Source organism: Tachyglossus aculeatus, chromosome X2 (assembly GCF_015852505.1).
Source record: "Tachyglossus aculeatus isolate mTacAcu1 chromosome X2, mTacAcu1.pri, whole genome shotgun sequence".
Lineage (NCBI taxonomy): Eukaryota > Metazoa > Chordata > Mammalia > Monotremata > Tachyglossidae > Tachyglossus > Tachyglossus aculeatus.
The window spans coordinates 12,758,888-13,044,605 of NC_052100.1; the positions used below are offsets into that span (position 1 = coordinate 12,758,888).

A 285,718-nucleotide genomic window follows, 5' to 3' on the forward strand; every position below is an offset into this window, starting at 1 on the left:
CCGATAATGATACACACGTATAAACACGAACACCCAGATAAACCCAGTCAGGATAATGATGGTGTTTATAATCGAGTCTCCTGTCGACGACAGCCAAGACTCCTGAGACTTCCAGCCCAACTCCCTTTCCATTATCTCCAGATGGAATGTTTTAGTGAAATGATGATTTCACTAAATGTTCCTGGATTAAAGGGGTATTCTGTGGGCAGAGAACAGAAGGGAGACAATCAAGGAGAGTCATGATGCAGGTATCACAAGCTCATGTCTCCCCTCTCCCCAAAAAACCCTCCCTTGACCCCATGGCTCTCTCCAGTTATTGCCCCATCTCCTTCCTACCATTCCTGTCCAAACTCCTTGAGTGAGTTGTCTACACCCACTGTCTCCAGCTCCTCTCCTCCAATTCTCTCCTTGAGCCCCTCCAATCTGGCTTTTCTCCCCTTCACTGCATGGAAACTGCCCTCTCTAATGTCACCAATGATCTCCTTCTTTCCAAATCCAACAGCCTCTAATCCTCCTCAGCCGCCTTTGACACTGTCAACCACCCTGTTCCTAGAAACAATATCTTACCTTGGTTTCACTGACACTGTCCTCTTTGGTTCTCCTCCGCTAATTCTAAGTCTCTTTCTCAGGCTCCTCCTCTGCCTCTCACCCTCTAACTGTGGAAGTCCCTCAGGGCTCAGTTCTGGGTCCCCCTTCTATTCTCCATCTATGCCCGCTTCCTTGGAGAACTCATTCGTTCCCATGGTTTCAACTACCTGGATGATTCCCAAAGCTAAATCTCCAGCCCTAATCTCTCTCTCTATTTCGAAGTCTCCTATTTTTCCCCGGTCTTCAGGACACTGCTGTTTGGATGTCCCACTAACACCTCAAACTAAACGTGTTCAAAACAGAACTCATCATCTTCCCACCCAAACCCTGGTCTCCCCAGCACTTTCCCATCTCTGTAGACAGTACCACCATCCTCCTTGTCTCACCGCCCCCCCCGGCCCCACCTCCAACTTTCTTAAAAATGATTTTGACCCCTTTCTCACTCATTCAATCATATTTATTGAGTGCTTACGGTGTGCAGAGCACTGTACTAAGCGCTTGGGAAGTACAAGTTGGCAACATATAGAGACAGTCCCTACCCAACAATGGGCTCACAGTCTTGAAGGGGGAGACAGACAATTTACCTTGGCCAAGTTACTTAACTTCTCTCTGCACTACCATCCTTCCCATCTCACAAGCCTGCAACCTTGGTGTCATCCTCGACTCCACTCTTTCACCCCACACATCCAATCCATCACCAAAACCTGCCAGTCTCACCTCCACAACATCGCCACGATCCGCCCTTTCCTCTCCATCCAAACCACTACCTTGCTGGTTCAATCTCTCATCCTATCCCGACTGGATTACTGCATCAGCCTCCTCTCTGATCTCCCATCCTCCTGTCTCTCCTCACTTCAGTCTATACTTCACTCTGCTGCCCGGATTATCTTTGTACAGAAACGCTCTGAGCATGTTACTCCCCTCCTCAAAAATTTCCAGTGGCTGCCTGTCAACCTACGAATCAAGCAAAACCCCCTCACTCTCGGCTTCAAGGCTCTCCATCACCTCGCCCCCTCCTACCTCACCTAACCTTCTTTCCTTCTCCAGCCCAGCCCGCACCCTCCGCTCCTCTGCCCCCGCTAACCTCCTCACTGTGCCTCGTTCTCGCCTGTCCCGCCATCGACCCCCGGTCCACGTCCTCTCCCTGGCCTGGAATGCCCTCCCTCCACACATCCGCCAAGCTAGCTCTCTTCCTCCCTTCAAAGTCCTACTGAGAGCTCACCTCCTCCAGGAGGCCTTCCCCGACTGAGCCCCCCTTTTCCTCTTCCTCCTTCCCCTCCCCACAGCACTTGTATATATTTGTACAGATTTATTACTCTATTTATTTTACTTGTACATATTTACTATTCTATTAATTTTGTTAATGATGTACATATAGCTATAATTCTATTTGTTCTGACGGTTTCAACACCTGTTTACATGTTTTGTTTTGTTGTCCATCTCCCCCTTCTAGACTGTGAGCCCGTTGTTGGGTAGGGACCGTCACTATATGTTGCCGACTTGTACTTCCCAAGTGCTTAATACAGTGCTCTGCACACAGTAAATGCTCAATAAATACGATTGAATGAATGAATGACCATCTCTCGCATTCAATCCACATGGTCAATTAGTCACCAAATATTGTCAGTTCTAACCTTCCCAACATCACTAAAATCCACCCTTTCCTCTCCATCCAAACTGCTACAATGTTATCGGCTGTGTGACTTGGGGCAAGTCACTTCACTTCTCTGTGCCTCGGTTACCTCATCTGTAAAATGGGGATTAAGACAGTGAGCCCCCCGTGGGACAACCTGATCACCCTGTAACCTCCCCAGCACTTAGAACAGTGCTTTGCACATAGTATGTGCTTAATAAATGCCATTATTATTATTATTATAAGCACTTGGAAAGTACAATTAGGCAACCAATAGAGACAATCCCTACCCAACAATGGGCTCACAGTCTAGAAGTGGGGAGAAATTTCTAGTACAGTCTGGGGGGCCGAGCACTGTACTAAGTACTGGCTATGTGTCAAGCACTATACCAAGCGCTAGGGTAGGTACAGGGTAATCAGGTCGCACGTGGAGCTCACAGTCCAAGTAGGAGAGAGAACAGGTATTGAATCTGCATTTTACAGTTGAGGAAGCCTAGGCCCTGAGACATTAAGTAATAATAATAATGATGATGATGATGGCATTTATTAAGCGCTTACTATGTGCAAAGCACTGTTCTAAGTGCTGGGGTAGATACAAGGTAATCAAGTTGTCCCACGTGGGGCTCACACAATCCCCATTTTACAGATGAGGTAACTGAGGCCCAGAGAAGTGACTTGTCCAGAGTCACACAGCAGGCAAGTGATGAAATTGGGATTAGAACCCGGATCCTATCAATCATATTTATTGAGCACTTACTGTGTGCAGAGCACTGTACTAAGCACTTGGGAAGTACAAGTTGGCAACATATAGAGACAGTCCCTACCCAACAGTGGGCTCACAGTCTAGCAGTCCTATGACTCCCTATGACTCTCCATTAGGAAAGAGTGGCAAATGGCACCTGGAAAGGCCCATTTTCTTTCTACTAATGTAATACTAAAATCCCTAATTAATCAACATCATCATCAATCGTATTTATTGAGCGCTTACAATGTGCAGAGCACTGTACTAAGAGCTTGGGAAGTACAAATTGGCAACATCTAGAGACAGTCCCTACCCAACAGTGGGCTCACAGGGGAAGACAGAGAACAAAACCAAACATACTAACAAAATAAAATAAATAGAATAGATACGTACAAGTAAAATAGAGTAATAAATATGTACAAACATATATCCATATATACAGGTGCTGTGGGGAAGGGAAGGAGGTAAGAAAGAGGGGATGGAGGGGGGACGAGGGGGAGAGGAAGGAAGGGGCTCAGTCTGGGAAGGCCTCCTGGAGGAGGTGAGCTCTCAATAGGGCCTAATGAACCCCTCGGCCCACATTTGTTGCTCTAGATCCTTGCCTTGAGGGCCTTCTGGGCATTGTGCCACTTGCTGTTACCACCCTGGGAGACAAGAATCCAATTTTCTAGTGGGGCAGAGAGTGGAACTGACTTGTCCAAGGCCTCCCAGTCAGTGACAGAGCCAGGAACAGAACCCCATTAATCATTAATCATTAGATTAATTAATTAATCATTAGATATAAGTACTATAATTAATAGCTGTAATAGTATACAGTGATATAGCATTATGTACAATAATATAGTATTGTTCTTCTATATAGTACTATAGGTATTAATTCCATTGCGAACTTACTCCGAAATTCATATAGCACAATGCTTCCTCTTCCTTGCAGCGAAGAAACTGACAACGCTGTCGGAGATGGATGGTGATGATTCTGACAACTGCTCTTTTTCCAACACTTTGGACTTTAGCTCATTTTTTTGCTGAGCTCCAGTCAACCATTTCCTCTGACCACTCATTACTTAAACATAGACTCTCATTTCCATCCAGTTGCTGAGACAGTGTTACAAATTGCCCTATCAGTAAGAAGCAGAATGGCCTAGTTGTAAAGAGCACAGGCATGGGAATCAGTAGACCTGGGTTCTAATCCTGGCTCCACCACTTGCCTGCTCTGTGACCTTGGGCAATTCACTTCACTGGGCCACAGTTTCCTCATCTGTAAAATGGGGATTAAAGATACCTGCTCTCCTTCTTACTTGAACTGTGAGCCCCATGTGGGGCAGGGGCTGTGTCCAACCTGACGTTCTTGTATCTTCCCCCGCACCTAGATCAGTGCTTGGCACACAGTAAGTGCTTAATACAGACCATAATTCCTATTATAACGTGTTCATACAGAGCAAAGTGCAATTAGAGAAAATGAATATGGATAATCCATTGTATTTTTAGTAGAAATGGTTTTCATTTTCAAATTTCCCCCCCTCCCCCGACCCCTCGGCCCACATTTGTTGCTCTAGATCCTTGCCTTGAGGGCCTTCTGGGCATTGTGCCACTTGCTGTTACCACCCTGGGAGACAAGAATCCAATTTTCTAGTGGGGCAGAGAGTGGAACTGACTTGTCCAAGGTCTCCCAGTCAGTGACAGAGCCAGGAACAGAACCCCAACCTTGTGTGTTGTTCTCTTAAGCCTCACTGCAGTAGGTAGAAAGTGTTGCTTTGGAGGGCAGTGTGTGTGCAGAGGACAGGAATGCTTTCAACCTTCAGTTTCCTGTTTTTCCAGACCTCACAGCCTTTGAAATGAAAATTACAGCCCATCGAAGCTCATACACGCCATGTTCTGTTCTCTGCTGAAATTGCATCTTGGCCGGCCTTATGTTGGGGGGCGGCTAGGGGGGAAAGGGGAGAGGGGAGAGAAAGCTCTCGGTTTGATGTCTTGTTTTATACCCCCACAGGGAACACTTAATGAAATTATAACAAACAGCCTGGCAGGGTTGAGAATTGAACTGCCATTGATTTGGAGTGGTTCTCTCTCTCTCTCTCCCCGGAAAATGCAGAGCACATCTGAGCTGGTTCCATCAGGCCTGACAGAGAGCCACTTCCACAATACTGAGAGGAAACATCAAAAACTACATCTCCTTTTCAAAAGGGAAAAGAGGTGAGGGGGGTGGTAGGAAGGATCTTTTGAAGAAAGAAATAGGACAGTTGAGTCAGGCTTAAGTCACCAAAGAGATGATGATTCAAGCCCATGTGAGAGGACGGCAAGAAAGAAGGTGGCTATAGCACTTTGGCTGTCTGGATTGAACAGACTGAGGTATGGTGAGAGAGACTGGAGGTGGGAGAGCAGTAGTTTTGGTGGCTGATACTTTCAGGAACTAAACTCCTAGTAGTAGTTGTAGTAGCAGTAGTTGTTAGGGACCAATGGTGGGCAAAGCACTGTACCAAGAGCTGGGAAAGTTGGGTAAGTCACTTCACTTCTCTGTGCCTCAGTTATCTGTAATATGGGGATTAAGTCTGTGAGCCCCATGTGGGGCAGGGACTGTGGCCAACCTGATATGCTTGTACCCACCCCAGCGCTTAGTAAAGCACCTGGTACATATGGCTTAGTGGAAAGAGCAAAGGCTCAGGAGTCAGAGGTCGTGGGTTCTAATCCAGGCTCCACCTCTTATCAGCTGTGTGACTTTGAGCAAGTCACTTCATTTCTCTGTGCCTCAGTTACCTCCTCTGTAAAATAGGGATTAAGATTGTGAGACCCATGTGGGACAACCTGATGACCTTGTTACCTACCTCAGCGCTTAGAACAGTGCTTGGCACACAGTAAGCATTTAACAAATACCATCATCTTTATTAATAACACAATTATTAATAGTAATGATAATATTATAATAAAGGTAAAAATTAGACTTGAGCCCCAGTCTGCAAGGGGCTCACAATCAAAGAATAAGTATGGGAGAGTTGGTGACAGACATGTTAGGAAACAGTAAAAAACAGAAAAACAGGTAAAGACAAAAACAAAAATAAATGTCATAGAAGCTAGAGAACATTGTGGCCAAAGGAGTTGTTTCATGCTCCTCACAGTCCAGTCATTCACAACCACCTCAATCCCATCATTCTTAAAGTTTGGAATAAGAATAATGATGGTATCTGTTAAGCACTTCCTATGTGCCAAGGACTGTTCTGGAGTGAATGGGATGGGGTGGGATGGGGCTCAATGTTTAGGGATAATGGTGCCTGCAGGTGTCTCCCAGAGGGCCTGGCCTCATGATGCTGCTGGTCCTCACTCTCCCATGGTGGAGAGGACCGATCTATAGTCGCCTTGTAAATGAGGACAGAAGTTTACCAGCCCACCTCCATTTTCTACCAGCCTGCCCTCCTCCATAAAGGTGATGGTCTACATTAAGGAAAAATCTGGAACTTTCGGCAAATATCTGGATCACCTGGATCCTGACCACACTATAGATTCAAAAATGTCATTAACAGAGTGATTCTGGCTGATGATAAATAGATCCACTGGATCAGGTGTTTACAAGGGGGAATAAGAAGAAGAAGAAGAAGAAAGAGAAGCAGCGTGGCCTGGTGGAATCCGAGGCCCGGAGCTCTAAGCCCGACTCTGCCAACTGCCTGCTGTGTGACCTTAGGGAAGTCATTTCACTTCTCTGTGCCTCAGTTTCTGCATCTGCAAAATGGGGGTTCAATACCTGTTCGCCCTCTGACTTAGGCTGTGAGCCCCATGTGAGACAGGAGCTATATGTCTGACCTGATGATCTTGTGCTCAGTACAGTGCTTGACACATAGTAAGAACCACAGTTTCCATTATTATTATTCTTACTGATGATAATTTGATCCAAGTGGATCTGGTGGATCTCCCCCTTCTAGATCTCCCCCTTCTAAACTGTAGATCCTTCTAGACTGTGAGCCCACTGTTGGGTAGGGACAGTCTCTATATGTTGCCAACTTGTACTTCCCAAGCACTCAGTACAGTGCTCTGCACACAGTAAGCGCTCAATAAATGCAATTGAATGAATGAATGAATGAATGGTGTTTACAAGTAGAGACGGTCAGGGCTCTGAAAAAGCTAGATTTTTGTAGACTGGGGCCTCACTTAATGTCTTCGCTTTTCTTAGATAACCTGGGTTGGGTCTCCATGCCAACAAATGAGTGTGAATGTCAATAGAATTCTTTCCACTTTCCAGAAAAGGGAGCTGGCCCAGAGCAGAGTAAAATGGAAAGGGAAAAGAGGAATGAAGTGCAACATGAGGAAGATGCAATAGGCATATCCTTGTTTTTTTTCCAGATGGTTTTCGTTAAGCGCCTATTATGTGCCAGGCACTGTTTTAAGAGCTAGGGTAGATACAAGCTTATCAGATTGGACAAAGTTCCTGTCCCACATGGGGCTCACAGAAGTGAAGTGACTTGCCCAAGGTTACATAGCAGACTAGAGGCAGAGCCAGGATTAGAACCTAGGTCCTTCTGTCTCCTAGGCCATGCTGCTTCTCACTGCTTATCAGTGTAGGGAGGTCAACACTCCAAACTTAAAATTTAAATTTGCCCAGCCTCTCCCCCAGCTAATTTTCAATGACTTGAATAAATGATCCTCTTGGGGTCCTGCTTCTTTTTCCACCCCTCGCCTGGGGTGAACACAGTGAAAATAAAAATTCACAATACTTTTGACTTTCTCCCACCTGATCTTCCAGGAGTGCAGGATCAATACAGCTCGTAATTAGTTATAGATCGTTCGAATGACATGTGGTGAATGGCAATGCAGCTTTAAAATGTGAATAATAATATTTATTTAGTCCTTGCTAGGTGCCAGAGCTGTTGGTCCAGTGGAAAGAATACTTTTTCTGGAAAGTAGGAGACCTGGGTTCTAGTCCCGGTTCTGGCTAGAGCTGGCTACCATGGGGCTCGCAGTCTTAACTCCCATTTTACAGATGAGGTAACCGAGGCACAGAGAAGTAAAGTGACTTGTCCAAGGTCACACAGCAGACTAGAGGCAGAGCCAGACTGCACACGCACTTCACAATGTGCTGCTGCTCTGCCTGCCTACTTGCAGATTCTCAGCCCACCTGTCATTCATGATGGGACTCTCCATCCTTCACTATGTGCTAAGCACTGTGCTAGATTCAAGATCATCAGCTCAGGCACCACCCCTTTCCCAAACGGGGCTCACAGTCTAAGAAGGAGGGGGTGCAGGTGTTGTTATCCCCAAGTGACTTGCTCACAAAACAGGCCAGTGGCAGAATTAGGATTAGAACTCCATCCCTGTTACCCTTTCCTGCAGCCCTGACTAGCCCCCCTTCTCTCTCAATGCCCTCCCTGCAACTCACCCCTCCCTTTTGATTCTGACCTTCTCTCCTCCAGTACCCCCCAACACATCCCTCTCTCAACTCGATACTCCTGTGGTCTTTAGGCAAATCCTTTTTCTCTCAACTGGTCCCTGGCCTGCTCACTCCTGCTCACCATCCCTGAGACTTGGGTCTTATGTGATAACACTCACTATTTCTCCTGCTGCTCTCTCTCTCTCCAGGGGTCCTCATCCTCTCCCACTCTCCATCTCACAGGTAAATGGGGAAGAGTTGTCCTGCTCTCCTTGGCCCTCTTCAACCTCTTAGTACCCCCCACCCCCAACCCAGTTCCTTCCAGCAATTGCCCCACTCCTCTGCTCCTATCTAAAACACACCATATACATCTACTGCCTTAATTTCCTCTCCACCAACTCTCTCTTCTCAACCTACTGCAGTCTGGCTTTTGACTCCAAGGAAACCAGTGTCTAAGGTCACCAATGACCTGTTGTAGCCTTGACCAAAGGGTTCTACTCTGTCCTAATTCTCCTCAACCTCTCAGCTGCATTTGACTCTGTGGATCACCCCTTTCTTCTTGAAATACTCTCAAGCCTCAGTTTTAGGAGTACTCCTGTTACCTCATTGACCACTCCTTCTCAGGTTTATTTGCTGGATTCTCCTCTGCCTCTCATTCTTCAACTGGGAGCATCCCCCAAGATTCTATCCTGGGTCCCCTACTCTTCTCATTCTCTAGGAGAGACCATGGTCTCACGTGGGTTCAGCAACCACCTCTACGTGGATGACTCCCAAGTCTTCCTCTCCAGCCCTGATTTTGCATCTAATCCTAAATCTCCTCTTGCCCCCAAGACATTGCCACTTGGATGTTCCACTGGCACCTCAAATTCAATATGCCTAAATCCACTCTTCCTCCTCTTCCTCCTTTTCCTAATAATAATAATAATAATAATAATAATGCTATTATGGGGAAGCTATGACATTGGCACCTGGGCTCCGGAAATCAGCTGGGGTGGGGGAGAGGAACTCCGGAGAATCAGCACACATACCAATATTATTATTAAGAGGCCTTCCCTGACTAAGCCTTCCTTTCCTCTTCTTCCACTCCCTTCTGCATTGCCCTGACTTGTTCCCTTTATTTATCCCAATCCCAGCCCCACAGCATTTACGTACATGTTGGAAACAGCGTGGCTGAGTGGAAAGAGCATGGGCTTGAGAGTCAGAGGTCATGGGTTCTAATTTTGCCTCCACCACTTGTCAGCTGTGTGACTTAGGGCAAGTCACTTAGCTTCTCTGTGACTCAGTTACCTCATCTGTAAAATGGGGATTAAGACTGTGAGCCCCACGTGGGACAACCTGAGAACCTTGTATCTACCCCAGTGCTTAGAACAGTGCTTGGCACAAAGTAAGTGCTTAACAAATACCATTATTATTATTGCTATTATTATTATTATGTCTGTAATTTATTTATTTACATTAATGTCTGTCTCCCCCTCTAGACTGTAAGCTCATTGTGGGCAGGGGATGTGTCCGTTTATTGTTGTACTGTCCTCTCCCAATCGCTTAATACAGTACTGTGCCCACAGAAAGCACTCAATAAATGCGACTGACTGACTGACCATCTCTCGGGATAGAGACCTGCCCTTGGACACCGATATCTCTCTGCTGAGCGGCCTCAGCCGAACCAGGTCATTGGCCATCAGAGCTACTGCTTACCTTCTGCCCTCCCACTAGGACTGTGGTATTCCCGATCTGCTGGAGCTGAGAAGTGTCCATTTCTTCATCTTCCCACTTTCCCTCCAGTAGGGCCTGATTCCTCAGTGGAGAACCCAGATCAAGGTTTGGCTGCCTAACCCCCAGGTGACAAAGACCCAGATTTTTACATTTTTACATATCAACCACGGCCTGCCTTCAAACCAACCCAGCTGCTGTTTAATCCTGCCTTCAGGCCAACCCAGCCCCTGTTTTCTCCTAAACCCTGGCCTCTTAGCTCTCAAGGGCCCAAGGCTCTGCACACAATTCAACCATCTCCTCAGGGTATCATCAGATTATGTACTTATTGCTGTCGTTACTTCACCTCCAATGCTTAAATTTCACGGACCCCACCATGACTCCTCAACGCCCCTCCCACCATCTAGTCAGTGGATCCCAGTCCTCCCCTCCCACCACACCTCCCTCTCCCCCTCCTTTTTTTAAAAAATGGTATTTGTTAAGCACTTACTAAGTGCCAGGCATTGTACTAAGCACTGGGGTAGATATAAGCTAATTGGGTTGGACACAGTTCCTGTCCCACATGGGGCTCACAGTCTTAGTTCCCATTTTACAGATGAGGGAACTGAGGCACAGAGAAGTGAAGTGACTTGCCCAAGGTCACACAGCAGACAAGTGGCAGAAAATTAGAACCCAGGTCCTTCTGACTGCCAGGACCTTGCTCTATCCACTAGGCCATGCTGCCTTCCACCCCCCCAACCCATCCCCACCCCATCCCTGTCATCCTGTCCCCGCATCACCCCTCGTCCCTCTCCCCCTCCTCTGGACCCCATCAACTCACTCCCATCCAACTCCTCTCCACCCCTCATGCCATCCCCTTTCCCAGAATCTCCCCCCTCATCCACAGCCTCCACTAAGTGCAGTCTATGGAACCCCCACTCCATCAGAGGAAAGCTTCCCTTCATCCTTGACCTGTTCCTGACCCAGCCACTCCTCCTCCTCACCATCACAAACCTATCATCCACCTCTACCACCCACTCCAGATTCTAGTAACAGTCATCTTCCGTCTCTGAGGGCCCACCTCCAACTTTTTTTAAACCATTTTGATACTTTTCTCACATTCCTTCTCTCTTTCTCCATCCCTACATTGATCCTTGGGAACACGAGTACCCACGTAGATGTTCCTGATGACCCTTCCGCTGCCCACTTTCTAGCACTCCTCAACTTCACTGACCTCCTGCTCCACCCCACCTCACCCATTCACCAACTTGGACACACTCGATTTCATAATCTCTAGCCACTGCACAATCTCTACCCTCAACAACAGAGAAATCTCCTTCTGACCACAACCTCCTCACCTATGTTCTACACACCTCCTCCCCACAAATCTGTGCTTTTTGCCAACAAAGACTTCTGAGCTTTTGATGCCGTCCAATTTTCTCAAGTCATCATGCCCTATTTAACCTCCACACTCAAACTACTTTCCCTTGATGACCAAACTGATGCTCTCAACACCACGCTCTCTACTGAACTCAACTCACTCAGTCTCCTATCCCTTCAACGGTCTTGTACCACTAATTCACAGCCCTGGATACCCCCACAGTCCACCTACTTTGTTCTTGTGCATGATTGCCAGAGTAGTGCTGGTGGAAATCAGGAGTTCAGGACAATTTCATCCACTTCAAATTTATCCTTGCGTGCTTTAATGCTGCTCTCTTCTCCACCTGGCAAAATTATTTCTCCATCCTTATTGACACCCATGCCCCTTGTTCCAGACACGTAACTCCCTCCTCAAACACCCTGTATCCCTCATCCCTTGCCCCTAATGATCTGCCCATCTACTTTGAGAAAATTGGTGCTACCAGGTGTGATCTCCCTAAAATCTCCGCTGCCCCACCCCAGTCCCTCACCCCTCCTGCCCCTTCTTCGACTCTCCCATCTTTCCAGGCAGGATCTCTAGAGGAGATACTTCTCTCAAAATCCACCCTTTCCACATATGCATCTGACCCCATTCCTTCACACTTTATCAAAACACTTGCCCCCTCCCTTCTTTCCTTCCTAACAGCCATCTTCAACTGTTTACTCTGCAATGGCTTCTTCCCCACTGCTTTCAAACCTGTCCACGTCTCCCCTATCTTAAAAAAACCCTCCCTTGATCCCATGGCTCTCTCCAGTTGTCGCTCCATCTCCCTCCTACCATTCCTCTTCAAACTCCTTAAGCGAGTTGTCTACACACTCTGTCTCAAGTTCTTCCCCTCCAATTCTCTCCTTGACCCCCTCCAATCTGGCTTCCATCCCTTTCACTGCACAGAAACCTTCCTCTCAAAGGTCACCAATGATCTCCTTCTTGCCAAATCTAATGGCCTCTACTCCATCCTAATCCCCCTCGACCTATCCTGCTCTAGACACTATCGATGACCTGGAAACATGATTTAATCCTGGTTTCACCGATATTGTCCTCTCCTGATTTGCCTCCTATCGCTCTGGCCACTTATTTTCAGTCTCTTTTTTGGGCTCCTCCTCTGCCTCCCATCCCCTAACTGTGGGTGACCCTCAAGGGTCAGTTCTGGGACCCCTACTACTCTCCATCTTCACCCACTCCCACAGAGAACTCATTTGCTCACATGGCTTCAACTACCACTTCTATGCAGATGATACCCAAATCTACTCTCTGTAGTCTTACATTTCCTCCTGCTTTCAAATCATCTCTACCTGGATGCCCTCCCATCACCTCAAATCTAACATGTCTAAAACAGAACTTATCTTCCCACCCAAAACCTGTCCTCTCTGTGACTTTCCCATGACTGCAGATGGCACCACCATCCTTCTTGTCTTGTAAGCCTGTAAACTCGGCTTTATCCTTGACTCCTCTCTCTCATTCAACCCACCACTAAATCCTGTCGGTTCAACCTTCACTGCATCACTAAAATCCTCCCTTTCCTCTCCATCCAAACTGCTACCTCATTAATCCAATCCCTTATCCTATCCCACCTTGATTACTGTATCAGCCTCCTTACTGACCTCCCTGCCTCCAGTCCCTCCCCACTCTAGTCCATACTTCATTCTGCTGCCTGGATCATTTTTCTACAAAAATGACCAGGCCACATTTCCCCACTCCTCAAGAACCTCAAGTGGTTACCCATCCACCGCCGAACAGAAATTCCTCACCATTGGCTTTAAAGCACTCAATCACCTTGTCCCCTCCTACCTCACCTCGCTGTGACAGCAGGAACTGCGTCCAACCTGATTAGCCTGTATCTACTCCAACACTTAGAACAGTGCTTGGCACAAAGTACGCATGTAATGATAATAATGATATTAATAATAGTATTGGTTAAGTGCTTACTATGTGCCAGGTCTGTACTAAGCGCTGGGGTGGATACAAGCAAATTGGGTTGGGCACAGTCCCTGTCCCATGTGGGGCTCACAGTATCAATCCCCATTTTACAGATAACTGAGGCACAGAGAAGCAAAGTGACTTGCCCAAGTTCACACAGCAGACAAGTGGAGGTGCTGGGATTAGAACCTATGACCTTCTGACTCCCAGGCTGTACTCTATCCACTATGTCATGCTGCTTTGCTTAACAAGTACCATAATTATTATCCTCCCCTCCCAACCCCACAGCACTTACGTACATATCTGTAATTTATTTATATTAATGTCTGTCACCCCACCCCTGTAGACATTAAGATTGTTGTGGGCAGGGAATGTGTCTGTTTATTGTTATATTGTACTCTCCTAAGCACTTAGTACAGTGCTCTGTACAAAGTAAGCATGCAATAAATATGATTGACTGACCGACTGACTCTTCTCAAAATCCTCCACTGATTTTCAGCGTCTCTCTACTTCAAACAAAAACTCCTCACATTTGGGTTCCAGGGTCTCCACCAACTCACCCCACCTTACCTATCTGCTCTCTTCACCAACTCACTCTCTTCTTTGCTCCCAAGCCAACCTTCTAAATCTACCTTGCCCTAGACTCTCCCACTTCCATTTCTTTGCGCATGTTGTCTCCTCAGCTTGGTACTCTCTTCTCAAATTCTACAGACCACTGCTCTCCCCACATTCAAAGTCCTCCTAAAAAATCCCACTTATTCTGACAAGCCTTCCCCGATTACATCTCCCAGCACTTTAAGCCATCAGCCAATTCTAGCACTTCTGAATTATTATTATAGTGTTTGTTAAGCACTTACTATGTGTCAAGCACTGTTCTAAGTGCTGGGGTAGATATATTGTCTGTCAGATATTGAGGAAGGAGGGTGTTCCACGCCACAGGGAGGATGTGGGTGAGAGGTCAAGGTACAGGTCTAAGGTTAGCATTAGAGGGGGCTGGGCTGTAGTAGGAGAGAAAGGAGGTGAGTTAGGAGGGGGCAAGGTGACAGAGCTTTAAAGCCAATAGTGAGGAGTTTCTGGAGCTAAGGTGCCCTGATGAAATCAAAATAAACCAAAAAAGCACTTCAAATTTGAATTGATACGGCACCCTTTCTTTTCCAAAACACTTTCAAATCCTTTACCACATTTTGTCCTCACAGCATCCCTCCAAGGTAGGGAAAAGGCAGGTATTAGCCTTCCCACTTTACAGGTGCAAAGAAGGTTAAGTGGCTGCCCAGTGACAGGGTTGGGGCTAGAACCCAGGTCTTCCCATTTCCAGATCACGGTCTTTCCACTGCTGCCTCTCTACCTTTGTCCTTCCAGCCTGAAGAACTCTATAATCCTTTCAGTCTCTCCTCACTCAGAAGCTTCTCCATCTGCTGATCATTTTCATTGCCTGTTTCTCTGTTCTTTCTCCAGCTCTATTCTTCCTAGATGCATGTAATATTTTCCAGGTGTGGTTGTACCATGCTTTTTAAAAACCTATTTCAGATCCTTTCCCCTTCTGGCATTGTCTTATTTTTTCCTTATGGTATTTGTTAAGCACCTATTATGTGCCAAGCCCCTCCTCTCAGGGTCACACCTGGAGAGTTACCAGTACTCTACCAGTCTAGACCACTGGAGGGAAAGTCAAGCAGAGGCATATCCATTCCATTCCTAGTTTGGGCTAGAGAGTGGAAGGCAATCTTCTACAAGTCAGAACTCACCCGTGCTGGGCAGCAGCGACATCGGAGAGAGTCAAGGGCAGAGAGTCAAGTTTACTGTGTGGAAAGAGGTAGTGGTAAACCAATTCTGTAGAAAACGCATGGCTCAGTGGAAAGAGCATGGGCTTTGGAGTCAGAGGTCATGGGTTCAAATTCCAGCTCCGCCAACTGTCAGCTGTGTGACTTTGGGCAGGTCACAACTTCTCTGTGCCTCAGTTACCTTATCTGTAAAATGGGGATTAAAACTGTGAGCCCCCCATGGGACAACCTGTTCACTTTGTAACCTCCCTAGCGCTTAGATCAGTGCTTTGCACATAGTAAGCGCTTAACAACTACCATAATTATTATTATTGTTACCAGAATGATTGAAGATGCAGGTGGGCATTCTAGGAGGGATGTGTCCACGGCATCGCTGTGGGTCGGAGACGGCTTGACAATATAAGACAATATACCAGACACTGTACTAAGTACTGGGGTACATTCAAGCTAATTAGGTTGGACATAGTCCATGTCCCTCATGGGGCTCACATTCTTAATCCCCATTTTACAGATGAGGTAACAGAGAAGTTAAGTGACTTGCCCAAGATAACAAAGCATACAAGGGGCAGAGCTGAAATTAGAATGCAGATCCACCAATACATTCCCCCCACCCCCCACCCCTGCCAACCCTGTCAGCCTTAATTTACATCACTCAGAGAGGACAGTGAATTATTTGGAGGAAAGAGGCCATAAATATCAAATGAATGAGAAATCTGACTTGTCTACTCCACCCTGAATTTCTCCTGGATTCACACTCACCTAGAGAAAAAGAGGATCAGGGACTGGTCTAATTCTACCCTTGATTTTTTTTCCCCAGCAATTATTTGTGGAAAGCAGCTCAGCCTAGTGGAAGGAGGACCTGGGTTTTAATCCTGGCTCTGCCACTTGCCTGCTCAAGCAAATCACTTACCTTCTCTGTGTCTCAATGCCTCATCTGCAGAATGGGGGTTCAATACTATGCTCCCTCCTACTTTGACTGTGAGTCCCATGTGGGACCTGATTGCCTTGTATCTATCCCAGCACTTAGTTCAGTGCTTAGCACATAGTAAGTGCTTAACAAATACCACAATAATAATAATAATTACTGCTGCCACTATTACTAAGAGTACCTACTGTTGCCCTGACTAGCCCTTCTGTTCTGGGTTCTCAGAACCAAGTAGCTCCAGAAGAGGGTGAGGGAGGGTGCAATATTGTTAGAGTAAGTTTATCATGAGGCTTCTCATGGCAGTTTCTCCCCAACACCAACCCCCAACTTAGATTTAAATATAAACAGGTGGTGAGCATTCAGGTGATAGCCATTAATCATAGTCATTGAGAAGCAGCGTGGCTTAGTGGAAAGAGCATGGGCTTGGGAGTCAGAGGTCACAGGTTTTAATCCCAGCTCCCCCACTTGTCAGCTGCGTGACTTTGGGCAAGTCACTTAACTTCTCTGTGCCTCAGTTTCCTCATCTGTAAAATGGAGATTAAGACTGTTAGCCCCACGTCGGACAACCTCATTACCTTGTATCTACCCCAGTGTTTGGCACATAATAAGCACTTGACAAATACCATCGTTATTATTATTAATCAATCAATTGTGTATATTGAGCTCTTACTGTTTGCAGAGCACTGTATTAAGTGCTTGGAAGAGTATAATATAACAGATGCATGTTCCCTGTCTACAGGGAGCTTACAGTATAGAAGGGGAGACAGACATGAAAATAAATTATGGATATTTACATAAGTACTGTGGGAGTGAGGGTGGGGTGACTATCAAGGGACAGTTTCAGGTGCAAGGGCAACACAGAAGGGAGAGGGAATAGGGGAAATGAGGGCTTAGTCGGAGAAGGCCTCTTGGAGGAGATGTGATTTTAATAAGTGGGGAGAGTGATCATCTGTTGTACATTAAGGCGGAGGGAATTCCAGGCCAGAGGTGGGATTTAGAAGCAGCGTTGGTAGTGAGACAGACGAATCTGAGAAACAGTGAATAAGTTCATTCATTCAATTGTGTTTATTGAGCGATTACTGTGTGCAGAGCACTGCACTAAGCACTTGGGAGAGTACAATACAACAATAAACAGACACATTCTCTGCCCACAGTGAGTTTACATTCCAGAGGGGGGAGACAGACATTAATATAAATAAATTACAGATATGTACATAAGTGCTGTGAGACTGGGAGGGGGGAAGAACAAAGAGCGATGCAGAGGGAGTGGGAGAAGACAAAGTGGGGAGCTTAGTCATGGAAGGCCTCCTGGAGGAAATGTGCCTTCAGTAAGGCTTTGAGAGGGGGAGAGTAATTGTCTGTCTAATTTGAGGAGGGAGGGCGTTCCAGGCCAGTGTTAGGTTGTGGGTGAGGGGTCAACGGTGAGATAGAAAAGATCGAGGCACAGTGAGAAGGTTAGCATTAGAGGAGCGAAGTGTGAGGGCTGGGTTGCAGTAGGAGAGTAGGTGAGGTATAATAATGATGGCATTTGTTAAGCACTTACTATGTGCAAAGCACTGTTCTAAGCAGTGGGGAGGATACAAGGTGATCAGGTTGTCCCACGTGGGGCTCACAGTCTTAATCCCCGTTTTACAGATGAGGGAACTGAGGCCCAGGGAAGTGAAGTGACTTTCCCAAAGTCACACAGCTGACCGAGCCGGGATTTGAACCCATGACCTCTGACTCCAAAGCCCGGGCTCTTTCCACTGAGCCACGCTGCTTAGGCAAGGTGATTGAAGGCTTTAAAGCCAGTAGTGAGGAGTTTTTGTCTGATGCGGAGGTGTATGGGCAACCACTGGAGTTGTTTGAGAAGTGATCATTGTGGCCTAGTGGAAAGAGCACAGACCTGGGAGTCGACCTGGGTTCTAATCCCAGATCCCCCACTTGCCTGCTGTTCGATCTTTGGCAAGTCACTTAACGTCTCTGTGCCTCCATTTTTTCAAATATAAAAAGGGGATTGCCGTCCTACTTAGACTGTGAATCCCATATGGGACAGGCACTGTGTCTGACTTGATTAACTTGTATCTATCCCAGCATTTAGAACAGTATTTAACACACACAAAGCACTTAACAAATATTACTATTATTAGCAGTAGTATTATTAGAGGAAAGTAAACATGCTGAGTTGTAGAAGAAAATCAGCGAGGTAAGATAGGAGGCTGCAAGGAGATTGAGCTTCTAGACTGTGAGCCTGCCTTCTAGACTGTGAGCCCGCTGTTGGGTAGGGACCGTCTCTATATGTTGCCAACTTGTACTTCCCAAGAGCTTAGTACAGTGCTCTGCACACAGTAAGCGCTTAATAAATACGATTGAATGAATGAATGAATGAAGTGAGTGTTTTAAAACCGATGGTAAGGAGTTTCTGTTGGATGCAAGGTGGATGGCAACCACTGGAAGTTTGTAAGGAGTGGGGAGATGTGGACTGATTTTTTTTTAGAAAAACGATCAGGGCAGCAGAGTAAAGTATGAACTGGAGAGGGGAGAGACAGGAGGCAGAAAGGTCAGCGGGGACACTGATGCAGTAGTGAAGGTAGGATAGGATTAAAAGCTTGGATCAATATGGTAGTAGTTTGGTTGGAGAGGAAAGGGTGAATTCTAGCAGGTAGAACCTACAGGATTTGGTGACAGACTGCATATGTGGGTTGAATTCATTCATTCATTCATTCAATCGTATTTACTGAGTGCTTATTGTGTGCAGAGCACTGTACTAAGTGCTTGGGAAGTACAAGTCAACAACATATAGAGACGGTCCCTACCCAACAACGGGCTCACAGTCTAGAAGGGGAATGAGAGAGATGAGTCGAGAATAATGCCAAAGTTACAGACTTGTGAGACAGGGGTGATGGTGGTGCTTGCTGCAGTGATGGAAAAGTCATTGGGAGGACAGAGTTTGGGTGGGGAAGATAAAGAGTTCTGTTTTGGACATGTTAAGTTTGATGTATTGGTGGGACATCTAATCAGAGATGTCCTGAAGGAAGGAAATTCAAGATTGGGGGGAGATCGAGATATATGTATATATATATATATATATGTATATATATATATATATATATATATATATATATATATATATATATATATATAAAGTGAGAGAGAGAGAGAAAGAGATCAGGGCTAGAGTTGTAGATTTGTTGGGTAGGGACTGTCTCTATATGTTGCCAACTTGTACTTCCCAAGCGCTTAGTACAGTGCTCTGCACACAGTAAGTGCTCAATAAATACGATTGAATGAATGAAAGAATGAATGGGAATCATCCACATAGAATTAGTAGTTGAAGCCATAGGAGCAAATGAGTTCTCCACGGGAGTGGGTATAGATGGAGAATATAAGAGGGACCCAGAACTGAACCTTGAGGAACTTCCACAATTAGGGAGTGGGAGACAGAGGAAGAGCCCATGAGAGAGACTGAAAAGGAGCAGCCAGAGAGATAGGGAGGAGAACCGGGAGAGCCAAGGTAAGATAGTGTTTCCAGGAGCAGGATCCACGGTGTCAAAGGCAGCTGAGAGGTCAAGGAAGATTAGGATGGAGTAGAGGCCGTTGGATTTGGATTGGTGACCTTTGAGAGAGCAGTTTCCTTGGAGCGAAGGAGATGGAAGCCAAAATTAAGGGGTTCGAGGGGAGGATTGGAGGAGAGGAAGTAGAGACTACTCACTCGAGGAGCTTGGAGAGGAATGGTAGGAGGATGATGGGGTGATAACTGGAGGAAACCATGGGGTCAAGGGAGGGTGTGCTCAGTGGAAAGAGTACGGGCTTGGAAGTCAGAGGTCATGGGTTCTAATCTCGGCTCCTCCACTTGTCTGCTGTGTGACTTTGGGCAAGTCACTTAACTTCTCTGTGCCTCAGTTACCTCATCTGTAAAATGGGGATTAAGACTGTGAGCCCAATGCAGGACAACCTAATCACCTTGCATCCCCCCAGCGCTTAGAACAGTGCTTGGCACGTAGCGAGCGCTTAACAAATACCATAATAATAATGATAATGAACATGTTTGAAAGTGGTGGGGTGGCTTAGTGGATAGAGCATTGGCCCAGGAGTCAGGAGGACCTGGGTTCTAATTCTGGGTCTACCACTTGTCTGCTGTGTGACCTTGGGCAAGTCACTTCACTTCTCTTTGACTCAGTTACCTCATCTGTAAAATGGGGATTAAGACTGTGAGCCCCACGTGGGACAGGGACTGGGTCCAACCTGATTTGCTTGTATCTACCCCAGGGCTTAGTACAGTGTATGGAACATAGTAAGTGCTTAACCAATGCCATAAAAAAGAATTGAAGATGGTGGTCAAGGAGGGAAGAAGGGGGTAGAGGGTTAGTGGCAAGTGTTGTGATAAGTGCGAAGGGATGGGATCGGAGGTGCAGGTGAGGGGATAGATTTTGAGGGGACATGGGAGATCTCTTGAGATACTGCTGGGAAAGATGGGAGAGTAGAAGAAGGGGCAGGAAGAGGGAGGGACTGGAGAAGTGGAGTGGAGATTTTAGGGAGATCACGCCTGATGATTTCAATTTTATTAATAAAGTGTGTGGCCTCGGGGGCTGGGGGAAGCAGAGGGCTTGAGGACGCGGTTGAATGTCTGAAGCAACTGGCGAGGGCAATGGGCATTAGACATTAGGTCAATTCCCTTCTGCTTTCTTTTAGTTAGGCTCAGGCCTAGCTGGAGAGGAGAATCTTGTGTGAGAGCAGCAGGCTATACTAGTGTCTCCCCAAGAGAAGAGCATGGTCATGCGCTAATGATCAGATAACACCTTCTCAATTAAGAAGCTTGAAGTACTTCCGAGAATGAAATTTCGTATCTCTACCCAGTTTTGGTGACTCAGAGATGAGTGAGCATTCTTTCCCCTACTCTCCCCCTCCCCATCCTGTTCCTCACAAATCCTTGATGTTCCTTTAGGAGCCAGACCCCGTCCATGGCAGAAAATGTCTACAAAAAGTTTTAAAATGCGGGGCAGAGGAAGATGAAGTGACCCCTCTCCACTCCCCGCCCAGTGTGTCGAGCTGTTCCCGGCCCTGGGGAAGAGGGAAGGCTTAAGCCTCCAGAGGTGCCTCAGATAGGGAGAAATGGAAGGTGGAGTTCCAAGACCTCCGGACGTTCGGATTCCCCACTTTGGTCTCTACCTGGTCAAGGACTGAGTCTCTATTCTAATAAGGGGATGGCAATTTCCCTTCGAAGTAACTAGCCGGCCAGGGAGAGGATGGATTCATTAAGCCCCGAAGTTCAATAACTGATTTTCGAATTGACAGACGAACCTGTGGCGGGTTGGAGGGAGGGCGAGGGAGAGAAAGAGAGAGAGAGAGAGAGCTTTTATGATACTTATTCCCCCAGGGGACTTTTTAGGCATTTTCAAAGAAGTCACCACCTGACCAAGGGAAAGGGCTGGAGCCTTTAAGACCGAACGCCCCCTCCTTTCGGTCCCGATCAGGCGTTCCCAGTGCCCACCCCTCGCTTTTCATGGGCATGACGTCAGGAACTGTCCACCGATCCTGGTCCTGGAACAAAATGGCTGGCAGCAGGAATCCGGAGTGAGCCGAGAGCGGGCAGAGCGAGCAGGATGACATTTCCCCTCGAGCTCCCCGCTGCCCAGAAGCAGGACCCTCGCTGAGTCCCACCTCCCGAAGGAGCGGAGACCGCCGGGACAGCCGCCCGCAGCGCCAAGTAACATGTCTTTGCTCTGCGTTGGAGGTAAGGCGCTCTGAACGGTGCCAGGCGGGCAAGGCTGGGCACGGGCTGGTCCCGAATTCTCTGGTCCTGCCTGACTGGTCAGTAGGGTGCATCGGAGGTGGGCTTGGGACGGGGAAGACGGGAGAGAGCATCCTTTAGCGTGCTCCCCGTTCCTGGGTTCAGGGCAAGCTGCCACCGAAAGCTCCTACTAGAGGGTTGGTTGGGAGGGGAGTGAGGTGGCCGGGGGCGGGCCACCGGGTCCCCTCCGACTCTTTCTGCCCTCCTCACCCCTGGTCGGTCCGAGCCGGAGAGGCGGCGAGCGGGTCCCTCCCGTGGGGGTTCCGCATTCTCCTTGCAGGTTCAGTTGCATTGATTTTCGCTTTCAGGAGGAAGAGGAGGGAGAGGAGGCAGAGGAGGAAGAGCAGGAAGGGAGTGGGGGAAGAAAGGGTGTGGGGAGGAGAAAGGGGAAAGAAAGAGGGAGAGGAAGGTGAGGAAGAGAAGGAGGGGGGAAGAGGGGCAAGAAGGGGAGGAGAGGAAGAGGGGAAGGATGAAGGGGAAGAGGAGGAGGAGAAGGACGAGGGAGTGAGAACGAAGAGCAGGAGGAGGAGGGGGTGGAAAAGAAGAAGAGGAGGAGGACGGGGGGAGGAGAGGGGGGAGCTATTTTGGTGGCAGGGTGTCACCTGCTCCTTTTCCTTCTCCCCGACCCCCATTCCTCGGCCGAGCCTCCCGGAGCGAAGAAAGTTGAGGAACAGCCAGCCTAATGATTCATTCTGAGAAGGAGCCCGGCGAGCTGAACCGGAGGGGGAGGGCAGGGACGGGGGCTCATAGAGCTTGGGACCGCTCGTGTCGGACAAGCCTGTGTTCGGGGACGCGGGGACTCGGGGACCCGGGGAGATGGCCGCCGCCGCCGCCGCCACCCGCTCAAGTCTCAGCCACGGCTATGGGGGTGTCAAGACTGGGGGCTTCAGAAATCCAGACCCAGGTCACCCGGCTTTCCTCGTCTCCCCCCCGCCCACTCCACCTCGGCCGAGTCTCTCTGTTTTCATTCATAAACCCGCTCCCCGCTTGGCGCACCGAGGGCCCTTTCAAACGGAAATGGCCCCGGTTGGAGTATTCGGCGGGTGCTCTTAAAGAGACGGCAGCACTTGAGAGATCCGTCCCGCTACTTGGGGTCCCGGGGCTTGGGGTGTGTTGGGGAAGCCAAGACCCCCGAGAAGAGCCTGCCAAAGGTCAGCTTGTCCATCCCCTGCCTCCCGACAGGCCCATCCCTGCCCCTGCATTAGAGCTGAACTTAAGGCGCTATGTTGAGAAGAGACCTCCGCCACCGCCTGCGAGACCCCCCCCCCCCCCACCAACCGCATAGGGCAGAAGCCTTTTCCTCCCACCCCCAATTCTCCTGCTGAGCGGATAAAGCAGAAGCCCTCTCCCACTCCAAACCCTCCTGCTGACCGCATGGGGCAGGGGCCCCTGCCTCCCACCCCCAATTCTCCTGCTGAGCGGATAAAGCAGAAGCCCTCTCCCACTCCAAACCCTCCTGCTGACCGCATGGGGCAGGGGCCCCTGCCTCCCACCCCCAAATCTCCTGTTGAGCGGATAAAGCAGAAGCCCTCTCCCACTCCAAACCCTCCTGCTGACCGCATGGGGCAGGGGCCCCTGCCTCCCACCCCCAAATCTCCTGTTGAGCGGATAAAGCAGAAGCCCTCTCCCACTCCAAACCCTCCTGCTGACCGCATGGGGCAGGGGCCCCTGCCTCCCACCCCACAAATCTCCTGTTGAGCGGATAAAGCAGAAGCCCTCTCCCACTCCAAACCCTCCTGCTGACCGCATGGGGCAGGGGCCCCTGCCTCCCACACCCAAATCTCCTGCTGAGCGGATAAAGCAGAAGCCCCCTCCCACTCCAAACCCTCCTGCTGACCGCATGGGGCAGGGGCCCCTGCCTCCCCCCCCACCCACCCAATCTCCTGTTGAGCGGATAAAGCAGAAGCCCTCTCCCACTCCAAACCCTCCTGCTGACCGCATGGGGCAGGAGCCCCTGCCTCCCACCCCCAAATCTCCTGCTGAGCGGATAAAGCAGAAGCCCTCTCCCACTCCAAACCCTCCTGCTGACCGCATGGGGCAGGAGCCCCTGCCTCCCACCCCAACTCTCCTGCTGACCGGATAAGGCAGAAGCACTCCCCCCACCCCCAACTCTCCTGCTGATGGATAAGGCAGAAGCACACCCCCCCAGCCCTCCTGCTGACCACATGGAGCAGGAGCCTCCCCCCCCCACCAACTCTCCTGCTGACCGGATAAGGCAGAAGCACTTTCCCCATCCCCCAGCCCTCCTGCTGACCGCATGGGGCAGGGGCCCCTTCATCCCACCTCCAGCTCTGCTGCTGACCGGATACGGCAGGACCCCCTCTCCCCCCACCCCCCACCCCGAGTCCTGCCTGGGACTGGAAACCCTTCTGCTCTGGTGAACGAAATGGGCGAGCGGCCGGACTGACCCCTGAGGAGAGAGGATCTGGCACCACCCACCTCGACTGTACTTGATTCCCCCAGAAGGTAGCCCATAGCACACTCCCGGGGGTGGGGGGCAGGTCAGGGTGGTCCCGAAAAGTCTAGGGCCCTTGGCTCGCGCAACCTGGGCTGGGGAGAAGCCGCGGGGAGCAAAGAAAGCGTGACTAGCGGCGGGCTGGGGGTGAGGGTAGCTGCTCCTCCTTTGGCTTGGGAAGAGGGACGGAGGAGGGGAGGAGGAGGGGGATGAAAGGAAGGGAGGAAGGAGGCGAGGGGGAGGGAGGAGGGGCTAGCTTGGCCCTCTCCCTTCTTTGCTCTGCCTCCTGCCTTTCTGCATCAGGAGAAAATATGTCTGGAAGATTCGCCTGGGGATATGTATGTGTGTGTGTTGTGGGGGGGGGGTGCTCTGACGCAAACCGACCCCATTTGGAGAACTGACAGGAAATGGGGGGGGGGGGGGGAATCGCCTCTTCGCCTCTACATCTCGCCGAGTCTCTCCTGCCCGGGCCTGTGGGCAAGACGGGGAAGGAGGGAGGGGAGGGAAGGAGGCCAATCTCATTGAAGTGAGGGACGGAGGGCTGGGGGTGCCAACTCCCCGCCCCCACCCCCGCCCAAGCCTCTTGCCATCCCCCCCCACCCTCCTCCCACGGCGGAGACGTGCGGGAGAGAGGGCTCGGTGGCCCGAGGGGGGAGCGGGGGCCCCCAGCATCGAGTCCCCGAGTGAACCCGGCCCCCGCTCCCTGTCTGGACCTGCTGTGGCCCCGTCCGCACGGTCGAGCCCACTGACCGCAGCTCCTAGCCCAGCTCCCGCTCCAAAGCCACTTCCCTCTAACGCAGAGCCGCCCAGATAGCTGTAAGGAGATGGAGCTTGGCCTACTTTCGCGATTGACCCGCCCTCCGCCCCCCGCTCGCGGTCTTGAGACCTTTCCGGGACCCAGGGATGCCATAAATAGGCGAGAAATGACAGCGAAAACCCGAGAGCGGCATAAACCCCGGGAGGGGGAGCCGGAAAGGACTGGGAAGACGATTATTCTTCCTAAGAGAGCTCGGCTCTCAATCACGGAGACGGGCAGGGGGGGAATGGGGGGGCAGGACTGCCCTCCCTTCCCTCTCCTTCCCTCTCCCTCCCTCCCTCCGAGGCAATGAGGATAACGGCAGGTCGGGCCCCCAGCTGTGGCCTTCCGACCCTCCATCCCTCCATCCCTCCCTCTCCCTCCCGGCCGCTGCTCGGGTCCTTGGGCCTCCTGCCAGCTGCCTTTCCAAGCTGGCCGGGGCGGGTTCAGGACCGACGGAGAGCGGAAGAACATTAGGCGCGGAAGGATCCCCAGACTGATGGATCGCGGGGGTTCTGGGTTCGAGGGAGAATTGGCCGAATCCGGCATCCGAGAGGGATGCTCCGAAGCGTTGCTCCGGCTTTCCGGGCAGCCGTTGCTGGGAGGAGGGGGACGCCGAGAGGGGTGGAGGAGAGGCCCTGGTGGGCTTCTCCGGAAGAAAATTCAGGTCACTGCGGCTTCCACAACTCCCAGGGGTGGGGCGAGTGGGAGAGCGGGAGGGCTTTTCCCATGCTCCCAGCCCCCGAGGTAGGGGCGGCTCCCGAACCAGAAGGCTCCAGCTTTGGGGAGGAAAGGAGAGAGGTGATTTCTTGGCAAAGGCCACCTCGCCTAGAGTCGTTTCCTACACACCAATCAATCAATCAGTGGCATTTACTGAGCGCGCACTGGGCAGAGAACTGCACTAAGAGTTTGGGAGACGAGAGTACAACGATAGAACAGACACGTTCCCGGCCCACAGCGAGTCGACCGTCTAGAGGGGGAGGCGGACCTTAACATAAGTAAATAAATTACTGATGTGTGCGTAAGTGCTGTGGGGCTGAGAGAGGGGAGAATAAAGGGAGCAAATCCAAGTGCAGGGGCGACGCAGAAGGGAGTGGGAGAAGAGGAAAGGAGGGCTTAGTCAGGGAAGGCCTCTTGGAGATGTGCCTTCAATAAGGCACCAGGCTGGGCAACTCCCTTCCATAATCTAGAAGCCAGCCAGGTTTATGCACGACTGGACCAGAGACAAATACCCCCATGGGGTGTCACCGATGCCCACCTATTTCCGCCCGCCAGCCACTCGTGCAGGAATCAATTCCTCTGGGCTGGTTCTCAGTCCCGAAGACTCAATCCGAGGCTCTGCGGCGCTCCAAACAGGACCTGACATCATTGTCGTTGCTGTTGTCGTCATCGTCATCATCATCATCGTCGTCGTTGTCATCATCACCCCATTGAGGAGGGAATTTTGGATTCATTCTGGGAGAAGAGGGTCAATCCTGAAGGACCTTCTGGGGGAAATGATTTTAAAGGAGCATTTTAAGAAGGATGGGTGGGGGGGGTGAAGTGGCTTTGGGGAGTGTGGACAAGTAAACTGGGCTGTCCTGGGGAGCTGGAGCCTAGTGTGGGTTGAGGCTGAGATGAGAGAAAGAGGAAGGAGAGGCCACAGGATTGGTTTAGCTGGGATTAGCTAGGGTTAAGGAGCCCCTGTCCCCCAAGTGGAAGCACTACTCTGACCACCTCTGTTTAGGCTGCAATTGGCCAATCTTCACTGTGGCGGGGGGCGGGGGGGGAGGCGGGCATAGCCAGGCAACTTAAGAATAACAGTGATAATAGTAATTGTGATATTTGTTAAGCACTTACGGTGTGCCAGGCACTGTACTAAGTGCTGGGGTGGGTACAAGCAAATCAGGTTGGACACAGTCCAATTTAGACTCTGAGCTCCTTGTGGGATGGGGACAGTGTCCAACCTGATTGACTTGTATCTACCGCTGCACCTGATACAGTGCTTGGCACATAGTAACTGCTTAACAAATGTAATAATAATAGTAATAACAATAATAGCACTGTGGGACAGGGGAGAGAAGGAAGGTCTGTGTCTGACACCTTCCTGGCATCAAAATTGACACTCAATCTCAGAATATCTGGTGTCCTCTCCAGTGACCCATCCTTTAAAGCTGAGCCAAGTAAGATGTAGAATGCACTATAAGTCTGCCTCTTTCAGGAAGTCCTCCAGAAATGGCAGCCAGCAAAGTCCATGGCTCTGGTCAATGTCATCATACCCAAGTTGGTCACTAAGCTCAGGATTGGATTGATCTCATCAGCACTCTTTATTCATTTGTGCATGTGAGCATACGTGTGTGGGGGCATGTGCATACCCACACACACACCCACACACGTGCACACATGTATGGGGGTGGCATTCTCTTACTCTATTTCTCAGTGTTTATCTACTGTCCTCCCCATTTGATTGTGAGCTTCTCAAGGTCAGGGATGGTATTTTACACTTTTTCTGCCTGACCTCCAAGTGCCCTGTATACAGCAGAATCAGTCAGTGCTGGGGGCTCAGATTCTGATCTTTGAGAAAGCAATAAATGAAGAGTCAGAATTTCGGGGTAGAGGGATGGGATAGGGTGGAACAGGGTGAGACCACCCTACCAGAACTTTTTCCTAGTCAGGCTAATAGGTCTGGGCCCCTGCACGCCCAGCTGGCCCCAGGATTGAGCTGCACCTCGGTCAGAGCCTGTGGTTTGCTGGGGGGCCCGAGGAGCAGCTCCTGCTTCTTGTCTTCCTCTTCCCCCAGCATTGATTTTTCCCTTTTTTAAGCTTTGCCCTCTTTTCACGGGGTCACTAGGGGCCTGTCTTCCCTCCCTCCCTCCTCCCTCCCTTTCTCCCTTCCTCCTTCCCTCCCTCCCAGCTTGGATGCTGTCTTCTCTAGGGATCTGGCCACATACAGAGCATGTGCAGAGCAAAGCTTAGGACGTGCAGTGTGCAGACAGGATCAGCAGAAGCGGAAAGAGACACCATCTGCTGAAGGTTGGCAACGTGCCTCTCCCATCCCAGATCTCCTTCTTCAGCTGGAGAAGCTGATTTGGACTAGGCACTCCTGAGACCTGCAGATGTAGAATGCCAATTTGCCCTGGCTGGCATTGCCCAGGCTCAGCTTCTCCACTGGTCAGCTGGAGGAGTGTGGCACTGAGGCCCATGGCAGAACTCCTCTTCCCGGGAGCCTGGCATGGGCTGGGGATGATTCTTCCAGGCTACAGATAAGGAAACTGAGGCCCTGAGCACATAGGGAGTCAGAACAAATATCCCAACCCCCTAATCCAGTCATAAACCCCCCAGCCCTTGTCTATATTCTGAGGGCCTGAAAGAAGTCAGGTGGTGAGTCTCCAAGAAATCAAATGGTGAATCTAAAAAACGGACTCCTTGTTGTTTGATAGCTGGAGGTGGGGTGCGGGGGGGGCCGTGGGCGGGGGCGGGGGGAGGAGATATGGGCTGGTAGTTGATTAGGAGAGCAGGAATTGAAAGGTGTTGGAGGCTGAAGAAAATTGAGTCCTGGGACTCAGGAGGAATTTTGGCAACTCAGGCTAGGCAGACACTCCCTGAGAGGCCCCACCCCCGTAGCAGCTGCAAGGGAGCACCCCTCCCGCCCCACTCCCCCCCCCCACCCCACTGAATGGTGCTTGTGGATAGAAAGGGAGCCAGAAACTCAGGGAATTTAGTCCAGATGAGAATATATCCGGTTGGGTTTGATTGTGCCGATGGGATGTTCCTTAATAAAGGGGTGTCAGGCATACTATATGGCAGAAAACGCAAGATAATAAATTAATGAGGTATCTTCAGACTGCTCATTACCTTCTGACAAGTCCTGTCTTGCCACTTAGCCCAAAGGATAAATCCCTGGTCTCAAAAAGAAGAATCCTGAGCTGTTTGGTGACATTCCACTCCTCTCCATCCTCCTCTTACCCCCCCACCACCGCTTCCCCAACCTTTTCTCTCAACCCTCCCCCACCCCATCTCCCATTTTCCCTCCCACCCCATTCCCCACACTCTCCTCCCACCTCACCCCCTTCTCCCATCCTCTCCTCTCAGCTCGCCCCCTCCATTGCCTGCAAACAGTAGAAGATCGAGAAATCTGTAGTCTTTAAGACCCAGCAGAGGCTGACCCAGGTCTGGGCACTCCTACGGTGACTCCGGGGGGCTCTTTCGGCTGGCATTAAGGACTCAACCCCAGTAACGTAACGTAGGTAACCTCACCCTAGTTCCCAGTGCCCAGATTGGGATCAAGCAAAGGCGGTCACGTTTAGAGTGCAATGAGACGGATCCAGTCCCGGCAGCAAAGAAAGGGTGGGAATAAACTGAGTCTCATCTGGTGAAATCCTGAAATAGAAGAGCCGTGGGTCCCTCTCCACCCATTCGTCCTCTTTGCTTCATTCCTTTCCATCCAAACAGGCCCTCGCTTTTATGTTCTCCAATTTCCTTGCCCTTGTGGGGTGGGGGGCGGGATGGGGAGGGGGCGGATAACAGAACAGCTTTGATCTCCCTCTGCTTTTACCTGTTTTGATATTCCCCAATTATTGAAAAGGCTAGCAGCGCTGGTTACCCACACAACGGCCAGGCAGGGGGGAGAGAGCCAGCGGTCCAGACAATATAGCCGCTCTGAAGCTCTCAAAACTGCAGAGCAACCTTTATTCCTTAGATCAGTCAGAGAGACAGAAACAGCAGTCAAGAGAAAAGTGTGTGTGTATATGTGTGTGCGCATACATGAATGTATGGATGTATGCTTTTATATTCAATCGTATTTATTGAGCGCTTACTGTGTGCAGAGCACTGTACTAAGCGCTTATATGTGCATGAGTACATGTTTGTGTGTGTGTGTGCACATGAATGCATGGATGTATGTGTTTATATAAATGTGAGTGCATGTTTCTCTGTGTGTGTGTGTGTGTGTGTGTGTGTATGCACGCGTGTGTGTGTATTTATGAAACACCAGAGGCTAATCCAGCTCCTGGGAAGGGAATTTGAAATGAGAACCAAGAGGGGAACTGAGTTGAGAGAGACCAGTCAATGTCTGTATTCCAGGGAGCCCCTGAGATCCCCTCTTTTCCCTATGCCCTCAGGAGCACCTGAGATCAGATCCATAGGTCCACACTCAGCTTTCTGATGAAGGCGGCAGAGACACAGTGTTATCAGCCTCTCTGTGGAAGGGGAGGGGAAAGGACAAGGAAAAGAAGGAGGAGGAAGGTGGAGGAGGAGGAGGAGGAGGAAGGAGAGGGGAGGGGGAAGAAAGAAGGAAGAGAGAAAGAGAGAAAGAACAAATGGTATTTATTGAGGGCTATCGGTAGGCAGAGCACTATACTTGGCCCTTGGGAGAGGACAATGCAACAGAGCTGGTAGAGACGTTCCTTGCCCACGATGAGCTTTCAATCTACTGGACAAGTTTACAATCTGGAGGAATACTAGAAAAAAGAGGAGGTAAAGAGGGCAGAGGATCCAGAGCCAGGCATACTAAGATCCCAGTTCAGTCCCTCCTTCATCCTGCCCCTTACTCCCAGACCTGAAGCCATGACTGATCTCTTTCAAACCCTACTTGGAGATATTGGGTCCATGTTTCAGAAGGGGAAAAACTGAGGCCTGGGGCCGGGGGGCATCTGGCCCATTACTCGGAGGAGGGGAGCAGGAAGGCAGACGGGAAATCTCCACCTCACAGCCAACATTCAGTTCTGGCACTGGGGCGGTGTCGGGGGGGGGGGGAGAAAAACGGGAAGAATAGTCATAGTCTTGGCTCAAGGCTCTGACTGGGCTGGAATTGCCACGGGCTGATCTGTACTCTAAAGCCAACCCACAGGGCCAACGTCATTTCAGCCAGGGGCAGGGAGGGAGAGAGGAACTGTGCAGGCAGGGCTGTCTCTGGGCATTGCTTGAATGTGGGGAGCCAGTGGACATACCCAGGCCTCTGCACATGCGGGAATCATCATGCACACACAGCTGCACGATGCACCGTAGCCCCTGTGTACCCAGCATGATGTTACTCCAGCCTGAGTCCCACCCACTTTTCATTAGCCTCGGCCCAGGAGGGGAGCTACAGGGCTCCAAGGGCTCGCTGCCTTTGGGCCCCCTCAAGGAGTCTTTGGAGGCCGGGGGTGGGGGGGGGGGGGCGGGGAGAGTCCAGTCTCATTTCCCCCAGTTTTCGCCTTCCCCCGGCCTCGCCCCCAGCCCCCATCCCACAAGCCCTTGCTCAGCTCCAGTATGTAATAATAATAATAATAATAATAGCATTTATTAAGCACTTATTGTGTGCAAAGCACTGTTCTAAGCGCTGGGGAGGTTACAAGGTGATCAGGTTGTCCCACGGGGGGCTCACAATCTTCATCCCCATTTTACAGATGAGGGAACTGAGGCCCAGAGAAGTGAGGTGACTTGCCCAAAGTCACACAGCTGGCAATTGGCAGAGCCGGGATTTGAACCCATGACCTCGGACTCCAAAGCCCGGGCTCTTTCCACTGAGCCACGCTGCTTCTCTATTCTTCTGTAGAATTGCCCTTCGGTTGCTGACGGTGACCTCTCATCTCCATGGGGGATAAGTGTATATTTTTGGTTGCTGCTGCTCTTTGGTTTTCATTTTTGCTCTTTCAAGAAAGAACAAAGGATCCCCGGACTCTTACTAAACCCAGCTTCAGTAATCTCGAGGAAGAGGGCTGAGAGCTATCCTCATTAGAGTGCTGAAATATGTCGCTCTCCCAGTTCTCTCTCTGTCACGCTCTTCCTCTTTCTCTCTCTATTACTCTGTAGTTTTCATTCCTCTCCTCTCCCTCTGTCTGTCTCCTTCTCTCCCCCATCCTACTCTAGATTTCTTCTCCTCCCCTCCTCCCCCCAAACCCCTCTCCCCCCCTCTTTTCTTGTGCTCTCCATCTCTTGTATCTTTCTGTCTCTCTACCCTTTTCTGTCGCTATCTACCCAGAGGAGGTAGCTATTTTCAGTGCTGAATAATCCTTGGAGGCTCTTTCAGACCGTATGAGCTGTTAATTGTGGGTTCTGATCACATGCAAACCCATGAAAAGGATCCAGGTTCTTTTAGGAAGCCGAGCTGGTGGAGTTCTTTATAAATCTTGAATCTTTCAATCCATCTTTATCCACCAGAAAAACGATATGTAGGTGTGTATGTATAAGTATCTCATATGAAAAGTGTGATTAAGTCTGTGTAAAGATGAGAGGCATCCACGAGTGAGTGTGAGGCAGATGTGAGTATGAGAAGGTATGGGTGTGTCTGTGTAATATACTGATTGCGCATGAATGTGGGATCGTTTGTGGGAGTATGATTGTGGGTGGGGGTGATTTTGTGTATGTGATTGTGAGTGTGGATGAATTTGTGGGGCTGTGATTGAAAGGCTGGGATGGAATACATGAAAAGCAGGTGGGGAGAAATGGAATAAACCAGCTCTTGTTAGTAGAACGTGTCCATAAAGAAATGATTAGTCACTTACTTTCTGCAGATGGGGAGGCAGGGTCAGGGGAACATCCCCAACCAATCTTACAGCTGGCCCGTCCCTAGGGTATGGGGCTCTTCTCTCTGTTTCCCCATCCTTTAGTTGATTTGCTAATTTCATAATTTCATGTCCCCTCCCCCCCACCCCCACTGGCAGCTCCTCTTGGCTCTGTGCCTGGCTCAGCCTCGCTGGCCTCACTCAATGGCGAGCTTGAGAAATTGATTCCCTCCCTGGATTTTCAGAGGTAAAGTGTCTACGGCTCCAGTTGTGGGGAGAGGGCCAAAGACCCTTTCCTTTCAAGAGATCAAATCATGAGAAGCAGCGTGGCCTATGAGAAGCAGCGTGGCCTACTGGAAAGAGCACTTACTTGGGAGTCAGAGGAATTGGGTTCTAATGCCAGCTCTGTCACATGTCTGCTGTGTGACTTTGGTCAAGTCATTTCACTTCCACAACTGTGAAATGGAGATTCAAAACCTATTCTCCCTCCTACTCAGACTGTGAACCTCATGCAAGACAGGGACTATGTCCGACCTGATTAACTTGTACCTACCCCACTGCTTAGAACAGTGCTTGACACATAGTAAGCTCTTAACAAATCTAATGATAATAACAATGATATTATTTGGTTTCCCCTCACTACATGACTATAGGTGGATGCAATTAGCCCCATCAATCAGTCAATTGTATTTACTGAGAGCTTACTGTGTGCAGAGCACTGTACTCAGCATTTGAGAGAGTACAACATAATATAACAGATACATTCCCAGCCCACAGTGAGCTGACTGTTTAGAAGAGCTCCATGTGGAGGGAGGATCTATGGAATTGCTCCTCAGTGGTCTCACCTCCAGACCAGTCCACTCTGTCATACCCATTCTCTTCCCTGGGGAATACCAGCTCAATCGGGCCTCCGTGCAACTAGAAGGGAAATGGCATGGGGCAGCAGGGCTGCCGGTACCCACTCAACAGTCAGGGTTGGGGGGAGGAAGACACAAACCCACTTGTCCAGCCTCGTGCCCCTTTCGGACTGCCCAGCTAACACTAACCCTACCTCTCACCCTTCCCACACTCTACCTTCCCCTACACTCCTCTATAGCTTCTTACACTCCCATACTTCACTCTTGGACATGCTAGAACCATGCCCCCCCACCCCCCCCCACCTCACCCCAGTGGGAGGGAACTCTAGGTTCTGTGTGCAGCTGTCTAGCATCCTCCACACCATTGGGGGGTGAGAAAAGGGGGTCTGGCACACGCTTACTGTTTGTTCATTTCAGTGCCATCCACTTGATATTGGAAGCTCCAAGATACACCTTCCTCCTCCCGCCGCCTCTCCTCCCCGCCTTGTATCCCTCTTTCCCTTCTAGCCCTACCTACCAGGGGGTGGGTGGGGGTGAGGAAACAATTCCTGGATTGGATTGGATGCTGATGAAGATGCTCCTTGCCCTCCACTGAACCTGAGCCTAATCACAGACTGTAAACTCATTGTGGGCAGGGAATGTGTCTGCTAATTCTGTTGTACTCTTCCAAGTGCTTAGTGCAGTGCTCTGCACATAGTAAATGCTCAATAAATACCACTGATTGATTGATTGATTCACTTCCTGATCATAGTCATTTTGCCAACATTGACCCCAGCAGAGCACTGTTCTGAGGGCTTGGCAATGCCAGAAGAAGTGCTCTGCACACAGTAAGTGCTCAGTAAATACTAATGAATGCCCTCGAGTCTTAGAGGAGGCAGTAGACAAATCAGCAAAAACATACTTAGAAAATGTGAGACTAGAGGTAGGGGCTATTGGTGCGGTGCGCTGTACTAGGCATTTGGGAAGTCCAGAAAACAAAGAGAAACATTCCCTGCCCACAAGGAGGTTACACTCTTAATGGGGAGACAGATATAAAAATATTGACAACTAGAGTGATCAGAATAAATGAATCGAGCAGACATATATGCATAAGTGCTAAAGAGGGTGTCAATAAATTCATAAGTGCTAGAGTTGGCTGAAGGGATGATATGGAGCAGCATGGCCTACCCGAAAGAGCACAGGACTGGGGGTCAGAGGACCTGGCTTCTAATCCCAACTCTGCAGTTGCCTGCTGTGTGACCTTGGGCAAGTCACTTCACTTCTCTGCATCTCAGTTTCCTCATCTGTAGAACGAGGATTCAATTAGCTTGTTCTCCCTCCTACTTGGATTGTGAACCCCATGTGGGACAGGGACAGCGTCCAACCTGATTTTCTTGTGTCTACCCCAGGGCTTAGAAAAGTGCTCAACACATCGTAAGATCTTAACAGGTGTAATAATAATAATAATGCTCAAGGTCCTGGGAAATAATAATAATAATGATGGCATTTATTAAGCGCTTACTATGTGCAAAGCACTGTTCTAAGCGCTGGGAAATCACCTGGGGAAGGCTCGTTGGAGAACATGGGATTTTAGGAGGGATTTGAATGTGGTCTGTCTGATGTGGGGAAGGAGGGAACAGCCTGAGTAAGGGGTCAGAGGTGGGAGAATCAAGAGTGAAGTACAGCTAGAAGGTTGTCTTGGGAGGAACAAAGACAGCGAGTTTGGGGATTAGCAGGTGTAGAGAGCAGATATGTAAGGTTGGGGGAGGAGATATAAATAATAGGCCATGGCTGAGGGGGTTGGCCTAACCAGGAAAGTGGTGATAGAGAAAAGATACATTTTTTAGGAGGACTCTGAAGGAGGGGACAATGTGTCTTGTGCTTTGAAATGGAGGTTTTCAAAAAAGGGAGTGATGTGTTCTGACCAGCATTTTAGAAAGATGATACATGCAGCTGCATAAAAGCTAGCTATGTAATGTCTCTAATATTCTCTCATTCTACTGTGCTGTTTAACTGTCTACACACACAGTTTCTTCAGACAGCTGCTGTTGATTCTCAGAATAACTCATATCAAGTGAAACAATGACAGTTTGGCTTTCCCTACTGATCCCTGCCCACTGACACACCCCTTGACCCAGACACGCTGCCAACACATGCACACCCTGACATGCGTGCATGTTGACACAGCCCCATCCCTGAATCCCTGATACTGACTGCCTGGAATATACCTGACACATTCATTCCTCTCTCCCCCAGTACCCCCACCCAGGTATAAACCTGAAACACACACAACACTATCACTCATGGCAAAAAACCCATTCCTTGACACCTCCATGCACAACTCCAGCCCAATATGACACGTTCACCTCCAAACTCGCATTCTCAGACAACCCACCCACTGACCCATGATTCACTCACAACCCTTACCAACACACAAACAGCCAGCATCCTGACCCACACACTCACACTGGAACACCCAAAATCACATACCTAGCTTCATTCCTCCTGACACACATCCAGACTCTCCTTCCCATGTGACATACCCAAATGCAGATACCCAAATAGACACTGAAGCACATACACACACACACACACCCCAACCCATTTTCCTTTCCCTTACTGTGTCACAAACACACATCTGTATACATAGACACACACTGTCTCAAGATCTCCATTCTCTGGTCCATCTTTCTCATACCAGCCCACCTGGCTTCAGTCATCTCTAATCTAGTCCCTCTTCAGAAGGGAGTCAGGGCTGGGGGAGTGGGCAGAGAGTTGGAGGGATAGCAGTGCTAGGAGTACTGAGGGAAATGTTGACTGGCCAACATTTCTGGGGCTGGGGTTGTCAAGAGGTCTGGCAAGACATGGGTTTTAGGCCTATCGATGGTGACAGCAGAAATAAAGATGGATCTTATTTGCAGAAACACCTCATTCCTTGGAAAAGTGGGAGTGAAGAGACGCCGGTCCATCTGGGACCGGTTAGATGCAGTGCTGCCCATAAGCAGGGGGATGGATCAGATAACCCCTGGGAAACGCTAAGAGGAGCCTATCCTCATGTTCCTTGACAGCTACTAGTCACTGAAGACACTCCTTCTCAGCCCTATTGGCTTTTCCTCAGTCGTTGGCTTTGGAGGTTGCCTGCTCCCTTGTCCGTCTGTGTTTTTAATGCCAGTTTCTACATGGAGTCAGAGGAGAGCCACTGCTTTCCAGGAACAGTGGGGTTGCCCAGTCAGCCCTTCTCCCAAGCATGCCAGTGGCTCTGACTTGGAAGCTGCTCTCACCCTTGTTCACTTAACCTTCCAGAGTGCTCTCCAGGGCCGTTGGATTAAACATCCAGAGTTGGGAAATTTGAGCCATCTGAAGCTGGTGCCAAAGGTCTAGACCATCCAAGGGCCACTTTCAGCCTCTTTCTGGGGAGTGTAAGTTAGTTGTGGGCAGGGAACGTGTCTATTAACTCTGTTACATTGTACTCTCCCGAGTGTTTAGTACAGTGCTCTGCACACAGTAAGTGCTTAATAAATATGATTGATTGACTGATGAAGAAAAGAGTCCAAGCCCCCAAATTCCTGGTAGAGCCTCGAGACAGAAGATCTCACAGCTAAACTTGACAGAAGGAGGTTGGGGAAGAGGACTGTAGACTGCTAAGGTGGCAAGGTGCCCTTTCCAGATGAAGGTGGAGGTGGAGGTGCAGTTATTGGAGGCTGCTGGATTTGCATCGATGTTGCTCAGAGCAGATCTTGTTAGTCTGGGTCACTGACCCCTGGGGCAGAGGGTAGGGGACATTGGTCCCTCTTACTAAGACAACCAGGAAAACAGGGGAGGGGCCCGGGCTATCCCAGCCCGGAAAGGTGCGGAGGAGTGGGGAGTAGGGGGAGAGGCCCTTCATTTCACTGAGCCTAAGTTTCCCCAACTGTAAAATATGGATGAAATACCTGTTCTCCCTCGCCCTTATGCTGTGTGCCCCCTATGGGACATGGCATGCGTCTGATCTGATGGTATCTACCCCAGCGCTTAGCCCAGCACTTAACCAATAATATAATTATTATCAAGACACTTGCCCGGGTTGGCCGAGGGGAAGGGGAACAAACGGCCTAACATTCTGGGAGAGTCAAGGAGATGTGACTATAACACTGTCTCTGGCCAATACGGTTCTTGTTTAGGGTGCCACCCCTGGCCATGGGGGTGGGGTCTGGATGCCTGCCACTCTCTGCCTCTCTTCCAGTCCTCTCCCTGGTCTGTGCCTCTGATCTCCTTTCTACCCACTAATGTGGTTCTTCTCTCTGTGTCTCTCTCCACCTCTTCTTTCTCTCCCTGCAGTTAAAAAAGCTAAGTTTGACGGAGCGCAAGGTAAGCGACTTCCTTTTTTCTTTCCTTGTCTCCCCTCTTGGTCCCAAGAAGAAGGGGCTCTGGGGGAGGGGGCGAATGCCTCTTTCCAGGGTTGACTGACCTTCCCTCTTTCTCCTCACCCACTGGGCCTGGAGATGGGTCTGTGGGGGTTGGGGGTGGAAGCAAGGAAGCAGGAGAAAAGAGCTTCTTTTCTTGGCATCTGAGGGGACATTTTTCAGGTATTTCCTTCCCCTCCCATATCCTCTCTGGATTGACTGATTGACTGATTGATGGAATCCAGGGTGTGCAGGGTGCTTCCCATTCTCCCAACTAGTTCCACCTCCCAACCAGCTCTCTCCCTGATGCCCTGCTTGCCCCCTAGGGACCTGTCCAGTGGGGCTTGGGGAGGGGAGAAGGAGCACCAGCCCAGTGTCCCACTTTCATTTCAGCCAGAGGAGGGAATCTTATCCTGCAAGAAGGAAGGAGTTGAAAAATAGCCCAGCAGGGTGACAGCTGGGGAGGAGGTGGGAAAGAGGAGAAAGAAGAAAGAGAACTGGCACTGATGGGCTGCTTGTCCTTGTGTTCTGCCACATCACCATGGGGTCCACCCCGGACAACCCCAGGGAGATGTCGCTAGTCCCTGTTGCAAGCCACGGGCCCACCTGCTCTCCAGTCTGAAGATTGGGGGCATGGCTGATGTGCCCCATGGGGTCTCTACCCTGAGCAGGCAACGTAAGCCCAGGCACACAGTGCTTTGCACAAAGTAAGTGCTTAACAAATGCCATTATTATTAGTACCTGTTCACAGATAGAACATACATCCATGGGTCAAACCAGAGCCTGGGCTCTGCATGGGGCTGGACCTTTCTGCCTCTAGAGGCCTGGAGAGGGGAGGGTTTTGACCCCGTCCTGGGCCCCTAAGGGAAAGGCTACGCTGGAGGAAGAGTGGCATTTGGGAGGGAGGGAGACTGCTGCTCTGTGCTGCTCCACTGAGATGGTGCCTCCAGCCCTCCAGGCCAGAATCAACGGAAGCCAAGTTCTCAAAAGTTCCCAGATCCAACTCTTCCCCAAGCCTGGAACCCCGTCTCTTTCTCAGAAAGGGAGTTGGGGAATCCCCTTTCCCAGTCGCACCGTCTGGCTCCTCCCAGTTTGGTGGTGACCTCAGAGGCTGAAGGTGGGCCATAAGATGGGGGTGGTGAAGAGTCAGACTCCGTGCTGCCCCTGGCACAGGATGAACATCTGCAGTCATGGGGGCTCCTTCTCTCTTTCTCTGCCACAAAGGCAAAGCCTGAACAGCAGTGCTAAGGAAGGGACCGGTGAGGTGCCAGTAGCTGGCAGGGAGGACGGAGAGAGATCAGGGAGCCCATCTGGGCAAAGAAGGACCCTCATCTCCCAGGCAGGTCAGGCCTAATCCATCTGGCTGTGGGGTAGTGGGGGTGGGCCCCTTTGTAGGGATGGCAGTCTGGTGTAGCTCTGAGCTACCAGAGCAGCAGGAGATAGGGAAAGGGGTTGGTTGAGTCTTTTTGGAGCTGCAGGACCAGTTGAGTTGATGCTGCTGAATTTGGGATGGGGGGAGAAAGTGGGATCTCAGGCTGGAGGGGTTCAGACTGGGGAGATCTGAGGTATAGACTTGACGTGGTCTTGGGCCCAGGCTACCTTTTCCAGAGTCTTTCAATGCCAGGTTTCCTAGGGACCCCTACTCACTGTGCAAACCCCCCTCCAACCCCTGCCCCCCCCCCAACCAGCTTGGGGCAGGAGCAGCGGCGGCTCTGACAGTCGGAAGGGTTGGCTTCTAGTGACTCTCAGCCCCTCCCAGTGACGGTCCCTCCAACTGTGCTTGTCATCTCATCCCACAGAGAAATTCAACACATACGTGACCCTGAAGGTGCAAAATGTCAAGAGCACAACTATCGCAGTGCGGGGGAACCTGCCATGCTGGGAGCAGGATTTCATGTTGTGAGTTCCAGCCCAACACCCCTCCCCAAGATGGCCCACCCCCTACCGCCCCTAAACTGGTCACCTCCCCAGGACCTGGGGAGGCATAGTGCCCTGTTTCCCGTGCCACTCCAGCCCTGGGTCTATCATGGCCAGTAAGCAGATGGTTGACTGACCCCCCGTCTCCCCCTCAAGATCTCTCTCTTCCATGGACCAGACTTGCCCCATCTTTCCCCTCCAAACCCACCAGCCATGTAACACCACATCCAGCAACTCGGCCAGCCCTTAGCCAGGCTGGGCTCCTCAGCCACAGGCCTGGATTTACCCAACCTTGGCCTGCCAAGGGCAGGCATAAAGCAGGCTGGGTTTGGGAGTGGGGGCATCCACACATGGCTGCTCTGCCTCTTCCCCTCCCGCCACCTCCCTTCCCCAGTGAAATTAATCGCTTGGACCTGGGCCTGACGGTGGAAGTTTGGAACAAGGGACTCATCTGGGACACTATGGTGGGCACGGTGTGGATTCCACTCAGGACCATCCGCCAGTCGAATGAGGTGAGGGGTCCCCAGGGGCAGGGGGAGGGACCCCAGTGTGGAGGAGTAGGGCTCCAAAACCTCAGAGGCCAGATGAGCTGGGGACAATCTCAGCCTGTTGCTTCTCCCACCCTCTGCTCCTCTGGGGACCCCGGTTTGTGGTCTCAGCCCATTGAAAGTGGAGGTTTAAGGGCCCCTCACTTAAGAGAGGGAAAGCTGGAATGGGTGGGGGGGGGCAAATGGGGAGATGGCCTGAGACGTGGGCAGGGGGAGGGACTGGGTGGAAAAGTATTTTGCAGAAGTCGCTGGTGCCAGAGTGGTGCAGGGGATCCGTCTGAAGTGCTCTCAGTCCTTGGCTATTACTGAAACTCTTTCCTGCTTTTCTCCTTGGCTCCCTGCATTTGGATCCTCACCCTAGGAAGGTCCTGGGGAGTGGCTCACCCTCGATTCCCAGGTCATCATGACTGACAATGAGATCTGTGGCACCAAAGATCCGACCTTCCACCGCATTCTCCTGGACACCCGTTTTGAGCTGCCCCTGGGTAAGTGCCCTAGCCTCCAAGCTCCCTGTGCTCCTTGGGTTGGGCCCTCCGGCTTGCCCAGTGCCCGGATGACCATATCGTTTTCTGAAGACCCCAATCCTCTGGAGCAGGCTGAGGGTCCCCAGGATCCCTAGGGCAGGATTGTGGGGGTGGGGGGGTGGAATGACCTAGAAGGAGAGGCCCCGTCCTCATCCTTGACTAACATCCAAGCCCTGCTGTGCCCAGTGGGCCTTTCTCACTTCACGCCATAGGTTGTGAAAATTAAGCATGGGCAAGAAACACCTGATCTTCCCACCCTTGTCTGGGTGATTGCTCTGTCTCCTCCATCTTGTTCCTCCAGAGGGATTGGAGGGGACCCACTGATTGAGCTTTTGGCCGTAAACTTGGTTTTCAGACATCCCTGAGGAGGAGGCTCGATACTGGGCCAAAAAGCTGGAGCAGCTCAATGCCATGCGGGACCAAGATGAAGTAAGTTGGGGCTGTGATTTGGGCCTAGTCCCAAGTCTCTCTTGGGCCCTGTTCTTTGCCATGCTTGGGACCCTCCTGGGGCAACCTGGAGAATGGAAAGCCCTCAATCCCGTGTCACCCCCTTGCCACCCTGCCCTGTCACCACCTTTCCCTTGTTGTTGCTGAGTTTTGCTCTTCTCCACCCCCCTCTCCCCGCCCCTCTCTCTCCCTCCCTCTGCTGTCTGGTCACTCCTCAGTACTCATTCCAAGAGGAGCAGGACAAGCCACTACCCGTTCCTGGCTCTCAGTGCTGTAAGTACACCTCTCTTTCTCCTGTAGCATCGTCAACCGTGTTTCCTCTCAGCGAGAGAGGGCACCAAAAAGGTGGCAGCTTTTCAGACTCCTGCCCCTATCCTTCTTTAGTGTCCCGGCCCTCAGGCCAGGCCAAACTGAATTCCCTGAATGCCCTGGAGGCAGGGAGTGGGCAGTGGTGAGCAAGCAGGTCTGAGGGCATCAAGCCTCCAGAGGGATATTTTCTGCCTATTGCCCACATCATGACATCATGCCCAAGAGCATATGCATGGGGGTGGGAAGACAGTCAGCTTGATCTCTGACTGCCACCTGGTCTCCAGGAACCAGCCCCTTTCCCTGGCCCTGACTGCACCGGCCCCAGAGCCCAGATCTATAGGTGCCCCGTCCAAGCCCACAGCCCCTTGGCTGGTGCTGGCCGGATGGGAGTGTCTACACAGTCCCACCAGATCCACTCCCGCATCTGGGAGGCCGTGAGTCTGCAGAAGTGCTTGGGCAAATATGGATCCAGACCCACCACCCCTCCTCCCCTCCACCCACCACTCCAGGTGAGGGTGGGGCTTTGCCCTGTGGGTTTAGGAAATTCTGAACTTGAGGAGGAGGAGGAGGAGGAGCAGGAGGAGGACGGTGATGAAGGATGCGGAGACTTGCCGGGAGAGATCCAGGTGCTGGGTGGAGTGTAGAACCCCTTTCTCACATGGGCTGACTGAAGAAAAGCCCCCTCCCCTCAGTTTGTATCCCACTCCCCACCCCCCTCCATCTTCCTCTTTCCTGTGTCCCCCTTGTCTCCTGTTTTTGTGCTCCACCCACCTCCCACCTCCCCCGCTTCACAGGGTCTGGGAAGTTGCAGACTGAGACCGGGGTCTTCTTGCAGGGGATGGGACTCAGGAGAGGGAACTTGTGCCAACTGGGTGGGACCAGAGGAGACAAGTGAGGGAGGGAGCAGCAGGGGTGAATTGCTAAGAAGGAGACTTGGGCCAGAAGAGGGTAAGGCCAAATGGATTGACATAAAGCAGCAGCCCTCCTCCCTTCCCAACCCCATCTCCTGCCCTGCCCAGCTACCCTTAGGGAATACATCCTAGAGCTGGGTTTCCAGGTTCCAGCCCCAAGCCGCCTTGACCCTGACCTTCCCTGACCTCTTCAGGGCTGCTCAGGGCAGAGGAGAATTGGAGGTGGGGGATACCCCAGAGAGCAACTGTCCTGGATGAGGCTGCCTGGGGGAGAAGCCACTGCCCATCCTGGGGTCCAATTTGACTGCAATGACCCAAGAAGTCTCCCCCAGGACACTCCAACCTAGGCCCCCGCCGCACTGCATCTCTTTCCTTGCACTCACCTCTCAGAGAAGACACCTTCCTCAAGGGCAGCTCCAGTGGCAGAGTTAGAAGGGTCCCAGTGCCCTCAGAAGCCACCTCCATTTTCCACCTGCTGCCCACTGCCTTTGGGCTGACAGACCCACACAGGAGTCACACAGACTCCAATTTCATACACCTCTCCTCAACTCACCTCACCCTCCCGAGTCTTGGGCCCATGTCCAATCCCAAATTTTTCTCAACCAGAGGACTAGACTTGCAACCTTCCTGCCATTCCCTGACTCCTCCACTTCACCTCTCGTCCCTCCGTCTTCCCTCTCCCTCCCTCCATCACTTACTCTGTGATCTAGACTACAGGCCTCTCCAGAAGTGGCAAGGAAATCGGAGGGCTGTTATGGGGAAGGGGCTGAAGCGTGGGGGATGCTGCAGGGATGGGGCTTAGGGCTGGGCTGGGTCGGGATGGGGGAGAAGTTTAGGACTATTTGGGCGAACGAAGAGAGCTTGGGGCTGGGCTGAGGGGGTTGAGAGGGCAAGGGAATCACAGCTAGGCTCCGGTGCAGGGTGATAGCTTGTGCTCAGGACTGAGCTGGGCAGAAGAGAGGGCTCTTCGGAGGAATGGTGGGAAGGGGCTTCAGGCTGAGCCAGAGGAGTGATGGAGCGGGGACTTGGGGCTAAGTTGGGGTTGATGGGGTGTGTTCAGGATGAGGAGAGACAGTTCTGGGATGGCTTAAGAGTGTGACCCTTGAAGCTGCCTTGGCTGGAGGAAACCCCATTGGACTTTGAGCATCGATCAGTCTCCACACCCCGCCCCTCTGCTCCACCAGGTCCCTGCCTGCCCTGGCTCTGCCCTTCCTGCCGCGGTCTCGTCCGTCTTTATTGTCTCTGCCCCTTTTCTTTGTAGGCAACTGGAATTATTTTGGCTGGGGAGAGCAGCAGAGTAAGTACCCAGTCTCCTGTCTCTTTGCCTGCTCTAGTGGGGTGGCATCTGAGTCCCAGAGGATCTCTTCCCACTGCCCTCCACAACTAGAGGGATCTGGGGAGCCCAAGGGAACTGTCTTGCCAGCTGGGGCTAGTCAGCCTGGCCCTGCCTCTCCTTGGCCGGTGGTTCTTCCCAGCTGGGCTCGTCCTGCCTTCTACTTGTCACCGTGGCTGCATCAGGGTAGAGCAGTCTGTCAGCGGGGAGGCCAGACAGCTGGACCTGGTGTGGGCATTGGTGGGTGGGGGTGGGGGACAAGTTAGACCGGCAGAAGGAAGTGAGGGAACCATGGCAGAGGCTCCAATAGGGTCAGACCAGGCCTAGAGCTCCCCCTGACCCCATAACAGGGACCGCTAGAACTTCTGTCTCTTGGTCCCTTCCCCTTGTATATCCCCACTTCCCTTCCCCACCTCCCATCTCCTGTGCTAGTAACCCCTGTTATTCATTCATCACCCCCATCCCTGCATGCCCCCCAACTCCCTGCAGACCCAGCCTTGCTTCCCTGCCCCATAGGGGCAGCTCTCTTGGACCGGAAGTGGGGAAGGTGGGATGGGGGAAGAAGGTGGTAGGGATACTGTGCCCTCAGCAGCCTTTTGATTCTGGAGTCTTAGGCACCCGAGGGGGGCATGGTTTAGAAGCAGAGATGAGAGGCCCTCTTGTGACCTGTAAAGCCTTTCCACAAATCCATCTCCCTTGGTTGGATCCAGGGGTGTGAGGGAAAGGAAGATGGAGGATGGTCGTGATCTGCCCGGTCCAATGGACATTCTAAACTCCTCTCAACTCCAATGCCTCCTTTCCTCCCACCCCTGATTAACACCTTGGGGGCAGGGCCCAGCCCACCCTGGGCATCTGGAATGCATCTGGGCCAGTGCTCAAGAGGCCCTACATTCCCTCAGGAATCAGGCCAGATGGCCTGGGAGGGAACCAAGTACTTAAAATAAAGAACAGGGGACTTTGGCACTCCAATTGTTTCATGCTTGCATTCTCCCCCCTTCCCTGCCTCCCCCAATGGAGCTCAGATGGATCAATCAGTCAATCGTATTTATGGAGGGCCTACTGTATGCCGGGCACTGTACTAAGAGCTTGGGAGAGTACGAGCAATAATATAACCAACACATTCCCTGCCCACAATGAGCTTACAGTCTAGAAGATTCCTCGGCCTGGGCTCTCAAAGCACAGTAAAGGCACCAACCCAGGCTGCTCAGGGAGCACCCACGATAGACAGAGCTGCAAAAGCGGACAGCACCGTTCAGAGAACGGGGCATCTGCAGTATCAACTGTCCATCCACAAAAGTGCCTTTGGTCTGGGTCTTCCCTACCCTTTCCCGTGTGAATCCGGCAGACTGAACAGCTCTGAGGATTCTCCTTGTCGGGGGTGGGGGCAGGGGGATCCTGCCAACCCCAGTCCAACCCTTGCTCTCTACCCTGCCCTCCCATTCCCTCTCCTCCCCTATCGGCTTACAGATGAGGATCCCGACAGCGCCGTGGATGATCGAGACAGTGATTATCGCAGCGAGACTAGCAACAGTATCCCACCCCCCTACTACACCACTTCCCAGCCCAATGCCTCTGTCCACCAGTATCCCATGAGGCACCAGCAGAGCTCCCGGGATTCCTACACCGATTCCATGCAGAGTTATGAGATGGACTTCTCCGACCAGCGGCCCATCAGGTAGCGCTGGAGGAGCCTCGAGGGAGGGTGGGGGTGGGGGGACAGGAGTTTGGGCAGGGCTGACAGAGAAAATGGGATAGAGAAGGAGAGAGAGAGAAAGTCAAAGGATCTAGGGGAGAGATGTGGAGACTGGGAGAAACATGATGGAAAGGATTGAGGCTTGATAGACCAGGGGCTGCAAGAGGCCTAGGGCTTTTGGAGAATCTGGGCCTCAGAGGGAGGGGCAAGGGAGAATGTGAACGTTGGGACTGTCCTCCAAGGGTAGGAGGACAGACCCTGGTCCCAGAAGAAAGGTCCTGGGGCTGAGGGAACCATGGAGACTGAATTGGGTCTAGCTAGGGTGAGGAAGGGGGTGAGCCAAGCCGCACGGGGACTTGAGCACCCTGAGGATGTCAGCAGGTCTGGCCAGGGGTGCCAGGCTTCCCGCACAGGGTCAGAGGCGAATGAAACCAAAGGGGCTGGAAGGGGAAACCACCCCTAGGGGCGAAAGGGTCGCCCCACACCTCCAACCCCGCTTCAGCCCAATTCCCCCTCTACGGGCACGAGGCCTGGAGAGCCGGGGCTCAGCCCCCTCCAGTGAGGAAGGGCCAGCAGGCCTGACAATGCCAGATGTGCTGACCATATTCCTCTCCCCTCTGGCAGATGCTACAGTAGCGTAGACTCTGCCCCAAATGGGCGCAGCGACGCCGAGTCCGCGTCGGGCTCGAGCCGGCATACCGGCCGCCAGTACTCCTTAGACCTATCGGATAGGTGGGTCTCTACCTCATCTATAGCCTTGTGCCTTATGCAGAGTGCTGTGGTTTTGGTCTTCGCAACCCGGGTCAGGCCGATACCCATCGTCTCCCCGCCCCCCAGATCCCAGCCCACCTCCCCTCCCCTCCTCCCTTCCCTGAGCCCACAGTGGGGAGCCACATGGGGCATCAGGGGACCGACCGACAGATCCCCAGCTGGCAGCCAAAAGTGGAGCTTGAGGACGCTTCCCTTCCCAAGAGCCATGGCTGGGCCCTGTCCCCGACTCCCCTCCCTCCGCCTCCGCTCGGGAACCCGGGGATCCGGGGCTGGGAGGAAAACAAAAAAATCCAACAGTGGAGTAAAGACAAGGGCGGTGGCTCCGGCCACCCCCTCCCCTTCCCCCCCCCCCACCAGGGGTAAGAAGGGGAGGGGGCAGGGCGGGGGGCACCCCGAGTTGAGCTCTGGCCCTTTCCGACTGGCTTCCAGCCCCGATCCCGGGGACACTCCAAACTTCTGGGCAGCAGAAGTGGTATCGGCCTCCCCCGCGCTGCCCTGTCCGTGTCTGCATGCCGCGCTTCTCCGTTCTCCCACGGCCCCCATCCACACCTCCGTCACTCGCCCCTCATCCACCTGCCTCGTTGTTCTGGAGCCTTCGGCCAGTGGGGAGAGGGCCCGCCGCCGACGCCAAGAGCCACGCTTGGAAACTGGGAAAGTGGTAGGATGAAGGGGGGCCCGAGAGCAGGGGGAGAGCAAGGACAGTGAGGAAACGTGAGCACCGTCCAGCAATGCGGTAAAAAAAATATCCCGAGAGGCTGGGCTGTTACCGGCTGCCGGCTGGCCCTGGATTTGGAGGCTCAGCACTGGGCACTTTTTTGCTGATCCCCTCCCCCCTACCCCCATAGGGTGACGTGGCTATGGGGCCCCTTTGCTCACCCCTTAACTTTACGTACGGGCATCACGAGGAAGCACCTGAAATGGTCCGTGGCGAAAATTTGCCAACCGTACCATTGGCCCCTTCCACCCCTCCACAGCTGTTGCATTTGTGCTCCCGGGTCCCTGTAGTATCAACGCTGCTTCTGGGGCATTGGCCCCAGAGTCAGGAATTGAGGCAGAGGGAGGACGGAGGGAGGATAAAAATAAGAATACCAGACACAAAGGCAACCAGTGCCGGATCGCTACCGGGCAGGGGACAGACCAGCTGCAAACTGGACCGTAGGGTTGAAAGTCCGACAGATAGCCACCCTACCCAGAGAAGGAGGTGCCTGCGGGGGCAGGCCTGGAAGAGAAATGCCCCTTCCCTCTCCCCCCTCGGCAACAACCTGGCCTGAGTCCTTGGCCTGTGACTGGGCCCTGTGGGATATTCGCTTGGGGAAGAGAAGGAGAAGGACCGCGTGAAGATGACAGCAGGAGCGACGGGGAGGTGGGTTGGGGAAGAAGGGGGAGCACAAAAACCATTCTTGCCCGACCCTCAGCGCGGTGATTCCAGCACTCTCTGTGACCTCCTGATTGGGCCTAGCCCCCGGTCCAGGGCTGAGGGCAAGGATTGGTGGGGGTGGGGGAGAAGGGGGCGGGCAGCTGTGTAGAGCCAAATCTCTCACCTCTGAGACACCTTTATGCATCTAGCAGTTCTCTGTCCCCTTTCTCACCCCCTGCCTCTCTACAACCGACCCCAACACAGCCCAACTGGCAGCAGCCGCTATGCCTCTTCTGGGGAGCTGAGTCAGGGCAGCTCCCAGCTGAGCGACGACTTTGACCAGGACAATGAGAGTCTGCAGGGCTCAGAGATTGAAGAAGAGCGTGATGGAGACTCCTACCACTCCTGCCACAGCTCTGTCAGCTACCGCAAGGACTCACCCCGCTGGGATCGGGAGGAAGATGACGAAGAGGAGGACCTTACCCGTGAGGGCTACAGTGAGAATGAGGAAGATTACCCCAAGGAGGAGGAGGAAGAGGAGGATGAGGAGGAAACCCCTGGGAAAGAGCCCTACCCTCCTCCAACCCCTGCTCCGGCTGAGCTAGGAGAGAAGCCTCCAGCCATCCCCACTGGAGCTCCTGAGGGACCCAAGGTGTTGCCAGAGCCAGTGGTGACAGAGGAGACCCCAAAATCTGAGCGGACCCCTGAACCAGCGGCCCCTAAGCCAGAGGAGAGGTAACAGGCGGGTGGAGAGGCAGACCCTGCTTCAGGGGGCGGGCAGTGGGGGACTGCTGTGGGGAGGAGGACTCCTAGATTCTCTTCCTAGATCAGCCTATGGAGGAGGCCCTTCTGCCTCAGTCTCCCCAATAGGTGCCCAAGGGTTAGCAGCCCTGGTCTTGGGAGGAATGCACCTGGAAAATGCCTAACTGTGGGGAGGTGGGGGGGGGGGGGGGGGCGGGACATGGGGAGGGGAGGCAGCTAGAAAGAAGGTTGGATGTTAACCCCCAATCCTGACAGGAGTCCAGGTTGGTGATGGTTGTGTCGGGGGGGCGGGGTGGGGGGGGATATCTCAGTTACAGGGCTGGGGAGGATGAGGAGGGCCAGGATTCCATGTCACGAGCCAAAGCCAACTGGTTGAGGGTGTTCAACAAAGTGCGGCTGCAGCTCCAGGAGGTGAGTGCCCACACCCCATCCCACCCCTCCCCCTGGTCGGTCCACGGGTCCGCCCCCCTCCCTTCCCCTCTCTCTGTCCCCAGCCAGTGGGCAGTCGAGTTGGGGTTGGGTTTGAATTAAAGCTAGAAACTGGGGTTTGGGTCAGGGCTTAGAATCAGCGTTTGGGATAGAGGTTTAGTGAGGTGTTGGTTTGAGGGTTGGGTTCAGGATTGGGCTTTGTGTCGGGACTCAGTATTAAGGGTAGAACGGGGAGGTTGGTTTATGAGTCAGGATTAAAGGTAGGGTTGGGGCTTTGGGGTGGCGTTTGGGCTGGCTTTTGAGGGCTCTCGCTGGCTGGTGACCTCTCCCCTCTCCCCAGCCTTCCTCATTTGGGGATTTTCAGTTGAGTTGTGGATGTTCTTTTGGGCCGGTCTGTGTTCGGCTCCGGCCCCCTCCCCAGGGTCCATCCTCCATCATTTGTTTTTCTTTTGCCTTGGGCTTTTGGTTCGCCTCCCTTGTGACTTCCCTTTTCAGTTACTCACCATCATCACTGCCCTCGTGTACGTGCCTCCCCCCATGGGCTCCGTGGGTGGCATGCATGCAGGTAGGTGTGGGCTCTGGGGGCCCTCTGGATATGGCTGGGGGGCAGGAGGGAGCAGGAGGTGGGGAGAGGGCCGATGGTGGGCTAAGGAATGTGGGGCAAGGGCCTACTCTCCTCCTCTCTCCTGCTCTCTTCTCCCTCCCTCAGCCTAGCAGGTGTGGGGTGGGATGGGGCAGGCCTACTCTGGATCTCCTGGCACATGCCTGAGTGGAATAAAGGAGATGGGGAGAGAAGGTCCTTGGGAACCCATATCCCTCCCTTCCCCCTGCCCTCGAAAGAGGGATGATGGTGAAGAAGTGTTGAGATGGGTCAAAACATTGCTCTGGGCAGCTCTGATCCACAACCCTGATCGTAGGCTGGAAGGGTCTTCTTCCAGAGGTCATTTTGTCCACCTCCCTGCCTGCTAGGCTGCAGTGCATAGAGACAGAAGGGGCGTCTGTCCCTCTGGACACTTTGGGGTGGAGTCTTGCCAAGGTGTCCATTACTTTACCCCATCTGGGAATCCTGCTCCTTAAGTTGGAGCCAGTTAAGGAACCTTGGACTGTCAAATGCTGTACCTGGTAGGGGCCTTGGGAGTAGGGGCAGGGGGGCAGCAGTGGCGGTGCTCCTGGTCCAGCCAGAGTTATCCTCCTCTCTGCAAGCCTTGATGACCAAGACTAATGTGAAGTAAAAGCCCGGAGCAGACATTCCACCCCAACCCTGCTACCCTGAGGCACTAGTCCACACCAGCGATCAGACTCCACACAAGCCCTCCTGTCCTCTGCTCAGGTGGGCCGTCTCCAGGCCAGCTGCTCCACAGAATCTACCACATCTGCCCCATCCCCATTGCTTCCTGGCAGTGGTCCTTCCAGGGCCCTACCGGAGTATGTAACCTTGGGGGTTCAAAGTTCCGAGTCCCACCGGACAGCAAATCCCTTCCTGGGCCTGGCACATTCCAGTTGCCATTTGGACTGGCTTTGGCCTCTGCCCGGCTCCGTTCCGCATTTTCTCTCAGCAGCTAACTGAGGTGTGTCTGTCTGTTCTTCAGGCCCGAGGAGAAGGTGAAATGACCAAATCCCTCTGGTTTAAAGGCGGGTGAGTAGCCCGTAAACGAGGTGGGTGTCAGTGTCTCCAGAGCCCTCCTGCTGCTTGCTCCAGGGTCCCTTGGGGCTTAGGGAGCCCTGGACATGAGCATCAGGGGTGGTTTGGGCTGGTAAGACAGGGGATGGGGATACCCTTGCCAGCTGCTGGAAGAACATAGACCCAACCCTGAAGGTGGGTGCCCCTCCTTGTCCTCCCCACCACAACTTCTCACCCAGAAAACCTCACCCCCAGCCCTGAGGGGGCAGAAGAAAGAGGACTATAGGTTAGGTAAGGACCAAATCTCTGGACCCCCTTGACCCCAGTGCTCAACGTCCCTAGCGTATCTCCTCCAGTAGATTGTAAGCTTTTTGAGAGCAGGGAATGTGAGTTTTGGTTCTACCGTGCTCTCCCAAGCACTTGGTACCCCACTTTGCCCACAGTAAGCACTCAGTAAATACCACTGATCTCAACAAATGCTACCGATTAATTGACTGAGCACCCTGAGAGGCCATGGTAGACCCCACTGTTCCATGGGCTCAAGATTATTCCCTGGGGGTGGGGGGAGCAACCAGATTCCCAAGGTGGGGGTCCAGAACTGGCCCAACTCCCTCATTTCCCTTGGTCCTGCAATGTCCCAAGACCTGCCCATGGGAACAGAACCTTCCCCCATCCCCAAGCCCTCCCAGGGGAGCCCCAAGCTGGAACTGGCCCATCCAAAACTATAGGGATTCCCCAGTGAGGGAAAAGGCCAGTCTCCAGGTTGTCTCCCCAAACTCCACCAGCCACACTCCAGTTCCCCGATCCCTGTGACTTTCTGTTGTCTCTCTTTCAGGCCAGGAGGCGGTCTCATCATCATAGACAGCATGCCCGACATTCGCAAGAGAAAACCCATCCCCCTAGTTAGCGATCTGGTAAGGTTTCTCCCTCCTCCCCCTTCTCCCTTCTCACCTCCTGCTCCTTGTTCAGTGTTGGCTGCTCACACTTCTGCTCCTGAGGGGGTGGCTTAGAGAGTGGAGGCCTGGTGCTGGAGCCAGAGGAGGCAAGAGGGTTCCCCAGATCGTATAGGAGCCTGGTCCCTCTGACTCCAGAACCCGCTAAAGACTGCTTCCATTTAGGTTGGCTGTATCTCTGTTTCTCCCCCCACCCACCCCCACCACCCCGCTGCTTTCTCTCTGTCTCTCACCTCAGCTGCTGTCATTTCACTTTCCCTTCCTTTTCTTGTGGCTCAGCCTCTGGCACTGCAGGGCACTGGCTGTCACATTGCTGCGTAGCACTGACAACATGCCCAACACTAAACCACATCAGAAATTCCCCCCGCAACTTGAGTAACCTGGCGAGACCCCCTTGGGGCAGTAGCCCCCGAATCCTGTGCCCCATCCCTTCCCCCTGCCTAAATCCACCCCCAAGACACGGCCTCGGCTTTGGCCCTTCCTCTGGGTCAGCTTCCTTGTTCTCTTGCCAGCTGCTGCAAGATGGCCCAGTGCAGGCAGGATTGGCTCTGTGCCAGCTGGGCACAGTGCCTCCAGGGAGCAGTTGGGTTAGAAGTCCTGTCTTCTCCGAGCCAGAGTACTATGCTGAGAGGATCTGTGATTGCTGAAGAGGAAGCCGATTCCTGGCCTCAGCCTGGCTAGGGTCCCCAGAAGCCCTGCTGGGCCTTCAGGGTGCCCCAACTAGGGCACCTGGGGGTAGGATCAACCCCTTCATGTTCATGGTGGGAACTCAAGGGAAAAGGCCTAAAGGAAGAAAGAGGACTGAAGACAGGCTGAGGCCAGAGTGAGGGGGGAGGCCTCCCTCTTTGGTGGGTTGCTGTCCCTCCCTCCCCTTTTCCCTGGCCCCCCTGCTAAGACTTTCCTTAACCCTTTCCTATCTCCCACTTCCCAGAACCCCAGGCTGCTTTTATTACTAGCAGCTTCATCAGCTCCACCAGCGGGGAAGAGGTGTGTGGTCACAGAATGGGCCACTGTCTTTTTAACAGAGCTTACCTCCTCTTCCTCTTTTTTTCCTCCTGCCTGCCAGCCTCCAGCGTGTAGTGTGAATGCCCTCCCCCCTTCCTATGTCCACTGCCTTTAAATTCCCGTTTTGCTCATGGTTTCCTCTTCACTCCCCAGGGTCTCGGGGAAGCCAAGTCTCAGCTAACACAACCAATTCCCACATACTTTACAGCGTAGACCCACACCTCCTCCCTCTTTGCGAGCACTCAAAACAGAGCAGCACTGCCAGCTGATACAGCACATTCCCTATTCTGGATGTTCCCAGAAGCCTTGGCAGGAATGCTAGTGGGTGTACTGCCAACTACCATAACTCACAGTCTATACACCACAGGCCGGGCCAAGCCCTGTTTTCACTTAAAGCAAGTTCATGACAGGGTCCTGTTGTTTAGCAATGTGTCCAGCAAGCCCAGTCATCCTAGCGCCCGACCAGAGCATCAGAAAGGCAGGCCTTTGCCTCCTCAGTGGGCTGAGAGGCTCCCATAACTCTTAGTGTAGCTAGATGCTCTATTTGGAGTCTGGTGGTTTCCCAGTAACACTAGGTCTTGTTTTAGAGCCAACCTTCCCCATCCCCAGCCAACTCCAGGCCTAAGAGGATACAATTGGAAGCTAGATTTTTCTCTACTCTCCTGATTCCCCATATTCCCCTCCAGGAGCCTCCTTACTACCTCCTTTACTATTTCTGGCAGATGGGAAAGAGTTTGGGGTTATCTTTTTGTCAGGTCACCCCCCACACACACAACACACACACACACACTGTGACTTAGTGACAAGAGCACTGGCTTGGGAGCCAGAGGACACAGGTTCCAATCGTGGCTCTGTCACTTATCTGCTGTGTGACCTTGGGCAAGCCACTTAACTTCTCTGGGCCTCGTTTACCTCATCTATAATATGGGAATTAAGACTGTGAGCTCCACATGGGATAACCTGATTAGAACAGTGCTTAGAACAGTACTTGGCACATAGTAAGCATTTAACAAATATCATAATCAGCAGCAGCAGCAGCAGCACGCACGCACGCACACACATCATCTGCCTCATTTATGTAGATGGAATCCACAGGGGTGGAAGGGATAGGGCCTCCAAACTGAACCAGCCTCCCACTGTTGGCATCACTCCCACTGGATTCAGTTCTCCCGTGCCCTCTTCCTAATGCCAGATTTCTGCTGCCCTGCCCACCAACCACTATGCCAAGGGGGTTGGGCTGGGACTGGGGGCCCTAGGGGAGGCAAGGGAGCATGGTGGGACCTGAATGTTGGACTTCCCTGAGACTAATGCAGTTTCCTTTCCTCCCTTGTGCTCCCCTCCACCTGAAGGCCATGGTAAGTGTGCCCTTTGCCAGAATCCAGCCTGACTCCTGACCCCATTACATCCACCTGGCCTTCCTGCTATCCTCCTATCTCCCCTCCCCAAGGGTCTATAACCCCTTCCCACAGAGGGCCTGTATCTCCCCCAGCCCCAACTTTAACATGTCCTTCCCACCCAAAGACCCATACTCCCCACATCCTAATGATCTGTTCCCCCTGTACTGTTTCCCTGATGAGGCTCCTAGGATTTCTCCCACAGAAAGTGTCCCATGAGACCCAACACATCTGTGGAGGGGGGCCTGTGGAGTGAATTCTCCCCACTGGCACAGGGCTCATCACCCACTGCTCCCACTCCAGGAGGGGAAGGCCTATTTGTCTTCCCCCCGCCCCTCCCAGCCTCCCCAGAAGTAGTGTGGATGATGGTTCTGTTCTCTGACTTTCCTCCTGCAGTCTCTGGTTCAGTCCCGGAAAGCTGGCATCACGTCGGCCCTCACCTCCAGCACCTTAAACAACGAAGAGCTAGTAAGTGGGATTGGGCAGGGCGCTAAGTGGGAGCTGGGACTCCCTGTAGTTTGGGGGAGCCAGAGACCTTACAGTCTGGCTTTAGAGATCTGGGGTCTCACCAGGCCAGGAAGATTTCCTTGGTGGGCAGGTGGTGTAGGGGTGGGGATCTGGGGGAGCCCAGATCTCACCACAGCCTCCAACCCATCTCTAAGCCACCCTACCCCACAGACTCGTTCCCAGAGTCAGGGAGTGGAAACCACTCAGTAGAGAAGGCAGGCTTCTAGTGGGGACTGCCCACTGAACTGAGAGCCAGAATCCTTGGGACCACTTGCTGGCTCATTTGCCTTGTGACTTCAGGAAAAGGGGCTGCCCATCTCTGGGCTTCCATTTCCCCACCTGGACAAAAGAAGGCTGAAGGGCCCCTTCCTACTGCTGGGAGGACCAAGGGGTGTATCGTGGGCTGATATGGTGTGAGGGGGCCAATCTGCTTTGGCTCCTACCCACTGGGCTCTCCTGCTCACCCTCCTGCCACCTCTTCCCTCCCTCCTTACCCCTTCCCCGCAGAAAAACCATGTTTACAAGAAGACGCTTCAAGCCTTAATCTACCCTATCTCCTGCACCACGCCTCACAACTTCGAGGTGTGGACGGCCACCACGCCCACCTACTGCTACGAGTGCGAGGGGCTGCTGTGGGGCATCGCCCGTCAGGGCATGCGCTGCACCGAGTGTGGGGTCAAGTGCCACGAGAAGTGCCAGGACCTGCTCAACGCCGACTGTCTGCAGAGTAAGGGGGAGAAGCCGGGCCTATGCCCACGGGAGCAGAGTGGGGGGACGTGGAGGGGATATGTTCCCCTGGAACTCACCATTGCTGGGTCAGACCCTTGAACCATTCAGTCCAGAATTCTGGCTCTGACATCGGCACTAGGACCCTCGGAGGAACCGTTCGTGGGATGGTCACCCTCCTGCCTGGGCGTGGTGGTTCTGGATGGACCATCTACTGCCCCCCACCCCAGCCCCCACAACTTTTCCACTGATAACCCACTATGGACCACTCGTTCACAGATATATCCGAATCCCACTTGAACCTACTGGCATTGGCAACTGCACAATTTCTTGTGATAACGAGTTGCATATGCTTCCCCCTCGCTTGGTGAAGAAGTGTTTCCTTTTGTTGTTTTGAACCTCCCACCTTCAAGCTTCAGTGGGTGCTCCCTCATCCGGTTGTTATGGGATTTGGGGAACGACAATTCTGTCTGTTCACCCCTGTCTGTCTCCTTCATGATTGTGTAGACTTCAATCATGTCCCCTCTTGGCCAGCGTCTTTCCAGACTGAAGATTCCTAACCCTCTCCGGCCCCTGGCTCATCCGGGCTGTCCTCTCAGTCCCTTCACTGACTCTCTCCCATCCTTCCCATGACACAGCCACCGGACCCGCACCCCGGGGTTTCAGGGGCAGGCGAACCGTGGTCAGACAAAGGGGCGGAACTCTTCCTCTGGCTGGGTTTTCTAGCCCCTTCCTGGCGAGGCCCGGGGTCTTGCTGGCCTTTTGGGCCACACATTGGACCGGTGATCTAACCGAACAGTCAGCAGTGACTATGAGATCTCTTTTCTGAGTCGTGACTGGCAGCTCAGACAGAGCCCATGACCACGAAGCTGTAGTTTGGATGATTTTTCCCTGGCACTTGTTTGTCCTGAAGCTCATCTGCCCTCATGTGCCCACTTGCTTGGCTTTGTGGGGTGGGAGAGTGGTGGGGAGTTGCGGGGAGGAGAGTGTTTTCCTGCATTTATCTCCATCTGCCTGGCATCTCACCAACCGCTAAAGCTTAGCATCATCTGCAGTCTGGAGATTTCACTACACGCTCCCTCGTCCAGATCATTTGTGAAGATGTTACACATAACCGGTCCAAGCACTGGTCCCTGAGGGACCCTGCTATTTATACTTCTCCATCCTGAAAAGCAGCTAGTTTTCAATCCATGATAGAGCATCCCCTCCAATCCCACAGTTGCAGAAAGTATTTGGTGTGGATGCCTGTCTGAAAGTCTAAATATATTATATCTACTGGTTCCCCTCTATCCACCTGCTTACTGACCATTTCAAAGAATTCCAGCAATTTAGTGAGGCATGATTTCCCTTTACTGAAACCATGTGGTCTTGCCCTCAACAGGTGGTGTTCTCCTGTGTTCACTGATCCTAAACTTAATTTTCAATTTACAAACGTGATGGAAATCGAAGTGGGTCCCACTTGTCTAGAGTCCCCATATTACCTTTTGAACTCTTTCCACAGATGGGAGTTACACTGGCGATTTGTCAGACTTCTGGGCCAACGGCCATTGGTAATGATAGGCTGCACACTCGTGCTAGCAGCTCTTGCAATTACCCCTCTGAATTCCTTCAGAACCTTCTGGTGGATGTCAGCCAGTCCCAGTGATTTGTTTCCTTCTAGTCTATCAATTTAGTCTAAAACATCCTGTGTGGTCACCACAATTTGATCCAGTTCCTCTGACTAGCCTGCTACAAAGAGAAAAAAGTTTCCGCTCCTGTGCAGTAAGGGGGATCATGAGACCTGTAGTCCTAAAGAAAATCTTCTCTCTAAGTAGTCTTCCCCAGCCCCTTCTGCCCCAAATCAAGAAGACTCCTGGTGGGGGTGGGGGTGGAAAGAAATGAAATCAACCTTCCCTTTCCTCTCTTTTCCCTCCTTCCCCAACACCCATTATTCCTCATTCTGGGCAAGAGGCTGTGAGTGAGACTGGTATATTACCCAAGGTCTGGGCTTGGCAGATGCCCCAGGTTGCCTGGGTTTGACTCCCATCCTTGGCTAGCTGGGAGACTTCCAGTCAAGTGGCCACTACAGCCAGGGCTTCAGTTGCTTGACTTATACCAGGCCAAGAGGTATACATACCCTGACCCGGTTCCAGCACCCAAAGTGGCTTTCCTGTCTGGTGGGAACCCCAGTCCCATTGGTGGGGGGTGGCTATAGGCTTAGCCAAAATAACTTTGCATCAGTAACTTTGACAAAACACACCGCCCCCCCCCCCCCCCCCCCCCCCCCCCGCCCCCAGGCTCTGCTTTCCAGGGCCAATTCCTTTGTTTATTTGTTTATTCATTCATTCAGTAGTATTTATGAAGCCCCTTCTGTGTGCAGAGCACTGAACTAATTGTCAGGGAAGAGTACAAGTTCACACTAGAGGCAGTGACCCCAAGCACCCTTTCCCCCTCAGGTAATCTTCAGTCTGTCACAGTATGTCCACCTTCTGCCATGAGAGCCGGACAGCCTATTGCTGAATTAAATACCTACCAGGACAGGACAAATGTCCCTGGAACCCACTGGAGGCTTAGGGGGCTTCTTGCTAGCTTTGGGAAGGGGTGGAGGGATAGACTTGGCCCATAGCCCGGCTCCAGATGAAGCCCCACTGGGTGTTCAGACCAAGCTGCTTCCCCTTCTCTTCACCACTCCCACCCTCTCCAGGAGCGGCAGAGAAGAGTTCCAAACATGGGGCGGAGGACCGGACCCAGAATATCATCATGGTGCTGAAGGACCGAATGAAGATCCGAGAACGCAACAAGCCTGAGATCTTTGAGCTGATTCAGGAGATCTTTGCTGTCTCCAAGACGACCCACACGCAACAGATGAAGGCCGTAAAGCAAAGCGTCCTGGATGGCACTTCCAAATGGTCAGCCAAGATCAGCATCACGGGTGAGGCCCCCTCCAGCCTGGACCACCCTAAGCACCTGGGCCCCATCCAGCCTCTGATCCAGATCCACAACTCAGCAGTTCCCTCCTCCTCACCCCTGCCCCACCCCCTCACCACGGGCACCACCTTAGACAGGGGGTGGGGGTGGGGGCTCAAAGCAGGCCAGGGTCACTGAAGTTGGAAGTGTGTCATTTCCTGCTCCCTCCCCTATTCTCCGCCATTCCAGCCTGGGTCTGCAGTCCTCTGCCCATGGGCCCTTGCCAGCAATTGTCTGTTAATCCCAGTCCCAGTCCCAGAGCTCCAGGTATCCTGGAGAAAGCACCCAACTAACTCACCCAGAGAAGAGAGATCTGTTTCTTAGACCCCTCTCCCAGCCTGCAGAGAGTCACCGGGAACCATGGGCTGGAGTGTGGCGGGCAGAGTGAGGGGAAGGGCAACTTGGAGACAGAAGGGGCAAAGTCAATAAGCTTGGGGCATGTGCGTACTTGGGTGGGTGTGGATTGCTGCATCTATGTGCAGGTGCATGGCTGTGTGTGGCTATACAATGGTGCGAGTGCATGTGTGCGCTTATACATGCAGGCCTGCGTGGGTGTGCCTCTGTGCGTGCATGTAATATAATAATAATAATGATGATGATGGTATTTGTTAAGCACTTTCTATGTGCCAAGCTCTGTTCTTGGATCTGTGATATGGATGGTATTTCTATGTGTATGTACAGGCAGCGGTAGATCTGCATACTCATTTGCATGTAGTGTATGGCTACAACATGTACGGGTGTGTGCATATATGTGTACTCCTGTTTATGAGGCTGACTGTGTGCTAATGTGTGAAAAAGCAGTCACAACAAGTTAATAGGTGCCAAGGCCAAAGAGATGCGAGGCCCTATGCAGACAGAAGCTAAGCTAAACCAAGTGCATCCCTGCAGAAGGTAGAAAGGCCCCCCACACCTCCACAGCACCACTGAAGAGTAAAGATGGTTCCACCCTCCACCCATAAGAGAGGATTTCCTTAATACTCCTTCCCCCACTGAGGATGGTGCTGTAGAAAGACTAAACTGCCTCCTGACACGTGGAGACATGGTTCTTATTCCAACACTTGATCCATCAATCCACCAATCAATCAATTGGATTTATTGAATGCTTACTGTGTGATGAGCACTGTAGTAAGCACTTGAAAGAGTATGATAAGGTTAGTAAACACAAGCTCTGCTCTCGAGGAGCTTACAATCTAGTGGAGGAAACAGACCTAGAAGTAATTTACAAGTTGGAGGAAGGAGAAATGGATAGAGAAGCAACGTGGCTTAGTGGAAAGAGCCCGGGCTTGGGAGTCAGAGGTCATGGGTTCTAAGCCCGGCTTTGCCACTCGTCAGCTGTGTGACTTTGGGCAAGTCACTTAACTTCTCTGGGCCTCAGTTCCCTCATCTGTAAAATGGGGATTAAGTCTGTGAGCCCCACGTGGGACAACCTGATTACCTTGTATCTACCCCAGCACTTAGAACAGTGCTTGGCAATAGTAAGTGCTTAACAGATATCACTATTATTATTATATGTAGATGACTGAAGGCTTATATAGTAAGATGTGGAGATTGATCCTCTAGACAACAAGCTCCTTGAGGGCAGGGATCATGTTTACCAGCTCTTTGGTACTATACTCTTCCAAGTGCTTAATACAGTGCTCTGCACGTGGTAAATGCTCAATAAATACCACTGATTGATTGATATGTACAGAAGTGTTGTGGGTGGCTGTGAGTATGTGAGTAGCATAGCTGGTGCAGGGAAGAGAGAGAGAGGTTGATAAGGGAAGTCTTCCTGGAGAAGATATAATTTCCCAAGGGCTTTGAGCATGGGAAGAGCTGTGGCCTGTCAAATTTGAAGCGGGAGAGAGATCTAGGCAGAAGGGAGGGCGTGAGCAAAACTTAACGAGAGAGACAACGAGGCACAGTGAGTAGGTTGGCTTGAGAAGAATGAAGAGAGTGCTCTAGGGAATAATGGGAGGAGAGAGTAGTCAATGGAGAGTGCCTAAAAGTTCTGGCTCGATATGGAAGTAAATAAGCAACCATTGGAGGTTTTTGAGAAGTGGGGAGACATACTCAGAATGTTTCTCTTAGATCTGGGCAGCAGAGGGAGAGATTGGAGGCAGGGAGGTCAACGAGGAGGCTGATGCAGTAGTCAAGACAGGTTATGACAAGTGCTTAGACCAGCATGGTGGAAGTTTTGATCAGAGAGGTCAGATCCTGGGAATATTATGGAGGAAAAGCCACCAGGATTTAGTGACAGACTGACTATGAAGGTTGAAAGAGAAGGAGGAATCAAGGAGAAAGCCAAAGTTGTGGGCTTCACAGAGAGGGAAGCTAGTGGTTTCATCAACTGTGATGGGAAAGTTGGTGGGGGAGGAGAGGATTTGGGAGGGAAGATGAGGAGTTCAGCATGGAGGTTGTGTAAATTGATGAAGTCTCCACTGTAGGCAGAGCTATGAGCTCCAGGATGTGATGTGACACTCCCCAAGGCCTACAAGGAAGGAGGAGATGTGCTTCCCAGTCCTCCTTCTCAGTCTCTTCTCCAACATATGTTCACTCCCCCTCAGCCCCGCAGCACTTATGGACCTATCCTTACATTCTTCCATTTCCCATTTCAGTGGTGTCTGGCTCCCCGTGGGTTATTCTTCGGCAGTCAGCCCAGTCCTCCTTCTCAGTCTCTTTTCCACCATTATCGCCATCTTCAAGAAGAAGTGGGATCCCACTATTTCTGGCAAAATTCTACCCTGAGTCCTCCTGGGCTGACTGCTGATTGCAGTCAATCAGTAGTATTGGGAGTCTATGATGAGTGCCTGTTACTGAGTGCCTGTTATGTGCAGAGCAATGTACTAAGTGGCTGGAAGAGTACAATAGAATTCATAGACATGTTCCTTGCCCTCCAGGAGCTTACAATTTCATTTCCCACTAGGATACAATACTAGATCCCATTGAGAAAAGAAGAGCAATTTGTTAAATATGATCAATCAATCAGACTGTGAGCCCACTGTTGGGTAGGGACTGTCTCTATATGTTGCCGTCTTGTACTTCCCAAGCACTTAGTACCGTGCTCTGCACAAAGTAAGCGCTCAATAAATACGATTGATTGATTGATTGACTGAGTGCTTTTTATGTGCCAAGCACTGAACTAAGTCCAGTAAAATACAGTTGGTTGACACGATCGCTGCCCACAAGGAGCCAGCCATTAAAATAAATTACCGGAATGATAAATGGAAGAATGTAAGGATGTGTTCATTGCACTCTATGGGACTGAGGGGCAGTGAATAACAAGTGCTTCAGGGGTACAGATCCAAGTGCATAGACAGAGGGGAGGGCGGGAAATAAGGGCTTAATCAGGGCAGGGCCCTTGGGGAAGGTGTGATTTTAAGAGGACCTTGAAAGTGGAGAGAGTGGTGGTCTGTCAGATATGAAGGGGGAAGAATTCCAGGCCCGAGGCAGGATGTGGGTGAGGGTTCTGCAGAGAGATAGACAAGATCAAGTGCGTGAAGCATGCAGGCTAGTTTGGAGTAGGAGAATGGCAAGGTAGGGTAGGAGGGGGAAAGCTGATGGAGTGCCTTAAAGCCAGTGGTGAGGGGTTTTGGCCTAATGCAGAGATGAGTGGGCAACCATCAGCATTTTTGAGGAGTGGAGAGATGTGGAATGAATGTTTTCTTAAAAAAAATGATCCTGGCAGCAGAGTGAACTATGGACTGAAGTGGGGAGAGACAGGAGACAGGGTCAGCGAGGAGCCTGATGCAGTAGTCTAGGCAGGATAGGATAAGTGCTTGGATCATTGTTGGTAGTAATAATAATAATAATAATAATGGTATTTGTTAAGCACTTACTATGTGCCAAGCACTGTTCTAAGCGCTGGGGTAGATACACGTTCGTCACGTTGTCCCATGTGGGGCTTTCAGCCTTAATCCCCATTTTACAGATGAGGTAACTGAGGCCCAGAGAAGTGAAGTCACTTGCTCAAAGTCACAAAGCAGACAAGTGGCGGAGCCAGGATTAGAACCCACGACCTCTGATTCCCAAGCCCGGGCTCTTTCCACTGAGCCACACTGCTGGTAGCATTTTCGAGGGAGAGGAAGGGATTCTAGAACGGTTCTAGAGGATTCTAGCGCTGTCATGAGGGTAGAACTGACAGGATTTGGTGACAGTCTGATTACTTTGCACAAAACAACTCCGGACCTTTGGCTTTAAGACTTTCTGCAAGTTATCACTTATCTTTCTACTCTTTTCTGTGGTTCAGGCCACAGTGGTGTACAGTTTACATGATCTTTGCTAAGCACCAGATCCAGGGGAAATGTAAGAAACCATATCAAGGTGCCTATTGGATGCTTCTAACTTTTTCAAAGGCATTTGACCCAATCAGTAAATCCAGACTCTGGAAGCTATTGAAAAAGTGCGTTGGGACATTGATGCACTGATGCTATGGGCCGGCCAAGTCAGAAGTGGAGGGACTCCGTCAGATCAATGGAGTAAAATAGCACTGTTTGCCTGGCCCAGGCCTGTTCCACTTATTCTATGCAGCCATGCTCAAGGATGATACGAGAGATCTGAAGTCTAGTATCAGAATATGATTCCAATCCTCTGGGGAACTCTTTTTAACTGAACAGGCCGAGATTATGATTATGATGATGATGATGATAATGTGATTATTATTATTATACTTGTTAAGCAGCTTACTGTGTGCCAAGCACTGTTCAAAGCACAAGATCATCAGGTTGGCCAGTCTAAGAAGGAGGGAGAACAGGTATATTTAATCCTCATTTTACAGATGAGGAAAATGAGACATACGATTAGAACCCTGGTCCTCTGATTGCCAGAACTGTGCTCTGTCCCCTGGGCCATGCGGCTTCTCATTAAGATTAACATTAAAAGTCCTTGTTTCGGAGGTTGGGTTTTTTTTGGTATTTCTTAAGTGCTTACTATGTGCTAAGCACTGGGCTAGATACATGATAATCAGGTTGGACACGGTCCCTGTCCCACAAAGGGCTTATAGTCTTAATCCATATTTTACAGATGAGGTAACTGAGGCACAGAGAAGCTAAGCGATTTGCACAATGTCACACAGCAAATGCGTGGCGGAGCAGAATTAGAACCCAGGTCCTTTGAATCCCAGGCCCCATGCTCTTTCCACTATGCAATGCTGCTTCTCAAGTCTTGAATCAGCAGTTAGTTCTTCAATGTTGATGACGGTACTCGGGAAGCACCCGTACAAGAAAACATGCAGATGATTAGGGAGCGTTTCTAAGAATCAGCAAAACTGCAGCAGAGTGACAATTATCTGAAGCCCAAAGGCATGTGCCAGCCTGCCCCTGGAAAACCCTCCATATTAGAGAAGCAGAATAGCCTAGTGGATAAAGCATGGCCTGGGAGGACCTGTGTTCTTATCCCAGCTCCACCGTTCGTCTGTTGTGTGACCTTGGACAAGTCATTTCATGTCTCTGTGCCTCAGTTACCCCATCTGTAAAATGGGGATTTAAGATTGTGAGCCCCATGTGGAACATGGACTGTGTCCAGTCTGATTAGCTTGTATCTACCACAGTACTTAGTACAGTGCTTAGCACATTATTATTATTATTCTCAAATGTCACCAAGTCATTTCCGGTTCACGGCGACTCTATGGATATATTTTCTCCACAACGTCATATCTTCTGCCGCAATCCGTAATCTTGCTAACGGTTCTTTCGTTATCGTTGTTATGGTTTCTATCCATCTAGCTGCTGGTCTGCCTCGTTTTCCCCTGGACTTTTCCTAGCATTAGTGTCTTCTTCAGAGAATTAGTCCTCCTGATGATATGTCCAAAATCCAAGTCGAGTCATTTGGCCCTCCAAAGACCACCTTGGCTTAATTTGCTCCAAAGCTCATTTGTTTGTTTTTTGGGCAGTCCACGGTATTCAAAAAAGCCTTCTCCAACACCACATTTCAAAAGAGTCGATGCTCTTTCTATCCTGTTTATTCACTGTCCAGCTTTCAGATCCATACATTGTCACTGGAAACACCAGAGAATTGACAATTTGTATTTTTGTGGCAATTGTTACGTCAGCACGTTTCATGATTTTTTTTCCAGGCTCTTCATAGAAAATCCTCCTAACATAAATCACTGGCCTATTTCTTGACCACTAGGTCCTTTATTATTGATTATCAATCCCAGAAGAGAAAAATAGTAAACTATTTCAATCTTCTCTCCATCTGCTATAAATATGTTAAAACTTCCAGTTGTCATGATCTTTGTTTTCTGGACATTCTGCTCTGCTCCTTAACTTATAACAGTAAGCCCGTCAAATCTTCTTCACTTTCTGCTAGTAGGGTAGTATCATCAGCATAACGTAGGTTGTTTATATTCCTTCCTCCAATCTTTCCTCCCCACTCATCTTCATCCAATCCTGTGTCTCTCACTATTTTTCTGCATAATGGATGAACAGATAAGGCAATAAGATAATCCTTGTCTTACTTACACCCTTACTAATGGGAAACCAATCAGTTTCTTCATACTCTGTTCTGATAGTAGCTTCCTGCCTGGCATACGGGTTCCATATTAATGCAATTAAATGGTCCGGCATGTCCATTTTCCTTAATGTGCTCTAGAGCTTCTCATCAGCCTTACTATAATCATGCTGACTTCCTTTTGATATTCTCTTGCCTTTCAATTATCCAACGAATATCAGCAATAATACCTCGCATCCCTCATCCTTTCTGGAATCCTGATTGAACATCGAGCAGTTCACGTTCCATGTAGGTCTCCATTCGAAGCCTAGCACAAAGTAACGCTTAGCTAATACCATTAAAAAAAACAACTAAGAATTGATGTCAGAGTCACCAAATTCTGTTACCTAGGGAAACAAAGGTAGTCAGGATGGCAGAAAACAATCAAGAAGGCTAGTGTGTTCCTTGGGAGGCTCAAAGACAGAGTGGCACCAGCATGGCATCAAGATTTTGACCCAACCAAGGGGGCTTGGGGCAATTCTTTGTGGCTGGAAAACCTGGATTTACCACAGAAGCCACATTCAACTTCTAGCGCTTTCCATCAATGCTCCCTATGAACAATACCTCCCATCTGTGACAAGACCAGATCAAAAAGAATGTGGTCCTTTAATTCACAGTGAAAATACCAACATCAAAGCAATCTTCATCATATCACCCTTTTGTTGGGAGAATGACGTTCCCAAATATAGCTGCTTTATAGTGAGCTGAAACAGAATAATCATAGAAAAGATGGCCAACAATTGGGAGAGAGTGGCATGCAGCAATCAGAAATGGAGTGACTGACTGCCTTAAAGCAGAGACTTCAAGATGATCCTAATGCCGAGAGGAAGAAAAGCAGGTCTAGGGGGTGACAAATGCCAACACTGTCACAAGGGGTGATCTTTTAGTGCACATGGTGCAGAAGGGATCACTAATAATAATAATGATAATAATAATGATAACTGTGATATTTGTTAAGCATTTTCTATGTGCCAAGCTCTGTACTTAGCGCTGGAGTAGATACAGGATCATCAGATCCGACATGGGGCTCACAGTTTAAGTAGGAGGGAGAACAGGTATTGAATCCCAACTTTGCAGATGAAGAAACTGAGGCATAGAGAAGTGAAGTGACTTACCCAAGGTCACACAGCAGGTAAGTGGCAGGACTGGGATTAGAACCCAGGACTGAGGCCAATGCTCTTTCCACTAGACCACGCTGCTTCCGAAGTCACACATTCCCATCATCAATCGTATTTATTGAGCACTTACTGTGTGCAGAGCACTGTATTCCCAAGCCACACCTGCCACGTCTGCACATACTGATAAAAGCTCATTGGTGTCATCATAGTTTCTGTAGTCAGTTGTGCCAAAGGCAAACACATCAGTTTTAAATTTGAATGTATAGGTGTATAATAGATGTGTACGCCTATAGATGTGAGTGTGTGTGTGTGTGCAATCTGGAGGAAATGTGTGTCTGCATATGCATATATGCATGCAATGTGAGTGTGATGTGTATGTGTGTGTGTTTGTGAACACCTCTATGTAATGTATGGGATGTTATGTGTGCTTTAGACATAGTATTTATTAAGTGCTTTATTACATACCAAACTGTGCAATACTCTGGGGTGAATCAGATAAATCAGTTCAGACACAGTATGGGTATATTTGTGTGCAGATGTTTGTACATCTGTGTATGTGTGTGCAGGTAATGTATTTGTGTCTCTATAGGCATACATGGAATGCGGGGGTCAGGTATATAGGTAGATTTTTGGATGAGAACCTCTACACATACATACATGCATATGTATGTATATGGGGAGACCAAGGTAAGGGATGGGAATGAAGTGTCTGTGTGTGTGTGTCTTCCAGTGGTCTGTGCCCAAGGTTTGCAGGCAAAGGATAAAACAGGCTCCAGCGATCCCTATGTCACTGTCCAGGTTGGCAAGACGAAGAAACGGACTAAAACCATCTATGGGAACCTCAACCCAGTGTGGGAGGAGAACTTCCACTTGTAAGTGGCCAGGGCTTGTGGGGAGGGGTACGAGTGAAGACTATGCAAGCCAGGAGCCAGGGCAGGTTGGCACCACCCTGGCTCCCCACATTGGAGAGAGGAAGTCATCCCCTTTTCCCTCCCCTCCTTCCAAGCCTCCTCTGCTATGGAGTGAGACATTTTGCAGAAAGGACCTCGGCCCCATCCCTTTGAGCCCACCAGTAGTGGGCTCCGTGCCTGGCACCCGGGCAGATTCCAGCCCCAGATCCTGCTGCGGCCTCCCTGTCCCGTGCCCGCTCTGTTCACTCAGGGAATGACTGCTTTCCTTCTTGCCACCCTGTGCCCAGCGAGTGCCACAACTCATCAGATCGCATCAAGGTGCGCGTGTGGGACGAGGATGATGACATCAAGTCCCGGGTGAAGCAACGTTTCAAGCGTGAGTCGGATGACTTCCTGGGCCAAACCATCATCGAGGTGCGCACCCTGAGCGGCGAGATGGACGTCTGGTACAATCTGGGTGAGCACCCGCCGGGGTTGCCGGAGGTAGGAGGCTGGCAGGGAGGCCACTTGGGGAGGTGCTGGACTCAGGGTGACTCCTACCATCTGGGACTAGAAGGCCTCAGGTCAGATGGGTAGAGTTTTCTCAGATGGGCTTCTGGGAGGGCACAGAAGCTTCTGAAGAGGGGAAGTCCCATGGGATTGGGCATCAGCAGGGAGCAGGATGAGTATTCCAAGAACAGCCATCATTGCTTCTTTCCACTCTGGCTAGGCACAGTACAGATGATCAGAGAGAGGGGAGGAGGTGAGGAGCAGCAGCAGCAGCAGCAGCAGCAGCACAGAAAAGAGTCCGGGCAGTCCTTAGGGGAGGGTGGATTATACCACCAATATTATTATTACTGTCCAACAGCACTTATGTCATATCCTTATACTCCATTAGTTCTCCAATCCGTAATTTATTTTCACTTTTGTCTCCCCATATAGACTGTAAACTCCTTGTGGGCAAGCAGCGGGGCCTAGCTGATAGAGCACGGACCTGAGACTCAGAAGGATCTGGGTTCTAATCCCAACTCCGTCCCTTGTCTGCTCTGTGACCTTGAGCAAATCACTTCACTTCTCTGGGCTTCAGTTACCTCAGCTGTAAAATGGGGATTAAGACTGTGAGTCCCATGTTGGACATGGACTCTGTCCAACCTTAATAGCTTGTATCTACCCCAAGAGCTTAGTGCAGTCCCTGGGACACAGTAAATGCTTAACAAATATCTCTACCAATTCTACCTTATTGAACTCTCCTAAGCACTCAGTACAATGCTCTGCCCAGGCTGAGTGCTTAATAAATACCACTGATTGATTGATTGATTGACCTCATCTAGCTCCCTGCCTCCTAGGGCAGTTTCCCAGCCCTAGAGAGACACACAGTTCCCCTAGGTTTAAGAATCTTCCCAGATGAAATCTCTACACCCTCCCTGAATTGTGGGTCCCGAGGTCTTATATGCTTGGTGGTCAGGAAGTTCTTCCTCGGGTCTGACCTTGGTATCTTCCTCCTGCATTTAAGCCCATTCCAAAGTGCCCCGTCTTTAATGGGAAAGAGCTGGTCATGTTGGGCCTGGCACGTCTGGGGCATGAGGCTCCCAGACCCCCTGGGTGAGGACAAGGAAGAGCCCAGAGGTCAATGAATCAATCTATCATTTGTATTTATTGAGCACTTACTGTGTGCGGAGAACTGTACCCAAGCGCTTGGGAGAGTACAGTATACCTGAGTTGGCAGACAAGTTCCTTGCCCACAGTGAGCTTACAGTCTAGACAGACAGACATTAATATAAGTAAATGAATTATGACTATGGACATAAGTGCTGTGGGGCTGAGAAAGGGGTGAATAAAGGGTGTTGCAAATCCAAGCACAAGAGTGACGCAGAAGGGAATGGGAGAAAAGGAGATGAGGGTTTAGTCAGGGGAGGCCTCTTGCTTTTAACAAGCCTTTGAAGGTGGGGAAAGTGGTGGTCTGTAGGATATGAAGGGGGAGGGCATGCCAGAGCAGAGGCAGGATGTGGGCGAGGGGGTTGGCACTGAGATAGATGAGATCAAAATATAGTGAGTAGGGTGGCATTAGAGAAGTGAAGTATACAGGCTGAGGTAGTAGGCTATAAGGTGATTGAGTGCTCTAAAGCCTATGGTAAGGAGTTTCTGTTTGATGCAGAGGTGGATAAACAACCACGGTAGGTTCTTGAGGAGTGGGGAAACATGGACTGAATGATTTTGTAGAAAAATGATCTGGGCAGCAAAGTGAAGTATGGACTGGAATGGGGAGAGACAGGAGGCAGGGAGGTCAGCAAGAAGGCTGATACAGTAATCGAGACAGGTTAGGATAAATGCATGGATCAGAATGGTAGCAGTTTGGAGGGAGAGGAAAGGACGATTTTAGCGATGTTGTGAAGGTTGAACTAATGGGATTTGGTGACAGATTGACTATGTGGATTGAACGAGAGAGATGAGTCGAGGATAATGCCAAGGTTATAAGCTTGTAAGACAGAGGGGATAGTAATAATAACAATAATAATATAATTGTGGTATTTAAGTGCTTACTATGAGTCAGGCGCTGTTCTAAGTGCTGGGGGTGATACAAGATAATCAGGTTGGGCACAGTCCTTGCTCCTGTTAGGGCTCACAGTCTTAATCCCCATTTTACAGATGAGGTAACAGGCATGGGGAAGTGAAGTCTCTTGCCCAGGATCACACAGCAGATGAGTGGCAGAGCCGGGACTAGAACCCGGGTCCTTCTGATTCCCAGGACCATGCTCTATCCTCTAGGATGGTGTTGTTGTCTACAGTGTCATGGGGAGGACAAGGTTTGAATAGGCATATGAGGAGTTCTGTTTTGGACATACTAAGTTTGAAGTTTCAGTGGGACATCCAAGTAGAGGAGTCTTGAAGGCAGGAGGAAATGTGAGACTGCAGAGAGGGGAAGAGATCAGGGCTGGAGGTATAGATTTTGGAATCATCCCCAGAGAGGTGGTATTTGCAGCCATGGGAGCGAGAGAGTTCTCCAAAGGATTGGGTGTGGATGGAGAGTAAAAGGGGACCCAGATCTAACCTTGAGGAACTCCCACAGTTAGAGGGTGGGAGGCAGAGGAGAATGCAGGGAGATGGATGCAGAAATGCTGTCAGCTCTGATACCCTGCCTTTCTTCTGCCCTCTCTGACTCTCAGATAAGCGGACTGACAAGTCAGCCGTGTCTGGGGCCATCCGGTTGCATATCAGTGTGGAGATCAAGGGTGAGGAGAAGGTGGCACCATATCACGTCCAGTACACGTGTCTACATGAGGTGAGGGGCCAGAACCCATTGGGCTTGGGCACTGACTCTTTGAAGCCTCCAGATGCCCTCTCCATGCCAGCCATGCCTGGGTTTTGGACTTTGGGGCCTGGAGAAGCCCAGTTGGCCTTGCCTCCTATCCCAGCCTGCCCCTTATCATGCCCCTATGGGCTTGAGCTCCTCCATCTCTCCCCTCACCTTGCAGAACCTGTTCCACTTTGTGACGGATATGCAAAACAATGGAGTGGTGAAAATCCCAGATGCCAAGGGTGATGATGCCTGGAAGGTCTACTACGATGAAACAGCGCAGGAGATCGTGGACGAGTTCGCTATGCGCTATGGCGTCGAGTCCATCTACCAGGCCATGACGTGAGTGCCCATGGGAGCCTGGGAGAGAGGGGAAGCAGGGGAGAAAACCAATGGGATGGTGAGGAGCAAAGGAGAAGGAGCAGGAGGGAGTCATGGTAACCGATCCAAACTTCTGGAGAGGAAAAAAACACCACCAAAGCAGTAACTGTCCTACCCCACGCCAGTCTCAGCCTCTCCCGAGGCTCCGTTAATTGAGCTGCTCAAATCTGGGGGCACCTTGGGCTGTGCCTGGACCCACTGTGGGGGCCAGGCAGTAACCCTGGGCAACTGCAAGCTTCCTGCAGCCACTTTTGGGGAATTATAGGACCAGATGGACACAGCAGAAGGGAACCGGGCTGTGGTTTTGCTGGGGCTTTGTGACTTCTCCTGCTGGAAAGAAGTGGTGGTGGGGAGGATGATAGGGGATTTTTTGGTTTTCCATCTGGAGATTTCCGTTTTTAGATTCTTCTCTTGGAGGAATAAAGTGTGGGGGAGGGTTAGGAGATTGAGAGAAGAGGGAGAGAGGAGGGGAGGTGGGGGAGATAGGGAAAGGACAGAGTGGAGGGTTGGGGAGGAGTGGGGAGTTAATTTGGTTTCTTGTTTTCTGAGGGTTTAGCCTCTCTCTAGGGCCTGGCTTGGCCTGGCCCAGTCTGGCCTGCTTCAATCCTTCCCCAGCCCTCCTCTCCCACCTCTCCTGTAGCCACTTCGCCTGCCTCTCCTCCAAATACATGTGTCCCGGGGTGCCGGCTGTCATGAGCACCCTGCTGGCTAATATCAACGCCTATTATGCCCATACCACAGCCTCCACCAATGTCTCTGCCTCCGACCGTTTTGCTGCCTCCAACTTTGGGGTGAGTCCTTGTCCAGGAAAAAGACTGAGGGGGTGGGTAACAGAGTGGTCGGGGAGATCGCTGGGTGGTGGAAAAGGGGAGAGGAGAAACTGGGAAGTAGGGGGAGCCCCCACTCACAGACTGCAGTCGATCAGGATGGGAGCTGGGTTGCCTGTGTCTCTCCTTCCCCCCTCTCTGTGCAGAGAGCACATTATCATCATCATCATCATCATCGGCGTCATCAACATCAATAGTACTCACTGAGCACCTGCCATGTTTCAAGTGGTGGCAGCAGCCGGCCCTGCCACCTTCTCCAAGCTCTGAGAAGGGATGGGTGTGTCCTGGGGGTTGTGGGGAAGGGGGAAGAGGAAGAGGCTTCCTACCAAGATTATTTGGTCTCACGTCCCCCTCCCCTTCCTGCTGTCTCCACAGAAAGAGCGGTTTGTGAAACTTCTGGATCAGCTGCACAATTCCCTGCGGATTGACCTATCCATGTACCGAGTGAGAGGCACATACGTGTGCATACACACACATGGGCTCGAACGCACATGGGGATGCACCTATGGACACACTCTGACCACACACCCACAAACACATGCACGAACCCCTAGACACACATAAAGCCACACATATATGAGCTTCCACTCAAATGCTCAGGCATTCATCAGCACACATATTGGTAGAATATGTGCCTGCACACATCCAGGTATATGAACTCCAATGTACACCCACATGCATACATGGGCACAAACAACCCTCCCCCCACACACACTTTCCCACACCCACATTTCTTCTCCTGGCCCTGGTTCAGCTTCTTCTTGACCCCACTCCAAGCATCCCCCAGAAGCCTCCAGCCTACTGCCCTAGGCCTCCTGGTCCTCCCCAAGTCCTTCCTGCCCTTTCCTGGATATCAGAGGGTGAGAGACATCCTCCAAGCCCCTTGATGGGGGAGTCTGAAGGTGTTTCCTTCTCCTTTCCCTATAGAATAACTTCCCTGCCAGCAGTCCTGAGCGGCTCCAGGACCTGAAGTCAACAGTGGATCTTCTCACCAGCATCACTTTCTTCCGGATGAAGGTGCCAGGGGGGAACCCAGGGGATGGGGAACCCAGGGGACATCCCTCTTAGGAAAGGTCACAGCTGGGCAGAGCTGCTTGCCCAGAGTTCAACTCTCTCTGAGCTCCCAGAACAGCTGTACAAAGGGAGCCCAGCCCCACCAGCCTCCCTTAGTATTCCCCACACCCCAGCCTTCCCAACTCCCTGATTTCCACCTCACGGGCTCCTTAACCTTCTTGGCTCACCCGCCCAGTCCAAGCACCTGCCTTCCAGTTCCCCAATCCTCCAAACCCCTGCAGTCTCAACCCTCCTGGATCCCTTAGCTCCCCCTCCCCAAATCTCTCCAGCTTCTCCTCACCCTCAGCTTGCTCAGTCCCCATCCCATCTTTCTTCTGTCCTCCAGCTTCTCAGCCCGAGAACCTTCCATCATTTCCCTCATGCCTTGCCTCTGCCCTTGTCTCTGCTCCTGTCACTCTTGTCTCCAATCCTGCCTCTGCTCCTGGAGCGGGGGCCCTTCCTCCACTGAGACTACCAGCCCATGCCCTCTCTGTGCCCATCTGCCCTCCAGGTGCAGGAGCTGCAGAGCCCACCCCGTGCCAGCCAGGTGGTGAAGGACTGCGTCAAGGCCTGTCTCAACTCGACCTACGAGTACATCTTCAATAACTGCCATGAGCTGTACAGCCGCGAGTACCAGACCGACCCCGTGAGTGACCTCAGCAGCAACAGGACGAGCTGTGGGGGTTGGGGCAGGGCCCGGATCCTATTCCGACTCCCTACAATTTCCCTTTCCTCAGGACAGTGGGAGGGGGAATTAGCAAGGTGGCCTTTCCCTGGTTTTGGGCCGGTCTGTCTCCTGTCCCCAGAGGCAGTATGGGCACCAAGAACCTATGTGTTGGGCACTTTTTAAAAAAAAATGCCCAGCCTCCCTCCACCTCAGTCCCTGCCGTTGAGCCCTGCAGCTTGGAAGTGGCCCCCGTGACAATGGGGTCCTGAGAGGGGAATGTCACAGCTCTGGAGAAAAGAGAGGGGTCAGGGATCTCCCTGGGAAAACACTCCAGAAGGTTCCGTGGGACAACATTTGGTTGCGTTCGGTAACTGGCAGAGCAGGCCGCATGTCTGTCACTCCCAGGCCAGTTGAGGTGCATCCGGGATCTGAAAGTGCCATCAGTGACCACCTTAAGGGCCCAGACATCTGAACCTGAGCACCTCCACTGATCCCACCCCCACCCTCCCTCTTCCAGGCCAAGAAGGGAGAAGTCCCCCCTGAGGAACAGGGGCCCAGCATCAAGAACCTCGATTTTTGGTCCAAACTCATCACTCTCATCGTCTCCATTATTGAAGAAGACAAGAATTCTTACACCCCCTGCCTCAACCAGTGAGTGGCATGGGGGGAGTCCCAATGGGAAACTGGGGGCACCTCCTTCCTCTTCCCCCTGAGAGTGTGAAGGACCAGGTTTCCCAGCCGTCCCCACCACCCTAAACTCAACAAACAAACCAAAACTATTGTCACATGCTTCTGCCTGAAGCTCCACCCCATTAACATGGTTATTGCAGAAGAACTGGCCCTCTAATCACTGCTCTCCCCTCCCTGTCACCCACTAGATTTCCCCAGGAGCTGAATGTGGGCAAGATCAGTGCTGAGGTGATGTGGAACCTGTTTGCTCAAGATATGAAATATGCGATGGAAGGTGAGTATGAGGCCATAACAGTTTGAGCTGTACCCTTAGGACTCCCTATAGCGAGAATCCCCAGAAGGCTCACCAATCAGGACTTTCCCCAACCCAAACAATTTTTCACACCCCTTTGGGGAAGGATTCCCAGCTGGAGCCCCGCAAGATTGTTCCAGGAAATGGCCACCACAAACCAGCTCCCCTGAACCAGCAATCAGCTGGGGTTCCACTACCTGGCCTTGGGTATTGCAAGAATGGATAGCTATTCTTGAGATCTTTTTGAAATCTTAACCTCTACCTCAGTAGTGTAAGCCCACTTATGGACATTGGTACCCAGGACACAGGACACAAAGGATCTCCCCTTTTATATAAGAAAAGAGATCCCACTACGATCATTACTTCTACTATAACCTCCCCAGTGCTTAGAACAGTGCTTTGCACTTAATAAATGCCATTATTATTATTATTATTACTACTACTATTACTACTACAAATAATAATAGTAATGGTATTTGTTAAGCTCTTACTATTCATTCATTCAATTGTATTTATTGAGTGCTTACTGTGTGCAGAGCACTGTACTAAGCGCTTGGAAAGTACAATTCAGCAACAAATAGAGACAATCCCTACCCACAGTGGGCTCGCAGTCTAGAAGGGGGGAGACAGGCATCAAAACAAGTAAACAGGCACCAATAGCATCAATATAATTAAAAAGAATTATAGATATATGCAGATCATTCATATAAATAGAATTATAAACATGTACATATAATAATAATAATGATGGTATTTGTTAAGTGCTTAGTAGACACAAGTGCTGTGGCAGGGGGTGGGCTGTACAGCAAAGGGAGCGAGTCAGGGGGATGGGGAGGGGTGGGAGAGCAGAGGAAAAGGGGGCTTAGTCTGAGAAGGCCTCCTGGAGGAGGTGAGCCTTCAGTAGGGCTTTGAAGGGGGGAAGCGTGATTGGCGTATTTGAGGAGGGAGGGCATTCCAGGCCAGAGGTGGGACGTGGGCCAGGGGTCGACGGTGGGACAGGCGAGAAAGAGGCACAGTGAGAAGGTTAACACCAGAAGAGTGGAGTGTGCGGGCTGGGATGTAGAAGGAGAGAAGGGAGGTGAGGTAAGAAAGGGCAAGGTGGTAGAGAGCTTTGAAGCTAATAGTGAGGAGTTTTTGCTTGACACGATGCCAGGCACTGTTCTAAGTGCTGGGATACATACAAGATAATCAGGTTAGACACAGTTCCTGTCCAACGAAGGGCTCACATTCTAATTCCCATTTTACAGAGGAGGGAACTGAGGCACAGAGAAGTTAAGTGACTTGCCCAGGGTCACACAGCAGGCAAATGGCAGAGCAGGGATTAGAACAGACAAGTGGCAGAACAGGGATTAGAACTCAGGTCCTTCTGGCTCCCAGGCCCATGCTCTATCCACTAGGCTACACTACTACTCATTGTGATATTCATTAAGTGCTTACTATGGGCCAAGCACTGTGCTAAATGCTGGGGTAGTCAAAATACAGATGGGATTCAGTCCCTGTCCCACATGTGGCTCACGGTCTAAAGTGAAGGAGAGCAGGTATTGAATCCCCATTTTACAGAGGAGGAAACTGAGACCCAGAGAAGTTAAGCGACTTCCCCAAGGCCATACAGCAGGCAAATGGCGGAGCTGGGATTAGAACCCAAGTCTCCTGAGTCCTGGTCCTGTGCCCTTTCCAGTGAGAAATACTTGACAGAAAACATGCCAAGGTTTAGGTAAAAATCACAGTCATCTGTTGGTATTTGACAAGCTTACCACAGATAACAAGGTTTCACCAGCCCAAGGTTGAAAGGAGCAAAAAGTCAAATCTGGTCACCAAATGCAGAATCTGGATTCTTGAATCTTTCCAAGTTGCTCCTGTGCCATGTGCCTCTGTATAGCCTGCCCTTCAACTCTTCTCCAAATTGGACTTCTCATTGGTATTTCATCACCCTCCTGGCCTAACACCTTGACTTTCTGCTTCCTTCTTTTTCTTCTAAGCCTTTTCCCGCTTTCAGCTCCCTGATCCAATTCTTGAACTGGATCTGAGGCTCTGGACTTTGTTTTAGGGGTCCTGTTCACTCTCCTGTCTCCACAACCCCTTCATAAATCAGGCACACTTGGAACCTGCGGCTAAATAAATGATTTCCCTTCTGCTATTAATCCAGCTATTGTCCTTCACGATGTTCTTGGACTGTCTGAAAGTACAGTTCAGATCTATCAACCAACTAATTTAGTTTTTTTGAATGTCTTCTGTGTGCACAGCACTGTACAAAACACTTGGGAGAGCACAACAGAATTAGTAGACATGATCCCTGCCCTCAGGGAGCTTAAAATCTAATGGAGGAGGCAGATACTAAAATGAATTATAACTAGGGGAAAGAAGGAAAAGGCGCTATGTTCATGAGTGCTTTGGGAGGTTGAGAGTACTTGGGTTCTTTAGTGTCACAGAAGTGCTGAACAGGCAGTGGTGGAGATATAGCAGGGGAGAATAGAAATTAAACAGGGCAGACTTCCTGTGGGAGGTGGGACTTCAGAAGGGCTTTGAAGATGGGGAGAGCTGTGGTCGGTTGGATGTGAAGAGGGAGGGAGATCCAGACAGGGAGGAGGATGTGAGGCAGCAATGGAAGAGATGAAAATGAGGCATAGTGTGTAGGTTATCAGGAGAGGGATGAAGACTGTGAGCAGGGGTGTAGTGGGAGAAAAGAATGGATAAGTACTGGGGAGAGAGCCTTAAAGCCAATAGTCAGGGGTTTCTGCTTGATGCAGAGTCATGAGTAACCATTTGAAGTTTTTGAAGGGTGGGAACATGTGTGTGGTAAGATATTTTAGAATAATGATCTGGACAGTGAAGTGAGAGGGGATAGACTGGAGGCAGGGAGGTCAGCGAGGAGGCTGATGCAACAGTCAAGCCCAGATATGACAAGTGCCTGGATCAGCCTGATGGCAGTTGGGATGGTTTTTGCAAGAAATTGAATATGGGGGTTGAAAGAGAGGGAGGATTCAGGGATAATGCCAAGGTTGTGGGTCTCAGAGACAGGAGGATGATGATCCTGTCAACTGTGGGGGCAAAGTTAGGTGAAGGAGAGGACTTGGGAGGGAATCTGTGGAGTTCAGCTTTGGACATATTGAGTTTGAGGTGTCCTGGAGGCAGGGGGAGTTGTGAGATTGCGGAGGAGGAAGGGCAGTTGGGGCTAATGAGGATTTGTGTAGAGATGGCAGAACCAGTGGAGAACTGTATTAGAAAAACCAAGGTTAGACATTGTTTACAGGAGAAGGGAGGGGTCTACAGTGCCAAAGGCAGCTGAGAGTTCTCAGCCCCAAGACAGAGAGAATATTAATCCTAATCATCCCTCCCATCCCTCAGGATGACCCAGGTTTCCCCACCAGGGAAAGAGGGCTCACCAGCTGCCAGGTTTCCCCCTCTGGGTAGCCCTGGGCTTCTCTGCCCCCCACGAGGCCAGGGTAGAAAGGCAAGGCAGAGGGAGTGTGCTTAAAAGCATTTGGGGATACTCACAGCCCAGAGAGAGAATTCAAGTTCAGGGTCCTTCCAGTTCAGCGGCAGGGGGTAAAAGATGGAGAGTAGAAGCCACCTCCAGCCCCCCACCCACCGATCTGAGCCTTTTGACTCTCTCCCAGAGCACGACAAGCACCGACTGTGTAAGAGTGCCGACTATATGAACCTGCACTTCAAGGTCAAGTGGTTGTACAACGAGTATGTGGCAGACCTACCTGCTTTCAAGGACCGTGTGCCCGAATACCCTGCGTAAGTCACCAGCGACCGGTTCCCCAAGAGCCTCAGTTCCCATCCTGGCCCGATCCCTGCCTGAAAGGGCTCTGCTGAGGAAGGAATTTGCTGGAGTGTCAATCAATTAATCAATCAATGGTGTTTATTGAACGCTTATTGTGTGCAGAGCACCGTACTAAGCGCTTGGGAGAGTACTGTGCGACAGAGTCGGTGAACATGTTCCCCGCTCACAATGAGCTTACCGTCTGGAGGGTGAGACAAATGTTAATAGAATAAATAAATAAATTGCAGATGTGTACAAAAGTGCTGTGAGCACTCTCCGACGGGGGCCCAACTTCACCGCTGCTGCTGTTCTGCCCCCACCAATCCCTGCCGACCAGCCAGCACCAACTGCGGGAGAGGATCGTGGGCAGTGGTTAGAGCTGAGAGGAGTTCAATCTACCTGTGCTAGGCCAGAACTTCCCCTCAAATGGTCCCTGACCAGCCTCCTTCAGGCACCCAAGCAGAATTGTCCTCTGCAGGAGCCTTTCTTCCTGGGCCCAGCCTTTGCACACATGGGCCCAAGGAGGGAGACGGAGCAGGTTGAGGAAATGGCCAGGGTGGTGGGACCAATCAATCAATCAGTGGTATTTATTGAGTGCCTCCTGTGTGCAGAACACTGTACCGAGCACTTGGGAGTGTGCAGTATAGCAGAGTTGGTAAACGTGTTCCCTGCCCACAATGAGCTTACAGTCTAGAGGGGGGATGTTGGGAGCGTGGCCTACCTCTGGCTGGGCAAGGGATCAGGTGGGGTCACAGCGTGGCAGGATCATGGTTGGACCAAGAGTCAGGATGCGTCGGAGGGCCGTGGGCAAAAGGAGGCAGGACTGTTCCTGGGAGAGGGCAAATTGGCACAATTTCCCTGTGCCTTAGGGGATCCCAGCCCTCCCCTCCTTGCAAGCAGTACAGCCAACTTGCTACAGGTACAGATCAGCTCCGGAATCAATGTCTCCAAGGGGAAGGTAAGAGTGGTTTAGGTGGTGGGGAGGATTCCCGCAGTGGCAAAGAGTTCTACTCCTTAGACATCCAGCCTCTTTTTTCTACATGGATCATTGGCTCCTCCCAGGGTGATAGGCCCCACGTTTCATACCCACTGAGGGGTGGCTCTAGAGGGGAGGGCTGGATAGTTTGGGAATATGGTTAGGGATGGAACTGGGGATGGAGGCCTGAGACTGTAGAACCAATAATAATAATAATAATAATGGCATTTATTAAGCACTTACTATGTGCAAAGCACTGTTCTACGCGCTGGGGAACAAGGTGATCAGGCTGTCCCACAGTGGGGCTCACAGTCTTAATCTCCATTTTACAGATGAGGTAACCGAGGCACAGAGAAGTTAAGTGACTTTCCCAAAGTCACACAGCTGACAATTGGAGGAGCCGGGATTTGAACCCATGACCTCTGACTCCAAAGCCCGGGCTCTTTCCACTGAGCCACGCTGCTTCTCCAGTGGGGCTGGATGATGGTGACTGCGGGGAGGGCTGGCAGTGCTGGGCCTCTTGAAGGTGTGGTCAGGTGGTAGGACTGAGTGTACCCCGAGATAGTAGTAAGACTTATTGAGTCCCCACTTGGTGCAGTGCACTCTACTAGGCTTTTGAAAGTACAGAATAACTAGTGACATGTTCCTTGACCATGAGGTCTAATGGCAGGGGGCAGGATGAGGGCTGTGATGGGGAAGGGAGGAAAGAAGGGAAAAGGGAGCAGAGGAAAGGATAAGGAAGGGGCTGGGGAAAAGAGCAACCTGAAGAAGTTTGGAGGAATGGGAAAGAGGGGAGAGGAAGAGGGTTGAGGGATGGAGGGAAGTGGGTGAACTAGGGCCCCATACCAGGACCCTGTTTAAGGTCACTTTTTCCTTCCGTGAGCAGGCAATTCCCCACATTCATAAACTGAACATTCTTAATTAATTGACGGATTGATTGATTGATTAATGGAGTCAGCTTGCAGTCCACTACATCCCCCGGGGCTTTGTCTCCTGCATTTCCACGCCGTGAAGTCAGATCAGTTACCTCATCTGTAAAATGGGGATTGAGAGTGTGAGCCCCACATGGGCCAGGGACTGTGTCCAACGCAATTTGCTTGTATCTACCCCAGCTCTTAGTACAATGCCTGGCACATAGTAAGCACTTAACAAATACCATAATTATTACTATTATTATTGTTTTTCCTGCCATCAGAGGCCACCCGGTCCCTCTCTGCCTGCCCACATAGGGCCCGGCTGCTGGTCATCCCAAGGGGCCATGGCCCTTCTCTCCTGCTCCAGGTGGTTTGAGCCATTTGTGATCCAGTGGCTGGATGAGAATGAGGAGGTCTCCCGGGATTTCCTCCACGGAGCGCTGGAACGGGACAAGAAGGACGGGGTAGGGTGTGGCCCCCGGCGTGGCTCTCCACAGGGCTCCAGAGAGAGCCCAGGCCCTTGCCCAGCTGCAACTGCCAGCTCTCTCCTTCCCGCTGGCCCAGACTGCGGGGCCCCCAGGTGCCTGCCTCCCTGCAGAGCAGAGCCCCCGGCCTGACCTGGTGCATGATTCTCCATCGCTGGCCCTCCGCTCCTGCCCAGCCTGGGCAACAGGGAGGAAACGGGGCACTAAGGCTGCTCCAGAAGGGAGCCTTCTCCTGTCCTAGGACCTCAGTGCCCCAGCCGCTGGGCCCTCTTCAGGGTGGCTCTAGCTGCTCCAGGGTGACGGGCAGCACTTTAGCTGGCGGCGGGGGGCTCCCCCGCCCTCCAGGCTCCCAGGTGGCTGCCCGTGGCCCCGGTGGGTCGGGCCCCCTGTCACGGCTGTCCGCCCTGCCCTCCCAGTTCCAGCAGACCTCGGAGCACGCCCTCTTCTCCTGCTCCGTGGTGGACGTCTTCTCCCAGCTCAACCAGAGCTTCGAGATCATCAAGAAGCTGGAGTGCCCTGACCCCCAGATTGTCGGCCACTACATGCGCAGATTTGCCAAGGTAGGGAGCTTGGGTGGTCTTCTTCCTCAGGCCCTGGGGGCCCCGTGTGGAATGGAGGGGCTGGGACCCCTTTGCCCCGGGGCTCCTGGAGAAGCCTGGGTGAAAGTTCATTTTTAGGGAGAATCCTTTGATTGAGCTGAACGATGGGTCATTTAAAAATGACACTGGTCACCTTTCGTTGGGAACTGAGATGCTTCTGTGGATTCTAGTGAAATGCACATCATTGAACATTGTCTACCAACTCCGAGGAATTGTACTCTCCCAAGCGCTTAGTTCAGTGCTCTGCATGCAGTAAGTGCTCAATAAATACCCTTGATCGATTGAATCAGTCCAGCCCGGAGAATTGGCTAGTGGTTCTCACGCTATACTCATTAGCCCAGCCCTGCTTCCGTAGCCACCTCACTTTCTCCCCCAGGTTGGCCTCCAGCTTGGGGGTCTCCTCTCTCTTCCCCTCTTACCTTTTTATGTCTCCAGACCATCAGCAACGTGCTGCTTCAGTATGCTGACATCATCTCCAAAGATTTTGCCTCCTACTGTTCGAAAGAAAAGGAGAAAGTGGTGAGTTATCCTCTGTGTCTCTGCCCTCCCCAAGTTCCATTTCTTAATCCCCAGCCTCAGAATAAGGGGGTGAAAGTATAGAGAGAGAAGGAGAGAGCAAGAGAGAGAGAGAGAAAGAAAGAGAGAGAGGCGGGGGGTTGGGAGTATGTGCATCTGCTTGAAGGGGAAGACGTTAGGGAGGTATATTTCTAGATCAGCCCGGTTTCATTGTATACTAAAGGGTATGTGTCCCTAGTTTTTGTTTTTTCTTTGTTTTATGGTATTTGTTAAGTGCTTACTATGTGGCATGCATCTACTAAACAGTGGGATAGATACAAATTAATCAGATTGGACACAATCTTTGTCCCAAATGTGTGTGGATTTGAGGGGGGGTTGGGTGTGAGGATGTGTGCATGTGTACACATGTGCTCAGAGAGGTCTTTCTCAACCTGCTTCCTGCATTCATTCATTCATTCAGTCGTATTTATTGAGCGCTTATGGTGTGCAGAACACTGTACTAAGTGCTTGTAAAGTACAATTTGGCATCAGATAGAGACAATCCCTACCCAACAATGGGCTCACAGTCTAGAAGGGGGTACCTGAGGACACCAGAGTGGGGAACTGAAGCCCTTAATAATGATGGCATTTGTTAAGCACTTACTATGTGCCAAGCACTGTTCTAAGCGCCTTGTGCCCAGGGTGGCACTTGACTTTTCTCCCCAACCCTGCCCCCTGGATTGGGCTGTGGGCTGAGCTGCTTTCAGTTTCAGAACTTCTCCATTGTCCCAATCTCCCCCACCCCATTACCCAGGACCCACATCAGGACCTGAGTGGCCGAGAGCACTGGATTCAGGGGGTTAGGATGCCTAGGTTCTGTTCCCAGCTTCATTGCCCAATTGCTTGTGACCTTGGAGACAAACATTTTTCTCCCCATGAGGCTTGGATTTCCCCTTCTCTGCCAAGGAAATCTCAATGTCTGTCCCTTCCCTGGCATCCAAGGAGATGAGGGGGCTGAGGGGCTCTGGGGACCTGAATGGCTCAATTGTAAAACTGAAGGATGGGTGCAGGGAGAGGAGGAGGATGGTGGGTAGTTCCTGACCCCACTACCGTCCTGTTCCTGCAGCCCTGCATCCTCATGAATAACACTCAGCAGCTCCGGGTGCAGTTGGAAAAGATGTTTGAGGCCATGGGGGGAAAGGAGGTAAGGCAGGTGGGGTGGAGGGAAGCTAAGGGAATTGGCTGGGTTGGGGGTGAAGGGGAAGAAGCTGGAAGAGAAGGGAGCAGAGCAGAATCGGTGAGTACTGGGGGGAATGGAGACAAGGATTGATGTGGGGGAGGAAGACTGCCTAAGCATGAGGCGGGGGCGGGTGGGAAGAAGCTGAAGCTTTGTGGGGGAGCCAATGATCACTGTGAGGGGCCGAAGGTCAGTGTGGATCCTCCTAACCACTGTCTCCCTTCCCCCCAGCTGGATGCTGAGGCCAGCGACATCCTGAAGGAGCTGCAGGTGAAACTAAACAACGTCCTGGATGAGCTCAGCAGAGTCTTTGCCACCAGGTGCCTGAGGCCCAGAGGAGGGGCACTGGACATATGCTGTCTAGATTGGGGCGGAACAGTATTGGGGGTGGCTCCTGTTGGGTCATCAGGGTCATTCGGTCTTGTTCAGCCGGTCTTCGAACCCCAATCAGGCCGGGAAATGAGTGGCCTGCCCTGCCCAAGCCAAAGTCGAGCTCCCAGGCTGGCTGGTAGGGTTTGCATCTGGTCAGGATTGGAAGGGGAGCCCAGATCTTGCTTCCAGAGGGGTACTTCTCAGAGGCTTCTGGGAACTCTGTATGCTTGGTGTGGATGGGGCTGATGGCCACATATTGATTTTCTCGAACCCCACACATACACACACACACACGCGAGAGAGATGCTGAACATTCCTCTTTTTTCCCTGTTCTCCTTTGCTTTCCCCTCTCCCTGTCACTCTACTCTTCTCCTGGCGGATTCCTCAATTCTTCTGTTGGACTAACTAGATATTCTTCCTTCCCTCTCACTTGTCTCTCTCTACTTATTCATTCAATCGTACTTATTGAGCGCTTACTGTGTGCAGAGCACTGTACTAAGTGCTTGGGAACTACAAGTCGGCAAAATATAGAGATAATCACTACCCAACAATGGGCTCACAGTCTACTTATTTGTCCCCTTGTTGGTCCCCATTATCCTGGCTCTCACTGTTTGTATTTTTGTCCTCTCCTGGTTCCTCTCCTCATTCTTTCACTCCCTGGCAATCTCTCTCCTTCCCTCTCTCCCTCCGCCCTCTCTGTTCCTCTTGTCATTTTCCTTTGTTCGGCCACCCTACCATATATCCTCACTCTTTTCCTCTTTCACTCCCCCAGAGTCTCCCTCTTTCCACACTAGCTATGGCAGTTTGGTGGACAGGGTGGAGGTGTGGCAATCTCTGGGAGCCCTGATAGCTTTAGTCTGCCCTTCTGTTTCTGCAGGAACTAGGGCCTCGTCAGAGGAAAACAGCCCATAGATAGCTAGGATAACCCCAGATGCCAAGGTGACCCTTTTCCCCAGCTTAGATATGCTACATATAGATTTGTGTGTGTGTGTGTTTTATGGTATTTGTTATGTGCTTACTATGTGTCAAACACTGTTTTATGTGCTGGGGTAGGTACAAATTAACTAGGTCAGACAAAGTCCCTGTCCTGCACGGGGCTCACAGTCTAAGTAAAACACGTATTTAATCCCCATTTTACAGTTGAGGTAACTGAGGCCCAGAGAAGTTAAGTGACTTCCCCAAAGTCACACAGCTGACCATTGGCAGAGCGGGGATGAGAATCCAGGTCCTCCAACTCTGAGGCCCGTGCCCTTTCCACTAGAGCACGCTGCTTTGTGGCTCTGTGTGTGTGTGTGTGTGTGTGTGTGTGTGTGTGTGTGTGTGTGTAAAGAGGCTCCTACTGGGTGTTGCAGCCCATATGCCTGAGAGACAGAGTCCAAATAGCATCCTACCTTCCTTCCCGGAGGGTCTTTAGATCCATCAGCTCTCTGAGGCGCCCAGTTCTCTGTTCTCCCAATCTCCCCAAGTGCTCCATCTTGCACATAAGTGCATCCTCGCTCTCCCTGGTTCTTCCCTGTAGCATCTTCATCCTCCGTCCCTGCTGGTCAGGCTGAGAGGGTCCAGCCTCCCCACCTAGTGGGTGGAGAGCCTTGGAGACCTGTGCTTGACGCTCCCTTCCCGCTCCCCAGCTTCCAGCCACACATCGAGGAGTGCGTGAAGCAGATGGGAGATATCCTGAGCCAGGTAAAGGGCACAGGTAATGTGCCAGCCAGTGCCTGCAGCAGCGTCGCCCAGGATGCAGACAATGTCTTACAGCCCATCATGGACCTGTTGGACAGCAAGTGAGCAAAGGGGGTTGTGGAGAGGGAGGGGTTGATCAAAGGACCAGGATCTGGGGAAGGAGCTGAGAGCAAGCTGAGAGCTGGGAGCCAGACACCAGGGGGTTCAGATAGTGGGAAATGGGAGCTGGGGGCATAGGAGATGCGGGTGGAGAAAGGCAGGAGACCACGGGAAGAGATGCAAGTCTGGAGACAGTAAGGGGAATAGGGACACTCTGGGAAGGAGGAAAAGAGGCAGCGCCTGCTTTGGATGCTCCATCTGCTAGGGCTGGAAGGGATGAAAAAGGAAAGGGAAGCCTGAGGACGTACAGATAGGTGAAGCTGGTCCAGGGCTCCTTGCTCTGGCCTTCATATCTCTTTCTCTCTCTCTCTCTTGCCCTCTTCTTTGCCACTGCCCCATCCTGCATGGCCCAGCCTGACCCTGTTTGCCAAAATCTGCGAGAAGACAGTCCTGAAGCGGGTGCTGAAGGAGCTCTGGAAGCTGGTGATGAACACTATGGAGAAGACCATTGTCCTCCCACCACTTACTGACCAGACGGTGAGTCCCACCTGCTGGGGCCTTGGGGACGGATCCTCAGTGCTGGAAGCAGTGTCTGGATCCCAGCTTCTCCGCGATTGGAGCTAGGGCTTTCCGATCCTGGCAGGAGAGAGGGAAATCGGGGGTCTTGGGGAACAGAGGGCGGCTGAGCCTGTTCTCAGGGTCTGGGTCTGGCTGATAGGAAGAGGCAGGCACCACTGAGACTTTGGACAGAGAGACAGAGGCAGAGAGAGCCAGAGGGCGGATGGGGGCAGGGGGTTTACCTTGAAGGGGTCATGTTCTGTGGGAAACCTGGGTGGTGACACACATCAAACTGGGGATCAGAACTGCCCACACACACACAGCCTCTACATGGGCCAACCCTGGCAGTGGGGAGTTATTTGGGCGGAGAAGTCATGGAAGTGCCATTAAGGCCTCTGCTCAACCCTTCCAGGACACTCTGAGACTGCCCCCTTACCCGCTGCCACTCGGAGGTGAGAGGGTGGAGAGCGGGGGAGCTGGGTCAGTCAGAATCTCTGGCCATGACGGGGAGGGGAAGCAATACCATTCACTACATTTGCTGCCCCACCACTGGGCAAGGAGACCTCACCTGGGGGTCTGGTCCCATCTCTCTGCACGCAGAGGGCCCCTCAAGTAAGCGTTGCACACGGGGGGCTCTGGCCTGGAGTCAGGTGGTGAGTTGGCTCAAGTCTCAGCCTAGACCTCTGCTCAGTGAGTCTTCCATATCCCACTTCAGAGGTGGCCACATGATCCCCAGGGGCAGCTTTCTCTCCCTGCCCCAGCAGCCCATGCCCAAGCCAGGTGGCCCTGCCTGAATACCTAGGTGGCTTACGTCATTCCCTTGTCCCCAAGAACCAGGCCAGGGCCACTGATGAATGGGAGTGACTGGGTTGGGGGGAGGGGGTGGCAGGGCCAGGATGTCCAGACCTGCAAGTGGAAGGAGAGATCAATCATGGCACCAGAACCAGGTCCCGCCATGGCTTCCACCATTTTGCCTGCGGTACCACCTGACCCCCGACTGTCTGAGCAGCTGTGGTGGGAGGGGACCGCTTAACAGCTGATTGGGTGCATGCTGACCCCACCCATATTTTCCCTTCCCTCCATAATGTGACTACGGGAGTAAGCCGCAGAGCACAATTTCCTCTGCAAACTGGGCAGCCCTTCCCTTCCTCCCTTGTCCCCCTTCTCTCTTTCCCCCTCTCCACCCCTCCTTCCCTTCCCTTCCCTATCCTGGTTCTCTCTGCTTCTCTCTCCCACCCTGTGTTGTGTGATGGAGTTGGGCCAGGGACAGCACTGCCTAGCCCCACTGTCTAGTGCTGGCTGGAGGTGGGGGTGGGAAGGGGGTCCCAGCTCTCATCCCCACCCAGCCAGGAAAGGGCCTGGTGTAGACGGAGAAAGTGGAGTGGGTTTTGCCCTTGGCATACTTAGGAAGCATGGCATGGAGTGAGTAGGTGTCCCTTCCCCTTCCTCTCCTCCTCCCCTTCAGGACACTCACCTGTCACTTGTTCTCTCTGATTGTTCCTCTTCCCCCGCCCCCCAACCCCCAACCCTGACCTCGGCAGATGATTGTAAGTACAGCAGCCGATCTGTCTGTCTGTCTGTCTTTCTGTCTGCTCTGTGCTTGATCTTGGTCAGCCAGTCCTCTGTTTGTGTGGCTGCACTCTGCCCCCGTCCTCCCTCGTGGCACGCCCTCCTCCACACCCCGCCCCTAACCCCCAGTCTTGGGGCCCCTTCTTGCCCCATCCCTCCCACCCTGGTTGCTGAGCTGCTTGGTGTCAGCTGAAGTGTTCAGCCTCAGGCCCCTCTGTCTGTGCCTGAGTTGTGCCTTGTGTTTGTCTTGGGGGTTGGGCAGTTCTGGGGGAGAACGGCTGGGACTAGAAGAGCAACAGCATTGGGGAGCGGCCCACCTCGGATGCCCGCCCTGAAAATGCACCCCGGGTCCTCCTTTCCCACGGGGCCCAGCCACGTCCAGCCCCGGAGGCCTGCGGTCTCCGGAGCCGCCACCGAACTACCGTTCCCGACCCCTGCTCTCTGTGGTGAGGCCATCTCACTATGCCCAGCTCTCGGTGGGAGTGGAGCCCACTGGTTGGCCCCAGGTTCACCCTACCGAGGCTCCACCTAGACCACTCTGGTATCTTCCCCACAGGCTTCCCAAGTGGCCTGGTCCCGCCATGCCCCCAGAGGGCAAGTTGTCCCATCCTCAGCTCTCCGAGGTTGTGCCTTTGGAGATGCTTCCTTGTTTCATCTCTGTCTCCTCCTTCGGGTGAGAGTCTGTTCACCCTTTTGGTGGGACCCAAATCTGCCATCATTGTCGTCGTTGTCTCCCTCCCCCCTGCCCCACCCTGGTGAGCCTGTGCCGCCTCGCCGCCCGACCTCCTAGGTGAGGGGTGCGACCGTGAGAGAAGTAGGGCCTGCCTAGAGTTCTATTCTAAGGCTGGACGTGCCCCCCGACCAGCTCTTCTTGTCTTGGATCCCGGGCGTCGGGAGTCAAGGGGCAGCAGGGCGGGGGCAGGAGAGCCTGGAGGCCAGAACGGCAAAATGTCTGAGTCCTGGAGCTTACCCGCTTGGTCGGTTCTGTCCCAGTCCCTTCCCTTGTCCCTTCTTACCCCAGCCTCTGTCCTTCTTCCTCCTCGGGCTCCTCAGCTCTGCGCCGTGGCCTCTGGGCATGATCCCTTAACTCTCTGCGCCTCTCTCCCACGGGCTTTCTTCTCTGCCCCAGTCTGGACCTGGTTTCCAGGACCTACTGCCCCTGACTGGATTGATTCTCCCCCTCCTCACAACTTGCTGGGTTCCAGGGGAGCTGGTGACAAAGGTACAGCCAACAAGCTCCGCTCTGCTCTCCAGAGCAGCCGATGCCCTCTGGGTAGCAGAGGGCAGAACTGCCCATCAGGGTGGACTTAAGAGGCTTAAAGGAAATTCAGGAGAAGCAAGACTTCAGCTTCTATGGAGTTTGGAGGCTAGAGGGCTTTGTCCCATGTACCTGGGAGCTGGGTGCCTCCCTGCTGCCAACAGCTCCCTTGCTCCCCACCTGAGGAGCAGTCATCTAGTGGGGCCTTCTCTTACCCTAGCCCTTACCCCCCCCAGCCCAGCCCCCTATTGGATATGTGGCAGGGATGGGGAAAGGGCGGTGTCCCTGTCCCTTAATACAGTGTGCTTCCCTCCATCACACACACAAACACATACTCATCCAGCCACACACACACACAAACAGTTCCAGGTTGTGTCTGCATCCTGGAAAATAATGGACCACACTGAGCTGGGGGCTTGCAGTTGAAACACCTACTGGCTGCATGGTTCCAACGCCCACCTTCTGCCAGGCTCATGGAGAACACTCCCTTCCCTTTCTGGTTCAGTGGGAGCTGCTTCCTGGGTTCAGGGGTCCCAGAGTCCCTCGGCGCAGGGCAGGGCCACCCAGGGGAGATGCTGACAGCCAGGCAGTTCTGTTGCTGCCCCTGCTTCAGAGGGGACCATGATGGAGCCACACAGGCAGGCTTCTCCCAACATCGGGTCTGCTCTTGCCGAGTGAGTGGTCTCCACAGTATGTTGTAGAAATGAAAATCATTGTTCTAGGAGAAGAATTCAGTGTAAGGCAACACATGCAATTGCCACAGATCCAACCTGGCCGTTCATGTGTATCTGTCTGTGCGTACATGTGAGGGTGTTTCTGGGCACGCGTATCATCTACAGCAGTGATTGAGGACCTAGTGGGTTCAGATCAATCAATCAATCAGTTTGTATCTATTGAGCGCTTACTGTGTGCAGAGCACTGTACTAAACGCTTGGGAGAGTACAATAGAGAAGGTAGACACATTTCCTGCCCACAAGGAGCTTACAGTCTAGAGGGAGGGAAAGACATTAATATAAATAAATTACACGTAGGTACATAGTGCTGTGGGGCTGAGGGTAGGGTGAATAAAGGTTGCAAATCCAAGTGCAAGGGTGAAGCAGAAGAGAGTGGGAGAAGAGGAAGTGGGGGCTTAGTCGGGAAAGGCCTCTTGGAGGAGGTGGGATTTTAATAAGGCTCTGAAGGTGCCTGCTGTGTGATCTTGGGCAAGTCACTTAATTTCTCTGTGCCACAGTTTCCCCAACTACAAAATGGGGTTCAATACCTGTTCTCCCCTCTACTTAGAATGCGAGCCCCATTTTGGACAGGGACTGTATCTGGCCTGATTAACTTGTATCTACCCCATTGTTTAGAACAATGCTTGACACATAGTTAAATGCTTAACAAATACCATAAAGAAAAAAAAAAGGTGGGGAGAGTGATGGTCTGTTAGATATGAAGTTGCCGGTGGGGGAGGGATGTTCCAGGCCAGAGGCAGGACATGGGCGAGGGGTCAGCGGTAAGATAGGTGAGATGGAGGTGCAGTTAGTAGGTTGGCAGCGGAGAAGCAAAGTGTGGGGGCTGAATTGTGGTAAGAAATCAGGGAGATAAGATAGGAGGGGGAGAGCTGATCGAGTGCTTTAAAGCCAATGGTAATAATAATAACAGTAATAATAATGATGGCATTTATTAAGTGCTTACTATGTGCAAAGCACTGTTCTGAGCACTGGAGAGGTTACCGGGAGATCAGGTTGTCCCACGGCGGGCTCACAGTCTTAATCCCCATTTTCCAGATGAGGGAACTGAGGCACAGAGAAGTGAAGCGACTTGCCCAAAGTCACACAGCTGACAAGTGGCATAGCCGGGATTCGAAACTCTGACCCCTGACTCCAAAGCCCTGGCTCTTTCCACTGAGCCACGCTGCTTCACTGAGCCACGCTGCTTCAAGGAGTAAGGAGTGGAACACTAAACTAGGCACTTAGGAACTCCCAGAAGAGGTAAAGGACATGGTTTCGGTCCTGGAGAAGCCTTCAATCTAATGCGACCTGTTCTCATTCACATAAATATCCACGCATACATTAACATGCACAGGTTCCTAAACTGTAAGTTCACAAGCGCGCGTTCATCCCACATGGGCCAAGTCACGCACATTATAGCACACGTTTTCCTGATCATGAGTAAGGTCTATCAGGAGCGGCCCACCCGCCCTCAGCCTTCTAGAGGAATTGGATACTGTGCTCTCATATACACATCCCCTGCACATAAACACACGCACAAACTCACATAGGGACTCCTCCTTCCTCCCCTGCCCCACCCTCCTTACATACTTGATGCCTGTTTGGACATTGATCAACCTGTGATGTTGCTTCCACAGGGAACGCTCTTGAGAAAACATGGCAAGGGATTAGAGAAGGTAACGAGGCCAGTAATGGCCACTGCCGGGCCCCAGCTCGGCTTCACCTCAACTTAGAATCGAGCCTGGCATGTGGATGTGGCGGGATGTGGGCGTGCATGTGTGAGAGTGTAGGGAAGCGTATTTGTGTAGAGAGGCCATGGGGCCATGGAAGGTTGTGAGTGTGGAAACAGAAAACTAGGGGTGGGCGGTGAGGGGTTGGGGGTTGGGTGGAAGAAAACAGTGCCAGCTTGGGGGGCTCTCCAGCTCCTCCCTGGAAATCTAATATCTGGCCCTGCCTGGGTCTGCCCTTATCCCTGTCCATGGGGACAGGACCAGAGTCCTATTTCTCCTGATGGAGAAGCAAGCCTAGAGTGAAAGTCGCAGGCCCCAAAACTTGCCCTGGCACCAGGCTTTGAAGACTGCCATGTGCCCAGAGGGCACCCCAAAACTAGACTTTCCTAGGACTTCCCAGAACCCCAGGCATCTGAGAGTTCAGGCCCCCCTCGGCTATGAAAAAAGCCCTGAAACTCAGACTGAGGTACAGTCTGCCTGAGACTTTTGCTGACACAGGAATCCAGACCAGGGTTTTACTCCTGCCTCCAAACTTCCCCCAGCCAGAGTAACAGATGAGGTTAGAGCCCTTAGGGAATCATTTCCCCCTGCTTGCCTGGCTCAGAAAGGAGCTGGGAGAGAGGCCAAAATCAAGGGACAGGAGTCTTGTGAGACCTGGACTAAGTTGCTAGCCCTCTCTGGGGCTTGAGGTGGGACAGTGGAGGCCAAAGCACTTCTAGAGCAGTCAGGAAGGGGGATTGGCTGCCTGTGGAGTTGAGTGGACTGGAGGGAGAGTGAGAGTGAATGGGGTGGTTGTAGATGAGTGGAGAGAAAGGAGAGTGAGTGGAGAGAAAGGGGACTGGAAGGGCTGGAGGTGGGGTGGATTCCTCCTCAAAAGCAATGAAAACTGAATTCCCATTTTCTCCACAGGGCAGGGTGAAGCTTCCCAGCCACTCAGACGTAAGATCTTGCCCTCTCACTCTGTCTGGCTTCCCTCTTTATATAGCTCCCCCATCCTGTGCCTCTTTGCCTCTGTTGTTCTCTCAGTCCATTGTCCTGTGCTTTGGTCCTCTCTCTCTCTTCCTCCCTCTCTCCCTCCCTTTCTCTCTCTCTCTCTCTCTCTCTCTCTCTCACCCACCGCCCAATCCCTCTGGGGAGAGTCCGGGCCCTCCCTGTGCTGTACTGTCTGTTGGTCTTTGTTCTGATCTTTGATCTTGTTCCTCTTCTTCACTGTCTTCCATCTGGCTTCCCTGCTGCAGCCCCAGGTCTCTGGGAGAGGGTGAGGGAGGGGAGTGGAAGGGCTCATGGAAGCCACTGGGGCTGGCAGAGTAGGGGCAGACTCTCGGTGATGGAGCCAGCTTTCCGAGGGGGCTCCTGGATGCCCTCTTTGCCCTCGAGGTGCCATGGCCTCCATGCCCCGTGGGCTGGTTCCAAGAAGAAAGAGTGTTTTCTGGAACCACATTCCATGGCCTGTGGCTAATGTATGGGATTTGGGCATCTGGACTAGTCAGTGGGGGCAACTCAGAGCCCCAGAGACCATTCCCCTGCCTTCAGGCCCCAGCCCCAGAAGATGGTTTTCTCCAGGAAAGGAGACCCTATGCCCCCCCTTCCAGGGGTTTCCCATCTCGCTGTTGGGCAGTTCTTCCTGAGGCCTAAGTTCCTTCCTGCCTGGGGCTCCTGGACCAGGTGAGACAGTGGTGTGTCGCCGAGGCCCTGTCTTCCTGTCTTGAATCTTCCCCATCTGGACCCCCAGGCCTCCTGGCTTCTTTCTGCTGCTTCTTTCCCCCTGCCTAACCCCACCCCCTAACCCTCCGTGTGCTACTTCTCTTCTCTGTTTTCTCTTGTCTCTGGCTTGAGTCTCCTGGGGCTCAGTCTGGTGGGAGCCCGGGAGTTGGGTTGGGAGGGACCCCGGAATCTTGCGCTCTTAGGGAGGAGTGGAGGATAGCCTTGAAAGCCCCAAATGGAGGGAGGGAGAGAGGGAGGGAGGGAGAAGGGCATGGGTGAGTATTGTCAGCACCCAGGTGGTTGAAAGATCCAGTCCAATAAGACAGCCAAGTTAGAGCCGTGGGTGAAGCCATCTTCCGGGGACAGGAAGCAAACTCACTTTCTTTCATTCCAGTTGACTCCAAGACCCTGGCCTGGGGTTGGGGGTTTCTCTCCTGGGAACTTTGGGACCTGAGAGAAGTGGGAGTTGGTCTCAACCAGCCAGTACCTACTGGGAACCAAATCCTCCCCTTAGGCAGCCGGGGGGCGGGGGGTCAACTATGGCTGGGCCCCAATTCTAGGGATCCAGCTGGGCCTCCCCTCCCTCGGTGTGGCTTTGCCCAGCTCCATCAGAGAATGAGCCGCCACCGGGCAGTAATCTGGCAAACTCCCAACCCCCCTCCTGCCCCGACCCTGTCCGTACACGGTAGAGCCTGGGCCCAGGCTGGATGCAGTGCTCCCTGGGAGTGGACATTACGGCTGGGGAAAACGGCTCCTGGCTCACTTCAGGGGGTGTCTGTTTCTGTTCTGGGACCTGCAGGGCACACAGATGATCTTCAATGCAGCCAAGGAACTGGGGCAGCTCTCCAAGCTTAAGGTGAGGAGAAATGGCGGGTGGGCGGGGTGAGCAGGGTGGGAAGGGTGTTGCCCGGTGGCTGGAGATGTCTGGGGTGCTGAAAGGAGTCAAGTAGCGTTAGAATGGGGTGGGGGGGGGGGGGAGCTGAGCTTGGGCAGGTGCCTGAAGGTGCCAACTCCTTTAGCCCGCAGAGTCAGCTGGCTGCCCTGAGATGCCCAGAAAATTAACCTTCACTACCCAGGAAAAAGCCACCCACCCCCCTTCCCCATGACTGGCCGGGACCACCTTCCCATCACCTTCACATGCCATGCCAGGCCCTGAGTAACAAAGGGTAACACCTGGTTGTGCCTGCCTGTGCTATTCTTAGCAAGTTAGTCCTTTCCCCATCTCCAGGAAAAAGAGCACTCTGGAGTCTGGGTGGAAGCTAAGGGGGTAGGGTCTATCTCTCATCTCAGGACCACATGGTGAGGGAAGAAGCCAAGAGCCTGACCCCCAAGCAGTGTGCCGTGGTAGAGCTGGCTCTGGACACAATCAAGGTAATGCCCCTCTCCTCTCCTCCCCACCCACCCCACACCAGTCCCTGGGACCTCGGGTCTCAGAGAGACTCGCCTCAGCAGAGAGGTGCCATCGAACCCTGCCTGCCACACTGTGCCAAAACTTTAAACCCCCACCACCCATGCCCACCTCCACAAGAGCAAACTCAGCCTGCATGGGTCTCCAAAGGGTCAAGGCACATTGAGAGCCTTAAAGCCATTGTCATCGGCCACCATCAGCAGGTCTTGTGTGTTTCTCCATCCCTTCCCATCCCCTATCTCTTCCTAGCGTTTGCTGCTCTTGACCCCCACTCAGCCAGCCAGCCAGCCTGTAGAGTACGTGGTTTCCAACAGCTGCCCAGGCTGAGCTAACTCAGGCAGAGCTGGCCCCCACATCTCCCCACACTGAAACACCCTCTCTCCCCGGCAGCAATATTTCCATGCAGGAGGGGTTGGGCTGAAGAAAACCTTCCTAGAGAAGAGTCCAGACCTGCAGTCCCTGCGCTACGCTCTGTCCCTCTACACTCAGGCCACTGACCTGCTCATCAAAACCTTCGTTCAGACTCAGTCCTCTCAGGGTAAGAGCTGCGCCCGGGGACCAGGGCATGTCCCCCAGGTCGAGTGTTCTGGTGTCCCCTGATCCCCAACCCAGCGGTGGCGGGGTGAGCAGTGAGCCCTGGAGAGTGGGTGAGGAAGAAGGGGTGGGGGGCGGCGGAGGGGAAGGACTCACCTGATCGATGCCATGCTCTGGGAAGGTGGGGTGGGTGAGCCCCCCCACAGCCAGGTTTTGGGGAGGCAGGCTCCTGCCCAGTGAGAGTCAGGGGCTCCAGCTGGCAAGTCTAGGGTTTGTCATCCCCTTCTTGGGGCAGGACCAAGCTCGGGGCAGATTCCTGGGCTCTACTCCCTGAGGGAAAAGGGAAAGCAGAGAAGAGGGGAAGCAGGAAGGGAGACTTCTTGGCACAAAATGACACTGATGTAGCAAAAAAGAACTTCCTCAGTGCCAAGGGGATGCCAGGTCTGTTCCCTGTGCTTCTCAAGTGTGTGGTGGGAAGGGGAGGGTTAGCAGCCATTAGGGTCTTTTTGTCTGACTCCTCTTTTTCTGCCTATGTCTTGGTTTTCTGCCCATCTGTCTGAGTTTACTGCAGCTGGAAGGCTGGGAATGGGAGGGTCAGGGGCTGTATCTGCCACTAAGAATAATAATCGTGGTATATGCTAAGTGCTTATAATGTGCCAAGCACTGTACTAAGCACGGGGGGAGATACAAGGTAATCAAGTTCCACATGGGATTCACAATCTAAATAGGAGGGAGACTAGGTACTGAATCCCCATTTTGCAGATGAGGGAACTGAGGCCCAGGGATGTGAAGTGACTTGTCCAAGGTCACACAGCAGGTACATGGCAAAGCTGGGATCAGAACCCAGGCCCTCTGACTCCTAGGCCTGGGCTCTTTCCAGTGGGCCACGCTGTTTCCTTTCGCTAGTGAGGAGACTGAGGCTTGGCCATTAGGACCTGAGCTCAGGGCTTCGGGGATGTGGATGGAGAGCGTGACCACCCCTCCCTGCCACTGAGACTAAAGGGGAGGAAAGATGAAGCAATAATTAGAGCGGGTACTGGGGAGGTCGTCTTCCCGTGTTCTCGGATCAATCACTCATTGGTATTTATTGAGGGCTTACTGTGTGCACAGCACTATACTAAGCACTTGGGAGAGTACAATTCAACAGAGTAGATAGATGGGGGCCCTGCTCACAAGGAGCTTACAGCTCCACAGGAGGAGACGCGCATTAAAATCAATTATCGATAGGGGAAATGAGAGAACAACTGCAGCCTCTGGGGGAGACCTGGGGGTCTAGTGAGCTCACCCTGAGGGTCTCAGTTTCCTCACGTAGCAGTGACAGAAATTGGGATGACAAGCTAAGAGTAAAGAGGAGCTGAATTCTGGCCTCATTCATTCATTCATTCAACCGTATTTATTGAGCGCTTACTGCATGCAGAGCACTGGACGAGGCGCTTGGGACGTACAAGTTGGCAACATAAGTGGCCTCATGTCTACCAGCCTAAGAGGAAATAAAGCAGAAGGGATTGTGGTTAGGCAGAAGGACTTGTGGGACCCTAAGAGAGATGGAAAAAGCTTAGGCAGCCTCTTAGAGGCAGGGGACTGGATATGATGATCTCTGGAGAGCCTTCCAGCCTGCGAAGCCTATGGCAATCCACAGCAACAGAGTCCTGGGCTCTATCGTTACTCTAACTTCCATCTCTTCCCATCATAGCACCAGGAGCCGGAGTGTGTGTCTGTCTGTGGTATCTGATGTCTCTTTCTCTCTCTCTCTCTCTCCCTCCCACACCTTCTCTCTCATTTTTCTCCCCCTTCCATTCCCAACTTTTTCCCCACCTCCTCACACTGTTTCTCTGCCTCTCTCTGTCTCTGTCTTTGCCTGTTTCCATCTCTGGCTCTCTCTCTCTCTGGCACTTTCTCCCTTTCTTTCTCCTTTTACCTTTGACAAGTTCATGGTGGAAAAGGTATTAGGTTTACCCTTAGTGAAGAAATTTATCCTGAGAAGGGTACGTCTCTTCGCCCAACCGGATTCCCGCACTCTGTCTCCATCCTGCCACCCATGGCTAGTAAAAGTCATTCCCTGGCCCCAAAAGATGGGCGAGGGGGAGGGGGGGGGTGACAGATGGATACACTCCTTTCTCCCAGAATCCACCTGGTCCCAGCTGCTCACTAGGTTGGGCTAGTCCTGCCTTGGGGGCACAGGAACGGGGGTATAGAGGGGTGGGGGGAATCCAGGCCTCCACCTGGGTAGGTTGCTGGTTCCAAGGGGAGGGATGACTCCGGGACAGGGGCCACACAGTCGGTCAGGGAAGGGAGAAGGTTTTCCTTGGAGAAATTGAGCCCCAGGCCCTACTAGGGTCAGATCCTGTTTCTCCCAGCCTAGGGCTCAGTTTCTGATTCTTTTGGGCTATCACAAGGAGAACAGGAGAAGGGGTCAGGGAGTGGAAAGGAAGGAGGGACAGATGGAGGACCATAGCCACTAGATACTGCTTCTCCTGAACTTGGTACCAGGCTGCCACCTCCCCCTCCCCCTCCCCAATTGGATCAGCTGTTCCCCACCTTCTTCTGCCCGCTAAAGGGCTGGACCAGGCTCCTCAATCCTCTTCTCCTTATTATCATTATTATTATCATTAGGGTATTCAGTGAGAGCTTATTATGTGTCAAGTATTGTTCTGAGCTCTGGGGTAGGCACAATTAAACCATGTTGGACACAGTCTCTGTCCCACATGGGGCTCACAGTCTAAGTAGAAGGGAAAACAGGCTAATTGAATCCCCATTTTACAGTTGAGGAAACTGAGGCATAGAGAAATGAAGTGACTTGTCCAAGGTCACACAACAAGCAATTGGCAGAGCAGGGATCATCATCATCATCATCAATCGTATTTATTGAGCGCTTACTATGTGCAGAGCACTGTACTAAGCACTTGGGAAGTACAAATTGGCAACATATAGAGACAGTCCCTACCCAACAGTGGGCTCACAGTCTAAAAGGGGAAGACAGAGAACAAAACCAAACATACTAACAAAATAAAATAAATAGAATAGATATGTACAAGTAAAATAAATAAATAAATAGAGTAATAAATATGTACAAACATATATACATATATACAGGATGGATGGAGTGGCAGTTTGGATGGAGAGAAAAGGGTGGATTTTAGTGATGTTATGAAGAGGATTTAGTCAGATTTTGAATATATGGGTTGAATGAGAGAGATGAGTCAAGGATAACACCAAGGTTATGGCTTGTGAGACAGGAAGGATGGTGGTGCTGTCTACAGTGACAGGAAAGTCAAGGGGAGGACAGGTTTTTGGTGGGAAGATAAGGAGTTCAGTTTTGGACGTGATAAGTTTCAGGTATTGGTGGGACATCTAAGAAGAGATATCCTGAAGGCAGGAGGAAATGTGAGACTGCAAAGAAGGAGAGAGATCAGGGCTGGAGTTGAAGGTTAGGGAATCATCTGCCTAGAAATGGTATTGAAGTCATGAGTTTTCCAAGGGAGTGAGTGTAGATGGAAAATAGAAGGGGACCCAGAACTGAACCTTGAAGAACTCCCATAGTTAGGGGGTGGGAGGCAGAGGAGGAGCCCACAAAAGAGACTGAGAATGAGTGGCCAGAGAGATAGGAGGAGAACCAGGAGAGGACAGTGTCAGTGAAGCCAAGGTTGGATAATGTTTCCAGGAGAAAGGGGGTGGGCCAGTGTCTAAGAAGGCTGAGAAGTCAAATTAGATTAGGATGGAGCATGGGCCCTTGGATTTGACAAGAAGGATAGCATTTGTGACCTTTGAAAGGGCAGTTTCTGTGAAGCAATAGGGGTGGAAGCCAGATTGGAGGGGGTCAAGGAGAGAATTGGAGGGGAGGAACTGGAGACAGCAGGTGTAGACAAGTCACTCAAGGAGTTTGGAAAGGAATGGTAGGAGGGAGATGAGGTGATAACTGGAGGGATCAAGGGGGTCAAGGGATGGCGTTTTTTAAGGATAGGGGAGACACAAGCATGTTTTAAAGCAGTGAGGAAAAAGAGCATGGGCCTGGGAGTCAGGAGACATGGGTTCTGACCTTGGCTCTGCTGTGAGACCTTGGGAAAGTCACGTAACTTCTCTGGGCCTCAGTTTCCTCATCTGCAAAAACAGGCCTTAAACTTTTAGCCCCAGGTGGGACAGGGACTTTATCCAATTTATCTCGACTCTGCCCCAGGGCCGTAGTACCGTGCTTGTCACACAGTAAGGACTTAGCAAGTACCACAATTATTATAATTATTATTATTATTATTATCAGGAGCCCCTCTCAGTATTGCACCTGAAGAGTTTACAGTATGCTACCAGTCTCAGCTATGGGAGGGAGAGTCAAGCAGAGGCCCACCCATTCCATTATTAGCTTGGGCAGTGGCTAGAGAGTGGAAGGCAATCTGCTACAAGTCGAAACTCACCTGTGCTGGGCAGCAGCAGCATGGGAGAGAGTCGAGGGTGGAGACTCAAGTCTAGTGAGCCGAAAAGGGCGATGGTAAACCACTTCCATATTTTTACCAAGAAAACTCTATAGAGACACTACCAGAACAATTGCAGATGGAGGTGGGGCATGCTGGGAGAGATGTGTCCACGGAGTCGCTATGGGTCAGAGATGAGTCGACAGCATAAGACAAAGACAAGATTAATATCAGGAAGGTAGGCAGTAGAGCTGGAAGTAAAAAAATTCTAACAGGAACGTATGAGTAGCAATGGCAGTGAGTGGACATTGTGTCGATGGGGGAGGGTGAGAGATGGAGGAACAGATTGGGATGATCAGGCTCTTTCCACCAGGCCATGCTCCTTTAGTGGATTCCTCCATCGGAGTGGAGGTGGAGAGGGGAGTCTGCTGGACTGCATCCATCCAGCTGATCAGGCCGTTACCATGATGCCTGACCATCGAACATAGCACCCAGGGGATGGGACTTGGGTTGTTGGAGAGATAGGGACCGGCACTCCTCGGGATTGACAATGTGCTGTTCAGGGTTACCGGGAGGGCTCACCCTTGTTCACCCCCACTTCTGGGGTCCAAAAAGTCTCCAAAAAGTGGGGGCAAAGACCAAGACAAGACCGGTCCCCTTGGAGCCAGCAAATAAAGGGATTGAAAACCTCAACCTGGTAGGGGCCCTGCCCCTCCAAAGCCCAGCCAGCTCCATCCAAGCTCCGGCCAAAGTATCGAGACTCCCAGACTCTTACTAGCCTTGGTCCAGGTGTGCCCCGCAGCTCCGTCCCCCGCCTCCGCCCAGCCCACTGAATGACCACCCCTGGCTGGGTCCCCGCGCTGCCCTGGCATTGAGCTGGCCTGTCACAGGGTGCCGTTTGGTTTGATGCTTGCACTGAGCACAGCAGGGAGGGGAAGGGAGGCAAAGCTGAGCATGTGACTTGTTGGGGAGGGGGTGACTTGTTCCAAGACCCCTCATGAGCAGCCCCAGGACAGGTAGTGAGGGGGCAGGACAGGGGTGGAAGCTATGGATCCCTGGGGCAGCTGTGGCCATCACAGAGAGAGGAGGCCGGGGGAGGGAGCCTGATGGAAGAAGGAACAAAGATGGGATTAAAAGGCCAGTTGTCTTCCTTTCCCCACGACCACCACCCTGCCCCCAGGCTAGTGGGTGGAGAGGAAGGTAAGGGGGGCTGGGTGTCTGGCTTTGGGTCATCCCTCAATTCCCCCTGCACCCCTCCCCCGACTCCTCCTCCCATCCAGAGGGGCCCTCAGCTCCACCAGGCACCTATGGAGAAGAAAGGGAAGGGGGGCTGGAGGGCCAGCTCAGAGGCAGGGCCGGGGTTTGTCGGCCCAGCATGGGGATCCATAGCCTCTCCCATCAGCCAGGAATCCTCCTCCTCCTCCTTCTCCTTCTCCCCCCTTCCTCTCCAATCTTATGGTTTCCTTTTCAGGCTTCCCGTTCCACTCAGGGTGAAGATACTGCTCATTTGTATTTGGACCAAATTGTTCTGATCCCGGCCAATGAGGGCCCTTTTCCACACCGCCTCCTCCCCTACAATCTTTCTGCGGTTCACCCTCCATCGCCACCCTCTCTTTCCCCTGCCCTCCCGCTCCTCCTTCCCTTCCCAGTTGCATGTGGAGTAAAGCAAGCTTGCCCTCCCCACCCTAGAGGGGATGACAGGATAGTGGGGCATTGTGGGGTATCGGGGGGGGGGGTGCCTTTGGGATCAGGAGGGGTATTTGGGGACACGGGGGAGAAGACAATGGAGAAGGGTGTGCTGGAGGACTCAGGTCACAGTGGGCTCTATCTACTGGGATCCTGGCAAGGAAACCCTCCTATCTCTTTTGGGGGGAGGGAGGGCAAAGGAGAGAAGAAAAGAACAGACCAGGGTCTGAGGCTGGGGCCTCTGGCCATCCCATGGAAATTCCTAAAGGACTGTGATGCTAAAGGTGAGAGATTACCATTAGAACAAAGGAAAAACTTGGCACCAGTTGGCTTTGGAGCTGTCTTCTCTAGAAGCAAGCACAGCCCAGTTGATTTCTGGGAGCCAGGGGAAGGGAGGGGGAGGCATAGCTAGGAGGGCATCTGTCCTCATGGTAGTGACACACCCAGACCCCTCCCCACCCTCCAAACCCAGACCCTCCGTTGGGAAGATGCTGGCTCAGTGTAGAGCAGGATGCCGGGGAGTTTTTAGGGCATTCTTGCCCCTCCACTGACCTGAACAACCCTGAACCCAGTGCCAGCATGTGACACCATGCCAGGCTGCAAGTAAGGCTCTAATGGGGTGGGGGTGGGGTACTCTTCCCATATCCCATTCTGAGGCAAGGATGGACAGGACGGACAGACACCACGGGTTAGTGTGGGCAGCCTGCCCAGCGGAACCCTGAGGCAGACCTGATGCTCTTGAGGCATTTTCAACTCTGCAGGTCCGATGTCTGAAGGGCAGGGTCAGTGGTCAACCCAGGGGGCAGAGGGGAAGAGAATACAATAACTTATGTCTTGGCCAAGCTCCCAACCAGGAGCATCCTTGCAGGGGATGGGAGGCGATGAGACCTGAGGCTTGGTGGGGAAAAGAGCGCAGTTAGCTGATGATCCCAGTGCGGGACCACTCCCACCCTCCCACCGCTCACTGGGAGGGGAAGGGCCCAGGCCCCTGCCCCAGGGATGCAGGAACGATACTCACTCCTGATAAATATGACTTCTTGCCTCAGCCATCTTCCTCCTCCTCCTTGGGTCTCCAGTTCCCCTGGTAACCTACACCCGAGCTCCCTGCTGACCTGATACCCACAGCACAGTGGGAGGGAGGGAAGGAGAGAGGGAGGGAAGGAAGAAGGAAGGGAGAAGGAAAGAGGGGTGGAAGTTCCCAAGTTCCCTCCAGCAGTGAACAGAGCTGACTGTGTGTCTCCCCGCCCAGGATCAGGTGTGGACGACCCCGTCGGAGAGGTGTCTGTGCATGTGGAGCTCTTCACTCATCCAGGCACAGGAGAGCACAAGGTCTCCGGGAAAGGTGGGTACCTGGGGGTTGGGAGAGGCACCAGGGGTTGAAGAGGATGTGGGTCCAGGGGAAGGGCAGCATGCCAGGCCCTTAGTCTGGGTCCTTCCTCCTGGCCAGTGGCAGGGGGGTGATAGAGCACAGAAGAGAAGCATTGCCCAGGCGGGTTAGCAGTCTGAACTTAAATCATCTTGTGGAGATGAGGTGATATCTGTAGAACTGGCAGGGGCATGTTTGGAACACACAGAATCTCAGGATTTTCAAGTGCTCCTAGTTACACTAGCTGCCACAACGCTGAGAATGTAAGGTGCATTGATAGGCAAAGACCTGCCTTGGCTGGCAGTAGACACAGGCAGCCAGGAGGGGACAACTTGTACTTCCCAAGCGCTTTGTACAGTGCTGTGCACACAGTAAGCGCTCAATAAATACGATTGAATGAATGACAAAGTTGTGGGAACACACCCCATCCTCAGCAACCGGAACCATTCGGTTCCAGGTTCAAGTGGAGGAGGAATATTGGTGGGGCGGGGATGGACAGAAAAGGGCTTCTCTCCTCTCCTGTTTCTTGGGTCTGGGGCTCATGGGAACATATCCCATCCTCAGCAAACAGAAGCATTTTGTTCTATGTATCACCAGTTTCCTGGGACTGGCTCCTGATTTGATTACCAAGCTATTTCCCCCATGGACGCACAGGCCTGGCTTGAGAGGAAGACTGGGCATGAGCCCCGGTCATTCATTCATTCATTCATTCTTTCAATCAATCATATTTACTGAGCACTTACTGTGTGCAGAGCACTTTACTAAGCGCTTGGAAAGTACAATTCAGCAACAGAGACAATCCCTGCCCACAGTGGGCTCACAGTCTAGAAGGGGGGAGATCGGCATCAAAACAAGTAAACAGGTCTGGCTTTGGGGACCCGAATTTGCAGGGAGGGGTCCATAACCCCCACCCCTCTTCACCCTGGGCCCTTCCACTTTTCTCCCCGGGGCAGTGGTGGCTGCGAACGACCTGAAATGGCAGACATCTGGCATCTTCCGTCCCTTCATCGAGGTCAACATCATTGGGCCCCAGCTCAGCGACAAGAAGAGGAAATTTGCTACCAAGTCCAAAAACAACAGCTGGGCCCCCAAGTACAACGAGAACTTCCAATTGTGAGTGGGCTGGTGTGGTGGAGACTGGGCAGGGGGATGGGCTCTGCTAGCTGGGGTGGCTGGCTCCTCTCATTAACCCAAGGAGGGTGAGACAGGGCTTGGATTTGGATGGGAGGCCAATCTCGAGTCGGGAAATGGTTCTAGGGAGGGGGATCTACACTGAACAGCTCAACGCAGTTCGGTGGGCGCCCAGGGAAGAACAGTGCCTGGCACATAGTAAGCGCTTAACAGATACCATCATTATTATTAACGGGGTCTAGTCTGATTGACCTCTCTGGTTGCACTCCAAAGAGGAGGCGGTTCCACAGTTCCATGACAGGAGGGAAAGTGTAAGGGAGGCACCAGATGGCAGTTTCCTTGTAGGGTCAATCAGTCAATCAACTGTATTTATTGAGCACTTACTGTGTGCAGAGAACTGTACTAAGCGCTTGGGAGAGTACAATATAACAGAGTTGGTAGACACGTTCCCTGCCCACAACTAGTTTACAGTCTAGAGGGGGAAGACAGACATTAATATAAATCAATAAATGACAGATATGTACATAAGTGCTATGGGGCTGAGGGAGAGGTGAATAAGGGGAGTAAATCCAAGTGCAGAGGTGACGCAGAAGGGGGTGGGAGAAGAGGAGATGAGGGCTTAGTCAGGAAAGGCCTCTTGGAGGAGATGGGCCTTCAGTAAGGCTTTGGTCTTATAGAGAAGCAGCGTGGCTCAGTCGAAAGTGTCCGGGCTTTGGAGTCAGAGGTCATGGGTTCAAATCCCGGCTCCGCCACTTGTCAGCTGTGTGACTTTGGGCAAGTCATTTAGCTTCTCTGTGCCTCAGTTACCTCATCTGTAAAATGGAGATTAAGATTGTGAGCCCCCCATGGGACAACCTGGTCACCTTGTAGCCTCCCAGCGTTTAGAACAGTGCTTTGCACCTAGTAAGCGCTTAATAAATGCCATCATTAGTATTATTATTGTTTGGTCAGGGAGTCACTTAACCAGTTAGCGTGCCAGGGTCTCGTTCCTGATCGCAAGGGGCACAAGGCCAGAGCAGCCGCCTTAAGGATCTAAAGTGGGGACAGAGCAACAGATTCTGAAGGCAGGATGGGGTTCAGTGGACCTGTTCAACCCATGACTAAGAAACTCTAGGCCTTGCCCCATCAGCCTCCGTTCAGTCCCCCATCCTCACCCAGCTTGTCTCTCTTGGAAGATCTTGAAGCAGCACTCTTCAACCCCTTGAGTGCGTTGGATGGCTAGAGGAAAGGTTAGGGACACAGAGGGGCAAATTCAGACAGGTAGATGATCCATCCCCACCCCTGAGGTCGGGGGTTGTCTAGTGGTGATGAAAATTGTGGTATTTGTTCACTGGGGCAGATACAGGATCATCAGGCTGAACACAGTCCCTGTCCCACATGGGGTTTCATGGGCCAAGGGAGCGGGAGAACAAGCAGTAATGGTGTAACTTAGTAACAATAATAATAATGGCATTTATTAAGCGCTTACTATGTGCAAAGCACTGTTCTAAGCGCTGGGGAGGTTACAAGGTGATCAGGTTGATCCCACGGGGGGCTCACAGTCTTAATCCCCATTTTACAGATGAGGGAACTGAGGCCCAGAGAAGTTAAGTGACGTGCCCAGAGTCACCCAGCTGACAACTGGCGGAGCCGGGATTTGAACCCACGACCTCTGACTCCAAAGCCCGGGCTCTTTCCACTGAGCCACGCTGCTTCTCAAAAGTAGAAAGAGCACAGGCCCGGGAGGCAGAAGACCCGGGTTCTCATCCCAGCTCCATCACTGGGCAAGTCACTTTACTCTTCTGTGCCTCGGTTCCCTCATCAGCAAAATGAGGATTCAGTACCTGTGCTCCCTCCTACTTCGACCGTGAGGCCCCGTGTGGGACCTCATGATCTTGTCTCTGCCCCAGCGCTTAATGCGGTGGCACACAGTAAGCGCTTAGCAAATAGCACAATTGCTATTATTAGGAAAGCCAGGAAGGAACTGCCACCCCTCCCCGCAACTCCATCCTCCTCTCCCTCCCCCATCCCCTACCCCCAGCACCCTGAGCAGCGAGACAGGTCCCGAATGCTACGAGCTGCAGGTGTGCGTCAAGGACTACTGCTTCGCCCGGGAAGACCGCACTGTGGGCATCGCCGTGCTGCAGCTGAAGGACATGATGCAGCGGGGGAGCTGCGCCTGCTGGCTGCCCCTGGGTCGCCGCGTGCACATGGATGACACGGGTCTCACGGTGCTGCGCATCCTGTCCCAGCGCAACAACGACGAAGTGGCCAAGGAATTCGTCAAGCTCAAGTCCGACACCCGCTCAGCGGAAGAGGGCGGCGCCCCACCTGCCACCTAAGGAGCTCTGGAAGGGGAGGGGGGGACACGGGGGCCACCCTCCCTCTGACACCGCCCCACCCACTCTCTCGTACCCACCCAAAAGCCATACAGGTTGTCCCTAATGAGAGCTCACCACCCGCACCCCGGCTACCTCCCAGGAAGGAGCCCTGGGGCCTGCCTGGCTCCGGGCCCCTTCCCCCTCCGTGGCCGGTCCCAGGAGGAGATGGGCCATATGGGAGGAAGAGCCAGCCCCGAGGCCCTGGGGGAGAAAAGTGAGCAGCACCGGGTGTGAGTCCCAGGGAAGAGAAGGGGTAGGAGAGGCGAGGGCTCAGAGGCTGGGCCTTTGCTATGCAGGGGCCCTCGACCTCTACCTTCCCCATCGGTCAGCTCCTCCCCTCCTCCTTCCCACCCCCACCCCTCCGAGAGGGCTCCTTGGGCAGGCCACTCGAGGACCCCCAAAGTATCGCGATGAAAAGCACACACTTCCAGAGTCTGTTCCGCACAAGGAGCAAGGAGCAAGGAGCTCCTCTCTGGAGCATAAGAGCAGGGAACTGGGAGCCAGCACCACCATCCTGACTGAGGGCCAGCGCACCTGCTGCCTGCCTGTCTGCCTGCCTGCCTGCCTGCCTGTCTGTCTGTCTGTCTGTCTGCCTGCCTGTCAAAGCCCAGGGCCCTCCCTGGTCCTTCTGCCGCCTCCCACAATGTCCCGTGCTGGGGGCAGGACTGCTCTGGTCCCGGAGATCGAGCCCAGGGAAACGGGCGGAGATTTACCAAATGATGGACTCTCCCGCCCCCAACCCGGTCCCCTTCTCTCCTGGCCCCTGGGTGAAAGCACGGAGGATGGGGCCCCCGCCCCAGGCTGGCTGACAGGGGCGTGGTGGCAGCCCAGCAGACTGACCCTGGCTTAGGTGGCACCCCTCAAGCCCTCCCTGGGGTCTCTGCAGCCGGGGGACGAGGGCAGGGCCTATTAGCTCTAGATGCCGATCGGCCCCTCACCCCAACCCAGGACTCAGCGAGGGCAAAGGGCTGGACCTCAGACCTCAGAGCTCTGTTGTTGTTGCTGCTGCTGCTCTCCTTCCTCCTAACCCCCTGCAATCAAGTTCCCAGGCGGGCCCTTAGCCTCTCCGCCCTCCTGTCCCCAGGCCCAGCGGCTGGAGAGCCAGTGCAGAACAGGGAGTGGTTCGCTGGCAAGAAGGGCTTTTTCATTGACGTGCCAGGGGCCGGGGCCGGGCCTAAGGGCCCTCCTCAACTCCCTTCCTCGCCCGTTCATTCCCCTCGCCTTCTGGGCACCGCCCTTCCCACCCTACTTCAGCCCCTTCCCTGGAACTCGGACTCTGAAACTGATGGTGGCTGACATTTCCTCACTGCCACCCACTACGGTGCAGAGAGTGCACCTCCCCCACCTGACTCCCACTGGCCTCCTGCTCCCGGACCAAGGCCGGTTAAGCCATGGAAGATTTTTTTTTTAATCCCGCCCACTGAGCAGCATGACCCTAACTGGCATATTTTCATTTCCGTGACCTTGCGCCAAGGGAGGAAGCTTCCTCCCCTCCTGCCCTTGGCCCCAGCTCCGCCTTTTCCCCCTTCTGCCAGGGACTGCATTCTGGAGGCCTGTGAAAATACACAGGGAAGCGGAACTGCACTAATAAGCCTCTGCTGTCCTCCCTGTCCCAAGTGTTTGTGACCAATCAGTGCATGAAGCTGTCTGACCTCTTCTCCACTACTAGAGAGATTGAGGGGGTGTGCGTGCGTGTGTGCGTGCGTGCACGCATGTGTGTGTGTGTATTTGTTTTGTGTCTGTGTTGGAGGGGAGCACAGAGGGGCTGGGGGAGGAGGGAAGGGACGCGGTGGCAGACTTTCAGACCCCGAGAAGGTAATAATGCTGATGGCATTTATTAAGCGCTTTACTATGTGCAAAGCACTGTTCTAAAGGTAGCCTGGGAGAATGGGGCAGATGGAGAGACTGAAGGCGAGAGAGGAAGGAACCCCAAGGTGCTCACTGGGGATTCCAGCCCAACTCCAGGCCATTCTGGGAGTTGGAAAACAAGTTAAGTTCAGACCACCGTGAGACATGGTTATAATCCATAATGGGGAAAGGGGCCAGGGATGTCAGAATGAGGGGACACCACCATGGGATTGCCGATAGACTCTGCTTTCCCTTCCATGACTGGGGGGTTGGGGGGAGGGGGCAGAGAGAAAGACGTGAGATGGGAAGAGCAGAAAATGAGCACTGAAGGAAAAAACCTGTCTGATTGAGTTAAGGTACCTGAAGGGGGGGTAGGAAAAAGCCTCTAAGTCCTGTCCCATCCCCCTCACCAATACTTACAGGGTGGGCTTCCGCCTCTGCCAGACAGCTCGGGGTGGGAGGAAGGTAGAAGGAAAGAGGAGAAACATGAAGTTAGACTCCCTTTCCCCCATCTCCTCCTGGCCACTTTTCCTTCAACTCAGCCAGGTTCAGTCTTTCCCGCCTCTCCTGACCAGATCCATCTCTCCTGGCCACTGGCCCCCAAACAAACTCAGAGCCCCACTCCTGGAGTGGCGGGGGGGGGGGGGGGAAGAGGGGCTAGAGAAACTGCTCTGTGACAGGAACATGGGGAAGAAGAAAGTCAGCTTAGCCAGGGAGAGCCGAGGAGGCGGGTGGAGGCCAGGGGCCCAAAATCATGGAGATGGGAGGAGGAAAGGGCAAGATGAAGGCAATACCAAAGGAAAGAGAGATCAGAGGTCTGTACAAAGGGGCAGTCCAGATCTTATTCCCAAGTCTGAAAAGCAGGGCAGGGAGGATGGCTGGGATCAATTACAAGAGGAGAGGGAAGAGGCTCTAGAGCAACTGACTGCTTCAGAGAGGAAAGGCCATGTTGAAGCACAGGAATCTGGAGAAGAGAGGCCATTTCTGCTGGGGTTCTGGGTTGGCGGGGAGGGGAGCACACCAGTGGGCACACATCACTCTTTCTACAGAAACTCCCGCGGGGGCAGAGGGTTGGTATTTTCACTCATCTGTCCCCAGAAGGTACATGAGCCCTTATCTGCCTGTTATCGATTAAGGGGGTGGAGGAGGGGGAAACAGTTTGAAAACAGACTAGCTCGGGGAGAGACCCCCCTCCCCGGGGGCAGGACTGTGGAAAGACAGAAGAGAAGGGAGGGAAGGGAAAAGGGAAAGAAGGAAGGAAGGAAGGACAGGGGAAGGAGCAGGAGTTAAGCTTCAGCTGGTCAACAGCTGGAGAGGGTGGGGCCCATGAGAGGGGAGCGGCAGGGGGAGGGAGGAGAAGAGCAGCCACTGCCTGAAATGGATGGGTGGGTCAGACCCGAGGCTCCCCTCCTACCGTCTGCCCCTGCCCCCAGCCCAACAGGTGCAGATCTAAGCCCGATTCCACCCTGCCCCTCAACGGCCATTCCTTTTTTGATAAACTTGCCTAGGACCAAAGTGGTAGACACTTAACACCCGGGGTTGTAGTTCATCTTTTAAAAGAGAAGTTTACTACGTCAGATCTCCCGTGTCCCCATGCCCTGGCTTCCCCTCCTTCCACAGGCTAGAAGCAGGGCCTGGTTGGCACCACCTGGAATCTCTTTCCTGCCCATCTGTTTCCTCTTTCACCGCCGCAAATGGCCCAGGCTGGTTCCCCAGTTTGAGCAAAGAAGATGACGATTCGTTTCAGGGTAAAAACCCCACCCATTGTCCACAACTGGCTCCCTCCACCCCATTCCCTCCCCTTCACCATCTCCCTTCTACACAACTTCTCCGGCATGTGATTGCTAAAATAAACAGCATTAAAGCTAGTCTAGCACCTCCATCAATGCCGTGTTTCTCTGTAAATATCCAAACGAACAGATGTGTTACGATGACCATGAATGCATGATATGGAGATGTTTTGCACTATTTTGACTTTTTGGTCTCTGTAAAAATATTTTATTAACAGACATTAAAAAAGCACATCCTCTCTGAGGCTGCCTCCTGTCTCCTTCGGTCTCTCCTGCACCCTCAGCCCCAACTCCCTTCCCCACGCCTCCAAGCATCCAGCAGGATGTGAGGAAGCAAGATGCAGGCGGCCCCAGCCCAGGGCTTGCTTGAGTTCCTGTCCAGCCCTGCCCACTCCCCTCCTTCTGACTTTAGGTTGTGGTCAGTATATCCAGTCCATTCCCTTGTTCCCAGGCTCGGTGCACTTGAAACCAAACCGAGAGACATCCACTCTCTTCTCTGACAGCCCCGGTCCACCGTCCAACTTCCTGATTGCCTAAGGGGAGGGGAGGGGGGCTGACTGCCTAAGCCATACATCCCTTAACCTCAGAAGACAGGAAGAACAATGGGACACCAGCCTCCTGGTGAAAGTCCTCCATAAAGTGGAAAATTTGTGGCAATATATCTGCCGTCTCCAACCCCTCCCTTCCTCTCTCCCTCCCTCCCTCCAATCCAGAGTCTCTCCATATTTCACTAGGGAGGGATACGAGAGTGGCAAGTCAGCTGGCTCCTGCCCGAGTTCTGCAAAACACGCCCACCCCACACCCGACCCTGTCTCCATCACTCCGTCCCTGCCTTCATGCCCAGACTTATGGGCAGAGAAGGGAAATCATACACATGGCAGTCAGAGAGGCATCCTGCTAGCTAGGGAAAGGCCAAAGACTCCTCCTCGCCTCCCTCCAGGCCAGCAGGCCAGGCCCACCCCCTGATTACTTACCCCGTTCACCTCCCATCCCCTCCTGTATCTTCCAGGAAATCCAGGATTCAGGCAAACTTTGGCACACTAAATTCAAAACCTCGGCTCTCAGATCTGCAAAACTGTCATTTGCTCTGCCTGTTTCTCACTGGCCACACGCTACAGTTGCTGTGTGGGGATCAGTACTCCCGGAAGCCAGACTTGGCTTCTGGGGTTGGCAGAATATTGGCTTCCTCGAGGAGAGCTTTGGAGCAATGAGGAGCCGACAATCTGAAAGAGCTTGTGGGGAGAGGGAGAGAGAGAGAGAGAGAGAGAGAGAGAGAGAGAGAGAGAGAGAGAGAGAGAGAAAGATATGATGGTGAAGCTCATCTATAACAATAATAATGATGATGGCATTTATTAAGCGCTGTTCTATGCGCTGGGGAGTTTACAAGGTGATCAGGTTGTCCCATGTGGGGCTCAGTCTTAATCCCCATTTTACAGATGAGGTAACTGAGGCCCAGAGAAGTGAAGCGACTTGCCCAGAGTCACACAGCTGACAAGTGGCGGACCCGGGATTTGAATCGATGACCTCTGACTCGGTCAAGCTCTCATCCTATCCCGTCTGGATTACTGTATCAGCCTCCTCTCTGATCTCCCATCCTCGTGTCTCTCCCCACTTCAATCCATACTTCATGCTGCTGCCCGGATTGTCTTTGTCCAGAAACGCTCTGGGCGTGTTACTGCCCTCCTCAAAAATCTCCAGTGGCTACCAATCAACCTACGCATCAGGCAGAAACTCCTCACCCTCGGCTTCAAGGCTCTCCGTCACCTCGCCCGCTCCTACCTCACCTCCCTTCTCCCCTTCTACAGCCCAGCCCACACCCTCCGCTCCTCTGCCGCTAATCTCCTCACCGTGCCTCGTTCTCACCTGTCCCACCATCGACCCCCGGCCCACGTCATCTCCCTGGCCTGAATGCCCTCCCTCCACACATCCGCCAAGCTAGCTCTCTTCCTCCCTTCAAGGCCCTGCTGAGAGCTCACCTCCTCCAGGAGGCCTTCCCAGACTGAGCCCCCTCCTTCCTCTCCCCCTCCTCCCCCTCTCCTTCCCCCCCGCCTTACCTCCTTCCCTTCCCCACACCACCTGTATATATGTATATATGTTTGTACGTATTTATTACTCTATTTATTTTACTTGTACATATTTATTCTATTTATTTAATTTTGTTACTATGCTTTGTTTTGTTCTCTGTCTCCCCCTTCTAGACTGTGAGCCCACTGTTGGGTACGGACCGTCTCTATATGTTGCCAACCTGTACTTCTCAAGCGCTTAGTACAGTGCTCTGCACACAGTAAGCGCTCAATAAATATGAGTGAATGAATGAATGAATGACTCCAAAGCCCGGGCTCTTTCCACCGAGCCACGCTGCTTCTCCGGGACTGCAGGCATAGCTGAAAAGGCCAATGCAGGCCCCGCAGTGCTGGCCACACTAGCCACACACAAAACAGTTGTCCCTCGTTGTCTTGTACTTGGTGTCTGTGGTGCCTGGAGTTCTTTTCTCTCTTTCACAAAGAAACCTCTTTCCCAAAGCTTGAATGCAGTTAAAATGCACACTGGGGAAGCAGCGTGGCTCAGTGGAAAGAGCCCGGGCTTTGGAGTCAGAGGTCATGGATTCAAATCCCGGCTCTGCCAACTGTCAGCTGTGTGACTCTGGGCTAGTTACTTAACTTCTCTGGGCCTCAGTTACCTCATCTGTAAAATGGGGATTAAGACTGTGAGCCCCATGTGGGACAACCTGATCACCTTGTAACCTCCCCAGTGCTTAGAACAGTGCTTTGCACATAGTAAGCGCTTAATAAATGCTATTATTATTATTATTATTATTATTAAAAGTAGGGAGTTGTTTGAGTTGTAATAGCGCCACCTGGTGGTGTTTCTTCTACTTTTTCCTAGACGGCCACGCTTTGGCCCACCCTCTCGGAAAACCACTGCTTACCCCCTGAAATCAATCAGGGGTATTTATTGAGCGCTTACTTGTGCAGAGCACCACACTAAGAGCTTGGGAGAGTAAAATACAACAGAATTAGTGGACACCTTTCCTCCCCACCACGAACTTACAAGCCCTCTACAGGAACCAGCGTGGCTGGAAGGGAAGCGGCGTGGCTCAGTGGAAAGAGCCCGGGCTTTGGAGTCCGAGGTCAGGGGTTCAAATCCTGGCTCCGCCAACTGTCGGCTGTGTGACTTTGGGCAAGTCACTTCACTTCCCTGTGCCTCAGTGACCTCATCTGTAAAATGGGGATTAAGACTGTGAGCCCCCTGTGCGACAACCTGATCACCTCGTAACCTCCCCAGTGCTTAGAACAGTGCTTTGCACATAGTAAGCGCTTAATAAATGCCATCATTATTATTATTATTTAACCACAAAAGGGAGGACATACAGGACATCCTGCCACCGTGGCCCGTTGCTGGTCCTGGTGGGGGGCAGGAATTCGGCCTAGGGGACAAATAGGGGCAGACTACAAACCAGGATTCCCAGTCTCAAAAGGTGACCCAAAATTTTTCTTTCTCAAGGGAGTCGATCCCTTGAAAAACGCCAGGCTGTCTTGTGAGCCCGCTGTTGGGTAGGGACCGTCTCTATATGCTGCCAACTTATACTTCCCAAGCGCTTAGTACAGTGCTCTGCACACAGTAAGCGCTCAATAAATACGATTGAGTGAATGAATGAAAGCAGAGGTGGGGGGGGTGGAGAACAGGTCCTCAGGACGACTTTGTGGGCTGAGATTCCCACTCGGGTGGGAGCCGGGAGTGGAGCGCACCTCCCAGAAGGTTAGCAGACATCTCCGCACCTCCTCCCTTGTGGTTCACCAAGATGGTGAAAGGAGGCTGGGACCATGGGATTCATTCTAAGCAATGATTTGGTGGTCAGTGATTTTGAACCTCAGTGATGTGAGTCTTCATATCTGTTTTTGCAAATATACGGTGATAATCGGAAATGGACTATTTATGCGGTGAATGGAAATTTGAATCAACTGTATTAAACCACATATTTTTCCAGGTGACAGACTGTTGGTTAAAGCGAAATGGCCCGATTATAGCGTGGATTTCAAAGGCTCCAGCAGGGAGAGTTTGCAATGAGCATGTTAGGGTGATTTGGGGAGAGAATTTTCCCAGGACCCCTTAAGTCTGCCAGTCTATCAGGCCCATCACCACTGCCAGCTCTTGCACTTCAGGTTCCAGCTCTGAGTACAGAGCTTCTTCTGGGACCTCTCACCCCCATCCTCCTTCTGGTCTGGAATGCCTTTTCTCTTCATATCTGACAGACAATCACTCTCCCCACCTTCAAAGCATATCTCCTCCAAGAGGTCTTCCCAGACTAGAACCTCATTTCCTCTTCTCTCACCCGCTTCTGTGTTGCCCTCTCACTTGGATTTGTTATTAAGTATTTGAATGTACAATTGCATAGACACATTATAATGGCATAGGGTTCTGGGAAATTCATCGGGAAAGTTTGTTGGATGAGATGAGATTTTAGGAAGGCTTTGAATGTAGAGAGAGCTGTGGTCTGTCTGATGTGGGGAGGAATTTCCACATCAAACAGAAACTCCTCACTATTGGTTTTAAGCACTCAATCAGCTCACCCCCTCCTATCTTACCTCAGTGGCCTCCCACTACAACCCAGCCCCCGTATGTTGCTTTTTAATGCCAACCCACTCACTGTACCTCGATCTCTCCCATCTCACCGCCGACCCCTCGCATATGTCCTACCTCTGGTCTAGAATTCCCTCCCCCTTCATATCCGACAGACCATCACTCTCCCCACCTCCAAAGCCTTATTAAAATCACATCTCCTCCAAGAGGCCTTCCCCGATTAAGCCCTCATCTCCCCTATTCCCTCTCCCTTCTACATCACCCTTGTACTTGGCTCTGTACCCTGTAAGCACTTGACATTCACCACTTCCTCAGCCCTATACCACTTCTGTACATAGTCAAAATGTATTTTAATGTCCATCTGCCCCTCTAGACTGTAAGTGCCTTGTGGGCAGGGTTGAAGAGTCTAGCTTCTCCATGAACTGGCCATCTGGGTCTTCAATTGCCAGAAGGCTAGATTCCAGAAAGGAGGGAACGAATCCACCCCGTCTGCCAGTTTCCCCTTGCCCATGGGGTGCAGTCTGGAGAAGGTAGAACAGTCAGAAGCGGTCCAGGATCTCACAGCGGGGCAATGTTGTGTTGGGTGTCATACTGGCCAGGACAGTCGCAGAGCGGGACGGCTGGGCCAGGGACTGATGGAAACTCTGCCCAGAGGTTGAGAGGTGTGTCTCAAAGCGAGAACCCCTGTGGCCTAGGGGCCTTGCTTCCAAGCCTTCTGGAACAGAGCTGTGAGGTAATAGTCTCATGGGAGTGAAAGCCCAGATGGCAGAGTTCGGCATTTCCACCCAGGGGGAAGAAGAGGAAATACATATCTGAAATATCACCAAATGTCAGAGCCAAAGGGCACCATCTGCACACTGAGAGGGGGTGGGAGGTGATATCAAATGCCTGGTTGAGGGGCGAGAAGCTTGCCCTGGGCACCACCCTGGCTGGGTCCCTGCTGACTAAGTGTCTTCCTGGCTCCACGCTGGCAGAGAGCAGACAGCGGCCCTCAGCTAGAACACCTTGCGGTGTCAGATTAGTGGTGGGAGGCCTGGCCATGGAGGAGCAAGCTGAGGAGTGGAGGCCCCAGGGCCTTCTGCTGTCCAGAAGGGCTAGGTGGAGATATGGAACTTACCCCTGGTGCCTGGGAAAAAGAGAGAGGCGACTTTGGGGGAAAAGACATCTGGCATTGACTGGGGACAGAGAGCTAGGGGGACAGTTCCCTCACTAAGATTGTGGATCTGGAAAATGTCCAACCTAGGGTGATAACCTTAAGAAACGATAGCCAAGATCCCGAGAAAACTTGCAAAGGGAAAGCTCATTGACAGGCATGGACAGCTGCTGGCTCAAAAGGATTGCAGGAAGAAAAGCAAATTTCTTCCATTCCTCCCGGACCATCAGGAGAGGGCCACTCAGAGAAGGATTTGAGAAAAGGGGCATGAGCTAGCCAGCAGGGGAAAGAGAGGCAAATGGAGTATAAATTCAGAGCAAGAAAATGAGATCTTTAGGCTTCGGATATGGCAAAGCTGAACCTCCCCTGGAGATCCAGCGGGCCAGAGGAGTGGAATCAGAGGTGGCCACTCTGAGGAAGTGATGAGCCCAGGTGAACTGGTCAGAGAGACCTCATTTGGGGATTCCTTCCAGCCAGATGCTACTTCTTGAGGGCTACTGGTGGAGGTTCAGAGAGGTTTATCAGCATCCCCTTTTCGGGTATTTACTCAGCACTTACTCTATGCCAAAGCACTGGGGTAAATACAAGAGAATCAAGTGGAATACAACCCCTGACCCACGCAGAACTCACCATCTAAGAAGCGAGTGGGGTATTTCATTCCCATTTGACAGATGAGGAGACTGAGGCCCAGAGAGGTTAAGTGACTTACTCATGGTCCCACAGCAGGACGAGGGCAGAGGTGGGACTAGAATCAGAGTCAGGTGTCCTGACTCTCGGCCCTGTGGTTTTTTCTGCAGTGGTTCTGTAGTGGCTTTTGGAATATCGTCTGGGCAGGGGTGAAGGGAGGGTAGAATGAGAGCTCCATGTGGCCTCAGAGGCATGGACTGTAGGATTATAAGCGCTTAGAACAGTGCTCAATAAATACGATTGAATGAATTAATGAATGGAAGAGGGGAAAAGAAGATAGCTAATCCTTTAATAACTGCCAAGGTAAGATGAGGTGGTTTGAATTGGTTTTCTTTACATATTGTTAGCTGAGGTGAAAATGCTCTTCTCCCAGTAGTATCGATTTGGAGCTACCCCCCTGCCCCCACAATCAGAAGAGTGTCAACACTAAGCAAGGCTTTGGCTCAAGCACTACACATAAAAGGCAGGAACTAGGAAGGCCGGAGCCAAATCTCTTCTTTCCAGCTAGTATGGATTTAACGGTAGACAGCCTTTATGACTGGTATTTTTCTTTACAGTGCCCAGTCTTTCTCCATCATGGTTCCTGCCACCAAATTCCCCAGCTCAGATGCAGTGTTCACATCCACAAAGTTGTGGGAAGGGAATGCGATCGGTCTGGAACAAGCGGGGCGCTCAGGGGAAACTCCGGGGGAGCTCGGCATACTTCCACAAAACGGCATGCATGGTGTCATCGTATTACGCCCTGTGCCCAGCAAGACGCATGGGACGCCATGCACCTCTCTGTCAATCAATTAATCGATCAATCATATTTATTGAGCGCTTACTGTGTGCAAAGCAGCAACCTTACAGTCTAGAGGGGGGACAGGCATTAATGGAAATACATAAATCATGGATAGCTACATAAATGCTGCTGAGGCTGAGGGAGTGGTGAATAGAGGGTGCAAATCCAAGTGCAAGCGTGATGCAGAAGGGAGAGGGAGAAGAGGAAATGAGGGCTTAGTTGGGGAAGGCCTCTTGGAGGAGATGTGCTTTGAATAAGTCTTTGAAGTTGGGGAGAGTGGTGGTCTGTAGGATGTGAAGCGGGAGGGAGTTCCAGGCCAGAGGCAGGATGTGGATGAGGGGTCGGCGGCGGGATAGATGAGATTGAGATATAGAGAGTAGGTTGGTGTTAGAGGAGCCTAGTATGCGGGCTGGATTGTAGTAGGAGAGCGATGAAGTGAGGCAGGAGGGAGCAAGTTGACTGAGTACTTTAAAGCAGATGGTAAGGAGTTTCCATTTGATGAGGAGATAGATGGGCAACCACTGAAGGTTTTGACTGGGGAAATGTGGACTGAGCTTTGTAGAAAAATGATCTGGGCAGCAGAGTGAAGTGTGGACTGGAATGACAGGAGATTGGGAGGTAAGCAAGGAGGCTGAGGCAGTAATCAAGGCAGGATAGGATAAGTGCTTGAATTAACATGGTAGTAGTTTGCATGGAGAGGAAAGGGAGGATTATAGTGATGTTGGGAAGGTTGAACTGGCAGGATTTGATGACAGATGGAATACGCAGGTTGAATGAGAGAGATAAGTCGAGGATAATGCCAAGGTTATGGGCTCGTGAGACAGGGAGGGTGGTGGTGTTGCCGTCTACAGTGATGGGAAAGCCAGGGGAAGGACAGGGTTTCGATGGGAAGATAAGGGATTCGGTTTTGGACGTGTTAAGTTTGAGATGGCGGCGGGACATCCAAGTAGAGATGTCCTGAAGGCAGGAGGAAATGTGAGACTGCAGAGAAGGAAAGAGATCAGGGCTGGAGTTGTAGATTTGGAATCGTCTGCATAGAGATGGCAGTTGAAGCCATGTGAGAGAATGACTTCTCCAAGGGAGTGGGTGTAGATGGAGAATAGAAGAGCACCCAGAACTGAACCTCGAGGGTCACCACAGTTAGGGGGTGGGAGGCAGAGGAGGAGCCCACGAAGGAGACTGAGAATGAGTGGCCAGAGAGATAGGAGAGGAACCAGGTGAGGACAGTTTCAGGGAAGCTGAGGTTGGATAGTGTTTCCAGGAGAAGGGGCTGGTTGACAGTGTTGAAGGCAACTGTCAATGTCCGGTATTCCAGAGTGCTGGGAATGGCCACCCTAGCAGGAACAGTGGGATTAGAAAATTCTCTTGGAATCTGCTCTCTGGAATAAATCATTATAAACTTGTCAGAGGACCTGGGATCTAATCCTGGCTCCACCACCTGTCTGCTGTGTGACCTTGGGCAAGTCGGTTAGTTTCTCCGTGCCTCAGTTCCCTCGTCTGTAAAATGGGGATTAGGACTGCGAGCCCTATGTGGGATAGGGACTATGTCTAACTGGATTATCTTGTATCTACCCCAGCACTTAGTACAATGCCTGGAAGTGTAAGTGCTTAACAAATAAAAATTAAATTAAATTAAAAATTTAAAAATCCAAGCAGCTTTTTTCAAGCATTCAGCAAAAGAGTGGACTCTGGCACCTCCTTGTGGGAAGAAGAAGTTTGTGTGTGGAGAAGTTTTAATATATGAAAAGAAATTCTGTTACCTTCAGCAGTTCTTACAGGATTAAATCTCTTCCTATCCCTTCTTCCATCCCTCTGAGGCCACACAGAGCACTCATTCTACCCTCCTTTCACTCTTGCACATGCTCTAACTGCCTTTTCAAACCCAAACCCTCAGCCCCTGCAAACGAGCGGCCTGCAGCCCGAAACAGCCAGAACCAGCCCTAACAACCCAAACAGAGGAAAGTCTCAGGCCAAGAAGCCCAGTTCTTGGCCCATCAAGGAAACCCTGGTAATCACAAGGGGAGCAGCAATGTGCTTGGAAGTGCGAAAAAGAGAGGGCTGTATCAATCAACTGATCGGTTCATTCAATCGTATTTATTGAGCGCTCACTGTGTGCAGAGCACTGTACTAAGCGGTTGGGAAAGTTCACCCCAAGGGAGTTGGTAGATGCCATCCCAGTCCACATTTGATCAGTGCTATTTATTGAGCACTCGCTGCGGGCAGAGCACTGTCCGAAGCGCTTGGGAAAGTTCACCCCAAGGGAGGTGGTAGATGCCATCCCAGTCCACGTTTCCCAATTCACAGAGGGTAAAAGTTTCTAAAGTAGAAAGGAAGCAGGAGTTTTTCCCCCGAAACACTAGCTTGACTCTCTTTCCACATGCCTCAGGAAGCCTGTTTTAGTAGGGTCTGAAAGGACACACTTTTCTCTCGTGGCAGAAAGCCGCACAGCCTGAGACCACACTGCCCCTTTACTCTGCTGGCTTGGATCCCTCTGACCAGCTCTGGGGACACTGGAATCTTGTATCTGCCTCCAGAAAGCCCTTATACAAATACTCCCGCTGCAGGGCAGAGAGGACAGGAGCCAGTAACTCCGCTTGGAGACAGCCTCACTGCCTGCAGCTGAGTGTCCCAAGCAAACCGCCTAGATTCTGAGACTTCAAACTGGTCCTCGCTCTCACTGGTTAATTCCATTTGGAGCCCTTCCCGCCCCCGGCCCCCAGAAGCTAGAGAAGTGAATCGAAAGGAAACACCTGCTCACAAGCTGGTGTCTCTCCCTCCATCAGACTGGGTTCCCGTCCTTAATGGGCCATGAAATTAGGCCGCAGCAGAGAGGGAACGTCCAAGGCCAAAGAAGTGGCCCGGGGAAGGTTTGGAGGAAGGCAGTGCAAAGTTTCCAGACCTCATGGCCATTTGCCTCAAACCTTTTCCTAAAAGCCTCCGGTTCTTCTGCAGATATGCGGTCAAACCATTTTAAGCCAGTTTCATCTTAGGTCTCCCAACCTTCGGCGAAGGAGGTCGGGTGGGGAGAGGCACAGGAATAGCCCAGAGCAGCAAACAGGATCGATCACTGATAAGGCCTACTATCTTGAAGTCAGTAATAATAATAATGATAGTAATAAACTGTGGTACTTGTTAAGTGCTTCCTATGTGCCAAGCACTGTCCTAAGCACTCGAGTGGATACAAGCTAATCAGGTTGGATACAGTCTTTGTCCAACATGGGACTCACAGTTTAAATAGAAGGGAGGACAGGAATTGAATCCCTATTCTACAGCTGAGAAAACTGAGGCACAAAGAAGTGGAGTGACTTGCCCCAAATCACACAGCAGGCAAGCGGTGGAGCCGGGATTAAAACCCAGGTTCTCTGTCTCTCAGACCCGTGTTCTTTCCACTAGGCCAAACTGCTTCTCTAATGATAATAATAATAATAGTTGTGGCATTTGGTAAGTGCCTTCAATGTGCCAAGCACTGTGCTAAGTGCGAGGTAGACACAACATAAGCAAATTGCACACAGGCCCTGCCCCCTGTGGGGCTCACAGTCTAAGGGGGAGGGAGAACAGATACTGAATCCCCATTTGACAGATGAGAAAACTGAGGCCCAGAGAAGTGAGTTGCCCAAGGTCACGCAGCAGACGAGTGACGGATCTAGTCTCACCCCAGATCTCCCATCCACTGGCAAGGAGGTGGGGTGGGGACAGGCACAGAAATAGCCCAGAGTGGCAAACAGGATTGACCAACAAGACCAGAAGTTAAGGGACACTAGTTTCCCCTCCCTGAGCAGGGACTGGGCCCCTCCCCTGTATGGACTGACTCCCTGATTCCCTAACCTAAAATAATAACAATAATAATAATAATAATAAAATGGGTATTTAATCCCCATTTTGCCCGTGAGAAAACTGAGGCGCAGAGAAGTGAAGTGACTTGTCCAAGGTCACACAGAAGGCAAGTGGCAGAGCTGGGATTAGAATCCAGGTCCTCTATTCCCAGGCCCAGGCTTTTCCCACCAGGCCACACTGCTTCCTTCCCTGACATACTTACACCCGCTGCCTCCAACTTTCTCGCCTCCAACTCCTTCCTTGACCGCCACCACCCCCCCCCCCCCCCGCAATCTGGTTTTCCTTCCCATTCATTCCCTGAAAACTGCACTCTCCAAGGTCACCAATGACCTCCTTCTTGCCAGATCGCAGCCGCCTTGGACTCTGTACCACTCCCTCCTTCTAGCAACTTTCTTATCTTGGTTTCACTGACACAATTCTCTTCTGGTTTTCCTACTATCTCTCCGGTCACACTTTCTCATTTTCTTTCACTGGCTCCTCTTCCGTCTCTCGTTCCCTAATCGTGGGGCACCTTCGAGTCTCCGTTCTAGGTCCCCGTCGTGTCTCATTTTACACTCACTCATCTGCTTCCTTGATTTCAGCTACCACTTCTACGGGTAAGTCTCCCAAATTTATCTCCCTCTGCCTGCAATCTTGCATTTCCCCTTGCCTGCAATACCTCTCCTAAGAGCTCAGAACAGTATTCTGCACACAGTAAGTGCTCGAAAAATACCACTAATTGATTGATATAGAGATCCCACCAGGACCTCCAGATCAATAGTGTCCAAAACTGAACTCTTCTTCCTTCCTAAATCCTCTCCTCCCCTCCATCTAACTTTCCACCATGGTCCCTGTTTTCCAAACCCACAACCTTGGCATTACCCTAGACTCCTCACTCTCTTTCCTCTCTCACATTCATTCTCTTGCTAAATCCTGTCAGTTTTTCTTGCCCAACATTTCCAGGATCCATCCTTTTCTCTCCAGCCAAACAAGTCACCAGGCATTCGCCTTGATGACTGCATCAACCTCTTTGCTGACTTCCCTGATGCCTGTCTTTCCCCACTCCAGGCCCATACTTCACTCTGCTGCCTGGATGATTTTTCTACAAAAACATTCAGGCCGTGTTTCCCCACTCCTCGAGAACCTTCGGTGGTTGCCCATCCACCTCCGCATCAAACAGAAACTCCTCACCGTCGGCTTTAAAGCACTCAATCATCCAGTGCTTAGAACAGTGCTCTGCACATTGTAAGCGCTTAACAAATGCCATCATTATTATTATTATCTTGTCCCCTCCTACCTCACCTCACCCCTCTCTTAATACAATCCAGCCCGAACACTCCATTCATCATTTGCACACTTCTTTCCATCACTCAATCGATGGTGTTTATTGAGCACCTACTGTACACAGAGCACTGTATTAAGTGTTTGGAAGAGGACAATAGAGTAAGTAGACATGATCCCTGCCCTTGAGAAGCTTAGAGTCTAGCGGGGAAGACAGAAATTAGGTAGAGAATGAATCTGAGTAAAAAGAGATGAATGTATGGACTGTGGCTCCTTTAAAACCTCCAGTGGTTGCCCATTCACCTTTGCATCAAGCAGAAACTCCTATCAGTTTTAAGGTGCTCTATAATAATAATAAAGGTATTTGTGAAGCGCTTACTACGTGCCAAGTACTGTTCTAAACGCTGGGGTAGATACAAGGTAATCAGGTTGTCCCACGCGGGGCTCACAACCTTAATCCCCATTTTACGGATGAGGTAACTGAGGCACAGAGAAGTGAAGAGACTTGCCCAAAGTCACACAGCTAACAAGAGGCAGAGGTGGGATTAGAACCCATGACCTCTGACTCCCAAGCCCATGCTCTTTCCACTAAGCCACGCTGCTTCTCACGTATTTATTTATTCTCAGTATTTACTGAGAACCTACTGTGTACAGAGGACTGTACTAAGCACTTGGGAGAGTACAGTAGAGTCATGTCTACACATGAGGAGCAGCAAAATAATAATAATAACGGTGGTATTTGTTAAGTGCTTACTGTGTGCCAGGCACTGTACTAAGCACTGGGGCGGATACAAGCAAATCGGGTTAGACACAGTCCCTGTCCCACCTGGGGCTCACACTCTTAATCCCCATTTTACAGATGAGGTAACTGAGGCACAGAGAAGTGAAGTGACTTGCCCGAGGTCACACAGCAGACAAGTGGCGGAGCCAGGATTAGAACCCACAACCTTCTGATTCCCAGGCCCGTGCTTTATTCACTACGCCACGCTGCTTCTCAATCAGAGGACCTGGGTTCTAGATCCCCCTAGACTGTAAGCTCACTGTGTGAAGGGAACGTGTCTACCACTTCTGCTATACTGTACTCTCCCAAGGGCTTAGTACAGTGCTCTGCACATGCTAAGTGCTCAAGAAACACTATCGGTTGAATGATTCTAATCCCGGCTCTGCCATAGGCCTGCTGGGTGGCCTTGAGAAAGTCACTTAACTTCTTTGTGCTTCGATTTCCTCATCTGCAAAATGGAGATTCAATGTTTGTTCACCCTCCTACTCAAGACTGCGAGCTCCATGTGGGACAGGGACTGTGTCCAACTTATTAACTTGTAACTACCCCAGCACTTAGAACAGTGCTTAACACATGGTAAGCGCTTAACAAATACCGTAAAAATAATACAGTGGTTAGACAAGGATCCCTGATGTCGAGGAGTTACAGTCCCGCAGGAGAGACAGATACTAAAATAAATTACGGCTAGGAGGAAGAATGAAAATGGGATGGGTATATGAGTTAATACTTATTTAATAACTCCCTACTATCAATTCAGCACTTTTTTTATTGCCTTAGCATTTTTGCATTCACTACTTCATACTACACTATTTGAGCACTTCTTCCTATTGGGAAATTATTTCAGTGTCTGGCTTCCCCGCTTGAATGTAAGCTCTTTAAAGGCAAGGAACATGTCTTCTTCTACCGTACTCCCTCAGGCACTTAGTACAGTGGTCTGCACACAGTAGGCCCTCAATAAATATGATTGATTGATCGAGAGGAGGGATTCCTCCCCTGGAGACTCCTCTTATTCCCCAATTCTCAACTGATTTTTCTTCTATTGAAATATTTCCCCACTAACACTGTAGATGAATGAAACCAGTCAGTCTCATAGCAGTGGGGGGGGGGAGAGAGAGAGAGAGAGAAATTACGATTATGGGGAGAAGAAAGAAAATATTGCTTTCTCAGCTACTGAATAGATTTATCTTTTCCACGGGGCTGGCTTCATAAGGTAACTGAGGTAATCAGTCGCCTCAGGGAGGCATGCATCATGCTTCCTAACCCTCTCAAGATGGCCGCCGCCTGGAATATTAATACAAGATGGTGCCTAAACCACTCATTCATTCATTCAATCATATTTATTGAGTGCTTACTGTGTGCAGAGCACTGTACTAAGTACTTGGGAGAGTAAAATGCAAAAATAAACAGATACACTCACCTTCTTTTCCCACAACGAACTTACAGTCTAAAGAAGGCCACTTAACATACAGAATCCCCACTCCCCCCGACATTGTGCATGCCTGACAGCCATCCCATCTTTAGGTTTCATTTTTTCAACGATCCTGCACCTCCTCTCCTTCCCCTTAATGACCCCCCCCCCACCACCACCACTGCCCTCTGAAATAAAAACAACAAAGGATACTTCTGTAAAGGTTTGTCTGTTCACTTATCTAAAGCACCAGACATGGTTAGACAACTGGATTTCTACCACACACACACATATACACCTTTCCCAGCTAAAAGTTCCAGAGTTCTTGAGGAACCAAAGGGTCAGAATCTCCCATCCACCCACCTCCAAAGAGATACAAAACAGCTGCTTCAGGCATGGGGAGAGGGAGGAGGGGGAGAGGTGGGAAGGGGCCTGGAGAACAGGAAATACCTCATCCATCAGAAGCCGCAGAGAATTTTTCAAGTCAGCAGAACGGAGCCCAGAAGCTAGACAAATGAGAGAAGGGGCCGACACTGAACAAAAAAGCAGTTTCTCTCTGGCGGCCCAGCCAGCTGGGAACAGGGTTTCTCAGCCCTTCCCAAAGCCCCATGGGTTCCTCTGAGACCCATGAGAAATCCAAAGTCAGATCTTTTTTCCACCAGTTCTAGTTATTGTTTCTGGGTCCAGCGCGCGGGGCCGGCTGCACGCCACAAGCCAGGTAAGTGGTCACCCTGGGGTGGGGTGCACGGTGGCCATTTTAGGAAGGTTTCATTTCTCCTGTGATCCTCCATTCCTCCCACCTTCCCCTAACTCCTTGCCTCTGCCCCCTTGAAATTAAAACATTAACGGAGGCTTCTGAAAAAGTTTATTTATCTAAGCCCCGGGGAGTAAGGGAATCCTCGATTTCCCTCCCTTAGTGCCCCCCTCCAGCCTCTCTGGGCCCCAGAGGCCACCAGAAGCACAAACTGACTCTAACCAGGGGCTTCTGTATGTCCTGAACTGGCCTAGGGACCTCCACCCTCCCACTCCTAACCTCAGCCTCACCGCCACCGTTGCCATCATCCAACCCTGGGATGCAGACAGATCCGGTGAGGCACCTGTACCCCACCTTTCATCCATTCACTCGATCGTATTTATTGAGCACTTACTGTGTGCAGAGCACTGTACTAAGTGCTTGGAAAGGACAGTACAGCAATAGAGACAATCCCTCCCTACAACGGGCTTACAGTCTAGGGTGGGGGGGACAGACATCAAAACAGGTAAACAGGCATCGATATAAATAAGTAGAATTATAGATATATGCATAAGTGTTGTGGGGACGGGGGTGGGGGGAGAGCAAAGGGAGCGAGTCCATCCCGCCCCATCCCCAATCTCAGCACTGCTGCTGTTTCTGGGGCTTTCTGCTGCATGGACACCCCCTCCACCTCTTTGCCCATATCCTTCTCTGCCCTGGCTCCACCCAGAGCTCCACGGTCACCTGGGTTCTAAGTGCATACTTCGCTCCATCTCGCCTGTCTCGCCGCCGACTCCTGGCCCACGTCTTGCCTCTGGCCTGAAACGCCCTCTCTCCTCTAATCTGACAATGACTCTCCCCACCTTCAAAGCCTCATTGAAGGCCCATCTCCTCCAAGAGGCCTTCCCAGAACAAGCCCCACTTTTCCTCATCTCCCACTCCCTTCTGCATCACTCTGACTTGCTCCCTTTGCTCTCCCCCCCCCACTCCCACCCTCACAGCACTTGTACATATTTCTGTAATCTTATTTATTTGCACTGATGTCTGTCTCCACCGCCTCTAGACTGTGAGCTAGTTGTGAACGGGGAATGTCACTTTTTATTGCTGTATTGTACTTTCCCAAGCACTTAGTAGAGTGCTCTGCACACAGTAAGCACTTAATAAATACGATTGATTGAATGAATGAATGAATGAATGAATAATCCCCGCTCCGTCACTTGTCTGCTGTGTGATTTAGGAAAAGTCACTTCACTTCTCTGGGCCTCCTCAGTTACCTCGTCTGCAAAAAGGAGATTAAGACTGTAGGCCCCATGTGGGGCAGGGGCTGCATCCAACCCAATTATCTCGTATCTACTCTAGCGCTTAGTACAGTGCCTGGCGCGTAGTAAGCACTTAACAAATACCATAAACAAAAAATTGGTCTTTTAAGTCCAGCCTGTCCAGCACCAGAAATTCCAAAGAGGAAGACAAGGAAAGCAGAGGGACGTTAGGCTCCAGCAAGCTTGAGCGGACAGGCTATCGTGTTGGGGGTGTGATTGGTCACACGATTAGACATGGATGGGGAGGGGGATCCACGCATGTGCAACCAGCACCTTGGGAAGAATGCATCACGTGTCACAGGTTGGGTGGCACTCCGGACTCTCGCTTCTGGGCCCCGGTTAGATCATCGATGATCATCTCAGCACCCTGGCGCTTTTGTTCACTGGACTAAGCGTTTGGGAGAATCCAATCCAGTAGAGTCGGTAGATGTGATCCTTGCCCTCAAGGTGTTTCCAGTCTACAGGGGGAGACAGACATGAAAATAAATGACAGAGGGAAATGGCAAAGTGTATGGAGATGCCTGGTCAAGAGCACCATTGCAGCAGCAGCACAGGGATCCCACTGGGAAGTGCCTGGAATCTGCGCCACCCTCGATCGCATTTATTGGAATCTGCGCTACCCTGCGCCATTGGGCTCCACTGCCAACCTGCCCTTGCCTGAGCTGGGCAGAAAGACTGAAACAGGAGGAACAGCCCTCCCTCCCCCAAATAGAGACCACTGGGAAGACCTGGGCTGGGGTGACTATTGGGCCCTGGACAGACTTGCCTGAGCGGTGAGGAGCCTGAAAACAACTCAACTCCATCGCGGCGTTCTGCACCTCCTACGGTGTGTTTATCGTGATCCTTGGATCTTTATGCAGTCAGTCTTCTCTCGGGTGCCCGTCGCCAGCCTTCAAGCCCCCTCGGCAGGCAGGTCATCCATTCTTGGGGGTCAGAGGGAGATGGTTCGAAGGGAGATGGCCAAAGCTAAACATCTATTGGGACAGAGAAGGAAGTGTTTTTCTCTCCCTCCCTCCCCCACTGCCCGCCCCGATTCCATGCAGTGACAGGAGGACTCCCTGGGGATACAGAATGGAAGCAGGTACCGCTGAGCTCTCGTCACATCTTCTGGAGACACAAGTGAAGAGAGTAGGCTGTTCTTTGGTCAAAGAAGAAAGCAGTGTCAAGACCAGGGGCTTGGGAGTCAGAGGTCGTGGGTTCTAATCCCGGCTCCGCCCCTTGTCTGTTGTGTGACCTTGGGCAAACTGCTTAACTTCTCTGTGCCTCAGTTACTTCATCTGTAAAAATGAGGATTAAGACTGTGAGCCCCACGTAGGACAACCTGATTACCTTGTATCTTCTTCAGTGCTTAGTACAGTGCTTGGCACATAGTAAGTGCTTAACAAATACCACAATTATCATTATTATTTATTAAAAGTTCTCCTCTCGACTGTTGGCTCCTTGTGGGCGGGGAACCCGTCTACCAACTATTATATTGGATTCTCCCAAGTGCTTAATATAGTGCTCTGCATACAGTAAGTGCTCAATAAGTGTGATTGATTGATTGATTACTCCACTGAAGTGTGAGGCTGCTTCCTGGGTGCAGAAACCAATCTGAGGGTCCTCAGCGGAAGACAAAACAGTCTAATTCAGGTATCTCTTTTTTTTCTTAATGATACAGTGCTTTGCACACAGTAAGCATTCAATAAATATGACTGACTGACAATATTTAAGTGCTTACTATGTGCCAGGCACTGAACTAAGGGCTGGGGTAGATACAAGATAATCAGGTTGGACAGTCCCTATCCCACATTAGGCTCACAAGTCTTAATCCTCATTTTACAGATGAGGTAACTGAGGGATGGAGAAGTGAAGTGACTTACTCTAAGTCACACAGAAGAAAAGTGGCAGAGCAGGGATTCGAACCCAGGTATCCCAACTTCCAGGCCTGTGCTCTTTCCACTTAGGCCATGTCTTAGGCTCACAAGGCTTAATCCCCACTTTTACAGATGAGGTAACTGAGGCACAGAGAAGCAGCGTGGCTCAGTGGAAAGAGCCCGGGCTTGGGAGTCAGAAGTCATGGGTTCTAATCCTGGCTCCGCCACTTGTCAGCTGTGTGACTTTGGGCAAGTCACTTCACTTCTCCGGGCCTCAGTGGCCTCATCTGTAAAATGAGGATTAAGACTGTGAGCCCCTCGTGAGACAACTTGATCACCTCGTATCCCCCCCAGTGCTTAGAACCTGCTTGGCACATAGTAAGCACTTAACAAATTCCAACATTATTATTATTATTATTATTAAGTTGCTTCCCGCTCCTGGCTACTAAAAAGGAAGGGTCCTGATCCCAACTTCCAGCTACTCTAGATTTGAGCCAGTCCAGGCCCAATTGAGTGAAATTCTGTGAAATGGCAGCCACGCGATGTCACACTGGCGTCACATGCAACTCAGGGGATGTGGGGGGTTTTTTGGAAGGCCATCGCTGGCCACGCTGCCTAGGCTAGTCTTCCCAGATTGCTCCCTTCAGGCCATGCTGCAGCTGGGCGGAGAAACCACGGACAATTAGCCACCTCAGAAAGTCCGGTGGCCAGACGTCCTGAGAAGCAGTGTGGCCCAGTGGAAAGAGCCCGGGCTTTGGAGTCAGAGGTCATGGGTTCAAATCCCGGCTCTGCCACTTGTCAGCTGTGTGACTTTGGGCAAGTCACTTCACTTCTCTGGGCCTCAGTTTACCTCATCTGTAAAATGGGGATGAAGACTGTGAGCCCCCCGTGGGACAACCTGATCACCTTGTAACCTCCCCAGCACTTAGAACAGTGCTTTGCACATAGTAAGTGCTTAATAAATGCCATTATTATTATTATTATTATTATTATTATTATTATTATTATTATGAAAGACTGAAGCACCGGCCGCTGAGCGGGCCTTTGGTGGGGCGCCTGGTGCTTGCAACCAGGCTTCTGCCCACTAGAGGGCGAACCTTCTGCGGCCGCTTCAACACGGAGCCTGGAAGCAAACGCCTCACTTCCAGCAAGCTATGCCTTGTTTTAGAATAATTGATCACTGTTATATTTATTATTATTATTACTAATAATAATAATGGGATTTATTAAGCGCTTACTGTGTGCAAAGCACTGTGGTGGGGCGGGGAGGCCTGGTGCTTGCAACCAGGCTTCTGCCCACTAGAGGGCGAACCTTCTGCGGCCGCTTCAACACGGAGCCTGGAAGCAAACGCCTCGCTTCCAGCAAGCTATGCCTTGTTTTAGAATAATTGGTCATTGTTATATTTATTATTATTAACAATAATAATAACGGTATGTTCATGTTCGTTATTATTAATAATAATAATAATATGGTATGTATTAAGCGCTTACTGTGTGCAAAGCACTGTGGTGGGGCGGGGAGGCCTGGTGCTTGCAACTAGGCTTCTGCCCACTAGAGGGCGAACCTCCGGCGGCCGCTTCAACACGGAGCCTGGAAGCAAACGCCTCACTTCTTTTGCCTTGTTTTATAATAATTGTTCATTGTTATATTTAATAATAGCAATAATAATGATAATGGCATTTATTAAGCGCTTGCTGTATGCAAAGCACTGTTCTAAGCGCTGGGGAGGTTACAAGGTGATCAGGTTGTCCCACGGGGGGGGCTCACAGTCTTCATCCCCATCTGACGGATGAGGCCCAGAGAAGTGAAGTGACCTACCCAAAGTCACACAGCTGACGGTTGGCGGGGCCGGGATTTGAACCCATGACCTCTGACTCCAAAGCCCGGGCTCCTTCCACTGAGCCACGCCGCTTCTCTAAGACCCCAAGACCCAAGTGCGAGTGCATGACCCAAGAGGAGCAGGCGACCCCCTCACTTCAACCTTCAACCGCAGTCAATTATAGACTGGGAGCCCGTTGTTGGGTTGGGACCGTCTCTATATGTTGTCGACTGGGACTTCCCAAGCGCTTAGTACAGTGTTCTGCACACAGCAAGTGCCCAAGCCCGCTCTTCTAGACTGTGAGCCCGCTGTTGGGTAGGGACCGTCTCTATATGTTGCCAACTTGTACACCCAAGCGCTCAGTACAGTGCTCTGCACACACTAAGCGCTCAATAAATACGACTGACTGAATGAATGAATAAATAAGATTGAATGAGTGAATGAATCTTGCACCTATTGCCACAGGAAAAAAAAGAAGAGGATCTCCTAGTGAAAAGAAAGCAGTGTGGCTCAGTGGCAAGATCCCAGACTTGGTCAGAGGTCGTGGGTTCCAATTCCGGCTCCGCCACTTGTCAGCTGGGTGACCCTGGATATTTGTTAAGTTCTTACTATGTGGCAGGCACTGTGATAAGCGCTGGGGTGGATACAAGCAAACTGGGTTGGCCACAGCATACACAGCCCTGCATGGGGCTCCCATCTTACAGAGGAGGTAACTGAGGCCCAGAGAAGCGAAGTGACTGACCCAAGGCCACACAGCCGACACGTGGCGGAGCCGGGACTGGAACCCACAACTTTCCGACTCCCAGGCCGGTGCTCTATCCGCCGAGCTGCTTCCTAATCGCGCTTCAAGATGTGGGGCTTCTACCCGAAAGCCAGCGACACCGGGAGAGTCGGAATCGAGTTTTTGCAGCTCTCTTTTGGATGGGAGAGGCCAGTTGTGGGGGCTGCAGCTCTCTTTTGGATGGGAGAGGCCAGTTGTGGGGGCTGCAGAGAGAGTGTGTTTTCCTGAATAGGGAAGACTCCTGTTTCTCTTCGGCGCTGAAAAAGCTGAGTGAGGAATCGGAAGGGGTTTGAAGAGATGAGAAGGGATGGGACAGATGAGGCCCAGATGGAGTAGTGCTTAGAGAGTAAGCCAGTAAACTCCTTTTTTATGGTATCTGAAAAGCACTTACTACCTGCCAGGCACTGTACTAAACACTAAGCGCTGGGGTAGCTACAAGCAAATCAAGTTGGACACAGACCCCGTCCCAGGTGGGGCTCTCAGTCTCCCCATTTTGCAGATGAAGTGATGTGATTAGCCCAAGGTCACCCAGCAGACAAGTGATGGAATAGAATTAGAACGCAGGTCCTTCTGACTCAGGCCTGTGCTCTTTGATTCATTCATTCATTCATTCAATCGTATTTATTGAGCACTTACTGTGTGCAGAGCACTGTACTAAGCGCTTGGGAAGTCCAAGTTGGCAACACAACACAACTTTGATGATGATGATGATGGCATTTGTTAAGCGCTTACTATGTGCAAATCACTGTTCTAAGCGCTTATACTGAGAAGCAGCGTGGCTCAGTGGAAAGAGCCCGGGCTTTGGAGTCAGAGGTCATGGGTTCAAATCCCGGCTCTGCTAATTGCCAGTTGTGTGACTTTGGTCAAGTCACTTAACTTCTCTGGGCCTCAGTTACCTCATCTGTAAAATAAGGATTAAGACTGTGAGGCCCCCGTGGGACAACCTGATCACCTTGTATCCTCCCCAGCGCTTAGAACAGTGCTTTGCACATAGTAAGTGCTTAATAAATGCCATTATTATTATTATCATACTGCTCATGGGCGGGGAACGTGTTTACCAACTCTGTTATATTGTACTCTCTTCAAGCACTTAGTGCAATACTCTGCACACAGTAAGCGCTCAGTAAATACTAACGATTGAGTGATCCGTAAGAGGCCAAGTGACTGAGGTGGGCGCAGAGGCGGCTAGGGAAATCAGCTTCTTGAGGGCAGGGATCATGTCTACCGACTCGGGTTATCATCTCCCAGGCTCTTAGTCCAGTGTTCTGCACACAGTAAGCACTCAATAAATACGATTGATTGACTGACCGAGCAGAGTTGTTCCCCACATGCTGTAGAGAAGCCACAGGCTTCCCACACGGCACTACAGCCAGACTCACTCTTTCCCACTCGGCACTCTCCCTGTCATCCTAGAAGCTCATTTCCCACCTACCTCCCTCTCCACCATCTTCCACTCCCTACATCCAGGAAGCACGGAAGGGAAAAGTCCCAGGGGCGGGTTCTTGAACGGTGGTCGGGAAGAGACCGGAAGGATGATCTGGTCCAGAACCCTGCCTTCGGGTCAGTCGGGGAATGATTAAATCGTTCAAGGTGGAAGGCTATCTCTTTTCTTTTTTTAGCCATCCAGGATTGAAGATCTGTCACTCTCACATCACCAACCTCCAGCCCTGAATCATCCCCCTCGGTCTGGTCGCGCAGCTAAGCACTGCAGGCCAGAGTCCAATTCCCCCGGCCTGTTCAAATTTAGCTCTCTCTTCTGTTCAGCAGCACTCCTGTCCCCCACCCATTGATTCCCACACCCACAGCCACCCCACCACCACCACCTGTTACCCCTGTTGGCTTTCCCAACGACTTTGTTGACTTGCACTAAGTCCTTCCATCTAGTCTTCATGGCTCTTCGGCCACCTCCTCCTCCTCCTCCTCTTTCTCCTCCTTCCCAGTATCTCTGAAGAGGGAGTCTCCCACTTGCTCTCTAAGTCTATCACTCCATCTGCACCCCATCTGCACCTGGAGCTCCCTTTGCCGTCCTCCCGCCACCACGTCCACCAGACTGTCACATCTGCTGTGTGACCTTGGGCAAGTCACTTAACTTCTTTGTGCCTCAGTTCCCTCATCTACAAAATGGGGATTTAGACTGTGAGCCCCCTTTTAGACTGTGAGCCCACTGTTGGGTAGGGACTGTCTCTATATGTTGCCAATTTGTACTTCCCAAGCGCTTAGTACAGTGCTCTGCACACAGTAAGCGCTCAATAAACACGATTGATGATGATGATGATGATTAAGAATGTCCCCAGTCCCCTTCTAGACTGTGAGCCTGTTGTTGGGTAGGGACCGTCTCTATATGTTGCCAACTTGTACTTCCCAAGCGCTTAGTACAGTGCTCTGCTCACAGTAAGTGCTCAATAAATACGATTGAATGAATGAATGAATGAATGTGAGTCCCATGTGGGACAGATACTGTGTCCAACCGGATTAATTTGTATTTACCCCAGTGTTTAGAACAGTGCTTGGCACATAGTAAGCACTTAACAAGTACCATAATAATAATAATAGCCCTTCCCATCTTCAAAGCCCTGCTAAAATCCCTCCTTCTGCAGCAATTTTTTTTTTTTAAATATGGTATTTGTTAAGCACTTACGATGTGCCAGGCACCGTTCTAAGCGCTGGGTTAGATACAGATTAATCGGGTTGGACACAGTCCATGTCCCACGTGGGGCTCACAGTCTTAATTCTCATTTTACAGATGGGGTAACTAAGGTGCAGAGAAACAAAGTGACTTGCCCAAGATCACACAGCAGACAAGTGATGGAGCCGGGATTAGAACCCAGGTCCTTCTGACTGCTCTATCCACTAAGCCATGCTACTCCCGTTACCTCCCAAGTCACAGCAACCCAACAGCGACTTCCTTATCTGTATCCATCCTTCCTCAACACATTTTGTATAGGTATATTCAGTTGTACTCTAGACTGTAAGCTCGTTGTGGGCAGGGAACGTGTCCACTAATTCTGTTGTATTGTGCTCTCCCAAGCGCTTAGTAAGTACAGTGCTCTGCACATAGTAAGCACTCAATAAATACCATTGATTGGTTGATTCCACTATTTATTCTACTTATTCTGGACCCGGCATATTCGTTTTACTACCTGACTTGGAAATAATAGGTGTGTCTGCCGCTGCCCCCCCCCCAACACCACCACAACGTTGTTGGGTAGGGAACGTCTCTATATGTTGCCAAGCGCTTAGTACAGTGCTCTGCACACAGTAAGCGCTCAATAAATATGATTGAATGAATGAATGAATGGATGAATGTGCTGGCTTCCTCTGGGCAGGGAATTGTTTGGGGCTTCTGCTGTACTTTTCCAAGCCCTGCTGTCAGTCCAGTCAATCAATGGTATTTATTGAGCGCTTACCATATGCGGAGAACTGTACTAAGGGCTCTGGAGAGTACAGTACAACAGAGTTGGTAGGCGTTCCCCCTGCCCACAAGGAGCTTACGGTCTAGAGGGGGAAACAGACATTAAAATCAATTATGGATATGTACATAAATGCTGTGGGGCTGAAGGTGGGGCGAATATCGGGTGCTTAAAGGGTACAGTCAGTGAGGAGGCTGGTGCAGTTGTCAAGGTGGGCTAGGATAAGTGTGTTGCTCGCCATGGTGGCAGTTTGGCTGTAGAGAAATGGGGGACTTTAGCCTTGTTGTGAAGGTAGAACCAACAGGATGTGGAGCCAGATTGAACGTGTGGGTTACATGAGAGAAATGAGTCGAGGTCCAGTGGGAAGGGCCCTGCTCTGGGAATCGGGAGAGCTGGGTTCTAGTCCCGGTTCTGTCTGCTGGGGCTCTGCCATCGGCGATGAGGGTTTCTGGCCGAAGAGCCACCCAGAGCCTTCTGCAAGGTGGACAGGCCCAACGTGAACCCTGACAAATAGCTGGCCGACGTGGGCGGCAGAGACCGCAGCGGCTACCATGGCAACTGCCTGCTGGGTCGTGGCACTACAGCACAACACGGACACTCTTCAGCCATAAATGGGTCCCGCAGGTAAAAAAACATCCTTGGCGTTCATTTCATGATGTGCTGCCCCTCTACCTCTTTACTCGTTGTACTCCATGCCCCAGTGGGAAGACGGCTAATATTCCTCACTTTCCTCTCTGGTAACCCATGATGAACTTCTTGTCCAAGCACTTGAACCCATGGATATTTGAAGCCAGGACAACCTCCTGTGGCCATGAATTCCAGCCCCTCCATGATTTCATAAACTCCTGTCTCTACCCCTCTCTTTTCCACCAGAAGAGTCCTAATCTCAGCACTTTCCAGGTCATCAGTATCAATAACACTCTTGTGTCGGTGACTGGGTGTCACACGCCACCCTCCCCTATGCCTTCCAGGGTGTCCCGATCTGCCTTTCCAGATTAGAGTGGGGAGAGATTTGAGATGCCTCCACAAACATTGGAAAGACTGTGGCCGGGGCTGAGGTTGGGGCCGTGAATGTGGCTGTGGTGACTATTGGGCTCGGGATGTAATTCTGCCCGAGTGCTGAGGAACCTGAAATTGACCCCTTCTACCATCATGTTCTGGAGTTCGATTGTGTTAACTGTTGTCCTTGGGTTCTTATGTTGTTTTGTCAATTCTTTCTTGTGTGCTCATCACCAACTGCTCAGCCCCCTGCGGGCCACGGACGTGCCTTTATAGTATCTCTGACCTCATCCCTTTTCACCTCCGAAAAACTCTTGCTCCCACTCTTCTTCTCTTCACGATTGCTACATTCTACCTTCACCTTCTCTCCCCCAATTCCCTTCTTAACCATCTCAAATCCAATTTCTGCCCCATTTCCTTCATTCCTTCAATTGTATTTATTGAGTGCTTACTGTGTGCAGAGTACTGTACTAAGCGCTTGGGAGAGTACAATAAAACAATAAACACATTCTCTGCCCACAACGAGCTTACGGTCTTGGGGAAGAGGGGGAGATATTGATATAAATTAATAAATTACAGATGCGCCATCAGTAAGGTTTTGAATGGGGGTAGGGGAATTGTCCATCAGATTTCAGGAGAGAGGGCTTTCCAGGCCAGAGGCAGGATGTGGGCTAGGGGGTCAGTGGTGAGATGGACAAGATGGAGACGGAGTGAGAAGGTTAGCAGTAGAGGAATGAAGTGTGCGGGCTGGCTTGTATTAAGAGAGTAGTGAGGTGAGGTAGGAGGGGGAAAGGTGACTGAGTGCTTTAAAGCGAATGGTGAGGCGTTTTTGTTTGATGTAGGAGGTGGATGGGCAACCACTGGAGTTTCTTGAGGAGTGGGGAAACGTGGCCTGAATGTTTCTGTAGAAAAATGATCCAGGCAGCAGAGTGAAGTATGGACTGGAGTGGGGAGAGACAGGAGGCTGGAAAGTCGGGAAGGAGGCTGATGCAGTAATCCAGATGGGATAGGATGAGTGATTGTATTAATGTAGTAGCATTCATTCAGTCACATTTATTGAGTGCTTACTAATGTGCGAGCACTGTACTAAGCGCGGAAGTAGCAGTTTGAATGGAGAGGAAAGGGCAGACTTTAGCGATGTTTGTGAAGGTGGGATCAACAGGATTTAGTAATGGATTGAGTATGTGGGTTGAATGAGAGAGAGGAGTCGAGGACAGCGCCAAGGCTATGGGCTTGTGAGACAGGAAGGATGGTGGTGCCGTCTACAGTGATGGGAAAGTCGGGGGAGGATAGGGTTTGGGTGGGAAGATAATGAGTGAGACTGGTCTCTCCAAGGTCCAATGACCTCCTTCTTGCCAAATGGATTCTACCCTATCCTGATCCTCCTCAAAACTGCTGGAAATGTTAACTAACCTTGGCTTTTCTGACACAGTTGCCTCCTGGTTCTCCTCTTACCTCTCTGGCTGCTCTTTCTCTCTCTCTCTCCAGCTCTTCCTCTGCTTCCTACTCTCTAACCACGAGGATTCCTTAGGGCACTGTTCCAGGTCCCATTCTCAATTTACATTCACTCCCTTGGAGAGCTCGTCTGCTCCCACTGCTTCAACTGCCACCTCTATACGGATGACTCCCAAATCTCTCTCTCCCGCCCTGACCTCTCTCCTCCTCTGCAGTCTCCCATCTCCTCCTTCCACCAGGATCCCTCGAACTCAACACATCCAAAATTGAACTCTACATCTTCCCTCCCAAACCCTCTCCTCCACCTAACTTTGCAATCATATTTGACACCAACACCATCACCCTCATCTCTGAGGCCCTTTCACTAGGAAGGAGCCAAGGCCTGAGGGTCAGAGGAACTGGGTTCAAATTCTGGCTCTGCTGCTCCTCTAATGCCAATCTACTCAATGTACCTCGATCTCATCTATCTCGCTGCCGACCCCTCGCCCACGTCCTGCCTCTGGTCTGGAATACCCTCCTTCCTCGTATCCGACAGACTGCAACTCTCCCCACCTTCAAAGCCTTATTGAAAGCACATCTCCTCCAAGAGGCCTTCCTTGACTAACCCTTACTTTCCTCTTCCCCCACTCCCTTCTTTGTCGCCCTGACTTGCTCTCTTTGTTCTTCCCCCTCTCCCGGCCCCACAGCACTTATATACAGATCTGTAATTTATTTATATTAAATGCTGTCTCCCCTTCTAGGCTGTAAGCTCATTGTGGGCAGGGAATGTGTCTGTTACATTGTTACTGCTATATTGTACTCTCCCAAGCGCTTAGTACAGTGCTCTGCACACGGTAAGCCCTCAATAAATATGATTGACTGACTTCACTTTTCGGTGCCTCAGTAGTTTCTGCATAGGTAAAAATGGTGATAAGATACTTTTTCTCCCTCTTGCTTAGACTGTAAGCCCTCTGCAACAGTAGGAGTAGTAGTCGTAAAAAAAAAAATTGTGGTACTTAAGCGCTTACTATATGCCAAGCCCTGGGGTAGATACAGGATAAATAGGTTAGATACAGTCCCTGTCCCACATGGGGATCATAGTCCTAATTCCCATTTTACCGATGAAGTAACTGAGGCACAGAGAAGTTAAGTGACTGGCCCAAGGTCACACAGCAAACAAGTGGCAGAGCCGGGACTAAAACCCAGGTCCTTTTCACTCCCAGGCCCATGCTCTAATCCTTCTTCTCTAGTAGTAATAGTAGAAACTCCTTCTTCTTTAGACTGTAAGCCCTGTGCAATAGTAACAGTAGTAATAGTATTGTTTAAATGCTCACTGTGTACAGAACACTGTACTAAGTGCTGGGAAAGAATACACAGATGAGAATTAGACATGGTCCCTAGCCCTCACGGGACTCCCTTATCTGCTTATATTGAATCTGTCCCGGTGTTTCTATATAGCGGTTGACACATAGTGGAACGGCCTCCTTCCTCAAGTCTGACAATTACTATCTCCCGTTCAAAGTCTTATCGGAGGCATGAGGCCTTCCCAGACCAAGCCCTCCCTTTTTCCTCTTTTCCCACTCCCTTCTGTGTCTCCCTGACTTGCTCCCTTTGTTCTCCCCACTCCCAGCCCCACGGCACTTATTCATTCATTCATTCAATCATATTTATGCGGAGTATTTATGTACATATCTATAATTTATCTATTTCTATTAATGTTTATCTCCCCCCGCTAGACCGTAAGCTCACTGTGGGCAGGGAATGTGTCTGTTTATTGTTGTACTGCACTCTCCCAAGCGCTTAGGTCAGTGCTCCGCACACGGTAAGTGCTCGATAAATGACTGAATGAATGAGTGAATGAACACTTAACAAATAGTAAGTGATCGCTGTCACTAATGAAATAAGAAGAATAGAGGACAGAGAGGGGGAAAGCACAGGAGGCTGAGGAGTGAGCAGAGAGGTGGGATGCCAAAGGAAGAGCGAGTTTTCATGAGAAGGGGATGATTAACCAAGTTGAAAGAACAAGCAGTACTAGGACAGAACAGAGCCCATTAGATTTCACCCGAAGGACATCAATGGAGACCTGAGTAAGCACAGTCTCAGTTGAGTGAAGAGGGTGAAATCTAAACTGGGGGAGAGAGGTTAAGAAGAAAGGGAAGCAGCGTGGCCTAGTGGAATGAGCAGGGGCCCGGGAGTTAGAGGACCGGGGTTCTGCTATCTACCCGCTGTGTGACCTTGGGCAAGTCTCTTCACTTCTCTGTGCCTCAGTTCCCTCACCTGCAAAATGGGGATTCAATATCTGTTCTCCCTCCTCCTTAGACTGGGAGCCCCATGTGGGGGTCTGATGATCCTGTATTTACCCCGGCACTCAGTACAGTGCTTGGCACATAGTAAGAGCTTAATGAATACCACGATGGTGATGATGATGATTGTAGAGTAAGTGAATGAGATACGATAGCTGGAAGGCAGCGAGGAGAGAGAGGGGATGGCTATCTCCTTCCCACCATTCCAGTTGAGGAGAAACTTGGCCACATTTTGAGGGAGGGGGGAAGGAACCAGAGGAGACAGAGAGGTTGCAGATAGCAATAAGAAAGATCAAGTATTTGAACACGTTAAAAGGGAACTGGATCCAGATGCTGCCCTTCTCCAGCTCCATTCTGTCCTTCAGAATTCCAGATGTGCCAACCAGGACTGCAAACAGAATTCCAAATGTGGCTGTCCTTTGGCTTTAGCGAATGGCTCCGACCTCTCCCCACCTCACCCCTGATGACCTTGCCAACTACTTTGTTGGCAAAATCAAAACCAGTGAGATGCCTCAATTGTTGCCACAATCTGATCTTTCATTTTTCTTCTTGAAGATGGTGACAATGGCGGCGTCTTTGAGAGGATGTGGGTTCTAATCCCGCCTCTGCCACTTGTCTGCTGTGTGACCTTGGGCAAGCCACTTAACATCTCTCTGCCTCGGTTACCTCATGGGTAAAATTGGGATGAAGACTGTGAACCCCACGTGGGACAACCTGATTACATGTATCTACCCCAGCACTTAGAACAGTGCTTGGTAAATAGTAAGCGCTTAACAAATACCATAACTATTATTATCCTGTGGCATTTTCTCAGTGGTCCATATGCTGAGGGAGAGCTTGTATATGTGTTTAAGGAGGTCATCTCTTCTGTCTTTGTAGATCACAGCAGATAATGTACAACCCTCCTTGTCCTCTCCAGCCGCCTTTGACACTGTGGAACACCTCCTTTTCCTGGAAATGCTATCCAACCTTGGCTTTTACCAACACAGATCTTGCCTAATTCTCCTCTTACCCCTCTAGCCGATCCTTCTCAGTCTCCTTCACCAGAGACTCCTTCTCCTTCCTCTGCCTCTTATGCCCCAACTGCGGGTGTCCCCCAGGCTCTGTTCGGGGACCCTTTCTCTTAATCTACACCCACTCACTTGGGGAATTCATCCAATGCTATATGGATGATTTCCAAATCTATTTTGCTAGCTCCAACACCTCCCATCAACTACAAGCTCACATTTTCTCTTGCCTCCAGGATATATCACCATGGATGTCCTGTTGGAACTTGAAGCTTAATATGACTAAAACTGAACTCATCTTCCCTCCACAATTCTCTCCTCCACCTAACTTTCCCATCACTGTTAACAACACTGTCACCCTCCCCAACTCACGTTTGTAACCTTGGCATTATTCTTGATCCTCTCTTTCAACCCTATGTTCAGTCTGTCACCAAATCCTGTCAGTTCTTCCTCCACAGCATCTCCAGAATCCACCCCTTCCTGTCCAGCCAAACTGCCACAATGCTGATCCAAACCCCTGTCGGATCCCGACTCAACTACTGCTTCGGCCCCTCCCCTACCTAGTACATATTTCACGGATTTCACTCTGCTGCCGGAATCATTTTTCTAAAACATCCATCTGCGCACATCTCCCCACTCTTCAAAGCCTTCAATGGCCATCCGTTTCTCCCCACATGAAGCAGAAGTTCCTGACCATTTACTGTAAGCCATTCTATCAGCCCTCTCCCCCAACTTAGCCTGGCTCTTCTACTCTGATGCCAAAAGGAAGCAGCGTGGCCTAATGGAAAAAGTTTTAATCCTGGCTCTTCCACTGGCCTGCTGTGTGACCCTGGGCAAGTCATTTTACATCTCTGGGCCTCGGTTTCCTCATCTGTAAAATGGGGATAGGATAGCTGTTCTCCCTTAGACTGTGAGCTCCTGATGGGGCAGGGACGTGTTTACCAACTCTACCGTATCGTTCTCTCTCCAGCTCCTAGTACAGTGCTTAGCACACAGTAAGCGCTCAATAAAGTCCATCAATTGATTGGGACAGGGACTGTGTCCGATCTGCTTAATGTATCTACTTCAGTGCTTAGTACAGTGCTTGGCACATAATAAGCCCTTAACAAATTAACTATGCTATTTGTTAAGCTCTATGTGCTAAACACTGTACTAAGCACTGGGGATACAAGATGAGCGGGTTAAACATAGCACCTAGGAAGAAAAACAAAAGCCTATTCCCTTTGCCTCATTTTCATCTCTCCCGCTGCCAATCTCTTGATCACACCCTTCTTTCTGCCTGGAATGCCCTTCTCCTCCTCCACATCTACTGCTCTCCCCATCCTCAAAGCCCTTCTGAAATCCCATCTCCCCCAGGAGACTTTCCCTGATTACCCTCTCATCCCTTGACCCTACATTCTCTCCAAATGCTACTTCAAAAGCAACTTCATGTCACCTAAGCACTTTATTCATTCAATGGTATTTACTGAGCGCTAACTGTGTGCAGAGCACTATCGTAAGCGCTTGGGAGAGTATAGTACAACAGTAAACAGACACATGCCCTGGCCACAACGAGCTTACAGTCTGTGGGGGGAAGACAGGCATTGAGAAGCAGGGTGGCTTAGTGGAAAGAGCACGGGCTTGAGAGTCAGAGGTCGTGGGTTCTAATTCCGGCTCTGCCACTTGTCTGCTGGGTGACTTTGGGCAAGTCACTTCACTTCTCTGTGCCTCAGTGACCTCATCTGTAAAATGGGGTTGAGACTGTGAGCCCCACGTGGGACAATCTGATTACCTTGTATCCTCCCTAGCGCTTAGAACAGTGCTCGGCACATAGTAAGCGCTCAACAAATACCATTATTATTATTAATATAAAAAGTAATAATAAATAAATTACAGATATGTACATAAGTGCTGTGGGGCTGGGAGAGGGAAGAACAGAGGGAGCAAGTCAGGGCGATGCAGAAGGGAGTGAGAGAAGAGGAAAGGAGGGGGAAAGCACTGGTACATTCACAAACACACAAACACACGCACCCCGCATTAGTGCTTTTGTACATATCCTTACATTCTCTTGCTTCCCTTGCCTGCAATCTATTTTAATGCCTGTCTCCCCGACTACACTGTAAGCTCCTTGAGGGCAGGGATCACGTCTGCTTGGTCTCCTGTACTGCTCTCAATGCTTGTTCTGCATTCAGGAAGCTTTGATTACCATAGCAGCCTCCTTACCGACCTCCCAGCCTCCCGTCTTTCTCCAATCCAGTCCACGCTTTACTTTGCTGCCCAGATCGTTTTTCTACAAAAACATACAGACCACGTCTCCGCACTCCTCAAGCACCTCCAGTGGTTGCCCATCCACCTCGGCACCAAGCAGAAACTCCTCATCATTGGCTTTAAAGCACTCAATCACCCTGCCCCTTCTTCCCTCACCACTCCCCTACTACAACCCAGCCCGCACAATTCACTTCTTTTTGACGCTAACCTTCTCACTGTACCTTAGTCTCGTCTATCCCGCCACCAACCTCTCGCCCTTGTCCCGCCTCTGGCCTGGAACACCCTCTATCCTCATATCTGACAGACAATTACTCTCCCCGCATTCAAAGCCTTCCTGAAGGCACATCTCTCCCAAGACGGCGTTCCTAAGTTTCCTTTTCTTAAACTCCCTTCTGCATCACCCTGACTTGCTCCCTTTAGTCATCCCCCTCCCAGCCCCACAGCACTTATGTACATATCTATTTATTGCCTTCCCCTCTAGACTGTAAGCTTGTTGTGGGCAGGGAATGTGTCTGTCTACCGTTATATTGTGCTCTCCCAGGCACTTTGTGCTCTGCACACAATAAGTACTCAATAAATGTTTGACTGACAATCAATACCGCTGACTGATTGATGTGGCGACACAGGTTTCTATAAAACCTCATTTCTGTCTGAATCATGAGGTGTTGTGAGATGTCACTGGTGTGATACTTGTTTTCAAGGAAGTAAATGTTTTATCTCTGGGCATTTGCATATATGTTGCCAACTTGTACTTCCCAAGCGCTTAGTACAGTGCTCTGCACACAGTAAGTGCTCAATTAATACGATTGAATGAATGAATGAACGAATAGAACGAATCTTGATGATTTTTGCCCGGCCCTGCCCGATGTCTTGCCAAGCATAGTGGACAAGTGCCGTTTGGCTGTTTATGTCAGAAATTGTGGTTGGGATTCCTTTTTCCAACAGGGTTATGGTAATGCTGCTGCAGAGCTCCTTGTTGATGTCTTCGTTCTCAGGGAACCTGAGGTTTAGCTATCTTGGCCTTTTGGAGCCCATTTTCTGTGGAGTCAGTGTGAACTTCAAGAGCATCAGCATGTGGCCCCTGTGATCCGTACACCTGTAAGGTACCCTCTGCCACGCTACGTTACAGTCAGTCAGATGTCACTGCTTAGCTCACGAGGGTATCCAGGAGGTTTGCTTTTTGTGTGGTAGGATGGAGATGGTGGGGGGCGGCGGGGCACGAAATGGAGTTTGATACACCTGCCTAGCAAAAGTGGGCCCCTGCTGTGGAGCTTGTCAACCCCAGATGGTCCAGGGACTTTCTTCCCCGTGTGGGCATCGCTACCAGCTGGAGCCTTAGACTCTCCCTTTACTAACAGTTTATAGGGTGTCGGTCCTCCTGCCACAGGCCCATCTAAAACATTTGTAAAACTGTCCTTTTGTTTCATCAGAGTTGGTCACTGTGGGAACACAGGCACACACAATGGCGGCAGAGCGTTTCTGTTTCAGAGGCAGCAGAAGTAGGCAGATTTGGAAGGCCCGTTATTGGCAAAGCTTCTGGAGAGGGAAGGTCTCTCTAAAGGAGTCTGTGATCAGCACCTGCCCGGACCACTTCATCTGCTACATGTACATGCTACATGTACATGCTACGTGCCTGTTCAATTTACCGAATTGACAGTGTTGAAAACGTCTGCCTCGCCCATTAGCATGTAAACACCTTGTGGGCAGGGAATGTGTCATTTTGTTAATCTGGGTTTCCCAAGTGCCTATCACAGTACACCGCACCAAATGGGTGCTCAGTAAGTGCTACTATTAATGATAATTGTGGTACTTGTTAAGCGCTTACTCTGTTTCAAACACTGCATTTAGGTAGACAGAAGTTAATTAGGTCCCACATGGGGCTCATGGTCTAAGGGGGAAGGACAACGGGAACTGAATCCCCATTTTGCTGACGAGGGAACGGAGGCACTGAGAAGTGACTTTCCCAAGGTCACCCAGCAGACAAATGGCAGGGCCAAGATTAGAACTCAGGTCCTCTGACTCTTAGGCCTGGGTTCTAATACCATTTACAGGGTGAAAGTTGAACCAACACCATTCAGTGATAGATTGAATCTGTGTGTTGAACGAGAGAGAGGAGTTAAGGATAATGCCAGGTTTATAGGCTTGTGAGCCTGGAAGAATGGTGGTGTTTTCTACAGTGAAAGGAGAGTCAGGGGAAGGACAGGGTTTGGATTGGAAGAAAAGGAATTCTGTTTTATATGTGTTGAGTCTGAAGTGATGGTGCGACAGCCAAGTAGCAGCGTGGCTTAGTGGAAAGACCACGGGCTTGGGAGTCAGAAGACATAGGTTGTAATCCCAACTCCACCATTTGTCTGTTGTGTGACCTTGGGCAAGTCCCTTCACTGCTCTGTGCCTCAATTACCTCATCTGTAAAATGGGGATTTAAAGTGTGACCCCCCACCTGGGACAACCTGATTACCTTGTATCTACCCCAGCGCTTAGAACAGTGCTTGGAGACTGTGAGCCCACTGTTGGGTAGGGACCGTCTCTATATGTTGCCAACTTGTACTTCCCAAGTGCTTAGTACAGTGCTCTGCACACAGTAAACGCTCAATAAATACAATTGAATGAATGAATGAAGATTGTTTTCATGGTCACGTAGTATCTGGATATTCTGCAACGTGATGGCCGTTCCCTTAAATATTGTTTCTGTTGTAAACTTTGGCATCACAAGTGGCCAGTTTATCGGTCGCAGTATAGTGATGAGCCCAGTATGATTTGGGAGAGGCAGGCAATTTTCAGTGGTGCGGTGACCAGGTGACCAATACCGTGAACCACCTAAGAATTTGCCTTTTCCCTTGAATCAGCATAAAAATCCATGCTAAACCCTCCCAAGTGCTTAATCCAGTGTGCTGCGCTCAATAAATATTACCGATTGATTGGCGGACCTTCAAAAGGAATAAGGGATGTATGGTGTTTGCCCAAGGGCCAAAAGAAAACTCTCTATAAATCTTTTGGATGGCTGTGAGACTCTAATTAGACATCCTGGCTACAAATAGTATTTTAATCAGAGACACAAAGACTATAAGCTCCTCGAAGGCAAGGACTGGGTCTACCAGCTCTACTATACTCTCCCAAGTGCTTAGTTCAATGCTGTACAAAGAGTAAGCACTTAATAAATACTGGCAGAGTATTACTTAATAAATACTAATAAATACTAAATCAATAATAAATAAATAATGCCTAATTAACTTCTATCTACCTTAATGCAGTGTTTGAAGCAGAGTAAAGCGCTTAACAAATACCACAATTGTCATTAGTAGTAGTAATAGCACTTTATTGATTTAAAAGCCTTACTAAAAATCACACCTCTTCCCCGACTAAATTCTCATTTCCCCTACTTCCACTCCCTTCTGTGTTGCCTGTGTGCTTGGACCTGTACCCTTTAAGTACTTGATATTCATCCCACCCTCAGCCCTACGGCATTTACGTACATATCCGTAATTTATCTTAATGTCCGTCTCCTCCTTGAGACTGTGAGCTCCTTGTGGGCAGGGAATGTGTCTACCAACTCTGTTGTACTCTGCCAAGCATCTAGCCCAGTGCTCTGCACACAGTAAGAGCTTAATAAATACCACTGATTGACTGATGGGTTGATAAAAATACAAGAGAAGATACAAGAAAAATATACGATAAAGATAAAGAATACAAAAACAAAATGGTCTCCCAAGCTCTTATTACAGTGCACTGCACACAGTAAAGCACTCAATAAATAATAACAACAATAATAATAATAATGGCATTGATTAAGCACTTACTATGTGCCAAGCACTGTTCTAAGCGCTGGGGAGACTACAAGGTGATCAGGCTGTCCCATGGGGGGCTTACAGTCTTAATCCCCATTTTACAGATGAGGTAACTGAGGCACAGAGAAGTGAAGTGACTTGCCCAAAGTCACACAGCTGACAGGTGGCGGAGCCTGGATTTGAACCCATGATCTCTGACTCCAAAGCCCGTGCTCTTTCCACTGAGCCATGCTGCTTCTCTTAAATACCACTTAAATACCAATATTTACACCACATAAATACCACTGATTATTGACTGGAAGTTACACACAGGTTAAGGTTTAAGCTGAACCCACCTGAATTCAGGGATAAGGAGGCTCCTTCACTGTGTGCTTGGGGCCACCTTTACTCTCATCCCTTCATTGGGAAAAAGGATGGAAACATACATCCCCGAAGTAAGTCTTTGTGTCTCTGGCCTATCTGTGGTTAGGCAGAGAGAAAAACTCAGCACATCCCCTCAGGCTGGATTGGGAACGGAGCAGGGGCGACTTCTAGCAGAGTCAGGGGGCCCAAAGCGGGCAGGAACCGAGAGAGGTTTGGTGTTTGAATAATTCCTTCAAAAGTCTTAGCCCCAACCCAAAGGTAACGGTGTAGTCTCCAGCCCTGGCAGGGTGAAGCCTGCTAGGAAATGCGGGCAATCAGCCACTTGGCTTCCTGTTCTTTTTTTAACCAACGTTCAACCAGCCAGCCCTCTGACCGAAGGGTTTAAGATCGCACAGATCTTACCCCGAGACAGACTGGGACTCGGCCACTTAACGCCGCCTTCTGGGGCAGGACTCCGTGTGTAGGGTGAGGTAGGAGATAACCCTGTGAGCTCTTCCTGGAAATCCGAAGGGAAGAAAGGGAAAAGGGAGAACACTTACCTCTCCCGAGGCAGCCGGCCGGGATTCCTCAGTTCTCAGCGTAAAAGTTGGTTACATTTTCAAGTCAATTGGACTATAACAGATCCTTTTTCCCAGTGCAACTCCGGTGAGCTCTTCTGGGGCATCAGCTGAGAGGTGGGAAGAGCCCAAGAGCTAGGATCCCCACCCCCCGACCTCCACCCCTGGCCCTCCTTCCCCTCGTCTGCATCCTGTGCCAAAGATCCCGGCGACAGAAAGGCAGACACTCCCTTCTTACTTTCCGCAAGTTTTTTATCCTTATTTTCTTAGGGAAGGGAGGCTCTCAACCAAGAGCCCTCAGCCAAGCCTTCTCATGGCTCTACCAGAGATGCTCTTCTTACCCCGATGGATGAGTTCCATGGAGGCTGTGGGGGTGGAAGTTGCGAGAGACTCTTGAGGGGTGGCAAAGACCGGGAGATCCATTTGAAGGTGACAACAGTAAATGGGGCCGGATGAACAGGGTGTGCCTCAGAGGCCTCTGGCCCAATGTCTGGACCTTTGTCAGGGCCACTATGGACATCTGTGGTGTGTCCATGCATGGCCAGTTGTCCGCCTGGACTGTGGGACGGCTAGGGCCTCAGCCCAATAGAGCCCTACCCAAGACGGCTGGCCATCTGTACCTGAAACCTGAGGGACCAGCTCAAAGCCAATCCCAAATTGGGTCAGGTCGGATTAAAGGCACGTGAACAACCCAAAATAAAAGACTGCATTTACCTAGAATAACGACTGCGGTGTCTGTGCAGCGCTTACTATGTGCCAAGCACTATGCAAAGCGCTGGGGTGGACACGGGATAATTAGATAATAAGGATGACGACCGTGGCGTCTGTTAAGTGCTTACTATGCGCTAAGCACCGTATTCAGCGCTGGGATAAATTCCAGCTAGTCAGGTCGGGGACCTGTACAGTCCCCGTCCCACCGGAGCCTCACGGTCTCAGTGGGAGGGCGAACAGGTAGCCTCATTTACAGAGATGAGGAAACAGAGGCCACAGAGTAATGAAATGACGTGCTCAAGGTCACACGGCAGGCGAGCGGTGGGGCCGGGATTAAAACCCAGGACCGTGCTCTTTCCACGAGGCCACAACCTCCTTGTCCCACGCAGGGCTAAGACGGGAGGGAGAGAGGCCTCTGCCCACACTGTGCCGTGTTTGCAACTCAGCGCCGAGCAGTCATCTGAAGATATGAATGGCACCTTCCTGCCCCGCCGCCCTGCCCTTCCATCGAAGTTCTTGCTGAAGGTTTAGGCTTCAGGCTGGCCAGCCCTCCCATTTTTCAGCGCAGGGTCAGGCTCAAACCTGGGCAGAGCTCTACGGCTGGGCCCATCGTTCGGACCTCGCGGGGCTCCCCTGCCACCTACGCTCCTTCTCTGAGTCTTTGAGGTTGGCAGGGAGGCCAGAAGGGGAACCAGATTTTCTCTCTGGTGAAGGGGTGACGGGTTGGGGGGAGATCGCGGGAGCACTCGTCAAAGGAGGAGTGACAGCCCCTCCCCATCCCACCTCTGATGTGAGAAAGCTCAGCCAAATTTTCTCTCTCGCTGAACGGGGCTCAGGCGGGGGTGGAGCTTGCTAACGGAAGGAGACAAGCGCCGCAGTTTCTCACTAGCAATAAGCCCTTGTTTGGGGAAAAAGAGGTTTTTGAGGAATCTAGGGCTTTGGCTCAGCCACATCAGCAGTCAGGAAACTTTTCCCCTCCCGAGCTTCCTTGCTCACATGGTATCGACAGAGTAAAATTAAAATAAATAAATAAAAAAACAACCCGAAAAAGCCAATCAACGTTGATAGCCATATACCCAAGCACGGGAATTGATTTTCCTAAGAGAACCTAACTCTTCCCTTGTAACCACCAAATCCTTCAGCAGTCAATGTGTAAGCAGTGTTTTCTCCCTCCCCATCTACTGTCATTGGTATTTGCTTAGCAATCAAGAGGATTGCCCAGGAGCTAGTAGAATAAATAAAAGATATGTTTGTCATTCTCCTTCCCAACTCTTCTGCCCACACTAATAACAATAATAATCGTGGTGTTCGTTAAGCGCTCACTATGAGTCTAACACTATACTAAGCACTGGATAAGATACAAGACAATGGGGTCAGACACAGCGCCTGTCCCCTGCGGGGCTCCCAATCTAAGGGGGAGGGAGAACGGGTATTGAATCCCCATTGGGCAGGTGAGGAAACTGAGGCACAGAGCAGTGAACTGATTTGGCCAAGGTCACACAGCAGGCTAGTGGCAAAGTCGGGATCGGAACCCAGGTCCTCAGAGGATGGGAGGAATGAAATGTGTGCCCCGATTCTCTTTCCAGCCAGATTCCTCCCTCTGGACCTTCCAAGCTGGCAGAAAATACATTTCAGAGGAACACTCTATTTTCAAAGCAAGAGACACTTGGAGAGTTTTAACTTTATCTTCTGCCTCACGCCAAAGCTACACCCCAATTTAAGCTTCCTACAAGACGACGTGTGTGCTACTTTCAAGGATAGAACGTCCAGCCCAAATGGTATCCAATTCTGGAATTCGAACTAGTGGAAACATAGCCCTGCACATCTCTCTCCATGCTTCAAAAATCTCCAAAATGTTGCTCCTGTCCACCTAGCACCCAACATTAGGGAGGGCGTATTGCCATTTCCAGCCCCAACTGGAATTCTCGACGGGAACATTCCTCTCCAAGCTACGTTCAAAACAACGCTTCTGGGAGCAGCGGGGCCTAGCGGAAAAAGCCCAGGCAGGCCTGGAGTCAGAGGACCCGGGTTCTAGTCCCAGTTCCGCCTTCGCCTGCTGCGTGACCTTAGACAAGTCACTTGACTGGCCTCCGTTTCTTCATCTGTCAAATGGGGAGTCAATACCTGGACTCTCTGTGTGGGACAGGGACTGTGTCTGTTCCGATGATCTCGTATCTACCCCAGCGTGCTTGGCACATAATGAGCACTTAAATACCATTCAAAAAAGGCTACCTGTGTTTATGTCTAATTGTTATTTTAAGACCTCAGCCTCCACATCACACATTTCATTCATGCCTCGCCCCAGGTCCGGCCCCCAGGAGATGGATAAGGGATTCAGAGTGGTGTGAGTCCACGCTGAGTTAGCGGCAGTGTTTGGAGAGAAGTGAGCCTTCTGGGCTCTCACTCTTGTCACCCTCTGTAGCCTTACTCCCTTTGGGTGAGGGGAGCAGGCGCAGGGAGCAGCTGAGCGTGGAAATGGCTTGGGGTGGGAACGGAGCTGAGCCCAGAAGTGAACAAGGAGATTCCTGGGCTCTCCCTCCAGCAGCAGTAATGCGGATGACCCAGGGTGACTGGCAGAGGCCCAGAGCTCGCCACCCCAGCCCCCTTGCAGTCTGGGCATCTCCCCTCAGGCCAGACAAGAGGAGGATATCACCAACCTATCCCGCCCCTTCCCAGCTTGACTCTCAGCCCCAGTCTCCGGAAGAGGACAGCTTTCTGGCAAAGAGCCTCAGGGCACCGGGGAGGTGAAGGGGCCCGGGAAAGGTTTTGGGGTGAGCCGCCTAATTGGGCACAACTTCAAAACCGGTTGGTTTCCAGCCAGGGCTTAAGGCGACTCCATCAGACAGGGGAGTGAGGCTGGAGCCCAGGGTGCTCCATGGGGCCACACATAAATGCTTTGGGGGCTGCACATTTGCCCAAAGAGCTAATGTCTTAATCCTTCCCCCTCCACTGCCATGTCAGGTTGGCTTAATCCTTCCAAGCCCCCGGGGAGAACAGATTATAGGTGTGTGTTACAGCATTACCAAGAGCAACGGGGCTGGAGAGGTGCAAACCTCAGGGAAGAGACTGGGCTGCAGCCCCCCACCCAGCCATGGAGCTGCTTCTGGGAATCTGCCTCCTGCTCTTCTGTCACTCCCTCCGCTGCTCTAACTCTTGCCTCTCTCTCGCTCACTTCCCCTACATTACCTCACCTCCCTCATCGCCCCCGATGCCCACCACCCCTGCCAACTATTCCAGACCTTTACCTCCCTCCTGAAACCTCCAGGGCCCCCATTTCTCCTCCACTCACTCGTGATGAGCAAAACCATCAGGCCTGAGCCCCCGGAAAATCTCCCCCTCACCTCTCCTGCTCCTTCTCACCTCCACAGCCACTCTTTCACCTTCCTTGGCCATCTCTCAAGAGGAAATCTCCTGCCTGCTTGCAAAATGGATCCCCTTCACCTGGGCCTTCGACTCCATCCCATCACCCTCATAAAAACACTTGCACCTTCTCTTCCCTCTCTGACCGCCTTCTTCGGCCACTCTCTCTGACGGCTCTTCCCCTCCACCTTCAAACATCACATTTCCTCACCCTATCAAAAAAAAAAAAAACCCAAAAGCCTTCTCTAGATCCCGCTGCACCCTCCAGCTGTTGCTCCATCCCCACCCTCCCATTCCTGTCCAGACTCCTCGACTGGTTGATTTTATACCCGCTGCTTTCCCTTCCCCAGCTCCCTATTTGTCCCTGTATAATCTGGCTTTCGCCTCCTTCATTCCACCGAGACTGCTCTCTCCAAGGTCACCAATGACCTCCCTCTTGCCAAATCGAACAGACTTTACCCCGTCTTTATCCTCCTTGACCTCTCAGCTGCCTTGTCACTGTGAACCACCCCCTTCTCCTGGAAACACTATCTAACCTTGGCTTGCCTAGACACCATCCTCTCCCGTTTCGCCTCCTACGTCTCTGGACGCTTCTTCTCCGTCTCTTTCAACAGCTCTTCCTCTGCCTCTCAAGGCTCGGCTCTAGGTCCCTTCTTATTCTCCAATTACAGCCAATTCCTTGGGGGGAGCTCACCTGCCCCAACAGCTTGAACTGCCACGGGATAACTCCCAAATCTACCTCAATAGCCTCACCCCCTCTCCTCTGCACTCTCACCTCCTCCTGCCTACGGGATATCACGCAATCAATAGGACTTACCGAGCACGCCTTCGGCTCTCTCCTTTCAACTTTCCCATCCTCCTCAGCAGTATCTCAAGAGGAAATCTCCTGACTCCTCTCAAATTCTATCCCCTCTACCTGTGCATCTGACAGCCCCCTGTTGGGTAGGGACCGTCTCTCTATGTTGCCAACTTGTACTTCCCAAACGCTTAGTACGGTGCTCTGCTCACAGTAAGCGCTCAATAAATATGATTGAATGAATGAATCCTTCTGAGCACCACTTACCCTATACCACCCTGACAACTGCATCAGCCTCCTTGCTGACCTCCCTCTGCCTCCCGTCCCTCCCCACTTCAGTCCATACTTCATTCTGCTGCCCAGATCGTTTTCCTACAAAATCATTCAGTCTACATTTCCCCATTCAAGGGCCTCCATTGGTTGTCCACCCATCTCCATCCGCATCAAACAGAAACTCCTTACCGTAGTCTTTAAAACTCTCAATCATCTTGCCCCTTGGATTTCCTATTACAACCGAGCCCGTACACTTCGCTCCTCTAAAGCTAACCTTCTCACTGTACCTCGATCTCATCTATCTCACCGCCAACTCCTCCCCCATGGCCTGAAGCCCCCTTCCCCTTCGTATATGACAGACCGTCACTCTCCCGACCTTCAAAGTCTTATGAAAATCACATCTCCTCCTCCACCCCCTAACTGTGGGAATCCCTCAAGGCTCAGTTCTGGCTCCCCTTCTGTTCTCCATCTACACCTTACAGAACTCACTCACTCCCGTGACTTCAACTACCATCTTTATGTGGCAGATTCCCCAATCTACCTCTCCAGCCCTGACCGCTCCACTTCTTTGCATCCTTGCCTTGCCTCCTGCCTCCAAGACATCTCTACTTGGTTGTCCCACTGACACGTCATATTCAATACATCGAACTCCTCATCTTCCCGCCCAAATCCTGTCCTCCCCCTGCCTTTCCTGTCACTGTAGACAGCACCACCATCCTCCCTGCCTCACAAGCCTGTAACCGTGGCATTAATCTCAACTCATCTCTCGTTCAACCCACACATTCAAACTGTCAAGAAATCCCGGAGGTTCTCCTTCACAACATCTCTAGAATCCACCCTTTCCTCTCCATCCAAAACTGCTACTACGCCGACTTAACAGATCCCGCCTTGACTACTCCATCGGTCACCTCACTGACCTCCCTGCCTCCTGTCTCTCCCCACTCCAGTCCATACTCCACTCTGTTGCCCAGGTCATTTTTCAGAAAAACCGTTCAGTTCACATCTCCCCACTCCTCAAGAACCTCTAGTGTTCACCCATCCATGTCCACATCAAACAGAAAGTCCTTATCATTGGCTTTACAACACTTAATCAGTTCACCTGCTCCTACCTTACCACGCTGATCTACTACAACCCAAACTCCTCACTCCGCTCCTGTTACACCAACCTCCTCTGTACCTCGATCTCATCCCCCCACCAGCCTCCGGCCCACATCCTCCCTCAGGCTTGAAACTCCCTCCCCTCTTCTCATCTGACAGCCCACCACTCTCCCCACCTTCAAAACCCTCCCAAGAGGCCTTCCCTGACTAAACCCTCATTTCCCCTATCTGCCTTCCCCTGTGCATCTTCCATGAACTTGACTGTTGTACCCTCACCCCAACCCCAGAGCACTTATCTAAACATCCTTATACTTCACGTCTGTCTCCCCTTCTAGACTGCGGGCTTCTTGTGGGCAAGGGATCATATCTACGAACCCAGTGCTTAGCACAGTGCCCTGCATACAGTAAGTGCTCTGTAAATACCGTAAACTGATTGACTGAGATGTGACTTCAGAAGGGTTTTGAAGATGGGGAGAGCTGTGGACTGCCAGATGTGAAGTGGATGGGAGCTCCAGGCACGAGGAAGGACGTGGGCGAGGGGCCGGCAGCAGGCAAGATGACAAATGAGGCACACTGAACAGGTTGACTTGACAAGGATGAAGTGTGTGAGCTGGGGTGCAGTGGGAGAGGAACAAGGCTAAGTAGTGGGGAGAGAGCTGATTGAGGGCCCTAAAGCCGATGGTCAGGAGTTTCTGTTTGACGCGGAGGCAGATGGGCAACCACCCAAGGTTCTGGAGGAGTGGAGACACGTGTCCAGAACGAGAGCGGGGCCAACTGTGAACCGGGGAAAGGAGAGACCGGAGGCAGGAAGGTCTGCTAGGAGCCCGACGTGGTATTCGAGACAGGATATGACAAGTGCTTGGACCGGCATGGTGGCGGTTTGGATGGCGCAGAAGAGACAGATTCTGGAGACGCTGACTGGTAGAACTGACAAGATTTGATGACGGAATATGCCGCTTGGAGGGAGAGGACTCGGGGTTAATACCATCGTCGCGGGCCTCCGAGACGGGGAGGTTGATGGTGAGGTCGATGGGGATGGGAAAGTCGAAATGAGGAAAGAATTTGAGAAGGAAAATGAGGAGTTCGGTTTTAGACATGTTGAGCTTTGAGGGGCCGGTAGGACATTTATGCAGAAGCAGCAGCGTGGCCTTGTGGGAAGAGCCCTGGTCTGGGATTCAGGGGACCTGGGTTCTCATCTCGCTCCGCCACCGGCCTGCTATGTGACTTCACTAATCTGGGCCTTGGTTTCCTCATCTGTCAAATGGGAATTCAATACCTGTTCGCCCTCCTATTTAGACTGTGAGCCCCACGTGGGGCAGGGACTCTGTCTGACCTGATTATCTGGCATCTCTCCCAGTGCTTGGCACATAGTACGCGCTAAACAGATACTACAGTTATTAAGATTAGTAGTAGTAGTAGAAGTTTGTCCTGGAAGCAGGAAAAGATGCAAGGTTGCAAAGGCTAGTAAGGTCAATTTGGGAGGCATCTGCATAGGGGTGGCTGTTCCCACCCCAAATGCTGCTCTGGGAGCAGGTTGGTGGAAGGGTGAAGGGAAAAACAGAGCAGCCGGCAACTTTACGCAGCAGCTGCCCATCAGGCAGAAACCTGGACCGATCAGAAGGCATGTCCAAGGATGCGTTCTCGACCAGTCCAACCAGCTCAAGAGTTCCACTTTGCTGGGAAAACATTAAATCATCCTAATGTGACTGGCTAACACGTGAGCTGTTTTTAAGGTCATTAAACCTAATTGGATTCTCTGAGCACCTAAAAGTGCTTGCTGCAGGAGTGTGTGTGTGTTTGTGTGTGTACTTACAAGCGCGCACACACATGCATGCAGGTAAGCAAGGCACACATACACTAAGAGGGAAACGGATGATGATCATCGTACTTGTTAAGCGCTTACTATGTGTGCTGGGGTACATGCAAGGAAATCACGACACAGTCCCTGATCCACATGGGGCTCCCGGTTTCAGTAGGAGGGAGTGGGATTCGATCCCCATTTTACAGATGAAGTAACTGAGGCACAGAAAAGTGAAGTGACTTGCCCAGGGTCACACAGTGGACATGTGGCAGAGCCACGGTTAGAACCCAGGTCCTCTGATCCCCAGGCCCAAGCTCTTTCCCGTAGGTCACGCAGCTTCTCTCACCCAAAGTCACACAGCAGACAAGTGGCGGAGCCGGGATTAGAACCCAGGTCCTTCTGACGCCCAGGCCCGGGCTCTAGCCACTAGGCCACGCTGCTTCTCAGAGAGCTGCAGCCGCAACGTTTCGGAAAGTTGGCTCACTTCTCTAAGTCTAAGACTTATCGTATGCAGACGCCTAGCTAGCTATCCAAGAGAAGATAAGGGATGCAGCCGCTCTACTACTACCTTCCCCTGTAAGGTTGGAGGGAGTGGTGCCTCCCCAGCAGGCCTCGATCCGCCAGCCCCCCTCGAACCCACCGCCCCGCTGTCCCTCTCCGAGGCCTCACGACCACCCCCGTCCAACCTCCGCACCTACACTACGAACGTCACAACCTCTGACGCGTCCCCCTCTTCTCGGAGGCCTACTGGCGTCGGAGGAGCGGCTCGCCACGGCAAACGCCCACGACTTCTAGACAGACCGCCCGTGTCGGGAGCAGCGGTCCCTGGGGCGCTATCCCCCTACGCTGCCCGGTGAACCCCTCTCATTGTCCCGCTGGGCGGCAATACTAGAAATAAGCCCCGGCTACCTAGATTCCAGTCTCAGTTCTACCACCGATGTGCCGGGTGGCATCCGTACCTCTGCGGCCTCGTTAGTAAACGGGGGTTAACAATGGCTGCCATCTGCTCGTTGGCATCTCCTTCAGAGGACGGGCGGTCATTAGGAGGAGATGAAACCTCAACCTAGTCACTGGGCTCTGTATTAGCAGATCTTTGCTCTCCCCTCTCCTCCTTCATTCTTCTCTGGGGGGCTGGGACATTTTCCTCCTCCGCAGAGCTGGCTTACATTTCAGAGTGCAAGAATGTCAGATGGCCACGTGAGAGACCGTAGCGTCCTCCAGCCTAGTCCTGGCCCCCGGCCCCCGGCATCTCCACTCCCTCCGCCACCCCGACAGCTGTTTCCCCATTTCTACAAGGGGGGAGGGAGGGGAGGGTGAGGATGGGACAACTCTAAGTGGCTTGGAAAGCTTCATCCACCTAAGAACAAGCGGCTTTGGCCAGCAGAGGCAGAGGAGGGAGGATCCGGGCCCGCGGCCGGGACACCGGGGGAAGCGGCCGTGGTGCCCAGCTCTCTGCCTCTTCTCTCCAGACCTGGGGGCTCCGCCCTCCAAAACTCCTGCCCTTCCCCAGGCTCCAAAGAGTCCAAGGCCTGGAAGGTGCAGTGACGGCCAAGACTCAGTTCCCTGATCCCGCCTGGAGGGCGGTTCCAGCCACCGGCATTGCCAGAGCACCGTCCTCCACCTCATTCGACCGCGCTCGGCACCCGAGCTGCAGCTTGGGAGGAGGCAAGAAAAGGAACACCCGCTCCCCATCCTCAAGGCGCCTCCAAGCTGATGGGAGAGGTCGGCAGATGTAGATAAGCCGCAGAATGTGGGAGCAGGGAAGAAAAGAGAGATACGACAGACGAGCAAGAGATTGGAACGACCAACAAATCCACGGGAGCGTGAGCATCGTCGTACGGCTGAGGGCTAAGAGGGGATGTCGGAACTCGGATGGGGGACGCCTCCCGGGGAACGCAGGGAATGTGTCTACCGCCACCGTTGTACTGGACTCTACCAGGCGCTTAGTATAGCGCTCTGCACACAGTAAGCACTCAGTAACTACCACTGATGATGAGAAGAGGGGTCCCTGAATCAGTCGGCCAGTCGGCGGGTGACATTTATTGGGCACTTACTGCACACACACAGCACCGTACTGAGCACCCGGGAGAGGACGATGCCCGTCGGAGGACCCGATCCCTGAAGTGAGGGTCGTGCCCCATTCCCCGGCTACCTCCAGCCCCCCGGTGGGCCCTCTAGATTCCCGTGTCAGGCCCGGGGCACCTCAACCTGCCGCAGAGTTAAGAGCTGTGGGTGGTGACAGCCAGCCACTTCATTTTAAAATCAGGGCAATTGTCTACCCTTCAACGCTGATGCATTGCTGTTGCCATGCCAACCGATGGCAGGATGAAAAGCTATTGTGGACTTTCAGTTTCGTCACCTTCCACTCCCGAGGAGTTCTGAGCGCCAGGCTCTTTACCCCTCTCGCGCTCTCATTCACAGGTGGGGGAAAACTCAGTCCCACCCAGCAAGTCAGTCTAAGAGCTGGGACTTGAAATTCTCAAGTTTCTGAACTCTGGGCTTAACACGCTCACCTCTTCCGTGCCACGGGGAGAGTAACTGGACAGCGGTACGGAGACTTGACAGAAGAGGAATTAGAAAAGGGGTTGGCAGTGAGCTGAGGGCACGGCAAGCCACGACAGTGAAAGGGGCTCAGCCCTGCCTGAACAACCCCTTGTTGGCCTAGCTACATCGCCCCCCCAACCCCCCGGGCAGCCTGCTTTGGCCCGGAGGCATCACCACCCCTTCCCCACCTCTTGGGACGGGTCAGAATCAGGCCAGGACCACATTAAGCTGGGCTTAGCCCAAGAAGGACAGATACACAGCCATCCAGAGCCCCAGCTAGACCAGTCAGGCCCCCTGCCTTAATTCTGGGTGGGGGCGGGGGGGAAGAGAGAAGAGAGGCAGCAGGGTTGTCCCTGGGGGCTACTGGGAGCTAGGGTGGCCAGCGTTCCAGTTTGACAAAGGACAGTCCAGTTTTCAGCCGGTCTGACCCCTGCCCGAGAAAGACGCAGCTCGGGATCAGCTGCTCTCATGGCCTTAAAACGTTACCGCTCAGACTCCCTCCCCCATGACTTGGATGTGGCAGCAAGAAGCACACAGCTGCAGGAGGGGAACCCAAAGGCCCTGGAGCAAGTGGGACTTCAGGCGGTTCCCCCGGAGGAATGCTCTAGGACCGGGCAAAATCAGCGCGTTGCCGCAAAACGGCACACATCACGCGTGATGTCACGCGTCGCCTTGCCCGGGTATCTGCAGGGGCTGCCAATCCAGTTCCAGGTCCGGCTAACCCACCAGGTCCGTCCCTGACCCAGCGTAGCCTTGCTTGAAATCCAAACCGGGATGAAACAGGACTGTCTAAGCCTGGCCCCGCCTCAGCACGGTCCTCTTGGGGTCAATCGAAGCCATTTATTTATTAAGCACCTGCTGTGTGCGGAGCACTGTACTAAGCACTCGGGAGAGGCCAGGACAATAGAGTCGGTAGCCACGATCCCTGCCTTGGGAGGAGTTTACAGACCGGCCGGGGAGGTAGACGCTAAAATAATTTACAGCTAGGGAGGAGGAAGAAAGCGGACATTTAGGCGAGTGGTTCAGCAACGGGTCGGCGCAGAGTGCTGGGGGATCAAAAGGGGAAGAGGGGAAAACCCACGGGGGAAGGCCCGCCAGAGGAGATGCGATTTCCGACGGGCTTTGAAGATGGGGAGAGCAGCGTTCCGCTGGCCGGGAAGGGGAGGGTAGGAGCAAGGAGTCGGAGAGGGGAAGAGTTGAAAATGAGGCCCAGCGAGTAGGTCGGCTTGAGAGGAACCAAGAGTACAAGCTGTGGCGCAGTGGAAGAAGAGTGAGGATAAGTAGAGGGGAGAGAGCCGATCGCATGCCTTAAAGCCAACGGTCGGGAGTTTCGGCTTGACGCAGAGAGGAACGGGCAACCACCAAAGACTCTTGAGGCCCGGGGAGACGCCGTGCAGAATAACATTTTAGGAAAATGATCCAGCAGCAGAGTCAAGTAACGACCGGGGAGGAGAGAGACCAGAGGACGAGGCTGAAGGCAAGCCCGGACTTGTCAGGCGCCTGGACCAGCGTGGTAGCCATCTGAAAGGACAGAAAGGGGCGGAAACGGCAAACGTTCCGGAGGAAAACCCGACAGGATTTAGGGACAGACCGAATCCGGGGGTCGAGAGAGAGGACGGAGCCGAGGGCAGCGCCAAGGTTGCGGGGCCTCGGAGATGGGTAAGGATGCAGCAGAGCCGTTCGGAAGGCAGAAGGAAAGGTGCGATTGCAGTGGAGGTGAGAGGCTGCGCCTGGCAAGGTAGATTTGGAAGTCACCCAGTGGATGCTCATGGAGATGGTCTTTCTTTAAAGCCGGGGGAGGGGGGTGGATGAGTTCCCTGAGGGTGAGAGAGGAAAGTGCGGAGACCCAGAAAAAGGAGAGGCCAGGGGAAGAACCAGCAAAAGAGACCGCAGGCAGGCTTGGGACTAGAGGGACTCAAGTTTATCAGAGGCCTCAGCCCGACTCCCACCCTCTCTCCCCACCGCCACTCCCTGTACCAGCTAGCCCATAACCTCCCGCCCTCCGCCACACCAAATCTGAATTTTCGTATATATAGTAAAAAGACTTTATTAAGAAGGCTTTGAAGTCAAAAAAATAAAACTCTTGATACAATTTTCATAGCCATCAAGTCAGCTCAGCAAATATATAATCAGAACTTTAGCTGTGTAACGTTAAAGGCCCGTTTTCTTTAAAATAAAATATATTTTAGTTCTTAAAATTTTTCAATAAAGTACATTTTTCTATAAATTCCCTACATATACACAAGAGGTAAAAAAAAAAAAACCCTAAAAAAAATCAAACACAAACCACAAAAAAATCCTGTAGAAATGTTTGTGTGTGTGTGTGTGTGCGCGCACGCATTACCCCCTCTGACCCCCAAGCATCCCCCCCCCCGCCCCCCTCCCACCCTTCACGGTGGCAACATTCCCCTCCTGTTCCCTCCCGCCCCCGTGACAGGCTGTCTTCACATTGACCAAGTACAAAGAATAAACTGTTACCCGAAAAAAAGTCTCAATGAAGATGTATATAGACACACACACACACACACGGCTGAGAACTGCCTGCAAAAGACACCAAAAACAATGCTACGTACAAAAAAAAGACTGTTTTTAAAAAAATTAAGACAACCCTTGTGTCTCCTAAATAAAAGTGCAATTGGACCATTCTCTCTGTTTATTTTAACTTTTCAACTGAATACTGTTATTTGGAAAGAAGTGTAGAACAGCCAAAGTGTCTTGCCCCAGCCCCCACACCTGGGTTAAGAGTTAAAGCTATTCTGTAAACATTGGATTCCCTTCACCTCCCTCAGAACCCAATTGAACACCCCACGCCCGCCCTCCACGGTTCCTTGTCCCCCCCCACCCCCCCCCACCCACCACTTCCCCAATTACTCCCGCCGCCCTCGCCCCGCCCCCTCCATCTTCTCTTTCTCTCTTGCCATCGCCGCCCCCCTACCCCAATCTGAGGCTGGTGGTCCTTCCCCAGTCTGAGTTGTTCAGTGAAAAGGCAGAACAAGGAGGCAGCCTGGGAGTTCTCCAAGTTGGGGGGGGGGGGGGGGGGAGAAAGAGGGGGGAAGGGGCGAAGCCGGGGTGACCCAAGAGAGGAGAAGCGGGCCCCCGCTCCCTTCCCCTCCCCACCCACCCCGCCGGGCCTTCACCGCCCGCCCTTCCCTACAGTCCCTCCCGCCTGCTGGGCGACAACCCCCTCCTAAGCTACGAAAAGATATGAATGGCCTGGGTGACGGGGGTGTGGCAGACTGGACACTCGGGCTCAGCTTTGCCACAGATGCGGATGGCACACTCCATGCAGAAGAGGTTGTGGCCACAGGGGACCAAGGCAGCAATGACTTCGCTCTCATAGCACACCATACAGTCCCTGGAGATCTTCCGCGGCCCCTCCGAGCTGCTGGAATCGGTGGGGGAGCCCGAGGCGGCGGACACGCTTCCTGGCAGGGAGGAGGAGGACGAGGAAGAATAGCCGGTGCTGTTGGAGAAGGAGGAGAGCGAGCCCTGGGTGGGCAGCCAGGAGAGGGTGCTGACTGGGTCGCTCTGGATCCGCCGGGCCAGGGGGTGCTCCAGGGCCACGCCGGTCTCGGGCAGGGTGGGCGAGTGGCGCGGGGTGGCGGCGCCGCCGCTCAGGCCGCTGTTGCGCCGCTGGGAGCCGGCGGCGGGGCAGCCACCGAAAGCCTGCAGAGGGTTGCTCCGCTCAAAGGGGGACCAGATGGTCGCCGGGGCGGTCAGGTCGAGGCCCAGGAAGTCGAAGCCCAAATCACAGTCCTCGGGGCCCAGGGGCGGGGCCTGCTGGCTGTCCCCGCCGAAGGCGAAGTTGCCGCCGCCGGCACCGTAGGGGCTGACGGGGCTGGCTTCCGGGGCCGGCACATGGGCGCCGAAGAAGGCCTCCGTGGGAGCCCCGCCCCCGAGGGAGCCGAGGCCGTCGCCGCGCAGGCCGGACGAGGGGCGGCGGGTGGGGTTGGGCGCCTTGGCCCAGAGGCTGGCCGGGCCGCCCAGCAGGTCCAGGCAGACGTCGGTGCCGTTCGAGTGGAAGTCGTTGTCGGCGCTGGCGTCGATGAAGGCGCCCGTCCGCATGGTGATGTGGGCCTCGATCTCCTCGCGTGCCCGATCCACGTTCTCCGGCATGCCTGTCACTTCGAACACTGGCTCCTTGTCCCGGCTCGGGGTCACGATGTAGGTGTGGGTCTGCTGCTGGATGCGTTTGATGGTGGCTCCCTTGGGCCCCACCACCAGCCCCACCACCCGGTAAGGCACCCGAACCTGGATGGTGGTCTGACCTGGCAGGTTGGGGGGCCCCGGCACGGCCCCGGCCAGCCCCGTGCCCTTGTTCCGGGAGGCCCGGATCATGGAGAAGTGCTCGGCGGCCGACAGGATCTCCCGCTTGGCCATCTCCACGTCCTCCTTCCTCCCTGTCACGATGAAGATGGGCTCCTCCCCCCGCACCGGGGTCTTGATGTAGGTGTTGGTCTTGGCCCGCAGAGCTTTGATTTTGCATCCTGGAAGGAGAAAGAGGAGTGGGAGGGGGAGAGGGGGAGGAGGAGGAGGAGGAGGAGGAAGAGCCAGAGGAGGAGGAGGAGGAAGAGCCGGAGGAGGAGGAGGAAGAGCCGGAGGAGGAGGGGGCGAGGGAGACGAGAGGAGGTGGCGGTGAGGGAGGAGGGGGAGATGATGACCAAGAAAAAGAAGAAAAAAGGGGGAGAAATGTGAGTCCCTGAGGATGTCAGTCAGTCACTGCTATTTATTGAGCGCTTACTCTGTGCAGAGCACTGGACGAAGCGCTTGGGAGAGAACGATACAACAGAGTTGGCAAGAAGAGTTCCCCGCCCAACCGAGGGAAGGCCACAGTCCGATCTCCCCTTCAAATCCCAGGCCCAGCCCGACCCCACAAGCCCCTCCTCTGGGTGCTCAAAACCCTCGCCTTTCAAAACCTAGATGGGCTCCAGAGTCTGGGGCGCTCAAGGGTCCGACAGGTGCAGACCGAGCCCGGAATCGCCCTGAAACTTCAGGGGGCTCCTGCTCTCAGGTACCGGGTTGAGAGCAGAGATCAAAACCCGGCCACTGGCTCCCTCTTCTCAATCCCGAGGGGGCAATCTCCACGCCTCAGCATCCCCCAGCATGGCCTCGTTCGTGGATAGAACGTGGACCTGGGTTCGAAACCCGGCTCTGCCACTTGTCTGCCGCCTGACCTTCGGTCAGTTACAACTTCCTTGGGCCTCAGTGACCTCATCTGTAAAATGGTGATTAAGACTGTGAGGATGGGACAGGGAGTGTGTCCAACCCAATTTGCTTCTATCTACCCCAGTGCCTGGCACAAAGTAAGCGCTTAACAAATAATAATAATAATAATAATGGCATTTATTAAGCGCTTACTATGTGCAAAGCACTAGGGAGGTTACATGGTGATCAGGTTGTCCCACGGGGGGCTCACAGTCTTAATACCACATTTATTATTATTATCTGTTATAATTATTTGTTATTATTATTATTATTAACCACACATTATTATTATATGTTATAATTCTCTGTTATTATCTATTATTATTATTATTATTAAAACTGTGAGTCCCCCCCCCCCGGGACAACCTGATCACCTTGTAACCTCCCCAGCGCTTAGAACAGTGCTTTGAACATAGTAAGCGCTTAATAAATGCCACCATCATTATTATTAAATGCCATCACTGTTATCCCCCTGCACTGCATCCCCGCCACAGCCTCCAACTGGGGGTTGCCTCTGGTCTTAGATTCAGTGCCTCCTGACCGCAGCCAACAGCATCATCATCAACAGCACTGACTGATGCCTCCTGTACGCCGAGCCCAGTGGGTGCCCAGTGGGTGCCACTAACCTGGGCCCCGGGAAACACGCCACCTCAGTCCCCGTCCGCAAGGAGCTCACCATCTAATGGGGGAAGACTAGTGGACACCAAGTTCAAGTAGCCAAGGAAAAAGAGTCTGAGAGCAAATCCCCAACAAACCACAAGTTAGCTCGCTCCCTTTAGCAGTTCCCTCACTGCCTGGAGGGCAGAGGGCGTCTCGGTTGGCTCAAATCGTACAGATCGAAGCTCGCCCGGACCATCCGCTGTCGTCGCCACCGCCCCCCCCCCAGGTCCCAAATGCGTACTGGGGTGGACCTGTAATCCCCAATCCCCAGCACCTGACCACAGAAGATCCTGAGGCGAATTTCACCCCAGGGAGGGAGAGGCTGCAAATCTCAACTGGAAGGTGTGGGACGGCTTACTGGGGCCTGTGCCCTCAGACCCTCCTCTCCCGTTTCTAAACTTTATCTCGCTGTTCATGCCGAGCCCACGCCCGTCTGCCAAGTGGTCTCCGAAGTCCGACGGGGGGACGGCGGGGGGGTGGGGGGGGGATGATTTCCCAATTGTCAAGGACCAAGTCAAATGTCTGGTGGTCTGACCAGGGGTGGGACCGGCCGGCACCCCCAACTGATGACAGTTGGTGGAAGAGAAATGCATCTCAGACCCAGGGCGGGAGCCAGGGTCGAGTCTGGCCAATCCCCTCCCTGCTCCACTTCTCCAGGGCTCAGATTTCTGAGCTGGAAATCAGGGCCTCCCTGCCCCCTAACGGGCCTTAAGGGGCCCTAGGTGGGAGGGAGCAACTATGGAATATTGTGGCACACTGTGGAAAGGCAACCACAAACACACCCTGCCCCGCATTTCCCGTTCAGGGGTCACACCTCGGGATACTGCTTCTAAAGCCTGCTTCCAGGAGTCCAGGAAGCTGCTCGCCATTTCTGGGCTGTTTTTCAGCCTCGCCTCAAGCCCCAGCTTCTTGGACTTCATCATCCAAGGCAAAAGTCTAACTCTCAGATCTAATATCCTCTTGGTCCCCAAGTCGGGGAACTCACCACCAAGGGGTATGACCATCAGCACCCAGGTGATGGTCAATATTGTTTTTACAATGATAAACGGGAAGCCAGTGGTTTTTAAAAAAGGGCTCTGTGTCGTGGGTGGGAGGAGAAAGGGCACCCCCGCAGACAAACACCGCACCATTTCAGATGCCTGCCCTTTGGTGGGGCTGACTGCTCCTTCCTCTGTCCCCTTTATTGGAAAAGCTTCTCTTTAGGATGGAAAGAGCTCCTTCAATGGGGGAAGTAAGGCTATGTTACTTGTTTTCCGATCTTCTTACGGTCTCCACGGGACCAAACTCAAAATGGCAGCCAGTCCCCTCGCCACCATTTTGGACTCAACCCTTGGAGGGCCCAGTTTTTTCCTAGCTATTGTCTCAGCTTTCAAAATCCTCAGGGATCCCACTCACGATACCGGGGCCCAGGGAACTTAAAGCATCAAGCAAGAAATGAACCTCCACAGAGCGGGGAACAGCCTCGGATAATGGATTCCAAACAGCAGTCTCCAGAAATGATGGATTCCAGACATCACAAAAGCGTTTGCAGGTGCCAAAAGATTAGGAAAATAGTACACAAATGGGAAGAAGAGGCTGCTTTCAATAAAAAGAGAACCCCCAAAATGGATGAATTTTAAGAGCCCGGACTTTAAGGAGTTGGCATGTTGGGCGTTACTTTGAAAGAGAAATCAGAAGCTCGCCGGGCCAGGCTTCAGGTGATCAAGTTTCAAGCTGATCCCAGCACTGGGTGGTCAGGGAAAACCAGAAGTGCCCCGGTTAACGCGGGTGACGGCCCACCAGGCAAGAACGAGCCGGCGGACTAAGATGGCCGGACATCCGCGTTAAATGGGAAGGAATCGGGGTGCAATCCCGGCAGCTTGGAGTGTCACTCTGGCTCTCTCTCTCTCTCCAGCCCCACCCTGAGCTCCAAAGCACCTGGTCACCTTGGATCAGATGCCAGAGGCCTTGGACCCGATCATGGGAAGTCTATGCTCCCATTCCAGTTTGATAAATTAACCGCCTTCCATCCTTGGTCCCCCTCAAACATCCCCGCTCCGGGAAGCCTTGTAGTTTCTGTGGAGAGTGAGGGACAAATTGTCACCTAGCTCGTTCCCACAATCCCACTGCCCCTCTGGAGGCTAGTCGCTGCAATCATCGTCATCGCCTACATCCACTGTACTGACTGAACCCTACTGGGTGCAGAGCACTCAATGAGGTGTTTGGAGACAAACAGAAAAAGGGTAAAATACAATCCTTGTCCTCAAGAGGCTTTCAGTCTAATGGGGGAGACAAGCGGAATCCCGTTCCTGCTTCAAACTCTCCGGGGGGGAGGGGGACGGCACGTGGGGGAAGTAGGGCTGGATTGGTGGACTGGGGGAGGACGTGGCGGTCCGAGAGCCCCGGCGGGCCAAGTGGCTCCTGAGCCAAGCCTTAGGGAAGAGTCCCCAAGTGGGCCGAGATAACGGCTTTGCCCGGGCCCAGCTCCTGATCGGCCGTGGGACGGCCACGGGCTGGTCCTGCCTTTGCCAAGCGATCTGGGCCTGGGGTGGATTTTCCCACCCCACCTCCAACACTGACTGGGAAGCAGGCTGGGCTTGGAGAACATGGGCCGAGGGGAAGGCTGCATGGAGCAGGAGAGACGCAACAAGCTTTCCCCAGTTAACCACCTTGCCGACACCCCGAGACCCAGCAGCAGCCCCTAAGGGGGCCATCATGTGCTTACAAACTTGTGCGAGTGCCCTGGATGGGCCTCAAATGCTGTGGCTCCTGGGCAGGCTGGTCTAGGAACGACCCGAGGGGGACCAGGAGGAAGCGTAAGCCTCGTCTTCCTTCTGTGCCTGAATCACGAATGAGGGGTTCGATACCAGGGTGTCGGGCTTCTAGGCTCCTCCCGGTATTCCATGGACCCTCTCTCGGACTTTCAAGGGCCTCGAAAAGAAACGCCAAGAGGCCCTGGGGATCCGCTAAACAGCTCCAGCCACCCCCTCAGCCCAGCTGATCCCTGCCTACTAGTGGGGGGTCTCCCATCCCTGTCATTCGGGCTGGAAATTGGACGATTCCCAGATTCAGTGCCCAGAGACGCAAGCAGCCAAGAGGCACAGCTCCCGCCTCTGGGACCTCACGCAGCAAGGATTGTCTTTCCAAACCCGGCCAAGGCCGTGGGACTGCTGACCCTCCAGGGCAGGCCTCCCTGATTGGTAACTCTGAGTTCTTCCACCAATGCCCCAGTTCTAATAATAAGAGGGAGAGGGAAAGGGAGAAGGATAATTGTGCTACTTCTCAAGCGCCCGCCATCTGCCCAACACTGTGCTAAGCGGTGGGTCCGGTAAAAGATCATCTCTCCTCCGAGGCCCCAGGGCTCGGCCTGAGCACTGGCTCCAAGGCCTCTAGTTCCAGCCAACAATTTTCCCGAAGCTAAAGCACCTGGGGCAGGGAACTGGTAAGAGGTCGCCTGTAGCCCAGGGCCCTAGTCGACTCAGAGGAATAAGGGTGGGCTTCTTTTCCCAAGTCTGGGTTCGGCCCACTGTCGACTGAGGGGAGTTAAGGGAAAACCCTGGCCGGGGTTTGGGACCACACTGCAGAGGGTGGCAGAAATGGGTCACGGGAGGAGATGGAATTGTAGCATTTGTGGAGCACACCCTGCTAACCCCCTCACCGAATGCCAAAGGGAAAGAGGTTCAGTTTGTCCCGGGACACTGCAGCCCTGATCTCAGGGCTGGAGATAAGCTTCTCCTCCCTCCAGATTCACACGCTGGTTCCCCAACCCCCGTCCTCTGCACCACATCCTTGCCTGTGTCTTTCCTGCCTCTTCCCCAGATTCTGCTCTCCCAACAGTGGTGTGCAACTGCCTTTTAAATGTCTTTTTCCTGCTCAGGTGGAACAAACACACTGCTCCCCCTCCCAACCCCCAAGTCCCGCAGCTCACTGAGGGCTTGATGCTCCTTCTTTCAACTGCCCCAAGGGCAATTCCCAGAGGTAAGAATACACTTGTTCGGGTGCCCACATTTCCATCTGACTCCCAGTCCAAAACCCTTCAAACTACAGGAGGCAGAGAGGCAGCATGTGTGCAAGTGAGAGCCCCAGGATGTGTGTTCGAATCCAGCCTGATAGGCTAAACAGGACTTGTACTTCCCAAACGCTCTTGTACTTCCCAAGCGCTTAGTGCAGTGCTCTGCACACAGTAAGCGCTCAATAAATACGATTGAATTCACAAATCCACACAGAGGAAGGGCAGGACCAGGCAACGGCACCCGTGGAGGAGCCCAGGCGTCCGATTCTAGCCCTGGCCGTCCCCCACTTGCCCTTTACGATGTAGGACAAGTCCCGTCCCTTGTCCGGGCCTCAATTTGCTCATCTGCAAATTGAAGAGATTTCAACCATCCAATCGATCGGGGCTGTGGTGAGTGGAACTGAGAGAGGTCCACCCAGGATTCAGAAACTGGTGGTGGAGGGATACAAAGGTGCCTGGAGTTGTTATTAAAGAAACCGAGTGCAATCGACCTTTGATAGAGGTGTGTCAGACCCCAGGGGCTTCCTCTAGAGGTAATGGGGACATTTATACGGACATCACCCGGTCCCGGGTAGGCCCCAGGAATCCCAACCGAACCAGCCTTCTCCCTCCTCCTCGGCAGACGGGCCAACAGAAATATCTGGAAATACGTGGAAGCTTGGGGCCGGCCGAGGGCCGAGGCGCTTGTCTGCCGGGGTGAACCAAAGGTAGGGAGAGGACATGATCTAGTGAGGTGTCGGTGGCTCTCGGTTCTAGCCCCTCCTTTGCCAGTGGCCTGCTGTAATCTTCTGAAAAGTCACAGAATAATGAGGATAATAATAATAATAATGATGATAACAACGACAACCGTGGTGTGACACGCTTACTGGATGCCAAGCTAAGCGTTGCAGTAGATTCGAGTTAATCGGGTCAGATGCGGTCGGTCCCTGTCCCACGACGGGGGAAGGGGAACAGGTACTGAATCCCCATTTGACAGATGAGGAAACTGAGGGAGGCACAGCGGTTAAGCGACTTGCCGGAGGACACGCAGCAGGTAAGTGAAAGAGCTGGGATTTAGAACCCGAGTCTCTCGACTCCTAGGCCCCGGCTCTTTCCGCTAGGCCACGCCGCTTAACCTCCCTGGGCCTCAGTATTCTCATCTGTAGCATGGGGATGATAACCTCTGCCTCTTCCCACCTCAGAGACGCTTTTGAGGGGAAAGCGAGGTACCCGAGACGTCATTACGATAAAGAACAATCACACGGGTGGGGAGCTGAGCCACCTGAAGGCCTCTCCCTCAAACTCCAACGCTGCCAGTCTACCACGAGTCACACCCCTCCACTCCAAGCGGAAAGGCCGTCGGCTCCCCCGAATCGAGCCTCTGCCTGGAGCTTTGCTCACTGGGAGTGTGAGGGAATCCCTCCAGGATGCCTTCCCCCAGATCCTGATCCACCAGCACAAGATGAGCACGGGCCTGAACCTGCTCTGAATCCCTGACGGACCCACTGGGTCCTGTCCTCACTTTGGGGGGCACCCAGCACAGGGTGTGAGTGTGCCTGCCCACCGAGCAGCTGGGGAACTAAGTAAGACTGGGAGGCCCGAAACACCAGTATGCCCGTTCCCCCAGCCTAGGGTCAAGCCCTCTGTGAAGGCCCGAGAGGACACGGCCGGAGAGGCCCGACCAAAAGAACGGGCGGACGGCCCACTCTCACGCTCGCCTTCACTTCTGCAGGGGAGGGAAGGCCAGGCTGAGGATCCCAGCAGGAACTTTGCCCCGGGGCAACTTTTTTTTTTAACGGCATTTCTTAAGCGCTTACTGTGCGCAAAGCACTGTTCTAAGAGCTGAATTCTACCCTACCGTACGACCACCATAAAGCCCCTTAGACCCCTATTCTAGTTTACTTATTTGCTGGCCTCCCGTGCCTCACGAGACAAGCGGCACGGATTATTCTCCCCGTTTACAGGCCCAGAGAACCTAAGTGACTTGCCCTGGTCACTAAGCCAAGCCCCTAGGCTTCTTCTCACGTAGCCCCCTCTCCTGACCCACGCTGACCCTCATGGAGCCAGAAAAGGGCAGCCAGTCTAGGCCCTTATGGTCAGCAGGGGACCAACCTCCGGCCCCTCCCCTCCCAAACGGCCCCCCCCACCCCTCTGTAACAACGGGAACAAAAGGCCAACCGAGCTCTAAAAGAGAAGGAAGATGGTGGGAGGGAGCTGGGATAAGATGGGGCCTGCAGGGCTCCAACTCACCCATGAGCCAGGTGGGCATCAGAACGCACCTCTCTACGGTGGCGGGCCCCTTCTCCACCCAGACAACTTGGTGCCCTACACACATCGGTGACCCCAAGCTGGGCCTCCTGTCCCCATCCGGCCTGGCCTCCTGACACGAGGCCAACTGATGGGCAGAACCAGGTTCCCAGAGGGCAAGAGAGGTTTTACCCTCTCCCCCACCCCAAAGAAGAATACGCAAAAGAGAAAAGAACAAATGCTGACGCCCAGGCCGAGGGGGAAGTGGACAGAGCGTGCGGAGCCTCCTCAGAAGCCGAGAGGCACAAGATGCCCCTTCCTTTCTTAAGAGCAGAGCCCAGGGAGGGCCCAACGGCGGGAGTGGGGCGGCCGTTCCCCCCGACTCCTCGAAGAAGGTGAGACTGGACACTTTCCCCGGTGGTTCCGCTCAGGGTGTGGGACCTCCGGGGCCCCGGGTCAAAACCCTCTCCTGTTCCGAGCCCGTCTCGCCTTCTGTGCTGTTCCTTCTCCCTTAGCACCTGGCGGGGAGCTGCCCGGACTGTCCAGAATCAATGGCCCCAGAGAGGCCCCCGCCATCTTCACGGGGCTCCAGAGGGAGTTGGGAGGGTAGGGGAGAGAAAGGGGTGAGGTTGTGGGGTGCATCTCTACCCCACTCAGGACCGCAATTCTCCCCTCCCGCACTCTTGAGCCCCACCTTCAAATTCCGCACCGTTTCCGTGCTCGGGTCAAGGGCAGGCCGGGCCGAGGGCCCTCAACGCGGGCGGGCGGGGACCGTCAATGAATCGTACTTATTGAGCGCTTGCTGTGTGCCAAGCACTGCACTGAGCGCCTAAGGGATCCAGGTGACCCCTCGAATACCCCAGAGTCCGGGGCGGAGGACAAGAGGTGGCCCAAGTCGAGGGAGCGGTGAGTCTCACCGGGGCCAGGGCCAGGTCCGCCCCCGATGTCGGCCCTTCATTCCAACTGCTCGTCCTCGCCCTGGGACCATCACAGCTCTCTAAGCCGTGGGCCATTTTTCCGACACATCCCACGGCCCGCTCCCACACTCGGGAATTGGCGACGGGCAGAGGGAAAGGCGGCTGCAGGGGGTGGGTGGGGGGGGGGTGTCAGGCTCTGAGGGGTCACCACCACGGCCTGGGCCATCCATTAATGCATAGAGAAGCAGCGTGGCTCTGTGGAAAGAGCACGGACTTTGGAGTCAGAGGTCATGGGTTCGAATCCCAGCTCCTCCAATTGTCAGCTGTGTGACTCTGGGCAAGTCACTTCACTTCTCTGTGCCTCAGTTCCCTCATCTGTAAAATGGGGGTGAAGACTGTGAGCCTCCCGTGGGACAACCTGATCACCTTGTAACCTCCCCAGCACTTAGAATGGTGCTTTGCACATAGTAAGCGCTTAATAAATGCCATTATTATTATTATTTTTATTATTAACCCAGGGCCTCGCCTGCGAAAGGTTTCCTCCTTCTTGCCTCTCGACCCCACCCCTCTTCTCAACTCCGCCTGGAGCTCGGGGGGGCCGACAGACCGACCCCCCACCCACCCCGGGACCTCGGCGAATCCTTGCCAACGACAACTCTCCAGGCCGGCCCGGGGCGGGGTGGAGGGCGAATAAAGAGGTGACAAGAGAAAAGTTGAGGCAGGGCGGCGGGGTGGAGATGGGCGAGTGTGCGGCTGGAGTGGGCTGGGCCCCGGCCTCCGCTTTCCAATGGGGAGCCGAGCTCCTGATGTCATCATGCTAATCACAGCATGGCTCTCTAACAAAGAGAACAATGGGACAGCCACACTGCCCCGGCCAACAATGGAAAGGCCCACTCCAGCCCCAGCCTTAAGGAGCGGGGAAAGAGGGGGGAAAAGAAAAAAAAAAAGGAAGAGCCACCCTTCTTTCTACCATCCGCACCCCCCGGGGGCCTCACCCAGCCGGGGACCCGCGGCCAAGAGGAAGATTCAGGGGAGAGTGGGAGGAGGGCGGGAGGCACATAGGAAGCACCAACGCCTAGATTCGGCCCCCCCAAACCAGCCTCAAGCCCCAACGCAAGCCACCAGGGAGTTTCCCCCTTTGGGTGGCTTGGAAAAAAAAAAAATGCATTCGCCACCCCGCCCCCTCCTTCACAACACCCCTGTGCTGAGCTATCCGTACGAGTCGAGGCGTGCCCCGGGGGCCTTTCGTGAACCGATTCCGGAGACGGAAATTCTCCTTTTTCCTCTCCCGGCTGAATCCTGCCCGTATTCCCGACTAAAAATGGATGGAACCGATTGCTGATCGGTTGCAAACTGGGTGGCACCAACATCACCCTTCCGAGTGCGTTTAACAAAAACTGGACCACCACCCCCCCCGCGCCCCCAAAGCAAAGAAACTCGGTTTTTTTCCCCCAAGATGCGGCGTGTACCCAAGTCAGATAAAAAGAAAACTTTGCATATAAAACTGTGCGGTTCCAAAGACACTGTCATCGCGCACTGGGCTCGCTGCATTCTGAACCCCAGCGCCCGCGGTCTCGAATACTTGCTCGTTTTATGATTTAAAAAGCATACTTGGAAAAGAAGCAGGAGATAAAGATATGGGGGCGGGGAGGGGGGGGGCGGGATGCGGGAGTGGGGTGAGTTCTTCGGGTTACAAGTTTCTATCTCCACACACAGCACAAAGGAACAAAGACCAGAAACTGACCCAAATACAAATCTGGGTTGGGCCCAGGCACTCTTTCTGATTTTTCCAAGGACCAGAAAAACCATCCAGTCGGTCGGCAGGAGTGTCAAACAATATATGCCACGCATTTTTCCGGTGTTGTCATGCCTGTCCAACACAAGCAAACACCTTCGGCCACATGCTCCTGGCAGAGGACGGTGGCAGGCATTTAAGCTCTTGTCTTCGGTGGCCTAGGTGAAGCCCTAGAGCCCTCTGTCCAGATCTCCATATATGATACAGATCATATACCTTTTTACACAGCCGTATGTAATATGCAATACATATTTTGCACATATATATATATATATATATATATGCGATGAACTTATGCCATTCAGGCACACTGATTAGAGATCACACACCCAGCAACACACATGAACAATTTATACCCCGCGTCTAAGGGGGAGCACGGTGAAAACGCATCTGGGCGCCTCATGGAGAATTTCTCTCTCTGCTGCAACTCTACAGACTTTGCTATTTCTTTGGCGAATCCCTCCCCGCAGAGTCCAGGGAGGGAGGCACGGTGCCTGCGAAAAGGAGGGACAGGCGGGGGGCGGAAACAAAGCGCCCGAGGTTTACCTTGTCTTCCCACAATCTCTGCTACGTGCTCTGAGCTGGGCACGGGGACACACTCGGTCATGTTCACACTCTTTTTCCTGCTCCCGATAACGTTCATCTGTTCGGGCAGAACGGAGTGATGGCTCAGGTGCGAGCGGTGGTGAAAGTTGCTGAACACCTCTGAAGGAGCAGTAGTGCTGGAGGAGGGGCTCGCGTCTGAGTCTAACAACGGCAGGCCCCCCATCACCCCACCCCCTCCGACGGCAACTCCGCTAGGGTGCTCCATCCCCGGCCCATCGCCTATTTGTGCCAGTCCTCCATCCTCCACCTCTTCCTCGTCGCTGGCCACCCTAGCTACCCCTGCCTCCTTCCCCTCCTCCTCTTCTTCCTTCTCCTCTACCACCACCACCACCTCCTCCACCACCTCCGTGACCACCTCTTCCTGCTCTTCTACCACCACCACCACCTCCTCCTCTTCCTCCAGCCCCAAGATGGAGAGCTGGTCCAGGGTAAATCTCAGGGCGGCTGCCGCCGCCGCCTCTTCTTGCTCTTGGGGTGGTTGCCTCTCTCGGATTTGGTCTAAAGGCGGCGGCGGCGGCGGCGGCGGCGGCTGCTGCTGTTGCTGCTGCTGGCCGGGATTTGGGTTGAGCATCCCCAGGCCGTGAGGGGGACCGGCGGCGGGCTCTCCCCCATCCGGTTGGTAAATGGAGCTCGGCATGGCTGGCGGAGGACGGGGCTAATGGAGGGAGCCTGCGGCTTCGCCCCCGGCCCCGGCTCGGGCGGGATTTCAATTCTCCCTCCTACTGCTCTTCGTGAGGCCGCCGCCGCCGCCGCCTCTTGCCCCGGCCTCCCCCCTCCACCTTCTTTGTCTGCTCTCCTGCATTCAGCAGCAGCAGCAGCAGCAGCGGCGGCGGCGGCAGGCGGGGAAAGCAGGGGATCGGCTGAGCGGGAGCCGCCGCCGAGCGGGGAGAGCCGCGGAAGCAGGCGGGCGGCCGAGCTAAGGGCAGCCGCGCAAACCGCTCCCCCCCCCCCTCCTCCCCCCGCCCTCCCTGTCCCCCTCCCTCCCTCCCGCTCCCCCTCCCGCCCGTGACGTCACCCCCGGCACAACAATGGGTCAGGGGCCGCGGCGCACGCGCGAAGCCACGTGGGGTGGGGAGAGTCACGTGAGCCGGGCGGGAGGCGGGCCCGCCGGGAGGCCGGGAGGCCCCGGCTGAGGCGCCTCGTTTTCCCGACTAATAAGACTAATAATGGCGTTTGGGGGGCGCTTAGTCGGTGCCAAGCACCGGTCTAAGCGCCGGGGAGGTGGCAGGGTGGTCAGGCGCGCGGCCCTCATCCCCGTTTTCCGGGTGAGGGGACTGAGGCCCAGAGACGTCAAGCGACCGGCCCCAAGTCACCCAGCTGACGGTTGGCGGAGCCGGGATTGGAACCCACGACCCCTGACTCCCAAGCCCGGGCCGCTCGGGTGAAAGGACACCCGGGACCCAACATTCCCACACAGACTCGGCCACTGAGGCACAAATCTTCAAGAGCCACCGGACAAATCCCCGGACACGTGACTATACACACACACACACACACACACACACCCGTGCCACGTGGATGCCGCCCTCCATAATAATAATAATGATGAGGATGAGGATGATGGCATTTATTAAGCGCTTACTATGTGCGAAGCACTGGTCGAAGCGCTGGGGAGGTTACGTGATGATGATGATGGTATTTGTTCGACTTTTAGACTGTGAGCCCACTGTTGGGTAGGGACTGTCTCTATATGTTGCCAATTTGGACTTCCCAAGCGCTTAGTGCAGTGCTCTGCACATAGTAAGCGCTCAATAAATATGATTGATGATGATGATGATGATTTGTTAAGCGCTTACTATGTGCGAAGCACTGGGGAGGTTACAAGATTATAATAATGATGGTATTTGTGAGGCACTTACTATGTGCGAAGCACTGGGGAGGTTACAAGATTATAATAATGATGGTATTTGTTAGGCACTTACTATGTGCGAAGCACTGGGGAGGTTACAAGATAATAGTAATGATGGTATTTGTTAGGTGCTTACTATGCGAAGCACTGGGGAGGTTACAAGATAATAGTAATGATGGTATTTGTTAGGCGCTTACTATGTGCGAAGCACTGGGGAGGTTACGTGATGATAATACTGATGATGGTATTTGTTAGGCGCTTACTATGTGCGAAGCACTGGGGAGGTTACAAGATTATAGTAATGATGGTATATGTTAGGCGCTTACTATGTGCGAAGCACTGGGGAGGTTACAAGATAATAGTAATGATGGTATTTGTTAAGCGCTTACTATGTGCGAAGCACTGGGGAGATTACAAGATAATGATGGTATTTGTTAAGCGCTTACTATGTGCAAAGCACTGGGGAGGTTACAAGATAATCAATCAGTCGTATTTATTGAGTGCTTACTGTGTGCAGAGCACTGTACTAAGCGCTTGGGAAGTACAAATTGGCAACATAATAATAATAATGATGGCATTTGTTAAGTGCTTACTATGTGCAAAGCACTGTTCTAAGTGCTGGGGGGATACAAGGTGATCAAGTTGTCCCACGGGGGGCTCACAGACTTTATCCCCATTTTACAGATGAGGTAACTGAGGCTCAGAGAAGTTAAGTGACTTGCCCAAGGTCACACAGCAGACATGTGGCAGAGCCGGTATTCGAGCCCATAACCTCTGACTCTAAAGCCCGTGCTTTTTCCACTGAGCCATGCTGCTTCTCTGATAATAATAATAATAATAATAATAATAATAATAATGGTATTTGTTAAGCGCTTACTATGTGCGAAGCACTGGGGAGGTTACAAGATAATAATAATGATAGTATTTGCCAAGCGCTTACTATGTGCTAAGCACTGGGGAGGTTACAAGATAATAATGATAGTATTTGCTAAGCGCTTACTATGTGCGAAGCACTGTTGGAAGCGCTGGGGAGGTTACAAGATAATAATGATGATGGTATTTGTTAAGCGCTTACTATGTGCAAAGCACTGTTCGAAGCGCTGGGGAGGTTACAAGATAATGATGGTATTTGTTAAGTGCTGACTATGTGCGAAGCACCGTTGGAAGCGCTGGGGAGGTTACAAGATAATAATGATGATGGTATTTGTTAAGCGAAGCACTGTTGGAAGCGCTGGGGAGGTTACAAGATAATAATGATGGTATTTGTTAAGCGCTTACTATGCACAAAGCACTGGTCGAAGCGCTGGGGAGGTTACAAGATGATGGTATTTGTTAAGCACTTACTATGTGCAAAGTACTGGTGGAAGCGCTGGGGAGGTTACAAGATAATAGTGATGATGGTATTTGTTAAGCGCTTACTATGTGCAAAGCACTGTTCGAAGCGCTGGGGAGGTTACAAGATAATGATGGTATTTGTTAAGTGCTGACTATGTGCGAAGCACCGTTGGAAGCGCTGGGGAGGTTACAAGATAATAATGATGATGGTATTTGTTAAGCGAAGCACTGTTGGAAGCGCTGGGGAGGTTACAAGATAATAATGATGGTATTTGTTAAGCGCTTACTATGCACAAAGCACTGGTCGAAGCGCTGGGGAGGTTACAAGATGATGGTATTTGTTAAGCACTTACTATGTGCAAAGTACTGGTGGAAGCGCTGGGGAGGTTACAAGATAATAGTGATGATGGTATTTGTTAAGCGCTTACTATGCGCAAAGCACTGGTCGAAGCGCTGGGGAGCTTACAAGATAATAATGATGAGGGTATTTGTTAAGTGCTTACTATGTGCAAAGCGCTGTTCAAAACGCTGGGGAGGTTACAAGATAATAATAATGATGGTATTTGTTAAGCGCTATGTGCAAAGCGCTGTTCGAAACGCTGGGGAGGTTACAAGATAATAATGATGGTATTTGTTAAGCGCTTACTATGTGCAAAGCGCTGTTCAAAACGCTGGGTAGGTTACAAGATAATAATGATGGTATTTGTTAAGCGCGATGTGCAAAGCGCTGTTCGAAACGCTGGGGAGGTTACAAGATAATAATAATGATGGTATTTGTTAAGCGCGATGTGCAAAGCGCTGTTCGAAACGCTGGGGAGGTTACAAGATAATAATAATGATGGTATTTGTTAAGCGCTTACTATGTCCGAAGCGCTGTTCGAAGCGCTGGGGAGGTTACAAGATAATAATAATGTTGGTATTTGCTAAGCACTTACTATGTGCAAAGCACTGTTGGAAGTGCTGGGGAGGTTACAAGATAATAATAATAATAATGATGGTATTTAAGCGCTTACTATGTGTGAAGCGCTGGGGAAGTTACAAGATGATCAGGTTGTCCCACGGGGGGCTCACGGTCTTCATCCCCACTTTCCAGATGAGGGAACTGAGGCCCAGAGAAGTGAAGTAACTTGCCCAAAGTCACCCAGCTGACAAGTGGCGGGGCCGGGATTTGAACCCATGACCTCCGACTCCAAAGCCCGGGCTCTTCCCACGGAGCCACGCTGCTTCTCCATGCAGGCAACCATACCCGCACACGGCCGGGCAAGTCAGTAGCATTTCGGTGCCCATTAGGGGCAAATCGGTGGAATTGGCACAGCTACACACGCACACACACAATGGGCAAAGTCACACCAATTACACGTATGACCCTAGAACTTCCACACTCCTTCCTATTTATGTAACGTGTCCCTGGACTGCCCGAGTCACCCACCTAAACCATCCCTACACTGACTCCAGCGTTTTACAGCCGTGTCAAACACAGGCACTGGGTGTGCGTAACGTCCAGAAATCAATTCAGGGGCACCTGCTGGCTTTTTGTGTTCACGTGTGTGGGAAATCTCAGATGCTCACACAACGTCACGGGCAGTAAGCTGTCCCCTGTCCGGTACGGACTCAGCACTGGACGCCGAATGTTCCGAACGTATCCCGAAGCACCCAATCTCCCTCTGCCCCCTTGGCTACGGTGTCCGTATGCGCCCGGAGGCGGGAAAGGGAGCTCAAAGGTTCTGGAGCGAGTAGGGAAGTCGGGGGCCCCCCTGGAGAAAGGCTCAACATTTGGGCAGACTGCGAACTCGCATGATGTGGTGCCATCGTAAGCAGCGTGGCTCGGTGGAAAGAGCCCGGGCTTTGGAGTCAGAGGTCATGGGTTCAAATCCCCGCTCCGCCAGTTGTCAGCTGGGTGACTTTGGGCGAGTCACTAAACTTCTCTGGGCCTCAGTTCCCTCATCTGTAAAATGGGGATTAAGACTGTGAGCCCCACATGGGACAACCTGATCACCTTGTAACCGCCCCAGCACTTAGAACAGTGCACTCAGTGGAAAGAGCCCGGGCTTTAGAGTCAGAGGTCATGGGTTCAAATCCCGGCTCCGCCAATTGTCAGCTGTGTGACTTTGGGCAAGTCACTTAACTTCTCTGTGCCTCAGTTACGTCAACTGTAAAATGGGGATTAAGACTGTGAGCCCCACATGGGACAACCTGATCACCTTGTAACCGCCCCAGCGCTTAGAACAGTGCACTCAGTGGAAAGAGCCCGGGCTTTAGAGTCAGAGGTCATGGGTTCAAATCCTGGCTCCGCCAATTGTCAGCTGTGTGACTTTGGGCGAGTCACTTAACTTCTCTGTGCCTCAGTTACGTCAACTGTAAAATGGGGATTAAAACCATGAGCCCCCTGTGGGACAACCTGATCACCTTGTAACCTCCCTAGCGCTAAGAACAGTGCTTTGCACATAGGAAGCACTTAATAAATGCCATCATTATTATTATTATTGCACATAGTGAGCGCTTAATAAATGCCACCATTATTGTTATTATCATTACTCCCTTCGGATCGCTTGCGATGTATGCATCTTAGCATCTGGTATTCGCGAGCGTCTGCGGTGGCTACTCTGCCTACAAATGTACCCAGGTATTCACCCAAGGGTCCATATATTCCAAATGGAGCTTGACGCTCCTTAAGCCAGAGCTACCCAAACTGAAGGTCTGTGCTAACCAAGAGTTAAGGTTAAAGTTAAGGAACAACCTGAACGGGACTGTCTACACCAGCAAGGGTGAGGTGTTTCAGCGAAAGGAACGCAAAACCCCAGGAGGCCTGCAAGGAGTATTTGGTTTGTTTTTCAAGCCAAAAGCGAGAAGTGCTTTTTAAAGTGAGGCGCAGCGTGGCTTAGTGGAAAGAGCCCGGGCTTGGGAGTCAGAGGTCTTGGGTTCTAATCCTGGCTCCACCGCTTGGCAGCCGTGTAACTTTGGACAAGTCACTTTACTTCTCTGGGCCTCAGTTCCCTCATCTGTAAAATGGGGATTAAGTCTGTGAGCCCCACGTGGGACAACCTGATGACCTTGTATCTACCCCAGCGCTCAGGACAGTCATATGTCCAAGACTGAACTCCTTATCTTCCCTCCCAAACCCTGCCCCTCCCTGACTTTCCCGTCACTGTAGCCGGCACTACCATCCTTCCCGTCTCACAGGCCCGCAACCTTGGTGTCATCCTCGACTCCACTCTCTCGTTCACCCCTCACATCCAATCCGTCGCCAAAACCTGCCGGTCTCCCCTCCGCGACATCGCCAAGATCCGCCCTTTCCTCTCCATCCAAACCGCTACCTTGCTGGTTCAGTCTCTCATCCTATCCCGACTGGATTACTGCATCAGCCTCCTCTCTGATCTCCCATCCTCTTGTCTCTCCCCACTTCAGTCTTTACTTCACGCCGCTGCCCGGATCATCTCTGTGCAGAAACGCTCTGGGCATGTTACTCCCCTCCTCAAAAATCTCCAGTGGCCGCCAGTCAACTTACACATCAAGCAAAAACTCCTCACCCTCGGCTTCAAGGCTGTCCATCACCTCGCCCCCTCCTACCTCACCTCCCTTCTCTCCTTCCCCAGCCCAGCCCGCACCCTCCGCTCCTCTGCCACTAACCTCCTCACTGTGCCTCGTTCTCGCCCGTCCCGCAGTCGACCCCCGGCCCACGCCCTCCCACTGGCCTGGAATGCCCTCCCTCCGCACATCCGCCAAGCTAGCTCTCTTCCTCCCTTTAAAGCCCTGCTGAGAGCTCACCTCCTCCAGGAGGCCTTCCCAGACTGGGCCCCCTTTTTTCTCTCCTCCTCCTCATCCCCCCCCCCGCCCTACCTCCTTCCCCTCCCCACAGCACCTGTATATATGTTTGTACAGATTTATTACTGTGTTTTACTTGTACATATTTACTGTTCTATTTATTTTGGTAATGATGTGCATCTAGCTTTATTTTTATTTATTCTGATGACCTGACACCTGTCCACATGTTTTGTTTTGTTGTCTGTCTCCCCCTTCTAGACTGTGAGCCGTTGTTGGGTAGGGACCATCTCTATATGTTGCCAACTTGTACTTCCCAAGCGCTTAGTACAGTGCTCGACCCACAGTATGCACTCAATAAATATGATTGAATGAATGCTTGGCACATAGAAAGCACTTAACCAATACCAACATTATTATTATTATTAATAATAAAAGCAAGGAAGCTGCCAAAGTGAAGAGCCTCCCACCAGAAATCCAAGTATATTTTTCTGTCCTCTGCCCCATCTCACTTGCTGCCTCCCCAGCAGAACTAAAGTCATCACAGTTTATGCATGTGCGTGTGTGTGTGTGTAAAAATCTCCTTTGAGTGAAAACCAAGCTCATTCGCTCATATGGACATGCAGCTCAAACCCTGTGAAATACAGGAAATAGCCTTTACAAAGATTTTTAACCCAAACCTCAGAAGGTCTCAGAAAACAAGGACACAAATAAAAAAAGCTTAACAACTACATTCCCAGAGATCCAGCCAAACTCTTGGGGATTCAGGTTGGGACCGATTTCATCCAGGCACAGTCTCTGCACAGAGTCCTTTGGAAGAAGCCCTGGAAGATTCCTGATACCTAGAATGCCAGGTGGGCATTATGGACCATTATGGATTCTCAATATTGATGCCCTACAAATGGTCACGGGTGAAGGCATACACACCTGTGTTCATTCCCACATACAGACATGCATCTCCCAAGGTGTCTTGGCTTGCCACGGGTATCTGCCATTCTCAAATTAAATTTGGTCTTTCCACATGTTGTAGCTAAGATTTTTTTTTCATCTAATTTGTGTTCAAATACATGGAGAGCACATACCTCTCCTTCATTTAAGGCGGGCAATCAAAGAGGAGGAAACAAGATTTTGGCAACCCGGTCAACTCTGGCCAAGGATATGTAAGTACTGGGATGGGTGTTCCCACGGGCAGGAAAGGCAGTGGAGAGAAAGGCGGGACCTGAGTGGGTGGAGATCATGGAAAAGTGCACTCTGTAATTAAAAAAAAAACCTCCAGATTTTCTACCAACCTTAGTGTTTCTAAAGCCTTTGAGACAGCTTTGGTCAGTGGGCACAGAAAGAAATCCAAAGTAATTGGTCTCTCCTCTTTGATACTTCAAATTCATTTTGGGGGCGTTGGGAGAGAGGAAAGGGCAGGTGGGAGGTCGTAAGGGGTCGCAAAGCCCCAGGGGCAGGGGGTCAAAACTTCTTAACCTAGGATGCACAGGAACAGGATTCTCTCCCCCTAGGACTGTATCTGCCCTGATTAGGGAAGCAGCGTGGCTCAGTGGAAGGAGCCCGGGCTTTGGAGTCAGAGGTCATGGGTTTGAATCCCGGCTCCACCACTTGTCAGCTGTGTGACTTTGGGCAAGTCACTTAACTTCTCTGGGCCTCAGTTACCTCATCTGTAAAATGAGGATGAAGACTGTGAGGCCCCCATGGGACAACCTGATCACCTTGTATCCCCCCCAGCGCTTAGAACAGTGCTTTGCACATAGTAAGCACTTAATAAATGCCATTATTAATAATAATAATAATAATAATTCTCCTTGACCCTTAGGCTACCTTGGATACCATGTAACCTACTTCTCCACTAAACATGACCTAACCTTGCTTTGGAGAAGCAGCGTGGCTCAGTGGAAAGAGCCTGGGCTTTGGAGTTGGAGGTCATGGGTTCAAATCCCAGCTCCTCCAACTGTCAGCTGTGTGACTTTGGGCAAGTCACTTAACTTCTCTGTGCCTCAGTGACCTCATCTGTAAAATGGGGATTAAGACTGTGAGGCCCCCATGGGACAACCTGATCACCTTGTAACCTCCCCAGCGCTTTGCACATAGCGCTTAACAAATACCATCATCATCATGAACTTGTACCTACCCTAGCACTTAGAACAGTGCTTTGCGCACATAGTAAGCACTTAATAAATGCCATTATTATTATTATAACAGTGCTTGACACATACTAAATACCATACCAAAAAAAAAAAATTCCAAGGGCTACCTCACTGGCCATCATTAAATCATAAGAGAAATCTCAGTTCCAAAGGATCTCTTCATGCTTGTGCATGCACATATGTAAGCGGGGAGGGGGGCGTTTGCTTGCTTTTTTAATTCCGTAAGATTTAGAGGTGAAGCTGGCAATGGCTGTTTTCGGGAGGCAAGGGAGATGATTGGATAGGGATGTATGATTGCCACTGGGTTTTAAATTGGTTTGTTTCTTGCCATCTTTCAGGGACGAGCCTGGCCTTTGCCTAACCATTTCAGTATTTTTTACCAGGAGGTGTCTAATACTAATCACTATTAGAACTACTGATGATTGTATCAGACTTTGAAAGCAAAGTGCACAGAAATGCTTAGTGATATCAAATTGGCGTGTAGTTCTCATTCACTTTCGTAGCTTTAATTTTTTCATAACTGTACACAATTTAATCAGATCTTGTCACATGTAACGTTACTTTGCATTCTTGGAGAGATGGATGAAGACAAGCTAGACAAAGGTGAGTGACAAAGGTGAACCAAATCTTACATCACGCAGCCTTGGGTCTGAACACTTAAGATCCATAAGAACACTTGGGTCTTCTTACAGCATATCCTCGTTTGTCAACCCCAGTTTCAATTCATTACCCCCTGAAAATATTCTACTTTTGTATAAAGTTGATTACTCTTGGATAAGGGGCGTCCTTTTTCTCGTGGCAGAACGGGAAGTTTGCACACGTAAGCTCCTTACGGGCAAGGAACGTGTCTACCAACTCTGTTGTACCGTACTCCCCAGGTGCTTAGCACAGTGCTCTGCACACAGTAAGCGCTCAGTAAATATCACTGATTGATTGAGTGCAGGATGGAGTAGCAAGTTGCCCTTGTATTGTGAGCCTGTGAACCTTTTCAGTTGGCCATAGCTCTCTCTAAGCAGGAGAGCTAGGCTTCTGTAGGCAGAGGGAAGTGAGGAAGGAAGCACCTCTCTCACCGGAGGCCCAGGGCTGTCTTGAGCCTGCAAAAAGAGAAGACATCGAGCGCCTTGTTCGGGGCTCACCTCCTAAAGGGCAAGAGCCTGGGAATCAACCCTTTTCGTCTTAGCCTGGTCACGGTTTTATGAATCAACCTAGTGAGAGGTCAGTCTCCACCTCCCCAGCGACCATTCCAATTGGGGAGGGAAGGGGGTGAAGCCAAACGGGCCTTCTCCGGAGAAGTGAGACATTTTGCCATAGCGACCTGTCAGCTAGTAGGAGGCGGGCAGCATTGCCTCATGCAAAATCAGGAAGAAATGTAAACATCAGTGTGAAGGACCAGATGGAGAGATGGATGAAGACAAGCTAGTCAAAGGTGAGTGACAAAGGTGAATCAAATATTAAATCACACAGCCATCTGTAACACTTGGGTCCTCTTACAGCATATCCTTATTTGTCAGCCCCAGTTTCAATTCATTACCCCCTGAAAATATTCTACTTCTGTATAAAGTTGATTACTCTTGGATAAAGGGCGTCCTTTTTTTCTCGGCAGAACGGGAAGTTTGCACACGTAAGCTCCTTACGGGCAAGGAACATGTCTACCAACTCTGTTATACTGTACTCCCCCAAGTGTGAGGACCAGGAGGGAAAGACTTCAATAATACGGGTCCTACCAAATCAGTGCTGAACACAAACTTGATTTGTCCAACTTCCACAGCTGCCAAAACAGACTAATACGAAGAATCAATCAATCAATCGTATTTATTGAGCACTTACTGCGTGCAGAGCACTGTACCAAGCGCTCAGGAAGTACAAGTTGGCAACATACAGAGACGGTCCCTACCCAACAACGGGCTCACAGTCTAGAAGGGGCGTGACCATGGGGGATGTCCCTGAAGCTCTTTGTGCCTCAGTTTCCTCACCTGCACAATGGGGATATACACTTGTTCTCCTTCCTACTTAGACTGGGAGCCCCATGCAGGACAGAGACTGAGTCCAACCTGGTTATCTTGTTTCTACCCCAGTGCTTAGTACAGTGCTTGGCACACAATAAGCGCTTAACATATACCACAATTATGGTCTGATGGAACCGAATCAACCCCTGTGCTTAGCACATTTGAGTTTAAATACCACACTTACTATCCAAATAAAATAGTTCAGATAGGCTTACTTCTCAGACATAGTACGATGCGCAAATGTACATGAAGCTCTCCTAGCCAGAAGATCGGCTAAACCAGCATTATGTTGTCCCTCGCTGCTTTTTTCTTTTTTAATGGTATCTGTTAAGCGCTTAGCATGCGCCGGGCACTGTACTAAGCCCCAGGCTGGATACAAGATAATCAGGTTGGACAAAGCCCATGTCTCAGGTGGGGCTCACAGCTTTAATCTCTATTTTACGGATGAGGTAGGTGAGGCATAGAGAAGTTGAGTGACCTGCCCAAAGTCACACAGCAGGCAAGTAGCAGAGCCGAGATTAGAACGCAGCTCCCCTGGTCCCCTTGCTCTTTCCACTAGGCCACGCTGCTTCTCCTCACTTGTTGGAACAAGCCTGATTTTCAAAATTAGCAAACCCTGGACCGTATTTCTGACGAAAAGAATACTACCCAGGCTGAGAGACAAAACTTTTAACCCTCCCCGATCTCCCTCCTTAACGTACACCCGAATATTTTCCATTTTTAAACTCATTCGCAAACCCCGGATTTATAGTAACTGCAGGGAGCGTAGTCTCTCCAATTTCCTGGAAAATCAAAGTTGCCTCAGGATTGGAACACATTCCATATTCCTCCACCCACCTTGATAATCAATCAATCAATCAATCGTATTTATTGAGCGCTTACTATGTGCAGAGCACTGTACTAAGCGCTTGGGAAGTACAAATTGGCATCACATAGAGACAGTCCCTACCCGATAGTGGGCTCACAGTCTAAAAGGGGGAGACAGAGAACAGAACCAAACATACCAACAAAATAAAATAAGTAGGATAGAAATGTACAAGTAAAATAAATAAATAAATAAATAAACAGAGTAATAAATATGTACAACCATATATACATATATACAGGTGCTGTGGGGAAGGGAAGGAGGTAAGACGGGGATGGAGAGGGGGACGAGGGGGAGAGGAAAGAAGGGGCTCAGTCTGGGAAGGCCTCCTGGAGGAGGTGAGCTCTCAGCAGGGCCTTGAAGGGAGGAAGAGAGCTAGCTTGGCGGATGGGCAGAGGGAGGGCATTCCAGGCCCGGGGGATGACGTGGGCCGGGGGTCGATGGCGGGACAGGCGAGAGCGAAGTACAGTGAGGAGATTAGTGGTGGAGGAGCGGAGGGTGCGGGCTGGGCAGTAGAAGGAGAGAAGGGAGGTGAGGTAGGACGGGGCGAGGTGATGGAGAGCCTTGAAGCCCAGGGTGAGGAGTTTCTGCCTGATGCGCAGATTGATCGGTAGCCATTGGAGGTTTTTGAGGAGGGGAGTGATATGTCCAGAGCGTTTCTGGACAAAGATAATCCAGGCAGCAGCATGAAGTATGGATTGAAGTGGAGAGAGACACGAGGATGGGAGATCAGAGAGAAGGCTAGTGCAGTAGTCCAGACGGGATAGGATGAGAGCTTGAATTAGCAGGGTAGCGGTTTGGATGGAGAGGAAAGGGCGGATCTTGGCAATGTTGCGGAGCTGAGACCGGCAGGTTTTGGTGACGGCTTGGATGTGAGGGGTGAATGAGAGAGCGGAGTCGAGGATGACACCAAGGTTGCGGGCTTGTGAGACGGGAAGGATGGTAGTGCCGTCAACAGAGATGGGAAAGTCAGGGAGAGGACAAGGTTTGGGAGGGAAGACAAGGAGCTCAGTCTTCGACATGTTGAGCTTTAGGTGGCGGGCGGACATCCAGATGGAGATGTCCTGAAGGCAGGAGGAGATGCGAGCCTGGAGGGAGGGGGAGAGAGCAGGGGCAGAGATGTAGATCTGGGTGTCATCAGCGTAGAGGTGATAGTTGAAGCCGTGGGAGCGAATGAGGTCACCAAGGGAGTGAGTGTAGATTGAGAACAGAAGGGGACCAAGCACTGAACCTTGGGGAACTCCCACAGTAAGAGGATGGGAGGGGGAGGAGGAGCCTGCAAAAGAGACTGAGAAAGAACGACCGGAGAGATAAGAGGAGAACCAGGAGAGGACGGAGTCTGTGAAGCCAAGGTCAGATAACGTGTTGAGGAGAAGGGGGTGGTCCACAGTGTCAAAGGCAGCTGAGAGGTCGAGGAGGATTAGGACAGAGTATGAGCCATTGGATTTGGCAAGCAGGAGGTCATTGGTGACCTTTGAGAGCGCAGTTTCCGTGGAATGAAGGGGACGGAAGCCAGACTGGAGGGGGTCGAGGAGAGAGTTGTTGTTGAGGAATTCTAGGCAGCGCGTGTAGACAACTCGTTCAAGGAGTTTGGAAAGGAATGGTAGGAGGGATATGGGACGATAACTAGAAGGTGAGGTGGGGTCAAGAGAGGGTTTTTTAGGATGGGAGAGACATGGGCATGTTTGAAGGCAGAGGGGAAGGAACCAGTGGAGAGTGAGCGGTTGAAGATGGAAGTTAAGGAGGGGAGAAGGGATGGAGCGAGAGATTTCATAAGATGAGAGGGAATGGGGTCAGAAGCACAGGTGGCCGGAGTAGCACTTGAGAGGAGGGAGGAGAGTTCCTCTGAGGATACCGCTGGGAAGGATGGGAGAGTAGCAGAGAATGTTGAGAGCCGGGGGGTTGGAGAAAGGGGGGAAGAGACTTTGGGGAGGTCGGACCTGATGGATTTAATTTTGTTAATGAAGTAGGAGGCCAGATCGTTGGGGGTGAGGGAAGGAGGAGGGGGAGGAACCGGGGGCCTGAGAAGGGAGTTGAATGTACGGAAGAGCTGGCGGGGATGATGGGCATGGGTGTCAATAAGGGAGGAGAAATAGTTTTGTCTGGCAGAAGAGAGGGCTGAGTTAAGGCAGGAAAGGATAAACTTGAAGTGAACGAGGTTGGCATGGTGTTTAGACTTTCGCCAGCAGCGTTCGGCAGCTCGAGCATAAGAGCGAAGGAGGCGGACAGTGGCAGTGATCCAGGGCTGTGGGTTAGTGGTGCGAGAGCGGCGAAGGGAAAGGGGAGCGAGCGAGTCTAGCTGAGTAGAAAGGGTAGAGTTGAGAGCAGTGATCTGATCATCAAGACTGGGTAGAGAGGAGAGGGTGGCGAGGTGGGGTGTGAGGCGCTCCGAAAGATGGGTGGGGTCCAGAGAGCGGAGATCTCTGTGAGGGAGTAATACGGATTTACAGGGGAAAGGAGTGTGAGTGAGGAGGCAGGTGAGAAGATTATGATCAGAGAGAGGGATCACAGAGTTGGTGAGGGTGGACACAGTGCAGCGGTAGGAGATGATGAGGTCGAGGGTATGACCAAGTTGGTGAGTGGGTGAGGTGGGGTGGAGGAAGAGGTTGGCAGCGTCAAGGAGAGATAGAAGGCGGGCGGCAGAGGAGTCGTTAGGGATATCCATGTGGATATTGAAGTCTCCGAGGATCAGAGCGGGCATGGAGAAGGAGAGAAGGAATGTGAGGAAGGGGTCAAAGTCGTTAAAGAAGTTGGAAGTGGGGCCCGGAGGGCGGTAGATGACGGCTACAAGAATCTGGAGGGGGTGGTAGAGGCGAATAATGTGGGCTTCAAAGGAGGGGAAGGAAAGGGAAGGGGGAGGAGGGATAGTGCGAAAGCGACATTGGGGGGCGAGAAGGAAACCGACACCTCCTCCTTTTCCAGTGAGTCTGGGGGAGTGGGAGAAGAAGAGGCCTGCACTGCAGAGAGCAGCAGAAGAGACCGTGTCGTCCGACGACAGCCATGTTTCAGTTAGGGCGAGGAGGAGTAGAGAACTGGAAAGGAAAAGGTCCAGGATGAAAGGAATCTTACTTAAAATGGAGCGGGGGTTCCAGAGGCCACACTTGGCATCAGCTGTTGAGGGTGGGGAGGGAGGGGGAAGGGTGCGAGGGGTGGGGAGGGTTTGGATTGGGATGAGTTGGCGGGGGCCTGGGCGGGGAGAGTGGGAAGGGGGGTGGCGATGGGAAAGGAGAACTGGGATGGGGTGGGGGCGGGGAGAAGGGGAGGAGGGGGGTCGGGAGGGAGAAGCAGAGGACCTGCGCTGGTACAGAGGAATCCTTGGTAGGGGTTGAGGGGGAGCGGTCTTGGTGGGTGAGAGGGAGGGAAACAGCTGGGTGGGAGAGGGGAAGGGGAAGGTGAGGAATGGGAATGGCAGTTGGGAGCAAGGGAACTGAAAGTTCATAGTGAGGTCAGCAGGGCGAGTGACAGTACCGCGGGGGGTTAACAATTGAGATGCAGAAGCAATAAAACAGTAGCAATGATAAAAGTAGGCGATGGCATCACAGGGTGTAGTTGAGCAATCAATATGCTATGGCAATAATAGAATTGGCAGACAATGATGCCACAGAGAGCAGGCTTCCCCAGCAACTCAGAGTGAGCTCATCGGAGGATTAGGTCTTCAGCACAGGTCAAGTCAGGGCCCTCAAGCAAATTCTTTGCCACCAAATCACTGAGATCCAGGATGGTGTTATTTTGGACTTGCAAAGTTTATTTGGGGAACTTTCAGGATGTCTGCCAGCTCCCATTTTACTGTTGTGAGTTGAATCTGAGAAGATTCTCTGTCAGTCTTGGAAACAGTTTGTTTGACTGAAGCCAAGAAGTAGCCACAGTGAGTCCTCCCCTAGTTTACTCTGCTTCCTACAAAAGGAAAGCATCTCAAGTCATCATCCAGTGCCTATGCTGAGCAAGAACACTGGCTCCACTGACCATTCTAAATACAAAACCCCGGCCTTAGGACCAAAGTACCTTTCAGAGAGCGGACAGAAAACAGACAACGGGGTGGGGACAAGTAATTTACGACGCAAAAGAACCCTCCACCAAAATCTTGGCCGTTATGACTTCCTTGGCTCCCCTACGCAGCCTGTGGCAGGCCGGGGCCAGGTCTCTACTCAACACCGGACACGGAAGCCAAAGGAAACTCTGTTCTCTATTCCACGACTTTTGTTGCGCACACTACAAAAACTTCCACTTCATCTTCTAGGTAATGACAATTGAATCTCAGGCGCTGCACCAGTACTGGCTGTGAGCCCCAAGTGGGTCAGGGACTGAGTCTGATGTAATTACCTCGTCTCTACCCCAGCACTTGGGACAGTGCTTGATACAAAGTAAGCGCTTAGCATATGCCATAAACAAGAAGAAAAAGCAGCATGCCACTATAGATTCACAGGAATGATGTCATTGGCCACTGCGGCCCCCAAAATGCATATAGAGCCCGGGCTTTGGAGTCAGGGGTCATGGGTTCGAATTCCAGCTCCACCACTTAGCTGTGTGACTTTGGGCAAGTCGCTTAACTTCTCTGTGCCTCAGTTCCCTCATCTGTAAAATGGGGATGAAGACCGTGAGCGCCCCCCCAGGACAACCTGATCTCCTTGTAACCTCCCCAGAGCTTAGAACAGTGCTTTGCACATAGTAATTGCTTAATAAATGCCATCATTATTATTATTATTATTATTATTAAAATGGGGATGAAGACCATGAGCCCCCCGTGGGACAACCTGATCTCCTTATAACCTCCCCAGAGCTTAGAACAGTGCTTTGCACATAGTAAGCACTTAATAAATGCCATTATTATTATTATTATTATTATTAAAATGGGGATGAAGACCGTGAGCCCCCCATGGGACAACCTGATCTCCTTGTAACCTCCCCAGAGCTTAGAACAGTGCTTTGCACATAGTAATTGCTTAATAAATGCCATTATTATTATTATTATTATTAAAATGGGGATGAAGACCGTGAGCCCCCCATGGGACAACCTGATCTCCTTGTAACCTCCCCAGAGCTTAGAACAGTGCTTTGCACATAGTAATTGCTTAATAAATGCCATCATTATTATTATTATTAAAATGGGGATGAAGACCATGAGCCCCCCATGGGACAACCTGATCTCCTTGTAACCTCCCCAGAGCTTAGAACAGTCCTTTGCACATAGTAAGCGCTTAATAAATGCCATCATTATTATTGTTATTGTATAGTGCCATCCCATCCAAAGTGCGGGAAACTCCATCTAACTGCTTTATTGCATGTACTAGAGGAAAACAGCCTTTCAGCCTACCAACCTGCCTGACCACAGTGGTGGTCTCATTTTGAACTGTTTGGGAAACAAATCTATGACCTCTTACCAGTCACACAGGGCAGGTCTCATTCAACCGGCTTCCAGAAAAGGAACCAGAAAGGACAGAACAAAATGGCAAAGGAGGGGATGAATTCTCCGGATCGCAGAGCGGCTCCCCATTTGTCCGCGACGGCGAGAGGACGGAGAACGAATCCAGCCACTCGGTCAGTTGCCGTCAACCCCAAGGCCAACAGTTTCAAGTTTTTCCCTTTAGAAAGGACAGTTTCTAATCTGGAAAGGTCACAAGCTTCACCAGTTAGTCGGAGTCTAGCGTTCACTCCCTACCCCTTTCTACCCTCTGGTGGCCATATTCACGAGCAGCAAAAACGAGAAGCGGGTGAGCGGACGGGAGGTTTCCATCATCAACCCCTGAAGAACCGAGATGTGGCTCTACGACCAGAATATCGACGCTGTTCTATCCTTGGGCTGAGTCATTTTACTTTCTTGTTATTCTTCGTCAAAGCGAGCCACCAGATTTAGCAGGAGGTGGCAGTTTGACCAGACCATTCAGCGATGCTCCCTGTCACAGCTAAGTGGAAGTGGCACTGTAGAAAGCAAGAAAAAACCAAAAGCAAGCCGTCCGATAAAGGTCCAGGACTCACGGTCAGATTCCAAATATGTAACTGGCAAAAAAAAAAAAAAAAAGGAAAGAGCGAGCGAGCGAGCAAAATAACCTAAAAGCTAAAGGTGGAAGTCGGAGGGACCGTGGAAGGAGAGATAATCCAATCACCTACTTTGGAGAGGTTTAAAGATGCTGGACAGTTTGGCCTGCCAACATCCAGCGACCCACACCCATGGAACCGGTCCTCGTTTAGGAACTGGTAAACCAAGGATAATTTCCAGTGGGTTTGTAAAAGGAGTCTCTGGCCAAGAATCCAGTCGTCAGTGCAAAATTACAAGAAGCAACTTGCCAGGGGGAAGAGGGGAGGGGTTAAGGAAAGGCAGAATCGCGTGGATCGGTAGGTCTGCGCTTGAGGGTTAATTTCCATTTTTTCCTACACTAGCTGACACAGGAATTCTTGGCAGATCTGTGCAGGGATTTTGCTTTGCTTCCACTACTCTTATGGGAAGAGGGTGGCCGAGTTCGGAAAGGTTTGGGACAGATGTTGTGTGCTTAAATCTAGATTAACGTCGATCAGGTGTAGGCCTCCCCTCCTATTTGGACTGTGTGCTGTGTGTGGGACAAGGACTGTGTCTGACCTAATTCACTTTTACCTAATCCTAGCACTTAGAACAGTGTTTGACTCATAATGAGAGTTTAACAAGTACAATAAAAAAATTAATATGGTGTTCTTAGCTGTAACGGATCTGGGGCCTGGAGGAGGCTAGGGATGGTACAAAATTGAAAAGCGGGATTTTCTCTCTTCTCGGCTCCAAGCACTCCCTTATCTGATATCATCTAAACTCACCGGTTTGGTCTTGTTGCCCCAGATCTCCGTCAGGGTCACATATGGGAGCCAATTCAGAAAGTTTATCCTTATTAAGAATACCGAGCCAGTTACCACCTAGTGTTTCTCATCGATTCTCTAACCCCTAAACTGCGGGGACTATCACACAACTTTCCATCGCTAATTCTGACCTGTCCCCACAGAGAGCCCAGGAACAGGCCCTCGTAGCCACAATTTTACAACGATTTTGGAGTTGAAGCCCAGCAGCACTATGTTTTATATATGCAGATCAGTTGGGGGGGGTGGGGGTTGGTTGCTTATTTTATAGTGCACATAGCCATTTCAGAGAAGCAGCTTGTACTGCTGGGCTTTAGGTTCAAGCCAGACTGCAAGTTAAAGGATGGTGCAAATGCAAGTTGATGAAAATAACCTTTTATTCCCTCTCAAGTTTTCCCACACAAATCTTCAAATCCAGCGGCCTCAAGGATCTCCTTTCTTCTTGCCCCTTCCTCTCCTCTCCCAATCCTAAGGGAGGGCATGCAGAAAGGTGTTCAAGGATGGAGATAGATGTCCCTCCTCAACTGTTCCCTTTCCACAAGGGCCATCAGCAGTCCTGGACAGAAATGATGCCAGGCACCAAAACACTGAGATTGTCCTTTAAAAGCAGCTGACCAGACCCACGTGTTCCTGTCATTCATTCATTGTCGTATTTATTGAGCGCTTACTGTGTGCAGAGCACTGAACTAAGCGCTTGGGAAGTACAAGTTGGCAACATATAGAGACGGTCCCTACCCAACAGCGGGCTTACGTGTTCCTGTCATAATAGGAGGGTCTACTGTTTGGATTTAACCCCACGAGGCAACTTCTAGACACTTCAGAAAAGGCATGACTCCCCAAAGTCGTTGGCCACCAAGATGGGGGTCCTTCAAACCGGATCTGTCTCTTTCCCAGCAAGCATCACCCTTTTCCTGCCGAGACTCCACCTGGGTGGGAAAGACAGGGGTGCGTTCACGCGTGCCTCAGCCTCCCAATGCGCCGGATGGCCGAGCCTCTTGGCCGGTCACCCGCGCTCCCCCCGACAGCTACTATGGTACCCCAGGGCCTCCAACCCGACCTGCTTCTCCATCTCTGCGAGAAGCACAGAAGCAGCAGCAGTGCACACTTCAGCCTCCAGACCCCCCCAGATGGCTTGGCCATTTCAGCTAGTAACCCATGCCCCCCCGCGCGGTCCCTCCCGCTAGAAGTTGTGTGGCCTGGTGGAAGCAGCCCAGGCCTCGGAGTCAGGAGCCCCGGGTACTACTCCTGGCTCTGCCATTTGCCTCCTCTGTGACTTTGCTTCTCTGGGCCTCAGTGTCCCCATCTGTAAAATGGGGGTGCAATACCTGTTCTCCCTTCTACGTAGCCTGTGAGCCCCAGGTGGGCCGGGGACTGTGCCCAGCTTGACAATCTTGTATCTACCTCAGTGCTTAGTACGGTGCTTGCCGCATAACAAGCACTTCACGAATACCACGTCGTCTCTGGTGCCTCCTTCCCAACCCGACTTGCTCCATCTCGGGGGAAAATACAATCAATGGCTTCCCTCAATCCACCAGATGGCCGAGTTACTTAGCTAGTAACCCACACTGACCACCCCCTGGTCTGTGCGCCCCCCACCCCCACAACCATCCCGCTCCACCGTGTCGGCATTCCCAACCTGCCTTGTTCCATCTGAGCAGGGAAGACGAGCGGTGGCAGCGTGCGCCTTGGCCTCCCAAACCATCGGAGGGGCGAGCCATTCAGCCAGCCAACGGCGTTGTGCCCCACCCCCATCCCGGGGCCCGCTTCCCAACCTGTCTTGCTCCTAATCAGGGAGAAAGGCAAGCAGCGTCGCATGTCCCACAGCCTCCCAAACCACCTAGCCCGCCACTCCGCCCCGGCCTCCCGGGGCCTCCCTCCCAGTTCCGGCTCCGCGGGAGGAATGGAAGCGGCGGCGGCAGCACGGCGCCGCCTCCGCAGACCGGAGGACGCCGAGAGGGCCATGACCGGGACGGTCACTGGGGCTCAGACAGTCGGCCTCTGAGCTTTGAAAACCCTGAAACTCTGCTGTTGTAGCCACGGTACCCTGTGGTTTTTATTTTCTAGGGTATTCATCCCCGGACTTGTCTTTTATGTTCAGTTTGTGGTTTTCCTGTTTAAGTTTCTCCTCCTGGGTCTGTCACCAGTCCCCTTTCCCCCTTATTTTTAGACCCTGTCTAATTCTCATCTGCCTATACTCAGTAAAGCGCTTAATAAATACTCTGCTTTTCCTTTCAAATGATGGCTCCTGCAGTTTACAAGTTCAGCATGATTTAGTTTACTCGATCGCAGGCAGCAATGGCTAAGAAGATTCAGATGGATTCAGGTGGAACAAAGAAACTGGCCTTGGGGGTAAAACTTTAACGCTGCTCCCGCAGAAACCCCAGCTTACGCTAGCAAAACCGTAGGTCTTAGCACAGACTTTATGGGGGAAATCAATCCTAAACTAATAAAAAGAAAAGAAGATTTTAAAGGCTTGATTTAGGGGACAGAACTCGGTAGCCCAGATGGAGGTGATTTCCAAAGAAGTAATAAAAACCACGGCCAACTGGGAGAGCCGAGACGGTACGATGGGCGGAGCAGAATGAAGAGCGGAGAAAGCCGATGCCGTAGCCTCAACAGAGCCTGCAAACATCAGACTATCCACAGCTGCTTGGGTCCGCAGCCCCCTCCACCCCAGAACGGAGCAACTCCAACGGATCACCCAGACCACCCGCGCCAAGCAAGCCACCACCTACTGCCGCACAGAGCCCCCAACCGCTCCACCCTCCCCACTGAGACGGAGTAGAGGACACGTTGCTTTGACTTTTTAAAAACGGAGAACTCCTTGGTTTTTCTCGGCAGGTCCTCGCCACCCCACGCCCCCCAACTTCCGTCTCAACACCCTTCCACACTTCACTCCTGTCTCCCCATCCATGGTCCTCCTCCACCCCTGGGCCCCACTCCCACAGCTCAACATTGCTGATGCCTGTGGAGCCCCCGCTCCACCCTGGGCCAACTTCTTTTCATCCTGTTCCTGACTTCCTCTGTGCCATCACGGAGACTTTGTGCTCACCTGATGACACTGCTTCCCCCCTCCCTTTCCCTTCACCTCCCTGCCTGCCTCTCTCTTTCTTTCACCTTCTCCTGCTGCCCTCCCTCCCCGCCATGGAAAAGGGGTGGTCAGCCTGCTCTCTGCCTGCCCCCCTCTAACGTCTCTTCTTCCTCTGAACCCCACACCACCTTTCTCCCTCACCTTCGACAGCTACCAGTCGCCCTCCTGGTCCCACCTCCGCATTTCTTCCCGATTTTGACGCTTTCCTTGCCTTCCTGTTCCCACTCTAAATCTTCGGGGCTTCAGCCTCCATGTTGATGATCCCACTGACACCCCCCGTCCCCACCAGCTGCCCTCTTCCCCTGACCGCTCACCACCATGGACTCACACCTGCCCTAGTCATCTCCAAACAATGTCTCATCTCTTAACTTCCCTAAATTTAACTTACCGATTTCCAATCACCAGGACTGCCTGTGTAAAGATACCTGCCCTCATCTCTACCCTCCCCACCAACCTTAACTCCTTTCCCCCCACCCCATCACCTCCCACCCCCGGGCCTGGATCACTGCCGCAGTCCACCGCCTCCGCTCCTGCGTCCATGTGGCTGAATGCAGCTGGAGGAAATGCCGGCTCTGGACTTATTTCTCCTACCACAAATTCACACTCCCTTGCTACAGCTCAGCTCAACGGCTGTTCTCTCACCCTCCCTCGTTGATTCGCGGGCCTATAACCCCATCAACTCTTCCAGATGCTCGACTCCCTTCTGAGGCCCCCAATTCACACCACCCAACCTCCCTCCTTAAACCCTCATCACTTTTCGACAACTACTTTGTTGGCAAAGAAAAACTGAAGCCATCAGGTAGGAATGTCCCCAAATCTTCCCTTCACTCTACTCCTCGTTCCTACCAGTCTTCCTTGGAATGTGTCTGGTTGTTATATTGTTCTCTCCCAAGCGCTTAGCACAGCACTCTGCATACAGTAAGCACTCGACTGACTTTCAAGAGGAGACTCACCAACCTACTCCTTCCCTCCCTGTGCCCCTCTCCCCTCTCGGCTCTTCCTCTCCTCCCTTGCCTCCCTGCCCTCTTCAACTTCTCCCTCCCAAACAGCTCCTTCCCCTCTGCCTTCAAACACATGCATGACTACCCCATTCTAAAAAGGCTCTCCCTCAACCCCAGGGCTCCCTCCAGCATCGGCCCCACCACCCGGCTCCACACAACCCTGCTGTCTTCATTTCCAGGCCACCAACTGTCTTCTCAACCCACCGCAGTCTGGCTTTTGACCGCTTCACTCCACCATCACCAGCAACCTCCTTTAGCCACATCTAAAGGGCTCTGTCCACACTGACACGGGAGGCATCTCCTTCCTCCTCGATACCCTCGTCAGGCCTTGATTTTCCTGACAGCATTAACCTGCTTCTCCTCCCTCTGTTTGTTTGCTGGCTCCTCTTCCCTTGGGCATTCCCCAAAGCTCCATTCTACCTCCTCTCCTCACTTTCCACCCACTCTCTCGGGGCGCTCGTCTGTTTGCACGGCTTCAGCTTCCACCTCAGTTGTCAAGTGATCTCTCTAGCGTTGTCCTCTCCTCTGACCCGCAATCTCATAGGACATCTCCACTTCATTCATTCATTCACTCGTATTTATTAAGCGCTTACTGTGTGCAGAGCACCGTACTAAGCGCTTGGGAAGTACAAGATGGCAACATATAGAGACGGTCCCTACCCAACGACGGGCTCGCAGTCTAGAAGACTGTGCATGTCAAAAGCAAGAACTCCTCATCTTCCCCTCTAAACCCACTCCCCGCCTGGCTTTCCCATCTCTGTCGACAACGCCGCTATCCTCCCCATCCGGGACATCGACAACTTTGATGTCACCCCGGACGCTTCACAGTTGTTCAACTCTCCGTTGCCCAATCCTGCCAGACTTTCCCTGGATCTGCTGCTACCCTGGTCTAAGCTCTGATATTGCCTTGGCTAGATTGCCGCATTAGGACTCCTGGCTGATCTCCCTGCCTCGAATCTCTTCTACCCGCGGCTTGACCAATCGTCTCCTCTCAAATGCCTCCTTACTCTCCGCTTTCAAACATGCCCACGGATCTAACCTAGAAGCATAGCCTTCTGGATACAGCACGGGCCTGGGGGGTCGCAAGGAACTGGGTTCTAATCTCAGATCTGCCACTTCTCTGCAGTGTGACTTGGGGCACGTCACAACTTCTCTGTGCCTCAGTGACCTCATCTGTAAAATGGGGATTTTAGACAGTGAGCCCCACGTGGGACATGGATTGTGTCCAACCTGATTCGCTTGCATCAACCCCGGCGCTTAGTACATAGTAAGCACTTAACAAATACCACAAAACTATCCAAAAAGCTCACCATTTCACCCTCCAGGTATCCCCCACCTCCCTTCTGCTACTCCTCTTCAAACTCTTGGGCAGAGTTGTTTACTCCCACTGCCTCCACTTCCTCTCAACCCCCTGCTATCTAGCTTCCGCCCCCTCCACTCCACTGAAACTGCTCTCTCCAAAGTCACCACTGACCTCCTCCTTGCCAAATCCCGTGGACTGTACTCCATCCCAAGTCTCCTTGGCCTCACAGTGTCTTGGACACTGTTCTGGAAACTTCCTCTCATCTTGGTTTCTGACACTGTCCTCTCCCGGTCACTCCTAGGTCTCTTTTGCTGCCTCCTGTGTCTCCCACCTTCATCTGCTGAGGTCCCACAGAGCTCAGTTTTGGATTCCCTTCTATTTTCCATCCACAGATTCAGGTACCACATCCCCATGGGTGGTTTCCAAATCTACCTGTCCAAGCCCACCTCTGCAGGCTCGCATTTCCTTCTGCCTTCAGAGATCTCTACCTGGTTGTCCCGCCGACACCTCAAACTCACGTCCAAAACCGAACTCCTTGTCTTCCCACCCAAACGCTGCCCCTCCCCACCTGGACTGTCCCATGGCCACTGATGACACTGCCATCCTCCCTGCGTACAAACCCACAATCTTAGCATTAACCAACTCACCTCCCTCATTCAGCCCCCATATTCAGTCATTCGCCAAGTCCTGTTTGTTCAATCTAGACTGTAGGTTTGTTACGGGCAGGGAATGTGTCTGTTTTTGTTATGTTGTGCTCTCCCAAATGCTTAGGACAGTGCTCTGCACATGGTAAGTGCTCAATAAATACAGTGCTCTGCACACGGTAAGCGCTCAAATACAGTGCTCTGCACACGGTAAGCACGCAATAAATACAGTGCTCTGCACATGGTAAGCACTCAATAAATACAGTGCTCTGCACATGGTAAGCGCTCAATAAATACAATTGAATGAATGAATGAATACGATTGCATGAACGACTGAATGAATTCCATTGTCACAGCATCCCTGGAATCTGCCCCTTCCCTTTCATCGAACTGCTACCCTGCTGGTCCAAGCACTCATCATATCCCGCCTCAACTCAGACTCCTTGACCTCCCTGCGTCCAGCCTCCATACCTAACCCAATATTCTAAAACACCGTTCTGCACACATGTGCCCCTTCCTCACAAACCTCCCATTCTTCTCCACATCAAGCAGAAACTCCCCACCATCAGCTCTAAGGCACTCAATCAGCTCTCTCCCTATTTATTCCTGCCCTTCTCCCACTATGATCCAGCCCGTACACTTGACTCCTCTAACGCCAACCTACGCCCGGTACCATCTCTCATCTCCAACCACCCTCCACCCTCCCTTCCCATCCAGCAGACCATTATTCTCTCCATCTTCAAAGCCCTAATAAAATCACATCTCCTCCAGGAAGCTTTCCCTAACTAATCTCTCACCTCCCCAGTGCATGCAATGTGCACTTGACTCTTTACCCACTAAGCACTTATTTATCTCATCCCCTGCCCCTACGGCACTTACCGTACACATTTCTATACTCAGTGGCTTCCCCTACAAGCAACTGATTTTAATGCCAGTTTTCCGCACTAAATTATAAGCTCCCTGAGGGCAGGGATCAAGTCTACTAATCTCCACTTGAATGTCCTCCTGCCACCCAAAACTCAACATGTCCAAGACAGAGCTCCTTATCTTCCCTCCCAAACGCTGTCCTTAACCGAACTTCCCCGTCACTGTGGACGGCACAACCATCCTTCCCGCCTCATGACTTGCTGTCATCCTTGACTCCGCTCTCTCATTCACCCTACGTATCCAATCCGCCACCAAATCCTGCCGGTCTCACCTTCACGCCATCGCCAAGATCCGCCCTTTCCTCTCCATCCAAACGATCCCTCATCCTATCCTGACTAGATTATTGCATCAGCCTCCTTTCTGACCTCCCAACCTCCCCACTTTAGTCCATACTTCACTCGGTTGCCCGGATCATCTTTCTACAGGAACGTTCAGGACATTTCACCCCCCCCCCCCCAAAAAAAAAATCTCCAGTGGTTGCCTATCGACCTCCGCATCAAACGAAAAGTCCTCACTAATGGCTTCAACACTCTCCATCACCTTGCCCCCTCTTACCTCACCTCCCTTCTCTCCTTCTACACCCACACTCTGCTCCTCTGGTGTTAACCTTCTCGCTGTGCTTCGATCTCGCCTGTCCCACATCCTACCTCTGGCCTGGAACGCCCTCCCCGCCTCAAATCCTCCAAACAATCACTCTTCCCTCCCTCTAAGCCCTACTGAAGGTTCGCCTCCTCCAAGAGGCCTTCCTAGACTAAGCTCCCCTTTTCCTCAGCTCCCCCTCCTTTCCGCGTCACAGACTCGCTCTCTTTGCCCTTTCCCCGCTCCCCGCCCCGCAGCACTTAAGTATATACGTGTAATTTTATTTATATTGATGCCTCTTTACTTGTTTTGGTGTGTACATATCTACAATTCTGTTTCAGCGTGGCTCAGTGGAAAGAGCCCGGGCTTTGGAGTCAGAGGTCACGGGTTCAAATCCCGGCTCCGCCAATTGTCAGCTGTGTGACTTTAGGCAAGTCACTTCACCTCTCTGTGCCTCAGTTACCTCATCTGGAAAATGGGGATTAAGACTGTGAGCCCCCCTCGGGACAACCTGATCACCTTGTAACCTCCCCAGTGCTTAGAACAGTGCTTTGCACATAGTAAGCACTTAATAAAGGCCATCATTATTATTATTATTTATATCGATGCCTGTTTACTTGTTTTGATGTCTGTTTCCCCCCTTCTAGATTGTAAACCCGGTGTGGGCAGGGATTATCTCTCTCTATTGCTGAATTGTACTTTCCAAGCGCTTAGTACAGTGCGCTCTGCACACAGTAAGCGCTCAATAAGTATGACTGAATGAATGAATGAATGAATACTAAACTCTCCCAAGCATCTCACAGCACACCGCATAGCAAGCTGTTGCCTCCTACTACGTGATTCTGTAGCCCCTTTCACCTTCTTTCTCTCCTTCTCCATCCCTGCTCTGACCCTTGGAAACTTGGACATCCACGTGGACATGGCTAACCATCTCCCAGACGCCTGCTCCCTCCCACCCCTCGGCTCTACCGACATCTTGCTCCACCCCAGCCCCTCACCCACTTGGACACAGCACGTTGGACCTCAATCTCCTCTAATCTCCGAGCCATCTCTAACTTCACCAACTCTGAAATCCCCCTCTCTGACCAGCACATGTTCCTTACCTGCCTTCTCTCCCCTGAATTGCCTCTCCACAGAATGATCCTCTCCTTCACAGGAACCCTTATCCTCTCACTTATCCCAGGCCATCAAGCCCCTTTTGGATTCCCTATCCAACCTCCCCCCTCTCGATTAATACATTCAATCGTATTTCATTCGGTCGAATTTATTGAGCACTTACTGTGTGCAGAGAGCCGTACTAAGCTCTTGGCAAAGTACAATACGACAATAAACAGACATATTCCCTGCCCACAGTGAGCTTGCAGTCTAGAGGCACAAATCCATGCTCTCCACAGAAAAGTCCCTTGCATTCCCACCCCTCTGACCATGCCACTAACCCGCATCCCTGGATCTCCTCTACAGTATGCTCCCTCCAGAGCAGAGTGCTGTTGGGGACTTTGGCCATCCCAAATTCCTCCTCACCTTCCAGACGTCCCCCTCTCCTCTGTGCGGCAGCGCTAATTCTCTTCCCTTATTGACTCTCGAGCGCACACCAACTATTTAGACCCTTAACTACTACCCGCCTGAAATCCCCAATGTTCCCACCTCCGTTCTCTCTTGACTCTGATGACCTTGCCAAACCGCTGCCAAACGCATCGGCTGTGAACGCCCCCAAACCTCCCCGTCACCTTCCCAGCTTCCCTCCCTCCCCGCTCTCCATCCTCACATACTTCTTGGCTGTCTAAAGAGACTTCCCGTTCTTTAAAAAATTTACCACTTCCTCCTGTCATCCCTTAAAAACCCTTGCACCCCCTCTTCTTCCCTCCTGATCATCTTCAACCACTGACTCCTTCAGCTCTGCTTTCACATATGCCCACGTCTTCCTTAAGCGCTTAGTACAGTGCTCTGCACACAGTAAGCGCTCAATAAATACGATTGAATGAGTGAACTTAAACAAAAAAACCTTCCCATGACCCCACTACACCTTCCAGTTGTCATCCCATCTTCCTCCTCTCATTACTGTCTAATCTCAACACCACTGCCTCTCCTCCAACTCCTTCCTTGGACCCTCTACAATCCGGCTTTTGACCCCTTCCCTACATTCCTTCACTGAATCGTATTTATTGAGCGCTTACTGTACTAAGCACTTGGGAAGTACAAGTCAGCAACATATAGAGAATGTCCCTACCCAATAATGGGTTCTCTACACTGAGACTGCTCTCTCCATGGTCACCAGTGACCACCCTCTCCCCAGATCTAGCAGGCTCGATCCCATCCTCATCTTCCTTAAACCACTCAGCCGCATTGGACACAATAGACCGCCAACTCATTCTCCTGGAAACACTGCTAACCTTGGGGAGTTTTTGAAGGTTCCTCTCCCAGTTCCCTTCCAACCTCTCTAGCTGATTCTTCTCATTCTCTTTCGCTGCCTCTTTCCTCTGACTCCCACCCCCTAACTCTGGGTGTCCTCAAAAATGCAGTCCTGGGTCCCCTTCTACTCTTGACCAATATCCACTCCCTTGGGACATTCATGCACCCCTCCCCACAGCTGACTCCCAAATCTGACCTCTCTTCCTTCGCTGCAACCCCACGTCTCCTCCTACCTCCAGGGTATCTCCGCATGAATATCCTGCTGACACGTCAAACTCAATTATGCCCCAACCTGAACTCTGCATCCTCTCCTGGCAAATCCTTTCCTCCATTTAACTTTCCCATTGCAACTGACGTATTACCTTCCCGCATTACCCTTGGCTCCCTCCCATTCCATCCCTACGTTCGGTCGGTCACCAAATCCTGTCGGTTCTTCCTCAGCAACTCCAGAATCTGCCCCTTCCTCTCCATCCAAACCGCCACCACCCCAGTCGTGTCCTGACTAGACTCCTGCATCAATCACCTCACAAACTCCCCCTCCTCCAGTCTCTATTCTCTCCAGTCCATTCTTCTGTCACCCAGATCCTCTTCGGAAAATATCGCCCGAAGACATCTCCCTGTTCCTCAGAAACCTCCTCAGAAACCTCCTCAGAAACCTCCAGTGGTTACTTATCATTCATTCATTCAATCAATCATATTTATTGAGCGCTTTCTGTGTGCAGAGCACTGTACTAAGCCCTTGGAAAGTACAATTCGGCAACAGACAGGAGCTATCCTATCACATAGGAGCTCCTGATTATCAGCTTCAAGGCACTCAATCAGCTCTCTCACCCTTACTTATCCTCGCTCCTCTCCTGCTACAATCCAGCACACGTGCTTTGTTCTTCGCAAGGCAACTTACTCACTTGTGCTTCCCTTTCACCATCAGCTTTGAACCAGCCTTCTCCCTGGAACTCCCTCCCTCTCCCCATCTGGCAGGCCGCTATCTTCAAGGCCCTTCTGAAAGCGTTTACTATGCGCCAAGCACTGTTCTAAGCCTGACAACATCCAATCGATCAATCCACGGTATTTATCGAGCCCTTACTGTGAGCAGACCACTGCACGAAGCACTTGGGAGATCACAATATCCCCGCCTACATATGCTGGGGGCAAGCCTTCTAAACAAATAAAAATGCAGTGGTCGCGCCGACCATATGCCCAGGATGAGGAAAGTGATCAGGAAATGGTAGAAGCCTTACTTAGGGAAGTTGTAAAATGAGGGCAGGTGGCCATTGTGGGAGACTTCAATAGTCCTCCCATAGACTGGCTGATTGCTTCAAAAGGAAGAAATACGGAGGGAAGGTTTTTGGATAGGATAAATGTGCGTTCTCTGGAGTGTGGTCAGGAATCCGCAAGGAGAGAGAGCGAGGCATACACAGCACTTATGCCCACTCTTCTCCCTTCCCTCACAGTTATCTTCAACCCCTCGCTCTGCTGGCTCCTTCCCTCCTGCCTTCAAATATGCCCAGGTCTCCCCCACAGTTAAAAACATGCTCTCATGACCCCATTGCCCGCTCCAGCTGCCACCCCATCTCCCTGTTCCCATTCCTAACCAAGCTCCTGAAACAGCATATTTACCCCAACTGATCTTCATTCACTTCCTCTCCACCACCTGTCAACCCAACACAATGAGGCTCCTTCACTCCACTGAGCCTGCACCCTCTCAGGTCACCGATAAGCTAAATCCCGGGGGCTTTTCTCGGTCCTAATCTCCCTCGCCCCCTTGGCTGATTCTGACACCGTGGATCACTCAACTCCTTCGAAGTGCCTGTGGGCCTCGGTTTTGCTGACACCTGCTACTTCACCGATCGCTCCTTCTCGGTTTCATTTGCTGGCCCCTCTTCCTCCTCTTATCCTTTAACTGTCGGTGTCCCGCGAGGCCTCATTTTGGGTCCCCTACTATTTCATGCTCTTTCTAGGATCACCCTCCTTGGGGAGTTATATGCTCGCGTGGCTTCAGCCAACACCTCTTTGCAGAGGAATCCCAGGTCTGCCTCAGTAGCCCTGACCTGCCCGCTAACCTGCAAGCCCGCAACTCTTCTGGCCTCCGGGGCATCTCTACTTGGATGGCAAACTGAATATGTCTAAAATGGAACGATTCCTCTTCTCTCCTACGGCTACTCCTCTTGCTGGCTTTTCCTACCTCAGGCGATGATACCACCACCCTCCCTGTCCCTCAAGCCTGCAACCTTGGGGTCTTCGTCAAATCCTCGTTGGCTTTCGCTTCGCTCAGTCCATCTACTGCCAAGTCCTGCCAGTTCTTCTTCCTGGACCTGCCCCGATGGTTACCCTTCCAGCCCAAGGGCTGATCCCGTCACAACCAGACTATTTTCTGATCATCGCTGGTCTTCCTGCCTGCCCCTTCGCCAACTGACACCACCCACATGCTACTGGAAGCAGCGTGGTTTAGTGGAAAGAGCCCGGGCTTGGGAGTCCGAGGTCATGGGTTTGAATCCCGGATCCGCCGCTTGTCGGCTGTGTGACTCTGGGCAAGCCACTTAACTTCTCTATGCCTCGGTTACCTCATCTGTAAAAGGGGGATTAAGACCGTGAACCCCACGTGGGACAATCTGATTACCTTGTATCTACCCCAGTGCTTGGCACATAGTAAGCGCTTAACAAATACCATCATTATTAGTATTATTACTGCAAGGAAAATCCTCCTGGAGCGCCACTTGGCATACATCACTCTGCACTGCAAAACTCTCTGCTGGCTCTGTCCTTCGGCATCCAGCAAAAATGCCAAACAATTGGCTTCAAAGTCCCCACCAACTTGCTACGCAATGCATGCCTGCTCCCCAATCTGCTCTCTTCATTCCTTCCAAGCCAATCTTCTAACCTTATTTCACCCTCAACTCTCCTACCTCCACTCGTTTACACTGGTCCCCCAGCTTGGAGCAATCCCGCCCCCAAATCCAACAGCTCTCAGCCTTCCCCATACTCCCACCTCCTCCGATATGCCTTCCCCGATTAATTCGCAGCATGCTCAGTCATACAAATCCATCAGCCCTCTCTAGCGCTTATGAGCACTTACGTACATATGGTGGAGTCCAAGAATTTATTGGGATTACTCTGAAAATATTTTTATCTCCATCTCTAAATCAGCTCTTAAGCAGGGCCTCGGGAACCCCCCGCCCAAGGCTTTGCAACGCACATGGCCGTTAACTGTTCCTCAGCTGCAGCCTACCTACGGGGCCGTGGGGATGGAGTTGGCGGGATGAGGAGAAAGCAGCAACAGGAATTCCCTAGCAGCGCCTGTCGGCAACAGGCAGCCAGGCTGGGGTCCTCTGTCTGGTGGGAGCAGACCCACGAAAGGCCTTGGATCCAGGACCCTACCTCAGTGGGGGTCCCCCCCTTCACTCCTGGCCGTTCGGGCCACCCCTCCTCTTCTCCCTCTAGTCTTCCCTCCCTTCCTTCCTTTCTTCCCCCATCTCATCCCTGCTGGCAGCACTAGCAGCTGCGATGGAGCAGCCGCACGGTGTAATATTACATCACGCCATGTGTAGTGTGATTTATGGTTCTTTGTGCACCAAGTGCTCATAAGTTTCACTTTGGCTCGTCCGGAAAAAAAAAAAAAAAAAGGCTGCCCACCCCTGATATATTGGATTTTATTCTGAGTTCTGGACCAAATCTGGTGCAGGAGGTGAATGTGGGGCTGACAGCCACTCTGTGACAGTGACCGCAACTAGATGAAGCTTTAATATTTTGGGGGGAGAGGTGAGTGGGAGGGAAGGGGACCAGAGTGAAGGAGAGGGAAGGCCCAAAAATCTGAAAACTGGAAAGACATCGTGGGGAGGTAAAGTGTTGTGTTTTACTCTCCCAAGGGCTTAGTACGGGGCTTTGCACACCGTAGGCACTTAATAATAATAATAGCATTTATTAAGCACTTACTATGTGCAAAGCCCTGTTCTAAGCGCTGGATTAAATAGCATTGATTGATTTCACTTGAGAAAAGGAAATTAGGAAACAACAGACCTTTGCTATGGGGCAGGGGGACTCAATCAGAATGGAAAAAGCTGGAAGGAGTCAGTAAGAAAAGCAAACCAAAAAAATCAAGCAATTCGTTAGAAGCTGGAGGCTGATCTAACAGGTAAGTTGTTCCACAGAACTAAAAAACAGGCAAACAGAAATCCTGCAGAGCTCCTGGCAGGGTAAATAAATGCAGACAGAAGAGGACTCACAATCCCCGACTCCCAGCCTCGCCACTGATTCCCTCTGATTTCCTGCCCTGTTCTCCCATTACACCCCAGCTCCCACTCTTTGCCCCTCCCAAAGCACCCACCTGATGACTTTCCCATGCCTCTTCCCTCTGCATTCAATTCGCTTCCTTAACACCACAAAAGCTGAGCCCTTCAAAAGCCACCCCTAATTAGTCCCATATTTTCCCAGTTAATGCCACCTCATTGGTCACTTTTAACCCTCACAAAGGCACATTTGTTATCCGTGTAGCAAACTGGTTTCTTTGGGTTTTTTTTTTAATATATCCTCCCTCACTTTTACCTGTTTTCCCTTGCCTCCCCCAGCTGATTGTCAGCATTGTGTTTTCTCTCTGTGCATGTTGCCAAATGTCTAGCTCAGTTCTTGCAGCTGCCGTGGAACAAGTTTTCCTTTAAAAAATGAAAAGCTCACCTGAGTGAGAATAGGGAAATCCACAAAGGGTAGCAGGTCAGAAACGAACAGAAAATTATGCAGGGCACAGAAGAGTTTGAAAATCATCTTGCAAAAGGTTCCCGATAGCAAAAGATACTTCTGATAGGTCCTCCACAGTGCATATTTTCATTTTGGAGAGAACACTGTTAGGGAATGGTCTTCCCACCTTGTGTTTCAAATATATATATATATAGCCAACCTTGTTCACTTCTTGTTTATCCTGCCCTCTCCTCTGCCAGGCAAAACTATTTCTCCTCCCTTATTGACACCCATGCCCATCATCCCCGTCAGCTCTTCCATACATTTAACTCCCTTCTCAGGCCCCCTGTTCCTCCCCCTCCTCCATCCCTCACCCCCAACGATCTGGCCTCCTACTTCATTAGTAAAATTAACTCCATCAGGTCCCCAAAGTCACCCCTCCCCCTTCTCCATCCCCCCAGCTCTCAACTCTCTCTGCTACTCTCCCATCCTTCCTAGCAGTATCTTCAGATGAAATCTCCTCCCTCCTCTCAAGTGCTACTCCATCCACCTGTGCTTCAGACCCCATTCCCTCTCATCTTATGAAATCTCTCACCCCTTCCCTCCTCCCCTCCTTAACTTCCATCTTCAACCGCTCACTCTCCACTGGTTCCTTCCCCTCTGCCTTCAAACATGCCCACGTTTCCCCCATCCTAAAAAAACCCTCTCTTGACCCCACCTCCCCTTCTAGTTATTGCCCTATCTCCCTCCTACCCTTCCTTTCCAAACTCCTAGAATGAGTCATCTACACTCGCTGCCTCAAATTCCTCAATGCCAACTCTCTTCTTGATCCCCTTCCTTCCCCTACACTCCACTGAAACTGCCCTCTCAAAGGTCACCAATGACCCCCTTCTTGCCAAATCCAACAGCTCGTACTCTATCCTAATCCTCCTCAACCTCTCAGCTGCCTTCGACACTGTGGACCACCCCCTTCTCAACACGCAATCCAACCTTGGCTTCACAGACTCCGTCCTCTCCTGGTTCTCCTCTTTTCTCTCCGGCCGTTCATTCTCCTTTGCAGGCTCCTCCTACCCTTCCCATCCCATGGAGAAGCAGCATGGCTCAGTGGAAAGAGCCCGGGCTTTGGAGTCAGAGGTCATGGGTTCATATTCCGGCTCCGCCACTTGTCAGCTGTGTGACTTTGGACAAGTCACTTAACTTATCTGTGCTTCAGTTACCTCATCTGTAAAATGGGGATTAGGACTGTGAGCCCCCCGTGGGACAACCTGATCACCTTGTAACCTCCCCAGTGCATAGCACAGTCCTTTGCACATAGTAAGCACTTAATAAATGCCATCATTATTATCATTACCCCCTTACTGTAGGGGTTCCTCAAGGGTCAGTTCTTGGTCCCCTTCTGTTCTCTATCTATACTCACTCCCTTGGTGAACTCATTTGCTCCCACGGCTTCAACTATCATCTCTACGCTGATGACACCCAAATCTACATCTCTGCCCCTGCTCTCTCTCCCTCCAGGCTTGTATCTCCTCCTGCCTTCAGGACCTCTCCATCTGGATGTCTGCCCACCATCTAAAACTCAATATGTCCAAGACTGAACTCCTTATCTTCCCTCCCAAACCCTGCCCTCTCCCTGACTTTCCCGTCACTGTAGACGGCACTACCATCCTTCCCCCCTCACAAGCCCGCAACCTTGGTGTCATCCTCGACTCCGCTCTCTCGTTCACCCCTCACATCCAATCCGTCGCCAAAACCTGCCGGTCTCCCCTCCACGACATCGCCAAGATCCGCCCTTTCCTCTCCATCCAAACCGCTACCTTGCTGGTTCAATCTCTCATCCTGTCCCGACTGGATTACTGCATCAGCCTCCTCTGATCTCCCATCCTCCTGCCTCTCCCCACTTCAGTCTATACTTCACGCTGCTGCCCGGATCATCTTTGTGCAGAAACGCTCTGGGCATGTTACTCCCCTCCTCAAAAATCTCCAGTGGCTGTCAGTCAACCTACGCATCAAGCAAAAACTCCTCACTCTCGGCTTCAAGGCTCTCCATCACCTCACCTCCCTTCTCTCCTTCTCCAGCCCAGCTGGCACCCTCCGCTCCTCTGCCGCTAACCTCCTCACTGTGCCTCGTTCTCACCTGTCCCGCCGTCGACCCCCGGGCCACATCCTCCCCCTGGCCTGGAATGCCCTCTCTCCTCACATCCGCCAAGCTAGCTCTCTTCCTCCCTTTAAAGCCCTACTGAGAGCTCACCTCCTCCAGGAGGCCTTCCCAGACTGAGCCCCCTTTTTTCTCTCCTCCTCCCCATCCCCCCCGCCCTACCTCCTTCCCCTCCCCACAGCACCTGTATATATGTTTGTACAGATTTATTACTCTATTTTACTTGTACATATTTACTGTTCTATTTATTTTGGTAATGATGTGCATCTAGCTTTATTTTTAATTCATTCTGACGACCTGACACCTGTCCACATGTTTTGTTTTATCATCTGTCTACCCACTTCTAGACTGTGAGCCCGTTGTTGGGTAGGGACCGTCTCTATATGTTGCCGACTTGTACTTCCCAAGTGCTTAGTACAGTGCTCTGCACTCAGTAAGCTCTCAATAAATATGATTGAATGAATGAATGGATTATATATTATGTCAGAAGAAACAGTTGTGTGCACATGTGCTGCGTCACTAATCCAGGAACAGGTACCATACATAACCCATGCTTGCCTTCAAGTGAAGTTGGTCAGGAATACAAGCACCACGTCACAGGAGAACTGGCTGTGCCAATAGCAGGAAGCGGGCTGGGGGCGGGGGGGGGGGGGGGGTGTCAATGGGACCACTTGACAATCGTGGCATAAAAGGGGGAATTCGGGAATGAAATCGAGACAGCCAAGAGGCTTGATGAATCCTTTTACTCTGGTCTAAAGTACTGAAGGTGGTTAAAGCGATTCCCACACCCAAAGCCCTTTTTGGAGATCAGGCAGAGGAACCCGATCAAATCGCGGTGGCCATCCAGGACGATGAGCTTATCGACACCGCGCTGGTAAAGGAGGCGTCAGCCGATCTCCAGGACCAGATGACACCCACCCCAGAGTCCCGAAGAAACTTGGAGAGGGGGTTGTGGAACTCCTGGTGAAAAAGGAGAACCCACAGACACAAACAGCCATTGTACCAGACCACTGGCAGCTTGCCAAGAGAACTACCCTCTGAGAGGACACCAGATGTGATCCTGTAAATTCCCAAATGCTGAGTCTCCTGTCTATGCCTGGTAAATTAATAGAATCCATAATTCAATTTAGGTTCAGTAAGTACTTTAATCTAATCTATTGGAGTTCTCTGAAAGGGTCAATAAGCATGTGGCTCGAGGGGTAACCAGCGGACAGAATACACATTCACATTTTCACAAGGCCTTTAACAACGCTCCACACCAAAGGCTTGAGTAATCATGCAGTCGGAAGGAATGTTTTGTCACGGACAGGGACCGGCTAAAACACAGGCGACAAAGGGTAGGAAGGACCGGCCACTTTTTGGAATGGAGAAGTGGTAAATGGTGGTCTTCCCCTGGGTACTGGCCATGAAGTCCAGTTTGGCTCAACATTTTCCTGATGGGGTGTGGATAAGGAAGGGCCCTCAGCGAAATCTCCGAATCCATGGGGACGCCAAGCTCGGCCGGGTAGTGCAATGCCAGGCACTTGGGGAGACACTGCGGCAAGACCTCATAAAGGCTGAGGAACTTGACCAAAAAATGGCAGATGTGCTTCAAATGTGAGCCACATGCAAGGCAGGCACTTGAGAGACTCAGGAGAGAGATCCCTTACAATCAGCATTGACTATTCTCTCTGTGTGATGGCAGCCAAAAGCTGGACACCAACAGAAAGGGGATAAAAAGCAAATCTAAGGGTGGAGTTCCACCACTATGTGAGGAGACCTGTGGCTCCTCAAAGATTGTGTGCACATCACTGAGAGGACACAGTAGACCCGGAGAAGGTACAGGTGAGGGCAAGCAAGATAATCAAGGGGATGGGGGGGATGGGGAGACGGGAGGGTGGGAAATCTTCCTCATGAGAAACTGAAAAACATCTGGATTCTTCGTTCTGGAAAGATGGTGGCTGACAAAGAACAGGGTTTCAAGTTCATCCAAACTTGATGGGGGTAGACAGGGTGAACCCAGAACGATCAACTGGTCCCCAAATTCCACTGCAGCAGGATGAGAGGCCACCTCCTAAAGGTTCAAAGGGGTAGGTTCCAAACAACAAAGAGAAACATTTCTTCCCCAAGCAGGTGGCAAGAAAATGGCATTCGGTAACACAAAGCTGTGCTGGCGGAAAATACTCACAGGTTGAAGAGAGGCTTGAACAGTACATTACTGGGCTACTAGGAAGAAAGTCAGGGATTTAGGACGGCATATCACTAAACATGGGGATTGATGTCCAGCTGGCGGGCATCACCTGGTTACTCCAAGCATCCTGTTGCCACTGTCAGACACAATCCTGGGCTGGGTGGGTCTTCAGTTTGGCTCAGGAGCGGCACTGCTTGTGGCCTCAATTCCACTGGCACAATGGAGTGCCCACAGAACATAGTCAGAGGTCACCGATCGCAAACGCCAAGGGGGTTCCAGTGTATACTCCTGATGAAGCTATGGGCAACTCTCAATTATTTAGGAAGTGATCATTTCCATCGCGGGTTCTTCAGACCACTTGTCACGGCTCCTCTTTGCCATCACCGAGACCTGGCTCACTCCAGATGACAGTGTCTCCCCTACCACTCCCTCCTGAGGGGGCCTCACCTTCACCCACTCCCTCCTGGACTCACTGGGAAGGGGAGGAATCGGTCCCCCCCCGCCCCCCACCCAAATGTCACTTGGGCAACGTCCCACCCCCTCCATCCCTCACCACCTCTTCCTTTAAAGCCCAGGTCATCTGCACCCACTGCGATTACTCCTTGTAATCTGCCACCACCCCAGGCCCCACCTCTAATTTCCTGAGCAATTCTGACACCTTCCTCCCCATTTTCCTCTCCTTAATCACCCTTTCTGTGATCCTTGGAGACTTCAACAGGCCGTAGAGCATGGGCACGGAATAGACCACAGGCCTCGGAGTCGGAAGGTCATGGGTTCTAATCACTGCTCCGCCACTTGTCTGCTGTGTGGCCTTAGGCAAGTCGCTTAGTTTCTCTGTACCGCATTTACCTCACCTTTAAAGTGGGGATTGAGACTGTGAGCTCCACGTGGGACAGGGACTGTGTCCAACCCGATTTGCTTGTATCCACTCCAGCACTTAGCTGGAACACAGTAAAGTGCTTAATACCATAATAATAATAACCATTATTATTATGTGGACGTACCTGATGACCTATCTCCCAGCCGCCCGCCTCCACATATCTCAACTCTGCTGACTTCTTGCTCCACCCCACTTTACCCACTCAGCTCCAAGTCATATCTCATAATCACCCATCACTGTACAATCTCTACCTCTGTCGACCTAAAAACCCCACACTCTGGCTACATCCCTCCCCAAACACCTCATTCCCTCAAAGAGATCTCCAACCTCTTTACATTCTCCACTTATTCATCCATTCATTCAATCGTATTTATTGAGCGCTTACTGTGTGCAGAGCACTGTACTAAGTGCTTGGGAAGTACAAGTTGGCAACATATAGAGACAGTCCCTACACAACAGTGGGGCTCACAGTCTAGAAGACCATTCCGAACCTTTAGCTACCTCCTTAAAACCCACAGTGGCCTCACCTCCCTTTTCTCCCATCACTTGTCAATTCTTGACAATTCTGACAAAATCCAAACCAATACCCCCAAAATCGTTTCCTCACCTACCTTCTCTCTCTCTCATCTTTCTTGGCCATCTCCCAGCCTGCTTTCAAAATCTCCCCACTCCCGTCTATGCTACACGCACCCTCTTCCTGAAGCCAAATAACTGCTCAGACCACATCTCTCCTCTCCTCAAGACCTTCCACTGGCTTCCTGTGTCTCTTCGCATCAGACTCAAGAACTCGTAACGGTCAGCTTCAAGGCAGTCCATCACCTGACCCATCCGCTCCCTTCTCCCACTGTTCCACAACTCGCCGTCTTCATTCTTCCCAAGCCAACCTTCTATTTGAACCTCACTCTCTACTCTCCCACCTCCATCCCCTTGCTCACATCATTCCCCACCTTGGAATTCCCTCCCCACATCAAACAGGCCGCAGCTCTCCCCACATTCCAAGCTCTCCTAAAAACAGCCTTCCTCAAGGTATTTCCCAACACCCTGACCAATAGCATCCCTTCTGCCAACTCTAAAGCTTAGCTCATTTCTGCTTCCCTACAGATGTTCACTCTTTATTCTGACCTCTCTAGTTGTAAACATTTGTTTGTCTCCCCTTGCCAGAATATAAACACCTTGTGGGCAGATAACGTCTAGCTTATTATTCTGCACTTCCCTAGGGCCTAGCGCAGTGCACTGCATCAACTGAGTGCTCAGTAAATGCTAGTACTATCATTCCCGTCAACCTTCTATAATCCTGCTTTCACTCCGAGCCAACCCTCTCGCCAAATCTAACAGCTTCTCCTCCATCTTTATCTTCCTTAACCTCTCAGCTGCCTTTGACACCATGTGTGGACTCCCCCCTCCACCCCCACACATTCCCGCTTTCTCCCGGAAACACTATTCTAATACCTTTGTTTTCCTGACACTGTCCCCGTTCCCCTCCTCCCTCTCTGGTCGACCTCTCTCGATTTCTTTTTCACTGCTCGTCCTCTGCCTCTCACCGCCTGTGGGTGTCCGTTCTGTCCCCTACACTCCCTTAGGAAGCTCATCAGCTCCCCAGTTTCAAGTACCACCTCTATGAGGATGACTCCCAAATTTACCTCACATCTCCCCCCGCCTCCAGGACATCTCCTCATGGATCTCCTGCCGGCATCTGCAGCTCAATATGTTCAGAACTGAACTCCTTATCTCCCCTCCCGCTAATTTTCCCATCACAGCTGACAATATCATGACCCCTCCATGACCCCTTGTGGACCCCTCCATGGGGGAGGCCTCTTATTAGTCCAGGGTCTGCTTCAAATGAAAAAAATCAATCTGGTATCAGTCCTGTCTTATACACACTCCCCCATCTGAACCACTGTCACTCTCTGCACCTGGAAAACTCTACTAACTCTACTCAAGCGCTTACTACAGTGCTCTGCACCCAATAAATACGACTAAATGAAATTCACCTCTTCCACGGAGCCTGCTCAGATTCATCGCAACTGGTTTTGGTCACTCCAGCTACTGTCTGGCTTGCTACTTGTACCCTTTCTTTCTTGCTCCATTCCCATGATGTGACTTTATGTCTAACTGTACGTTTGTGTATTTGTCCCGTCTCCCCCACGTTAGGATTGTAAACTCAAAGGCGTATCTTCCTTTTTCCCTTATAACTAGGCAGTGCCTCCTACCAACCTCTACATTTTGGATGGCTGACTTCAGGGAAAGAGGCCCTAACGCTTGCTAAAAGGAGGCTTTTGGATTACCTGCGTATTTCCATTGCTCCCTATCAAAGTGTGTCATCTCTTAAGCCCTCCAACTATGTATTTAGAAAACACCAAAAAAGGGAGGCGGGGTGGAGAAGAGAACAAGGCCAACTACAGCAGAAAGAATAACCTGCCATCTCAACTCATTCTCAACTCTTGTGCTACCACTAAAGAAAAGCACTTCAAAGAGGAAATACCAAAGTAGAGCAGATTTTTTTACTATTATTCAACAGAAAACATACAACCAACCACAGAGCAAGAAATTCAAGAGGTCTGTTTAAAAACACTGTGCCTCACCTGCTGGTCTTGGGTTTCCACTTTAAATCATAAACCTGGGCAAACCTCCTTGCTTTATTTAACCTTTCTCCCTGCGATTCTGAAGACAGAAGCAGTACAACCTTCTGAAATGGGGAAAAAAAAAAAATAGATCGCCTGTAACCTTAAGGAAATTTTGCCTGTGGACTGTGAAACACATCCGTGTCCGGGTCTGAAAAACATCAAGCAACAGGCCTACAGAAATTCAATAAGCTCCTTTTTGTTCACTTTTTCCCTTTTTTTTTTTTTTTTGGAGGGGAAGGGAGAGGGGGTGTTATATTTGGCCACAAACAGATGTTTTTAATCTCAGCCTACTGAGGCGGAGACCAAGAGGAAGATGGCCACAAAACTCAAAGAGCGGGATTGATCAGGGTGGATGGAGGCAGGGTACTTTTTTTTGAACCCACCTGCGATGCTGGAGTTCCACTGCAGACTGGCTGGTAGCCAAGACACCGGGCTTTTTTTTAAACCAGTGGTATTCATTTGGCGCTTCTTGCAAAGCACCGTATTAAGCTCTTGGAAGAGTGGGTAGACACGATCCCTGCCCCATCAACCCTCCACTGCACTGAGGAATGGGGGACTGACACTCTTATTACTTGGTAAGGGAAAAAACTACCAAGCTGCATGCTCAAACAAAACCCAAAACCCAACCTGGTCCGGGAGGGACGAAAGAGTTGCAGAAAAAGTGGACGGACAGTCAGAATAGTGTTTATACCAGAGGCCTGTAATTAGAGAGTCATAGTAATAACGATAGTGGCATTTATTAAGCGCTTACTATGTGCAAAGCACTGTTCTAAGCGCTGGGGAGGTTACAAGGTGATCAGGTTGTCTCATGGGGGGCTCACAGTCTTCACCCCCATTTTACAACTGAGGCCCAGAGAAGTTAAGTGACTTGCCCAAAGTCACACAGCTGACAATTGGCAGAGCTGGGATTTGAACCCATGACCTCTGACTCCTGTGCTCTTTCCACTGAGCCAGAGTTTTCCTCAGTTGCTGAGGTAAGACAGAAGTTTAACAGGACCTGGTAGTTTTAAGAGTGCGGCAGCTCCTGAATGGCTCTTGGAAGGAAGGCTAACGTCTGCCAAAACGCTCTTGCAGTTTCCTATACGAAATGCATCGATATGATCCCTTACAAGATACCGTGATTAAAAGGGAAACATATACTCAAGCTCATCACAGTGGAAAAAACAGGACACTGTCCTGAGAAGGCAACTTATGGCAAAGGACATTGACTTCCTTCACCTTTGTGGTGATAAACCAAACCTTCCTCTCCCATCCCAGCCCTTGGGCTTTATTTTTCAAACCCTTTCATTTACGACCCCCAGAATGCTTATAAAGCAATTCATGACACCATCATTTCCTCTCACCAAGATGGCAAGGTATTTGGAAAAAGGCAATTCGTAGTACTTTACAGCCCTGCGCCTTTGTGGCCAACAACTAGTATCCCACAGATGGTTGTACTTTTTCCTCATGCCTCCCGAGTCCGTCATATGACAAGGGGTCCAGTGCAGCCACTCGCTTGCTCCCACTGGTAACCGCCGCCTGCGCGATCACTGCATTCTGCCTCCGAACACGTCTTGCTTTCTTTCCAAAAGGAGACTTTACCGAAATCAGGATCTGGCCTCCTCCTTAACTGAGGTTATTCCTTTGAGATGCGTGGGGGGGCGGGGAGGGAGGGAGGGAGGGAGAAGAGCGGGGAGGATTTGCCATATTTGATGGGCTTTTGTTCCGACTTTAGCAAGTCCTTTTTGTTTTTAAACTCGTTTCAAACCCTTCACCATGGCAACCATTTTAAGAACTGCCTAGTCTGACAGGGAAATGAACAATGAAATGGTCAGTGAGGGGTTTCCTTTCCCAGAGACAATAAAGAATGGCTCTTGCTATCCCTCTGTCCCTCCCCACCACCCCAGGAGGCAGCCCAAGGAAACGTACCAGACTTGCAGAACCACTGGAACCGCTCCAATCTCCATTTCTATTAGAAACGAAGCTTAGCCGCTCTTTCCCTGGCCCCGGCTTCCAAATGGTAATGGTATAAAACCCTGATCTCCTTTCCCTAATCACTAGGCAATGAAAAATAAGCAGAGCAGCATCATCCCCGAGACAAATGGCCTCTCAGACACCTGCCCTCCTGCCCGTTTTCCTTCAGATACCATAGGATAGTAGGTCTGCTCTCTAGGATGGGTCTCCAGACCCAAAAATGTGATCTCACTCACTCCAGAGACCTGCGGGACATGAAGCCGTGAATACTGGAAAGGAGATTTATCTTGACGAGCGCACATAAGCTCAAAAGTAAACTATGCCTCACTGACCTACCTTCCTGGATTTGGGTTTAATTCAAGGCAGTTTGCTTGTGCATACACGCCCACACATTACAGGAGGAGGGAGAAACAAACGAAAAAAAACCCCAAAGAACCATGACCATCGTCACATTAGAGAAGCAGCGTGGCTCAGTGGAAAGGGTTGGGAGTCAGAGGATGTGGGTTCTAATCCCGGCTCCACCACTTGTCTGCTGCGTGACCTTGGGCAAGCCACTTCACTTCTCCGTGACTCAGTTACCTCAACTGTAAAATGGGGATTGAGACAGCGAGCCCCACGTGGGACAACCTGAATACCTTGTATCTACCCCAGCGCTTAGAACAGTGCTCAGCACATAGTAAGCGCTTAACAAATACCATCGTTATTATTATTTTTATTATTACTTGTCCGGGTGGCAGCACCACACTCACAATTCCAAATGGCAGGACGGAAGCTTCAACTTCACACACGCCCCTTGAAAAGCCCTGAATTACTTTGCGGCCCTGCAGAGGGTTACCTGGCTTTTCCACTGCCCCCCTTGCCGCCTCCCCCCGAATCAGGACACCGAGCAGCTGGATTTCCAGCCACAACACCGCTCCCAATTAGACTATTAAAGAAAACCCAAGCAGCAGAAAGGGGAGCAGACCGCCAAACATTTTACCAGCTCCCACCACGGACAATCAGCGTGGTGTCCGCTTGCTGCAGCCAGCGGCCTTCGTGCGGCTGAAAGGTCGGCAGTTGGGGGACAACTTGACTTTTAACCAAATCCCCCGGAAAAACACCAAGTTAAAAATGTTGGCCTACGGTCTCTGGTCATTTAAGCGCTTACTACGTGCCAAGCACTGTACTTAGCACTGGGATGGATACAAGCAAGTCATATTTGCATAAATCGCTGTGAGGTCTCCCATGCCAAGGCCTCTCCTGAAAGGAAAGTGGTTTCAGAGCTGGCCGCTTTACAGATGGAAGGACTCATGCCCACTCAGTCAGGTGTCCTAATACGGCACGGAAGTCAGGCAGCTATGAAAGGCCGAGGAGGAGCTCCAATGGCCTTGAAGTACTTTACGTAACAACGCAGGCAGCTCCTCAACCCTGAGTTGGCCATGACAAAACAAAAACCATCAACCCAAGCTCTCCACCCTTTTTCAGTTCCTCAATTTGGGGAGGGAAGGCCGGGGAAATGAGAGGTATACCGCCATGTCTTCAACGAACTTTTAGATTGAGCCACCTATGGGACTGGAGAGAGTTGGGGAGGTGGGCCCCGCACGCAGTCAATCCTTAGAGACAGCTTAAAAAATTTAAATAAACCTAAGATGTTTTCACCATCAAAAACCAGTAACCTGTCTATACCCGGGGGTTCCTATCTGTCATCACCGACGCCCTGGTCGGGGCGTTTTTTCCTCTTTACGGCCGAACCTAAGCCAGGCAAACGGTAGGGAATAAAAGGGAACAATCAGGTTCTTTACGCATAAGTGTCTTTGCCAACTAACCTTGATGGGCAGTGAGAAAACCCAAAGCCAGCGTCACAGGCATTTGGGAAAATACCCCTTTACACTGACAGGGCCTTTTGACATCCGGTTTTTGGAACTGGCGTAAACGAGGGAAGAAACTCAGAGATATAACGGAAGGAAGGGAGAGCCAGGAAACAGTCGAGTACAGTTAAAATCTTTCCAAAAGTCTCACTTCATTTAAACGCTTCAGGACGGCTCATTTCATGCACCAATTCTGTTTCGCTCGACTCTAAGGTCATAAGGCAGGAGAGCCAGTTCACCTGTAGAGAAATATTCCCATTACCAAGACAAGAGGGTAAGGAGGAAGGAGGAACTTGTATCAGTAGCGTCATCTGCCTAAAGAGGAAACAGATGCTCTCGAAGCCACTTTGCCATTCACTTCTTTCCTCCTAAGGGAAATCGTCGTGGCACAGAGCTCCCCTTTTCCCCACAGAAACACAGGCCCCAGCTCCAACCCGCAGCACTGCCTCAAACGGCTGCCAATCGAACTCAGCTCTCCCTCCTCAAGGAGAAAGAGCCTACAAAAAACATTATTTGATTCCTTCGGTGGCATGGAACAGAACCCCCCAATTGAATGTGTTTGTCCAACCAGACCCAGACAGAAGCCTTCGATGTAAAAGAAAGCTGCCAGCAAGCTGGGTGTTTCCCCCTGACCTCACCAAAGAGGGGGTTTCTGTTGTTCATTTCTCTTAGGGTTAATTTTCCTTAGGCTAGAGAGACCGGGGAGAGAGAATTGGAGGTTCCTCCATCCGGTTCGGAATATTTAGAGCAATATTAAGGCACGCTCCACAAGCTAAAGGCCAAAGGTCGGACCAATGCGCGCACACAGTAAAAAGTCCAAAATATCCCCGCCCCGCCCCCGAGCCCCCAAAAAAGGATTCAATTCAGCTTTCGTTCTCAATTTATTAAAGAAAAGTCAACTTCTAGGTTTCTTTAAAAAAAACGGGGTCAGAATATCACAGTTTTCACATACTGTGTAGGTGGGCACACCGCTGAAATACCCTCTTACCCCTCTCAGCAGGGGTTGGGATCCTGGCACCAGAATAAAGTTTCCCTTTCTTATTCAAATGGACCTCCTGTTTTATCTGACAAATTCCGTCTTCCATTTTACTTAAGACACATTGACACAAAATTCTGCACGCCGCTCCCCGCGACAACCCCATGGCTGGAGCCCCCCAAACTCCTGAGGGGGTCCCTATTCCAACTTCCCTGCTGGCAGCTTTTAACTCCAAAGATGCAGTTATTGAGTGCAACGTGACACCGAGATTTGTGAGCGCCAAGTCGGCATGACAGGTGAGATAGATTCCTACAAATCTTCCCTCTTCACCCCAGTCTTGGCCCTCTGAGCACTTTGGAAAGGATCTGGCATCAGAGGAGGAAGCCAGCTGGACAGAAGGAAGAGAGCACCAATTCCATTTTTGTTTCTTCCCAAGATCGGATTGGATCATGAAGTTCAGTGACTTGAATTCACACATGAAACCACACTCCAAAACACAAAATGGTCTCCTAAAGTGGGGTATTGACAAGCAGGCTACAGCAGAGACGCCAAGGAGACCCAGAACAAAGAGGGAAAGAAATGCTGAGTCTAGGTCAAGGAAGGTTTCAAGGTACTTGAAAGAAAGGCCTGGGAAAGTTTCACCATACCGTACCAATCAATGACCCATTAGTGAAATGGGGATTTGTGTTTCTAATATAATGCCTCTCAGTCCCTCCCCACCTTAAAGTAGGGCAGGAAAAAAAAAGGTGGGGGGGAGGGGGGGCGGGGAAGGGGGGTGGGGAGAGGGGGGCAGAAACTGTCTTTGAAAAGTCTAAGGCTCCCAACTTTTTCCTCTAGTGATCACTGAGCTCGTTCACAAGTATGGTTGGTGCAATTTAGTCCTCAGACCCTCTTGGCTTTGTAAATGGTTGTGCTGGCCCTGCTGTTCTGTTTCACGGGGAATTTTTGGATGGAATCCCCTGGAAAACAAGAATAGAAAAAAACACATTCAGTAAAATTGATTTTGCTCGGAGCCGGTGGCCTCCGGCCCACCGTTCTCCTCTCCTGTCCCCGTTTCATTCCAGACCATCATCAATATCGCATCAGTCCCCAAAGGAGAGCCAGCATTCAGAGCGCAGAGGCAAGCCTACTGCTAACAAAGGGAGTTCCGGAGTGAAGAGACCGCTTTATGTCCAGAAATCCTAGGGGCTCAAACGCCTCGAAACTTCTGGACAGCGGGAAAAACCCCATCACAAGCTTGCTGCCCGGGGTTTTCCTTTCCTTGTTCAGGTTCCATCCTCCAGAGGCTCACTAGCAGCCCGTTGGGCTGGTCGAGGACTATCTCTGAGGTTCGGCTCACCAACCAGCCAAAGGAAAAATGCGATCCGTTCCGGCAAGGTAACTCCATCGCCCAGACCGTGCGCCCGGAAAGCCGAGTGCTTCTCAGCCTCTCTCTTTGGAGCGAACCGCCACTCCGTGCGGTAGGAGGCGGGAACAGCTAATCGATCCAGAATGGAGGACTACAATGGCCCTTTGACCTCTCGTTTCAGAGAGCCTGCAAACTGTAACGGAAAGCCTCTCTTTCGCATTCAAGACCCAACTTATCGAAAGCAAACACGGAGGCGGCCCTTATCCTCCCCAGTAAACACCACGGTGAGATTGCACCAAAAGGGCCGGGGGCACTGGTTGAAAGGTACTGCCCTACCGCAGCACTGGAATAGGAGAAAAGGCCTGGTTTGCCACCTTCTTTCTCTTGGTTTGAAAAGGAGAGCCTTAGGATGGATGTAACTTGCATCCACACTCTGGGGGAGGCTGGGTCTCAGAGGGGGAGAAAGGAAGGGCCACCGCCACTTGGCACCCAAAAGCACCAGGGCTGTCATGGGCATCAGTGAACGATCCAAGGACGACCGGTGAGCTCGAGGCGGACGCCTACAAAAAAGGTCGCGTGTGGAATTCAACAAGAACCTTCCTGGGAAAACCAAATCCCTGCTCCGGAGCGCACACTGAAACCTGGCTCGGCCATCTCCTTAATTGCATCTGCTTCTCTGATCCAGGGGCACACGCTTCCCAGGCCCACAAAAGGTGAGGAAAAACACACTTGGGGTACACAAAGAGGATCGCTCTATTACCTGGACTATACATTCTCCATTTCTTGATCTTGGTCCTGCTCTTCCTCCTCCTCCTCTTCCTCGTCCTCCTCCTCCTCTTCTCCACCACCATCTTTCTCTGCTGGAGCGTCCCCATCCCTTGCTATCTCTTCCACATGAGCAAGCATGTCAGCCATCAGCGCTTCCTCCAGTCTCTTCCTCACTTGCTGCACCAGTTCTTCCTGTTTCCTGACCAATCAATGGGTAAGCAGACATTATTTGCCAGAGTTGAAAACTCAGGGCCAGATTGCAACCACTCCATTTAGCTCATGCACATTTGATTCTTTTATGACACACTCAAAAAACCGGGGCAGCTGTCACTTTGGTCAAGGTGATGAACTCTGCACTTCACTCAAGAAAGCCCCGGGATGTTCACGGAGTTTTTGCTTCTCGTCGTTTGGCCTAACTGAAAACGTCACAGGCCCTGACATTCGGGGGGTGCCCCCGAGTCTCACCTTTATGGAGTACCCCGAGTGCAGCCAAATGCAGGCTCAAAACTCATAATTTCCTCAAAAGCCCTCGTCTTGGCACATGGAGGAGGTGGCTACCCGAAGCATCATGGCAGACTTTCCTCCAAAAAAAATACGGAGGCCCCTCCCCACTCCCAGGAAAATACGGAAGTGTTTAGACAACAGACCTAGGTGGACATATTCTCATCCGTGAGGCATTAATTCGGCAAGCAGCCAAATCAGATAAGTAAGCCAGAACTATCCCCAGACTTAAAAGCTTAACCTGAGATATCCAAACAGCCCTGCAGTTGGTTTCAGAATAGGTTATGAGCTGTTTTCATCAGCCTAGTACAATTGTTACTAGTCAGGCCTACTTATCAAGCAATGGTATTTATTGAGCACTTACTGTATGCAGAGCACTGTAACTGAATTCAGGTAATCTGGCTCATTTGCCCTAAATCATCTTTTCCCCAATCCCCTTTCATTTTCTACAGATATAAAATGGAGCCATGGCGGGAGGTAGGGGGTTGCGGGGGGACCCACACATCTGAAAGAAGAGGAAATGCCAAAAACAAGGAGAACGAGGAGTCTTCCATCTTACACTGAGGTCTGCCCCTATTTCTACTGCCACAACGTCTTGGGGGAGCAAAGGACAGAGGGAGAGAGAAGGGAACCCCCATTGGCAGCCCCTGCTCCCATCCCCAAGAATTCAAATCTCACCTCTTCCCTACCCCTCCGGCAATGTATACTGTCCCAGAGTGGGATAAGAATTCCCAAGGTGGGGAAGGAGGGAGGAAGGTAGAGTGAGAAGCACTGGCAGGGTGCTCCACTTCTCCAGGGGTCTGTTTGCCACCACAGAAGCTGCAATAAGGTAGGAAACTCAAGTACACTCTGCCAGGGGGGGGAAAGAAAAAAAAAGACACTTGCACTGACCGGGAACTCTTCTGTCTAGACCAGGCAACAGCACCAACGGCTCAAACCACCGAAGCAGGCGAACAAAGGAGAGTGGGCCTGCCTTTTGGGTCTCAGGAGCAGCACCCGGAAGGTGGCAGGGGCAGACCAAAATGGCTGCAGAAACAGTGCAGCGGCTGACATGAGAATCGACATCCCATTTATGGCCAGAAGCTGGCAGGCCCTCATGCCGGAGGAGTTGATACCCAGTCGATTCTTTGATCGCCTTCTAACTTCCTCGCCTCTCTTGGCGAGGCGGAGCCGTGAATGCTTGAGGCCAAGGCAGCATAGGAGGGTGGCCCTCCTGCCACAGGATCCGGATTTAACAGGCGCTCCGGCGGAGCACGGTCCGGGGTCACGTCTGGAGCCCAGCCTGAGGTGCTGTGAAAGAGCGAGCAAGGCAGAAGAGGGAATCCGAAATGCCTGGGGCCAGCTGGTGGTGCCACAACAGCTGGAAGATCTGGGGACACAGGAAGTCAGCGTGGACAGAAACAAGCCACGCTCCTCCTGATGGCACACCTGACGGCAATAGCTCTAGGCATACATGTCCTTCCCCGGCTCATTTTTTCTACTAGCCTCCGGCAGAGCGGAAAGGAATAACAGAACGGGAGGCGGGCCAAGGCATTCAAAGGTGCCCGGCTGTCTGGATAAGACCGGGTGTTGTGTGCCGGCGGGGCGGGGGCCAAGCAAGGAATCTCCAACTGAGCCCCTGCTGCGTAAGGCCGTCGCCTTCAAGCCCCAGGAAGGCTAGTGACCGCGGGAGCTGTTGCTGTGGCTTCGGCTATGCCGTGGACGAGGAATCACGAGGAATGCAGAAATCGGCTCCTCCGGCCACCGCTCCCTATTGACTTGGGTTTTTATTTGGGGTACTGCGCATTTGAGCTGGTCTCACATGCCGGTTTCATGTTCTACTGTTTCACTGATCCCGATGCCTCTGCCTCCAGTCCTCCCCGAGACCTTTATTGCGAGCCCTTCAGGGGACAGGGTCTGGGTCCAATTCCCCCTTGAATAACCTTTCCCAACGCGTAGCACATTGCTCTTCTGTTCACAGTAAGCGCTTAATAAATAGTATTATTACTACTACTGCCGCGGGAGCACCAAGACTCCGGAACGGTGTGGACGAAGGGCACACCACACCACAGATACACGGACTGGGTTAAAGGAGCAGGAGCAGCAGCAGCAGCGTGGGCTGCCTTGCCCCCAGGCCACCCCGCGTGGCCCCGGCCCAAAGCCAGACCGGCCTGCCGACGGCGTTGACGGTGGCCACCTGGCACGCGTGGCCCGGAACCCGCAGCCCCTGACGCATCCTGCTCCATGGCAATCCCCACGCTAGCGAGGGGCAGCCCAGCCCAGCCCAGCAAAAGAAAACGTGCCTGCTCAGGCACGGCCGCACTTGGCCTTTCACCAGGGCCCGTTCCCGACCGTTCCGCCTTACTTCCACCTCGCTACTGGTAAAGTAAGCAAACTCTACGCGTTGGTGCGTTACGGGGTCGACCGCCTAGAAAGGAAAACCGAAGTATTCGGGTACCTGATGTCTTCGTCTGTCACCATAAAGGCTTTACAGAGTGGCTGTGACGTGTTGAGCCACACACCAGGGTTCTTTTCCACAGCTGCAGAAAGTTGTCCGGTGATGGGCATAGTGCTTGTGTGTAAAGCACTAGCAATGGCAGAAAGGAGGGTTTCATCTGTGCAACCCGGCCCAACCCCTACCGAGTCCCCAAAAAAACAGGGGGGGGGGAGGGGGGAGGAGGAAAAAACACACACACCGATTAGTCACCGACAGGCTCGTCATCCACCGATTTTGGTGCCGCTAGAATGACAAATGGCTTACGGCTATTTTAAAAAATCGACAACTTCTACACTGCAGCCCCAGATAACCTCCGATATGATTTTCAACCAAAATAAAAACAGCTCAGAAACCCGACGTAACCACAGTTACGCAAGGTACTCTGAAACTGGTGTGATCAAGAAGTTAAGGAGTCTCTCTCAATCAGCAGGCCATACGTAAATGAAATCTTAGCCTATTTAAGGTTCCGACATTACTCACTCAAGGGGATTATGCTGATTTCACAGCTCAGGAGCAATTGAAATTCAAAGCAGACAACCCTTGGCTTTAGGGGAGCCGGCTTTCCAGGAAAGAACCAGATGAAACTTGCTTCACCTTAGGGTCAGTTCGGCTTCATCATCTGCAGTAATCGCTGTTCCATTTTTAAATATCAGTCTGAACTCAATAGAGGCCCAAAACAAGCTCCTTCGATCAGGTGTGATCCATACCTGTCCTGGCCAAGTATGAACTTCCCCCAGCGTCAAACTTTAAACAGGGCTAAATGCAATCAGAAAACCCAGTGTCTTGACCTACTAATTACCTTGCAAGCCCTTTGGAAGATCCATTGTTTTCACAAGCTCTTCTGCAATGTCGAAGGCATTCAGTCCACTTAGTTTCTTCTCCCAAAAGAGCTACCGGACAAAACAGCTAAATGAATTTAGTCACGCGAACAATCCAGGTGAGACTTAACCACAACTCCCTACGCGGCCCAAATGCTATGGAGGAGAAGGAAACCGGAAGGTCCTGGGGAAGGAGTGGGCAGAACGTGACCATCAGCGGGTTGATCCAACGGAGAGGCTGCAACAATTCTTTTCCACCAGGAATCTTTATTGTCCAAGAAAAAAAGTTCTGGGTTTTTTTTTTTTCCATGAGTAATGAAGAAAAGTTCCCACACCCGACTGACAGCCCCCTAAAGTAAAGGGTGGAGCTGGAAAAGAATCGAAGTTTTGATGGATTTCTTTTGTTTTGCTTCTAGAACTACTCCCAGCCGGTTCCCAGTCCAGTTTTATTACAGGCAGCTCTGGAAGCCCAGCCCCAAATTTACCAAAGCACCTGTTATCAGGGAGGGGCCCGCACACAAGAAATAAGAAGGGGAAGGAAAGCAGTGGGAAGGGGACTTTCAAGCACCTGGGGCACCTAGCTAATTGTCAGTGCTATGAATGGGCCCAGGGTTTTGCTGTTCTGCCCTGTTCCCCACAAGCCACCACCCTTCCCCTGAAATGCTATTCCTAATATTCCTTCTTAAGAGAGGAAGGAATTCGGGGCTCTCAGACATTAACCTTGGCAGCAGCCCCCAAATTTAAAGGCACAATGGTACCTGATCACCCCTGGAGTCGGAGCCCGCTACTCTATAATTTCATCTACTACTCCAGCCACACAACCCACCCGCAGCACCACACCCGTTTTAGAGAATTTGCTATTTTTCATCTCACAGAGATCACCTCACACGCTTCTGTCCAAACGTTTTCCATCTCATTTGTCTAAATTCCAAATTGAGGCCCTTAAACTTCACCACTATGGATAGAGAAAGAACACCCCTATTTAATAATGAGGGCATTTATTAAGCGCTTACCCTGCGCAAAACACCGTTCTAAGCGCTGGGGAGGTAACAAGGTAATCAGGTTGTCCCACGGCGGGGGCTCACAGTCTTAATCCCCATTTTACAGATGAGGTAACTGAGGCACAGAGAAGTTAAGTGACTTGCCCAAAGTCACACGGCTGACAATTGGCGGAGCCGGGATTTGAACCCACAACCTCCACAGCCCGGGCTCTTCCCACTGAGCCACACTGCTTCTCTACTTCCCCTCCAAAGCGGCTCCCCATTTAGAACAACCTGAGGTACTGGAAAAGCAAGCCGGGTTTCAGATTACAAAGGGAAGAGCCAAGTTTAGCCTTTGGAGATGACAAAAAAACACCCCAAAACAAATACACACACAAACAACCCACAACACAATCCGCCCTCCCACAACGCCCCCGCCCCCACCAAAAAAACCCCCAGAGGAATGAAAACTCCCAAACCTGCCAATTCTTGGTTAATGCAATTCCCCAGACTGGGTGACAATTTCGCATAAAAAAATTAAAATGTGAACCCCAACAGATGCTAGCTCCGACGGCAACAGACACCTCATTCTGGTGGAAGTCGGCAGAGATGGTTCAAGCTAGGATTTAGGATGAAGCCATAACCTAGCAAGCATGTGCAGTTAACATCTATCCATTCATTCTCAATTGTCTGGCACATCATCATCATCAATCGTATTTATTGAGCGCTTACTATGTGCAGAGCACTGTACTAAGCGCTTGGGAAGTACAAATTGGCAACATATAGAGACAGTCCTGCAGGACAGAGGGAGACTCCACGCTCCATCTACACCAAAACCCCTAGGATTTTAGGTTTCCAGCCAACCATCTGAAATTTACAGATTGACATTCAAAACCGAGACAGATCTGCAGCTGCCAACGGGAAGCAGTACACCGGACGTTCAGTTCCCTACTGTGTGCGCGCATGGACCTTCCACTCCTCTAAATGGCTCTCAATACAAATATGCCTCTTTGGCCAAACAGCCAACCACATCACATGGGGAAGGGAAATGGCACTGAGGGCCCACGACTCTCACCTGGCGAGGCTGATCCACGGCTTTTTGGGGATCACTCTTCACTTTATTGCTAGGATGATTAGTAATCTTGGTGACCGGCTGTTTAAAGATGGAAGCTGTCTGTCTGACAGGGAGTGCGGTGTTCAAATCAGGCTTGCCCTAAAAAAAAAAGAAGAAGAAAATGGAAATGGAATCATACTTCACACCCCAGTATTGACCAGCAACGGAATCCCCCTGCCCCAGTTAGCCGGGATGGCCCCGGCTCTTTTGGAGCCATGACCCATACGTGGCTTGGTGGCAAGAGCACGGACAGTCAGAGGTCGTGGGTTCTAATCCCAGCTCTGCCACCCATCAGCTGTGTGACTCTGGGCAAATCACTTGACTTCTCTGGGCCTCAGTTACCTCATCTGTAAATGGGGATAAAGACTATAAGCCCCACGTGGGACAACCTGATGACCTTGTATCTACCCCAGTGCTTAGAACAGTGCTTGGCACATAGTAAGCGCTTAACAAATACCATCATCATCATATTCTACAGGAAATCCAGTAGTCAGCATGTCCATCTGAATGAAGGCTAGCATTTCAGACTTTTTAAATTTCTTTTTTTGGGGGGTGGGGGGTACTTGTTAAATGCTTACTATGGGCCAAGCACCAAGTGCTGGTGTAGATCCAAGACAATCAAATAGGACTCAGTCGCTTTCCCACATAGGGCTCACAGTCTAAGTGTAAGAATCCCCATTTCACTGATGAGGAAACTGAGGCTCAGAGCAGTGAAGTGACTGGTCCACGGTCACACAGCAGGCAAGTGGCAGAGCTGGAATAAGAACCCCAGTCTTCTGATTCCCAGACCGGAGCTCTTCCTGCCATACCACACGGCTTCCCATTTTCAGCCCCCGGCCCCCGACCCTGCTACCACCTTCGGGGGCTTCGGTGAAGTCTCCAGAATTCAGACAAGCTGGCAGCAAAATAAGCTGTCAGAAACCCCTGCTGTCACCTGGCCAACCAGAAAGCACTCATGAGGACCGAGTTTCACAGCAAAAAAACCTTCTCTGCATCAACTCAACCTAATTCTTGAACCTTGCCTCCCACCGGGCTGAAATCTGACAGAGCAACAGCGCCCAATCCTCCGAAAGTTAGCTGGCTCAATATGTTGGCCGATATCTTACTGGAGCAGGGAGGAAAACAATTCTATGAATTTTCTTTGAACTTGCTGTGCAGTTACGAAAAGTCGAGAGTAACAAGTGATTCCCATTTGGCTCAGGGGCGAAAATCCTAGCACAGCCCCACTCTTCGGAAAGAAGGGGCACCTGATTTTTGTTCACCCCAGGGCCAGCGAGGTCCAACGCTGGTTTAGGAGGGCACAGGAAGAGAAGAACCATGAGGCACCCCCGACCTAACCCAAAGCATAGTCTTCTTTTCCGTGGCTTGGCCCAGGCTCACGCAAGGACCCTGAACAGCAAAGAACTCGGGAAACAAGGGAGGAACTGGATGGCCAAACAACTGCTGAGGTGGAGAGGGACTAGGAAAGTAAAAGGAGCAGAATCTAGAGCAAGAGATAGGAAATGCACAGTTCACATTTCAGAGTAATTACAGCGGGATAACTGGTCCTCTTGCAACATTAATAGCCGTTAATGATAGCGTTATATACAATGCTATAATAATAACACCCACCCAGCCAGTAGAGCCCCGTATGGCTTAACGCTCATCCCCATTTCAGGCCTTCTCGGGGCCAGGGGGAAGAGGACCCGAGACCCCCTGCAAGTCCAACATCTGGGGAAACGCTACATTTGCAACCGCCCTCACGGCCCAGATCCTGCTGGAAGTTAGATCAGGGCCGGCTGGAGGTTGAAGCCGCTAATGGGATTCCAATGCCAAAGCGTACGAGAGCCTGTGGTATAGGAAACTAATACTTCCGGGCTGTCCCTTTTAACTTCGAAGAGCCTTCTAATATACAGATCAGGTGAGGAAATTTTGTTTTTCCTTCCTTTAGGTTTGGATCCAATTTTACGTGAAGTGGAAATTCAAATGAAATCCGTGTTAGCCTGAGTAATAATAATAATAATGGCATTTATTAAGCGCTTACTATGTGCAAAGCACCATTTTAAGCGCTGGGGAGGTTACAAGGAGATCAGGTTGTCCCACGGGGGGGGGGGGGGGGGGGGGGGGGGCTTACTGTCTTAATCCCCATTTTACAGATGAGGGAACTGAGGCACAGAGAAGTTAAGTGACTTGCCCAAAGTCACACAGCTGATAAGTGGCAGAGCCGGGATTAGAACCAGTGACCTCTGAATCCCAAGCCCGGGCTCTTTCCACTGAGCCACGCTGCTTCGCAAGGAGAACGAGACAGACCAGGTTTGAACTCCAGCATGAAAAAATTCAGATTAATTACTGTATTTGTTAAGCGCTTACTAGGCATCAAACACCATTCTGGAAGCAGTCCTTGTCCCACATGGGACCCCCAGTCTAAGTAGGAGGGATAACAGGCACTGAATCCCCATTTGACAGTTGAGGAAACTGAGGCACAAAGCAGTTAAGTGACTCACCCAGGGTCCCAGGGCAGGCATGTGGCAGAGCGGGGATTAGAACCTAAGTTCTCTGATTCCTAGGCCCGTGCTCTTTCCAGTAGGCCACGCTGCTCCTCGATAGGTAGGAGGAGGAGCTTTTGAACAATAAGGATGGCAAAACCTTGGAATATTTTTTTTCCAGGAAATCTAAAACTCAGAGAGACTCTCATCTACCGGAGAGAATTTAGGTGGAGTCCGGCCTAAGGGATGGTCCGACTCCCTTCCCCTCCAACTAGTCCCTAACATCTAGTTTTTAAATCTGTACGACATATCAGAACGCTGCGCTATACTGTTTCTACGCAATCCTTAAGAACGAGAGGAATGACAACCCAACCCGGTCCGGGTTTTGAATGGATTCCTTTATCCACTTTGAGAGTTGAGGGTGACTCTTGTCAACCCAAAACTATTTGAAAATGAATCACTGCAACCCAAACGGCAGTGAGAGCAATGCTCGAATGAATGTTCAATCACTGATGATAAAAGAAAGAGTAAAATTAAAAACACATCCACCTCCAACACTTCTCAAAGGAATGAGAGTCTTGCCAACTGTCCAGGCCCAATTCCAACTTTGGCAATCGCTTTCTGTTGACCCAACTAATTCCCTAAAGTTTCCATCACTTTGTATATGCCTTATTTGATCGGTACTACACTTCCATCCTAGGAGAGGACTACACAGTAGTGGTGAATGCAAACTGTAGACAGAGGAGAGGAAGTACAATGCTCGAGGCTGCTGTAAATATAAACTTCACTGTAGAATGGAAGAGCGTAACGAGCAATAATGTCATCAGAAACCGCCGGCAGCCCACATACGGCTGTCGTTCCCTCGTTGTTCATTCATTCATTCATTCATTCAATCGTATTTATTGAACACTTACTGTGTGCAGAGCACTGTACTGAGCGCTTGGGAAGTGCAAGTTGGCAACATATAGAGACGGTCCCTACCCAACAGCGGGCTCACAGTCTAGAAGGGGGAGACGGACAACAAAACATATTAATAAAATCAATAGAAGGAGCAGTGTGGCCCAGTGGAAAGAGCTCAGGCCTCGGAGCCAGAGGACCAGGGCTCTAATTCCAGTTCTGCCGATTGTCTGCTGTGCGTGTGAAACCTCGGGCCAGTCACTTTGCTTTCCTACGTCTCCGTTACCTCATCTGTAAAATGGGAATTAAATTCGACTCCTTCCCACTTAGACTGTGAGCACCATGTGGGGACAGGGACCGTGTCCGTCATTCATTCAGTCATATTTATTGTGTGCTTAACGCTTGGGAGAGTACAATACAATAAACAGAAACATTCCCTGCCCACAATGAGCTTACCAACTTAGTGATGGCATTTATTAAGCGCTTACTATGTGCAAAGCACTGTTCTAAGCGCTGGGGAGGCTACAATGTGATCAGGTGGTCCCACGGGGGGCTCACAGTCAATCCCCATTTTACAGACGAGGTAACTGAGGCACTTGCCCAAAGTCACACAACTTGATGATCTTGTATCTACCTCAGTGTTTAGTACAGCACTTGGCACACAGTAATAGTCTGACAAATCAGCGAGGCCTAACGGGTACAGCACGGGCCTGGGACTCAGGACCTGGGTTCTAACGACGGCTCCGCCACTTGTCCTGTGTGACCTTGGGCAGGTCACTTCACTCCTCCGTGCCTCAGTTACCTCATCTGTAAAGTGGGGATTAAGACCGTGAGCCCCCCCACCCCACCCCAAATGTCATCTTTAGAAACTTGCACGGACTCTTTCAGGCTACAAGGATACTACGTAAGAACTTGAAGCGGCAACTTAGCAAAAAAGACACTGGTAAACTTAAAAGATTTAGAGGAGCTTCATTTTCAACCCTGTGCCATCCAGTGGCTCCGCTGCCAGCCTGCCCTTGCCTGAGCCAGGCGGGGAGACTGAAGCAGCAGAAGCTGCCCGCCCTCTCCCCCAAATAGAGATCTCCGGGCAGGCTTTGGCCGGGGCGACCGCTCGGCTCTGGACAGACCTGCCTGAGCAACGAGGAGCCCGAAAACAACTCCAATGCAGCGTTCTGGACCTCCTACGGTGTGTTTAGCGTCATCCTCGGGGCTTTACGCAGTCGGTCACCTCCCGGGCGCCCATCGCCAGCTTCCCAACCCCGGCTTTGAGACCCGAGGGCCACGGTCCACGGTCCGGTTCATCCTTCGGCATACTCTTTCCCTGCTCTTTAGTACTGCACTTGGCACCGAGTGCAGCAAATACCAGAAAACCGAAACAAAACTAGGTAGCTTGGGCCCTGGGAAAATTCTGGTTCAGCATGTGCTACTTTGCTTTCCCTTTTTCCCTGCCCACAAAGAACTTACTTGTCTCCTGCTTCTTTGTAGCTGCTCAAGTGCTAGGCCGAGTGTAGTGTACCCAGTCCAGTGGGCACTCAAATACCATTATGACAAGCACTGCCGATTTGCTTTTTAGCAAAGGATGGATTTAATAAACCAAAAATATATTTAAAGGAGAACGTGCTGCATCAGGGGCATAAACAATGGGATGCCAGGCAGGCCTGGGTCCTTTACAATAGCTTTGGTCCTCCATTTCTAAAATGGGAAAAGTCTCCTCCTGTGCAGTCTCACATTTCCTCCTGCCTCCAGGACATGTCTACTTGGACAGCCCACTGACCCCTCAGACTTCACACGTCCAAAACAGACCTCTTCATCGTTCCACCCCAAACCCTGTCCTCCTCCAGATGTTTCCATCACTGTAGACGCCACCACCATCCTCCCTGTCTCTCAAGTCCGTAACCTGGGCATTGTCCTCGACTCATCTCACTCATTCAACCCGCATATTCAGTCCATCACCAAGTCCTGTTGGCTCTACCTTCACAGCCTCTCTAAAAACCACCCTTTCCTCTCCATCCAAACTGCTACCGCCCTGATTCATTCAATCGTATGTACCGAGCGCTCACTGTGTGCAGGGCACTGTACGAAGCTCTTGGAAGGTACAATTGAGCAATAGCTCCAAGCACTCATTCTATCCCACCTGGATTACTGCATCAGCCTCCCTGCCTCCTGTCCCTCCCACTTCCAGTCTTTACTTTGCTCTGCTGCCTGGATCATTTTTCTGCAAAATCCTTCAGTCCACATCTCCCCACTCCTCAAGCGCCTCCAGCTGTTGCCCATCCGCCGCCGTGTCCAACAGAAACTCCTTACCACTGGCTTTAAAGCACTCAATCAGCTTGCCCCCATCTCTACTGCCTCACTACAACCCACCTGCACTCTTCTAATGCCAAACTACTCACCGTACCTCCACCTCATTTGTCTCGCCATCGGCCCCTTGCCCACATCCTGCCCCTAGCCAGGAACTCCCTCCCCGCTTCATATCTGCCAGACCACCGCTCTCTCTGCCTTCGAAGCCTTATTAAAATCACATCTCCTCCAAGAGACTTTCCCTTACTAAGCCCTCATCTCCCCTATTCGCCCTCTCTCCTGCATTACTCACACGCTCAGATCCGTACCCTTGAAGCGCCTGATATTTGGCCCACCCCAGCCCCATAGCACAGAAGTACATATCCTTTGACTCCCTGTAATTTATTTTAATGTCTGTCTCCCCCTTTAGACTGTAAGCTCTTTGTGGGCAGGGACAGTATCTACCAACTCTACTGTACTAACCCACGTGCTTAGCACAGTACTCTGCACACAGGTAGCCCTCAATAAATACCACTGCGTTTGACTGATTGATTCTCCCCCACCTAATAATAATAATAATGTTGGCATTTGTTAAGCGCTTACTATGTGCAAAGCACTGTTCTAAGCACTGGGGGGGGTACAAGGTGATCAGGTTGTCCCACATGGGGCTCAGTCTTCATCCCCATTTTACAAATGAGGTAACTGAGGTTCAGAGAAGTTAAGTGACTTGCCCAAGGTCACACAGCACACATGTGGCAGAGCAGGGATTTGAACCCATGACCTCTGACTCCAAAGCCCATGCTTTTTCCACTGAGCCACGCTGCTTCTCTACCTCACAGGGATCACACAAAGACGGGTAAATAATAATAATAATGATGGCATTTATTAAGTGCTTACTATGTGCAGAGCACTGTTCTAAGCGCTGGGGAGGTTACAAGGCCATCAGGTTGTCCCACAGGGGGCTCACAGTCTTAATCCCCATTTTCCAGATGAGGTAACTGAGGCACAGAGAAGTGAAGTGACTTGCCCAAAGTCACACAGCTGACAGTTGGCAGAGCTGGGATTTGAACCCACGACCTCTGACTCCAAAGCCCGGGCTCTTTCCACTGAGCCACGCTGCTTCTCGTACAAAGCACTTTTGCGCTCTGATGAACGAGAATGCTCCAAAAAGACCAAAGTATCATTATTCCCTTTACTGGGTCTGAAGCAACCTGAGCTCAGTGCAGTGTGAAAAACAGGCAACATCCCTCTACGCCCAGAGACGTGCCTTAAAGCAACATCCTGGCATGCTGTGTTTTAAAATGAAAATGCCATCCATTCTAATAAAGCCCGCGCCCAACAAGTTTTATAGTCCTAGACAGATGTACAAAGTATCAAAACCCATACTGCTGCTGGCACGTGCCTAGCCACACCGAAGATGGGAATGATGGATTGGAAACTGAGGCCAGGAATAAAAGGTAGCAGCTTCGAAGCGTGCGGGGTGAGATTCTTCCGGGGCAACTCTGCTGATCCCCAACAGCCAACGAAGCCAAAAGCCCAGGCTACTTGGATTGTTAGGTAGGGGCTGTCTCCATCTGTTGCTGAATTGTACTTTCCAAACGCTCAGCACAGTGCTCTGCACACGGTAAGCGTTCAATAAAGACGACTGAATGAATGGATGAAGTACCATGCTGGGCAAACAGACAAACGCCCTTTCGTTTGAGGCGGAAAAGAGCAGAGCAGGAAAAAGAAAAGAAGTCCTTGCCTTTCCAAAGCCAACGACGGCCCTGTTGCCGTGCATCTGCTTGAACCTCTTCCACCCGGGTGACATAAGGGCGGACCGTTACCCCCATTTAGCACAGAAGGAAGGACAATCAGTCAATCGGCCAATCGTATCTATCGAGTGCTTACTGGATGGTCAAACTTTCAGCGGAAAACAGAGATGACTGCTACAGAGATTGAAGGAGTCGATCACACAGGGCCGGCAAAAATGGAAAATGAATTGAGCGTTCCAAGTGACCCAGGAGAGAGACGCGTGAGGAGTGAGAAACCAGGGTGGAGGCGGTAACACATCTCAAATCTCTTCACCGACAGGGCAAGATCCATCTCATAAATACTACAGAGAGACTGCACAAAAGCCGGGCTGCGAAGGGAAGTGGACAGATGAGTCGAGACAATCGGCCAAGTTGGGCAACCAGATGACCGAGGGCCGTGCTGCCTTACTTTCCATAGCCTTCCGCTCTACTGTTTCCCCCGATCTGTAATTTCTTTTCACGTCCGTCTCCCCCCGTAGACTGTAAGCTCCTGGTGGGCAGAGATCGTGTCCGCCAACTCTGCCGTACTATGCTTCCCGAACTGCACACAGTTTGGGCTCAATAAATACCACTGACTGACGGGGCTGAGGGGGACAGGTGGGGAAATGAGGCCAAACGGAGAAGACTCCGCACAAGCGCAGCCTGCCCGCCGGCCACGGTACGAAACCAAGCCCACATAAGTCGCTAAGTCACGGGGCTTTGACACTTGACTACTATCGTAGGTCAGAAATGTCTTCTTTACGACAGTTACTTACAACCGAGTGGGGAGGCAATCGACAGGGAAATCCTTCAGCCTGTAGCTCAACCGTCGTCGAACTACACTGGCCGACTGAATTGTCTTTGGTATCCTATCCATGTACCTAGTCATCCAAAGAAGGAAACATAGGAAATGGGCTATGGTCTGAACAGCTGAAGAAAGAAAGTGGTTGAGGGAAGTGCTCACTTCTGAAAAATGGCAAGGGGAAAAGGGTTACCATTAAGACAACTTTGAGAAAGAAGGATATGCACCGCAAAGAGGGGAGAGTGGAGGGTGGTTAGCATTACTCACACAGGCCACTCTGGTGTTTCCGAAAACCAAGCTATCTAGTTGGGGGGCGGCGGGATTCGGGGCAGCAAACTGTGACCAGGGATTGCTTGGAGCAGGAGAGGTGAGCCAGAGGTGCAAGCTCCTGATGTACTTACAGGAGTTCCTGATGTCAACCAGGAATCGGATTAAGCGCTAACAGTGTACGGGGCACCGTACCAAGCGCTGGGAGGGAGAACAGACGTACGGGAATTAGACATGGTCCCCGTCCCTCGGAGGGCTCACAACCTAAGGGTCGATCAGTGCTATTTGTTGAGCGCTTCCCATGTGCGGAGCACTGTACTAAGCGCTTGGGAATGCATGGATAATAGAGTTGGGAGACACAATCCCTGCCAAGGAGCTACCGGTCTACGGTCCTCATCTTGTTTCGTAAGCTCCCTGAAGGCATGGATCGTGGCCACCAATTCTGTTGTATTATCCTCTCCCAAGCACTTAGTACAGTGCACTTGTCCATATTTTCCATTCCATTTATTTTGTTAACGACGTGCATCTAGCTTTATTTCTATTTATTCTGACGACTTGACACCCGTCCACATGTTTTGTTTGGTTGCCTGTCTCCCCCTTCTAGACTGTGAGCCCGTTGTTGGGTAGGGACCGTCTCTGTATGTTGCCAACTTGCACTTCCCAAGCGCTTAGTACAGTGCTCTGCAAACACTAAGCGCTCAATATGATTGAATGAATGAATGAATGCACACGGGGAAGTGCTCAATAAATACCACCGACTGATTACAACTCCATTACCCTTAGCAAGCAACACACCACTTGTGCACTATCGGTCACAACAATTTCTGGCCCCAGATGTCACTGTTTTCCCCTTGGGAAAACTTCAGAAGGAAAAAACAAACCAGTCAGGAAAATATGCTGGAAACCCTGGACCCGGAAATGCAAGCGCCAACCCCAGCTAGACTCCTGAGCCACAATCTGCCCGACAGACGAAGGCGAACCTGTGCCATTTGGTCCTTACTTTGGCTTGGTTTGAACAGTCGTAGCGCATCCTCTGTCTGTTCTTGTTCATTTTACTCATCAGCATTTTCCCTGTGCGAAAATCAAAAGTGTTCAGATCCATGGAGCTCCCCAGGTAGCGGGCTAGCTGAGGTTTGCTTCGGAACTTCTTCCCACTCGGGCTAAAATACAAAGAGAGAAAAGGTCAATTGATGGGGGGCTGGGGTTTGGGTGGGGGAGAGAAGGGGGAGGCTCCCGTTTGATCATTCGTGCGTTCTGTTTCTCCATCTCGGGCTCTCGTGGTGCTTGAACGAGAGTGATTCTACCAACGCTTCCAGGAAGAAGATATTCTGATTCGGTAAATCACTGGTTCTGTACCGCACGGGATATTACTTACAAAGTAAGGACGCCAGGCCTATGCTTGTCGGACGTACCTCAATTATCTCCAGAGGAGGGTAGAGAGTGAGGAGGAGAGAACCCAAGAGCAGTATCTTCCTGGACCCTTCTTACCAACTAAACCGCACCACGCCAACAGTGGATTCCAGGAAAAAAGCTCATTTCCCTGTTGCAGCTTTTGAGAATTCCACACAAGGGGGCAATGAACCATTTTCTCTTTACACAGGAAAGGACCCCGATTTAAATGTTTGCTTGGCGAGGGGGAGGCCGCAACAGCCAGACAGGTCTGTTCGTCATCTGACAAATGGCTTCGTTTCTACTCCCAAAATGAAAACCCATTCACCTGACTTGGTGTTTTTTTTTTTTTTTTTTTTACAAAGGCGTAAGTTTCCATTATTGGGCGAAACTGTTTAATCCTTAGACGTTCCATTGCTACATACTGTTTAGAGAGCAAAACAGCGGGAACTGTGAATACCGTGGCAAGATTCCAAAAATTCCATCGATCGACAGAGATCCCGATTTGTCTCTAGTAATTTAAGCGGCCCTAACCCTTTTTAACCGGAGGCACCCTAAATTCAAGCTTTGTCCTCACTGCTCTCCTCAAACAAGAGCCCTGGAGGGAGTCGTGGATTTAGCTGCGGACGCACACGGGGTTTTTTTTTTTTTTTAAGTGGCATCTGGTAAGCACCCACTGTGTGCCAAGCACTGGGGTGGATGAAAGCTAATCCCGTTGGACACAGTCCACGTCCCACAGGGAGCTCACAGTCTTACTCCCCATTTTACAGATGAGGTTACTGAGTCACAGAAAAGTGAAGTGATTTGCCCAAGGTCACCCAGCAGGCGAGTGGCGAAGCAGGACTTGGGACTCGGGTGATGACTCTCAGGCCTGTGTTCTTACCGCTAGGCCACACTGCTTCTCAACTTGGGGGACGAGTGGAAGAAAGATGGTGAGGGGAGAAATTGGGCCTTCCCCCAGTGGCACGAACCACCCCTTTCCCCCAAAGCCCCCTGAATGCCCACTGGTCAAAACTCCAGGGCCTGCAATTCTGATACACAACCAACCACCACTCCAGGGTACTATTCGATTCTTCAATGTGACACACTTTGAACATTTCAAATAGACTATTTCAAATAAACACGGACACAAAATTGTCAAGTGCTGATGGGCTCCATATAGTCTTTCAAAAATCATTTTTCAAAGACCCATACCAAAAGCAGTCATTTTCAAAGGACTACACACAAAATCAACAAATAAGAACCAATGAAAACTAGAGGAGACCTTTTTTTAATCCATTCTACACGCATGAGTTTAAGGATATTTTCAAATGTCTTTTAGCAAAAAACACATGATTCAATTTCGTCAACTATGAGTAAGACTTCTGACTCCATCGGTTTATGAGAATGAAAATTCAACTCCCCGGACCGTTGGCTGCCGTTTAAGCGGGGCAAATTCTTGAAAAATACCGAAATTTGCTATAAAGGATCAATATACGGGGACGTTATTTCAGAAGAGCTGATCGATTCCAACAGAGTATAAAGACCTTTATCCAACCGTCGTTATTGTTATTAAAGTGACATCTCCAAGAAGCCTCCTCTGATTAAGCCCTCTTTCCCCCTCTCCTTCTCCCTTCTGCACTTGGATCTGTACTCTTTGGGCCCTCAGAATTCACCCCAACCTCAGCCCCAAAGCACTTACGTACAGACCCCTAATTCATTTATATGAATGTCCGTCCCCCCCTTCCAGAACTGTAAGCTCCTTGCGGGCAGGGAACTTTTCTACCAACTCTGTTGTCTTGCACTCTCCCAAGCTCTTGGTACAGTGCTCGGCACACAGTAAGCACTCCGTAAATGCCACTGATTGATTTGAAAAGAAGCCTTTTCCTGATCTGAAAATAGTTCCCAATCACTTCTTCATTCTCTTCAGGAGACCCCTTCTGGATATTTGGGAGCCACTGAGTTAGATGGAGACATTTTACACTTAACTTCAGAGATTCCCCCTTCCCATGTCTCCCCAAGACACTACAAGAGACACCTCATATTTTCTCCTGGTAGGAGGCAGTATCAAAAACCTAACTGGATAACACCACCTCCCGGCCTTGAACCTCTCAGGTCTGACAGCGGGCTATATGACCGGTCTCCCATCTTGACAGGCCCAAGTTAAAACTAGCTGAACTCACGCACACGATTCGTTCACCACCTCAGGAGACTGAAAGGGCAGCATTTGGACGGGTCAACGACAACTCTGATCAAAGGAGGAAAGCTACTCTGTATCTGAAGATGTCTGATGCCAAGTGAAGCTTAATGGTGCCTGACTCTAATTTCACCTGAGAATCAGCGAAAACCGCTCTTTTGAAAAGCCCTTTGGCACCAACTTTGGAGCAATAACGCCGAGGATGGGTAGAGAACAGCGGGAACATACAACTCACACTGATGCTTCGGACCTTCCCCCGAAACCGTTCCTTGCTATTGAGGAAACAAAACTTAGACGGCCTTTCGTCTACAGTAGCGCCTTGCCAGCCTCCAAACCAGCAGAGGCTGCTGGCAAGTGGAACCGTCTCGCCCTGGGCACAGTCTGAGGGACCCCAGAGGCTCTGAGGGACACGGAAGGATAGTCAAGGCCACAAAACTACACCGCCCAGGGAACGGGAAAGGGTGAGGAGGAAGGAGGCTAGGGCATCATGAACTAATCTACACTGCCAGGACTTCAAAGATTGCGATGGTCTCTCCTACTAGCCTGACCCCGTGGCATCTGGTAGAGGCCCACACCCCTAGGCTTCCGCATTTCCTGAATGCCTACTCTGTGCCTCAGTTTCTTTAACTGTAAGAGGGCTGCCAGTTGCCACCTCCTAACTAATGCTACCGGTCCCTTGGCGTGTACGGGATCCAACAGGCACTCGGTAAAGACCAATAAATACTACCGCCACCACTACCCCTCTCACCTATGGAGCAGAAATTCCGCTCTGTAGGTTTTTGATCACAAGCAATGACAATCAATCTATACCAGGATAACACGGCAGAAGTGTTGAATTCCTTCGAAACTGTCAATATTTCAACCCGGAAAGTATAAGCTCAACCCACCGCTACGCAGGACGACCAGCTCAAGCAACCTGTCCGAAACAAGATTAACAGAAGTAACATCTTTCCTCCACCGTATTCGAAAATACACGCTCAATGCTTGATCCGGCCTTGGGTCTTTGCAATCTGGCTACTCCAATTCAAGGAATGAAAAGTGATTAATGAGTTAGCCATGCTTTGGTTGTCCCTCAAAAGGCCTTTTCATTCTTTGCCTCTGGTGGCTCAGCTTGACGTGTGCGTTGGGGGGGGGGGGGGGGGGATGATGGACGAACCTCTTTGGAAACAGAGTCTCAATTACCAGCGAGAACGTTTTTTTTGGAAAGACTGAAACAGATGTGTTAAAGACCAGAGGGCCAGCCAACTGCCAGGTGCTCGGTCTCAATGGGAAGCTAGTTCTTTGTTCCATTCTTTTTAGGTTCTAAGAGAAGGAGCGACTTCCCCCTCCCATTCCTTCCCAACGAAACTACGGACCCACCAGATTTCCTTTGAACTTGAAAAACAAAAAGGGAAAAAGGGTGGGGTGGGGGGGGTGGAAAGAGAAGTACCCGAACCAGCCCAGCCTTGCCTTCTTTCTATGCAACAACCAGAAAGAGTAACCTGGAGGAAAAAAAAATGTGACCGGAACTACCACCCCCATTTAAAAGCTTTCCAATGATTTAAGTTCATTCTAGAATCATCATCATCATCATCATCATCAATCGTATTTATTGAGCGCTTACTATGTGCAGAGCACTGTACTAAGCGCTTGGGAAGTACAAATTGGCAACATATAGAGACAGTCCCTACCCAACAGTGGGCTCACAGTCTAAAAGGGGGAGACAGAGAACCAAACCAAACACACTAACAAAATAAAACAGAATAGATATGTACAAATAAATCAAATAAATAAATAAATAAATAGAGTAAAAAAATATGTACAAACATATATACAGGTGCTGTAGGGAAGGGAGGGAGGTAAGATGGGGGGATGGAGAGGGGGACGAGGGGGAGAGGAAGGAAGGGGCTCGCCCGGCTTTACGTTAAAACCCTCTACTTTTCATTTCCAGCCCGCCCTCCGCTCTTTAAATCGGACGTTTATTTTGCATTCGCGACCATATGTGCCTCCGTTAGGACCCAGTAATGCAGTCAAGTTTCCTGCACTCCATACCCTAGGCTAAACAAAGGGACCTGGCTCGCTGCAGCTCTAAAAAGGAATGAAAGTTGTGGCCCGGTCGCTGCATTTTCGCCCCCCAATCTACGTGGTTAACTTGTACTTCCCAAGCGCCTAATACAGCGCTCTGCACACAGCAAGCGCTCAATAAATGCGACTGAATGAATGAATGTGGTTCGGCGGGCCACACAGCAGCCTGTTTGTCGATTTTGCCATATATACGGCATTTCTCTCGCACACTCGTACAGCCCAGCCCCTCAAACCCCGCACTCCAGGGGTGCATGGGGCTTTTTCGACCAAGGGGCTTCTCCCCCCCGCCCGTGCGAGTATGTTGCCAACCTGTGCTATCCCAAGCGCTTAGCACAGTGCTCCGCACACGCTCAACACGACTGAATGATTAAAAACGCATCGGTTCCCCGGCCCCGGCTGGCTGGGGGGCGCAGGCTGCGGGTGGAGGGGGCCGCAGCGGCGCAACAACGCTAGGGTGGGGGTCCCCCCGCCGCCCCCCCCCCCCAGCCCCGGCACATTCACCTAGAGTAACAGACATCACTGTTGCCGGCTGACAGCCCCGACTTTCTGGCCACTTCTTCCCTTTTCCAGCCCTGGGGGGGAGCTGAGCACTCCCACCTCTTCCGCTCCATCTCCGCCGTCCCCCGCGCCGCTGGGCCGCCTCGGTCGGCGATCGGCCGCCGCTCCTTCTCCGGGCCGAGGAGGAGGACGAGGAAAAGGAGGAGGAAAAGCAGGAGGAGGAGGAGAAGGAGCAGGAGCCGCCGCCGCTGCTGCCGAATCTACTTTCCGCGGCTGTTCCGCCGTCCCGGCCCCCGCCCTCCGCCCCCATCCGGGCGCGCGCCGGCTTTTCCGCCCTCGTGCCCTCCGCCCTCCTCCCCTCGTCGCTCGGCCGGGAAGGGGGCGGGGCCCGGGAGAGGCCGCGGCTCCCTCCCGCCTTCCCAGCCCGCCAGCCCGTCCGCGCGGGTGGGGTTGGGGGGGGGGCGGTGAGGCGGCCGCAGATCCCTCCGCCGCCGCGCCTCAGCCCGCGCAGTAACACTAGTTCCGCTGTCCCAAACACACTTTTTCCCCACCCGAAGGCCAAACGGGAGCGGGAGGGCAGTTCGGCGCACGCAACCCGGTTCCCCGATCCCTCCCGCTCAACTAGCCGGCCGAACGGCCGTTGCCCCGGAGGGGGGGGGGGGTGGCGGCTCGCTCAGCGGGCCGGTCCCCCGGGCCCCTTCTTACCCTTGGGCGGCGTAGTGCTTCCTTCCTCCCGGGAGGAGCCCCCGGAGGGTCCAGCCTTTGGGCATGGTCTCCCTCTTCCCGCTCGCACCCGGGCCCTTCCGCCGGCGCGGGGCCCCGCCACCACGAGCCACCTCAGGCATTTGGGCTCCTTTCGCCGCCTCCTCCTCTTCTTCTTCCTCCTCCGCCTCCTCCTCCTCTTTCCCCTCCTCCTCCTCGTCCTCGTCGTCGTCGTCTCGGGGCCCCCTGGGCCGCCCCCTGCTGGCCCGGGGGACTTACCCCTCCCTCGCCGGGAGCCTCCCCGACCCCTCCCTCAACCCCGGCCCTGCTTCGCCGTCGCTATTTGATTTATTATTTAATAATGGCATTGATTACTCTATTTATTTCTTCATTTTACTTGGACATATTTATTCTACTTATTGCATTTGGTTAATACGTTTGGTTTTGTCCTCTGTCTCCCCCTTCTAGGCTGTGAGCCCGCTGAGGGGTAGGGACCGTCTCTATACGTTACCAACTTGTACTTCCCAAGCGCTTAGTACAGTGCTCTGCACACAGTAAGCGCTCAATAAATACGATTGATTGATTGATTGATTTCAATCAATCAAGCAGCTTCCCAGACTGAGCCCCTTCCTTCTTCTCCCCCTCGTCCCCCTCTCCATCCCCCCCATCTTACCTCCTTCCCTTCCCCACATCACCTGTATATATGGATAGATGTTTGTACATATTTATTACTCTATTTATTTATCTTGTACATATCTATTCTATTTATTTTATTTTGTTAGTGTGTTTGGTTTTGTCCTCTGTCTCCCCCTTCTAGGTTGTGAGCCCGCTGGTGGGCAGGGCCCGTCTCTAGATGTTGCCAATTTGGACTTCCCAAGCGCTTAGTACAGTGCTCTGCACGCAGTAAGCGCTCAATAAATACGATTGGTTGATGATTGATTGATTGTGAGCCCGCTGTTGGGTAGGGACCGTCTCTAGATGTTGCCGACTTGGACTTCCCAAGCGCTTAGCACAGTGCTCTGCACACAGTAAGCACTCAGTGAATACGATGGAATGAATGAATGATGGCATTTATTAAGCGCTTACTAGGTGCAAAGCACTGTTCTAAGCGCTGGGGAGGTTACAGTGTGATCAGGTTGTCCCACGGGGGGCTCACAGTCTTCATCCCCATTTTAATAATAATAATAATGATAGCATTTATTAAGTGCTTACTATGCGCCAAGCACTGTTCTAAGTACTGGGGAGGTTACAAGGTGATCCACAGGAACAACCCCATTTTACAGATGACGTCACTGAGGCCCAGAGAAGTGAAGTAATAATAATGATGGCATTTATTAAGTGCTTACTAGGTGCAAAGCACTGTTCTAAGTGCTGGGGAGGTTACAAGGTGATCAGGTTGTCCCACAGGGACAACCCCATTTTCCAGATGAGGTCACTGAGGCCCAGAGAAATGAAGTAATAATAATGATGGCATTTCTTAAGCACTTACTAGGTGCAGAGCACTGTTCTAAGTGCTGGGGAGGTTACAAGGTGATCAGGTTTCCCACGGGGGCTTACAGTCTTAATCCCCATTTTACAGATGTGGTAACTGAGGCACAGAGAAGTTAAATGACTTGCCCAAAGTCACACAGCTGACAAGTGGTGGAGCTGGGATTTGAAACCACGACCAATAATAATAATAATGGCATTTATTAAGCGCTTACTATGTGCACTGTTCTAAGTGCTGGGGAGGTTACAAGGTGATCAGGTTGTCCCACGGGGGGCTCGCAATCTTCATCCCCATTTTACAGATGAGGTAACTGAGGCACGGAGAATAATAATAATAATGGCATTTGTTAAGCACTTACTATGTGCAAAGCACTGTTCTAAGCGCTGGGGAGGTTACAAGGTGATCAGGTTGTCCCCCGGGGGGCTCGCAGTCTTCATCCCCATTTTACGGATGAGGTAACTGAGGCACGGAGAATAATAATAATAATAATAATGGCATTTGTTAAGCACTTACTATGTGCAAAGCCCTGTTCTAAGCGCTGGGGAGGTTACAAGGTGATCAGGTTGTTCCCCAGGGGGCTCGCAGTCTTCATCCCCATTTTACGGATGAGGTAACTGAGGCACGGAGAAGTGAAGTGACTTGCCCAAAGTCACACAGTTGACAAGTGGTGGAGCCAGGATTAGAATAATAATAATAATAATAATAATGGCATTTATTAAGCCCTTACTATGAGCAGAGCACTGTTCTAAGCGCTGGGGAGGTTACAAGGTGATCAGGTTGTCCCACATGGGGCTCACAATCTTCATCCCCATTTTACAAATGAGGTAACTGAGGCACGGAGAAGTGAAGTGACTTGCCCAAAGTCACACAGCTGAGAAGTGGCGGAGCCGGGATTAGAATAATTATAATGGCATTTATTAAGCGTTTACAATGTGCAAAGCACTGTTCTAAACGCTGGGGACGTTACAAGGTGATCAGGTTGTCCCACGTAGGGCTCGTAGTCTTCACCCCCATTTTACAGATAAGGTAACTGAGGCACAGAGAAGTGAAGTGACTTGCCCAAAGTCACACAGTTGACAAGTGGTGGAGCCGGGATTAGAATAATAATAATAATGATAATGGCATTTATTAAGTGCTTACTATGTGCAAAGCACTGTTCTAAGCACTGGGGAGGTTACAAGGTGATCAGGTTGTCCCATGTGGGGCTCACAGTCTTCATCCCCATTTTACAGATGAGGTAATTGAGGCACGGAGAAGTGAAGTGACTTGCCCAAAGTCACACAGTTGACAAGTGGCAGAGCCGGGATTAGAATAATAATAATAATAATAATGGCATTTATTAAGCGCTTACCATGTGCAAAGCACTGTTCTAAGCGCTGGGGACGTTACAAGGTGATCAGGTTGTCCCACGTGGGGCTCGCAGTCTTCATCCCCATTTTACAGATGAGGTAACAGAGGCACGAAGTAAAGTGACTTGTCCAAAGTCACACAGTTGACAAGTGGCGGGGCCGGGATTAGAATAATAATAATAATAATAATGATGGCATTTATTAAGCACTTACCATGTGCAAAGCACTGTTCTAAGCGCTGGGGACGTTACAAGGTGATCAGGTTGTCCCACGTGGGGCTCGCAGTCTTCATCCCCATTTTACGGATGAGGTAACCGAGGCCCGGAGAAGTGAAGTGACTTGCCCGAAGTCACACAGCTGACAAGTGGCGGAGCCGGGATTAGAACCCATGACCTCTGATTCCCAAGCCCGGGCTCTTCCCACTGAGTCACGCTGCCCACGCTGCTCAGATCATCATCATCCTCAACCTCAGCCCAGAGGTCAGCTCACAGTCTAGAAGGGGGGAGACAGGCACCGAAACAAAACACGTGGGCAGGTGTCAAGTCGTCAGAACAAATGGAGTTAATGCTAAATGCACATCGTTAACCAAATAAATAGAAATAGAGTAATAAATCCAACATCTCTTCCTCCCTTCAAAGCCCTACTGAGAGCTCACCTCCTCCAGGAGGCCTTCCCACACTGAGCCCCGTCCTTCCTCTCCCCCTCCTCCCCGCAGCACCTGTATATATGTTTGTACGTATTTATTACTCTATTTATTTTACTTGTACAGATTTATTCGATTTATTCTATTTTGTTAATACGTGTTGTTTTGTTGTCTGTCTCCCCCTTCTAGGCTGTGAGCCCGCTGTTGGGGCGGGACCGCCTCTAGATGTTGCCGACTTGGACTTCCCAAGCGCTTAGTCCAGTGCTCTGCACACAGTAAGCGCTCAATAAATACGACTGAATGAATGAATGCCACTGCGACTGCTGTCCCTCACAGAAATACGGTGGGGACAGGCAGCAGTTCCATGTCTAGAGATCTAGAATTCTGCTGATTTAGACTGATGCTACCGACGCCTGTTCGCTCGTTTTGATGCCTCTCTCCCCCCTTCTAGACTGGGAGCCCGCTGTGGGCAGGGATTAGTCCCTATTGGTTGCCAAACTGTACTTTTATACGATTGAATGAATGAATGCCACTGCTACTGCTGGCCCTCACAGAAGTACGGTGGGGACAGGCAGCAGTTCCATGTCTAGAGATCAATCAATCAATCAATCATATTTATTGAGCGCTTACAATCGTATTTATTGAGTGCAGAGCACTGTACTGAGCGCTTGGGAAGTACAAGTTGGCAACATATAGAGACAGTCCCTACCCAACAGTGGGCTCACAGTCTAAAAGGGGGAGATCTAGAATTCTGCTGATTTGGACTGATGCTACCGACGCCTGTTCGCTCGTTTTGATGCCTCTCTCCCCCCTTCTAGACTGGGAGCCCGTTGTGGGCAGAGATTAGTCCCTATTGGTTGCCAAACTGTACTTTCCAAGCGCTCTGCACATGGCAAGCGCTCAATAAGTACGATTGAATGAATGAATGAATGAATGAAGGCAGCCTCGGTGGAGGGGTCCAGGATGATGATATTTATTTATTACTCTATTTTACTTGTACATATCTATTCCATTTTATGTTGTTAATATGTTTGGTTTTGTTCTCTGTCTCCCCCTTCTAGACTGTGAGCCCACTGTTGGGTAGGGACTGTCTCTCTAGGTTGCCAACTTGTACTTCCCAAGCGCTTAGTACAGTGCTCTGCACACAGTAAGCACTCAATAAATACGATTGATTGATGGATTGATTGATTGATGATGATACGAGGCCGGAGATCCCGGCCAGAGAGGGGACCTCGTGGCTTCCAGGGATTTCCAGGCCCCGGTAAAAGAAGCTTGAGGTGGCACCAGTCTTGACGCACCATGAAAGGAACATTTCATCTTAAGGAGAGAGCAGCTGGAAGGTGGGAGCAACCTACACTGTTGGGTAGGGACCGTCTCTATGTGTTGCCAACTTGTGCCTCCCAAGCGCTTAGTCCAATGCTCTGCACACAGTAAGCGCTCAATAAATACGATTGATTGATTGATTGATTGATACTCCATCATCTCGGACAGAGTTCCAGTATCTGGCTTGAGCGGGTGCCGCCACTTGCCCCTGTATCTTCCGTAGAAGTTGCAATTCCCAAAGTTTTCGGGACTGACTGCCTTCCAAGAAAGCCCAGGGTGGTCAATCCTGGGAATCACAAGCATCTAAATGGGCGGCAGGTTTCAGTGAATTCGTCTCCTGGAAGGGCGGAGTAATGGCTCTTTGAAAGTTTTTCTGACTCAAGACGTCCCCCTTCCCCCTTCTCGCAGACCATTTCTCTTTCATTCATTCATTCAATCGGATTTATTGAGCGCTTACTGTGTGCAGAGCACTGTACTAAGCGCTTGGGAAGTACAAGTTGGCAACATATAGAGACAGTCCCTACCCAACAGTGGGCTTTCTTGAACTTTCTCCCACGGTAAGGTGACCTGGCAGAGAGCGGGCACAGGAGAGGAGGGACCTTTGACTCTGGTCCCACGGGAAGTCAGTGGCAGGATCCTCAGCCTGTCACCCGGATGGCTGCCTGTCAACCTACTGAATCAAGCAAAAACTCCTCACCGTCGGCTTCAAGGCTGTCCATCACCTCTCCCCCTCCTACCTCACCTCCCTTCTCTCCTTCTCCAGCCCAGCCCGCACCCTCCGCTCCTCTGCCGCTAACCTCCTCACCGGGCCTCGTTCTCGCCTGTCTCGCCGTCGACCCCCGGCCCACGTCCTTCCCCTGGCCTGGAATGACAAACTAGCTCTCTTCCTCCCTTCAAAGCCCTACTGAGAGCTCACCTCCTCCGGGAGGCCCGCCCAGACTGAGCCCCCTTTTTCCTCTCCCCCTCCCCATCCCCCCACCCTACCTCCTTCCTCTCCCCACAGCACCTGTATATATATTTGTACAGATTTATTACTCTATTTTACTTGTACATATTTACTATTCTATTTATTTTGTTAATGATGTGCATATAGCTTTAATTCTATTTGTTCTGACGATTTTGACACCTGTCTACATGTTTTGGTTTTTGGGGGGGGTTTTATGGCATTTATTAAGTGCTTACTATGTGCAAAGCGCTGGGGAAGTTACACGGTGATCAGGTTGTCCCACAGGGGGCTCACAATCTTAATCCCCATTTTACAGATGAGGTACCTGAGGCACAGAGAAGTTAAGTGACTTGCCCAAAGTCACACAGCTGACAATTGGCGGAGCCGGGATTTGAGCCCGTGACCTCTGACTCCAAAGCCCGGGCTCTTCCCACTGGGCCACACTGCTTCTTGTCTGTCTCCCCCTTCTAGACTGTGAGCCCACTGTTGGGTAGGGACCGTCTCTATATGTTGCCAGACTTGTACTTCCCAAGCGCTTAGTACAGTGCTCTGCACGCAGTAAGCGCTCAATAAATACGATTGATTGAATGAATGAATGAATATTACTGTTCTCTCAGAGGGTTGCTGGGTTTTTTCCGTATGGGGGAAATATTTAGAAAGAGAATTTGGAAGGGTCTAGGCAATCAATCAGTGGTATTTATTGAGCTCTTACTGTGTGCAGAGTATTGTTCTGATCACTTAGGAGAGTACAGTACATTAACTGCTACCATCCTGCCGTGATTACCGTACCAGCCTCCTTGCTGACCTCCCTGCCTCCTCTCTCTCCCGACTCCAGTCCATACGGCGCTCTGCCGCCCGGATCATTTTTCTACAAAAACGTTCAGTCCGTGTTTCCCCACTCCTCAAGAACCCTCAGTGGTTGCCCGGCCACCTCTGCATCAAACGGAAACTCCTCACCATTGGCTTTAAAGCACTCGATCGCCTTGCCCCCTCCTGCTTCACCTTGCTGTTCTCCTACTACATCCCAGCCCGTACACTTCGTTCCTCAACACCAACCTGCTCACTCTACCTCGATTTCGTCTATCTCGTCGCCGACCTCTCCCCCACGCCCTCCCCCTGCATATCTGACAGACGATAACTCCCCTCTTTCGAAGCCTTATTGAAGGCACATCTCTTCCAAGAGGCCTTCCCTGAGTAAGCCCTCCTTTCTGCATCTCCCACTCCCTCCTGCGACACCTTGAGTCATGTCTCCTCCCAGCCCCACAGCACTTCTTTACATATCTGTAATGTATTTATTTATATTAATGTCGGCCTCCCCCTCTAGAATGTAAGCCCACTGTGGGCAGGAAATGTGTCTGTTATATTGTGTCGTATTCCCCCAAGCGCTTAACACAGTGCCCCGCACACAGTGAGTGCTCAATAAATACGATCGACTGATTGAGAGTCCGCTATGGATTTCTCACAGCCTTTCTCCCTTAAGGAACTCTCTTTTTTCTAATTAGGCTGGCTTCTTGTCGGGGACACTTCTCCGTGACTTTTCACATCAATGGCAATAAAGAGATTTTCATGTGGGACCCGATTACCCTAGTGCTTAATAGAATGCTTGACACATAGTAAATGTTTAATAAATACCACAATTAAACCGTAATTATCGAGAGCCTACTCTATGCAGAGCACTGTACTAATCAATCAGTGGTATATATTGAGCCCTATGTGCAGAGCCCTGATCTAAGTGCTTGGAAGAGCGCAATATAACAGAGTTTCTTAGATACGTTCCCTGCCCACAGGAGCTTACAGTCTAAATTACTAAATGCTTAGGGGAGTAGAACAGTTGGTAGATACAATTCCTGACCTGAAGGAGCTTCCAATCTACTGGGGAGCAGACACTGAAATAATTTTGCAGGTAGTCAAGTACTCTGCACACAGTAAATGCTCAATAAATTCCATTGACTGATTGATTGATTGATTGGAGAGGGGAAGAAAGAAAAACGGATATGTAGGTGAGTGTTTAAATGATATATACAGCAGTGCTACAGGTGGTTGCGCATACACGAGCGGGGAATTGGCGCCGAGGTGGGAGTAGAACCTAGGGAGAAGAAAAGTGAGTCGGGGAAGACTTCCTGGAGGAGAGGTGATTTCAGAAGCGCTCTGAAGATGGGGAGAGCTGTGGAATGACCGATTCGGATTCTGGCAGAAGAAACGGAGTGAGCAAGGGCTGGGCAAGAGCAAGGCACAGTGAGTAGGTTAGCTTGAGAGGAAAGAGGATGAGCTGGGCGGGTAGTGGAAGAAAAGAGTGGATAAGAGCCTTGGAGCCAATGGCTAGGAGTTTCTGCTTGATGCAGAGAGGAATGGGCAGCCGGTGAAGCTTTTTAAGAAGGGAAACGACAGGCGCAGAATGATGTTTTAGAGAAGCGAGTTGGGCAGCAGAATGAAGTATGGACTGGAGAGGGGAGAGACTAGAGCCAGAGACACCGGTGAGGAAGCTGATGGAGTGGGTGGGATGTGACAAGTTTCTAGACTGGAGCCCTCTAGATTATAAACTCATGGTGGGCAGGGAATGTGCCTGTAACCGTGTTATATCGTACTCTCCCAAGCGCTTAGTACAGTGCTCTGCCCACAGGAAGTGCTCGATAAATACGATTGGATGACCAACTGACTGAGTGATGGCCGGTTGGATGGAGAGGAAGGGGCAGATCCTAGAAATGGTGTGGAGAGGAGAGAGAAGTTGAGGCTGGGTTATGAACTTCAGCATTGGGGAAGGCGGGATTTGGCGCTGTCGACTGTGACGAGATAGGAGAAGTGGTTTTGGGGTGGAAGATGGGATGTTTGGGATTGGACAAATTGAGTTTGAGGTGCCGCCGGAACATCCGATCAGAAATGTCCTTGAGGCAAGGGGAGATGCATGTTTGCAATGGAGGTGAGCGGCCTGGGCTTGCCGGTAGAGATTTGAAGGCGGTGGGGCTAGATCAATCAGTCAAGCCATGGTATTTGTCGAGTGGTTAGTGAGGGTAAAATGAGAAGAGCAGTGGACCTATAGAGAACCTGAGGGACTCCCATAGTTAGGGGGTGAAAAGCGGAGGAAGAGCCAGTGAGAGGCTGAGGGGGAACGACCAGAGATGTGAGCGGAAAACATTCATTCATTCATTCATTCATTCAATCGCGGAAAACCATTAATTAATTAATTAATTCATTCATTCAATCGTATTTATTGAGCACTTACTGTGTGCAGAGCACTGTACTAAGTGCTTGGGAAGGACAAGTTGGCAACATATAGAGACGGTCCCCACCCAACAACGGGCTCACAGTCTAGAAGGGGGAGACAGACAACAAAACAAAACATATTAAGAAAATAAAATAAATAGAATGGTAAATATGTACAAGTAAAATAGAGTAATAAATCTGTACAAACATATATACAGGTGCTGTGGGGAGGGGAAGGAGGTTGTGGCGGGGGGGGGGGGAGGGAACCAGGAGAGAACCGTGTCAGAAACATCAGTTAGATAGTGTTTCTAAGAGAAGGAAGGAAGCGGTCTACAGTATCAAAGCTTGAGGAGGATTAGGATGGAATAGAGTCCGGTGGATTTGGCAAGGAGGAGGCCATTGGTGACCTTGGAGAGAGCAGTTTTTGCGCAGTGAAATTGCTAGTCCCTCTAGACTGTGAGCTTGTTGTGGGCAGGGAACACGTCTACCATCTCTATTATACTGTACTCTCAAGCACTTAGAACAATGCTCTGCACACAGCAAGCGCTCAATAAATACGATCGACTGATTGAGTGAAAGCGTGGAAACCTGATTTAGGGGATTAAGAAAGGAGGTGGAGGAGAGGAAGTGGGGGTGCACGGCCCATTTGAGGAATTTAGATACGAAGGAGAGTAGGGAGACTGGACAATAGCTGGAGGGAGCATTGGGATCCAGAGACTTTTCTTTTTTTTTTTAAGATAAGGGGAAGAGGGAGGGAAAAGAGACATCGGAGAGTTGAAGATGGCAGGCAGAGAAGGAAGAAGAATAGGAACGCGTGTTTTTAGAAAGTGAGAGGGGGTGGGGTCAGAAACATAAATCGAGGTGGGGGCTAGATCAAGTTTTTTTATGTCATGGCTTTTTAAAAACAAATGGTGGGTTTTAGAAGTTGTGCTGACTGCCAAAGAAATTATTCTGTCAGGCTAACTATAGACATCTGCTGATGATAGCTTGATTTGGATTATTTGGAGATGGTGTGTGATGAGTAAGTGTTTAAATAGCAGAGCATGTAAGTTGAGATGAACAGAAGTGCTGGGGGCAGTTGTGAGTGCAGAGGTGCGGAGGTGGTAGTTGGGTGGCTATGACCTGGGAAGAAGGAAAGCTAATCGGGGAAAGCTTCTTGGGATTTCAGAAGGACTTTAAAGCTGAGGAGAACCAGGGACCTCTAGATGTGTAGGGGAAAGGAGTTCCAGGGACGGGAGTATTAAGAATGAGGTACAATGAGTTTATGAGGAACGGCGAGTACGAGCTGGGATACTATGGGATAAAAGGGTGGATAGGTGAGAGAGAGCTAACTGAGGGCCTTAAAGCCAATGGTCAGGAGTTTCCTTTTCAATCAATGAAATGGAGCACTTATTATTTATTATAATAAATAATAATTATTTATTTATTTATCATTTATTATTAAGTGCTTATTGAGCACTTACTGTGTGCAGAACGCTGTACTAAGCGCTTGGGAGAGCACAACACAGCAGCCTTGGAAGGCACGGTCCCCGCCCACAACGAGTTTCCACTTAATGCGGAAACCACTGAAGGCTTTTAGAGAAGCGGCTCGGCCTTTTCATTCATTCATTCAATCGTATTTACTGAGCGCTTACCGTGTGCACAGCACTGTACTAAGCACTTGGGAAGTACAGGTTGGCAACAAGTTGGCCTAGCGGAGAGAGCGCGGGCCTGAGTCAGAGGACCGGGGTTCTTATCCTGGCTCCTCACTTGCCCGCTGCGCGAGCCTGAGAAAGTCAGTTACCGTCGCTGGGCCTCGCGTTCCTCATCTTCCAAATGAGGATTTAATTCCTGTTTTCCCTCCCTCTTAGGCTGCGAGCCCTGCGCGAGGCAGGGACTGGCCAATGTGATTATCCTCTATCTACCCCAGTGTTTGGCACACGAGTGCTTACCTCACACCACAGTTATTATTATATTATAATAATAATTAGGAGTGTGGAGATCTGCAGAACATTTTTGAAAAATGAGCTGGCAGCAGAGTGACGTATTCGATCAGAGTGGAGAGAGGCTGGAGGCAGGGAGATCGGTGAGGGGTTAACTACGGTAATCCAGTCGGGAAGTGACGGGTCCCCGGCCCAGGCTGGTGGCCGTTTGGAAGAAGAGGAAGGGACACATCTGGGAAATGCTGTGGAGGGAAAAGTGATGGGATTTAACAACAATCGACGTGAGTCGGAGGAATCAAAAATAATGCTAAGGTTGTGGGAAGCAATGGTGGCCTAGTGGAAAGAGTGACTAAGGAGTCAGGAGAGCTGGATTTTATTATTATTATGGTATTTGTTATGCACTTACTATGGATCAAGGACTGTGCTAAGTGCTGGGGTATTCATTCATTCATTCAATTGTATTTATTGAGCGCTTACTGTGCGCAGAGCACTGTACTAAGCACTTAAGGGGTAGATACAAGTTAGGTCAAACACAGCTCCTGTCCCACAGAGGGCTCACAGTCTAAATTGGAGGGAGAACGGGTATTGAATCCCCATTTTACAGTTGAGGAAACTGAGGCCCAGAGAAGTGCAGTGACGTGCCCCCGGTCCCGCAGCAAGCAAGTGGTGGAGCCAGGATTAGAGGCTAGATCCTCTGACTGTCAGGCCCACGCTTTAGCCTAAAATTATTAAATAAATAATTCCCATGATTATTTTAATAATAAAATCAAGCCTAGTGGCCATTCTGCTTCTAATCCCAGCTCCACCACTCGCCCGCCCTGTGGCCTTGGGCAAGTAATTTAATTTCTTTGTGCCTCAGTTTCCTCATCCGTAAAATAGGGATAAAATACTTGTTCTCCCCACTTAGACGGTCAGCGCCACGTGGGACAGGGACTGTGTCCAACCTGATTAAACTTCCAACTGCAGTGCTTTGCTCATAAGTAAGCGCTGAACAAACACCACAATTATTAGTAGGCTATTAGTCAAAGATCACATGCGGACGGGAGAAAGGGAAATGAACTAAGTGCTTCTTTCAGACCCTTTCAGACCCAGTGTTCAAGCTGATTCAAAGGAGGTTAGAAGCCCTGCCCGTGTGGAGCTCACCACTGAACTACGTTTAGCCCATCTCCGTGTTGACCGTGTGCGTACTTGGGGGCGACTAAAAGAGCCGATGTTTGACCAACAGCCCCGTCTCACTGTGTGTACGTAGAAACCGCCCTTTGCTCTGGACTACTTGCAACTGACCAAAGCCCCCGCTTTAAAAGCCCCCCCATTCCTGGTGGTGTCCCCCAGGCTAGCGTGCCCAACTAACCGTCTCCAGCAATGCCGCCGTTGTTCGATGTTGGAGTTTGGAGGGGCCCGTCCCGGCCCACGCTCCGGCGGGAATGAGTCTTTCCCAGGAAGCATCGACTCTTGGAGGGGAGGCAGCACGGTGGAGTGTCACAGGACCGGTCTGGAAGCCATAGGAGCCTGGGTCTGGTCTGCCACCGACCTGCTGGGTGACCGTAGGGAATAATAATAATAATAATAATGATGGCATTTATTATGTTCTAAGCAAAGGAGAGGTTACCTGACTGCTTCTTCATATGCACAATGGGAAGAACAACATCTGCCCTTCTCTCCTACCTTGCAGGATTGTTGCGAGGCCAAGATTAGGCTAATTTAAGCGAGAGTGATCTACAAAACCAAGGTGGTTTTATTTTGGGGAAGCAGCACTGCCTAGTAGAAGGAGCACTGAACTGGGAGTCAGGGGATCTGGGTTCTAAGCAGCGTGGCTCAGTGGAAAGAGCCCGGGCTGTGGAGTCGGGGGTCACGGGTTCGAATCCCGGCTCCGCCAAAGCTGTGTGACTTTGGGGAAGTCACTTCACTTCTCTGTCTCCCCCCTTCTAGACTGTGAGCCCACTGTTGGGTAGGGACTGTCTCTATATGTTGCCAACTTGGACTTCCCAAGCGCTTAGTACATTGCTCTGCACACAGTAAGCACTCAATAAATACGATTGATTGATTCTCTGGGCCTCAGTTCCCTCATCCGGGATTAAGATTGTGAGCCCCCCATGGGGCAACCTGATCTCCTTGTAACCTCCCCAGTGCTTGGAGCAGTGCTTTGCACATAGTAAGCGCTTAATAAATGCCATCATCATCATCATCAACTCTGCCTGCTGGGTGACCTTGGGCAAGTCGCTTCAGTGTTCTGGGCCTCAGTTCCCACTACTGTAAAATGGGGATTTGATACCTGTTCTCTCTCCTATGTTGTAATTGAAGTTTCAGCCAGAGAGAAATTTCACAAATTTCACAAACCTGACCCCAGCTTCAAGACAGGTAGAATTCCAAATCTTCCAAAGTTCTCCTACCCACTCCCCCCACCCCGGCATATTTTTTTAGCTGAAAGAGTTTCTCTTCCCTGACCCTAGTTTCCTGTCCCTTCTCTTTCTTTTAACCTCCATTCACCCTTTGTATATTGTCTTTGCTTTAAAATTTAAAATTTTTTCATGGCGTTTGTTAAGTACTTACTACGCGTCAAGCACTGTATCAAAAGCTGGGGGTAAATACGAGTTAATCGGATTGGACACGGTCTCTGTCCCGCATGAGGCTCATAGTCTCAAGTAGAGGTCAGGGGTTCGAATCCCAGCTCCGCCACTTGTCAGCTGTGTGACTTTGGGCAAGTCACTTCACTGGGTCTCAGTTACCTCATCTGGAAAATGGGGATGAAGACTGTGAGCCCCCCGTGGGACAACCTGATCACTTTGTAACCTCCCCAGTGCTTAGATCAGTGCTTTGCACACAGTAAGTGCTTAATAAATGCCACGATGATGACGATGATGAAGTAGGTGGGAGAAGTGGTATTTACCTTCTAAACTCAAGTCCGGGTAAGGGTCTGTAACATTTGAACTTTTAAGCTTCCCAGGCTGAATAACTAATGCTAATTGATACTTTTAGACTGATGAGCCCAATGTTGGGTAGGGACTGTCTCTATATGTTGCCAATTTGTACTTCCCAAGTGCTTAGTACAGTGCTCTGCACATAGTAAGCGCTCAATAAATACGATTGATGATGATGATACTTGTTTTGTCTCGTTTTGTTGTCTGTCTCCCCCTTCTAGACCGTGAGCCCGTTGTTGGGTAGGGACCGTCTCTATATGTCGCCGATTTGTACTTCCCAAGCGCTTAGTACAGTGCTCTGCACACAGTAAGCGCTCAACAAATACGAATGAATACCCAGGGACTTCCAGTGTTTCATCTCCTTTGTTTTGGCCTCTCCCCCAACTCATTCTTCCCACTTTCATTCATTCAATCGTATTTATTGAGCGCTTATCATTCTTCCCACTTTCATTCATTCATCCACTCATTCAGTCGTATTTATTGAGCGCTTACTGTGTGCAGAGCACTGTACTAAGCGCTTGGGAAGTACAAGTTGGCAATGTATAGAGACGGGCCCTACCCATTTTGTTTTGTTCTTTAGATGGTACTTACGCGCTTACCACTATACTCAGTGCTGGAGTGGATTCAAGAGAGGTTGGACTCAGTCCATATCCCACATGGGGCTCCCACTCAACAGATGAGGTAACTGAGGCTCAGAGAAGCGAAGTGACCTGCCCCAGGTCTCACCGTGGACAAGTGCCGGAGCCGGGATGACTCCCAAGCCCGTGCTCTATCCGCTAGGCCACGCTGCTTCTCCTCCATCTCCTTCTCCGAGCCTTCCACCACTTCCGACTAGGCGCCGCAGTCGAACCGTCTGCACGGGCGATGTAGAAGGGACAAAAGCTGCTCATTTATACAATAGATTCGGCAACCCAGGCGTGACAGAGTCCATCATTTGGCCGGTACCTCTGGTGACATTGCCCAACTTGTACTTCCCAAGCGCTTAGTACGGCGCTCTGCGCTCAATAAATACGATTTATTTATTTTACTTGTACGTATCTATTCTATTTAATTTTGTTAGTATGTTTGGTTTTGTTCTCTGTCTTCCCCTTTTAGACTGTGAGCCCACTGTTGGGTAGGGACTGTCTCTAAATGTTGCCAATTTGTACTTCCCAAGCGCTTAGTACAGTGCTCTGCACATAGTAAGCGCTCAATAAATACGATTGATGATGATGAGTGAATGAATGAATGAATTGCAGACAACTTGCTTTGCTGCTCTGCCAGGAGAAAGTCAGCATTAACGGTTCTACTCCATCATAACCTAATCATTGCTATCCAAGCCTGTCATTTCCTTCAGCAGCATAGAGAAGCAGTGTGGCTTAGTGGCAGGAACACGGGCTTGAGAGTCAGAGGTCGTGGGTTCTAATTCCGGCTCCGCCACTTATTAGCTGTGTGACTTTGGGCGAGACACTTAACTTCTCTGGGCGCCAGTTACCTCACCTGTAAAATGAGGATTAAGACTGTGAGCCCCACGTGGGGCAACCTGATTACCTTGTATCTACCCCCAGCGCTTAGAACAGTGCTTGGCACATAGTAAGCGCTTAACAAATACCATCATTATTATACGCAACAGGATCGGTCTGCTCCGTCTCTAAGGCGGCCCACCTTCTGGGGCAGGTCCCTTTTTCGAATAATTTGTTTTATGATCCCAAGAAGCAGCGTGGCTCAGTGGAAAGAGCCTGGGCTTTGGAGTCAGAGGTCATGGGTTCAAATCCCGGCTCCGCCAATTGTCAGCTGTGTGACTTCGGGCAAGTCACTTGGCTTCTCTGGGCCTCAGTTCCCTCATCTGTAAAATGGGGATTAAGACTGTGAGCCCCCCGTGGGTCAACTGGAGTCAGAGGTCATGGGTTCAAATCCCGGCTCTGCCAACTGTCAGCTGTGTGACTTTGGGCAAGTCACTTAACTTCTCTGTGCCTGTTACCTCATCTGTAAAATGGGGATTAAAACTGTGAGCCCCCCGTGGGACAACCTGATCACCTTGTAACCTCCCCAGTGCTTAGAACAGTGCTTTGCACATAGTAAACGCTTAATAAATGCCATTATTATTATTATTATTATCTGGGGTTAGCAATTCCCCGGTAGTCATCTCTTTTCAATTCCTGCCCCAACACTTTGGAATCACTCATTTCCTTCGGCACTGATCTGTGAGACCCCAAGTAGAGAAAATTCGGACAGCCTCTAGTTTAGCGGGTTTTGATTTGGTGAGGAGGGAGTTGTTAATTTAAAAACTTGCATCCTGTCTCAAGACTACTGATCAGACGTCCCATTTTTCTGGGTGCTCCCCAAAGTTCTCCCTTTCCCATGTTTTCTAAATCCGTGGCATAGCAGCAGGTGCACAGGTTGTTCAAACAAGGTTCGCTGGAGGCGGTGATGGCTTCTGCTACAGTAACAGGGAAACACTGGAAGCCTAAAAGGGAAGGGTAGTTCCAGGAACGGCGGAATAAGAAGGCATTTAATACAAATCCTGGAAAAGACGTTTGCAGAATGGAAACTCACGTCCTCCTATCTCAACACAAGTGCTCTCTTTCTGAAGAAAAACCCTCCAATTTATATTTAGCAGCACAGTCTAGTGGGAAGTGCACGGGCCTGGGTTCTTCTGATCCCGGCTCTGCCACTTGTCTATGTGACCTTGGGCAAGTCACTTCCCTCGGCCTCGGTTCCCTCATCTGCAAAACGGGGATTCAATACCTGTTCTCCCTCCTACTTGTCTGCTAGTCCCCTGTGGGACCTGCTGATCTTGTCTCTCTGCCCCAGTGCTTAGTACAGTGCTTGACACATTTTAAGCTCTTAAATATGCAATGATTATTTAGCCCTTATTTGAGACTCTAAAGGGAGACTCTAAAGGGACTTCACTGGCAGGAAGCTACAGATCAAGGCTGGGAACAAGGTCAGCAAAATCCCTGAAGGATATTAATAGATGCAACCAAGCAGCCAGGATATTGAGAGGAGCAGTGAAAATTTCTCCGTGGACATCTGACCACTAGCAATGCACGAAGACAGGCTTCAGTTACCTAAGCCCGCTGCATCAGTGTGGCAGTATTCTTATTATTGTAAAAGTTTTCGGTCAAAAAGCCACCAGCCAGACGATTGATTTGCTACGTTTTTTCTCCCCCGACACAATCTAGGGAACGATGGCATTGGAGGGAGGGAGAGGGATAAGGAGAGAGAGAATAGGGTGCGGAATTTCTATTGCCCAAGAGTTGAATGTTCACCATGGGTTGGGGTTAATTGGACAGTCACCATCCCTCTCTAATTGACCACTCAGCCAAAGTGCCCTTACCTTCGCTGTAGCTTCAGCCCCTCAAAACCTCATGGAAAAGCCTATGCGGGTGGTCAGTGCGTGGAATTTTGTTGTGCAGGCTGGTTTCAAGAGAGGTTTGGCTAGATTCATCGGATGAGCAACCCAGATGGGTTCCTAGAAGGAAAGTGAAGGATTTCTTTGTTCCTCCCAGCATGCTGGGCTGAAAACAGATCTGGCCAGTAATACTTGGGTTGCCCTTTTGAAAACCCTCTACCCACTCCCTTATACCTTCCACCCTTCCACCCCCCAATCCCAAGAACCTCTGGAAGACACCCCGCAGGTACTCCAGACTTTGGGAATCCCAGGCCTAGTGGAAATGGACATTAGACTAGAAAGCGGGAGTGAATTTCAGTGCTCAATGAGTATGACTGCTTACTCCCCACCTCCCCCTGCCACCCCCAAACTGGCTAAATGACCAACGAGGGGTAGCAATTTGTTGAATTCCCGTCCTTTGCTGATCACCTCCTGCCCGCAAGCCCCAGACGGCAGGTTTCACTGGGCCGTCACGCACAGCTTGTTGGAAGCGTCGAAACCTGAAGGGTTTTTGAAGGGGAGCACCCTCTCCACTCATTTCCTGGAACTTTTTTTAAAAAATGGCATTTAAGTGCTTACTATGTGCCAGGCACTGAACTAAGTGCTGGGGTGGAGATGAGATAATCACTGAGAGAGAAGTGAAGTGACTGACCTGAGGTCACACAGCAGGTAAGTTGCAGAGGTGGGATTAGAACTCAGGTCCCACCTCCCAGGCATAGGCTCTTTCCACTAGGCCACATTGCTTCTCTATTTCGAAACCTTTGCTACCAATAACCATCCCTGAAATACAGGTGATGGGCCCCTTTCAACTGGAAAAAGCTGAAGACGTTAACTCTTCCTGCAAGGTAGACTGGGCTGGCCGCTGGTTCCTTTAGGTCACTACTCGATCAATGAACCACCAAGGGGGTCCTATAATAATAATAATAATAATAATAATAATAATGATGGCATTTGTTAAGCACTTACTATGTGCAAAGCACTGTTCTAAGCGCTGGGGAGGTTATAAGGTGATCAGGTTGTCCCACAGGGGGCTCCCAGTTTTTAATCCCCATTTTTCAGATGAGGTAACTGAGGCACAGAGAAGTGAAGTGACTTGCCCAAGGCCACACAGCTGACAGTTTGTGGAGCCGGGATTTGAACCCATGACCTCTGACTCCAAAGCCCGGGCTCTTTCCATTGAGCCATGCTGCTTCTGTATGTGAGAAGGGGACTCTGCTTGCACCTGGCAAGACTGCCAACAGAGCCGCAGCGGAATCATCATCAATCGTATTTATTGAGCGCTTACTATGTGCAGAGCACTGTACTAAGCGCTTGCTTAGTACACTGTACTAAGCAGAATGCAAAACTTGTTGCCATCAAGAATGCTGCCACTGCACGATACTGAACGGCGTGACTCAGTGGAAAGAGCCTGGGCTATGGAGTCAGAGGTCATGGGTTCAAATCCCGGCTCCGTCAATGTGTGTGACTTTGAGCAAGTCACTTAACTTCTCTGGGCCTCAGTTCCCTCATCTGTAAAATGGGGATGAAGACTGTGAGCCCCACGTGGGACAAACTGATCACCTTGTATCCCCCCAGCGCTTGGAAAAGTGCTTTGCACATAGGAAGCGCTTAACAAATACCATTACTTTGTTGTTGTTGTTCCTGCACTTTTACTTCCTGAGTAGCAGCGTGGCCTAGCGGGAAGGGCATGGGTCTGGTAATCAGAGGACCTGGGTTCTAATCCTGGCTCCGTCACTTACCTGCTGTGTGGCCTTGGGCAAATCACTTCACTTTTCTGAACCTCAGTTCCTTCGTCTGTAAAATGGTGATTCTCCCTCTTACTTAGACTGCGAGCTCCGTGTGGGACCTGATGATCTTGTATCTGTAGAGATGCAGCGTGGCTCAGTGGAAAGAGCCCGGGCTTTTGGAGTCAGAGGTCATGGGTTCAAATCCCGGCTCCGCCACTTGTCAGCTGTGTGACTTTGGGCAAGTCACTTCACTTCTCTGTGCCTCAGTTCCCTCCTCTGTAAAATGGGGATCAAGACTGTGAGCCCCCAGTGGGACAGCCTGATCACCTTGTAACCTCCCCAGCGCTTAGAACAGGGCTTTGCACATAGTAAGCGCTTAACAAATGCCATCACTATTATTATCATTATGGTTAGTGCTTAATAAATGCCATCATTATTATTATTATTATTACTCCAGGGCTTAGTACAGTGCTTGGCACACAGTAAGTGCTTAACAAACACCACAGTTATCACCATTAGCATCACTCCCAGCCCCTACAACTTCAGCCGGAGCTGGCAAGTCATCTCAGAAGAATTTACATCGTAGTTTGCAGTCGTTGAGGGGCAAAGCTGCTACTTTGCCAACATCACCAGAGCAGAGAGGGAACAGCCAAGGGGTTCTATGGACAAAGGCGGCCCTAGAGTTACTTCTCTGAGAAGAAACCCAATTTAGGAGTCCTCGCTATTGAGACAAGGCCAATCAGGATTTTGACATGACACGCGGACCCGGTGCAGGATCTGTCTTTAAACAGCGGCTCTATCCTGATCACTTGGCAAGGAGGTTGCTGTTCCACACCTTTCTAAACCTTTGGCTGAGCGTTCTGGCGGCCAGACAGGTCTTTTGGTGAATTTTCAAGTTTTAATTAATGAAAAAGGGCACCCTCCCACTCCAGCCTCATTTTAAAAGTCTAATAATGCCTTCAATTTATGAAGCACCTTCTAGAATCCCGCCTGTTGGGATTTTTTTTTTTTTTTTTTTTTTTTTACCTTTTTTAAAAATTACATCTCTGCACAGTGAGACTATTTGAGTATCACCAGCCTCCTTTTTACTGACAAAGAAACAGGCAGGACTTACACGACTTAGCCAAGTCACCATCAGCAGTGGGGCCCCCCACCAGAACCCACGCTGTCCCACTTGACTCGGCTGCCTCTCCCCTAGGAAGATCAGTTGGGACCTCCTGGAAATCCATACTCCTCCTGCCCAAAGAATAGCACACACTAGCCCAGAGTGCGAATCAAATCAACCTTTTTTAAATTCTGTACAACGCATGGCAAGTCTGGAAATGACACAATCTGTTGCGATTAAGGTTCCAGCTGACAGGAACCTCGGCAGCCAGTCTGCTCAAGAGTCAGGTGTACTTTTTCACAGAAATACAACAAATTGAAGTGGTTCACAATCAGAGAAGCCAAGCAACCCCACAGCTTTTCTTGCTAGCCGTCATTAGCGTTTCACATCCAGGCGTAAGGAGGCTCTCCGAAGAAAGCGGTTCCAAAGTCTTTCCATCCTGAGATACCTGGAGTGAAATAAAAACAAAAGGGCTAATTAGAGCATCGCTTCCACACTGATTCTGGCGTCTCTTTTCTTTTTCTTTTATAGCGCTTACTATGTGCCGGGCGCCATATGAAGCACTGGGGTAGATGGAAGATAATCGGGTTGGACACGGTCCCTGTCCCACACGGGGCTCACAGTCTTGATCCCCATTTTAAAGATGAGGCAACTGAGGCCCAGAGAAATGAAATGACTTGCCCAAGGTCAGACAGCAGACGAGCGGTGGAGCCGGAATTCGAGCCCAGGTCTTCTGACTCCCAAGCCCGTGCTCCTTCCACTAGGCCATGCTGCTTCTCAGTCCCACTGGCCACCTGGATACCACCCTCACGCTCTCTACTGTACTGCAAGGGGCACCTCGAAGGCGGGGATTGCCTCTCCTTTTAAATAATAATAATGTCGGTATTTGTTAAGCGCTTACTATGTGCAAAGCACTGTTCTAAGCGCTGGGGTAGATACAAGGTAATCAGGTTGCCCCACGAGGGGCTCACAGTCTCCATCCCCATTTTACTAGGGTGCTTTCCACACAGGGGGGGACTCGACTGGTGTGGTTGTTGAGGCCTCCCTTGCTTTTTTAAGAATCCAGTATGGATCCCTTGTCCACCAGTTTAGCCTTTCCTGTTCCTGCCAGTTTTTCCTCAGGCACATCGTGCAGAGCCACCCCTTCCTTCCTCGGCACCCCCGTCCAGACGCTCCCCCAATTCAAGCGCTGGTCATCCCTCGTGACTGGCCCGTGGAAGCAGCATCCTCACATACGACACTCGCCAACCCCGACCGAGGTTGCCCCATCACATGACAGAAATCACATTCAGCACCATGTGGCCTCTCTCCTAAACCCCGCTGCCACGATTCCTCTCGTCTCCCTGCACGCCAAGCCGAGACTCTGCTGTTGGCTTTAAGGCTCTCCGCCTTACCGATGAGCTCCCCCTCATCCTCCACTCACTCTTGCTTCTCTCAAGCCTATCTCTGGTGATAGCCCCACCCCCAGCCCTTTGTTTGCCCGCATCGTCTCCCTTCCCACCTCCAAAGCCCTCCTAAAATCCCACCTCCTCCAACGAACCTTTCCCAGCTAGGTTTCCGAACCCTGACCCTTATAAGCCCCCCAGCTGCCTCTTGCAGTTGTGTACACAACACAAACATAGACCTGTACGAAGATGAGGCCATGGCTATCTCCCTAGCGAGTGCTTTACTCGGTACAATCCACTGCACTCTTTAGGTGTTCAATACATACCAACACTACCACTTTATGCCAACCTTTCTGGAACCCGACCAATAGTTTTGCACCGCAATCTGTGGCAGCTAAGGTAACGAGTGCCATATTTTTACCACCTCCTTTGGTTTGGCACTGGGGTCCCCTCGGCCTGATGTGGATTTTGGTGACCGACTCCATGCAGGGTTTCACTCGCTACGTGGCTTTGTGAACTTCAAGAGGGCTCCCTTCTCCGCTCTCATTTTGCCAGACTGAAGAATCCTAACACTTTCAGTCTGCTCTCACACCGAAGCTACTCCAGCCCTTGATTTTGGTTGTCCTAGCCAAGTTGGGGCAACCAGGCGGGCATGCTATTTCAGGTACAGGTGTGAACTCTCGGTGCCCCACAAGCTCTGTTCTGGGCCCCCTCACTCTTCTCGCTGTACACTCACTCTCTCAGGATGCTCATTCGCTCAAGTGGCTCCAGCTACCATCTAGAAACTCGCAGCCCCCCGCACTCTCAGGACAGCCCCACATGGATCAACTGCAAGCCGGCCCCTCGAAACGGAACTACGCGTCTTCCCTTTTAAACCCAACCCCCATCTTGATTTTGCCATCTCACCACCGCCCTCCTCCCGGTCCCAGAAATGGACAACCTTGGGGTCAGGACTCATCCTGGTCTTCCCACTCTCCCATTTACTGCCAAATCCTACCGGTTCTTCCTACACACTTCCAGGATCCAATCGATCAATGGCATAGCTTACTGTGTGCAGAGCACTGTATTAAGCACTTGGGCGCGTACAATATAACAGAGGCGGGAGCCATGTTACCTGCTCAGGAGCTGGATGTCTGGATGTCTGCCCGCCACCTAAAACTCAACATGTCCGAGACGGAACTCCTTGTCTTCCCTCCCAAACCCTGCCCTCTCCCTGACTTTCCCATCTCTGTTGACGGCACTACCATCCTTCTCGTCTCACAAGCCCGCAACCTTGGTGTCATCCTCGACTCCGCTCTCTCATTCACCCCTCACATCCAAGCCGTCACCAAAACCTGCCGGTCTCTGCTCCGCAACATTGCCAAGATCCGCCCTTTCCTCTCCATCCATACCGCTACCCTGCTTGTTCAAGCTCTCATCCTATCCCGTCTGGACTACTGCATCAGCCTTCTCTCTGATCTCCCATCCTCGTGTCTCTCCCCACTTCAATCCATACTTCATGCTGCTGCCCGGATTGTCTTTGTCCAGAAATGCTCTGGGCATGTTACTCCCCTCCTCAAAAATCTCCAATGGCTACCAATCAATCTGCGCATCAGGCAGAAACTCCTCACCCTCGGCTTCAAGGCTGTCCGTCACCTCACCCCCTCCTACCTCACCTCTCTTCTCTCCTTCTCCAGCCCAGCCCGCACCCTCCGCTCCTCTGCCGCTAATCTCCTCACCGTACCTCGTTTTCGCCTGTCCCGCCATCGACCCCTGGTCCACGTCATCCCCCGGGCCTGAAATGCCCTCCCTCTGCCCATCCGCCAAACTAGCTCTCTTCCTCCCTTCAAGGCCCTACTGAGAGCTCACCTCCTCCAGAAGGCCTTCCCAGACTGAGCCCCTTCCTTCCTCTCCCCCTCGTCCCCCTCTCCATCCCCCCATCTTACCTCCTTCCCTTCCCCACAGCACCTGTATATATGTATATATGTTTGTACATATTTATCACTCTATTTATTTTACTTGTACATATCTATTCTATTTATTTTATTTTGTTAGTATGTTTGGTTTTGTTCTCTGTCTCCCCCTTTTAGACTGTGAGCCCACTGTTGGGTAGAGACTGTCTCTATATGTTGCCAACTTGTACTTCCCAAGCGCTTAGTACAGTGCTCTGCACACAGTAAGCGCTCAATAAATACAATTGATTGATTGATTGATTGAGCGAGCTGACAGTCCACCCATTCCACTCCCCCTCACAAACGACCACCACCACGGTCCAAGCTCTCGTCATACTGTGGTAAAATTTGTGCCTCAGCCTCCTCCAGTCTCTACCGTGTGCTGTTGCATGAATCACCTCCTCAAAAACCCTCCAGTGGCTTCCCGTGTCCCACAAGCAAAAAATCCTCACGGATCGAAGAGCTTCAGGGCTCTCCACCAATGTTCTCTAACTTAGAGATCAGCCCTCTTCACCCGCTACTTCCCAACTCACCTCTCTTCGTCCCTCAAGTTAAGCTTGTTCACCTCTCCCACCTCTGAACCCCCACTCTACACTGTTTTCCCAACTTGGAACTCCCTCCTTTCCCCCAGTCCGACACCCTAGAGCTCTCACCACGTTGAGAGTCCGAACATCCCACCTAATTGTAATAGTAACCATATTCACAAAGTACTTACTGGGGGCAGAGAGCACTGCACTAAGCCCTGGGAAATAACACAGAGGTGGGAAATCCACCTGTTCTCTGGTCCTCAAGAGGCTCACAATCTAAGAATAGGAGGGAAGAGAGGCCAAAGAAAGATAAAGCCACAAGAACCTTAAGGCAATGTAAGAGGCAAGGAGGAGGATAAACAAAAGCAGTAGGGTATTCCAGCTAGAAAGGCAGAGGTTTGGGCTCCTCGCAGTTCTGAGTCCAACTGCCATGGCTTCTGTTCTTCCAACCGGGCTGGGATGAGGCAGGTCGGGATGGTGGTCCCAGGGTGATGCTCTGGGGGCAGCTCAGCCATCCGGTGGGTGGGAAGCGGAGCTACTGGTGTGGCAGCTTGGTTATCGGTGGCAACCCAAAAACCATCTCTAGCACATATAGCTTTATCTATACCTACCCTCAGCATCTTTGCACATTTAATTATTTATTCTGGGTTACGCTTTTCACGTATATTTTTCTGGTGGTCTCCCCTGTTAGAGTGTAAGCACCTCCTGGGCAGGGAAAGTATCTGATGGCTCTGTGTATACGCTCAATACAGACCAGTAATAGTAGTATTATGCATAGTGGCAAAGCAATGCCCTCAAGCTTTTGTTCTCTTTGTCTTTCCTAATGACGTCTAACATTTGGTTGGATTTTTCGGGACCAATGATTCTGAAGTTTGCTCTGAAGCCCTTTGGATGCCAAGTCCTGATACTCATAAATTTTTCCTGTAGCCAGTTGCCTCAACATTTCTTTGTGAGTACTAGCTAGGGTTTTATAAGGATATTTCAGGCTCGATATCCCATTTGATGGATAGATTTCTCCAACTTTTCCTTAGGCCAATCAAGTCTTCAATTTTTGCATTTTAGCTTGCCCTCTACTCCAGCCCCCAAACCAATGTTTCTTTAGCTTCACAATATCCCTGTTTTCTTCTCTCTTCAGAGACCAGTCTCCTCTCCATTCCCTTCAGAACTCTGTCTCCAGAACTCACTCCTTATTTTAGCCTCTCCTCCAGTCCCAGGACATTCATTCATTCAATCGTATTTATTGAGCGCTTACTGTGTGCAGAGCACTGTACTAAGCGCTTGGGAAGTACAAGTTGGCAACATATGGAGACGGTCTCTACCCAACAGTGGGAAACCTCTTCCTCTGCAGCACGCTCTAAGCATTTGGCCCACCATTGGGAAATGTAGTTAAATTCTGTCAACTAAGCCAATGTCACTTGCCTATTCTGTGACCTTGGGCAAGTCACTTGACTTCTCTGTGTTTCAGTTTCCCCATCTGTAAAATGTGTTTTTTTTTTTAATGGCATTTGTTAAGCACTTATGTGCCGGGCACTGTTCTAAGCACTGGGGTAGATACAAGGTAAATCAAGTTGGACACAGTCCATGTCCCACGTGGGGCTCACAGTGTTAATCCCCATTTTACAGATGAGGTAACTGAGGTTTAGAGAAGTGAAGTGACTGGCCCAAGGTCACACAGCAGACAAGTGGCAGAGCCAGGATTAGAACCTAGGTCCCACCCGTGCTCTATCCACTAGGCCACCCGTCCTCTCTCTCACTTAGGGAACCCCACATGGGACAGGGACCGTGTCCGCCCTGATAATCTTGTAAAGCTCAGTACTTAGCACCATGCTTAGCACACAGTAAGTGCTCAAATTCCACGACAATCAATATTTAGGGTCTAGAAGAATCTACCTGTTCACCAACACAAATTAGTCCAGGCCAGGTGACTCAGGACAAGGCCATTCTCTCGTGAAAAGGGAAAGGTTGTTGACCCAGTTGGAAAGCCCCTGGGAATACATCAAAATGTCAGTGAGGACAGACGGTGGGAACTCCAGAGAACAGCTGATGAGAGAGGTCAAGGCACTCGGGAGACGATTTGTTTGGGTTTTTTTTTTTTTTTGGTCGCCGGCTGTGTGCTCTCTAGCTCTCCCCCAACAAATTTCCTTGGGAATGCATTGAGTTTCACTCCATAAGGGTTTTGTTCTGGATGAAGCCACCTTTAAGAGGATTAGAGAAGCAGCGTGGCTCAGTGGAAAGCGCCCGGGCTTGGGCGTCAGAGGTCACGGGTCCAAATCCCGGCTCCTCCACATGTCTGCTGTGTGACCTTGGGCAAGTCACTTCACTTCTCTGAGCCTCAGTGACCTCATCTGTACAATGGGGATGAAGACTGTGAGCCCCACGTGGGACAACCTGATCACCTTGTATCCCCCCCAGCGCTTAGAGCAGTGCTTTGCACATAGTAAGCGCTTAACAAATGCCATTATTATTATTATTATTCGCATTTATGGTACTGAGGCCTTAAACTGATGCCACAATCAAGTGAGCGCTAGGTTGTGAGCTCTTTGTGGGCAGGGAATTTGTCTGTTGTTATACTGAATTCTCCCTAGCGCTTAATACAGTGCTCTGCACACAGTAAGTGCTCAATAAATACGACTGAATGAATGGAAGTGAAATGCCATTTCTCCCAACAGCGTGTTCAACACCAACGCATGCTGCTGAACTAACAGCTCTAGTGTCACCCTGACTCGTGAACACACAAGCCCCCTGTAACTTCCAAGTCTGCCTCTCCCCTCATAGTGCCCCTGTAACTCCCAAGTGGCCCTTCTTCAGGGGTCCCGTCAGGGTTCACAGAAGGATTTCCACCCCACGTGGCCGAAACACTCCTGGACAAATAACACCTGGCTGGCATTCTCACTCTCTGGAAGAACTTGACCAAGTTTCTAACACGGTTTTACAAGGCTAATCCCCTCTCATTTGTTCCTACTGAACCCAATGATGGTAAAGTGGCGATGAAGAGCGCAATTAAGAAGAGCGCTCATGCTACACTCGAATCGGTTCCTTCCCCTCCTGTCTCCAGTCATCGTCTGGCAGCAGGGCACTTAAGAGTTGCAAGCCACAGCTGAATAACTCCCTTTAGCTGCTTTCCAAAATCTTGAATGGGTAACCCTTGATCCAGGTATTTTCCGGGGTAAGGCTCTTCTCCTTGACCCCACGGCACCCTATTGATTTTTGGTTTTATTTTGTGAGTTTGTGCTCGTCTCTTTATGCTGTTTTAGTGTTTCATCGCTCCTTATGTCTCCATCGCCAGCCCCCTCTCCCGGCTTACATTTGTAGATCGTGAGCCACTCAAGGGCCAGGAACCATGTCCAATGCCCACGTACGCTTTCCTTCCTTCATTCAATTCTATCTACTGATTGCCTACTGTGTGCAGGGCACTGTATTAAGCGCTTGGGAGAGTACAATAAAACAATAAACAGATGGATTCCTGGCCCACAATGAGCTTCCAGTAATAAATCACTGCTAAAGACTAGCAGGCAGATAGATACCTTTGGCATAACTGGATTCTGCATCACACCAAATGACACACAATGATCCTAATTGACAAGAGACCCAATAAAAAACCAAAATAACCGAACTTACTGAGTGTATTGAAGGGTTGGCTTAGTCATCTTTCTTAAACTTGCCATTGATGTAGGGAACGTAGTCCAGAATCAGACGCCAGTCTGTAGCCCATACTAGTCCTACGGCACCAACGGTACCCCAGGTGCCAGCGGTGGGAAGCCTGTGGAACCGAGATGGTACGGAATAAGCGCTTCACAATTGCATAACTGTTAGCACAAGTTCATCATCTCTGTTTTCAGCCATGCCCCTCACTCCAATCGCAGGGCTTCTGGTGGTACAGGGCTGAAGGAGGGGGCTAATGAAACGTGTGATAGGTTCACGTCTACCACCACCCGTTTTCACTTTTGTCTGGATGCAGGGGAGCAGGATGTCAGAACAGATGATAGCTCTAGAGCAGAAGTTTTCCTTAATGCGGGGTATTGCAAAAATCCAGACCCTCATGCTACAGAAGTAGCTCTGAGCAGGTTTTCTCCGTTCTGATCAATCAGTTGTATTTCTTGGGTACCTGCTACATGCAGATCACCGAACTTGAGAGCTTGGGAGAGGACGAGAGTTAGGAGACGAGATCCCTGCCCTTGAGGGGCTTACAATCTAGCAGGGTAGGCAGACGTGAAATTGCAGATAGGAGGGAGGAGGAAAAGGGGATACATGCATGAGTTAGTGCTTAATAGGGTAAATAAGAAAAGTACATAAGCGCGGTGGGCGAGGGGTTTGAGTCCCCGGTACTGAACTGGCAGTTGGGGAACTTAGGAATTGAGGAAGACCCCCTGGGGATGTGATTTCAGAAGGGTTTTGAAATTGGAGAAAGCTACGGACTGTGAGACGGAAAGGGGGAGAGAGTTCTAGGCCGTGGGAAGGGGGTGAATAAGAAGCTGTCAGCAGGAGAGATGAGGATGAGGCCCAGTGAGAAGAATGAAGAGCCTGAGTTGGGCTGTAATGGAAGAGCAAGGATCTCCCCACCCACCTTCTACTCACTTGGGTCCCTATCCCCTAAACACTTTGATAATCAAAGGCCTTTACTGAGTGCTTATTGTGCACAGAGCACCTGGGAGAGGACATCCAACAGAGTTGGTAGATGTGATCCCTGTCCTCAAGGACCTTACCGTCTAGCAGGGGGGAAGACGGAATGACAGGCAATAAGTTACAGGTAGGGGAAGCAACTGAGTAGGAGTTCCCCGGCCCAGAACATACTTGGTTGCTTCTCTTACCTGTAATTTATGCATCCGTCTGCCCCGCTACACTGTTAATTCACGGACAAGGATCCTGTCTACCAACTCTATTGTACTCTCTCAAGTGCTTAGTACAGTGCTCTGCATACAGTGCATACAGGCTCAGTCAATACCACCCATTGAGGGAAGGGGAAGGGAGAGAACTGGCCGCCGGTTTTAAAGCCAACAGTCAGGAGTTTCTGCTTGATGCGGTGATGAACGGGAAGCCAGTTGGGACTTATGAGGAGTGGGGAGGTGCATGCGGATGATCCAGGCGGCAGCGTGAAGTACGGACTGAAACAGGGAGAGATCGGAAGGAGTGGTCAAGCCGGCCAATATATGACAAGTGTCTGGGCCACCACGGTAGCCGTTAGGTCGGAGAGGAAGAGTCGGACCCTGGAAACGTTGCGGAGTGCGAGAGAGAGGGAGGAGTCGAGGACCACGGCCGAGGGCTCCAGAAACAGCGAGGATGGTGGTGCTGTCTCTGTTGGGATGGGAAAGGAAAATGGAGGAGAGGATTTGGGAGGGAAGAGGAGAAAATGCAAGACTGCAGAAAAGGTGAGTACTAGGAAGGGAGATTTGAGAGTCATAAACTCCCCGAGGGACTATAGATTGAGAGGAGAAGAGGACCCAGACCTGAATCCTGAAGGACACCCACAATTTGGAAGTGGGAGGCAGAAGAGCCAGCAGAAGAGATTGAGAAGAACTGGCCAAGAGAGGTGAGGGGAAAACCGGGAAAAAACCGAGTGACTAAAGCCAAGGTTAGATAGTGTTTCCAGGAGAAGGGAATAGGTCTCACGCAGTCAAAGGCAGCCAAGGTTAAAGAGGATTAGGGGCTAGGAGCAGAATCCACTCAATCTGGTGACAGGGTCATTGGTGACCTTGCAGAGAGCCATCTCGGGGGAATGAAGGGGGTGGAATCCGGATGGAATTGCGGGCCAAGAATGGAGTCGGAGGGGAGGAAGCGGGGTAAGTGGGTGAACGTAAGGAGGGAGACGGGGTGATAGTTGCAGGGTGTAGTGGAATCCAGAGGTCTTTCTAGGATGTGGGGAGGCGGGGTCCCACGGATGTCACCAGCCATTTTCTGTGATTCCACGGGGATCCTGGCTGGGGAGGGCTCATTCTTCATGCTGCTGCCTCTGCTACCAGGCAACAGACTCTAGGCCCAGGACCTCAGAAGCTGCAACGCTAACGGAATTCGTCAGAGCCCTGATTTTGAACAATAACCGCACCGTCATTTCCACATATCAGGACCTTTAGCGATTAGGTCACTCCGCCTCAACTGCCAAAAGTCATCATCCACATAACGGGAATCTCTTACCAGCACAGGTCAAAAGTACCCTAAGGGTGAGGGAGGTGCAGGGGAGCCCAGGACCCCTAACAGGCTCCCTGGAGAATGAAGAACTCCGGTACTGAAGGGATTTTTCTCTCTTCCCGGCAACAGCCCCGAGATAAAGGGAAGCTCTAAAAGTCATAAGGGCCAAGGAGCCTGCCTGGGGCCGACACCGCTCAGCAATTCTATCATGGAAAACAGGGCTCAGGAGCTTCCCTGGACCTGAGCAAGGGCCAGCCAAAATAACACATCTCTTGTCTTGATTTCTCTTTGAGTCCTGAATGGATCCAGCAAAGGCAGTGAGAAGGTCCAGGGGGGTAGGCTGGCCCCTTAAGCCCCCCTTTCCAGGGTTGGTGGCTGCCTTTGTCGGGATCTACAATTCCCAGCAGCATCCACTCTGGACTGCTGACCACGTACTGGGATACGGCACAGCAATGACAGAGTCCTCCTTGGCCAAGTCAGACTGGGTTTAAGGCAAGCCAATTGGAGCAATCAACTCAGCCTCTAGCGAGATGTTAATGAGCCCTAAAATGATCAGATGGGATGAGAAAAATGAGAAAAAAAATGCGCTACAAATTCAAAAACCAGATTTTCAATCAGTGGTATTTACTGAACACTGACTAGGCACTGACCGCTGTACCAAGCGCTTGGGAGAGGACAGTGCAGTACTAATAATAATGGTATTTGTTAAGCACTTACTGTGTGTCAAGCACTGTTCTAAGCGCCGGGCACAGTCCTGGTATCACATGGTGCTCAGTCTTAATCCCCATTTTACAGATGAGGTAACGGGCACAGAGCAGTTAAGTGACTGGTCCGAGATCGCACGGCAGACAAGTGGCAGAGCTGGGACTAGAACCCAGATAATAATAATAATAATGATGGCATTTATTAAGCGCTTACTATGTGCAAAGCACTGTCCTAAGCGCCGGATTCCTTCCGACTCCCAAGCTCATGCCCTATCCATTAGGCCATGTTGCTTCCAAAAGAAGCCCACAGAGAGTCCCAGCCACTCAAACCCAAGGACAAAAAAAAGACAACAGGCTCCCTGAAATGTGCAAGAGGTATAATCAAGTGGCCTACGCCCCCAACTAAGCAGATGATTACAGTGATTATGGTAATAATATAATCATAATGATGGCATTTATTAAGCGCTTACTATGTGTAAAGCACTGCTCTAAGCGCTGGGGAGGTTACAAGGTTACAGTGGTACCGTGACTTAGTGGCGAGAGCACGGGGTTGGGAGTCGGAGGTCGTGAGCGCCAATCCCGGCTCCGCCACTTAGCAGCTGCGTGACTTTGGGCAAGTCACTTAACTTCTCTGGGCCTCAGTTACCTCATCTGTAAAATGGGGGTGAAGACTGTGAGCCCCACATGGGACAACCTGATCACCTTGCATCTTCCCCAGCGCTTAGAACAGTGCTTGGCACATAGTAAGTGCTTAACAAATACCATTAACAGCTTTTAGACTGTAAGCCCACTGTTGGGTAGGGACTGTCTCTATATGTTGCCAACTTGTACTTCCCAAGCGCTTAGTACAGTGCTCTGCACAAAGTAAGCGCTCAATAAATACAATTGATTGATTGATTATGGTATTTGTTAAGTGCATATTAGGTGTCAAGCAGCGTGGCTTAGTGGAAAGAGCACGGGCTTGCAAGTCAGAGGTCATGGGTTCTAATCCCAGCTCTGCCACTTGTCAGCTGTGTGACTTCGGGCAAATCATTTCACTTCTCTGCGCCTCAGTTACCTCATCTGTAAAATGGGGATTAAGGCTGCGAGCCCCACGTGGGACAACCTGGTTTCCTTGTATCTACCTCAGAGCTTAGAACAGTGCTCGGCACATAGTAAGCACTTAACAAATACCATCATTAATTAATTAATGAAGCACTTTTAAGCGTGGGGGTAGAGAATAATAATAATGATGGCATTTGTTAAGCGCTTACTATGTGCCAAGCACTGTTCTAAGCACTGGGAAGCAGCATGGCTCAGTGGAAAGAGCCCGGGCTTGGGAGCCAGAGGTCATGGGCTCTAATCCTGGCTCCGCCTCTTGTCAGCTGTGTGACTTTGGGCAAGTCACTTAACGTCTCTGGGCCTCAGTTACCTCATCTGGAAAATGGGGGCTAAGACTGAGCGCCCCACTTGGGACAACCTGATCACCTTGTAAGCCCCCAGCGCAGAGAACAGTGCTTCGCACATAGTAAGCGCTTAACACATGCCATCATTATTATTACTATTAGACACACTATTAATATCGGTCTCCCACAAGACTGTTTAAGCTCGTTGTGGGCAGGGAACGTGTCTTCCGACTCGTAGCGCTTAGTACAGTGCCTGGCGCATAGTAAGCTCTTAAATACCACCGGGGGAAAAAAAAATCTCTGTTGCACAGTACTCTCCCAAGTGCTCAGTACACAGCTCTGCACATTGGGGGGAAAAAAAACCCTCTGTTGCACAGTACTCTCCCAAGTGCTTAGTACAGAGCTCTGCACGCAGTAACTGCTCAATAAATTCAATTTAACTAAAGTTCATCAGGTCGGATGCTGCCCCTGTCCCACGCGGGGCTCACGGCCTAAACCGAGTTTTAAAGGGCCTGCTCAATCTCTGGTGCATTAGTCAAAATGCAGCAGTCACACTCAGGGATGTATCATTTTATATCCACCCCAGAGCCTGGAATATAATAAGCACTTAATAAACACAAACAATTATGATTTTGAGCGGGCACACTGAGCCACATGCTCCTTCATAAAAACCATTCAGGTCCTCCATAATAATAATGGGACTTGTTAAGTGCTTAGTATGTGCCAAGCACTGTTCTAAGCGCTGGGGTAGATACAAGGTAATCAGGTTGTCCCACATGGGGCTCAGTCAATCCCCATTTTACAGATGAGGTAACTGAGGCTCAGAGAAGTTAAGTGCCTTGCCCAAGGTCACACAGCAGACAAGTGGCAGGGCCGGGATTCGAACCCACATCCTCTGACTCCCAAGTCAGTGCTCTTTCCACTAAGCCACGGTGTTTCTCCGTAGTGAGGCCGAGGAAAAGGAGCGCTGCCAGGAGGGGTACAGGGAGGGCAGCATGGTTCAGTGGAAAGAGCCCGGGCTTTGGAGTCAGAGGTCATGGGTTCGAATCCCGGCTCTGCCAATTGTCAGCTGTGTGACTTTGGGCAAGTCACTTAACTTCTCTGGGCCTCAGTTACCTCATCTATAAAATGGGGATTAAGATTGTGAGCCCCACGCGGGACAACCTGATCACCTTGTATCCCCCCCAGCGCTTAGAACAGTGCTTTGCACATAGTAAGCGCTTAACAAATACCATTATTATTATTATTATTATTACTGGAAAGAGCACAACCCGGGAGTCAGAAGGTCATGGGTTCTCTCTCTGGGCCTCAATTCCCTCACCTGTAAAATGGGAATTGAAACTGTGAGCCCCACATTGGACAGGGACTGGGTCCAACTCGATTTGCTTGTATCCACCCCAGTACTCCGTACGGTGCCTGGCACATAGTAAACGCTTAATACCACAATTAATATCATCATCGCTATTTGCAGAACTTTGGCTTCTGCTCCAACCGCCCAGAGAGAAGGAAGAAAAAAACCGAAAAATAAAACAGAAGGAAAGGAGAACGATAAAGTAGGAGGGCAGGAGGGAAGAGTATCTTAGAGAAGCAGCATGGCTCCATGGAGTCAGAGGTCATAGGTTCTTATCCCGGCTCCGCCACTTGTCAGCTGTGTGACTCTGGGCAAGTCAATTCACTTCTCTGAGCCTCAGTTACCTCATCTGTAAAATGGGATTCAGACTGTGGGATCGCCTTGTATCCCCCCAGCGCTTAGAACAGTGCTTCACACATTGTAAGCACTTAAACACCATTATTATTATTATAGGTTCTTATCCCAGCTCTGCCACTTGTCAGCTGTGTGACTCTGGGCAAGTCACTTCACTTCTCTGAGCCTCAGTTACCTCATCTGTAAAATGGGATTCAGACTGTGGGATCACCTTGTATCCCCCCAGTGCTTAGAACAGTGCTTCGCACATAGTACGCGCTTAACAAATACCATCATTATCATTAGTATCATTATAGGTTCTTATCCCAGCTCCGCCACTTGTCAGCTGTGTGACTCTGGGCAAGTCACTTCACTTCACTGAGCCTCAGTTACCTCATCTGTAAAATGGGATTCAGACTGTGAACCCCACGTGGGACAACCTGATCACCTTGCAACCTCTCCAGCGCTTAGTACAGTGCTTCGCACATGGTAAACGCTTAACAAATGCCATCATTATTTTTATTAACGACTCTGGATACCGACTGTTAGGCCAGAGGGGTACATGGGAATAATAATAGTAATAATGGCATCTGTTAAGTGCTTACTGTGTGCAAAGCACTGTTCTAAGCGCTGACACGCGGTGGCTCGAACTTCTATCGGTCAGGGAATCCACTGGTGTTCGACCGAAGGACTCAGAGAGGGGCGGCGGGGGGAAAATCTTGGAGGAATTACAGATGAATGTGAAGCAGTGTGGCTCAGTGGAAAGAGCCCGGGCTTTGGAGTCAGAGGTCAGGGGTTCAAATTCCGGCTCTGCCACTTGTCAGCTGTGTGACTTTGGGCAAGTCACTTCACTTCTCTGTGCCTCAGTTACCTCGTCTGGAAAATGGGGATTAAGACTGTGAACCCCCCTGTGGGACAACCTGATCACCTTGTAACCTCCCCAGTGCTTAGAACAGTGCTTTGCACATAGTAAGCGCTTAACAAATGCCATCATTATTATTATTAATGACTCCGGCTACCGAGTGTTAGGCCAGAGGGGTACATGGGAATAATAGTAATGTTAATAATGGCATTTGTTAAGCGCTTACTATGTGCAAAGCACTGTTCTAAGCGCTGACACGCGGTGGCTCGAACTTCTTATCGGTCGGGGAATCCACTGGTGTTTGACCGAAGGACCCAGAGAGGGGTGGCGGGGGGAAAATCTTGGAGGAATTACAGATGAATGTGAAGCAGTGTGGCTCAGTGGAAAGAGCCTGGGCTTTGCAGTCAGAGGTCAGGGGTTCAAATCCCGGTTCTGCCACTTGTCAGCTGTGTGACTTTGGGCAAGTCACTTCAATCAATCAATCGTATTCATTGAGCGCTTACTGTGTGCAGAGCACTGTACTAAGCACTTGGGAAGTACAAGTTAGCAACATATAGAGACAGTCCCTACCCAACAGTGGACTCACAGTCTAGAAGACTTCACTTCTCTGGGCCTCAGTTTCCTCATCTGTGACATGGGGATGAAGACTGTGAGCAGCCCCGTGGGACAACCTGATCACCTTGTAACCTCCCCAGCGCTTAGAACAGTGCTTTGCACATAGTAAGCCCTTAATAAATGCCATCATTATTATGCCAAAAAACTTTCCATTTTTCATTACAGTGGATATGTAGTCCCAGGAATGGCTGCATATAGTGAATTGGAAAAATCGTGTGACTAACTATAATTAATACTTGAATTATTTATTTAAATAATTACTTTGTGCAAAATGGGGACCAAGACTGTGAGCCCCCTATTGGATAGGGACTGTCTCTATATGTTGCCAACTTGTACTTCCCAAGCGCTTAGTACAGTGCTCTGCACACAGTAAGCGCTCAATAAATACGATTGATTGATTGACTGACAGGGGCCATGTCCAACCCAATTAGTCGGAATCTACCCCAGTGTTCCTGCAACAAGCACTGTTCTCCCCTTCCTCACCCCTCTCCCCAAAACTCACCGCGCCCCACTTAAAATGGGAAGAATCAATATAATTTAATTATGCAGTTCCAATGATCTAGGTTACTTTAACAAAGGCAACACCCTCTACCACAATCAATCAATCGTATTTATTGAGCGCTGTGTGCAAAGCACTGTACTAAGCGCTTGGGAAGTCCAGGTTGGCAACATATAGAGACAGTCCCTACCCAACAGTGGGCTCACAGTCTAAAAGGGGGAGACAGAGAACAAAACCAAACATACTAACAAAATAAAATAAATAGAATAGATATGTACAAGTAAAATAAAGTAATAAATATGTACAAACATATATACATATATACCACAGAACAAAGTAACTTCTCAGAAAAGACAGACATCTGAAATGCATTTAGTCTTTCCTTCCAAGTAGGGTGAAGTCGTTTCCCTCTCCATGATTTTGTTCAGTTGGATTTCTATCATGGCACAAAACTCAGGTCTCCTGGCACACCAATCTAGTAGACTGATCATCATCATCAATCGTATTTATTGAGCGCTTACTATGTGCAGAGCACTGTACTAAGCACTTGGGAAATACAAATTGGCAACATATAGAGACAGTCCCTACCCAACAGTGGGCTCACAGTCTAAAAGGGGGAGACAGAGAACAAAACCAAACATACTAACAAAATAAAACAAATAGAATAGATATGTACAAGTAAAATAAAGTAATAAATATGTACAAACATATATACATATATATCACAGAACAAAGCAACTTCTCAGAAAAGACAGACATCTAAAATGCATTTAGTGTTTCCTTCCAAGTAGGGTGAAGTCGTTTCCCTCTCCATGATTTTGTTCAGTTGGATTTTTATCATGGCACAAAACTCAGGTCTCCTGGCACACCAATCTATTAGACTGATGGATTCAGATGTACAGACTTATTACTCTATTTATTTTACTTACTATTTATATTTTCACTATCATACATTAAATATATTTAAATAAATATATTAAATATTTATACATTCAAAATTAATAGTAAATCAATTAATTTAATTAATTAATATTAATATTGAATATTTATATATTTACTATTCTATTTTGTTAATGATGTGCTTCTAACTTTACTTCTATTTATTTTTATGACTTGACCACTATTGGGTAAGGCCTGTCTCTATATGTTGCCAACTTGTACCTCCCAAGCGCTTAGTCCAGTGCTCTGCACACAGTAAGCGCTCAATAAATACGACTGATGATGATTTTGATGCTGTCCACATGTTTTGTTTTCTGTCTCCCCCTTCTAGACTGTGGGCCCGCTGTTGGGTAGGGACCGTCTCCATATGTTGCCAACTTGGACTTCCCCAGCGCTTAGCACAGTGCTCTGCACACAGTAAGCGCTCAATATAAATGAATGAATCATTGGGGGGTGAGTGAGGAGGAAGAAAAGATGGTGGTGGGGAAAAAGGGAAGGGAGGATGGAGAAAGCCCTGGGAGGGTCCCGAAGAAAGGGCTCTGGCAAGAACAGGGCCTGAGGTAAACGGGCCGGGGAATGGCCGCCAAGGGCGGGAGGAAGGTCAAGGGGGGGGGGTCACCGCGCAGGGGCCGCAGTTATCCCTGGTCGACCGGGTTTGGAAATGGAGGACATTATGAGGGAGAAGCCCTTCGGGCCGCCATCTCACCAGGACTTGGCCAGCTCCAAGTAACGCGGCCCGAGAAACCTGCTCAGCATCTTGGCTCCTCAGCCGCGCCGCCCCTCCACAGAGTCACCCTCAGGGCCCTAACGCGCATGCGCCACTGCGTCACGCGGCCCGCCTCCGCAGTGGCGCGCGCGAAACGTTGCAACTGCGGCTGCGCCTGGTTTTTTTTTTTTATTCCTCAAAAAACTTTATTGAGACAAGCCCCACGGCAAAGTGACAGTAGACGTTGATGGGGTTGAGGGGAGTGTCTGCCCCTTTGAGCCAGAAGCGGAACATTAATAATGATAATAATCACCATCATTCATTCATTCAATCGTATTTATTGAGCGCTTACTGTGTGCAGAGCACTGTGCTAAGCGCTTGGGAAGTCCAAGTTGGCAACATATGGAGACGGTCCCTACCCAACAGTGGGCTCACAGTCTAGAAGGGGGAGACAGACAACGAAATATATAATCCAAATAGAATAAATATGTACAAGTAAAATAATCAATCAATCGTATTTATTGAGTATTTATTTACTGTGTGCAGAGCACTGTACTAAGCGCTTGGGAAGTCCAAGTTGGCAACATATAGAAACAGTCCCTACCCAACAGTGGGCTCACAGTCTAGAAGGGGGAGACAGAAAACGAAATATATAAACCAAATAAAATAAATAGAATAAATATGTACAAGTAAAATAATCAATCAATCGTATTTATTGAGTATTTATTTACTGTGTGCAGAGCACTGTACCAAGCGCTTGGGAAGTCCAAGTTGGCAACATATAGAGACAGTCCCTACCCAACAGTGGGCTCACAGTCTAGAAGGGGGAGACAGACAACGAAATATATAAACCAAATAAAATAAATAGAATAAATATGTACAAGTAAAATAATCAATCAGTCGTATTTATTGAGCACTTACTGTGTGCAGAGCACTGTACTAAGCGCTTGGGAAGTCCAAGTTGGCAACATATAGAGACAGTCCCTACCCAACAGTGGGCTCACAGCCTAGAAGGGGGAGACAGACAACAAAACCAAACATATTAACAATAGAGAAATAAATATGTACTAACATATATACCATCATCATCATCAATCATATTTATTGAGCGCTTACTGCGTGCAGAGCACTGTACTAAGCGCTTGGGAAGTCCAAGTTGGCAACATATAGAGACGGTCCCTACCCAATAGTGGGCTCACAGTCTAAAAGGGGGAGACAGAGAACAAAACCAAACATACTAACAAAATAAATAGAATAGATGTGTACAAGTAAAATAAGTAAATAAATAGAGTAATAAATATGTACAAACATATATACAGGTGCTGTGGGAAAGGGAAGGAGGTAAGATGAGGGGGATGAGGGGGTATTTGTTAAGCACTTACTACGTGCCGAGCACTGTTCTAAGCGCTGTGGGGGATACAAGGTGATCAGGTTGTCCCACGTGGGGCTCACAGTCTTCATCCCCATTTTCCAGATGAGGGAACTGAGGCACAGAGAAGTTAAGTGGCTTGCCCAAGGTCACACAGCTAAGTGGCAGAGTCGGGATTCGAACCCATGACCTCTGGCTCCCAAGCCTGGGGTCTTTCCCCTGAGCCACGCTGCTTCCAAACGGACATAGAGTAATAATAATAATAATAATAATAATAATGGTATTAAGCGTTTTCTATGTTCCAAACACTGTTCAAAGCTCTGGGGTAGATACATGGTAATCAGGTTGTCCCACGTGGGGCTCACAGTCTTCATCCCCATTTTCCAGGTGAGGGAACTGAGGCACAGAGAAGTTAAGTGACTTGCCCAAGGCCACACAGCTGACAAGTGGCGGAGTTGGGGTTCGAACCCATGACCTCTGGCTCCCAAGCCAGGGCTCTTTCCACTGAGCCACGCTGCTTCATAACGAACATAGAGTAATAATAATAATAATAATAATAATAATGAGTGATGATGATGATGATGATGATGGTATTTGTTACGCACTTTCTATGTGCCAAACACTGTTCAAAGCCCTGGGGTAGATAAATAGTAATCAGGTCGTCCCATGTGGGGTTCACAGTCTTAATCCCCATTTTCCAGATGAGGCAACTGAGGCCTAGAGAAGTGAAGGGACTCGTCCAAAGTCACCCAGCTGACAAGTGGCGGAGCGGGATTAGAACCCACGACCTCTGACTACCAAGCACGGGCTCTTTCCACTAAGCCACAATGCTTCTCAATAATAATTACGGTATTGGTTAAGTGCTTACTATGTGCAAAGCACTGTTCAAAGCACTGAGGTAACACAAGGTAATCAGGTCGTCCCATGTGGGGTTCACAGTCTTAATCCCCATTTTCCAGATGAGGCAACTGAGGCCTAGAGAAGTGAAGGGACTCGTCCAAAGTCACCCAGCTGACAAGTGGCGGAGCGGGATTAGAACCCGCGACCTCTGACTCCCAAGCGCGGGCTCTTCCCACTGAGCCACGATGCTTCTCAATAATAATAATTACGGTATTGGTTAAGTGCTTACTATGTGCAAAGCACTGTTCAAAGCACTGAGGTAGCACAAGGTAATCAGGTTGCCCCATGTGGGGTTCACAGTCTCAATCCCCATTTTCCAGATGAGGCAACTGAGGCCTAGAGAAGTGAAGGGACTCGTCCAAAGTCACCCAGCTGACAAGTGGCGGAACGGGATTAGAACCCATGACCTCTGACTCCCAAGCGCGGGCTCTTTCCACTGAGCCACGATGCTTCTCAATAATAATAATTACGGTATTGGTTAAGTGCTTACTATGAGCCAAGCACTGAGGTAACACAAGGTAATCAGGTTGTCCCACGTGGGGCTCACAGTCTTAATCCCCATTTTACAGATGGGGTAACTGCGGCGCAGAGAGGTTAAGGCACTTGTCCAAAGTCACACAGCAGACAAATGGGTCCCTCAGCATCAGGAGGCAGAACAGCCTCTGCCCTACGAGCAGGCAATCTTCTTCTGGGTCCAAGACCCGACACCTTTCTTTAGGGGACCGGACGAGGGGTCGAGGAGGTGGCCCCTGCAATCGATCAATCAATCAATCAATCAATCAATGGTATGTATTGAGCACTTACTCTATGCAGGCACCGAACTAAGATCTTGGAAGAGTACAATACAGTCCTGCAGGGATGTGATCACCAGGCAAGGACCGGGGCGGACTAGAAATAATAATAATAATAACGATGGTATTTGTTTATTCATTCATTCAATCGTATTTATTGAGCGCTCACTGTGCGCAGAGCACTGGACTAAGCGCTTGGGAAGTACAAGTCAGCAACATATAGAGCTGGTCCCTACCCAACAACGGGCTCACAGTTTAGAAGGGCGGGACAGACAACAAAACCAAACATGTGGACAGGTGTCAAGTCGTCAGAATAAATAGAATTAAAGCTAGATGCACATCATTAACAAAATAAATAGAATAGTAAATATGTACAAGTAAAATAGAGTAGTAAATCTGTACAAACATATATACAGGGGCTGTGGGGAGGGGAAGGAGGTAGGGCGGGGGGATGGGGAGGAGGAGAGGAAAAAGGGGGCTCAGTCTGGGAAGGCCTCTTGTTAAGCGCTTACTATGTGCCATTCATTCATTCATTCATTCAATCGTATTTATTGAGCGCTTACTGTGTGCAGAGCACTGTACTAAGCACTTGGGAAGTCCAAGTTGGCAACATATAGAGACGGTCCCTACCCAACAGCGGGCTTACAGTCTAGAAGGGGGAGACAGAGAACAAAACAAAACATATTAACAAAATAAAATAAATAGAATAAATATGTACAAATAAAATAAATAAATAAATAGAGTAATAAATACGTACAAACATATATCCATATATACAGGTGCTGTGGGGAGGGGAAGGAGGTAAGGCGGGGGGGATGGAGAGGGGGAAAGCCCTGTTCTGAGCGCTGGGGTAGATACAAGGTGATCAGGTGGTCCCACATGGGACTCACAGTCTCAATCCCCATTTTCCAGATGGGGTAACTGAGGCACAGAGAAGTTAAGTGACTTGCCCCAAATCACACAGCTGACAAGTGGTGGAGTGGGGATTAGAACCCACAACCTCCAACTCCCAAACCTGTGCTCTTTCCACTAAGCCACACCGCTTCTCAAGAACGGTGCTTGGCACATAGTAAGCGCTTAACAATCAGTCAATCAATCAATCGTATTTATTGAGCACTTACTGTGTGCAGAGCACTGTACTAAGCGCTTGGGAAGTCCAAGCTGGCAACATATAGAGACGGTCCCTACCCAACAGTGGGCTCACAGTCTAGAAGGGGGAGACAGACAACAAAACAAAACATATTAACAAAATAAAACAAATAGAATAGATATGTACAAGCAAAATAAATAGAGTAATACATACCATCATTATTATTAACAAATTATTACTAACAAATTCTTATTATTACAAATTATTATTAACAAATACCATCATTATTATTTTCTATGGCAAGGAGAGACCAGGACTCACCTCCCTTAGGAGGCAGCACGCCCAGATCGCCATCCAAACCAATCCCGGCCCCGCCACATTTCTGCTGTGTGACCTTGGGCAAGTCACTTCACTTCTCTGAGCCTCAGTTACCTCAGCTGTAAAATGGGGATGATGACTGTGAGCCCCATGTGGGACAACCTGATCACCTTGTATCCCCACCAGCGCTTAGAACAGTGCTTTGCACATAGTAAGCGCTTAACAAATGCCATCATTATTATTATTATTATTTATTACCTTGTTAGTACAATCCCTCATCATATCCCGCCCAGATTACTGCCTCAGCCTTCTTTCTGACCTCCCAACCTCCTGTCCCTTCCCGCTTCAGTCTATACTTTCATTCCCTCATTCAATCGTATTTATTGAGCGCTTACTGTGTGCCGAGCCCTGTACTAAGCGCTTGGGAAGTACAAATTGGCAGCATATAATAATAATGATGGCATTTGGTAAGCGCTTACTATGTGCAAAGCGCTGTTCTAAGCGCTGTGGGGGATGCAAGGTGATCAGGTTGTCCCACGGGGGGCTCACAGTCTTCATCCCCATTTTACAGGTGAAGTAACTGAGGCACAGAGAAGTGAAGTGACTTGCCCAAAGTCACCCAGCTGACAAGCAACGGAGCCGGGATTATAGACGGTCCCTGGGGAAGTGGCCTGGCTCAGTGGAAAGAGCCCGGGCTTGGGAGTCAGAGGTCATGGGTTCTAATTCCGGCCCTGCAGTTTGTCAGCTGTGTGACTTTGGGCATGTCACTTAACTTCTCTGGGCCTCAGTTACCTCATCTGGAAAATGGGGATTAAGGCTGTGAGCCCCCCGTGGGACAACCTGATCACCTTGTATCCCCCCCCCCCAGCGCTTAGAACAGTGCTCTGCACATAGTAAGCGCTTAACAGATACCATCATTATTATTATTATTACCCAATATCACCCATATTATTACCCAATGAATGAATGAATTATTATTACCCAACAACAGGCTCATTCATTCATTCAATCGTATTTATTGAGCGCTTACTGTGTGCAGAGCACTGGACTAAGCGCTTGGGAAGTCCAAGTTGGCAACTTATAGAGACGGTCCCTACCCAACAGTGGGCTCACAGTCTAGAAGGGTTGGGGTGTCTAGTACAGGGCTGGGGAGGGGAAGGGGGTGGCAGGGAACAGAGCTGGTGGCGGGAGGGGGTGTCTAGTGCCTCAGTTTTGTTTTATTGTCCATCTCCCCATTCCAGACTGTGAGCCCGTTGTTGGGTAGGGACCGTCTCTATAGCAATCAATCAATCAATCGTATTTATTGAGCGCTTACTGCGTGCAGAGCACTGCAACATATATGTTGCCGACTTGTACTTCCCAAGCGCTTAGTACAGTGCTCTGTTAATATGTTTTGTTTTGTTGTCTGTCTCCCCCTTCTAGACTGTGAGCCCACTGTTGGGTAGGGACCGTCTCTATATGTTGCCAACTTGGACTTCCCAAGCGCTTAGTACAGTGCTCTGCAATCAATCAATCAATCAATCGTATTAATTGAGCGCTTACTGTGTGCAGAGCACTGGACTAAGCGCTTGGGAAGTCCAAGTTGGCAGCATATAGAGACGGTCCCTACCCAACAGCGGGCTCACAGTCTAGAAGGGGGAGACAGACAACAAAACTATACACCAAATAAAATAAATAGAATAAATATGTACAAGTAAAATAAATAGAGTAATAAATATGTACAAACATATATACAGGTGCTGTGGGGAGGGGAAGGAGGTAAGGTGGGGGGGAAGAGAAGTGACTTGCCCAAGGTCACATAGCAGACAAGTGGCGGAGCCAGGATTAGAACTCATGACCTTCTGACTCCCAGGCCCGTGCTTTACCCGCTACACCATGCTGCTTCAATCAATCAATCAATCAATCGTATTTATTGAGCACTTACTGTGTGCAGAGCACTGTACTAAGCGCTTGGGAAGTCCAAGTTGGCAACATATAGAGACGGTCCCTACCCAACAGCGGGCTCACGGTCTAGAAGGGGGAGACAGACAGCAAAACATTTACACCAAATAAAATAAATAGAATAAATATGTACAAGTAAAATTAATACAGTAATAAATATGTACAAACATATATACAGGTGCTGTGGGAGTGGAAGGAGGTAAGGTGGGGGAAGAGAAGTGACTTGCCCAAGGTCACACAGCAGACAAGTGGCGGAGTCAGGATTAGAACTCATGACGTTCTGACTCCCAGGCCCGTGTTTTACCCGCTACACCATGCTGCTTCAATCAATCAATCAAGCTGTCAATCAATCAATCAATCGTATTTATTGAGTGCTTACTGTGTGCAGAGCACTGTACTAAGCGCTTGGGAAGTACAAGATGGCAACAAGTGCTCAATAAATATGATTGATTGATTGCATGCAGTAAGCGCTCAAGAAATGATTGAATGAATGAATCTGGAAAATGGGGATTGAGACTGTGAGCGCCACGGGGGACAGGGACTGTGTCCAACCCCATTTCTTGTAATAATATTAATAATGATAATGATAATAATAATAATAATAACATTTATTAAGCAGCATGAAGCAGCGTGGCTCAGTGGAAAGAGCCCGGGCTTCGGAGTCAGAGGCCGTGGGTTCAAATCCCGGCTCCGCCACTTCTCAGCTGGGTGACTTTGGGCAAGTCACTTCACTTCTCGGCGCTTCCGTTATCTCATCTGTAAAATGGGGATTAAGACTGTGAGCCCCCTGTGGGGCAACCTGATTACCTTGTATCTAGAACAGTGCTTTGCACATAGTAAGCGCTTAACAAATGCTATCATTATTATAATTATTATTAAGTGCTTACTATGTGCAAAGCACTGTTCTAAACGTGATTAATGATAATAATAACTAGCACTTAGTACTTCACTCTGCCTCCCGGATTATCTTTGTACAGAAACGGTCTGGGCATGTCACCCCCTGCCTCAATAATGTCCAGTGGTTGCTTATCAACCTTCACATGAAGCAAAAGCTCCTCAATATTGGCTTCAAAACTCTCCATCCCCTCGCCCCCTCCTACCTCCCCTCCCTTCTCTCCTTCTCCAGCCCAGCCCGCACCCTCCGCTCCTCGGCCGCTAACCTCCTCACTAGGCCTCGCTCTCGCCTGTCCCACCGTCAAGTACATATTTATTACTCTATTTATTTGTTTATTTCATTTGTCCATATTTATTCTATTTATTTTATTTTTTAACATGTTTTGTT

At 51.0% G+C, this 285,718-nt stretch overlaps 4 protein-coding genes and 2 non-coding genes across 15 annotated transcripts; 3 read left to right on the plus strand and 3 right to left on the minus strand.

Moving 5' to 3' along the window:
• Nucleotides 1-14,942: 14,942 nt before the first annotated feature.
• Nucleotides 14,943-15,074, plus strand: LOC119949726. The gene has a single exon (XR_005457267.1). It is a non-coding gene; the product is annotated as a small nucleolar RNA SNORA7 (small nucleolar RNA).
• A 6,516-nt stretch (nt 15,075-21,590) lies between these two features.
• On the plus strand, nt 21,591-108,509 carry UNC13A (unc-13 homolog A). Of its 6 annotated transcripts, XM_038770656.1 has the most exons (45): nt 21,591-21,758; nt 37,683-37,712; nt 39,547-39,646; nt 40,059-40,176; nt 40,574-40,697; nt 41,092-41,165; nt 41,402-41,456; nt 43,665-43,700; nt 45,204-45,411; nt 46,054-46,161; nt 47,822-48,292; nt 48,631-48,730; nt 50,338-50,384; nt 51,205-51,283; nt 53,677-53,682; nt 54,118-54,189; nt 54,736-54,955; nt 57,638-57,865; nt 66,217-66,358; nt 66,685-66,854; nt 69,541-69,656; nt 69,850-70,013; nt 70,693-70,843; nt 71,255-71,323; nt 71,807-71,896; nt 72,444-72,578; nt 73,117-73,250; nt 73,478-73,563; nt 77,199-77,325; nt 79,608-79,704; nt 80,142-80,285; nt 80,760-80,843; nt 81,946-82,023; nt 82,288-82,376; nt 84,057-84,209; nt 84,621-84,744; nt 86,307-86,312; nt 89,943-89,981; nt 90,945-90,974; nt 92,539-92,595; nt 93,030-93,110; nt 93,538-93,685; nt 101,020-101,112; nt 102,090-102,249; nt 104,288-108,509. In XM_038770656.1, the coding sequence occupies exons 1-45, from the start codon at nt 21,737-21,739 to the stop codon at nt 104,586-104,588; spliced, it is 5,166 nt and encodes a 1,721-aa protein (XP_038626584.1). In that variant the 5' UTR covers nt 21,591-21,736; the 3' UTR covers nt 104,589-108,509. The 6 variants fall into 6 exon arrangements, with proteins under 6 accessions (XP_038626584.1, XP_038626586.1, XP_038626589.1 ...); XM_038770658.1 differs by lacking the exon at nt 86,307-86,312; XM_038770661.1 differs by lacking the exon at nt 46,054-46,161.
• LOC119949714 lies at nt 97,940-98,077 on the plus strand. The gene has a single exon (XR_005457256.1). It is a non-coding gene; the product is annotated as a small nucleolar RNA SNORA7 (small nucleolar RNA).
• Nucleotides 108,510-158,588: 50,079 nt separating the features above from the next.
• MEX3D (mex-3 RNA binding family member D) lies at nt 158,589-172,074 on the minus strand. 3 transcript variants are annotated; one of them, XM_038770789.1, is made up of 4 exons: nt 171,733-172,074; nt 171,288-171,384; nt 159,154-160,434; nt 158,589-158,680 (listed from the first exon to the last, which is right to left on the minus strand). In XM_038770789.1, the coding sequence occupies exons 1-4, from the start codon at nt 171,982-171,984 to the stop codon at nt 158,628-158,630; spliced, it is 1,683 nt and encodes a 560-aa protein (XP_038626717.1). In that variant the 5' UTR covers nt 171,985-172,074; the 3' UTR covers nt 158,589-158,627. The 3 variants fall into 3 exon arrangements, with proteins under 3 accessions (XP_038626717.1, XP_038626716.1, XP_038626718.1); XM_038770788.1 differs by having other exon boundaries at nt 171,703-172,074; XM_038770790.1 differs by lacking the exon at nt 158,589-158,680 and having other exon boundaries at nt 159,089-160,434.
• Nucleotides 172,075-218,125: 46,051 nt separating this feature from the next.
• MBD3 (methyl-CpG binding domain protein 3) lies at nt 218,126-240,846 on the minus strand. Of its 3 annotated transcripts, none has more exons than XM_038770791.1 (7): nt 240,675-240,846; nt 234,843-235,002; nt 225,321-225,458; nt 223,247-223,337; nt 222,409-222,586; nt 219,463-219,669; nt 218,126-218,313 (listed from the first exon to the last, which is right to left on the minus strand). In XM_038770791.1, the coding sequence occupies exons 1-6, from the start codon at nt 240,812-240,814 to the stop codon at nt 219,468-219,470; spliced, it is 909 nt and encodes a 302-aa protein (XP_038626719.1). In that variant the 5' UTR covers nt 240,815-240,846; the 3' UTR covers nt 218,126-218,313; nt 219,463-219,467. The 3 variants fall into 3 exon arrangements, with proteins under 3 accessions (XP_038626719.1, XP_038626721.1, XP_038626722.1); XM_038770793.1 differs by lacking the exon at nt 240,675-240,846 and adding an exon at nt 239,973-240,162; XM_038770794.1 differs by lacking the exon at nt 240,675-240,846 and adding an exon at nt 240,069-240,158.
• A 19,983-nt stretch (nt 240,847-260,829) lies between these two features.
• LOC119949451 (cytochrome b-c1 complex subunit 10) lies at nt 260,830-278,132 on the minus strand. The gene is made up of 3 exons (XM_038771237.1): nt 278,028-278,132; nt 268,129-268,270; nt 260,830-261,115 (listed from the first exon to the last, which is right to left on the minus strand). Exons 1-2 carry the CDS (start codon nt 278,075-278,077, stop codon nt 268,150-268,152), a joined length of 171 nt encoding a protein of 56 aa, XP_038627165.1. The 5' UTR covers nt 278,078-278,132; the 3' UTR covers nt 260,830-261,115; nt 268,129-268,149.
• Nucleotides 278,133-285,718: the final 7,586 nt, after the last annotated feature.

Excerpts from the sequence above, each read along its gene's own strand:
- UNC13A (XM_038770656.1), top strand. The coding sequence starts at position 21,737 with ATGTCTTTGCTCTGCGTTGGAG. Across the intron at positions 39,647-40,058 it reads TGGGAGCAGGATTTCATGTT|TGAAATTAATCGCTTGGACC; the intron begins GTGAGTTCCAGC and ends TCCCTTCCCCAG. Across the intron at positions 40,698-41,091 it reads CCGTTTTGAGCTGCCCCTGG|ACATCCCTGAGGAGGAGGCT; the intron begins GTAAGTGCCCTA and ends CTTGGTTTTCAG.
- MEX3D (XM_038770788.1), bottom strand. The coding sequence starts at position 171,984 with ATGCCGAGCTCCATTTACCAACCGGATGGGGGAGAGCCCGCCGCCGGT. Across the intron at positions 171,385-171,702 it reads TGGTAGAAGAGCAGGAAGAG|ATGAACGTTATCGGGAGCAG; the intron begins GTGGTCACGGAG and ends CTGCCCGAACAG. Across the intron at positions 160,435-171,287 it reads AGAGATTGTGGGAAGACAAG|GATGCAAAATCAAAGCTCTG; the intron begins GTAAACCTCGGG and ends TTCTCCTTCCAG.
- MBD3 (XM_038770791.1), bottom strand. The coding sequence starts at position 240,814 with ATGCCTGAGGTGGCTCGTGGTGGCGGGGCCCCGCGCCGGCGGAAGGGC. Across the intron at positions 225,459-234,842 it reads ACTGTTCAAACCAAGCCAAA|GGCAAGCCTGATTTGAACAC; the intron begins GTAAGGACCAAA and ends TTTTTTTTTTAG. Across the intron at positions 223,338-225,320 it reads CCGTGGATCAGCCTCGCCAG|CTCTTTTGGGAGAAGAAACT; the intron begins GTGAGAGTCGTG and ends TTTGTCCGGTAG.
- LOC119949451 (XM_038771237.1), bottom strand. The coding sequence starts at position 278,077 with ATGCTGAGCAGGTTTCTCGGGCCGCGTTACTTGGAGCTGGCCAAGTCC. Across the intron at positions 268,271-278,027 it reads TTGGAGCTGGCCAAGTCCTG|GCTTCCCACCGCTGGCACCT; the intron begins GTGAGATGGCGG and ends TCGGTTCCACAG.